Below are 288,358 nucleotides of genomic sequence, written 5' to 3' on the forward strand. Positions count from 1 at the left end.
TTGTATGCCGTAAAGTCACAAGGAAATCAAAAATTATAACAACTTTTCTGAGCACGTGTGTTAAATTTCATGCAAATGGTCGCTTTCTGTCAAAAGTTATGTGGAGTCCGGGCTTTGTATGTAAAGTAAGCAATCATAAAAATAAAATAAAGTCAATTGTCAACTTTGTTAGTTGGTAATTTATCAATTATCATAGTACTATTGTGTTACAGTTGCAATATTCTTGTTAATTTTTATGTTTTTCCTTCCGTCCGTCCCTAACTATCCTCATTTATTTCTAATATGGAAGTAAATACTATTTTTTAAACTATTTAAAACATGGCATGTATACTAAAGCGAGACAAATCTCAATGTCTCAATATTTTTTTTCTCAACATGGCGGATAAGCAAGGTGAAAGTAAAGTTTTGTGCTTCGTTTGTAACACTCCTGCTGTGAAAGGGCGTATACAGGATTCTACGACAACTGGTCGCAAACAATTGATCGCGCGACAATTGATCGCAAGCAACTCGTCGCAGCACAATTGGTCGCACGCGACAATTGATCGCGGCGACAATTGATCGCAGCGACAATTGATTGCACGTAAATTGATCGCAGCGACAATAGATCGTACGTAAATTTATCGCAGCGTCAATTGATCGCAAGGTAAAATTCATCGGGAAGTATTTTCTTTTATTAAAACTAAATATTTTGTATTATGAATTTTAAGTTGCAATAAATTTAGCAACCAGGTAAGGTGTAAATATCGAATTAAAAACAATTTGAATATAGATAAGTGACGAAGTTTGTAGTTGCACTCTAAAATTTAAAAAATACGAGCGTAAACATCTTGTTACATAAGATTTTTTATTAATAAATTGTCATTTTGGTTATTTTTTTTTAAGAGATTGTTTCTATTTATCTCGTTGCTTATTTTACCTATTAAATATATTATAGGAACTAGCTTCATTATAATAAGTACTCAACATAAAAACAAGTGTTTATTGTTCTTAACTAGATTACAGTTATTTAAAAAATCATATTTTTAACAACCTTTAAATTTTAACATATTTTGATACAGAATTGCCTCTATTGTTCATTCTTGTCTTTATACATATCACCAAACAATAAAATTTATGAACTAATAGTACATCTAGAGTATCAATATGCAGCGAATATAAATTCCACTGGACGGATATAATTCTTATTTTAATTCCTTGTAAATTGCAACGGATCTTTTACAGGGTTTGAGAAAGGTTTACGTGTATTGTAGATATATATTGCAAAAACTTTTGTTAGAGCGTCAAGAATAATTTTGTGTTACCGGGAAATCTAAGAAATGTAGGTACTTATGCAACTAAAAACTTATTTTTTAATTATTATTATGTGACTAGTATTGTACTGAAGAAAAATTCAGTTGTACCATATGTGGGTGTAAAAAATACATAGAGTTAAAATTGATGGATGCCTTAGTAATTCACAAAAGGTCCTAAGTGGGGTTCCACAAGGAACAGTTTTAGGCCCCATACTATTCATAGTGTATATCGCCGATCTTACCGTAGAACTTTCCAGTCCTTTCGCTCTATTCGCTGACGACTTGAAATTGTATAATACCTCGAAGAATTATAATGTTTTAAAGGCGGATTTAATAACACTTTATGCATGGACGCAAAAATGGCTTATGCCCTTCAATATGAAAAAATGTTGTGTACTTCATCTAGGTAGGAACAATCCCAAAATGCAATATAATCTTGGTGGCCACGTTTTGCAGTGTGTATCGTCGCAGATTGACTTGGGCATCACCATTACAGAAGATTTGTCCTGGTCTTCTCACATCTTATCTGTTGTCAAAAAAGCTAACTCCATTGGGTATTTGATAAGAAAAGCTTTCCCCTGTGCCCCCATCGAAATTATCGCAAAACTGCACAAGACATATGTACGCCCAATACTAGAATACGCCAATTCAGTTTGGCATCCAATTCTTGTTAGGGACAAACAGCTGCTGGAGTCCGTTCAACGTCGCATCACCCGTATTCCTTTTAGTTTTCATCGTCCTAGCTATGAAGATCGTCTTAAGATAATGAAATTACCGACAATTGAACACCGTAAAGTTAGAGGAGATGTTATCACGACTTTCAAAATATTATCGCAACTCGATTCGCCTATTCGCCATCTTTTTTCAACATCTGCTGATCCAAGAACACGAGGGCATCGACTAAAGCTACGTAAATATGCTTCCAAAACAAGAATGAGACAATTCTTCCTCCCGGAGCGGGTTTTCGGTATTTGAAACTCTCTATCTCCAAATATAATCGAAAGTTCTTCTTTAATCAGTTTCAAGATAGCACTAGATACCTGATTCGTCGGTCATCATAACTGATAATACATAGGATGTAAATAAAATTAATTTGTAACAACTGTCCCTTGGGCATAACAGGCTCCAGCCTCTGCCTTATTTCATTTTTAAATAAATAAATAAATAAATAAATAAATAAATAAATAAATAAATAAATAAATAAATAAATAAATAAATAAATAAATAAATAAATAAATAAATAAATAAATAAATAAATAAATAAATAAATAAATAAATAAATAAATAAATAAATAAATAAATAAATATACAGGGTTAGTCACGAGAAAATTATTTCTGAAAATTATTTTTACGCAACCCAAAATAAGAATACCATGTACCACTTGATACTAACAGAATTTAAAATGAAATGCTTAATTCATGATTGCTTTGAGTTTGGCAATGTCATTTTGACAATTCTGGAAAAGGAGGTTACGCGAGTGTCCATGGTGGTACCGCAGCCAATTGGAGATCTCCGCTGGCGCCGCTAATAAGTTTGTCAGGGCTTGCTTCGAGTGCCTCTTGATCTTTTGCAACCGATTAATGACGAGAAAATTATTTCTAAAAATTCCTTTTACGATAGATATTTCTGTGACGTGTAAAACAGCTCTCAGATCTAAAAAAAAGGAATAAATAATTGGTTCGCAGTTTTCCATGAATGACCCTACTACGGGCTGCTACCTGATTTTATTCTTCTCCGCACTTTGCATCCTACAAAAAGTTACAACATGGGCTGGAGAAGAGATTAGGCAAATAATTCTGAGTGAATAGTCGGCCTTCCGAGTGAAAACTTTTCAAACTTCCCAAGCTAAAAATTAGTCACGCCATTGCGAATAACCACTACTCAGTGGCCTCGTCATCCTGGTTATTTGTACTTTTTAACGGTATTCACTGTTTGTATTACTTGTTATTCGTGATGATTGATTTTAATATTTTAAATAATATTAATAAATATATATTATAAATCTGTTATGTCCGTTATTTTATTCAACAATGTTTATTCCATGAGCCATTTAAAAAAAAAAACTGTACGTCACTGTCATCGGCAGTCTTATCTGGGTAATGAGGGGTACTGTTTATGACACTTTACCGGTTTGGCTCGAAACCATCATTTTAAGTCTGGCACTTCCTCCAGTATGAGTATATTCCTTTGCTCCATGCTCAAAACTAATCTTTTTACGATCTTGTTTACAGAAATGGCGTAAAAGTGGAGATTGGTATGTAGGTACTTAGCAAAGGGAACGAGATAAATTATTCATTCTGTCGTATCTACAAGCGCCTTATTAACAGTGTGAGCGTTCAAAAAAGTTCTGAATGAAAAAACATCTTTGGTTTTATCATGGATTAAAGATAATCCAGAACTAATTTGTAGTGAGCAAAAAATTGTCTGCAAAGAATGCAATAAATTCCAAGATTAATTGTTAATATATAAATTCAAATTTCTTTGCACCAAATTTATTAAAAAATATATATATTTAATTTTTTAAACTATCAAACGTAATGAAAATAATACTTTTTCACTTAAAACTGCAACGAGAGTTTTTTCACGATTTATCTATAACTTTTTAATTTGACAGTTGTAATAATCTTAAAACCATTTTTTATTAAAGAAAAATGACGTCTAACACGTTTTGAAAGCTATTTTTTTCACTCGTTTAATTGACAAATTTTAAACTTGTGAGAAAAAAAACATGAATCACTTACTTGAGCGTCTAATCAATAAGACGAATAATCCAAATGAACATTACAGTAGCATACCGACGAGATGTGTCAGCATTAAAAAAAATATTTTACAATATTTTCACTTTTTTGCACTTTGGTTTAGTCGGAAATGAGCCTAATAGTTACCGTTTTTATGGAACTCGTATGTATTTATTTTGACACTTTTTTTAGAAATAATGAAATTTTTGAGAATATAGCACATTAATTTATTTTCCTCATTCATAACAATTACTTATTTCTCTATAAACGCTATCATTTTTCGCCTGCGATCAATTGTCGCATGCGACCAGTTGTACTTGCGACGAATTGTGTTGCGATCAATTGTGACTGCGACCAGTTGTCGTTGCGACCAGTTGTCGCTGCGACCAATTGACGCTGCGATCAGTTGTTTGCGATCAATTGTCGCGCGACGAATTGTGCACGACGAATTGACGCGGTACCCGTATACAGTGTCCTAATTGTGATCTATATTCACATATAGGATGTGAACGAAAAAAAAAATGTTGTGAACAAGACGCTTTAACCCCAATCGGAGATAACACATTGCATACTCTTGAAAACCTAACCTCTAATCCGAATGAAGTGAAGTCAAGTCTCCCTGAGAGTATTGCATTCCTAGCTACAACCATCAAGGAGCTTAAAGATGATATCCAGAAGCTGCTAAGTGAGAACATCTTATTACGTAAGGAAGTCGAGGATCTGAAGAATAATAAACAGCAGCAACATAGCCCTAATTCTATCTCAGAAGAATTCATCATTGAAGAGGCGGTTGATAGGATAAATAGATCGAGTAATGTAGTTATAAGTGGTCTTCCTGATACAGCCGACGACAATGATAATACACCTACTGTATCCTTGTTGAATTCGATTGTACCGAATCTTGATACTAACCATATCTGTTCAATTTATAAAATAGGAAAGTTCACACCAAACAGATCCAGATTGGTAAAAGTGAAGTTCATAAATTCAGAAGTTGCTCGTACGGTCCTAAGATCTAGAATACGTAAGAATAATATCTATATCAATGCTGATTTAACGAAAACTCAACAAAATATAGCCTATAAAACTCGTAAAGAATATAGAGAAAGATTAGAGCAGGGTGAGAAGGACATCATTCTCAAGTATGTCAACGGTTTACCAAGAATTGCTAGAAAAAACTAAATATGTTCCAACAGACATACGCCAATAATATTAACCCGTTTCACTATTGTGTAATTTATCAAAATGTAAGAGGACTCAACACAAAATCAGGTGAATTCAACATCAATTGTCAAGCATCTGATGCCGATGTTATACTCATTTCAGAATCGTGGCTTAATGTAAATACTTTGTCAAGTGAAGTTGTTCCCGCACACTACAATGTTTATAGATGTGACAGGATGGAGGGCAGAGGTGGTGGAGTACTGGCAGCAATTAATAATAACTTTAATTCTGTTGTAGTAAGTATTCAATCTCCTATTCCTGAAGTAAATCTGATAGCGGCAAAAATAGTCACAAGTGAACTACAACTTACTGTTGTTGTATTGTATATTCCACCGTCCATGAAGCTAGATAAATATGAGCTCCTGTTCGACTTCCTTGATACGCAATTGGATTATTCGTCTCCAGTATTAATTGCTGGTGATTTCAACTTACCAGAAGTGCCTTTGGTTCAGGGGATTAAAGCTTCTTCGGTTGTTAGAGCACTGTTGCAATTTCAATCTTTTAATAATCTGGCTCAACACAATAGTGTGGTCAATCGGAATGGTAGAACGCTAGATTTAATTATGAGCACCAAGGACTTTAACGTTGAGGTTAATAGACACTCCCCCCCTCTAATTTCAGAAGACCACCATCATCCCTGTCTTGAATTAAACATTTCTTTAAAGCAGGATCTGTCTAGGCCATTTGAAAGGGTAGCAGACGAACACAAATATAACTTTCGAAAAGCGAACTACCCTGAACTTTATGATGCTTTAGTATCAGTGGATTGGTCCTCCGTCTTGTCATCAACTACTGTCGAGCTATCCTGCTCCAATTTTTATTCAATCCTATATGACACTTTAGACAAGTATGTGCCCCGACAAAAAGTTCATATGAAATCGTCTACATATCCAATCTGGTATACTAATCATATAATTAGTTTGATAAGAACGAAGAGACAGCTTAATGACAAATACAGGAAATCCAAACTTCTGTACTACTTAGATGCGATAAAGAACATACGTCGTGACATCAATAAAGAAGTCCGTCAAGCTTTCAGTGCCTATATTAGATCGATGGAGGAATCACTAAAAAATGACCCTAACCAATTTTGGTCTTTTATCCACCAAAAGAATAAAACTACAGTCATGCCGGGGGTTATGAAATTTGGCGACCAGACATTGAGCAATCAGCAAGACATTGTTAATGCTTTTTCACACCATTTTTCTAGTGTTTATTTGCCTAATTGTGATTGTACCTGTGCTATTAATAGTACCTGTGTTATACCATCAAGCACCCAGGCCTTGACCAGCTGTGATTACTGTGATAAGATGTGTTGCCCGTCGTTATCAACTTCGATTAATTGAGGCGTTAACACATCCGTTTTTCATAAGATGTCAATATCTAACGCTGACATCCTTTCAGCAGTGAAGAAGACCAAGCCAAACAAAGTCTGCGGCTCTGATAATATTCCAGCCTTTATAATCAGAGACTGCATCACTAGTTTCTTAAGTCCGTTATGCCATATCTATAACCTTATTATATTAACATCAACCTTCTCCAAGGTATGGAAAACGTCGCGTATAATTCCAGTATTTAAATCTGATAATAGATCACACATCCATAATTACAGACCTATTGCGCTCGTTTCAAATTATTCTAAAATATTTGAATGTATTGTATCCAAAGCTATGTACGCCCATATGTTACCTATGATTAACGTTAATCAACACGGATTTGTCCAAGGTCGGTCCACTACAACTAACCTAATGGAATTTACCCAGTTTGTTTCTTCAGCACTAGACAATCGCCAGCAAGTGGACGCTGTATACACAGACCTCACAAAAGCGTTTGACACAGTGCATCATTGTATACTGTTGAAGAAATTGAAACAATATGGCTTTTGTGATGCAATGGGTGACCTAATGAAGTCATTTATGTTTAGTCGATATCAATTTGTTGAATGTAGTGGTTCCAAATCAGATTTATTCCATGCCAAGAGCGGTGTGACACAAGGATCCACTCTTGGACCCCTGCTTTTCTTGATATATTACAACGATGTTGTTGACAATTTGAACTGTAGGGTATTTATTCTAGCTGATGATCTCAAAATGGCGCGTATCATTAACTCATTTGATGATTGTTTAATCTTGCAAGATAGCTTAGATTCATTGGTCTCTTGGTGTGATTTAAATAGGCTAGAGCTAAACAAGATGAAATGTAAAAAAATAACCTTTTCCAGAAAATCTGAGCCTATATCGTACAATTACAATATTAAGGGACGCGCTCTAACTAATTGCAGTGAAATACTGGTTGGGTATTTTAATTGACAGCGCCCTAACTTTAATTCCGCACATCGAACGTGTCACATCTTTAGCATTAAGATCTCTTGGATTTATTGTCAGAAACACTAAACTCTTCACAAATGTAGAATGTATCAAAAGGTTATTTTATACTCTTGTTCGTTGAAAGTTGGAATATGGTTGCGTAATTTGGTCCCCATATCATCAATGCCACATTTATACGTTGGAAAGAGTTCTCAGGAAGTTTATTAAATATTTGTACTTTAAAATGTTTGGGGTTTACCCGGTAACACACTGTGACCAACAAGATCTTTTACTTCAGACTAATGAGCACTCTCTTGAAAGCAGAAGAAATTTAGCTTCTCTAATCTTCATCCAAAGACTGTTACATGGCAGTCTCGGGAGTACCAACTTATTGTCGCAAATTAATATTGTAAAACCGCGTGTGGCAGGTCGGTATCCACACACATTTCAATTTATTATTCCCAATACATACCATCACTTCAACTCACCGTTATACCGATGTTTTAGATTATATAACAATCTCTGTAATCAGAATATTGACATTTTCTTTGACTCGTTTAAGTCTAAGTCTATGAAAAACAAGTTGCTGCTCCTCCAATAATCTAATTACAGATTTTTGCACATCACTGTATTTAATTCTATTACCTTGTGTTTTAACTTATATACTTGTTTATTGTTATGATCCAATTGTCAGTATTTTAGTACATGCATTTCTTTTCTTTTATCTTAATAATGTATACTATATATGAAATTTATGTTTTGAATGTATCCACTATAGACTAACATAGTCTGTTGGAAATAAACTCTATTATTAATATTAAATATTTTTCAAGCAAAAAGTTTTGCTTGAAAATTTGAATATGTGAGAGAATGTATGCATACAGTATTTTGTAAAAGAGGAATCTGGTATTCCTGTTTAGAATTATGAAAATTCAAGACATAATGCGATTTTCTATGAAATTTTGATAATAAAAATCGAATTTTAACACGAATAGATGCGGAATGGTAAGAACATTATGATGGATAGACATCATCTCCGTTAATTTTCCCATACAAAATTGACTGCTTATGTCTATGTGTTTTCTGCGACGCCAACCCAAAGTGGAGCGGACAACACTTGCAAAATTTGGTACTGCAGTTCGGTAGTGGGCACACGGAATACAGAAAAAGAAGGAGTGTTGTCTGGTTTGTTGTGTGAGTATCTGCACAATTGGGGCTCAAGTTTTATAACGGCAGTGGACGGCCAAATGTACTTAAATTAACATTATTATTATAACATTAGTTATATTTTAAGGTTATTGTGAACATATTAAAATGTTAACGCATTATTTTTTGTCTCTACAGTTTAACAGTCCACTCTCCAAGGACAGTGTTTTAAATCGTTTGTGCAAGTGGAATTCATTAAAAAATTTTCACATTTCTTTGTAGTATTCTAATTAATTTCCCCCCATTTCCGCCCTACTACTTATAAATACGTGCACATTTCGCAATCAATATAATCGACTTGCTTTCTTTTATATACTGGATAGCACTTCGTCTATTTTTTGTGTCTGCTTGCCTTTAAGTTGTTAACATTGAGTAGAGCAATATGGGTTTAAACGAAATTCAAGAAAAAGAATCATTTAACGCCAATTTTTAATATGGTCGTTGGTTGTCCTCTCCGTCAGCCGGTGAAGAAGTGGTCATATCTGGAATGTCTGGTCGTTTCCCGGAATCTGATAATGTCTACGAGTTTCGGGACAACTTGTTCAACAAAACGGAGATGGTTATTGAAAATGAGAAAAGGTGGAAAATCAATCATCCAGATCTACCAAAAAGAAGTGCCCATATCAATAATATAAATAAATTGGATGCTGGGTATTTTGGGCTACATTATCGTCAAGCTGATAACTGTGATCCTGTGTTGAAAGTTTTGATGGAAACGGTCATTGAAGCTATTATGGATGCTGGAGTAAATCCGTTAGAGCTGAAAGGAAGCAAAACTGGTGTATTTATCGGCTTTTCTAATTCAGATGTGGAAAATATAGCCTTCACGGAGACGACGGAGCTTCTCGTGGGTTCAGTGAAATCAAATATCGGTCACGCAGAACCTGCTTCAGGTCTGTGTTCAATCGTGAAAGTACTGATTGCAATGGAAACCGGATTTATACCAGCTAATTTCAACTTGAAAACGATTCGAAGGGGATTAAAGGGGATTGAACAAAATAGAATAAAATTTGTGACAGAAGCTACTGAGCTTTTAAAAGATGATGCCATTGTAGGTGTTAACAACTTTGGTTTCGGAGGTAACAACTCTCATGTGATATTACAAAGGTTTAAAAAACATAAAATCGACTTTGGACTGCCAAAGCATGAAGTCCTTAGATTAATCTGTGTTAGTGGTCGCACTAATGAAGCAGTTTTGAAGATTTTAGGAGACGTTAGCAACAAAAATTTTGATGAAGAATATATCGATCTTCTCCATCAGTTATACAAAATTAATCATCCAAATCATTTATATCGTGGACATGCAGTAGTTTCCAAACTTGGTGTTGTATCGATGACATCATAATTATTGCCTTCACACAGTTCACATTTGCACGTATTTTTTGGACGATTTGTCATTAACTACCGCACAGTGGCTTCCTATTTGAAGAAATTTTCGATATTCGAATACATCAAAACAAGGTATGTTAAAGTTTTATTTGCGGTTTCTAATTAAGAGATTTTTCTTCTTGACGAAAGGATAAATTAATTTGGTGCTCAACAAAGCTAAAACGCTTGACAAAATTTTAGAAATCGAGACAAAAATAGATGAAGATGTGTTAGGGTCAATATGTTTGCAATTAATATTGGTAGACGTAATAAAAGAGTTAGAGCTGTTACCAACTGGCATTTTCGGTGACATCTCTGGTAAAATCGTTACTGCGTACTATTACAACGTCATCGGGCTTGAAGAGGCCGTGTCCATAGCGATCAAATTTATTAAACAAAATTTTGGTTCTAATATGAATTTACAAACATTGTTATCATATTCAAACGACAAAGAGTTAATAAGGATAATTGTTTCACTTACGAAAATTCTATTAAAGCATCCAAAGGCACAATAATACTAAATATATCCGACCTGCCGCTTAGCGACGAAGATATTGTACTTGTAGAAAACGGTGTCGTCAATTTACTGGGTCTTTTAGGAAGGTAAAAATTTCACCCAAATGAAATTTGAACATCACAAATTAAATTTGTAGATTATATACAGAAGGTTATCTTCCTCAAGTTCATAAACTGTATCCTCCAATAAAATTCCCTGTAAGCAGAGGCACCCAAATGATTTCACCTTCTATTCAATGGAATCACGCAAAATCCTGGCACACATTTGCATTTAACGAATTTACATTATCGGATGCTGAGCAGAGAAAATACAGAATTTCAATCTTAGACGAGGATTATCAGTTTATGAAGGCCCATTGCATTGATGGTAATACGGTTAAACTAGTACTAACGAGCAGACCATATGATCGAGAAAAAATTCATCTAGCAGCCTTTGAAGTTTAATATTAAAAAAACTATATTGGCAATAACGAGATCCTTGTCGATGTTAATCGGTTTGAAATTTGCCGTTTGAGGTTATGTTTTAACGTTTTCATATGTTTTATTTGAAAAAATATAATTAGAGATTTATACATGTATGTCAAAATGTCGTTCTTCAGTTTCTATACTAAGCAAAGTGACGTAGTTCTTTTTAAGAATTAATTAACACATTCGAAACTGTTCTTGAATGGATAAAATCGACGTTAAGTAGCCGAATCATAAAAGATGACGTTGGGGACGAATCGGCACCAGTGCCTCAAGTAAGAGGATGTCCACAAGGCGGAGTTTTGTCACCTCTGCTGTTGTCATTTTTTGTTGCTAACCTGAGATTTATGCTTAGTGACCCCGGCTTCTACGTCAGATGATTTGGTCGTATTAAATTATTAAAGGCAAACATGAAAGTGTGATCTGTAGCCTAGCACAAATTGCCTTGAATATTATCAAAAAATAGTAGCCAGAGGAAACGTTTAGTGGAGGCACCCTGTTATGCGTTTGTCTAAAGGTGTCAGAGACTGTAAATAACCTCTCAATCTCAATTATATTATGATACTTTCAAGTAATTGATGCAGTTCCTAGAAGCTCAGTCGACTTTGCAAAGGTTGATACTTGAAAAAGAATCACAGAAAGGGTTCTGGATTCTGGATTCTGGATTCTTAATTTATGGGGGCTGACCGTAGCCAGCCGGCACTTAGGTCTCGCCTTTGGGCCCATTGTACCTTCCCCAAGTCCATATCAGGGTGTTTTCCCGCTCCTCTACTCGTCAAGCCACCCAACTGCTTGAATGTACTTGAGTAATGCAGAGGGTGGAAACTCCCTGATATTTGCCATACTAGGCCAGATGTCCCCTAGAATGGATTCCCTGTAGGAGGCTAGGGCTGGACACTCACGAAGAATGTGCTCAGCTGTTTCCTCTTCTTTATTGCATCCACCACAGATTGGGTCTGTTACCACCCCTATCGTATGTAGATGTTTGTTAACTGGTAATGTCCCGTAAGGAATCCTACCAGTTTACGCAGTTTGTCCCTTGAAAGTGAGAGATAAAATTTCGTCAACTTACGGTCTGGTGTCGCCATACAAGCTCTACTATGCCGACAGCTGCTCAACTTCACCCATATCTGCTAATGGCGTTTCTGGGTATATTGCTTTACGAGTTCGTTCGAGAGGGCGACCGAAGGCGTGATTGCCGGTTCGGGTCCCCAGAAGGGCATGCGCGCGGCTCGCTTCGCCATCTCATCTGCCCTCTCGTTTCCTTCGTTGCCACTGTGTCCTTTGATCCAACAAAGTTCCACACTATTCCTCTGCGTTACATACTTTAGCGTTTGTCTGCACTCCCAAACCAGCCCGGATCGAACCATACAGCTGTCCAGGGCTAGTAGTGCAGACTTGCTGTCAGTAAGTATGCGTATTGATTTGTTGCCGATTTCACGTTCAGCAATGATTCTAGCTCCCAGCATTATTCCCATCAGTTCTGTTTGTAAGACAGACGTGTGGGTGCCGAGAGGTACACTGATTTGTGCGTTCAGTTGTTCGGAGTAGATACCGGCTCCTGAACCACTATCTGTTTTGGCACCATCGACATAGATATCTATGTCGGCTCGTCCTTCTGAATTATCATTCATTGATATGCTATATGTTTTCTCATATATTAATTTTGTGCCCATTCGGTCACAACCCATCCTTAACAAGGGTATTCTGTTGAACGCCTCCGTTAAGATCCGAGTGTGCTTCGTTGTGCGGCCTTGCTTGTTCCATACTCCCAGAGAGTGAAGTCTTAGAGACGTCGTCATTGCCGCTTCCTCTATGTAAAGGTTAAGAGGTGCTAAGCAAGGGGACCACGTTAAGTTGTGCGCCGTCCCACAAGGGTGTTAGGGGGCGCACTGTTTGTTGTAGCCATTTCAGGGACAACTCGTCTTCACATGTTATCCTTAGGATTTCCCCTGTGTACTTCATGCCCCTGAAAGTGGCTACTTGTCTACCCGATGCCAAGCACTGGTCAAGTTGCCTGTCCAGCGCTCCCATCAGGCCCTTTTGTACTATGTCCACCTGGTCGGCAGTCAGCTTACCAAGTGAATGCTGCACATCAATCACAGCTACACGGAGATGACTTGCAGCCGCCTCCCTGTAGCTCTGTTCTCTAGAGGTAGTCTCCTGCCTCCTCATCCTCTTTTGCTTTTCAGCTGCCGGAGGTGTGGAGGTTGAAGACCTCACTCTCTTCTTTGACCCTGAGGTCTTTTTCCCCGCGGGTTGTTTAGGGTTGGCTATCGTAGCCTGCCCTTTACCCTTGGGGTTTATCCCGGAGGAGGATGGACCCGGTTTCGGCGGGTCGGTATTCGCCGCCTCCGCCTGCAAACGAGCCTTCCTCCGCCTTTTTACCTCAGCCCCGCAGATTCGCTTCCTCCTAGGAGGCTGCGACCCCACATTGGTTGGGTTTTCTGTTTGAGGTCCACCCGAAGGCACTTCCTCAGTGGTTTTTTATTGTCGGTCTCCATAATCTGGATTTTGATTTCGTCCTCCTACGTCCCCACCCACCACGGAGTCCAACAAGGGAACGTCGAACTTCGACGTCAGGGCTAGCAGAAGGATATAGCCCCCAGGGAAGCTCACCCTGCAGTACGCAGCCTCAACTAGTGAGGCTACTCGTGCTCAGACTATACTTCCCCCAAGGACTCACCCTGTCGGCGGTCTGACCCGACGACACAGCCGATTGGTCTGAGATGGGTTAGTCTCGACCTCCCGTTTTGGTGGAAATCCAGGCCAAAGAGGCGTGTTGCCCAGCCTTGGTGACACAATGCACCAAGGGGGGCTCAACCTCCAGGATTCCTTCATCCCACCTTACGGGTCTCCACGCACGGCACAAACACGCGGGAGCTTGTCCGCGGGGCTGTTTTGACGACCCCACACCAGGGGTTTAATCCCGGGGGGGCACGTTTATTTCCAGCCCTCCTCTACTGAACCGCCTTCGCGGCCGTCTAAGCCGACAACCACCAAGGCATGTCCAGGCAAGACGAGCCTCAGCCCTAACCTATATATCTGGAGAAGGGAAAAATCCAGGTCCGACTTCCACCACCCCCAGGAATGTTTAGTTCCGGGGGGCATATCCGCCCTCCCCAGACCTCCCTTCCCCAGACAATGCCGGTCTCCCCCTATCCGCAACCCTGGGGACGCGCCTGATAGGTAGCTCAACCCACAGAAAGGGTTAAACTTGGTCGAAGCGTAGAAAGGACGTGAGTAACCTACCGTAGCCCTTTGAGAACTTCAGCAATGAATATTTTGTCTTCTGTATCAAACATTTTGAAACCTTTAAAACTTTAGAGCGATAAGTTAAAAGTAATGTTAAAAGCGTAGCAAATAACTTCAAAAGCAATATGTTCATATTAAAAAAAAAATCGATGCATTCTAGAAAAAAAATCGATCATATGGTGATTTAACATTAAAAAAAAACGTTTACAGGACGTAACCTTTTCCCTGCTACCGGATATTTAAATTTAGTCTGGCAAACATTTGTGCATAATTTACGATTACACTAGTTTACAAATTTAAACTTTTTTTCGTATCCAAAAATAAAAAAAATATTTTTTACTTCTAAATTACTTACTGATAACAAATCCAAAAACGGATTATCCTTATCACGTCAGGTTTTTTCATAAATCAAAAATAATGAACTTAGCTCTTACCTTCACGTTAGTGTCAAACTGATTCATGTTAATGCACCATTGTCCCATGAAAAATGTCTTCGAGATCGTGCAAAGTAAGTGCAAATCAGTTTTGATACGTTTATAGTAAAATTATAGTATCTAAAGCAAGACCTGTTCAAATATGCTTAAAAAGAAGGTATCAAAGATTTTGGGACGAACTGTTGGTCTATTATAAGGGAAACTGTCAGTACTGTCAATAAAAGAAACGCTACTGTTTATCATTTTTAATTTTCAGTCATAATGTTTAAAATATATACTGGGTGTTGCTTTTATTTGATACAACCCCTGTAACTTCTTTATTCTTAAAGATAAACCTGTATTTCCTTGAGCAAATTTGTATCATTTTAAAAGATCTTTGTGAGGCCAACTTCACATTTTTATTATCACTTCCCGTAGAAAAATCAAAAGCAACCAATTATTCTAAAATCAATACTTGAAAAATTTTAAATAAAACATTGATGACAATCTAGTAGCTTGAAAAATTGACACTCATGTTATTTATTTACGTAAATGATCTTTTAAAATGATATAAATTTGCTCAAAGAACTATATGTTCATATATATTTAAAAATAAAAACATTACAAGAGTTGTATAAAAGAAAAGAAATAGGGGGTATGTTTATATAAATATCTCAAAAACCTGACGTGATAGATTTTTTCTGCTTTCAGATTTGAATTTCCCGAACCCAAATCCTGTAGATTCAACTATTTTTGTCTTTGGATATAAAACCTTGTAAACTAGTGTTATTAGCCTCTGGTATTCCTGTATTATTTGAAAATTGTAAATTTATCAGAGCTGTTACTTTGCCTAAGAGTGGTTACGTAAGTTTGTTTATAACGGTTCAAAGAACCACAGGCAATTTTGAAATTATTGAAAAAGAATCATTATTTGTAAGTGGCCGGGTCCAGCTTTGTCCTAGTGCAAGCCAACAACAAATTACACCACCAACCTTTAATTCCCTCAGTGACGATAAATTACAAATATTGGAACAAGACGACATTTATCGAGAACTATACCTGAGTGGTTACAATTACAGGTGAGTTTGACAGCATATAAGACACAGTTTGTTACATATTTTCTAGCGGTTTATTCAAATCAGTTGCACGATACTACGTGGACGTGTCCGTCGGTCTGATTAAATGGGAGAACAACTGGTGTGCTTTTATGGATAATATGCTTCAAATGAAAATTGTTCAGTCGGACACAAGATTACTTTACGTCCCTATTAGCATTAAGAAAATAATTATAGATCCTTTAAAACACGCAGACATTCTAAATCAACAAAATGCACAAGAATGTTTACTACCTGTTTCTGTGAACACGAATTGCGACTTCATCAAGCAATTAAACTATTTACTGTTATTACAGTAGATAAAGAGCTTTATCTTGTTTAGATCCGGGGGAATTGAAATACATGGCGTGCAAGTAAAATCCATTTTGAAGAAAAAACCACGACTGGAACCAGTTTTAGAAAAGAACGTATTTATCTCTAATAATTTATTGTTAGGTTTAGAAGAAGCAGTGAGAGTCAATACACAGATAATCTTAGAAAATTCTTTAGAAAACAATTTTAAAGCTGTTGAAATCATCAACGAATTCACGGACATAAATTCTGAACACATCTTAGGTTTTGTCAATAAAACCTTAGAAGACATCCCTGTAGTGGCTCCTGATCTAACCATTTCGTCAAAAACAACCATAAATGAGACATCTGGCATAAAATTCGAAACTGTAACGTTGACACCAGAAAGTAGAATACTTTTGTATATTGGCAGTAAAATTCTACAACAACCAAATGCTTTAAAACAATGTTTAGTGCCTCTTAGCAAAAATGGATTTATCCTAACTCGGGAAGATATCAGTTTCTGCGTAGAAAACGATATTACTGAAGTGGACATTCTAACTCACTATGTGACACCAAAAGAAAGAATACTTTTATTGAGGAAGAAAGTGGAAAATTATAACCCCAAGTTTGTTGAAATATCTTCTAGTAAAGTTAACTGGTTGTCAGTGTTACAAAACGCTTTGAATCTTGGAAAAGATGTTATAGCTTATGCGACAAATCGAGATCCCGAAGGAATATTGGGATTCATAAATTGCATCAGGCGAGAAACCAAAGGAGACTTAGTTAAGTGTTTCTTTATAATGGACGAGTAAGCAGATTAGTAAAAACTTGGTTGTGAATATTTATAATAATAAATCGTGGGGAACATATCGACATTTGCTTTTGGAAGAGACTCCGAAAATTAACTGTGAACATTCTTATGCATATTTTAAAAGTAGAGCAGACATATCCAGTTCCGAATGGTTACAGGGATCTTTATCTAAAGAAGTACCGTTGAAAGAAGGACAACTGTAGGTTTCAGTAAGTTACATAATATATAGTTCCATGAAAATGATAACTGTTTGTAGACATGTTATTCATCTATTAACTTTAAAGATATTATGGCGGCTTCTGGGCGCGTAAATCCAGAAATATTACAACCCCAAAAAGATTCAAGGTGGTATTATTTCTTACAAAAACAAAGTCACACAGTTTATTTACAGTGGTCGTAGAATAGCTGGAATGACCAGCGATCAAGGTATTTCGTCCTATATGACTCTAGATTCTTCCTTAGTTTGGAATATACCACACTCATGGACACTTGAAGATGCAGCAACGATTCCTGTTGTATATTCCACTGTTATTTATGCTCTTTTAATGGTACGTATATGAATAAAATCCATTTCTCTAATCATTTTCTTTTAAGGTTGGACATATGGCACCGGGTTCTTCAGTTCTTATTCACTCAGCTACTGGTGGTATTGGACTAGCTGCTTTGAACATTTGTCTTCATTATAAATGTGATATTTACGTAACTGTTGGCACTCAGGACAAAAGAGCTTATTTAAGAGAAAACTATCTACAAATTCCGGGCAACCATATAGGGAATTCACGAGATACCTCAATTGAACAAATGATGAAAAGAGAAACCCATAATAAAGGAGTTGACATTAGGTGTTTAGCACGAGGAGGAAAATTCATGGAAATTGGCAAATACGATTTGGCGAATGACAGTTCTTTAAATCTTTTACTCATGGAAAAAGAAGCCAGCTATCATGGCATATTGTTGTGGTAAAATGTTTAATAGAGGGAATTGAAGCAGGTTTTGTAAAACCACTTCCCAGAATTGTCTTCAATGCAGATGAAGTTGAAAAATCATATAGATACATGATGACGGGTAAACATATCGGTAGAATACTGATTAAGTTGCGGAATGAAGAAAAGGATAGTGTCAGTAAATTTCAAATTATGTCAAAACCACGGTAAGTTTTAATTTGACATCTTGGTTTAAGTAGTGTGATCAGTAAGAATACATAGTACAAATCTTGAATGATACCAAAGTGTGAACTAATTACTATGTTCCACAATTCTAGAACTTTGGCTTCTTCATCATAAGGAAGTTTTCTCCATGGTTTTTTATAAAAGCCAACCTTATAATTAGGACATATTTTGTTTTTTTCGTGGGTTTATACTTTTCCTAGTGATGTTTTTCATTTGGTTCAAACGACAGATGGATCTTATTTAAGGTTTAATTGGTTTTATCCTCCAAGGACTTTGGAATTACTTTACTGCTAGTTTTTTTTCTTCAATTTTGTTGAAATATAGATGTTATAAATTTGTTTGTTCAAGGACACAGATATCTAAAATCTTGCTGGTTTACGATTGAAATACTTTTTTGAGTTTTTTAGGGGAAAACGCTTGAAAGATGGAACTAATAATTTGAAAATTTCTTCGATGAAGGAACAACAAAAAACATAAAAAATAAAAGACGGAAGACACGGAGACACCAAGGACGAACAGATAATTGAACTAACAAAGAGAGTAATAAAATTCCTGAAAGAAACTAGATTACAGCAGGAAATAGGAAATATGTTGCAAAAATACTTAAATGGGAAAAACAGAGTTAACAAAAAACGTACATATAGAATGTACCAAATATTGAGGAAAAGTACTGTTGGACGTAGTACATAAAGAAAATGACAAGACTGAGAATTTTAACCCGGCAATGCGATACAGTATGCCAACACAATACTGTTCATATATTTAAAATTTGTATTTTTTACGTTATTGGATATTCATTTGGTGCTGATGTTGGTTTAGAAATTGTGAGTTGGTTGGAAGAACAGGGCTACACTTGTCTCATGATTTTAATTGATGGTTCGCCAGCATATTTAAGTTCCACTATAAAAAGACTGTTTGCGCATGAAACAGACGCCGAATTCGAAACTGCAGTTCTGCGCAAAATCTGGAGTAGTATAATGCCTCTGGAAGGATTTTGGCAACATCAGGTGATTTGTAATCGATTTTTTTATATTTATGTAATTACCGTGCACATTTATTTGTCTTAGGAAACGTTGCTGAAGTGCAAAGATTTTAACGAACGGATTAACTTAGGTTACACATTAATCACTTCCGAAATAAGTCACAGAGAGAAGTTCGAAAAGCAGGCAGCGATTGTACTACATAACCGTTTTAAAGCAATGTTAAACTATACATTTAAAAATAAAAAAATTAAGTCATCCATACATTTGTTCAAGGCAAAATATCCAATGGTTGAGGAAATAGATGATGATTACCAGTTATCAAAATTAAGCGAGAACTTAACACAAGTAGTTACAATAGATGGTGACCATGTGTCAATTTTAAACCACCCAGATCTTATTGCAGCCGTTAATGAAATCGTGGCCCTGAAGTCATAATTTCAAGTAAAATAAACATCTTATTTCTTAATTTTTGTTACTAATTTCATCAATAAATGCAAGTGATCGTATCGTCTTACTTGTCATTAATGTCATTTATAACCTGTCACTTAAAGTCATAGTTTTTATTGTTCTATAGTTTTTCAAAAGTAATTTACAGTAATTCTCATCGATCCAATCTCAAAACAACAAAGCAGTCGTTTTCACAACTCTTGATGCTTGCGTAGGAAAATTTTGTTTTTGTACTAGGAAGCGAAGACCGTCAAAATGTTTTGTTATGACTCTTTCATTGTTGTCTTTATTATCGCTAATGGAACATTCGTAAACGGAGAGTAAGTATATTCTGTAACCCCTTGTAAGTACGAATATCTGGCCAAATACTGTGATTTGATAATTCAAAAAACATCACCAGATTTGTTCGAAACTGGCAGTGTCGACAAAGGGAAATTTCCTGGAAAACCTTCAGTATCTGAAGACGTTGTTGATTACTTGAAACGACTTGAGCAGGATACGCAAACATGTTTGACAATATTTCCTCAGCAGTCAGGAGTTCCTGTTGCAACATGAAATTCAACATTTGGTCCAAAGTATTGACGAAAGGATGTTCCAGAACATTTTTGAAATTAAACATTTTCAACATTTTTAAAAATTAGTGGGGGGGGCCGCAATGGCATCCTTCCTTAGGAGGAAAAGAAACGAAGAGCGAAAGTGACTCAGCGTGCCCTTCTGGTGGTCCTGCAGGGCCAAGGCGTTATCGGTCTTCATTCCCAAAAACCCCGTAGGGCTATATTCACAGATACATTACATTTCAAACACCTTAAGATATATGAAAAAAAAAAACTCTCGCGAATTGACAGACATACACATATGAAAAACGAACAAACGCAAAATTCTATACATCTGTTTGGAATCAATGCAAATATTTGAATATCACAAATTTAATAAAACAAAGCAAAATCTGAATTGAGTAACTGGATGCAAATACACAAGTTATTACGGGCGTGTGGCAGCAGATTTTAAGGTTACGGCAGTTAACAGGAGCACAACAAAAGTACCCCTGGAGCGTGCTAGCATAAGCGGAGTTTGAAGCTACCGGTCTGGGGCTGTTCTCCCCCCACCACGGTGATTCTATCTATCACAGAGCCTACCCGCACGCATATTTCCATTACGAAAGTGCTCTACGAAACTAGGCCGCTACGATCGCAGATCCTTAGTTGGGTCTCTACTCTCTACTATTGGTCCAAATCGACAGCGTTACAACATCGGCGATCGCCCCCTTACTCTATACAAACCTGTGACAGACTTGTACAGGTGACACGATAAATCTCGCAAACCCGACTAGGAACCTCACTTCGCTTCTGCCACGTTTTCTGTGTTATTTAACCTCAATTCCATTTTTAAATGTTCAATCTCTTATAACTCTGATATTAACAACAATTGAACAAGTATTAAAGTTTCAACGAGCAATAAACAACATTTAAATTCGCCATACAATCTTGTGAAATTTTGAACAACAAATAATTCTTATGGGACATTAAAATTGGACATCAAATAATTTATATGATAGAAACTGATTGTTAAATTGTGTTTGCACTAGCTGATGATTAAGGAAAACTAACTTGATTGGTGAATTTACAAACAATGAAACAAATTTACAGCACGTGTTTTGCGTTGAACGGAAGTCATTTTTCCAATTAAAAGGCCGCAAGGATTAACAGCGCGGGTTGGGGACACCTGAGTGACTTTGGACTACGATTGATTCTCGTTAAACAAAAGCTTCCTCCCATTTTATTAAGTATCAAAACCAACTAATTTAAACCTAGCTCTTACCACATGGTTACACTCACACAGACACATTCAGACTGACTCTACGCCATGCTGCCCCTTTGTCTAACCACCAACCCTCCAACTAAAAACCCCTAGCGCTAAATCGTCCGACTACCAAGCAAGCATTTCCGTGCACCAGGTTGCCTATGTTTAACGATTTCCTTTTTTGTGATTGAATTTTTTTTTCTCTTTCAAATTCAAATCATTCAAGTGTGATTTCGCGCCGCTGTTAATTACTTTCAGGGCGAAAACTTTGATTTAAATTCGGTCACCACAACAGTGATGTTTTTAATAATATAGGTAGTCTTGAAAACGACGGATTTTTGGTAAACCTAGAAAACTGATAGAATTAATGAAAAAACACGTGAGAAAACCAAAACGACTATGGCTGCGATGTTAGCTGTAGGCAGCCCAAAATACACCCTTCAAATTCACGTTGCGCAAGGCGTTTCACTGCTGACCTAAGAGTCATGAAAGTAATTTACAGGTCTATTTTGTTAACTCATAACGAAGTCGTTACGTACCGATTTTCATTCATTGAACGAATGTCGTTAGAATAGCCAAAAAGGTTATTTTGTAAGAAATGTCAATCGGTATTCGACGATGTTTTCGTTAAAATTGTGTCATTAGTGAACGAGTGGTCTCTGCTCTCACGGTATAATGTCGTTCACAAATTGTTAGAACATTTTTAATGTTTTGGTTGAAATTTTAGCCAAATAGAACGTACCTAGTTATGAATGGAAATTATGAAATACCAACAATGAACTCAAACTTATATACTTTTTTTAGAAACCTATCCAGAGGAATTAATAAATACTTGAGAGATATCGCTGAACCATTTTTTTTTTCAAAAGGAAACTTTTAGAAAACATTGACCAGAGAAGTAGCGAGAAATTTATTTCTGGACATCCTGCCCTATATGAATGCGGCGCGCAGAAACACAAAAATTCCTTCTGTTGTAAAGTTTATCGCAGCTCTCAATTTTCAACATAGAAAATGAAGATATTGATGTGGAAAATGATGATCTGGCTGATATAGATGAAGCATCAGGCAATGGAGAAGAACGATATCTTTTACAGCAAGGACGTTTGATAAGACACAATCTAATGCAACAGCATTTTTTGTATAAATTGTGTTCAATTAAATGTGTAAGAATTTTTTATCATTATTTTTAACTGTAACGCAGGAAAATAATGTACAATAAGAAAATGTATGTCTTTAACTTTTATTTTCTATAGCATACCGTCAGGTTTTTTTTTTATTTAAAGCTCTGCTTCCCTCCTAGAAGTTTCGCAGTCGAGGTCTTTCTAGATTGCACATCGTGACTTCCGCTTCCAGGCTTTTCTCCGGTCCCCGTCACCGGCATTGAGTCATCATTGCCCATATGCGTCGTACCGGGGCGGCGTATGAGTTTCTCTTGTGACACTTCCCCGTCCTTAGTTTAAACGTCAACAGTGTCACAGTTGTATTTCATGCGGCGGCCTAAATAAACAATCTTCATCTTCGTTTTCGGCACTCGTCGAATTCTGTAAACAACATCGTTGATTCTCGTCACGACACTGTAGGAGCCTTCCCAATTTGATGACAAATTCGGGCAACGACTTGTTCTTCTTCGGGGATTATAAAGCCATATCGTATCCCCTGCTTAGAATCCTACTGGGTTATCCTTAAGGTCGTAGCGTGTTTTCATTCAGTCACTCGCCACCCGGATCCTGTGATGCACCGTTTCCTGAACGCTCAGCAACTTCTCCTTCAAGTCATCGACGTAATCTATGACCTCATTTGGTTCTTTACTCGGAGAGCCGAACAAGATGTCACAAGACAGACGAAGTTCTCTTCCGAAAACTATCCGCACCAGTGTCTGACCCGTCGTGTCATGGACAGCTGAACGGTAAGCCAATAGGAACAGTGGAAGGTGTCGATCCCAATCTTTCTGACATTCGCCCACCATCTTCCAAAGATGTTCTTCCATGGTACGATCGAACCGCTCTACGATTCCATCTGAGTGTGGGTGCAACGGGGTAGTCCGTGTCTTCCGTATCCCTAGGACTTTAGTCACCCTTTGGAATAGGTTTCATTCGAAGTTTCAGCCTTGATCCGAATGGAGTTCTATTGGAACCCCAAATCTGCTGATTCAGTTGTGAATCAGCGTTGTTCGAACCGTCGTGGCTATGTACTTATTCCCGTTCTCGGTCACCGGGAAAGGACCTGCTATGTCCACTGCAATTCTTTCGAAAGGCGAACCGACGTTGTATTGTTGCATCGGCCCTCTCGCTCTAGTCCGCGTCCCTTGACCGCCGCACAGGTCGCACATCTCTTGCACTAGTTCTCAGCATCTTCTCGACAATGGACCCAGTAAAATCTCTCCCTAACTTTAGCAAGCGTCTTATTGATTCCAAAATGAGCACCAGAACCGCCGTTGTGCATTTCTTGAAGTATTTTCTTGGTTCTAATGGCCGGAACAACCCGGAAGTTTTAACCAGGTCGATGAAAGCGCATGTTGTTGGTATACAATACAACTACCAACAACCCGAAAATAATATTCAAGAAATTGCACAAAATACGATTTCGGTTTGCTTTAGTTCTACATGTGTTACCGTTGTCTCAAAGACATATCAATTTTTAGCACATTAAAAGTCGTTTAACCAGAACTGTTCCATTTTTCTTCATCGGTTATTCATTTGGAAGTGCAGTTGCATTAGAACTTGTTAGCTTACTGGAAAACCGGGGTCACCTCGGAACAGTTATTCTGCTAGATAGTTCCCCAACATACTCAAGTTCTGGTGTAAAAAAATTGTTTGGGAGCAAGGAAGATGTTAACTTTCAAATGGCAATATTGAATAAAATTTTTAGTTTCGTAATTCCTTTAGATGTACTTTCAGAACATCAGGTAAACATCAAAAGTTTTTGTTATCAGTTGTTAGTGTCGGTTTTTTAGGAAGCACTGTTAAATGCCAAAGATTTAGAAGAACGTGTTGATATAGCTCTAGCTCTGATACCTCCAGAAACCACTAACAAACAGAGATTAGAGAAACAAGCACCTGTTACGCTGTATACATGTTTGAGAGCCCTGATGACTTACACATTCAGGAATAAAGAAATCAAATCTTTAGTACACTTATTCAAGGCAAAGTATTCTGTAGTTGACGACGATGATGACTACCAGTTATCAAAAATTTGTGAGAATTTAGGACAAGTGGTTACGATATATGGCGATCATGTAACAATTTTAAATAATCCAGACCTTATTAAGGACGTCAATAACATTGTAACATTTTAGCTGTGAATTTAACTTAAGAATTAAAGGTTATGGCATATTGATTGTTGTTTATTTTAAGTTGTCATTATCTGACGATTATTATTATTATTATTCACGATTACTTTAAGAGTAAATAACTTGTCACTATGAAAAGAATATATTTGGAGCGGGCGGTGAAAATTCAATTATTTACGGCTTTTTATATTGTAAGTGAGTCCATTGGACGACTGGCTACTTTCATATTTTCTCGATGGGTCATGACCCCTACAGCAGGAAGAATGTTTCTCTCGTTTCCGCCTGTATGTCCGTGTTCGGATGAGAAAGATCTAGCGCAATACTTAATGGTATAGAAACTAGAACTCAACATCTTGTTGACTTTGCTAAAATTTGGAGGTATTTTATCATACTAGGTGTTTTTGAATGATATGTCAAAAAAGGTACGGCGAATTTTAATAAAAGTTCTTTCGTTTTTGAGACAAAATTCGCTAAAAATTGCTCCAAATCTGATGTGCACCAGTCATTTGTGGGCAAATCTAGTGTTACTAAATAATAATGGAGGTAAGTGTTAATTTCCAAATGTTCCAATTGATGATGTCATCTCAAAATTTTACCTAATAAATTCTATTTAAAATCCAGAAAATCGTCGTCAATTTCTAAGAAACCGATCAATCATTATCCTTCATAGTTAGTTACTTTTTTGCTAGCTTGTCCTTGTATGTTGCGACATTTATAAATTATAGTCGGAAATGAGCAATACGAAAGTTGAATAATTTGCATAGATTTAAATACACTTCCACGTTGGTCATTCCAAAGTATATTTGTTCCTTTCAGAAATATATCCAAAATAAATTCACTATTGTATTAAAATGAGAACAAAATTGAAAGTCAAATTTTGCCGAATGCATAATTTCATATTTCTTCAACGCTTCGCAGCCTGTAAAATAGGAAAATGACATTTTTTGTAAACACCAATCTAAATTGATCTTGATAGTGTCACTTTATGTACATATTGACATTATTTTATCTTTAGCAAAAATTACTACACAGATGTAATACACTAAAAAAAGACACATTTATAAATAATTTTTGGACCATTTTTATATTAATTTATATTATTTAAGATCAAACATACGTTAAAATTTTAAGTGTAATTGAACAAATAATTTCATTCCAAACAACCTTTCAGAAAAATGTACGTACCACGTAGTAACGAGTGGACTTTTGTGAAACGCACAACTGACACATAAACTCAATACGTAAGAGTTTGAAACAGAAACAGAAATATTTTCCGCTTAAACGAAGCCATAGAAGCACACATAACGTGTTAGAACTGATACACTCAGATGTATGTGGTCCTATGGAAATAAAGTCGGTTGGCGACATTTCCTGCTTAATTTTGTAGATGATTATTCAAGGAAGGTTTTTATCTATTTTTCAAGAATAAAAGAACCAGTAACAAAAAGATTCAAGCAGTTTAAATGATAGAAAATCAAACTGGCAAAAGAATAAAGGAACTCAGAACAGATTAGAACAGAATAAATAAAATTTTTCAAGAATTATTGCAAAAAGTAGGTAGATAAGAATCGCATGCAAACCGTAAAAGAGGCAAGAAGCATGCTCATTATCTCTTATTAGATAGATCAAAAGATCAAATACAGAGAGAAATTTTCGTCATCATTCAGAAGAGGAAATTAACACAGCAATTAAACAGAAGACACCATTAAACACGGTAAAGTGCAAAGATAATGTGTGGAAACAAATTATGACGTTTTGCACTGACAGAAATTACGAACTGACAGCAACCACCAGCGATGAACAATTGGCCAGAATTCTCAAAGACTGGGGTTATAACATGGGAAAATATAATGGTGAGGAGTATAAAGAATCTGCAGTCAAAACCATGTGGAACGTAGCTGCAAAACAACTTCAGCAAAACTATCACTATGAGTTTCACAAGTAAATTGATCCATTTAAAAGTCTGATTTATCATGAAGCTAGAGAAGCCAAAACCTGTAAAGAAAGGAACTACAAGCTCTTCCGGAGAAACGAAGGCAGAGCTCAGCAGCACTGACAACTGAAGAGTATCAGAAGATAATAAGTTTGTGGGACTAAAATACACCAGAAGGTTTGCAGAAAAAAATTTTCGTTTAACTGCTTGTTACATTTCTTTAGAAGGGAACGCGGAAATGATGGAACCTTAGACAGCTCCTATTGAATACAATCCGGTTTTCACCAAAACCACTCAAGGAGGCTCTCAGAAATGCGCGGATAGTAACTATCCCATTAGATTGTTCGAAAAACTAATTGGTAAAAAACATTATGGAATCAAGACAGACCGGCTCTTCCTCACCGTCAATCCGACATAGTGTTGGATGGTACAAAAATATTCCTGTTGGAAAAAATGAAGTGGCCAAGTGGATGACACAATCAGCAAAAAGGGCAGGCTTGAATGTTGAAAACAGAAAAATCACCAACTATTCTAGCAGAGCTACCGCAGTTTCCAGTTTGGATGAAGCTGAGGTGAATGAGCAACAATTGATAAAAATTACTGGGCACGCTCATGCTAACTCTATTCAACCATATCTGTAGATGGATGAACAACACCACGAAAATATTGTTTGTGGCCTGCGAAACACTGCAATCACGTCAACTGTCACCTCAAAAGTGGAAGTCAATGAAGTTATGAAAGTTACGAAAAGCCAAGCAGCAACGATTTACATTAACTGTGTTTTCAATTGTACTAATCTTTGTTTGCATGAATAAATTAAAAAAATATATTGTGGCAAGTTTATTCAGTAAATAATCTTACCGAATTACAGCTCGTGCTTTGAAATTATCGGTAATTTCGACCCGAAAGCTGAGATCAAGTGATCACGAGTGTCACTTTGACGTTTCAATTTCCTGACGCGAAGCGGAGGGAAATTGTCAAAGATGACAAGAGTAATTTTTAACAATATTTTCTAAAACAACCGTAAAAATCAGGAGAAATGTAAGCACAGTTTCTATCTAAATTTAGCACCTGGTACCTGTAAATTGGCGGTCGGCCAAGCTAGCGGGTATGCGCACACTCAACGTATATATAGTCTTTGCCATTTCTATTAGCCAAATACACTGACGTCATCCGAGGTCATCAAGATGGCAGCGTTTGACAACTAGCCGGTTTTCTCATAAGAGTCAATGCTAATATTTTCGGAATGCATTTAAATTTGAGAGTGTGTCAATTGTGTTTTTATAGCTTGGTAAGTTTGTTACAGTTTCTAGACTGTGTAGATATCTGTAAAACGCACCATAACGTTTGAATATGCTTAAAAAATAATGTTTTCCAATGTGATGTACAGGTTAACTTCGCTGAATCTTATATTATTTGTTTTGCAAATTAAATCTTTATTAATGTACATCAATGTTTTTTAAATACACTAGCACCTTAATATTATAATATTTTGTATTTTAGGAGAAAATGCCTAAATTTTGTGCTGTTGTGGGTTGCGCGAATCGAAGCACCAGAAATGCGGACAAATTTTTTTTTCCTTTCCCAGCAATCAGCAACAATAAAGGTAAATATATACAGGATGGGGAAAAAAGGCGGAAGCTCTGGTTAAAAGCCTTGAAACGGGTGGATTTAACGAAGCCAAAATAAAGTATTCCTATGTTTCTTCGGATCATTTTATTTTAGGTACAGTAACTACCTATTAGATTTACAGTTTCTAATAAATTACTACATTGGTGCTCTTTTAGGTAAACCCGCAGATTTGTCGGATGTGGACCATCCTGATTTTGTTCCATCACAAAATTTAGGATACCAAAATAAATCCACTCATAATACTTGTAATGTTGAAAGACACAGTCGTTTAAAAAAGAGAAAATTGAATAAATGCCTGTAGAGTTTTGAATGCACGAATTTCATTGTGGGTTATTATACTTATTCCAAAAATAAAAAAGTTTAGAATGGTATTCATTGTTATGGTAGGGAAATCGTCTAAACACAAATTAAAATCACTTGCACTCATTGTATAAGGATCTACGCCGTTTAAATTGTTTAACTTTTGTACATATGTGTTTTTCTCTTTGACAGAAAGACATCGTGCATAATCACTTAAATTATTATCCATACTTTAAAAACAAATCACACACCTTCACTTAAACTCGTCACATTAACCTCAAACGAAAATATTAATTTCCGATTTACCGCTTAAAACACACGGATGTGGGTGACAAGGAATTCAGACCAAAACAGCGTTCTGTATTTTTATTTTTATTGTGGTTTTTTTTAAACTCAAATCGCAAAAAAAGCACCCAGATACACAGAAAAGATATGAAAGAAGCTATTCACGTGTTTATTTTCTAGATAAATACCCACACTTTTAAATAAAATGCGAAAATGTTAACAATGTCACTTATGGAGTTTCACGGTGCTTGTCAAACGCTGAGTTCCCGCCACAGCGTGACGTCACGTGTTATTGGCTAATTGAAACACCACTTGTTAATGGTAAATTTGGCAATGTTCATATTCAGACAATTTTCTAACTAAAAGCCGTTGTCAATCAACCGAAAGCTGTAACCAATTGCAAAATTTTAAGCAAAATCAGCAGGTGGTGTTTCAATAGAAATGGCAAGAACAATATATACTAATACTACTTTATCCTATACATTTTATTTGTGAGAAAATAAGTAACGTCTGGGGGCCTTGGGATCTTGCTCTATAACAGCCATTGAAATGCATGCTGTTTTAAATTGCAGCATAATTCATTTAGTTATTATGGGTCTAAATTTCATGCAATTTCCGTTGCGCTTCTTATAAATATGGGCTCCGTTCATTAATTTTCACATGCATGTGTCATACTCAGTGAGAAAATTTATAGGTTCGCGTGTTTTTAGCTTTAAATTTTGAACTTCTGAAAATGGAGTGCAAAGAAACTAAAGAAAATGAATCACTAAATCCTAGTTTTCAATATAGTCGTTGGTTATCATCTCCGCCACGTGGGGATGAAGTGGTTATATCTGGTATGTCAGGTCGTTTTCCAGAATCTGAAAATATTCATGAATTTCGGGATAACCTGTTTAACAAAAAGCAGATGGTTACGGAAAATGAAACAAGATGGAAAGCTGGTTTTAGTAATGTACCGAAAAAAAGTGGTCACATTGTTAATATTAACAAATTTGATGCTGGGTATTTTGGACTGCATTACCGTCAAGGTCATTTTATGGATCCTGGTTTGAGAGTTGTTATGGAAAAGGTTACTGAAGCTGTTATGGATGCTGGTGTAAACCCATCAGAGTTAAAAGGAAGTAGGACTGGCGTATTTTTGGGTCTTTGTTGGTCAGATGTGGAAAATCCTGCGCTCATGAACCAAAAGGTACCGCAGATGTTTGGAATAACAGGGTAAGAACATTTATAAGCAATCTTCAAAACTGAGACAAATAATAACAATCTACTGAGTCATATGTTCTGGATTTCTCTGGATTTCCAGTTTAATGGGGCTGTCAGAAGCCAGCCGGCACTTAAGCCTCGTCTTTGAGCCCATTGTACCTTTCCCACGTCCATATCAGGGTGTTTCTCCGCTCTTCCACTTGTCAAGCCACCCAACTCCCGAATCTCTTTTTCACTTAGTCTTTCTAGCGTTTTCAGCAAGAGTGATATCAAACTAATTGGTCTACTTATACGATTTAGCCAAGATGTAATCTTGTCGTCCTGGCTTAGATATAAAGATAACCTTTACTTTTCTCGATGCGTTCGGTATGTAGCTGAAGGCTACACATGCCCGAAGCATTGACAACAAGATAGGGTGTAGTCTGCTCATTTCCCTCCAGTCTTGCCTCGGTGACTACTTTGCCGCTAGCGCCCAGTCCTTTGGGGAAAGTTGAGTACCGGCTACATCTCTTTTGGAATGGAAGGTAGTCCTTGTGCTGCCTGGAAACATAGTCTGCAGCAAAAGTTCTGCGGAGTCTTCTAAGGTGGTCAAAAAAATGCCATCTTCTTTCTTTAGGAAACCTAGTTGATGTGAGTAGTCCTTCGAGAGAACTCTCTTCAGCATTGCGTTTCCCGTTTCATGTTTCCTAATTCTTTCTTAAACTCTTTCCGGTGCTCTTTATAGGCTTCCCAGTCTTCAGTTTTTTAGTGTTTTTTGCTCTATTGAAAAGTTTTCTTAGCCCCGATTGAAGTAGGATGAGCCTTCGGTTCCACCTTGATGTACATTTGCCCAGGCCTTCCTTCTTTAGGGGGCAACTTTTCTTATAAGATGACATTAGAGAGTCGTTGATAATGGTCAAAGTTTTCTCTATGTCTTCTGTAGATTTATATTCTATTGGTATCGATTGTACGGAGGTCCCCAATCTGTCTTCCAGTTCTTCGTTGTATAAAGCCCAGTTCGTCAGCCTAGGGTCGTAGATCGCAGACACTTATTATTGTTGTCACGCACCATATAATTTTGTTTTACTTGGATAATAAATAATAAAATGGCTTCATAAATTTTGTACGGTTAATAATATAATAGTTGAAAATGTTTTGTTTGTCATTGGCGAGACGTTCGAATTTAGATATAGAAGCAGGATGTTCTGGTAACTTATAAACAATGATGCTGGAACTACGTTTCAGACGTTCACGTACTTTCTGAACAACCGTTTGAAAGTCTGTGGATGAAGATTTCTATTTGTTAATTGAGCATTGTATTGTGTTTATTTGTTCTTTTACTTCAAGCTTCATTATTAATAGCTGTGGTCCATTCGTTGCGGAGATTATTTATCATATATCAGTGAATTTAGAAAAAAACTCTATTCATATATGGTAGTATAGAATAAAAAAATTTTTTTTTGACCAATAATTAGGGGACAACTTCCTCTACCCCTATCCAACTTTCAGTTGATTTCTACAATGGGTTCTCAAGATATTTAACCGTTTCAATACATTTTAGCATTTTGTAACAATAACATTTTTCTTTCAGTTTTATTAGATCTATGTTTGCTCACCGTATTAGTTATCATATGAGACTTAAAGGACCATCATTCACAGTTGACACAGCCTGTAGCAGTTCCGGGAATGCTTTTCATTTAGCATTTCAAGCTATGAGAAGGGGTGAATGTGAAAATGCAATAGTCGCTAGTTGTAATTTGACTATGCATCCTGCAGCTACCATGCAGTTTTATGGGTAAGTCTTGTACGAATAACAAATTTCCTCATCTGACATCTCTTAAAACTGACATTATAACTTAACTACTAAAAAAAAACACAATTTAATAAAGGGTAGATTTTGAATAAATATCTTGATAAGATTACAGTTTCACAGAATGATGAAATTATCTTTTATTATTACATATTAATTTCAGTTGTTTCAGCTGTTTTGGGCATTAAATAATAATAATATTTGCAAAAATATGTTTTACATTATCACTGTTGAGTTACGACGGCTTATGCAAAGTATTTGATGAGAACGCTAACGGCTACGTTAGAAGCGAGGCTTGTGCGTGCCTTTTTCTCCAAAAAGCTAAAAACACGAATCGCATTTACGCAAAAGTTATTAATGTGAAAGGAAACAACGATGGTTTTAAAGACGAAGGAATAACATATCCTTCTTCGGAAATGCAAGAAAAGCTTATAGCTGAAATATATCGTGAAAGTAATATTAGTCCTTCAAGTCTAAGCTACATCGAAGCACATTGCACTGGGACTCGAGTTGGTGATCCTGAAGAAGTGAGGGCTATAGATGAGGCTCTGGCGAAAAATAGAGAACAACAGCTTCTCATAGGTTCAGTAAAATCGAACACCGGTCATACAGAACCTCCGTCAGCTCTATGTTCAATTATAAAAGTAGTGATCGCTCTGGAAACCGGATTTATACCACCTAATATTAATCTTGAAACAATTAGAAGAGGACTAGAAGGGATTGAACAAAACAGAATGAAAGTCGTTACAGACACTACTGAGCTTTTAGAAGATGATGCCATTGTAGGTGTTAACAACTTTGGTTTCGGTGGTAGCAACATTCATGTTATATTGCAACGGTTTAACAAACTTAAAATCGATGGTGGACTGCCGAAGGATGATGTTCCAAGATTAATTTGTGTCAGCGGACGCACTAAAGAAGCAGTTTTGAAAATTTTAAACTACGTTAGCAGCAAAAGTTTAGATGCAGAATATGTGGGTCTCCTCAACCAATTATATAAAAAGAATATTTCAAATCACTCATATCGAGGCTACGCAATAGTTTCCAAACGTGGTGTCCTCTCGATATCTTCGAAACGTTTGCCTATTAAACAACCACGTTTGCATATATTTTTTGGACAATTTGTCAAAAATTTTAAATTACTTGGTTCTTATTTGTTGCAGTTTTTGGCTTTCAGAAACGTGATATCAAGGTGAGTTTAAATCTCTTTATCCATCGTTAACTAAAAGAAAATGTTTTGAATTTTTGGTTGAAGAGTTAATAAAATTTTGGTTGTTAATAAGATAAAAACACTTGAAGAAATTTTCAAATCGAAAATAAATACAAATGAAGATATTTTAGGATCAATATGTTTGCAATTAATCATGGTAGATATTTTTAAAGTGTTGGGACTGTTTCCTAGAAGTGTTTCGGGTGCTACCTTTGGCAAGATCGTCTACGCTTATTCCAATGATATTATGCAAATGGAAGAGGCCGTCATGGGAGCGATAAAACTTAGTAAACCAAAATTTGATTCCGACACGAATAAGTCAGAAAATTTTGTTGATTCTAAAACGGAACAGTTAGTAAATCATGGTGATATCAGTTACGAAACTTCTCACAATATCCCTAAAGGCACAATAATAATAAACATTTCTGATTTTCCGATTACAAATAAAGATAATTTACTGTTTGAAAACGGTACCGTGAATTTTTTGAATGTAGTAGGAAGGTAAAAAATCACAATCGCTGAAATCTGAACACCGTATACTGAATTTGTAGATTATATATGGAAGGTTATCTTCCTCAAGTTCACAAGATTTTCCCTAAAATAGAATTTCCCGTAAGTAGAAGCACCTCCATAATTTCGCCTTCTATTCAGTGGAATCACAGTACATCATGGGACACATTTAAATTTGAAGAATTTGCACCAAAGGGTGCTGAACAAATGGATTATGATATTTCATATTTTTACGAAGAATGTCAGTTTTTAAATGGCCACGTCATCGACGGTAAGTTGAGAGAGTTTTATTTTAAGTTAATAAATGTAAAACTATCAGGACGCAATATTTTCCCTGCCACCGAATATGTAAAATTGGTTTGGGAAACATTTTCCAACTCTAAAACACTAACAACAAATATTACGCCTGTAAAATTCGAAAACTGTAAGTTTCTGAGAGCCCTTACAATGCCGAACACTGGTTACCTATTACTTCATGTAATGCTACAAAAAGGTACAGGCAATTTTGAAATTCTCCATAATGACTCTTTATTAGCAAGTGGGCGTATTACCAGTTGTTCGCATTCAGATAAACAAGAAGTTAATCTTTCGTCTAGCGGTGTTCGGGAAGATGATAAGCTGAAGATATTGACACAAGAAGAAATTTACCGGGAATTTCACTTAAGGGGTTATAATTACAGGTATGTAGTTGTTAGTAAAGTACAAAGTTTTGAAACTTTTTTGTAGTGGATTGTTCAAAGCTATTAAGGCATTTAATGTGGATGCGTCTCTGGGTTTAATCAAGTGGGATGATAATTGGAGTACTTTTATGGATAATATGCTTCAGCTGCAACTCCTTCAAACAGATACAAGATTACTTTACGTTCCCACTGGAATTAAGAAAATAATTATTGATCCTATCAAACATAAACACGTCGTTGAAAGCCAAAATGAACAAGAGTGTTTTCTGCCCGCATATGTTAGCAAGAACTCTAACATGATAATGTAAGTTAGGTCGTAAAAACATACCGTTAATGTAAAGAGTTATTTCATTTAGGTCTGGTGGAATTGAAATACACGGAATTCGTGTTAAATCCGCCTTTAGAAAGAAAGGAAGATTGGAACCAGTTTTAGAAAAACACGTTTTCGTTCCTAATAATACGACTTTAGAGTTAGAAGAAGTTGTCAGGGTCAATACACAGATTATCTTGGAAAATACTTTGGAATATCACTTTAAAGCTGTGGAAATTATTAACGAATTTACTGATATAAATTCTGAACACATATTGTGTTTCGTTAACAAAGCCTTAGCAGATATTCCAGTAGTTGCCCCTGATCTTACCGTTTCGTCTAAAGCAGCTATAAATGACACACCTGGCATAAAATACGAAACAATTACTTTAACGCCAGAAAGTAATATACTTTTGTATATCGGCAGTAAAATTTTACAACAATCAATAACTTTAAAACAATTTTTCGTGCCTCTTAGCGAAAACGGTTTTGTCTTAACGCTCGAGGAAATCAGTTTTAGGCCAGAAAAATGTATTGATGGAGTAGAAATTCTCACAGACTATTCAACACCAAACGAAAGAATTATTTTATTTCGGAAAAAAGTGACAACTGTTAAGCCCAAATGCATTGAAGTGTCTTCGACTAATTTCGAGTGGCTACCGGAATTACAAAATTCTTTAAGTCAGAGGAATAATGTAATCACTTATGCAACGAACCAACAACCTGAAGGAATCTTGGGTTTGATCAACTGCATCAGACGCGAAAAAGACGGAAACTTAGTTAAGTGTTTCTTTATGATGGACGATGCTCCAGGATTCGACTTCCAGCACTGGTTTTATGCCGAACAAATTAGTAAAAATTTGGCTACAAATATATTTAAGAATGGGTCTTGGGGAACATACAGACATCTCCGTTTGGAAGAAATTCCCAAGATCAATAGTGAACACTCCTACGCGTATTTCAAACATAGAGGTAATATGTCGAGTTTTGAGTGGTTAGAAGGACCCTTAAACAGAGAAGTACCACTTCCAGAAGGGCAAATCTTGGGTTTAGTAAGTTGTATTATGACACATGTTTATATATTCAACTGATTATTTTCTGTAGACTTATTATTCGCCAGTTAACTTTAAAGATATAATGGCTGCATCTGGTCGTGTAAACCCAGAAATATTACAACCACATCGACTGGCTCAAGAAGTGCTAACAGGGTTTGAGTTTTCAGGAAAAGATTTAAGGTTTGATTGTTTATATCTTTGGATAGAAAACCGTAGAATTCATTTGCAGAGGTCGTCGGATAGCTGGGATAACAAACTCTCAAGGAATTTCTTCCGACGTTAGTGTTGATTCTTCCACAATTTGGCAAGTACCCAACGCATGGACACTCGAAGATGCAGCCACAGTTTCTGCTGTGTACATTACCGTTCTTTATGCTCTTTTACTGGTAGTGTATGAAAAACTGGTCGAAGGTTATTTCGACTGACTTTCCTCGTATTTGAAGTCAAACATGCAAACAAAGTATTGAATTTTTGAAAGGCATTGGCCTTACATAAGGCGAAATGTGAACTAGGATGAGATTTGAACGCACGGGTGCATTCTGAAGTTGTCCAAAGTCATCGCCTAAACTCTCACGCGAAATGTCGGGTGGAAATCCAGGCAGACGGTAGACGAGAGACAGACAGCCAGAGATGGAAACCGGAAGCTTATTGTTTCGTACTGTCGACGTCAAAAAAAATCCAAAAACATGGACAATTAACAATTTTACTTTAAAATTGCGCAATCACATGTTTTGAAAAGTTTCCAGTTCATTGTTAGACCTTTTTTTCTCTATAACAGGTATTATCGAAATATTTAAAAAAAACACTGAATTTGTTTGACTGTACTTTAGAAACGAGGGAGGTTTGGTCTATTAATAAGAGAGAAATTTTTGTCCAACAGGTTGGGAATATGCGACCGGGTTGTTCAATTCTTATTCACTGTGCGACTGGTGGTATCGGATTGGCCGCCTTGAACGTATGCCTTCACTATAAATGCGACATTTACGCAACCGTTGGTAGTGAAAAGAAAAGGGCCTATTTAAATAAGCATTACCCTCAAATTCCGAACAACCACATTGGAAACTCACGGGATACGTCATTTGAACAAATGATCAAAAGGGAAACTGAGAGTAGAGGAGTTGATTTTGTTCTGAACTCTTTAAGTGAAGATAAGTTACAAGCATCAATTAAATGTTTAGCTCGCAAAGGTCAACTTATGGAACTCGGCAAATATGATTTGGCTAATGATAGTTATTTAAATCTTTTACTCATGGAAAAGGAAGCAATTTATCATGGAATAGTGTTAGATGCATTTTTCAGAAATTCAGTTATAGAAACGAAATCTAAATTGACAGAATGTTTGTTGGAAGGAATTAAAGCTGGTTTTGTAAAACCGCTGCCTAGAGTTTGTTTCAATGCAAATCAGGTAGAGGAATCGTACAAGTATATGATGTCAGGGCAACATATTGGTAGAATTTTGGTTAAACTTAGAAATGAAGAAGATATTGACAATGACGATACCGGGATTGAAAAATTTCAAATCAGTTCTAAGCCACGGTAAGTTATCATCTATCAGTGAAAACTGCTGGATGGTTTCATACGAATACACCACATTTGCTCAGGTATTTAGTATTAATATTCAATAGAAAATGTAACGGAAGTTTTAAGTCCCTGAACTATCATTTTCTAGGAGAAAAAATTGCTTCAAATACGTAAACTTCCAAAAGTAGCCTACTTTACCCCGTGAAATCGTTATATTGGGAAATAAATACTAATTTGAAACTTTCAGGAAATGTGGTCCCTACGTTCGTTTTGTTACAATTTCTAATATATTTCTCAATGGTTCCCAAAGACATATTATTAAGTGTTTCGTAAGCTGAGAGTGTGATAAGTGTGTAGAATTGTTTGGTGCACCATTTGGACAAAAGCACTTTTACGGTGACCGAAGACGCCGATGCTGACCCATAGAGAACTTTTTTTAAATGATAAGGAGGTCGAAATAGATCATGGAAGCGTGCTGCCTATCACTTTGTGCGAACTTTACTAAATGCGCAAGGACTCACAACAAATACCCCCCGCATCTGATTGCCCAAATATTTCAAACGAAATAAATTTACTGTGGTTAAAGATCACAGTAAATCTTTAAAAGATTCACCATTTTCTTTAAGGCACATGTTTATCCCTTTTTCAATTTCAAAAATGTTCTGCTAAGACAATCTTGTCAAAGATGATTGCGAATTCCGCTCGAGCCGTCTCAAATCATCAACAACTTTCTCAGATACTGAAAGTATCAACAGAAGATTTTCTTTTCTTGATATAGCGAAGCGGAATTTTTCAAATCCATTACCAACTACGCCCTCTGAATGGAAAAAAAAAATAAATAAATAAACTTTTAGCGTTTTATTAATGTATGCTCTGGTGCTGTTGCAAACTTTGCTAATGTAGGGATATTAGTGTTGGGGGTGCTAGCAATTAATCCTAAGTAAAATGGCATTTTCTTTAAAGGTTTAATTGTGACGTGCGTTACACATACATTATTGTTGGTGGACTAGGCGGAATAGGTTTAGAACTTGCTGATTGGTTGGTTCTAAGGGGTGCCAGGAAGCTAGTGTTAACGTCCAGATCGGGACTACAAAGTGGTTACCACCAACAAAGAATAAAGTAAAGTACATTGTCTGAATGAATTTTGGCTTTCAAAAATCTATTTTAGTATCTGGAAATCATACGGTGTCCAAGTTAAAGTCTGTACTAATGACGTGACAACTGAACAAAAGTGTGAAGATCTAGTTAAAGAGGCGAATGAACTGGGAGAAATCGATGCCATTTTTAATTTGGCTGTTGTTCTTCAAGACGCACTATTCCAAGATCAGACTAAAGAAAATTTCCTTGCTTCGTTCACACCAAAAGCTCACGCCACGGTATTTTTGGATAAAGTTAGCAGGAAATTATGTCCAAATTTAAGGTTTTCCATCAACGCCAACACAAGAAATGATTTTATACGATGTGTTCTAGATATTTTGTTGTGTTTTCGTCAGTCTCTTGTGGCCTCGGTAATGCGGGTCAGAGCAACTATGGTATGGCTAACTCTGTCATGGAAAGAATATGCGAGAATCGAAAACGAGAAGGATTGCCTGCTGTAGCTATTCAGTGGGGGGCAGTCGGTGATGTAACTAATAATTTTTTAAAGTTTCTTAAAATGACACGTATGTTAAAGGTTGGTTTAGTAGCGAAAATGCAGAAGGAGCATAAAGAGTTAGTGATTGGTGGAACTCTGCAGCAAAAAATTTCAAGCTGTTTTGAAGTGTTAGATGTGCTATTAAAACATAATTATCCAGTTGTTTCTAGTATGGTGGTGGCCGAAAAACACCACAAAGGTGATATTCTCAGTGCGGTTGACGCGATTGCTCACATTATAGGAATAAAAGACATAAAAACTGTAAGTCCGTATGCGACCTTTGCAGAACTTGGTATGGATTCGATGATGGGCACGGAAATTATCCAACTTCTGGAAAACGATTTTGAAATATACGTAACTCCTAAGGATATTCGGAGTTTAACGTTTGCAAAGTAACGTGCTATTAAAAATTAACTCTTAAGCTCAAACGTCGTTACGTCATTTCAGATTGGCTGAAATAGAAGCAGAAAAGTTGACCAAAAATGAAATTTTTAAAAAAATACAACAAGGCATAAATTTGCTCATTCATTTCATTTCTGATATCGAATCTAGTGATTTGCCTGTGGTTCAATTAACAAGCCAAGTACAATCCTCTGAAGAGGCTCCAACAGTGTTTGTGTTACCAGGGGTCGAGGGGGCCTTCAAACCGCTAGAAGTTTCAACCAGTTCGTTGAAGGCGCATGTTGTTGGAATACGATACAACAACAAACATCCTGAAAATAGCGTTGAACAAATTGCAAAAAATATTATTTCGGTTTGTTTTAGTTCTACATGTGTTATAGTGTTTCAAAAGTTTATCAATTTTTAGCATATTGAATGTCGTTTAGCCAAAAATATTTCATTTTTTGTGATTGGTTATTCATTCGGTACTACAGTTGCATTAGAACTTGTTAGCTTATTGGAAAACCGAGGAATCTTCGGCACAGTTATTCTGATAGATGGATCCCCGACATACTTAAGCTCTGGTTTAAGGAAAAATATAGGGGGCGAAGAGACTGAACTTCAAATGGCAATTTTGTATAAAGTTTTTAGTATTGTAATTCCTTATGACGTACTTTCGGAGCATCAGGTAATATCAGTAATTTTTTCTTCTTATCATTTGCTATTGTTGGTATTTTAGGGAGCATTGTTAAAGGCGAAAGATTTAGAACAACGTATTGATGTCGCTCTAGATCTTATACCTCAAGAAACCACTAACAAACAGAAACTAGACAAACAAGACAAACAAATACCTGTTGCTCTATATAAACGTTTGAAAGCAATTATGAATTATACATTTGGAGAAACGAAAATCAAATCTTTAGTACCCTTATTCAAGGCAAAGTATTCGATGGTTGACGACGATGATGACTACCAGTTATCAAAAGTGAGTGAGAATTTAGCACAAGTGGTTACAATAAATGGTGACCATGTAACGATTTTAAATAATCCAGACCTTGTTAAGAGTATCAATAACATTGTAACATTGTAGCTACAGCCTTTTTTATTTGTGGTTTTATTTTTATAAATTACACTAATCAAAATTAAAGGTTATGGCATCGATTGTTTTTTATTTTAAATCGCCATCTTTTAATAAACGAGTATTCGTTGCGCTTACTTTTATACATAACAATCTTAAATACACAAAGTTCGCGACTGTACACCAGAATCCAGAATACAAGTTGTTACGTCCCGTCTGGTAGGAGCAGGGTGGTGCAGGTGTTGCACACAAGATAGTTCAGCTTCGACTGCCCGTTTTCATATTCTAACCTATTTACACTTTTGTACATTGGGTTGCCTAACTTAAACTTAACTATATGACATCTCCTTTCTTTTTAAATAAACTAAACAAAAGCATGATTTCTTTTCTTACTTATGCTACTTAAGATTCTACTACAAACTCTTTGAATTTCGCTGGCAGAGTTACAGTGCGTTTTGGGCGCTGTAGTGGTTCAACATTAACCTCTCTGCTTTGTCTGCACAGAACACTTTCTTTTTTTTCCGCACTCGAACTATCACTGTTATCATCACTGTCACTGTTATTGCTAACACTACTGTTTACAATTTTGCTTTCATCATGGGAGTATACGTACTCGTCTGTCGTATATGGTTTACAATCATTTTCAGGATCAGGGAAATCTACGTTTTCAATTGTTGGTTTTATGTAATAAGCATTTCTGACTATATATTTCCCATCACCCTTTCTTATTTTATACGTACGTGGTCTGATTTTTTGTACAATTTTACCTAGTTGCCACGTACTTTTAGGCTTTTCTTGAAATCTAATCGTGGTATTTGGACAATATTCATGTTGGTTTAGTTTCGCATTTCTGTTGTAATAGTATTGACTTTTAACCTTTTGGTTTTCAAGTTTAGAATGATAAATTGATTTATTAATTACTTTGGGTTCTAATTTGTTTTCCAATACTGGCAAATTTTCTCTTAGGTGTCTACTCATTAGAATCTGGGCTGGAGTAAATGAATTGAGAACAGGGGTGTTTCTAAAAGATAATAATGCTAAGTTATGGTCTGTTCCATCTTCCATGGATTTCTTCATAATTGTTTTTATAGTCTGAATTGTCCGCTCTGCTTGTCCATTCGATTGTTGGTGATACGGACTAGAATTTGTTATTGTGAAATTCCATAACTTTGCAAATTGTTCGTATTCTTTGCTTTTAAGTTGTGTTCCGCTGTCGCTTATCACTATTTTCGGAATACCGTGGCGTGCAAAAATTTCTTTTAATTTGGATATGACATTTCTGGAGGTCATATTTTTGTTCAGGTTTACTACCTCTGGGTATTTTGAATAGTAGTCGATTACTAACTAATAAATAAATTTCATTTTTTATGTTAAATATATCAAGGCCTAGTTTTTGCCATGGTTTTTTGATAATGTTGTGTGGCTTCATTGCATCTCTTTGATTTGATCTTGCGTATTTATTGCAAATGTGACACTTGCGCACATAAATTTCTATATCATTTGTTATTCCGGGCCAATAAATCGCGTTTTGACATCTCTCAATGCACTTTTGTATGCCCAAATGGCCTGTGTGAATATTTTTTAGAATATCATTTCTGAGAGTTTTTGGAATGATTAAACGTTGTCCCATATATAATAATCCGTTTCTGCCCTCACTTATCTCAGCTCTTAATTTATAAAAAGACTTCAGTTCATATTTTAATTTATTTGTACTACTTGGCCAACCATTATTTGTGAAACTTCTTAACAATCTTAGCTCCTGATCTTTTTTTGTTTCTTGAACCATTTGATCAAGTTTTTCATTTGTGATTGAAATATTTTTTACTATTAAACATACTTGATGTTCTAAGTCTAATTTGTCATCATACGTTGATTTTGGATTGGAACGAGGTAAGTTATCTGCGATTACTAGCTCTTTACCTGGTTTGTAAATTAAATTTATATCATATTTTTGCAGTGTCAATAGCATTTTCTGTAGGCGTGCTGGGCACGAATTTAATGGTTTTTTAAATATTGATATTAGGGGCTTATGGTCCGTTTCAACTGTGAACCTGTTTCCATATATAAATTGGTGGAATTTATTGACTCCAAAACAAATTGCAAGTAACTCTTTTTCTATCTGTGCATACCTCTGTTGTGTCTCTGTCATGGCTCTCGATGCATAAGCACATGGTTTATTATCCTGGAGTAAAACTGCTCCAAGTCCATTTTTGATGCATCAACAGAGATTGTTACTGGCTTTTGAGTGTTAAAGTAACTTAATATGGACGAATTTGTTATTATATTTTTAAGATCCTCGAAGGCTTCAGCCTGTGGTGTGTCCCAAATAAATTCATTACCATCTTTAATTAATTGTCTTAATGGATAAGTCTTTTCCGATAAATTATTTACGAATTTACCTACGTAAGTTATAAGACCAAGAAACCTTTGAAGTTCTTTTTTGTCTTGAGGAATTGGAATCTCTTTCACTGCCTTAATTTTGTCCTCATCAATGTGTACACCTTTAGCTGTGAATTTGTAGCCCAGATATGTGATTTCATTTAGTCCAAATTTACATTTTTCTTTCCTAAATTTTACATTGTGTCGTTTTGCAAGAGCTAATACTTTTTCCAAAATTTTGTCATGTTCTTTTTTTGTTTCTGCATGAATCAGAATGTCGTCTATGTAAACTTCAACTCCTTTTATATTAAAAATTTCTTGAAAATATTCCTGGAATACTTCACTAGCCGTTTTAATTCCATAGGGAAGTCTTTTAAATCTATATCTTCCCAGTGGCGTGCCAAACGTGCACAATTTGCTGGATTCTTCGTCTAGAGAGACGTTCCAGAATGCAGTGGTAGCGTCTAATGTCGTAAAATATTTTGATTTATTTAATTTCGCGCTGATTTCATCGATTCTAGGTAATTTGTATGGCTGTGAAATTATGACTTTATTTAGTTCTCGTGGGTCCAAACATAACCTTAAAGTATTATCCGATTTTTTTGTAAGAACAAATGAACTAACCCATTCAGAAGGGCCTGTTACTCTTTCGATAATTTCTAAATCTACCAAATTTTGAATGCATTTTTCGAATTCATGTTCAAGAGGAATCGGTACACTGCGCACAGGTTGAATTACTGGCAGTGCATTTTGTTTGATTTTGATGCTATAGGAATTTTTTAATTTGCCAATACCTTCAAACACATCTTTATATTTTTTTATTATTGGGTGATACTCACATTCATTTCTTTTGATTTTTATTTCATCTATGTTATCTTTTAGACTAATCAAACCAAGATGAATACCAGAGTCCAAACCGATTATGCTTCCACTATTGCTCTTATCTACATAAAATTTAAGCTCATGTTCTTTATCATTTACTACAACTTTCAAAATGCAAACTCCGAGAATGGGAATTCTTTGACCTGTAAATGTTGTTAATTTGACATCATTGCATTTCTGAATGTTGTTGTAACTGAAGCCTAAGTTCTTAAAAGTAGAAAATGGTAAAACATTAACAGTAGCGCCTGTATCTAACTTAAATGATACAACTTGATTCCTAATTTTTAATTTGACTAGACATTTTTTATTTACTGCATTGTGATTTTCAATAGTTTCAATACTCAATGTTTGAATTTTACTGCTATGTGTCTTCTTTTTACATAAATTCTTGAAATGACCTATTTTGTTGCATTTATGACATAATTTGCCATATGCTGGACATTCGTTGATTTTATGTGAGAAACCGCAGCGGGTACAATGTTGAATTACCTTGGGCCTACCTTGATACAGTTGTCTCAAAGATTTTTTGTTGTTGTTGGACACCTGCGACGTCTTATGTTTTGCCTCGAACGCCATTGACCTTGGATTCGCACGACTCGATGCCTGTTTGTTCTTGTTTGAGTTTTCTCTATTTATCGCGTCGATCTCTCCTGCCTGACTACTTGTTCCTGTTTCCATTTCCTGCAGTTGTTTCCTTGAATTTTCAGTCACTATACACATTTCTATTGCCGTTTCTAATTTCAATCCACTTTTGTGGAGTAGCTTCTCTCTTGTCGGGTCATCTTTAATTCCTACTATTAACATTAACGTTGTTAATTCTTCTTGGAGTGTTCCAAGCTCACATTGTTTGGCTTTATTTTTGAGCAATGTAATGAACTCTTCTATTGACTCCTCCTTCTGTCTTATTGTGAAAAACTTATATCTCTCGTATACTAAGCTCTTCTTCGGGATGAAGTGACTATCAAATTTTTTTTTCAGAGTTTCAATTTTGTCCTTTTCTGATTTGGCAAACTCAAATGTGTTGTAAATATCGATAGCTTCGTCCCCTAGCAAGTGTAGAAGTTGTGCACACTGGATTTTTTCTGATTTTTTATCTGACTCCGATGCGATAGTGTATATTTCATATCGCTGCTTCCACGCTTTCCAATTGGCTGCTAAATTCCCGTTCATTTCCATCGCTGGGATGGGTTTTGTCTCCATTATTGCTTTTACTTATTAATCACTTATTTGACTTTCACTTCATTTATTCACTTTTTGTATTCGACTGCGCCATGTTACGTCCCGTCTGGTAGGAGCAGGGTGGTGCAGGTGTTGCACACAAGATGGTTCAGCTTCGACTGCCCGTTTTCATATTCTAACCTATTTACACTTTTGTACATTGGGTTGCCTAACTTAAACTTAACTATATGACACAAGTTTAAGTAGTTTTGAAATGAAGTCATGCAAGTTTGAAAAAACTTGTTCACTTCTACCTTTCAGTGGCGCCGGTCTAAATTTTGCACTAAGTAGGTCCCATCTGCCCCTGCAGACGAACCAAAAGAACTAATTTAGATTTTGATTCATATTATAGTTGAATGACATTCTTTTGTTCAATTCAGCATAATACTGATGCTAACTTGTTGTGCAGGGGTATTATAAATATTTCTTACTTGGTTTTTGCCGCCTATATTTCTGAGTGTACATAAATTATTTAATTAATATATGGTTTTGTTTATTTGATTATAATTAACATGCTCGATTACAAGGGAGCTACTTTTCCAAAATCAAATATCAAGGAAAATTATAGCACAAATACAAACTTTCAAATAGATCTGAGGACTTTAAGACACACCGCGAATTTTCAAATGTGCTACATAAGACCTAAATAAAACCAGAACAAGGTACGAAAACTCTATCATAAATAGAGGACCAAAAATTATATGTACCTACTCGTATATGTAAATATACTAAACGGAAACTGTGCACCAAAATCTCTGTTCCGCTAATGAAAACAATAATGGCCAGTGTTCTTTGAAAGCTCCTACATTAATAATGATCTCCATACCTTTCCCAACACTGTTTCAACAAATTTTTCTATAACTACCTGCTTGGAGAGTGTTGAAATAAATGAATAAATGGTTTGCAAAGAATTCCTCACTCTTAAAGAATACAGCTCACCTGATCCTAACAAGATCTCCGATTTATTCCTGAAAAGATTTAAGGTTGGAATGTTCACTTTTTTGGCAGAAACTTACACATTACACAATTGATTTTTTTGTACGCGCTCCCAAAAATGGTTATTTTAGGGATTCAAAAGTGTCCGTAAAATGAGTCTTTTTCGTACTAGTGCGAAAAAGTTGCCATGGCAACTTTTTGGGACTGAATAGTAAAAACTATAAAAACAATAATTAAATAACCACATTTATTCTAAAGGAGTAGATACAACAATACAATATTTATTTCTCAAAAGGGAAAATGGAATGAACAGTTTTGAGCTCTCTGAAAACTGTTGTGTCCAAACGAAATACCTGAGGAGCTTGAAGGTATCAGGCTGATGTCTCTTGATGTCGTGGAAGTAGCTTCAGTAGTAACTAATAGTGTGTTAGTCGATGGTTCGTTTTGCTTTTCTCCCAATAACTGTCTGCATATCTTCTTCTTCCTTTCAACAGATTCTTCTATATATGATTCTGCGACAGAAGACGACCTAAAGTTTGTTACTATTTAGAAGAACACAATAATTACATTGCAAAAAAATTACTTCCATCCTCCTAGCCGTTTCAGGGAGATTAAATCAACATCACTATCAGCCGCCAGAGATGCAGAACTTCGTCGGAAGCAATGCCCTGTATATTCCTTGGGATTGGGCAAGTTAAGAAATTCAGCAACAACCGAGGGCATTTTCGCAAAAGAATTAGTCGTTTTTATAGTGTTTTGGGAGCTTGAACAAAAAAATATTGTTTGTAACACGTACCTAAAACGTTTTTTGGGATTAATTTGCTATTCCGGACTCGCCTTCGGCTCGTCCGGAAACAGCAAAATTCGTCCCAAAAAACTATGTTTTAGGTACTTGTAACAAAAATAACTTTTTAGAGGTCGTCGCATAGCTGCAATAACTGACAACCAAGGTATTTCCTCCCACGTTATTGCTGTTTCTTCTTTCTTTCGCTTGGCAAGTACCGGACTCATGGACACTCGAAGATGCAGCCACAGTTCCCGTTATATACTGTACTGTTATTTATGCTCTTTTAATACCTAGTTTGTATATACAGTGCTTCAAATGTAACATTTTGTCTTACAGGTTGGGAATATGCAACCAGGTTGTTCAATTCTTATTCAATCCGCGACTGGTGGTTTTGGATTAGCCGCTTTGAACGTTTGCCTTCATTATAAATGCGACATATATGTAACTGTTGTAACTCAAGAAAAAAGATCCTACTTAAATAAACATTACCCTCAAATTCAAGACAGCTACATTGGGAGCTCCCGCTATAGGTAATTTGAACAAATGATTCGAAGGGAAACTAAGAGTAGAGGAGTTGATTTTGTGCTGAATTCTTTAAGTGAGGATAAGCTTCAAGCTTCAGTTAAATGCTTAGCACGTTTGGGACGAATCTTGGAAATCGGTAAATATTATTTGACCAATGACAGTGCTTTAAATCTTTTATTCATGGAACAAGAAGTTAATAGTTACCAAGGGATAATATCAGACGATGTTTTAGAAGGTGTTCCGGAAATTAGGTCTAAGGTGATAAAGTGTCTACAGGAGGGAGTTAAAGTAGGATTTGTGAAGCTTCTGCCTAGGATTGTTTAATTCAATTGAGGTAGAAAATTCGTATAGATATATGATGATAGGTAAATATTTTGGTAGAATTTTGATTAAACTTAGGAATGAAGAGGATAATAATACTGACGTTAATGGGATTGACAAATTTCGAATCAGTTCGAATCCACGGTAAATATCTTTGAAAATGATAGTTAGATAATTTTCTGTTCTAAATTCCAACATTTTGAAGTGAATAATGGAGTTTCCTCCCAAGCTGGAATAAAGTGGAAATACCAAACTTTGTTATTTTTTTTTATTAGTATTGAATTTTACATTAATAGCAACCAAGAATTGATTATTTCTATTGTCAACGACTGAAACCTTGCTGGTTCTGCTAGTTGAAGTTTCGTCTCTGCTGGTTGAAGCTTCGTTTTCATTATTTTCTTTATCGGTCAAAATCTGTTTTGCAATTTTACTTTGAGCTTAAGATTGTGTAGCGTTCTGCAACATTTCCAGATTTCCAACCACCTAGACACTTTACAGTCGTTAAATTAGCACCACTGTCAGCCAACAGAGTGGCTGATGTTCTTCTCATACAGTGCCCAGTGTATAATTTAGCATCAGGAAACTTCAAATACTTTGCAATAATCGATGGTATTTTGCCTAAAGTATTTTTTCCTACTGGTTGAGTTGAACACTTTCTGTTTTATAAAAAATAAAAAAGCGTCGATGGTTGGTGTGTGGTGGCCTAAAGGATGCATACTTTCGAGGCAGCTCAATAAATTTCACCGATGGTTTATTCTTAGGATTTACATAATGAAAAGACGAATCAATCCTGATTTTTGTGTATTTGATGTTAGCCATTATAACTGCTCCTTCATTTCGAATATCACCTACTGATAAATTTGAGAATTCTTGACGCCTCATCGCTCCAGTAGTTACAACAGTGGCTGCACGACCGTATGCTTCTCCTATCAATGCTGCCACATTATAAACAGATATCGGAGTTTCAGGATTAGCACGTATCCATAATTCTTGGGCCTGCACATAATAATTCTGTAAGAGTTTAAAGAAAGCCACATCTAAAGGCTGAAGTCGATGGGTAGTATAACCTGGCACTGAAGCAAATGGATATTATCCTTTAGATTTTTACCGTGCGTACAGTGTCCATCCATAAAAGCAAGACGGGTTTCTCAGGACCGGATTTAACTATTGAATGAAAGTGTTTTAACCACACCACAAAAAGCTCCAAATTAACATATCCACTGTCAGAAATTTCGCAAATACGACCTGGAGGAGCTCCAATTCCTATTTCTGGAGCACGTCGCTTTCTTTTAAAAATGATCACCGGTGGAATGTAAAGGCTTGCTGCATTTATGCAGTACACTACCGTACTAAGCACTTGTCTTTCTCCACTAGTGATTCCCCCAACCTGTCGTTTACAGCGTTCGGAAAAGATTTTTGGAGTTTTACCTCCTTTCGTGTCGTATTATGGAACACATATACGCGCCAGAATAGGATGACGAGTTCCAGCTACGAGCTTGGTGTCGGTGTCGGCGTCGGTGTCGAGGTCACCAGGATCGGTGTGAACCGAGTCTGAACATGACATTTAACGCCGCGCTATAGAAAGACAAGGAAAGAAAGAGAGAGAGAAAGAAAGAAAGAGAAAGAAAGAAAAACAGAAATAAACTATAAAATAATATGTATATGAAACGCCTCATTAAAGTGGTGCTGTTTCTCTTGTTTCCGCCTGTCCACCGTCTGTGACTAATCGGTCGCTATTTCTTATATATTTCTTATAGACTAAAACTGTTCAAGTAACTTAGGAACAATATGTTTCCAACAAAAGAACTTTTTGGTTATTTTGATAATTATTGAAATATTAAGCTTCAAATTCTAAACTAAACTAAAAAATTGCTCCAAATTTGGTGTACACCAATCATTTGCGGGAAAATCCAGGGTTACTAAATAACACAGAAGTTAAGTGTTAAATTCTAAATCTTCCAAGTGATGACGTCATCTGAAAATTTTACCTAATAAATCCTATTTAAAATGCAGAAAATGGTCTTCATTTTCTAAGAAACCACGCGTAGTTAAGGTTATTTTTATATATGTCTAATGGAAATGATAGTTCTCCAGAGATAAGTGATGCCGCAAAAATAACAACAAACGCTTTACTTAATGTATTAATTATTATAACTATTTTGCTGTTTTAGGAGAGGAAAAAATCATTCTCGGATATAATTACACGAGAGGTCAATTTTTGTCAGAAATAAAGTTGCCAATTAGAAATAAAAATTTCAACTTTATTTCGTTGACAAAAAGACCTCGACCGTAATTCGATACGAAAATTTAACAAATAATTTATTAAACACATAATTTATTAAAACATTAACTAAATGAGCAATTATTAAAGGTGCAATTATGACATAGATTTGAGCATCGGAATTGGTTTCTGCTTCTTTGGGTGCCAGTGAACTTGTTCGTGGAGTACTTGATACACAAATTGAATTAATTCTTTCTGTGTGATGCTCCTGAGTTAATTGAAGATACGGTTGTGCATTAGAGTGTCCGGTAATTTTTGGGCCCCCCCTTGAGCAGTTTTCGTAAAAATTGGATTATATTGCCTCTCCGCCTCTTGACGCAATTTCAAATGCAGCGATGTGATAAAATTTTTCTGTATTCCTTCTGGTTCCTCCTCGTTCCACAATCTAGCCATTTGTACAATTTCTTGTTTTTTTAAGAGCCGTCTTTTCCGGGAAAGATTGCAATATTTTGCGTTTGTTGCCTCACGAGCTTCTTTGAATTCTATGTCTACAAATGGGTTGAACTTGTTTTGAAACTCCTTGAAGTATTTCTCTTCCAGCAGTTTTGCAATGGGATTCCAAATGGCCTTTACCACACTTTCCTTGTAACCATCACCGTTAACCTTTTTCATGTTAAAGGCCCAATTCTGGAGAATATTGGTCAATTCTTTGGTGTTTCTGGTTCTGTCCAATTTATATTTTCTTTCACAACAAAATGTTTCCAACTGCCTTCAAACAGACGACTGCATGTTTACAGTCAGTGTTGGGGACCGATACTTATAAAAGTATCTAGATACAGATATAGATATATGGAAGACTAGCTGACCCCGTGAACTCCGTTTCACCTACAATTTAATTTTGAATCTGCAAAATCGAATGCTTTGAAATCTTGCAGATGTTTTAAACATATGATAAGCATAATAAATTTGTATTCAAAATATATTTACTTATCCCCTCCAAAAAATTGATGACGTCAGCCCAAAATTTTGCCAAATGAATCCTATCTAAAATGTCCAAAATAGGATGAGACTATACTTGTGATTTATCATTCCATTCATATTTTTTAGTTTTGCTTATAGCGGGTGTCTCAAAAAAATTAATCACTGAGTCAATTTATTTTATTGATTGAATCAAGAATTGCAAAATTGAATTTTGAAATATTGCAGACGTTTTGAAGTTACTGTTTGACATGGTGGGTTTTCAATCAAAATATATCTGTTTATCAAGCCCAAAAACTTGAAGACGTCATCTCAAGATTTTGCCGAATAAATCCTATCTAAAATGTGGAAAATATCATCAGTATATTTTCGTAATTTATCACTGCATTCATATTTTTTAGATTTGCTTTTACAGTGACTCAAAAAAATATATGGATCAGTCAATTTATTTTAGTGAATAACTCAAGAGTTGCAAAAATGAATACTTTGAGATCTTGCAGACGTTTTAAAGTTATTGTAAGCATGGTAAATTGTTAAGAATATTTATTTATTCCCCCCAAAAAATTGATGGAATGGCTCACTCGATTTTCGTAGAGAATTTTGGGAATACAATACAATTATTTTTAGTATTACACTGCACCAATCCAAGGTGGTATATCTACGTGTTGATAGTAAATGTTGATTAGGTCATCACAAAATTGTGTGAAGAAAAGACTCAACTCGAAAATGCTGAATATGTTTCATTATACTTTTGGTGCGAAGGAAGTTCTGTCGAAACAACGTTCGATCAATTTTTTGACAATGGTTGATATAAATAAAACTCAGTAGATGCTCATACTCGAAATACGAAGTATCTACTCGAATATCAAATCAAAATATTTCTAGTTTTTCTAGATGATACTAATACTTCAGTAAGTAACAGTTGATGCTCAAGTAGCATCTCGATACAACAAAAAAGGACAACAGTGACAGTGTTCAACCATCAAGGCAAAAATCGAGTCACCAAAATATAAGTTAGTATGGGGTAGACACCTTGAGATGGGAATCTCTATGGCCAGTGTTAGAAAAAATGCACTGCACAATTTATGAATAAATAAAAGTTAATTACATGAAAAGTTTTCGATATTCCTGCTCCTAATGTGTTTTTCAAACTGAATGCACCTTTTGACGACGTTTCACATTCATGAAAGTCACCATGTTTAGTTAAGATTCACTCTTACAACGATCCTACTGGTTTTCTAAGCTACTTTACAGACAGCTCAGTTATTTGCCAAGCCGATGCTCACATCTAGATTAAATGCTCGCAAAACGCGTAGATGTTCTGTTTGTGTCCGGGGAGATACAATGTTTCCCAGTAGGTACTCAGTACATAGAGTAGATGCTCAGGTATATAAGAGTAATAAATAATGAAGTAGGTACTTCGTACTTCGAATATGAGTATCTACTCAGTTTTATTCATACCACCCAATGTCTCGCTTCAATGTTTGATTATGTTGATTATGAGCATAACGCTGATCAACTTCCATATCCGAATTACCCATGAAATAAATCAATGCGGTTTGCACCTGAGGTAGTTCGTCGCACATTTGATTCGTGGACCTATGTGAGGTTCTCGTCTTCTCGGCATTTTAATGAACTTCATAAAACGACACAGAATTATTTTCACAGTCAATCAAATCTGTAAATTTTGTCTTGAGAATTTTAAAATATTGAAAACTTCAAATTAAATCCTCGAACCAACAAAATGAATATAGGTAAATAGATTGGCAGATCAAAATGAATAAGAAACTTTCGCAATATGTAATTAAATTTAACCAAGACTTTTCTTAAAATAAACGACGTTTTTTTTTACGAAAAAACAAAGAACGATTTCAAATGCAATATATGTACTTTTCACAATCACACGGAAGAATTAGTTTTGTATGACACGTCAGTTAGACGACAGGTCCGTCAGAGACGACAACTATTGACAGTAATTCGAAGTGGCGATTCCCATACAAAATGTTTAGAATTTTTTAATTTTTTACTGTTCTTTTAAGTTATCCTTATTTTTTTTATTTATAAAGCATCCCCGTAATATAAAAAATGTTTCAAATCGGTCAAGCCGTTTTTGAGTCTTAGCGTGACTAATAGGAACAGCAATTGATTTTTATTTTATAGATGATTAATAAATGGGGGTTGGTGGTAGAAAGGTGAAAATTTAGGGTTGTGTGTATTTTTTGATGTCAAATCTTAAAAAAATAAAAATAAAAAAATTTGTCAAAAAAATAGACAAAAATTTTTTAGGGTGGGCCACCCTTATCACTTAGGGGTTTAAAAAATAGTTTACAACCTATTGTCAGACCTACCTAATAGACATAAAAAATTTCATACAAATCGGTCTACCCATTTCGGAGAAGTTCGGTTACAAACATTGTGACGCGAGAATTTTATACATAATGCATTATTATTTTAGAACAAATTTCATTACCATAAAAAAGGTTATACTGACTCGACCTTAAAAGATAGACATATGCTGTCGCGGACTTTTCTTTAGAACTTTTAGAGGGGAACAATTTCGTTATACATGATTTTTACGTAACTTTAACCGTTTAAGCAGCGTAAGCAACGGAAGCTGTCAAAGGAGGAATAATTTTCCCGTTTTTCCGAATTTTTCATTGCTACTTCGCTCCTAATGATCGTAGCGTGATTTTATATAGCCTATATGTAGATATGATACATGGACTATCCAACACAAAAAGATTTTTTGAATTTGAACCAGTAGTTTCTGAGATTAGCGTGTTCAAATAAACAACAGCTTCAGCTTTATTATATAAGTATAGATTAACGTATCTAGGTACATATTGTTTTCGATTTTTTCGAAATGTATCTAGATTCAGATACAAGAAAACAGATCGTTTTTGAAGGTTTGACGAATAAAATAACTGAAAACATGTTTATGTATTTTTGTATGTATTGTTTAATGAAATTTTTAAAATTAACAACATTTCGAACGTATTGTCACCTAAATTATTTCTTCTTGGTGTCAGAATTTAGTTTCCACTACTAAACACCCGTTCCACAGGTGCAGAAGAACGGATTGTGGTATTAAATTTAAAAAATAAATATTTTACGGTAGCATAGTTATTCAAGAATCAAAAATCTTTTCTTTTTTCCTGCAAATAGGCCATCGCTTCGCTGTTTGATGTGTCGCAAATTGTGCAATATTTATTACGTACGCTTAGAAAGAAAATTTTTTTGTTTTTATTCCCATACTACAGTGTCCAAATTGTGTCTGAGTATATCTAATAATTATCTCCAGCATTAAAATTTATATTTCAAAAGAATACGGGAAATGATTATTCTGTGCTGAAGGTTTGACAACCTGTCATAAATTATTATTCTTCAATATCGGCTTACGATGTTTTTATGACCATGTCCGGTAATCGTCTATCCCGGTGCGGCAGGTATATACATTTTAGGAAGAATTGCTGGTTTCATTTAAGGCAAAATAAGTACAATTTCTTAGAAAGGTATTTAAACCCCTTATAGGATCAAAGGCTGCCTGGCAGGCCAGAATCACCAGAGTGCAACTTTAAATTTTCAGATTTTTGTTGAAACTCATTTTATTTTAATCTCGTTTCACGATTTCTGACGATAAATTATTCTACCGAGGGTTGTAAAAATATTAATTTTATTACCTAAGATTTACACTTACACATAATCGGCACATTCTAGGGCAAAACGGACCTGCCAAGCCCGCCTCGCGTTAGGTCCAACAATGAAAAAGTGAAGAAATGACACATGTGGCAACAGGAACAGATGCTACGTTTGTCTGAAAAATAAAGATATAAAACAGTAACAAATATGCGATTTATGCGAGAGAAATGTATGTATTGAACATTCGATTAGTCGATTACAAAACTAATTTGTGCTAATTGAAAAAATTAATCATTATGTAACACGCAATTATTATTTTCTAAAAATAATAACATACCTTAAACAAATATTTTTACTATTAAAATTACTCTTATTTAATAACACAAATCCAAGCAGTGGGCCTACCGGACCCGGGTTGCTCAGGTACACAGATAAAATGCATTGCCCCGATAAGCGTAAAACGCAGTGAATAGTGAATTGTGGTTTATGGTTTTTTAAAACACCATCTTACCATGGCTTAGATTGATTACCCCTCAGGATTATATTTAAAGATGTATAAGTACTGAAGGCTACAATGTAGGAAATGGTAGTATTTAAAATATGAAAATTTCCGTGACAGAACACTATTAGTGGACCTCTTACCTCTATTTTTGTTTATGTGACCAAAATCACCAACATGAAGTTTCAAAAATTATTACTAGTATAACTCAACTAATAACTACTGAAAAAAAAGTGAAATAAAAAAATGTATCTGTATCTGCCCCATTAATTTTGTATCTAGATACAGATATTTTGTGCTTAAATTCGATGTCAACTTTTAATTAATTTTGCCACATGCAAACTTGATTTTGAAAGACGAAAGTTACCCTTCATTTTTATCGCTGAAAAAGTTAGGGCAAACATTTGTCGCTGTCAAAGTGACAAAATTGTCGTGGCTTATGCTATATTTTCTATATGAGTTAAAGTCACATAAATGAGTGTCCTGAACCTGAACAAATTAGCTTCAAGAACAGGAACACCAGAAAAATTTTCACGAAATTCCTGAAAACGGGATTTGTCATAAAAAATATTTTTTTCATTCACTTTCCGTCATAGTTATTTTTTGTCAGCTTGTCCTTGTATGTCGAGACAGTCATAAATTATAGTCAGAAATGAGCAACACGAAGGTTAGTGCAAATAATTTGAATAGATTTAAATACACTTACACATTTTCCACTCAAAAATTTATTCGTTTCTTTTAGAAATATATGCAAAATGAATTCACTATTGTATTAAAATGAGAAAAAAGTTCCAAGTGAAGTTTTGACTAATGCCTAATTTCGTATTTCTTCGACGCGTCGCAGCCTGTAAAATCGGAAAATGACGTCTTTTGTAAACACCAGTCTAAGTTGATCCTGATAGTATCACCTTATGTACATATTGACATTATTTTATCTTTCAAAAAAATTATATATTTATAAATAATTATAAACCACTGTCACATTAATTTCTACTATTTAAGATCCAACATTCGTTAAAATTTTAAGTGTAAGGAATAGAAATTGAATAAATAATATCATTCCAAACAACTTTTCAGAAAATTAACGCAGTGGTAACGAGTGGATTTTGTGAAACGTACAACTGACACATAAACCAAATACGTTAGACCTGAGAGTTTACCTAAACAAATTCTTACGTCTAAAGAAACAGAATTATTTTCCGTTTAAACGAAAGGATAGACGCACACAACGTGTTAGAACTGATACAGTCAGATGTATATGGTCCGATAGAAATAAAGTGTAGATGCCTATTCAAGGAAGGTTTTTATCTATTTTCTAGACAACAAAGACCCAGTAACAAAAAGATTCAAACAGTTTAAAGCCATGGTAGAAAATGAAGCTGGCAAAAGAACAGAGAAACTCAGAACAGATTAGAACAGTATATGTCAAAAAAATTCTTCAAGACTTATTGAAAAAGTAGGTAGATAACGGTCCCATATAAACCGTAAAAGAGGCAAGAAGCATGCTCATTATTCTCTTATTAGATAGATCAAAAGGCCCATCAAGTACAGAGAGAAGTTAATGGAGGAAAGCAATGCAGCAGGAATTGCAATGTGTTTATCACATCTAACATGAAGCATAAGATTTGCATTCTTGTTGATATACCTCCAGAGAAAATTTTGAGCAGAAAATAAATATAAAAGGAAAAGGCTTTATAAATATGGTTTTTATTAACAAACTCTAACAGTTAATTGAAATGCTTGTTGTTTTAAATTGCGGCAGGTCTAGTTCATTGAGTTAATATGGGTTTAAATTTCATTGCATTTCCGCTCCACCTTTTATAAATATGGGCTCCGTTCATTAATTTTTACATGCATGTGTCATACTCAGTGAGAAAATTTATAGGTTCGCGCGTTTTTAGCTGTAAATTTTGAACTTCTGAAAATGAAGTGCGAAGAAACTAAAGAAAATGAATCACTAAATTCCAGTTTTCAATATAGTCGTTGGTTATCTTCTCCGCCACCTGGGGATGAAGTGGTTATATCTGGTATGTCGGGTCGTTTTCCAGAATCTGAAAATATTCATGAATTCCGGGATAACCTATTTAACAAAAAGCAGATGGTTACGGAAAATGAAACAAGATGGAAAGCTGGTCTTAGTAATGTACCGAAAAGAAGTGGTCACATTGTTGATATTAACAAATTTGATGCTGGGTATTTTGGACTTCATTACCGTCAAGCTCATTTTATGGATCCTGGTGTGAGAGTTATTATGGAAAAGGTTACTGAAGCTGTGATGGATGCTGGAGTAAACCCATCAGAGTTAAAAGGAAGTAGGACTGGCGTATTTTTGGGTCTTTGTTCGTCAGATGTAGAAAATCCTGCGCTCATGAACCAAAAAGTACCGCAGATGTTTGGAATAACAGGGTAAGAACATTTATAAGCAATTTTCAAAACTGAGACAAATAATAATAATCTACTGAGTCATATGTTCTGGATTGCTCTGGATTTTTATTTTTATGGGGGCTGATCGTAGCCAACCGGCACTTAAGTCTCGCTTTTGCGCACATTGTATCTTCAACAAGTCCATATCAGGGTGTTTTTCCGCTCCTCTACTTGTTAAGCCATTGATGCGTCGTATCAGGCTGTCAGCGACAGTACAGGAGAGATTACTCCTCCCTGGGGTCATCCCCTGTCTACAACAGCCTCGATCTCAGTGCCACCTACATTAATCAGTACTTCCCTGTTCCTCAGCATACCAGTCACCCACCTACTTAGGGTGAGGTTCACGTCGTGCTCTTGTAGTGTTAGTCCTAGGGTTTTGAACGTCGTTTTATCGAACGCTCCTTTAATATCCAAGAACATTCCTAAGGTGGAAAGTTTGTTCTCCATCGCTCACTCTATACGGTTTACAAGTGTGTCGTATCCGTGGATCTTCCTTGGATGTACACATATTGGTTCGGATGTAGAAGTTGCTTGCTTGAAACGGTCTCCCGAATTTCTTTTTCGCTTAGTTTTTCTAGCGTTTTCAGCATGAATGATGTCAAGCTAATTGGTCTATAGGAATTAGCCAAGGTGTAATCTTGTCGTCCTGGCTTAGGTATAAAGATAACCTTTACTTTTTGCCATGCGTTCGGTATGTAGCTGAAGACTATACACGCTCAAAGCCTTGTCAGCAAGATAGGGCGTAGTCTGCCCATTCCCATTTGCATGAGGGCGGAATAAATACCGTCCACTCCCGGAGATTTATATGGGGAAAAGCTGTCAACTACCCACCCCAGTCTTGCCTCCGTGACTATCTTGGCCTATCGGAGAAGATTGAGTACCGGTTACATTCTTTTTGGAATGGGTGTAGTCCTTGTGTTGCCTGGAAACATAGTCTGCAGCAAAAGTTCTGCGGACTCTTCTAAAGTGGCTGTAAAAGTGCCAGCTTCTTTCTTTAGGATACCTGGTTGATGTGAGTGCCCAGTTTGTCTTCCAGTTCTTCGTTCTATAAAGCCTAGTTCGTCAGCCTAGGGTCTGCTTATTTTTGTTGTCACGCTCACGCACCATATAATTTTATTTTTCTTGGATCATAAATCATAAAATTGTATTATAAATTTTGTAAGGTTAATAGTAATATGTTTTAATTATTTTGATTAGACCGTAACACCGCAATACCGAACAGAACCAAAAAACTTAGTTCTAGAAATGCGTTTGACTAAAGTTAGTTCAGTTGATTATCTTCTTTTTCAACTATATAGCTCCAAACATAGCGCAAAAAGAACGGAAAAATCTACTATGTAGATTAAAAAATAGTTGTATACAAGGTCGCTAGAATATATGGAAACAGTTAAATATCTTGAGAACCAATTGTACAAATCACATGAAATTAGGTGCAACCAAGTCTAAAACAACAAGAAACAGGATGTTCTGGTAAATTATAAACTATGGTGTTGAAACTACGTTTCTGACGTTCAAGTACTTCCTGAACGACCGTTTCAAAGTCTGTCGATGAAGATTTCTGGTCGTCAATTGAGGATTGTATTGTGTTTATTTGTTCTTGTATCTCAAGCTTCAGATTCTAATTAGTTGTGATCCATTCGTTGCGGAGACCATTTATCATATATCAATCAATTCGGAGAAAAACCCTATTCAAAAATGCATTAGCTATATGGCAGTTCCATTTAAAAAAAAAATCAATTTGGCCTTGCACCTCAAAACAAATACAGCAAAAAAAAGTTTTTGATGAATAATTGGGGCACCACTTCTTGTACCCGTACATCTAATTTCAGTTGATTTGTACAATTTGTTTTCAAGGTACAACCGTTTCCATACATTTTAGCGACATTTGTAACAATAAGATATTTCTTTCAGTTTTATTAGATCTATGTTTGCTCACCGTATTAGTTATCACATGAGACTTAAAGGACCGTCGTTCACGGTTGACACAGCCTGTAGCAGTTCCGGTAGTGCTTTTAATTTAGCATTTCAAGCTATGAGAAGAGGTGAATGCGAAAATGCAATAGTCGCTAGTTGTAATTTGACTATGCATCCTGGAGGTACAATGCAGTTTTATGGGTAAGTCTTGTACGAATAAGGAAATAATTTTTTCATCTGACATCTCTTAAAAAATGCATTATAATAAAAGCAATTTAAACGTACCTGCTAAGAAGAAAAAATGTAATTTAATCTTAGGGTAGATTAGTAAATATCTTGATAATATTACAGTTTCTAAAATTGATGACATTATCCTTTATTATTACATATTAATTTCAGCTGTTTCAGCTGTTTTGGAAGTAGGCTATAAATAAAATGCATGTTACTTATACCTACATAACTCACTTCAGAAAAGAACCCTTAAAATTATTCTCAGGGAATTTGCGACATTGATCACTTTATAATATAAAATTGAATAATAATAATATTCGCAACAATATGTTTTAGATTGTCACTGTTGAGTTACGACGGAGTATGCAAAGTATTTGATGAGAACGCTAACGGCTACGTTAGAAGCGAGGCTTGTGCATGCCTTTTTCTCCAAAAAGCTAAAAACACGAATCGCATTTACGCAAAAGTTATTAATGTGAAAGCAAACAACGATGGTTTCAAAGACGAAGGAATAACATATCCTTCTTCGGAAATGCAAGAGAAGCTTATGGCTGAAATATATCGTGAAAGTAATATTAGTCCTTCAAGTCTAAGCTACATCGAAGCACATTGCACGGGGACTCGAGTTGGTGATCCTGAAGAAGTGAGGGCTATAGATGAGGCACTGGCGAAAAATCGGGAACAACAGCTTCTGATAGGTTCAGTAAAATCGAACACCGGTCATACAGAACCTCCGTCAGCTCTTTGTTCAATTATAAAAGTAGTGATCGCTATGGAAACCGGATTTATACCACCTAATATTAATCTGGATAGAATTAGAAGAGGACTAGAAGGGATTGAACAAAACAGAATGAAAGTCGTCACAGACACTACTGAGCTTTTAGAAGATGATGCCATTGTAGGTGTTAACAACTTTGGCTTCGGTGGTAGCAACATTCATGTTATGTTGCAACGGTTTAACAAACTTAAAATCGATGGTGGACTGCCGAAGGATGATGTTCCTAGATTAATTTGTGTCAGCGGACGCACTGAAGAAGCAGTTTTGAAAATTTTAAACTGCGTTAGTAGCAAAAGTTTAGATGCAGAATATGTGGGTCTCCTCAACCAATTATATAAAAAGAATATTTCAAATCACTCATATCGAGGTTACGCAATAGTTTCCAAACGTGGTGTCCTCTCGATGTCATCACAACGTTTGCCTATTAAACAACCACGTTTGCATATATTTTTTGGACAATTTGTCAAAAATTTTAAATTACTTGGTTCTTATTTGTTGCAGTTTTTGCCTTTCAGGAACGTCATATCAAGGTGAGTTTAAATCTCTTTGTCCATCGTTAACTAAAAGAAAATGTTTTGAATTTTTGGTTGAAGACTTAACAAAATTTTGGTTGTTAATAAGATAAAAACACTTGAAGAAATTTTCAAATCGAAAATAGATACACACGAAGATATTTTAGGATCCATATGTTTGCAATTAATCGTGGTAGATATTTTTAAAGTGTTGGAACTGTTTCCTAGTAGTGTTTCGGGTGATACCTTTGGCAAGATCGTCTGCGATTATCGCAATGATGTTATCCAAATGGAAGAGGCCGTCACAGAAGCGATAAAACTTAGTAACCCAAAATTTGATTCCAACATGAATAAGTTAGAAAATTTAGTTGATTCTAAAGCGCAACAGTCAGTAAATCATGGTGATATCAATTACGAAACTTATAACAATATAGCTAAAGGCACAGTAATAATAAACATTTCTGATTTTCCGATTACAGATAAAGATAATTTACTGATTGAAAACAGTACTGTGAATTTTTTGAATCTAGTAGGAAGGTAAAACATCACAATCGCTGAAATCTGAAGACTATGAACTGAATTTGTAGATTATATTTGGAAGGTTATCTTCCTCAAGTTCACAAGATTTTCCCTAAAATAGAATTCCCCGTAAGTAGAAGCACCTCTATTATTTCGCCTTCTATTCGGTGGAATCACCGTACATCGTGGGATACATTTAAATTTAAAGAATTTGCATCAACGGGTGCTGAACAAATGGATTATAATATTTCATACTCTTACGAAGAATGTCAGTTTTTGAAAGGCCATGTTATCGACGGTAAGATGAGATAAAAGTTTTATTTCAAGTTAATAAATGTAAAATTATCAGGACGCAATATTTTCCCAGCCACGGAATATTTGAAATTGGCTTGGGAAACATTTTCCAACTCTCAAAGACTAACAACCGATATTATGCCTGTAGTATTTGAAAACTGTAAGTTTCTGAGAGCCTTTACAATGCCTAAAACTGGTTACCAATTACTTCGTGTAAAGCTACAAAGAGGCACAGGCAATTTTGAAATTCTCGATAACGATTCTTTATTAATTAGTGGGCGTATTACCCGTTGTTTGCATTCAGATCAACAACAAGTTAATCTTTCGTCTAGCGCTGTTCTGGAAGATGATAAACTGAGGATATTGACACAAGAAGAAATTTACCGGGAATTTCACTTAAGGGGTTATAATTACAGGTGTGTTGTTGTTAGTAAAGTACAAAGTTTTGAAACTTTCTTGTAGTGGTTTGTTCAAAGCTATTAAGGCATTTAATGTTGATGCGTCTCTGGGTTTAATCAAGTGGGATGATAATTGGAGTGCATTTATGGATAATATGCTTCAGCTTCAACTCCTTCAAACAGATACGAGATTACTTTTCGTTCCCACTGGAATTAAGAAAATAATTATTGATCCTATCAAACATAAACACGCCGTTGAAAGCCAAAATAAACAAGAGTGTTTTCTGCCCGCATATGTTAGCAAGAACTCTAACATGATAACGTAAGTTAGGTCGTAAAAACATATCGTTAATGTAAAGAGTTATTTTATTTAGGTCTGGTGGAATTGAAATACACGGAATTCATGTTAAATCCGTCTTTAGAAAGAAAGGAAGATTGGAACCAGTTTTAGAAAAACACGTTTTCGTTCCTAATAATACGACTTTAGAGTTAGAAGAAGTTGTCAGGGTCAATACACAGATTATCTTGGAAAATACTTTGGAATATCACTTTAAAGCTGTGGAAATTATTAACGAATTTACTGATATAAATTCTGAACACATATTATGTTTCGTTAACAAAGCCTTAGCAGATATTCCAGTAGTTGCCCCTGATCTTACCGTTTCGTCTAAAGCAGCTGTAAATGACACACCTGGCATAAAATACGAAACAATTACTTTAACGCCGGAAAGTAATATACTTCTGTATATCGGCAGTAAAATTTTACAACAATCAAATACTTTAAAACAATTTTTCGTGCCTCTTAGCGAAAACGGTTTTGTCTTAACACGAGAGGAAATCAATTTTACGGTGGAAACATATATTGATGGAGTAGAAATTCTCACGGACTATACAACACCAAACGAAAGAATTATTTTATTGCGGAAAAAAGAGACAACTGCTAAGCCCAAATTTATTGAAGTATCTTCGAGAAATTTCGAATGGCTACCGGAATTACAAAATTCATTAAGTCAGAGGAATAATGTAATCACTTATGCAACGAACCAACAACCTGAAGGAATCTTGGGTTTGATCAACTGCATCAGACGCGAAAGAGACGGAAACTTAGTTAAGTGTTTTTTTATGATGGACGATGCTCCAGAATTCGACCCCCAGCACTGGTTTTATGTCGAACAAATTAGTAGAAATTTGGCTACAAATATATATAAGAACGGGTCTTGGGGCACATACAGACATCTCCGTTTGGAAGAAATTCCCAAAATCAATAGCGAACACTCCTACGCGTATTTCAAACATAGAGGCAATATGTCGAGTTTTGAATGGTTAGAAGGACCTTTAAACAGAGAAGCGTTACTTGCAGAAGGGCGAATGTTGGGTTTAGTAAGTTGTATTACGACACATGTTATTATATTAAACTGATTATTATTTTCTGTAGACTTATTATTCGCCAGTTAACTTTAAAGATATAATGGCTGCATCTGGTCGTGTAAACCCAGAAATATTACAACCACATCGACTGGCTCAAGAAGTGCTAACAGGGTTTGAGTTTTCAGGAAAAGATTTAAGGTTGGATTATTCATATCTTTGTACAGAAAACCATACAATTCATTTGTAGAGGTTGTCGGATAGCTGGGATAACAAACTCTCAAGGAATTTCTTCCGATGTTAGTGTTGATTCTTCCACAATTTGGCAAGTACCCGACTCATGGACACTCGAAGATGCAGCCACTATTACTGCTGTGTACATTACCGTTCTTTATGCTCTTTTACTGGTAGAGTATGAAAAAACAGGTCGAAGGTTATTTCGACTGACTTCCCTCACATTTAAAGTCAAACATGCAAACAAATTCAATGTCTTACAGAAATCTAAATGTAGACGAGGAGGAGATTTGAACGCAAGGGTGCATTCTAAAGTTGCTGAAGGCTATCGCCTAAACTTCCGCGCGAAATACAATTCTGCGCAGACGGCAGACGGCAGACAGTGAGACCAAGCCATAGACGGAAACGGGGAGCCTATTGTTTCGTACTGTCAGCGTTCAGAAAAACATGCACACTTAACAATCTTGCTTTAAAAGTGTACAACCAAATGTTTTGCAAAGTTTCGAGTTTATTGTTACACCTTTTTTTCTATTTTTTAAAAAATACTGAATTTGTTTGACTGTACTTCAGAAACGAGGGAGGTTCTGTCTATTAATAAGAGAAAAATTTTTGTCCAACAGGTTGGGCATATGCGATCGGGTTGTTCAATTCTTATTCACTGTGCGACTGGTGGTATCGGATTGGCCGCTTTGAACGTATGCCTTCACTATAAATGCGACATTTACGCAACCGTTGGAAATGAAAAGAAAAGGGCCTATTTAAATAAGCATTATCCTCAAATTCCGAACAGCCACATTGGAAACTCACGGGATACGTCATTTGAACAAATGATCAAAAGGGAAACTAAGAGTAGAGGAGTTGATTTTGTTCTGAACTCTCTAAGTGAAGATAAGTTGCAAGCATCAATTAAATGTTTAGCTCGCAAGGGACAACTTATGGAACTCGGCAAATATGATTTGGCTAATGATAGTTATTTAAATCTTTTACTCATGGAAAAGGAAGCCATTTATCATGGAATAGTGTTAGATGCGTTGTTCAGAAAGTCAGTTAAAGAAACGAATTCTAAATTGACAAAATGTTTGTTGGAAGGAATAAAGGCTGGCTTTGTCAAACCACTGCCTAGAGTTTGTTTCAATGCAACTCAAGTAGAGGAATCGTACAAGTATATGATGTCAGGCCAACATATTGGCAGAATTTTGGTTAAACTTAGAAATGAAGAAGATATTGACCATGACGATAACGGGATTGAAAAATTTCAAATCAGTTCTAAGCCACGGTAAGTTATTATAAGTCTATCAGTGAAAACTGCTGAATGGTTCCATAGAAATACACCAAATTTGCTTATTTTTGTCAGGTATTTAGTACTAATACTAATACAATAGAAAATGTAACGAAAGTTTAAGTTTCTGAACTATCATTTTCTTGGAGAAAAAATTGCTTCAAATACATAAACTTCCAAAAATAGCCTACGTCACCCACTGAAATCGTTATGTTAGGGAAAAAATACTGATTTGAAACTTTCAGGAAATGTGGTCCCTACGTACGTTTTGTTATAATTTATAATATATTTCTCGATGGTTTCCAAAGACATATTATTAAGTGTTTCGTAAGCTGAGAATGTGATAAGTCTGTAGAATTGTTTGTTACACAATTTGGGCAAAACCACTTTTACGCTGATCGAAGACGACGATGCTGACACACACAGGGTTTTTTTAAATGATTAGTTTGATTAGAAGGTCGAAATAGGTCATAGCAGCGTGCCGCTTATCACTTTATGCGAACTTTACTAAATGCCCAAGGACTTACGACAAATACCACACGCATCTGTTTGCCTAAATGCTTCGAACAAAACACATTTATTGTGGTTAAACATTACAGTAAATGTTGAAAATCTTCACCATTTTCTTTAAGGCACATGTTCACCCATTTTTCAATTTCAGAAATGTTCTGTAGCATCTTTTCATTAATGCTTTAGACCCATTTTTCAATTTCATGTTGCAAGAGGAACGAACTCCTGACTGCTGAGACAATCTTGTCAAAGATGATTTCCTCAGATACTGAAGGTATCAACAGAAAATTTCCTTTTCTTACCACAGCGAAGCGAAATTTTTGAAATCCATTACTAACCACGCCCTCAGAAGCGTTTATTAAAACCCTGTATATTATCTAACAAGAGGTAACTAAGTAAAATAGCATTTTGTTTAAAGGTTTAATTGTGACGTGCGTTACACATACGTCATTGTTGGTGGGCTAGGCGGAATAGGTATAGAACTTGGTGATTGGTTGGTTCTAAGGGGTGCCAGGAAGCTAGTGCTAACTTCCAGATCGGGACTTCAAAGTGGTTACCACCAACAAAGGATAAAGTAAAGCACATTGTTTTACTCAATTTTGGCTTTCAAAAACCGATTCTAGTATATGGAAATCCTACGGCGTCCAAGTTAAAGTTTGTACTAATGACGTGACTACTGAACAAAAGTGTGAAGATCTAGTTAAAGAGGCGAACGAACTGGGACAAATCGATGCCATTTTTAATTTGGCTGTTGTCCTACAGGATGCACTATTCCAAGATCAGACTAAAGAAAATTTCCTTGCTTCGTTCACACCAAAAGCTCACGCCACGGTATTTTTGGATAAAGTTAGCAGGAAATTCTGTCCAAATTTAAGGTTTTCCATCAACGCCAACACAAGACATGATTTTATACGATGTGTTCTAGATATTTTGTTGTGTTTTCGTCAGTCTCTTGTGGCCTCGGTAATGCGGGTCAGAGCAACTATGGTATGGCTAACTCTGTCATGGAAAGAATATGCGAGAATCGAAAACGAGAAGGATTGCCTGCTGTAGCTATTCAGTGGGGAGCAGTCGGTGATGTAACTAATAATTTTTTAAAGTTTCTTAAAATGACACGTATGTTAAAGGTTGGTTTAGTAGCGAAAATGCAGAAGGAGCATAAAGAGTTAGTGATTGGTGGAACTCTGCAGCAAAAAATTTCAAGCTGTTTTGAAGTGTTAGATGTGCTATTAAAACATAATTATCCAGTTGTTTCTAGTATGGTGGTTGCTGAAAAACACTACAAAGGTGACATTCTTACTGCAGTTGACGCGATTGCCCACATTATAGGAATAAAAGATATAAAAACTGTAAGTCCGCATGCGACCTTTGCAGAACTTGGTATGGATTCGATGATGGGCACGGAAATTATTCAACTTCTGGAAAACGATTTTGAAATATACGTAACTTCTAAGGATATTCGGAGTTTAACATTTGCAAAGTAACATGCCATTAAAAATTAAACTCTTAAGCTCAAACGTTGTTACGTCATTTCAGATTGGCTGAAATAGAGGCAGAAAAGTTGACAAAAAATTAAATTTGTAAAAAAACACAGCAAGGCATAAATTTGCTCATTCATTTCATTTCTGATATCGAATCGAGTGATTTACCTGTGGTTCAATTAACAAGCCAAGTACAATCCACTGAAGAGGCTCCAACAGTATTTGTGTTACCAGGGTTCGAGGGAGCCTTCAAACCGCTAGAGGTTTTAACCAGTTCGTTGAAGGCCCATGTTGTTGGAATACGTTACAACAACAAACATCCCGAAAATAGCATTGAAGAAATTGCAAAAAATATGATTTCGGTTTGTTTTAGTTCCACATGTGTGTTTTCGTGTTTCAAAAGTGTATCAATTTTTAGCATATTGAATGTCGTTTAACCAAAAATGTTCCATTTTTTGTGATTGGTTATTCATTCGGTACTATAGTTGCATTAGAACTTGTTAGTTTATTGGAAGACCGAGGAATCTTCGGCACAGTTATTCTGATAGATGGGTCCCCGACATATTTAAGTTCTAGTGTAAAAGAAAATATGGGAAGGGAAGACACTGAACTTCAAATGGCAATTGTGTATAAAGTATTTAGTATTGTAATTCCTTTCGATGTACTTTCGGAGCATCAGGTAATATCAGTAATTTGTTTTTGTTATCGTTTGTTATTATTGGTCTTTTAGGGAGCATTGTTAAAGGCGAAAGATTTAGAACAACGTATTGATGTCGCTCTAGCTCTTATACCTTCAGAAGTCCCTAACAAACAGAAATTAGACAAACAAGACAAACAAATACCTGTTGCTCTATATAAACGTTTGAAAGCAATTATGAATTATACATTTGGAGAAAAGAAAATCAAATCTTTAGTACACTTACTCAAGGCAAAGTATTCGTTGGTTGACGACGACGATGACTACCAGTTATCAAAAGTGAGTGAGAATTTACCACAAGTTGTTACAATAAATGGTGACCATGTAACGATTTTAAATAATCCAGACCTTATTAATTGTATCAATAACATTGTAACTTTGTAGCTGCAGACAATGTTATTTATTATTTTATTTTTATAAATTTCACTAATTAAAATTAAAGGTTATGGCATCGATTGTTTTTGATTTAAATCGCCATCTTTTAATAAACGATTATTCGTTGGGCTTACTTTTATATGTAACAATTTTAAATACACAAAGTTTGTTATTAATGTGTAACATTTTGAACAGTAAATCCTACGGTTTAATTAAACACCACCAAAAACCAATTGTCAGAAAAAATATTAAAAATATGCCATTAATTATAGTATTTATTTATAAGGACTCGGAAAATGATATGCTACACTTAGACATGATATGTCACATTCCGATTGTAATTTATTTGTGTAGTAACAAATTGTATAATTATATAGTGGTGATTTCTTTAACAATTTAGTGCGACATTTTGGAAGCTGGAAATCCGTAATAACAATTATCCTGAAAAACTTTTTCGCAAACTGTTGATTAATATCATCTATTTGAATCTTAGAATTTTTAAAGAATGTCATGCCAGCGCAGAATTTTCTAGGACGTTCTTTCTATATTGCTAATTCTAGCTGTCATCATAGCTTTATGTGGTAAATAATAATGTATTAGTAATCTTCATCTGAGTCCCAAAAAATGGTAGCAATGATTTCACCCGCATCATAATAATGAATGATCGTGTTTCATCACTGGTGACAACTATATCAATTGGTTTCTTGTTTTGTAAAGAATTTAATGACGGCTCGATATTCTACTTTCACCATCACGACAAATTCTCAACACCGCACCATGAAGTATAATATAAATGCAGAAAAGCGAATTTTAGCGGGCCGGAAACCGGGACGCGTACCGACAACCGAGTTATAAAGCCGCTATCGGCGCGCCGCCGCGGCGGAAGAAGAGGATTCCTGTCTGAAGCCTTGAAGGGTGTAGAAGTGCTGTGAGGTGAAAGGAGTTGTCGTAGTTAGTTTTCTTTGGAGAAGCCCTGAAACCACCGTAAGTATCATCTTGGGTTTTCTGCCTGTCGGCGTAACGGTTTTTGAGTCGCCACCCCTGAACGAAAAACTATACCACGGTCACCATTTCTTTTTTCGTGTACCGACACCGCGCTCCCCTCCCGGGTCGCCGTATTGCGCAATTTGCAGGTTTCAAGGTCGCCGCCCCCAGGTCCAGAAGGTGTCCGCCTTGAAGGAAGTCACCGTCCAGGAGCCCAGAACGACCGTGCCGGAAGTTTTATTCTTTTCTTTGTAAAAACGTTTTGTATTTATTTTTCTTAAGACTTAGCCTTAAGATTTATTATTTTAGATGTGTAGCTGGTGGCAGGGAATAAACCCGATTTATTTTAAACATTTCTTTCCGTTTTATTTTATTGTCTTGTTTTCGCGGGTGCTCACCACCTGAGATTCGTGTCTCCGGCTTGAGAGCAACCCCGGCGTCCGAACGACCGCCGGTCCTAACCGAAGGCGCCTCCTCCAGCGGCGTGAAGGTCGTCGCATAAGCCTAGGTCGACAAAACGTGTTTCCTTGAGCACTAGTCAACCTAAGCCTTTGCACCCAGGTACGCTGCCACCACATCTTATCGGCGAGATTCCGTAACATTCCATCGGAATTTCGTTGCACCACCCGCTACGTTTCTGACCGTCGGTTTTGAGAGGTCTGATTTTTTTGTCTATTTCCTAAATTACCTCAGTCATTTCTGATTACACTATTAACCAAGGCTGTGAAGATAACTGTTCCTTAGCTCTTATGTGACAGTATTTGACAATTCACACTTTTCTTCATACGTAGGTGCCTCTTTTACCTGCTTGTCCTTGTATATTGCTACATTTAAAAATTATACTCAGAAACATGCGACATGAAGGTTAGTGCAACTTGCATAGTTTTAAATACACTTGCACAATTTACATTTCAAAATATGTTTAAGTACTTCTTTTAGAAACATATGTAAAATAAATTCACCATTGCATTCAAATGATAAGAAACTTCATTCGATTGCATATTTCGTCCCTCGCCCCCGAACTGCAATGCAACAAATTCCGCTTCTCTGAGAATTTAAAAAATTTTACTGTGTGAATTTGTGTTCGTGATAACCTCTATACATTAAAATAGATGTAGATAAGTAATACCAGTAATCGCCTAAGAAAGCAAATGACATGATATAAATTCGCTTCGATACCCTCTATTCTTTTTGTTTCTGTACCACATATCACTGATTTTTAAAAGACACACTATACATTTTTCTAGAGATCTTGTCAGCTTTTACGGTGCTTTACAAATCCCACAAACTTCCTGGGAATCTCAACGCATCCCTACGTTCGACGTTCTTTCCGTTCCACCCTTCTAGAGAGAAATAACTTTTTTCCCTCGGTACGACCGCGTCTGCGCTCTCAACATTCCGACCCGCTTAACGACTGGTGTCCGGGTCAGTAACACTAAGTGCGGTCGCGCAATGTTGCTTGCCTACCCACGTAGTCCTCCACACGAGAAATAACGTCACACCAGAACTTAGAAAATTTATGCAAGAGACAAGGTTCAGAATTGAAAGAATATTTTCTGAGATGCACAGAAAGATACGAACTATTTCGCGCCACACCGCATAAACTAGACAACATAATAACTGGGCCGAAAAAAAACAAATACATGGAAAAGACCTAGACGAAACTCACATTGGCTGGAATTATAGATGACCAAGTACCTAGATATTCCGAGTGGATGTCCCAGCCTAACAGGAAGCTGTGGGAAAGGGTCATGATGGAAGAGTTAAAATCTTTCGAGGAAACTGCAACCTGGGAAATTGGTAGATGCTCCAGAAGACGCACCATGGTTGATAGCAAATGGATTTTGAAACGTAAGATCGATAGCGAGAAGAAAGTATTGTATAGATATATACATAGATGATTTTTAACTAGATTAGAGTACAAAAAGTGTAAATTGGAACCTTGTCTATTTATAAAAAGCATAGAAAACCAAAATTTCATATATGTTTCAGTGTCAGAAGTAGTGTCAAATTGAAGTCATAATGATAAGTGCAACAGAAAGTTGAGACAAAATAAAGTCCTAATGTTTTTCGAAATAAACCTTACGTGATAGTAAAAAATGAATTTCATATTCGTAATAAGGGATACAACAAAAATGCAAAACAGTGGTTAAAACATACAGGTTTTTAATATTGAAATTTTGCAGGCATGTGTTAGTTACGCTTATTTTATTTATACATAGTAAAAACGTATCACTCAATTTATGTATAATTAAAATCTGTAACAACTATTATGCTGACTAGCTTTCTTGAAAAGTATTGATTGACATAGGCTATTTGTACCTACTTAAGAATAGTTTTCTCTACAACAGTAAAAAATCATGACAAACACAATAATCATAGCGTACGATCCTTTTTTCAATAGGCTGTTTAGATCATAATTTATCAAATATGTGATGCCGACATACAGACAAAGTTTGGTTGAAGAGGCAGAGAGGCAGACAGACAGACAGACAGACAGGCGTCATAGATTTAAATATATTTGGAAAAGTTTCATTCAAATATATGTAAATAAATACTTTTGCTATTGTATTTAAATGATATAGAAGTTCGAAGTACCTTTATCGAATTAATTTTTGAAACGTCTAGTTTAAAGTTTTTCGTCGTTTCGTCCGTAAAATACGAAAATGCCGTCTTGCTTTTCCGTTTGTTCGTCCACTCCTCTGCATCAATTGTCTTTTGTCTGTTTATTGCCAAATTTCTGGTGTGTTTTAAATTATTATCATTGCTTATATTATAAAACGTTACCAAAAATTTTTTTATTCGTCGTCATCAAAAATCTAAGGCTATCATATATCGATATTTTAACTATATGCTGAAAATTACGGCTGAAGAAATAATATTAGTGGACTGAATATTTTAAGTCTGATAACAATTGTATTAAGGTTTATTTTTTATTATGGTGATTAGAGAGCGGAAAATATGCAGCAAAATTTTGGGAAATATGATCATATGATATGCACTAAATTTATGCAAATATGCAGTAACTTTCTTAATATATGCAGAGATATGCAGTTGCATATGCTCCGAAAATTAAAAAAAAAGCTTAATAAGCGAACTAAATTTATTTATAAATTATAAAAACAGGTTTCCCGAGCTTACGTTTTTTTGCAAAAAATACGTAAGTCACATTTTTAAAGATAATATTCTTATACTAAAAATGTTGGGAATGAACAGTATTTCCAAAAGTAATTAGGGCGCGAATTTACCTGGAAGCTTGGCTTAACACCCAGTGGTGTCTCCAAACTACCATAATTAACTAACTAATAACTATTCCTAGTTATTTGAAGTTCTGGACAATATATGATTCATGAAATTTCGTCTTTCTAGATAAATGCCGATAGAATGACAATCATTGCAAAATATGCATCCGTTATGTGACATATGCTGCAGAAGGCAAATATATGCAAATATGCATTTTTTTATATAGCTGTATTCATTTTTAATTATCATGATTCGTTCACATATTAAATAGCAAGGCTTATATGCAAAAAATAACGGATATGCAAATTTCATAAAATCCGTTCTCTAATGGTGATACACGAGTAGGATTACAGTCTAAAGACAAAATATCAGTTTGTTTTGAATACACGAAAATGGGATATTCGCAGACGTGAGTTTTTTTTTAAGTACATTTTATTTTTTAGGTTCACGGTATCTTCACAATATTATTAATGCAGTGCTTAATATCAGACTTGTTGTTGTAATACAATCTATTACGAAATTCTTTTAGCAGGTTTAGTTTAGTGACTCATAATGTGATTAAATTCCCTCCACTTCCGTTATGCATTGTATAAATATGGACACATGTCACCCATTTTAACATGCAGTGCATGTATTCAGCGAGAAAAGTTTAGGTTTGGGTCGTTTTATATTTAAATTTTTAGCGTCTGAAGATGGAGTTCAACGAAACTAAAAAAAACAAATCAATCGATGTTAATTTACAATATGGTCGTTGGTTATCGTCTCCACCACCTGGGGAAGAAGTGGTTATATCTGGTATATCAGGCCGTTTTCCAGAATCTGAAAATATTCATGAATTTCGCGAAAATCTATTTAACAAAAAGGATATGGTTACGAAAAATGAGAAAAGATGGAAAGCTGATCTTGCCAATGTACCGAGAAGAAGTGGTCACATTGATAATATCAACAAATTTGATGCTGGATATTTTGGATTACATTATCGTCAATGTAATATTATGGACCCTGCTTTGAGAGTTCTTTTAGAAAAAGTTACTGAAGCTGTAATGGATGCTGGAATAAATCCATTAGAACTCAAGGGAAGTAAAACTGGTGTATTTTTGGATCTTTGTTAGTCAGACGTGGAAAATCCAACGCTGATGAACCTAATGCAATCGCAGAACTTTGGAATAACAGGGTAAGCAAATTTTAATTGTATTGGTTAGATCGTATCAACAATAGTTTGTTAATATTATCTTGTAACTGGAGAATTATTCTGTTGGATATTAAATGAATAATATTATTATTATTGTTATTACCAACATTGTAAACGTTTGACTTATAACAGTATAATAGTGTAGTTAATCACATCGGAGGAGTATTAGATTTGGTTCTAAGCAACAACTACTATAGTCTGTACAAAGCTAGTGGGATTTTTGCTATAGAGAACAATTTTCCTTCTGCTCGCGAAATTAGGACAACTTATGGAAAAGTCTGAACATAATGTATTCCCAGATAATGACATCCTTGAATACAATTTTCGGAAAGCTGATTTCCATTATCTATATCAAGATCTAGACAATATAAGCTCGCCTTTTCTCAATAACAATAATGGTGTTGATTCTATTGTTTCTAGCTTCGATACAAAATTAAAAGAAGTTTTTGATATAAATTGTTTCTCAAAACTGTTGACAACTGGTAAGGTTACTGTGAGAACGCAAACCTCCCGCCTTATTTTGACTTTAAACAAAATTTGAAAAAGCCCGCTAAAATTTGAAATTTGGCCTGGGCTGTGATCGTCTACAGAAGTGGGACCCTACGTTGTGTTTTGAAAAATGGCGGGAGGCGTTCATTTGTACAAATTGGCGCACTGCGGAGCGGGAAGAGTGACGGATTTGAAAAACTTATATATGGAAAAAAAACTATGAGAAATAAATCCAATACGAGCTCAAAGGACCTTGGCCTAGGAAGAGCCTAAAGAGTTTATTCCTCAGAGAAAAAAAAACCTTTATTTTCGTCGGAACCTGAGAACATAACAAAATGTTAGCAACCTCACAAGTACAACAATAAACAAAATTAAAATCGCGGAACTCTCGGCAAAGTAAACAAACCAGATGGGGGCGCACAGCGAGCGCAGGGGGACAGGCGCACTCAGTCAAAGTCGGAAGTCTAGCAAGAGCCGTAACCACCCACACGAAGACGTCGACGCCACCGCGTCCACGCCACACGACCCCCGAGTTATCTGGCACTATCAAATTGAGTATTTGGATTTCAGACAAGCAATAAGCAAAATTTAATTGGCCACACTCCATCAACACTTGTTTTAAATAACAAAGAAATTTAAGTGAGATTAATTTATGCACGTGTGATCAACAATCTTATACAACAAGGAAAATGAAATGAGAAATTATTCATGTTTTATCAATGATTTTAAACAACAAGAAGTTTGAAAGAGATTATATTATTCACATTTTAGCAATGATTTTATTGAATTAAGCTACATTTACGTCCTGATTTTTATCAAAGAATTTATCTGATAATAACAACGAAGCTATGGATTTTATTAAAATATATTAAACAAAGGAGTTATAATTGCATTAAAATGAGCTGGGCAAAGTTGCGTCGTTGACCGAATTAAAACAAACAAACAAACCCCCCCCCCCCACCACATCCCCAAACAAAATACACATAAATAAAAACACGACCCTTCTGCGCATCTCCCTCTTAGTGGTTTTCGTTTGTTTCCATTTCTACCCCTTTTCTTACCAGAAGTTCGGCGCGCGGAAATTTGGTTACTACATTGCTATGTTTATTTTGGGTGTATTTATTGTAACCATGACATATTTCCTTCAGGGGTATTAGATCTATGTTTGCTCATCGTATTAGCTATCATCTGAAACTAAAAGGACCGTCATTCGTAGTTGACACGGCTTGTAGCAGTTCTGGGAATGCTCTTTATTCAGCATTTCAAGCCATGAGGAAAGGAGAATGCGAGAATGCAATAGTCGGTGGCTGCAATTTGACTCTTCATCCTGGACCTACAATGCAGTTCTGTGGGTACGTAATTATAAGGAAATCATTTATTGATCCAACATCGTTTAATAAAGGTGATCTCACTATGAAAATTTAAAACGTAAAAAAAAAGCAGAAGACCAAAGTGACTAATTTAGAATTTGATTTAAATTAGCTTTTTCGTTCGTTTCAGCATAAGAGGAAAACTAATTTTGTTCTATATTTAAGAGTTTGCCAACATGATATATTTTCGTCAACTCCGACTACACTACTGTTTTTTTCCCAATTGTTAGAATTAAGTTGAAACTATCTATTACTGTTATGTTACAACTCTCTTGGCAATCAGCTGTAATGTGCATATTGAATTCCTGCCTTAACACATGTGTGTTACTTATACTAACTAAAGTCACTTTTGAAAAATGCTCTTCAAAAATAATATTACGTGACTTATTTGCTATATAGGGACCTTGTGGCATAAATAATAATAATACTTACAACAATACATTTTAGCATGTCACTGTTAAGCACTGATGGTGTATGTAAAGTATTTGATGAGGACGCTAACGGCTACGTCAGAAGCGAAGCTTGTGTATGCCTTTTGCTTCAAAAATCTAAAAACGTGAAACGAATGTACGCACAAATTATTAATGTGAAAGGGAATTGCGACGGTTTTACAAACGAAGGGATTACATATCCTTCTTCGGAAATGCAAGAAAAGCTAATGACTGAAACGTATCGTGAAAGTAATATTAGTCCTTCAAGTCTAAGCTATATCGAAGCACATTGCACTGGGACTAAAGTTGGTGATCCTGAAGAAGTGAAGGCTATCGACGAGGCCCTGGCGAAAAAGTGCGATCAACAGCTACTAATAGGTTCAATAAAGTCAAACATCGGCCATACGGAACCTACATCGGGTCTTTGTTCAATTATGAAAGTACTGATTGCGATGGAAACCGGATTTGTACCACCTAATATCAACTTGAGAAGAGTTAGAAAAGGACTAGTAGGGATTGAACAAAACAGAATGAAAGTCGTAACGGACACTACTGAGCTTTTAGAAGAGGATGCCATTGTAGGTGTTAATAACTTTGGTTTCGGTGGCAGCAACATTCATGTTATATTACGACGGTTTAATAAACATAAAATCGATGGTGGACTGCCAAAAGATGATGTTCCTAGATTAATTTGTGTCAGTGGTCGCACTGAAGGAGCAGTTTTGAAAATTTTGGACGACGTTAGCAGCAAAGGTTTGGATACAGAACATGTTGGTCTCCTCCATCAGTTATATAAGATGGATATTCCAAATCACTTATATCGAGGCTATGCAATAATTTCCAAACATGGTGTCCTCTCGATGTCATCTAAACATTTGCCTTCCAAGCGACCACGCTTGCATATAGTTTTTGGAAAATTTGTTAAAAATTTTAAGTTACTTGCTTCGTATTTGTTGCAGTTTTTGTTTTTCAGAAACGGCATAGCAAGGTGAGTTCAGATCTCTTCAGCGGTCGTTAAATAAGATGTTTGAATTTTTGGTTGAAGGATTAATAAAATCTTGGTGATCAATAAAGTAAAAACACTTGAAGAAATTTTAGAATCGAATGCAGAAACAGATGAAAATATATTAGGATCAATATGTTTGCAATTAATCATAGTAGATATTTTTAAAAGGTTAGAATTATTACCTACAAGTGTTTCTGGTGATGGCTCTGGAAAAATCATTTGTGCTTATTATAATAATGTTATTCAACTGGAGGAGGCTGTATTAGCAGCGATAAACCTTACCAAACTAAAATATCATTCTAACATGAATTTTCCAAAATTTCGAGACATAGTTGACTTAATGAAAAGTGCTTGCCACACCCATGAAAGTTCTAATAATATCTCTAAAGGCACTATAATACTAAATATTTCCGACAAGCTAGTTACAGATAAAGATAATTTACTAATTGATAACGGTACTGTGAAATTTCTGGATGAATTAGGAAGGTAAAAAATACCATTATTGATACCTGGAAACCATACACTGATTTTGTAGGTTGTATTTAGAAGGTTATCTTCCTCAAGTTCACAATATTTTCCCTCAAGTTCAGTTTCCTGTAAGTAGAAGCACTCCCACAATCTCACCTTCTATTCAATGGAATCACAAAACTTCTTGGTATACATATAAATTTGAAGAATTTGTTTCAACGAACAGAGAACAGAAGGAATACAATCTTTCATACTTGTTTCAAGAATATCAGTATATGAAAGGCCATGTTCTTGATGGTACGTTTAAATAAAATTTCTACCGCCTTAACTTTAAGAAATAATTTTCCAGGACGTAACCGCATCACTGCTACCGAATATTTAAAATTGGTTTGGCAAACATTTGCTGCCTCTCGAAAACTAACAACTGATATTATGCCTGTAGTTTTCGAAAACTGTAAATTTATAAGGGCTGCTACAGTGCCTGAGTCTGGTTACATAAAACTTCTTGTAATGGTGCAACGAGGTACAGGCAAATTTGAAATTCTCGAAAAAAATTCTTTACTAGTTAGTGGACGTATCACCATCTGTTCGAATTTAGATCGACATCAAGTTAGTTTCTCATCTAGCGGTGTTCTGGAAGATGGCAATTTGAAGACATTGCAACAAGATGACATTTATCGAGAATTTCACTTAAGGGGTTATACTTACAGGTATGTTGTTGTTAGTAAATTACAAAGTTTTGAAACTTTTTTGTAGTGGTTTGTTCAAAGCTATAAAAGCGTATAATATAGATTCATCCTTGGGTTTAATCCAGTGGGACGATAACTGGGCTACGTTTATGGATAATATGCTTCAACTTCTAATCCTTCAGTTAGATACCAGACTGCTCTATGTTCCCGTTGGAATTAAGAAAATTATCATTGATCCAATTAAACACAAACAAATGGTCGAAAACCAAAATGGACAAGAGTGTGTGCTGTCCGCATATGTTAACAAGATTTGTAACATGATAGAGTAAATTAGATACTCAATGATAACTAGTCAGTAAAAATAAAGAGTTTGTTTATTTAGATCTGGTGGAATAGAAATACACGGACTTCATCTTAAGCCGATCTTTAAAAGAAAAGCAAGATTGGAGCCAGTTTTAGAAAAGCACGTTTTCGTTCCTAATAATACGACTTTAGAGTTAGAAGAAGTTGTGAGGGTCAATACACAGCTAATCTTAGAAAATACTCTAGAGTATCACTTTAAAGCTGTGGAAATTATTAACGAATTTACTGATATAAATTCTGAACATATATTGGGCTTCGTTAACAAAGCCTTGGAAGATGTTCCAGTAGTTGATCCTGATCTTACCATTTCGTCAAAAGCAGCCATAAATGACACACCTGGCATAAAATACGAAACAATTACTTTAACATCAGAAAGTAATATCCTTTTGTATATTGGCAGTAAAATTTTACAACAATCAAACACTTTAAAACAACTTTTCGTGCCTCTTAGCGAAAACGGCTTTGTCCTAACGCGGGAGGCAATCAATTTTCAGGTGGAAAAATATATTGAAGGAGTAGAAATTCTCACGGACTATACAACATCAAACGAAAGAATTATTTTATTGCGGAAAAAAGTGGCAACCGTTGAGCACAAACTTGTTGAAATATCTTCCAATAATTTCGAGTGGTTACCGGAATTACAAAATTCCTTAAATCAGAGGAAGAATGTAATCACCTATGCAACAAATCAACATCCTGAAGGAATCTTGGGCTTGATAAACTGCATCCGACGTGAAATAGACGGAAACTTAGTCAAATGTTTCTTTATGATGGACGATGCTCCAGAATTTGATCCCCAGCACATGTTTTACAAAGAACAAATTAGTAAAAATTTGGCTATAAATGTTTATAAGAATGGATCGTGGGGAACATACAGACGTCTGCGTTTGGAAGAAATGCCCAAAATCAGCACTGAACATTCTTACGCGTATTTCAAAAATAGAGGAGATATATCGAGTATTGAATGGTTAGAAGGACCTTTAACCAGCGAAGTGTTACTAGAACGAGGGCGAATTTTGGGTTTGGTAAGTTGCATTACGACACTTGTATTGTGTATGAAAGTGACTATTTTTAGAGTTATTATTCGTCAGTTAATTTTAAAGATATTATGGCTGCCTCTGGTCGTGTAGATCCAGAAATATTAGAACCACACCGGCTTGGACAAGAATTTCTAACAGGTTTTGAATTTTCAGGAAGAGATTTAAAGTCGGATTGTTAATACCTTTTGACAAAAATTTATACGGTTGCTTTGCAGAGGTCGTCGGATAGCGGGGGTGAGTGACAATGGAGGAATTTCTTCCCACGTTGTTGCTGATTCTTGTTTGGTTTGGCACATACCCGACTCATGGACACTAGAAGATGCAGCCACAGTTTCTGTTGTTTACTCTAGTGTTATTTATGCTCTTTTAATGGTGTGTTTGTAAACATGAGCCCTCAAATACAAATTTTTATCTTACAGGTTGGCAACATGCAACCGGGTTGTTCAATTCTTATTCACTCTGCGACGGGTGGTATTGGATTGGCTGCTTTGAACGTTTGTTTTCATTATAAATGTGACATTTACGTAACCGTTGGAACTAGAGAAAAAAGGGCCTATTTAAAACAGAATTACCCTCAAATACCAGATAGCCATATTGGCAATTCAAGGGACACGTCATTTGAACAAATGATCAAAAAGGAAAACTAAGAATAACGGGGTTGATATTGTTCTAAATTCATTAAGTGATGATAAGCTCCATGCTTCAGTTAAATGTTTAGCTCGAAAGGGGCAATTTATGGAAATCGGTAAAAACGATTTGGCTAAAGATGTTTCTTTAAATCTTTTATTACTTAAAAAAGAAGTCACTTATCATGGAATAGTATTAGATCGCATTTTTAGAAGTTCAGAGAGAGAAATGAAGTCGAAATTGATAAAGCGTTTGTTGGAAGGAATTGAGGCAGGTTTTGTAAAACCTCTACCTAGAATTGTGTTTAATGCCGCTCAAGTAGAGGAATCGTACAGGTATATGATGACGGGTAAACATATTGGCAAAATTTTGATTAAGCTTCGGAATGAAGAAGAGGACTACCGTAATGTTACCAGACTTCATAAATTGCAAATTAGTTCAAAACCACGGTAAGTACCGCATTCTGTTGACATGCTCCTCCGGTGTTCTAAATTTTACTAGTGTGAAGATATTGGTGGTGGTAGCACTTAGTCATAAGTAAAAAATGTGGATATAGCTACATTTTTTGCAGATTTAATTGTGACGTGCGTTATACTTACCTCATAATTGGTAGACTCGGTGGCGTTGGGTTAGAACTAAGTGACTGGTTGGTTCTAAGAGGTGCCCGAAAATTAGTACTGTCTTCGAGATCGGGACTTCAAACTGGTTACCACCAACAAAAAATGAAGTAAAGTACTTTATTTTAAGGAATTTTGGTTTTCAAAGATCGATTCTAGCATATGGAAATCCTACGGTGTCCAAGTTAAAGTTTGTACTAATGACGTGACCAGTGAACAAAAATGTGATAATTTAATTAGAGAGGCGAACAAATTGGGACAAATCGATGCCATTTTTAACTTGGCTGTTGTTCTTCAAGACGCACTATTCCAAAATCAGACTAAAGAAAATTTCCTGGCTTCGTTCTCACCAAAAGCTCACGCCACGGTATTTTTGGACAAAGTTAGCAGGAAATTATGTCCAAAATTAAGGTTTCGTTACAACGCCAACACAACAAGTAATTTTACACGATACGTTCTAGATATTTTGTTGTGTTTTCTTCAGTTTCTTGTGGCCTCGGTAATGCGGGTCAGAGCAACTATGGTATGGCAAACTCTGTCATGGAAAGAATATGTGAGAATCGAAAACGTGAAGGGTTACCTGCTGTAGCTATCCAATGGGGGGCAATCGGCGATGTAACTACTACATTTTCAAAGATTCTTAAAATACACTTGTTTTAAAGGTTGGTTTGGCAGCTAAAATGGAGAGAGAGGATAAAGAATTAGTGATTGGTGGTAGGGGAACGAGGGGCTTGTTGTAACAGTTTTTAGGAAAACGAATATAATTTGGTATCTATTAGCTGTTTGACCATTATAAAAGTATCTATCGGTAGTCTAACTATTCCCCTATTGGACTGAACAGGCAAAAGGTCAAAATTGTTCATCTTCACTTCACACCAGGCATTTTCTTAAAAAAAGTGCATTGTTACAACTTGCCCCGTGGTTGGGGCTAGTTGTAACAGCCATCAGACAGGTAGTACCAATAAAAATAAAGCTAATGTTGATACATATTTAGACTTTATTTTTGAAAAATCAACACAACACTTCATTATATATAATTTTTTTTCAGTAAAACTGAAATAAACTTTTAGAAAAAGAGTTAACATTAAAAATTTGAGTGTTGTCTTCTTTTTCTTAATATATCTGGAAAGCGATATATGGCATAGGTCAAAATTTTGGCTCGCTTTTCGTATGCTAGGTATAAGATTTGTAGAAGTGAATTTGGGATAAGTTGTAACATGTTACAACTTACCCCAAAGCTATTGTTACAACATGCCCCGTAGCACAATTTTCTACATTTAATTACATTTCGTCAAAATTATGTGGCTTAGCGTCAAAGTGTGTAAGGAATATCAAAGCTGAGTAATTTTTGAGCTACATGCAAAACTAAAAGTTTTAAATTAATTAATAACTGATACGAAACACCAAATTTTACTAAAGCAATATTTTACATTACTTGGCCAAAACGAGACACGTGCACACATCCACTTACTGCGCTGGCTCAAGGAACAGTGGTTGTGATGACATGATGTCTTATGGTGCAAAAATTAAATTCAGTAAAATACCTGACGTTAAAGAGTTTAAATTGTGGGTAAAAATTTAGTGTTACAACTTACCCCTGTTACAACAAGCCCCTAGTTCCCCTACTCGACAACAAAATATTTCAAGCTGTCTTGAAATGTTGGATGTGTTATTAAAAACTGATTATCCGGTAGTTTCTAGTATGGTTATTGCTGAAAAACGCTATAGAAGTGACATTCTTAGTGCAGCAGACGCAGTTGCTCATGCTTTAGGAATAAAAGACATGAAAACTATAAGTCAGTATAGGACTTTTGCAGAACTTGGTATGGATTCGATGGTGGTTACAGAAGTAATTCAACTCCTGGAAAAAGACTTTGAAATCTACGTAACTTCCAAAGATGCCCGAAGTTTAACATTTTCAAAGTAATATGCTATTAAGCACTAACCATTTTATAATTAATATATGAAATATCCAATTGCTTATAAAGTTCAAACGTAATTACGTTGTTTTAGATTGGCTGAAATGGAAGGAGAAAAGTTGAACAGAAATGATGATTATATAAAAACAGCGAAAGGCATGAGTTCGCTCATTCTGAATATTCCTTATAAGGAAACTAGTCACTTGCCTACCGTTAAATTATCAAGCCAAGTAGAATCCAGTGAAAAACTTCCAATAGTTTTCGTGTTACCAGGTGTCGAGGGAATCTTTACACCATTAGAAGTTTTGACCCGTTCCTTGAAAGCTCATGTCATAGGAATACAATATAACTATCAATATCCCGAAAACTGTATTCAAGAAATTGCAGAAAATACGATTCCGGTTTGTTTTAGATTCCTACTTGTTCCCCTTGTTTCAAAGTTATGACAATTTTTAGCACATTGAGTGTCACTTAACCAAAAATGTTCCATTTTTCGTCATCGGTTATTCATTTGGAACAGCAGTTGGATTAGAACTTATTAGTTTATTGGAAAAACGAGGTAATTTTGGCACGGTTATTCTGATAGATGGTTCGCCAACGTATTCAAGATCTGCTGTAAAAAAAATGTTTGGGAGTGAGGACGATGTGAAGTTTGAAATGACAATTTTGAACAAAGTTTTTAGTTTCGTAATTCCTTTTGATGTACTTTCAGAACATCAGGTAAACATAAATATTTTTTGTTGTTATGGGTTGTTACTCTTAGTTTTTTAGGAAGCATTGTTAAAGGTCAAAGATTTAGAGAAACGTATTGATGTAGCTCTGGCTCTGATACCTTTAGGAATAAGTAATAAACAGAAGCTAGATAAACAGGCACCAGTTACTCTCTATAAACGTTTGAAAGCCATGAGGAATTATACATTCACAAATAAAAAAATCAAATCCATCGTCCACTTATTCAAGGCAAAATATCCTGTAATTGACGACCACCATGATTACCAGTTATCAAAAGTGTGTGATAATTTAGCACAGGTGGTTACAATAGATGGCGACCATGAAACCATTTTAAACAATGCAGGCCTTGTCAAGGGAATCAATAACATTGTAACTTTTTAGCTATACTCTTCCTTTGTTACTTTATTTATATAAATTTAATTTAAATAAAAAAAAAAGATGTACAGATCAATGTTTTTCTTCTTTGTATATTATTTTATTTGTTCACGCCTGAATGGGGCTGAATAAGGGCTCAAAGAAGCGCTAACGTGTAGGCTATATGTGTCAACTCTCACGTTCTGGTTGGTGACGATCGTTTCCATGAAGGAGAGCGCTGGCGAAGGCTAACAAAGCCTAGAAAAAGGACATTGATCCGAAACATATTTTTAAGAGACATACTCTATAGAATTGTACAGTACATCGAATATAGCTGTTTCGATTTTTTGGAATGTTAACTCCTTTCATTTCGTATTATAGAACACATATACGACATGCGCCGGTGTAGGATGTCGAGTTCGAGCTACAAGCTAACGTTTTTCCATACCGACACTGACACCAGTCTAAACTGTGTCTGAGCATAGGCATGTAACGCCGCGCTATAGAAAGAGAGAGTGATAAACTGGCGTGAATGTGTAGGTAAGCGAAGAAAAAATGTTTGCTGCTCCGGTGCGGAATCGAACCACACATATCCCGTTTGCCGGGTAGATGCCTTGACCACTAGGCTACAGAGCCTCTGATCTTTACCAGCTTTTATTGTGCCACCGTAAATGTAATCATGGCGCGCTGGATCGCCGGGACTCCGTAGCGAGTGATAATCACTGAATTAATTGTCACTTCTTTCATAAATACAATTAACGAAAACGTAATTAGTAAAACGGCTAAGTAAATGAAAACGGGAATTAACAGCAAAGTGCACCGAAGCGACGCTATTCTATTTTCAAATAAAGAAGTGCAGCCCGTAACTGCAATGAATTCCCATCCCGTATGAGCCGTACCGAGTTTGACCTTACCTAATTTTCATGATACCAATGTTGTGATAATGGATAGTAGTGAAAGAGAACCACCAGAAACTGAGAAAAGTCACGACAAATTTAAGTAACTAATGTTGATGTTTTTTTAGATATCTGCAAATACTTTGATTAGAGAATTTAATAATAAGCTTTCTAATATAGAAATTAGCAAACAATATTTTTTATATGAGTACCTAAAAATAAACTATTTAATAAACTGTTTCATAAAATGTGTTCATTTGACTGCTCCAACGACTAAATTAGGTACAACAATTGATGCCGTTTTCACACGTTTTATGATTTATTTAAGAACTGATATTTATATCAAGTTATAAATACTGCTCTAGCATTTATAAATATTTACTTATTACTTTGGTTGGTAAATTACACATTGTACTTTAATTTTTTTTTATACAATATTATTCTATTAATAATTAATTATGATATTTCTATATGATAAATAAAAAAAAGTGTATTTTATAATAAACAACAATTGGCAATACATGGATATTTACTTTAATTAACCCAATTATCATCATTAATCATCATTTCGTCAATAAAATACAAATGCAACATATTTTTGGTTTTTATTATTTTTTAAGAGAAAATTAATGACTTCGCCGCGTATACGTGTTTAATTTATAAGTATAAATTGACAATGCAAAGTTAAAACTCAATCCGTGCGTCCCTGGGTCGACGCACTCTTTTTATTTCTAATAACTCTTATAAGTTGAATTAAAGATATGTATGTAGTGTTTTAGTAAAGGTAAAGAAGCGTGCTACGCGTTTATTGCAAGTGAGTTTTCCCATTACAAAATTTTGTGATGACGTCATGAACATTTTTGTAATGACAATTATATCAATTTAGATAGATGCAATGATTGCAATGTAATACTAATAACAATACTGTATTTCCAAATTTTCGGAAAAATGCAGTGAGTCGTTCTTGAATCTTGATTTACTCAATAAAGTAGCGGAACAATTTAATCACGTCCGCCATGTGTAGTAGCAGAGTTGCAAGTGAAATTAAAACCACTTGTAAGTACTCAAAATTTAAAACAAACATTTCATTTTATTTTGATTTTCGATGTTTTAATTCACATTTGGTTAATTATAACTGGTCCAGATCTAGGGGAGGCAAAAATTTCTCTAGGCCTCCCCCTTCTTTTAACGCAAGCATTTAGCAAATATATTTACAGTAATTTACACACAAAATATGTTTTTGTCAAGATATGCAAAATCAATTTACTATTGTATTTAAATGATAAAAAAGTTCAAAGGGAAGTTAATTGAGTTACTGCGACGAATGTCTAAAATGCTTTCCTTTAGGACAATTAGTCTAAGTCAATCCTGATATAGTCTCACGTTATTGACATCATTGATCTTTACCAAAAATTACTATACCGGATATGCCAAAAAATTAAAAAATTGAAATTTGGCATGTTCAATAGGTATATTATGAAACACAGTCTATTAAATGGATAGATTACGTCCGTCGTATTGGTTTCACTTTCGCCGGAAATGACATCAATTTTCTTTTTTTAAATACAAAATGGTATAAGTTTTCAATACATTAAATAGTGTCCTTTTTTGTCTTTTCAATCATAAATCAGATTATAAGATGTTATTTATTTGAGTATGACGTCCTTAAAATAAAAAAAAAAGAAATTTAAAACGATTACACAACAAAGTAATTTAATAAAATTAAAGTTTAAAGCAAAATAAAACGATACAAAAACAATTCTTCCCTGCAAATAACTTTGGACTATATAATTTTTATTTCCCGAACGTAAGCGAAGGAAGTATTGTCTCCCGTTTCCGTCTGTCTGTCTGTCCATCTGTCCGTCTGTCTACCGTCCGGGATTTTCATTAGACAAAGAATCTTCGAAAGTACTTCTGTCGAAACAACTTTAGACCATTTTGTTTTTATATTTCTTGTCATTATTTACCATCGAATATTCGTTAAAACTGGCCAGTCCCACGTTTAGTTCTTATGGAACTCTATATTTTTGCGAGTATACTACCTTTTATATAATATCCACGTATTTTTGTCATGTACTTGTTGTTCAAGGAAGTCTAATGCAGCCAATTTAGTATAATTCTGGCGATTGAAAATTTTAAAACGCCTTGAAACTGCAGACGGTATTTACAAATTGTGATATTGATTAAAGTAAGTCAACATATAAATAATTCAAAGCCGTCCTAGTGGGACAATTCAATGTACCAAAATGCTTAAAAATTCCGTTTCATTTCCGTTATGCACTTTATAAATGTGGTTGTTATACACATTTTCACATACATCGTGGCGTATTCTACGAAATCAGTTCCAAGTTTTTATCGTTTTATATTTAAGTGGACAATGGAATTCAATAAAACTATAGAAAATGAATCATCAAATCCCAATTTTCAATATGGTCGTTGGTTATCATCTCCACCCCCTGGGGAAGAAGTGGTTATATCTGGGGTATCAGGTCGTTTCCCAGAATCGGAAAATATTTACGAATTTCGCGATAACCTATTTAACAAAAAGCAGATGGTTTCGGAAAACGAAAAAAGATGGAAAGTTGACGTTGACAATGTACCGAAAAAAAGTGGTCACATTGATAATATTAACAAATTTGACGCTGGGTATTTTGGACTGCATTACCGTCAAGCTAATTTTATGGACCCTGGTTTGGGAGTTATTATGAAAACTGTTATTGAAGCTATTATGGATGCTGGAATAAACCCATCAGAGTTAGAAGGATCTAAGACCGGCGTATTTTTGGGTCTTTCTTGGTCAGATGCTGAAAATCCTATCCTCATAAACCTAAAGGGACCGCAAAACTTTGCAATAACAGGGTAAGCAAATTTTAGCAATGCTTTTCAATTTATAGTTACGTAAATAATAAATGAATTAAATAAATCAGCAGAAAATCAAATGTCTTTGTTAAGCGTTATTTGCAAATAGTTTACCTGACCTCTCTACGTCCCTGTTTTTTATTCTAGTAAAATATTTCTGGAGCAAAATCGAAAGGTGGGGTAACAAAATTATTATGTGTCCGTTAAGGCCCTTGTCGATTACTACAAATCACATTTTAGCAACAATTAATATAAAAAATATAGCTTAATAAGACAAATCTTCATTGCAATAATGATTACTTTCAGATGCCTTAAATCGATAATTGCTCATCGTCTTAGTTATCATCTGAAACTAAAAGGACCGTCATTTTCAGTTGACACCGCTTGTAGTAGTTCTGGGAATGCTCTTCATTCGGCATTTTTAGCTATGAGAAACGGCAAATGCGAAAATGCAATAGTCGCTTGCTGTAACTTAACTCTTCATCCTGGAACGACAATGCAGTTTTATGGGTACGTACGTGTAAGATAATTTCCTAATCCAAATCCTATTAATGAAGTTGTTATAATTATGGTGACTTTAAACGTATTAAGTGAGTGAGACACAGGGTGATTTTGAAATGTGTCCAATAAAAAATGGTTGCCGTCGTGTGTTCGGTTAACGTCTTTGATAATGGTGAATTTTTCCAATTCAGAGCGTGTCGATATAGTTGTACTGTCCTGAGTGTTTGTTACACTTGATGCTGGATTTCAGGGATGATAAATGCACGCCCCCATTTCACTAATTTAATATATCAACTCTCTATTCCTATGCAACCCATAATACATACATACATAGTATATCGCAATGGCAGCGCTTGATGGTGTGGCTGATCGAAACGCGTGGGCGCGATACGACCGAAAGAATACTGCAAGCTGAAGAACAAATTTTGGAACGTGTCAAGAAGAGCCCGATATCTTCTGTTTTACCTAATAGACCAAAAGCGAGTTTTTAAACAATGTGTTGGAAGAGCAGCTAGATGTGGAAGTACCTCTAGGTGCACAATTTCGCATGTGGTACTTGCATGATGGAGCACCACCACATTTTGCTAGGCCGGTAACTGCATGGTTAAATAACCATTTTCCTAAAGAGTGGGTTGGTAAAAACGGCCCAGTAGCTTGGCCCCCGCGTTGACCCGATCTCAATCCGTGTGATTTTTCTCTGTGGGGTTGGATGAAACAGTTAAAAAACAAAGAAATAACATCTTAGACAAGAACGGACGAATTATAGCAGATGAAAGGAAAGTAATGGAACAATGGAAAGAACAGTTCCAAGATCTGTTAAAAAAAGGAAGACGAATCAAGATCAACTTGTAGAAAAAATAACATAGAAAAAACTCAAAAACGCAATTAAGGAATTAAGAGTGGAAAGGTGCCAGAATCAGGCCAGATAATATGGGAAATGATTAAATACTTGAGGGAAGTAGAGACACAGATGCTGCTAGCAGCAGTCAATAAAGCATGGATAGATGAGAAAATACCGACGGACTGGGAAATGAGACTAGATACATACATACAAAAAAGACAAAAAATAAATTCCAACAACTACAGAAGTATAAAATTGATGTCTTGATGTGATAGATTTCAAGTGATAGGAAGATTAATAGGGCTCAGTTATATTTAGATGAGTCATATAAGAAAAGCATTCCGAATAATATTTTCGTCTGAATTATTTAAGATATAACATTCTTGTATATAAATAAGTCTTATTACATCAATATATTTTAGCTCGTTCCTGCTGAGCAACGACGGTCTTTGTAAAGTGTTCGATGTGGATGCTGATGGCTTCGTCCGAAGCGAAGCTTCTGTATGCCTTTTCCTCCAAAAGTCTAAAAACGTGAAACGAATTTACGCACAAATTATTAACGTGAAAGGAAATTGCGACGGTTTTAAAAATGAAGGGATAGCACATCCTTCATCGCTAACGCAAGAACAGCTTTTGACTGAGATATATCGAGAAAGTAATATTAGTCTTTCAAAACTGAGATACTTCGAAGCACATTGTACTGGCACTAAAGCTGGTGATCCTGAAGAAGTGAAGGCTATAGATAAGGCTTTGGCGAAAAAATGTGAACAACAACTTCTCATAGGCTCAGTAAAATCAAACATGGGCCACACAGAACCTTCATCCGGTCTGTGTTCAGTTATAAAAGTATTGATTGCAATGGAAACCGGATTTATCCCACCTAATATTAACTTGAAAAGACTTCGAAAAGGGCTGGAAGGGATTGAACAAAATCGAATGAAAGTTGTGACAGAAGCTACTGAGCTTTTAGGACAGGATACAATTGTAGGTGTTAACAACTTTGGTTTCGGGGGCAGCAACACTCACGTTATATTGCAAAGGTTTAAAAAACCCAAAATCAATGGTGGACTGCCAAAAGATGATGTTCCTAGATTAATTTGCGTCAGTGGACACACTGATGAAGCCGTTTTGACAATTTTAAACGACTTTAGCAACAAAAGCTTGGATGCAGAATATGTTGGTCTTCTCCATGAATTATATAGGAAGAATATTCCAAATCACTTATATCGAGGATATGCAATAGTTTCCAAAACTGGTGTTCTATCTACGTCATCAAAACGTTTGCCTTTTAAGCAACCACGCTTGCTGATATTTTTTGGAAAATTTGTCGAAAATGTTAAATTACTAGGTTCTTATTTATTGCAATTTGTAGCTTTCAGAGACATCGTAACGAGGTGAGTGTATATCTCTTTATCGGTTGTTGACTAAAAAATGTTTGGTTGAAGATTTAATAAAATCTTGATGGCTAATAACGTAAAAACACTTGAAGAGATTCTAGAATTGGAAACAAAAGGAGATGAAAATATCTTAGGTTCAATATGTTTACAATTACTCTTAGTAGATATCTTCAAAAAATTAGAATTGTTTCCTAGCAGTGTTTCTGGTGATGTCTTTGGCACAATTGTGTCTTCATATTGCAATGAAGTTATTCAACTGGAAGATGCCGTATTAGACGCGATAAAATTAAGCAACATGAATTTTCCAACAATACAAAACTCAGCTTATTTGAAAAATCAAGAATTTATGAAAGATGATTACTACAACTTTGAAAATTTCAATAATATATCTAAAAGCACGATAATACTAAACATTTCAGACCTGCCGATCACCGATAAAGATAACTTACTGATACAAAATGGTAAAGTGAGTTTCCTGGATGTAGTAGGAAGGTAAAAACTACAACTTCTGAAATCTGAAAACTATATACTGAATTTGTAGATTATATCAAGAAGGTTACCTTCTTCAAGTTCAAAAAATCTTCCCTCAAGTGGAATTCCCTGTAAGTAGAAACACCTCCATGATTGCACCTTTCATTCGGTGGGATCACAAAATGTCGTGGCAAATATACGAGTTTAAAAGATTTACTTCAACTGGTAATGAACAAATGGAGTATAGTATTTCATATGCAAACGAAGAATATGAGTTCATGAAAGGCCACGTTATCAACGGTAAGCTAAAATAAAACTTTTATCTTACTAACTGGAAAAAAAAACTTCTAGGACGGAATATTTTCCCTGCTACCGAATATCTAAGATTGGCTTGGCAAACATTTGCCCACTCTCGAAAACAAACAATTGATGCTCTGCCTGTAAAATTCGAAAACTGCAAATTTATAAGGGCTACTACAATGCCTAACACTGGTTACCTAAATCTTCTCGTAATGCTGCAAAGAGGTACAGGGAATTTTGAAATCCTCGAAAAAAATTCTTTGGTAGTTAGAGGGCGTATCACCACTTGTTCGAGTTCAGATCGGCAACAAATAAACCTTTCGTCTAATGATACTTTGAAAGATGATAAATTGAAGACGTTGCAACAAGACGATATTTACCGAGAATTTCATTTAAGGGGCTATAATCACAGGTCAGTGGTTTTTAGGAAAATGCAGATTTTTAAAATTCTTTTGTAGCGGTTTGTTCAAAGCTATAAAAACATATAATGTAGATGCGTCGTTGGGTTTAATTAAGTGGGACGACAACTGGGGTACCTTTATGGATAATATGCTTCAACTTAAAATTCTTGAAACAGATTCGAGACTGCTTTACGTTCCCACTGGCATTAAGAAGATTATCATTGACCCCATCAAACACAAACAAGTAGTCGAAAGCCAAAATGGACAACAGTGTTTTCTGTCTGCATATATTAACAAAAACTCTAATCTGATTAAGTAAATAAGGTATCCAGTAATATACAGTCACGGTAAAATTTTAATTCATTTAGATCTGGTGGAGTTGAAATACACGGCGTTTACGTTAAGTCTACCTTTAGAAAAAAAGCAAGATTGGAACCAGTTTTGGAAAAACACGTTTTCGTTCCAAATAGTACGACTTTAGATTTGGAACAAGCTGTGAGAATCAATACACAAATTATTTTAGAAAATAGTTTAGAGTATCGTTTTAAAGCTGTGGAAATTATTGACGAATTTACTGATACCAATTCTGAACATATATTGTGTTTAGTCCATAAAGCCTTAGAGGATGTTGCGCTAGTTACTCCTGATCTTACCGTTTCGACAAAAGCATCAAACTCTGATATACCTGGCATAAAATTCGAAATGGTTACTTTAACACCAGAAAGTGACATACTTTTGTACGTTGGCAGCAAAATTTTACAACAGTCACAAACTTTGAAACAATTTTTCATACCTCTTAGCAAAAACGGATTTATCTTAACACGGGAGGAGATAAACTTTAGACTAGAAAAAGATAACGATGACGTAGAAATTCTCACAGACTATAAGACACCGTACGAAAGAATTATTTTGTTGAGAAGAAAACAGGAAACTGTTAAGCCCAAACACGTTGAAGTATCTTCGAGTAATTTTGACTGGATAACGGAACTCCAAAACGCGTTAAATTTCGAAAAAAGTATTATAGCTTATGGAACAAATCGAGAACCTGAAAGAATATTGGGTTTGATAAATTGCATCAGGCGAGAACCCAAAGGAAACCTACTGAAGTGTTTCTTAATAATGGACGGTGCTCCGAAGTTTGATCCCCAACATTTGTTTTATGTTAAACAAGTCAGTAAAAATATGGCTGTTAATATTTATAAGAATGGATCGTGGGGAACTTACCGACATCTCCGTTTGGAAGAAAGAGCCAAGGTCTACAGCGAACACTCATATGCGTATTTCAAAAATAGAGGAGATATATCGAGTTTTGAATGGTTGGAAGGACCTTTAAAGAAAGACGTGCCCCTCGAAGGAGGGCGAACTTTGGCTTTGGTAAGTTACAGTACGACACACGCGTGATGTATAAAATTGACAATTTTCTCTAGTCTCATTATTCGTCAGTGAACTTTAAAGATATAATGGCTGCCTCTGCTCGTGTGAACCCTGAAGTGTTATTAAGCCATCGAATTGAGCAAGAATTGTTGGTAGGATTTGAATTCTCAGGAAAGGATTTAAGGTTGGATTGACTTTTACTTTAAGTAAGAAATCATACAACTGAATTGTAGAGGACGCCGAATTGCTGGAACTACTTCTAATCAAGGGATCTCATCCCACGTTATTGTTGATCCTGGCTTAATTTGGCAAGTACCTGAATCTTGGACCCTCGAAGAAGCAGCCACAGTTCCTGTTGTATACTCTACTGTTATAAATGCTCTTTTAATGGTACGTTTGTAGACATATCGCTTCAAATGTACTACAGTAATACCTATTTTCTTTTACAGGTTGGAAATATACAACCAGGTTGTTCAATTCTTATTCACTCTGCGACTGGTGGTATTGGATTGGCCGCTTTGAACGTTTGTGTTCACTATAAATGCGACATTTACGTAACTGTTGGAAATCAAGAAAAACGAGCCTACTTAAAAAAGCATTTCTCTCAAATTCCAGTTAGCCACATAGGAAACTCAAGAGACACTTTATTTCAACAAATGATCAAAAGAGAAACTAAAGGTAGAGGAGTTGATTTTATTCTCAACTCTTTAAGTGAGGATAAGCTGCAAGCTTCAGTTAAATGTTTAGCACGAAAGGGGCAGTTTTTGGAAATAGGCAAATACGATATGGCCAATGACAGTTCTTTAAATCTCTTGTTCATGGAAAAAGAAGCTAGTTTTCATGGGATACTAGTAGATAAACTCTTTGACAATGCTCCGGAAACGATGTCAAAAGTGATAAAGTACATACTGGAGGGAATCAAAGTCGGTTTTGTAAAACCTCTACCTAGGATTTTGTTTAATGCATCTGAAGTGGAGGATTCGTATAGATATATGATGACAGGTAAACATATTGGGAGGATCTTGATTAAACTTCGGAGTGAAGAAGATAATAGGAACTCTGACGTTGTCGATAAACTACAAATCAGTTCGAATCCACGGTAAGTTGCTTAATTTGTTTTCGAGATGCTAAGTCATACACTACCATATATTACTGCATTTTTGAATAGAATAATGTTTAATGACAACTAAAACGACTAGATGTTGGTCTAGTTTTGTTTGGGACACATTAAAAGTAATTTCTGTTTCGTTTACAAATAAGATTGTTACGATGATCGATAATTAAGACCGGCGTGGGAAACTTAACATCCGTCGTTACTGGACTCGGTGACTGAGACTACCTCGTTCCCGACGACGGCCTCTATTTAAACCCATACATTTCTCTGGATGGTTCGCAAACGCCGTTTCGAGGTTTTTCTGGACCCCGCAATCGAGACTTCAGGCTTTTCTTCAGCAAACGAGACTCGACCACCGTCACCGTCATACTAGAAACAATATTAAATAAAAATATTCTTGCAATTTTTGAGCAACCAAAAATTGGTTTAATTACTATACAATTTGCCTTACAATGTTGTTCTAAATTTTCCTAGCGTGAGGATCTCGGTGGAAGTGGCAATTATAGTTAAGTACAGAATCATGACTACCACTTTTGTTTGAAGGTTTAATTGTGACGTGCGTTACACATACGTCATTGTTGGTGGTCTAGGTGGAATTGGTTTCGAACTAAGTGACTGGTTAGTTCTAAGGGGTGCCAGAAAGTTAGTACTGTCTTCAAGATTGGGACTTCAGAGTGGCTACCATCAGCAAAGAATAAAGTAAAAATATGGTTCTAATAAATTTTGGTTTCAATTAGCTATTTTAGCATATGGAAATCCTACGGTGTCCAAGTTAAAGTTTGCACTAATGACGTGACAACTGAACAAAAATGTGAGAATTTAATTAAAGAGGCGAACGAATTGGGACAAATCGATGCAATTTTTAACTTGGCTGTTGTTCTTCAAGATGCACTATTCGAGGATCAGACGAAAGAAAATTTTCTAACTTCGTTAATACCAAAAGCTAGAGCTACGGTACACTTGGACAAAGTTAGTAGAAAATTATGTCCAAAATTAAGGTTGTCCCTCAACGCCAACACTTCGCATGTTTTTATACGACATATTTTAGATATTTTGTTGTGTTTTCTTCACTTTCTTGTGGCCGCGGTAATATGGGTCAGAGTAACTATGGAATGGCAAACTCTGTTATGGAAAGAATATGTGAAAACCGAAAACGAGACGGATTGCCTGCTGTAGCAATCCAATGGGGAGCAATCGGTGATGTAACTAATAACAATAACTTATCAAATTTCTTTAAATTGCACTTATTTCAAAGGTTGGTTTAGTAGCGAAGATGCAGAAAGAGAATAAAGAGTTAGTGATTGGTGGTACTCTACAACAAAAAATTTCAAGTTGTCTCGAAGTGTTAGATGTGTTGTTAAAACATGATTATCCGGTTGTTTCTAGTATGGTTGTTGCTGAAAAACACCACAGAAGTGACATTCTTAGTGCTACAGACGCAATTGCTCATGTTTTAGGAATAAAAGACATGAAAACTATAAGTCAATATACGACTTTTGCAGAACTTGGTATGGATTCGATGATGGGCACAGAAGTTATTCAACTCTTGGAAAAAGATTTTGAAATCTACGTAACTTCCAAAGATGTTCGAAGTTTAACATTTTCAAAGTAATATGCTATAAGCACAAACCATTTTATTATTAATATATGAAATATCCAGTTGCTTACAAAGTTCGAATGTTGTTTTAGATTGACTGAAATGGAGAGAGAAAAGCTGAACATAAATGATAATTATACAAAAGCAGAGAAAGGCACGAGTTCGCTTATTCAGCATATTCCTGATAAGGAAACTAGTCACTTACCTACCGTTAAATTATCAAGCCAAGTAGAATCCAGTGAAAAACTTCCAATAGTTTTCGTGTTACCAGGTGGCGAGGGAATCTTTACACCCTTAGAAGTTTTGACCCGTTCCTTGAAAGCTCATGTCATAGGAATACAATATAACTATCAATATCCCGAAAACTGTATTCAAGAAATTGCAGAAAATACGATTCCGGTTTGCTTTAGATTCCTACTTGTTTCCTTTGTTTCAAAATTATGACAATTTTTAGCACATTGAGTGTCACTTAACCAAAAATGTTCCATTTTTCATCATCGGTTATTCATTTGGAACAGTAGTTGGATTAGAACTTATTAGTTTATTGGAAAAACGAGGTAATTTTGGCACGGTTATTCTGATAGATGGTTCGCCAACGTATTCACGATCTGCTGTAAAAAAAATGTTTGGGAGTGAGGACGATGTGAAGTTTGAAATGGCAATTTTGAACAAAGTTTTTAGTTTCGTAATTCCTTTCGATGTACTTTCAGAACATCAGGCAAACATAAATATTTTTTAGTTGTTATCAATAGTTATTATTGGTTTTTTAGGAAGCATTGTTAAAGGCCAAAGATTTAGAAAAACGTATTGATGTAGCTCTGGCTCTGATACCTTCAGAAACAACTAACAAACACAAGCTAGATAGACAGGCACCAGTTACTCTGTATAAACGTTTGAAAGCCATGATGAATTATACATTCAGGAACAAGAAAATCAAATCATTCGTCCACTTATTCAAGGCAAAATATCCCATGGTTGACGACCAACATGATTACCAGTTATCAAAAATGTGTGACAATTTAGCACAAGTGGTTACAATAGATGGCGACCATGTAACGATTTTAAATAATGCAGACCTTGTTAAGATCATCAATAATATTGTAACGTTTTAGCTGTACTCTTCCTTTGTTACTGTGTTTATATAAATTTAACTTAGAACTTGAAGGCTATGACATTGATTGTGGTTTATTTTAAGTCGTTGTCTGGTTTTTGAATAAATGACATTTTATTTCATCTTATTTTTTAGCCGAAATGCCAAAATCCTCTAAGTGTTCTCTTTGTCACTTCTATTAAAACACTAGCTGTTGATGTTGCTTAAAACTAACAGCAGTATGTGACAGTTTTCCACTGGTTAAAAAAATCGAGGTACAGAGCAATATTTTTCTTCTTTCTAGATTATGAGTATAAGCTGATTATTTTATTTGTCCAGGCCCTACAGTAACAACAATACAGATTAATCGGAGTTCGGTTTTTAACATCTTGAGGGCAAACCGATTTCGCTCATGCTATTTCAGCCCTTCCAATTCAAAGTGAAGATCAATTGAGCGGAAAGGATCAGATATTCATATAACACCCTAAATTGTAATTAGACTAGAGCTTATTTGAAATCAGAAGTACATCGAGTGGGAGGGATAAATGCGCGAAGCGCGAAAATGGGTGAAGAGTATGGACGAGTCAGTGGCGGACCATTAGTGTTGTTATTGGGGTTTGCACGTTGCTCGCGTTAGTATAAGAACCTACAAAACAGGTCCGAAGAGTCAAGGAAGTTCGTTCTCGACGCCTCTGATTCTGTTGAATATTGTTTCAAATACTGGTATCTGCGCTCTTTTATTGCTGTGTACTTCTGCTTTCAAATAAGCTCTACGTAGAAATTTTGACCGCACTTAGCGCTGTGTGAAGAAGGATAAGGCGGACAGTTTGAGTACCTACTTATTATAGGATACTTATTTATTTTATTTATATTCGTGTAAGGATCGAATAAACTTTTTTCTATTTTCTTTGAATTTTACCGTTATTAATTGCTTAACATTTTTGTTGTCAGTGCGATTTTTGTGTTGCCGATGACCTGTATAATGTGTTGCCTACACGAAAGTATTCACACCTGTATTTGGAACAAAATACGACAATGGGCAAAAACCCGTTCCTACCACATCCTACTTTTTAATTTTTTTTTTTAATAATAATAATAATAATAATAGTTTATTTTCCAATAGGATTAACCCAAATACAGGAAAAAGTTAATAAACATGCTAAATATAGAGAAATATTTTAGACTAAAATTAGATGTTACTAAATGGCACAATTTAAATTAAGTAATTAAAAGTACACATAAATAACACAACAAACAACAGACATAAAGATATAAATATTCGATAGAACAAACGGTAAACTTATCTTAAATTAGGTTTGGTATTACTTAGTTTATGCTATACAATTAAAATTTAGATAAAATATAACTATACATAATTATGGAATAATAATAGAACTTTAATAAGTCAGCTACCGAAGTTATTGCACAGAAGCCGTTTAATACTACTAAAACTATCGAAAAACACATCGAAATTGCTGCAGTACAAATTTGTGTTATTACATAATATGTTAATTGGGGATTTTTTGAGCATGTTGGTTCTTGGCTTGTTTAAATAAAAGGTTTGTAGATGCCTTGCACTAAGCCTAGTAACATTAATGTTCACTTTCATTAGCAGTATTGGACAGTCAATAAAATTATGTAATAGATCATATAAAAATGTAATTGTGTGTATTGCATGTCGATTTTCCAGGGATAAACATTCAAATTCACGCAAAAGTAATGTTTGACTATAGCCACGTGGCGGATAAAATTCGTTATGTTTAAAAAATAAATACTTCAGGAAGTGTCTTTGTACTGATTCAATGCGGTTAATATGGACGTCATAGATCGGATACCAAATTAGTGAACCATATTCGAGTTTTGATCTAACGAATGCAGTATATAAAATTTTTACACATTCTGTACTGCCAAAATGTTTACAGTTCCTATATATAAAGCCTAACATTTGAAAAGCTGACTTTACTACGGTATGAATGTGGTCAGAGAAACTCAGTTCTTTATCGAAGAGGACGCCTAGGTCTTTCTCCAATTCCTTCCGAGTGAGTGCGGCATTATTAATCTTATAGGTGTATAGAAGAGTATATTTAGTTTTCCTAGTAAAGGTCATAATCAAGCACTTGTTGATATTTAGATACAGCAGGTTAGCCCTACACCAATTATAAAGAGAGATTAAATCATCTTGTAAGATAATAGAATCTTCTATGTTATTTATTTGCCGAAAAATTTTTAAGTCGTCCACGAAAAGAAGTTTTTGAGATTTGATAACTGCAGGTAAATCATTAATAAATATGAGGAACAACAGAGGACCCAAGTTAGAACCTTGCGGGACTCCTGACTTAGGTATTATATATTTAGAATGAACATTTTTATATTCTACTGATTCAGCACGATTGATTAAATATGATTTGAGTAATTCAATTAAGGAATCACTAAATCCAAATAAACGAAGTTTGTGTAATAAAACATAATGATCAATGCGGTCAAACGCCTTAGCAAAGTCGGTGTAAATCGCATCGACTTGAGTATTAGAATCCAGACTCTCATGGAGAAACTGGCTAAAACATGCTAAATTAGTATTCGTTGATCTATTTTGCATAAAGCCATGTTGTGTGTCAGTTATTTTATATTTGATGGAGGTGTAAATATATTTGTAAAGAATTGATTCGAATATTTTTGAAAAGTTAGATAAGATAGAAATAGGCCTATAATTTTCTAGAATTGAAGAATCTCCTTTTTTCAAAACAGGCATATTCGAGCTTGTTTCCATATATCTGGAAATAAGCATTTTTTTAATATTAAATTGTAGAGAATGAAGAGTGGCTTGACAAAAACTGATCGACAGTCTTTAATAACAAATGCAGGTATTTGGTAGGTACCAGCTGTAACTTTTGCTTTCAGTTTTTTTATTGAATCGCAGATATCTTTTTCTGAGAGAGAGGTAATATTTACAAAATTGGAATCAAAATCAGTTGATGAAGCCTTATAATCAGAATTGGAGTCAGCATAAACGTTGGAGAAATAATCACAAAAAGCATTAACAACAGTTGCAGAACCATCAAATACTTCGTTTAGTGAATTTTTTATTCTATTCGGAATACGTGATTTATTCCTTTTTGTTTGTACATACGACCACAACTTTTTTGGATCGGATTTGATGTTTTCCTCTGTTTCGCTAATATACTTCTTGAAAGATTCAGAAATTTGCCTTTTTATTAATGATCGTAGTTTGCTATATTGTTCATAAAAATATTGATTATTATATTTTTTGAATTTTTTTCTAAGTGAACTTTTTTCCGAATGTTTTGAATAGTTTCTTTGGTAAACCAAGGGGGATATTTATTTGACTGAGCTTTGTTAACCGATTTAATTAAAGGGACAGTGCTATCAAGGATGTTATATAATTTGTTATAAAATTCTTCCGTTGCTTGATTTACATCGTTAAATTTTTCTAAATATGACCAATTAACATTTTGTAGCAGCTCATAGAGTTTTAGATAATCGGCTTTTTTAAAGTTATATTTTTTAGATGAAATATCACTAACAAAATTTTCATGAACTTCGGGGTTGATGATATTTGGGTCAATTAAAAGTGTGGGGTGATAAACGTCCTCTTCGATAAGGGGAATTTTTTCTCTCTGTACAGTTTGAACAATATTATTTGAAAATACTAAATCTAAGGTTCGGTTATTACTATTAACACAGTTATTATGTTGTGTAAAAGAAAATAATTCTTGATAGTCTTTAACCAAGAGAACATATTTGGACCTTGAGTTGATGTCATTAAATTCATGAATGTTAAAATCTCCTACCACTATTACATTATCATTGTAAAAGTAATCTAATAGGGATAATGTTTCGAAGAAAGTTGTTAGAGTTTGATAATTTACAGACGGAGGAATATATAATACAATCACGTAAAAATCGGCGGCATCATTAAGAGAAACCTTAATTCCAACTATATCAATATTGGGAGCTACCTTAGTAACTGAGTCCATATTTAAAATTTCACAACAAATTTTTAAGAGCAATTAAAACGCCTCCCCCTCTGTTGACTCCTGGAACATTGCGATCGCCTCGATAAACGTTGAAATCTGATGGAAACAGCTTACAATCGTTAATATCTTTTGTAAGCCATGTTTCGGATAGGCATATGATATCATATTCAGTAGTGACAATGGAGTTGTAAAAATTTGCGACCTTGGACCTTAGACCACGTACATTTTGATAATAACATGTTAGAAGACCAGAATTGTTGCTGTATTTGGGTGGAATTAGTTTAAATTAACTTGATTACTTGTCGATTGGGTTTGGATAATTTTTGGTAGGACTTGGACATATTTAATTATCAGATTATTCTCACCGCTGGCAATTCTTCGTTGTAGTTCGGTGCGAACGTCCTTGTAATGAGCTTGCTGCTTGGGTGTACGATCAAAAGCGATTGATATTCCGGAAAGTCTGGCATTTTTCTTGAGATTGTGAGCATTTTTGATAATGCTGTGTACTTGAAATTCGTCGCTTAAAGTAATTTTGATGGGACGCGGGCGGGTGTTTGCTGTATTATATCGTCCAAGTCTTCGATGGTGGATGGTAGTAATATCATAGAGAACAGTAGGCGCAATTGTGGAGATAATTTCGGAGATTAGGTCGTCATCATTGTTCTTACGCACATTTGTGGGCAGAGATCCATTTTGCTCTTGAGCTCCATAAATTATGATATTGCGTTTACGAGCTTGTCGACCATTGATTTCTTGACAAATCAGTTCAAACTGTTCGCTAATATGCCGATGAATATCTTCTTTTAATTTATCGATTTTTGCATCTACATCATGTGTGACTTTCTTTAACGTGTCGAAAAGTTCATTTTTAAGAGATGATAATAGATTTTGAAAGTCTTTAAATTTGCTAATGCTGTCACTGCACTGAGTAATTTGACATTTCTTGATTTTGATCTCGTTAGTTTCATATCATTGTCAGAAAGTCGAGCGCAGGATTGATGTATTGGCCCACGGCAAGCATCACAGTGTATAACTGGAGCACCAGCTGAAGCTTTCAAACAGTTATTGCATGGAATCATGTTTTCGTAAAAGAAGGATGATACACTTCGAAGAAAGTCACTGAAGAAAACAGATCCGTTTAAATCAGACAATGACAACTTTCACAGATGGTCCGGAACTGTCATAAATTACACAACGGAACAACAGATGGTAAGGCCTTTGATGCACCGACGCACGTCTGCACTATGTGACGGCTAGAACTGAACTTCTGAATCTGAATTTTTGTTAAATATTGAATTTATCATAAACAATGACTTTATTATTATCAGATATTACACAGTCCACTGTTGTTAAATAGTACACAGTTGTGTTTTTCCTTAAAACTCTTAACAAAAGTAACGCCGGTCCTCTGTTCGCAGATGATAAACAAGTCTAAAATTTTTTTAGTCGACGAGGCATCCTTGAAAGAAGATGGTTTATGTTGTCCTGTGGGATCTCGTCCCAAGCTTTCTAAAGCCGCATACGAAGGTCATTTAAATTATTCGGGGGATGCTGCAAGTTACCTAGACGCGTGCCCATGATATCCCACACATGTTCGATTGGTGACAAATCAGGGGAGAATTTCAACATTATGTTTGTGAAGGTACTCCGTTGTGACTCTTGCCGTATGTGGGCGTGCATTGTCTTGCTGAAATAGGTGTCGATCTAACCCTCTGAAGTAAGAAACTTCAATTGTCTCCTCTTTCATTCAAATTTTCCTGAATGAAAACTAGAGGGGACCTGCCACCTTGCGTTATTACTCCCCAAACCATCACGCCTTGTGTGAGAGCTCTATGGCGTTCAACAGCGAAATTCAAATTTTGGCTTTCTCCACGTAATCGCCTCACCCCCCTTCGCCCATCATGAGCCCAAAGACAAAACCGGGATTCGTCTGAGAACACTCCCCGATTCCATTCGTAGTTCCAATTTGCTTGCTCGTTGCACCTACGAGAACGATGTCTTGGTGTCAATTGGAGGCAAAGAAATGGTCTATATGAACCCAAACGACCTCATTCGGCGATAAATTGATGACATTGCGAACGTATGCTGCAACACAGCCATCCAGTCAGTTGTAATTGCACGAGTGGTAGAACGCCTGTCTCGTAGGGCAGCAATTCGTAGATGACGATCTTCGCGTGCTGACGTTCCTTGAGGACGACCAGATCCATGAATTCGCTCATGTACTCCTTCGTCAGATCACCTCCTCCAACACTGCAACTCCGTTAAAACACTACGGCCTATACGTTTCAAAATTTGCCTTATTGAAAAACCGACTTTTCTCATACCGACAATGCGGTCTTTCTCATACTCACTCAGTTGATGAAAATGAACCGGCTGACGACGTCTTGGCATTTTTCACTTTGTTTTCTACGCGATAGCCCTACAATTTTTTACACAACTAACGCAAATCAACTAGCAAAGCAAAATTCTTCTAGACGAAACATTGTTTTCAAAAGGTAAAAAGGGTATGATAACTGTTGTGTATTTAACAGTTTATAAATATTTTTTATATTATTCTTTATTTCATTGAAATGTCAGAATTGAAAATTATTCTAAACATCGTCGTCTTCGTTGATTCACTATAGTGAATCAACGAAGACGACGCTAAACATAATAATAATATTGTCTTTTGTTTTTTAACATTGTAACTTGATTAATATAGATAACAGTCTTGGCTCCCTAATTTCATAGTTCAAATCAGTAAAATATTTGGATTACAAAATTAACCTCTGAACCAGTTTCCTAGTTCTAGTAGATCGACGTATCGCGAGCTGTACGCTTGTTTCTGGACCCATAAATTGTTGTTCAAGTTGATCATCTTTTTGAACAATAACTGATAGTGACTCGACTCCTGCCGGTACGATATGTTCTTCTGTTGACCTAATTTCTTTCTCTTGAATGAGCTCTCGATTTAGTGTGTTTTCTGTTGATTGAATCAGAATGTTGGTGTTTGGAGAATTCTTACAATCAACTTCTAGATCCAAGGTAGTGCCAAAACCTGTTCCAGTGTTGATATTCATTTTCTTCTCCACATTACAGGAACGAAGTTGATTGTAATGACTAGAGAGCGGATTTTATGAAATTTGCATATCCGTTATTTTTTGCATATAAGTCTTGATATTTAATATGTGAACGAATCATGCTAATTAAAAATGAATACAGCTATAAAAAAATTGCATATTTGCATATATTTGCCTTCTGCTGCATATTTCACCAAACGGGTGCATATTTTGCATTTTTATCAATTTTTGTACTAATTTGAAAAAAAATTATCGTCATTCTATCGCAATTTATCTAGAAAGACGAAATTTTATGAATCATGTTGCAAATATTGTCCTGAGCTTCAAATAACTAGAAAAGGTTTGAGTTTTATGGTAGTTTGGAAACACCACTGGGTGTTAAGCCATCCTTCCAGGTAAATTCGCGCTCTAATTACTTTTGGAAATACCGTTCATTCCCAAAATTTTTGTTCATTGGTTAAGTGGTGGTCGAAGGAACGTTATACTATTATTTTTCATCGTGAGTTTGTATTGAAAGCATTTAAAGGGATACAGGTGAATCAATATGTCGAAGATAACTCAAATTAATTTATGGATTAAACCTTTTCCCGAACTTATTTTTCAAGAACGAAATGTGTTTTGTCGCGCCTGCCCTAAACCGGTAAGTATTTTTACATCTGTGGACGTAGTACGCAGTTTTTCTATTTGCAAATACTTATACTTACTTTAGAATCACCGGAAAAACTTGTTGTTAGAATATTTCGAAAAAAATAAATTGTGGATTACTGCTATTTTTTAATTTGTTCTATTTAGATTTATTTTTTAGTATAAGAATATTATCTTTAAAAACGTGATTTATGTGTTAGTGAGAGTAATTAAACACTTTGCGCTGTGATTTATGTATTTTTTGTAATAAACCGTAAGCTCGGGAACCCTGTTTTTGTATTTTATAAATTTAGTTCGCTTTTTTTTAATTTTTGGAGCATATGCATCTGCATATCTCTGCATATATTAAGAAAGTTACTGCATATTTGCATAAATTTGGTGCATATCATATGATCATATTTCTCAAAATTTTGGTGCATATTTTCCGCTCTCTAGTAATGACGCTTAATTACATAACCATCATCTAGTTCTACTAAATAGTGTAGATTACCAATACATGTTGTAATTATTCCATACTTCTATAACTTTGAACTTTTGAACTCTATCGCCCACTTGAAAATGTTTCTCGAAACTCGATTTGTTTTTCTTTTTTGCTGATTCCGTTGGTCTCATAAAATCTAACTTGGTTCGTTATTTCTTCCTAAGAAGAATTCAGAATGTGACTGTCCAGAAGATAACGGAGTAACTCGATACCGCAGGAGGAACTTACAAAGTTTCGCGTGTAAATCACCGGGTTCATTCATCATGCATTTAATTTTTTTTTTTTTAATGTTTGACAGTATCGTTCTGCTTGACCATTTGTGGCTGGATGTCTTGATGTAATCATCCGTTGTTTAATACCATTTCGTTCACAAAATGCTCTAAATTCATTTGATTTGACGATGGTTGCATTGTCACTAACTAATATTTCTGGTAATCCATACCGGCTAAAGATTTCTCGTAAATGATACATTGTTGTAAAGTAAAGTAGGTTATTGTTGCATTATTGTTGCATTATAATTTCATTTCGCCATAGTTTTGTTAGCTATATTAAATTAGGTTGCTTGTCCAAATGTTTTGTAATCGCTGACTCCTCTGTATTTTGTAAGAATATGGTCAGTTGCCCTCGTTACGAGGAAGTGATAAATAGAGGAGAGGAGTCAACGAAGAGACAAGGGAGAGAGTGTGTGTAAGGTAGAGAAGAAGTTGCCATGTGATTATGGCCATGTATAAAATTGTCTTGTAAGTTTTGTTATGTGGGCAGTGAAATAAACGGGAAATCGAAATATATGTGTCTAAGTCACAACCCCTTCACAACATAAAACGAACAGCAGGAACTGGCTGCTCCAGATTGTCATGTCTAGTCATGTTGCTTGTGGTCCTCCTACAAAAATTAATCTTCCGCAAAAAAAAATATTACTGCTACAACAATTCTTAACAAATATAACACATACATTGAAAATATGTGCATTTTATGCGAATTTTGATTATTCTCTAAATAATTAAGTTTTTGGATGCGTTTTAAATCGTCGATTTTTACGCTTATTGATTTCAATTTTTGAATATTATTTCTATCGATCACTAAAGGATTATATGACAGCTCTGACAACTGGGAATTTCCAAATTCAGACATATTTATATGAATTGAATCTGTAATATCTAATGGAGGAATCAAATTCGTGAAGATTTCGCTCGAGAAGTAATTTTGTGTATTTAGTATTAGTGATTTTGTGTAACCGCTACAATTCGAATTTAATCTCAAAATGCCAGTATGATTTAATGAAAGAACATATCGTTGATCGGATGGTTTGCAGTTAATATTTATATACTCTTCTTTATTCGTAATTACCAACCACGAATTTGGAGAAGCCAATTGTATAAAAATGGTATTTGATAGCTTCATTACTCGTGTTTCACAAGATTTAGATATGTTATCAACAGGAGTTAGTAAATTCGACTCACAACCCCCATGCATGTGCACTAAGTAGATAGGGTCTGATTGCTTACAAATGTAGTTGTTTGAAATTTTTAAGCATTCTTGAATTTCAGAATTATTCGAAAAGAAAATAGTGTTGTCGTACAGGATCTATTAATATTATTATTATTATTATTATTATTATTATTATGATTACGCCTCTTAACAGGCTGAGTGCCCAATAACGAAGAGGCGAGAAAAAAAAAGAAGAAAAAAAAAAGAAAAAATTGAAAAAAGAAAAAATTGAAGAATTGAAATTATTTGAAGGTGAATATATCTAAAAAAAAGAGATTAAATAAAAAGATGAATCATACCAAAAATATTCTAGAACAAAATACAACAATTAGTGCGGATCAGTTATTTCGCAAATTTCTTTTATTTCTTAATTCCTGTTTTTAGCTCTCTCAGTTTGCAATTAAATATATCAATGTTACATTGAGATTTTTTATAGCTTTCTAGCATTTGATAAAACGGGGACGCTTTCATCACGTTAGATCTAGGAAATTTTTGCTCAAATAAGAAGTAATTTCTTACATTCATAGTAGGTGTTCTTAGTCCAATCATAGCAATCAAATCTTCACATTTAATTGTGTAACTAATTATATTATGCAACATTATAATGTAGGCATTGCTTCTTCTAGACAATAAGCTCTTGACATTGAGACGTTCATACAGAGTTTGATTCGGCACTCCTCTAAGAGGATATAAGCCGTCAATTATATACAGCATATATTTTAAAGCACGGCGCTGAATTCTCTCTAGTGTGCTGATATGAGCCTGATAAATAGGACTCCAAACCACAGAACAGTACTCAAGTCGGGAGCGGACATAAGCAAAATACAACAATTTCACAATGTGAACTTCTTGAAATTCTTTGGTATTGCGGATGACAAATCCCAGACATTTGTTAGCTGAGTCCTCTATTATCCTGATGTGTTCAACAAAACTAAGTTTTGAGTCAAATGTAACTCCAAGATCTCGAATGAATTCAGGTCGTTTTAAATCAACTCCTTGCAAACTATAATTGAAACTAATTAGGGATAACTTTCTGGAGTACGTTTTAATACAACATTTATCCTTGCTCAACGGCATTTGGTTGGTGATGGACCACTCATTTATTAAATCTAAATTCCGCTGAAGAACATGGCAATCGTCAGGAGATTTAATTTCAAGAAATATCTTCAGGTCATCCGCATATAATAGGCATTCTATATTGACCTGTTTTACTATGTCGTTAACATATATGTTAAAAAACAAAGGACCCAAAACCGAACCCTGTGGAACACCCGATATTTGAATAAACCTGTCAGATGAATGACCGTTGTAAAATACATATTGGTACCTATCTGAGAGATATGAATCGAAAAGAAGAATTAGTGATTTGGAAAAACCAAAACTCATCATCTTATGCAGCAACAACTCATGACTAATACGGTCGAACGCCTTTGAAAAATCGACATAAACGCAGTCGACCTGTCCTCCCCTATCAAGACGATCTGCTAGAAACTGTGTTTTTAAGAACAAATTTGTAACTGTCGATCTGCCCTTAACAAAACCGTGCTGCCGCGGAGATAGGTAGTTAGCAACATGTGAGTACATACGGGAATGCAGGACAATCTCAAAAACCTTGGCAAAATTATTTATCAATGTAATGGGTCGATAGTTAGTGATTTCCTGTCTCCTGCCTGATTTGCGAATTGGGACAATTCGTGATTCTTTCCAGATAGTCGGAAATATTGACTGCTTTATTATTAAATTGTAGATCACAGACAATGGCTTGGACAAAATAGCAGCACAATCCTTAACCAGAAAAGAAGGAACAGCATCCGGACCTGCTGTCACTGTAGGCTTCAGTTGTCTTAACGCGTTATATACCTCACTTTCAGTTATTTGTTTAATGTCAAAGGTGTTAATATTGTCCAGAATAAATTCAAATGAATTTGACTGATTTGACTTTACAGACAGCGATTGTCTGAAATGTTTCGAATATTATTAAATACGGCTTTTGTGGTTGAATAAAAATGAAATTCGACCCTGACAAGTGTATTGGAAGGCTTGACATTTTTAACAAATCGTAATTACGAGGATGAATCAGTGGAATAACTATTACAAAACAAAGTTTATCCTGATAAAAAATACGTTAATGTGTATCTTGTATAGTTATATGAATCTAGACCACCTGCGTGAATGAAAGTGCTGACGTATCAGTATAATATAACATGACTTATTTTAAGGTAGGTCATGGTTTTGAATCGAAACCTTGACCCTGCAACAATAATATTTACGTTTACAAAAATCTTAAATTTTAAATTTCACAGAAATAGAAAAGAGATAGAAAAGTACAGATATGTATCATTTACTCAATACATTTTTTTAACCTATTTTTGTGAACTACTCCCAATTTCTTGCCTATCCTAATAGTGCAATTCACATCGGAATCTATGGACACTACTTCATATGGCCCCTTATAAAGAGGTTGCAGTTTTTTCGTTTTACCGATTTTTCTTCGTTTACTAAATATACCTTGTCAGTAATTTTTAAATCAAGCTCCTTTATATATTTATCATAATATTGTTTAGACTTGACTTTACTATTTAATAAATTTTTGCGAACAATTTCATTACTATGTTGCATTCTTGATTTTAGTTCATTGTAGTAATCATCATAGCTATAAAACGTTTCGGGACTTCTAGTTATAGACGAAGGTAGTTTCGCTTTTCTACCATATAATAATTCAAAAGGAGAATAACTTGTCGAAGTATGCGGAGTGGTATTAAAACTAAATGTTGCATATGGCAAAAACTCATCCCAATTTGTCAAATCTTGATTTATAAAATTTCGCAAATATTCGACTAGAGTTCTATGCGATCTTTCTAAACTTCCGTTCGATTGCGGATGATAACTAGTACAACAAATATGTTTTATTTTTAAAATACTGCAAGTTGTTTTAAAGACTTCACTCATGAAATTACTTCCTTGATCCGTGACTACGTAATTTGGCAATCCGTACTGACAAATAATATGTGTGGTGAAGGCATGAGCTATTGTGTTTGCTTCTTGATTTGGTAACGGAATAGTTATAGAAAATTTGGTTAAGTCGTCGTGAAAAGTAAGTATGTATTTGTTTCCATTTTCGGACTGATTTAGAGGACCTACCACATCTAAAAATATTTTCTCAAAAGGAACTGATGAAGTTGTTGTTATGACCATTGGTAGTTTCGTACGTTTTGAACATTTATTTTTCTGACATTGTGAACATGACCTTATAAATTTCTGAATGTCTTTAAACATATTTTTCCATTTATAGTATTGTCTGATTCGGTTATAAGTTTTGTTCACACCTTCGTGACTTCCAGTGGGAGTCACGTGAAATTCTTTTAGTACTTCTTGCACTTCTTCAGAGGTCAGATTATTATGAACATTTTTATGATAGAGGCTAATGCTTACGTTTGTGTTTTTAAAAATATATTTTATCATTGTTCTAACTGTATTGATCTGCAACTGTTCTGCTTTAAAATTTTTAGTAGTAGTAGCCAGTTGTGAAATACCTTTAGTCAAGCAAAAATCTTTCAAATTGAGTAAGGAATAAAACAAATCTTCGTAAGATGATTTATGAGCTTTAGTTTCTTTAGTAACAAGGTAAATAAAATATCGATCATCTGACTGTAAATAAGCTATGTTGTGTAATTGAGCTTGTTGAGATTTCAACTCATATTCGCTATTGTAATATTCCGTCTTATCAGAAAATTCACGATCTGTTACATAAAACAAATTAGTTTCTTTAGGCACATCATCTAAACTTTGATCTGTATCAACAACGTTATCGTTAATAACAGTACAATCCTCAATTTCTTTTAAAAAGTTCTTGTATAAATCGCGTCTGACTGAAATTTGGTGAATTCGTGACAAGCTATCTGCTTTATTATTCTTACCGGGTTTATAAATAATTTTGTAATCATAATCTTCTAGTTTTAGTCTAAATCGTAAAAGACGAGATGAAGGATCTGAAACTGAAAACAAATAAACAAGTGGTTTGTGATCCGTCACAATGGTAAATTTCCTTCCCAATAAATAAGGTCTAAAATGTTGTACGGACCAGACAATGGCTAGTAATTCTCGTTCAATTGTGGAATAATTTCTTTCAGATTTATTTAGTGTACGACTAGCATAAGCAATTGGAAGATCGCTTCCCCAAAAACCTTGTGATAATATAGAACCTATAGCGAATTGACTTGCATCCGTTGTGAGAATAAATTCTTTATTAAAATCAGGAAATTGTAGCATAGGCGGACTTACTAATTTTGTAATTTTCCTTTCAACTGTGAAAATGCATCTTCGCATAACGCATTCCATTCAAATTTCACACCTTTTTTCAAGAGATTATTAAGTGGTTGAACAATTTGAGAAAAGTTTTTGATGAAACGTCGATAATACAATGCAAGACCTAAAAATGATTTTAACTCTTTTTCAGTTGTTGGAGTAGGAAATTTTAATACTGCGTCAATCTTTTTTGTATCGGGCTTTACCCCATCTTCAGAGATAATATGCCCAAGGTAGTTGATTTCTTTTCTCAAGAACAAACATTTACTAGGTTGAAGTTTTAAATTGTGCTGTCTAAGACGAGAAAAAATGTCTATCAATTTTGAATTATGATCTCGTAGAGAACTACTATAAATTATGACGTCGTCTAAGTAGACAAAACATTTTATTCCCTGGAGACCTACTAAAACATTATTCATTAATCTCTGAAAAGTAGCTGGAGCTCCTTTCAACCCCATTGGCATTCGACAATACTCATAGTGACCGTAAAAAGAAAAAGCTGTTAAACGTCTGCTTTTTTCTGAAATAGGAATTTGGTGGAATCCATGAGCAAGATCCACAACAGAAAAATACTTAGAATTCCCCAATTGGTCCAGTATTTCTGTAATATTAGGCAATGGGTAAGCATCCGATTCAGTGATGTCATTCAGTTTCCTATAATCAACAACCAGTCGCCATTTTTTGCTTCCATCGGGACCTGGTTTTTTTGCAACAACTAGAATTGGAAAATTAGAAGGAGAATGACTGTTTTGGATTATGCCATCGTCAAGCATTTTTTGAACTTGATTTTGCACTTCCTGTTTTTGACTCTCGGGCAACCGATATGGCTTTACAAATACAGGTTTGTCAGATATTATAGGTATTTCATGCTCCACTATATTTATGTGTGTTAATTTGTCACCTTCTAAATAGAATAAATCATTAAACTCACGACAAATATTTAATATTGAATCGTGCTCTTCCGAATTCATGTGACTTGTATCAATCTGTTCCTCTAAAGATTGTATACGTTTTGACTCGAGGGTGGAAACAAGGTTAATAATTTGATAGTTATTTAAGTTTTCAAATTCGAGTTTTTCGGTATTTAATTCTAAAGGAGTTTCAGATGAATTTATTAGACTGATTTTACAAAATCCATTCTTTGGTTCTACAATGCAATTTCCGACATATAACCCTGGCAATATTTCTTTTTGTAAACAAATTTTTTAATCATTAAAATTAACAGGTACTGACACCACGTACTCACAACGAGCTGGAATAATGAAAGTTTTATTTAGAACATTCGAATAATTTGTGATCGGTAAACAGATCTCTTTACCGTTGACTGATAATGATAACTTAGCACATCTCAAATTTATTATTGCATGATAAGCGGAAAGAAAATCATGACCTAGAATTCCATGAGCTGGCACAGGAAAATCATCTGCGACGATATGAAACGGATATGTAAATGTAATTCCATTTACTTGAATTTTGCCTATTGCTACCCCAAGTGTCGTGACAAGATTTTCGTTAGGTAACACCTTTTAACAAATTTTTTTGATTAGTGTTTACAAGAGCATCATCATTAACCTCGCATAATCTTAAAATTGAAATTTCCGAACCAGAGTCAAGTAACAAATTTGCTGATTCACCGTTATATGACAATTGCAATGGTAATTGCACGCTAAGCAGATTGGGATTTTTCAATGATGTAGTGAAAACTTTAGAATCATTATTTTTTGAACTATGAGATATTTGAAATTGTTTATCTAGGCACACTTTAAGATGCGCTCTTCTTCGCAGGCTGCTTCAATTGCGGCAGTAAGATCATCAAACCTACTCGCTTTAATTACAAATTTTAAAGAAGGGACTAACCCTTCGACAAAAGCTTTTAGAGCCGATTTTTTGTTTAAATTTTTAATAATAGGTGCTGCTGCCTCACCTTCACTTCGTACACATGCATCGGTTAAATCCTGACATAAACGTTCAATTTTGTTAGCAAAAGACCTAACATCTTCATTTTGTTTTTGACGTGTACTTAATAATTCCAGCTGAATTTGAGCTATTGTTCTTGTTTCTAAAAACTGATTTTGAATTGCTGGTTTCAAAATTTCCCAGTTATCAAACTCGCCATATTTAACAATTTCATAAGCTAATCCTGATAATTTTGTTTTTACAACACTTAGGAAACTATCTTTTTCTGCACGCGTCGTTGCTGTATTATTATATACAACTTAGAAATTTATGCAACTCTCGACGTTCGCCACTAAATTCGGGAATCATTTTTAACGCTATCTCGATTTGAAAAGGCATGATTTCGTCAAATAAATACTTCAAGTCTACAAGAAATTGATCATTCATAAAAAATTCGAACTTACAATGTATAGCGATAGAAGAATCCTGTGATTTGATGTGTTAACGCAATATACACGCACTTTGCTCTGCTTTTTTTCACACACTCACTCACTACAATCCAACGACGTAGAATTTCTTGATTTCCTTCCGGGACTAGATTCGAAAATGTGTATCACAACCACCAACGCTCTCTTCTGAGGACCAGAGACCACAAACTCTCCTTGGAAGACCAAAGACCACTCGCTTTCTTTGAAGGACCAGAGACTTACTTACGCAATCTCTTCAGGACCAGAGACTTCAAGCACTCTCTTCAAGAAACGGAGACTTAAGGCAATCTTTTCAAGAAACGGAGACTTAAGGCAATCTCTTCAAGAACCTCTTTCTTCAACGAAAACCCCACACACCAGACACCACTTTTATGTTGTGAAGGGGTTGTGACTTAGACACATATATTTCGATTTCCCGTTTATTTCACTGCCCACATAACAAAACTTACAAGACAACTTTATACATGGCCATAATCACATGGCAACTTCTTCTCTACCTTACACACACTCTCTCCCTTGTCTCTTCGTTGACTCCTCTATTTATCACTTCCTCGTAACGAGGGCAACTGACCATATTCTTACAAAATACAGAGGAGTCAGCGATTACAAAACATTTGGACAAGCAACCTAATTTAATATAGCTAACAAAACTATGGCGAAATGAAATTATAATGCAACAATAATGCAACAATAACCTACTTTACTTTACAACAACATGGTGCTCGCTGATGTAGGAGAATTTTTAACCATAATTACTTCTGGTCATTTGGATTTGGCATCAATAAGAATTAGAAAATAATGGTTGTAAAATGGGCCTGCATAATCCATGTGTACAATTTGCCAATTCTTTTCTGGACGTTACAAAATAGTAACTATCGTGTTTCTGAGTGAATTAATAGTGATATAGCCCATATATACAATTTACTGTAAATACGGTATTACGTGCATTTCAGACACAAAGCAAGTTCAAAATGATAATAGCAACTTTACACATTTACTATAGGTGCTAATATAAAATGACTGTATAAGTTTCTAGAAAGTTTTCTCTATTAGATGTGGTAAGTATTGCCAGTGGCGACCAACAGCTTATGATAAAATTTTTAGTAAGCATTTTGTTGGAAACCACGTAAGCAATCAGTCTCACAGTCCACAATTTTTCAAAAAGTAAGTTTCAAGTTTATTTTGATTTCCATAACAATTATGGCAGCAACTTTAAAACAAAAACGTAGTATGTTTTCCCTTTTTAAGAAGAGATATATCGTTTTTCAAACAAATGGTTTAGGAGAGAAAAACCTTCAGAAGAAAGTCAAAAATTGATTTTGATATTAACCTATCCTCCCCAACACCTCAGACTTATGATTTTGCTTGCCAAAAATAAACATTGAAGGCTTTTCAGACTCTAGTGGTTTTGTATTACATTTTCTGCCGTTTCGTTAAATAATGTCGCTGTGGTACTTTTAGGTTGGTTGAAAATGGGAGATCACTTTTTCGGACTCTAGTGGTCATGACTTGTGAGAAATCATCAAAACAGAAGTCGCCCGAAGGGCTGGATTACAACAAAAATGCACAAGAAAGTTAAAGGAGTTGTTGTAACCAATATCTAACTTAATTTTTTTTAACTCACAGCCTGTAAATAGGAAAATGCCTTCTTTTAGGATTATAAGTGGAAGTTAATATGATGCACGTGGAATTTCAAGTACAAGGTCAATATAAGTCAACACAAAGTCCGCGGTTGTACTCGGTTGCGGCAAGGTGGAAGGGGCGAAACGAATTTATAAACTGTTATTTAAAAATACACTTTTTGCGCTTGACGTTATTTGCAAATAACTAACTTCTGTATTTTTCCGTTCTTTATTCTAGTAACATAATTTTAAAGCAAAATAAGTTTCTATTGTATTTAAATGATAAAAACGTTGCAAGGGAAGTTAATGGAGTTGTGACGAATATTTAATTTCATGTATATTTAACGTTTCGCAGCTTGAAACGTAGGAACATGTCTTCGTTTAGGATTATTAGTCTAACGCAATTCTAATAGTACATTCTAGCGACCCTCTATATATTTCTATACTGCCGCGCAAGGTTAAACAGCTTCATTTTTAAACATTTTGTGATAAAACTAACCTCAAGTTTCACATTTTGTCTACTATTGTGACAAAATCAACTACGGCAAAGTCGTTTAATAGTGGTCGCAGTACTAACACCAAACGTCAGAATTAGCGGTACAGATCGTACAGATTAAAGGCATCAGCGGATCGGTCACACCAACTCAAAATTACAAGTTACTAAAAATTCCCAAGTAATACCAACCTCATTTTGACGTCACATGGGGCCATATATCTAACAGTACTATATTGCTAACTGGCCTCAAAAGAGTTCGAAAACATAACGGCAGAGCAATATATCGGACCTCTCTGTCTCTCTGTGGTACTAAACAGTACTGCGCACACTCGTACTTGCTTGATTTGTAGTCGATAGCGTGATTGGATGCGTTTTGACATTTCGTACTTTCGTTTCTATTTTGTGTACATGCGCACAGACCCTCGGTACTCTTATAGACAGAAAACAACATCTTCTTTCTTTCTCTGTCCATGAACACCGTTTCTATGTTACTTCTGAAGAGTTAGCAATATAGTAGTATTAGATATATGCATGGGGCTGACACCTCTCCTCCCCCGTAAGCGATTTTACCCACATACTCGTTTATGTGGTAACCTGTTCTCTATTAACTAACCTTGAACTACGGCTTTTGGTGACTTAACTGATCGGATGACACTGATGCCGTTAATCGTTTAGTGAAAAACAAGAAATATAAAAACCCTGTGTACTTCAAGTGAAATTATCAAATATCTTACACCTTGTGTATTAGCGCGCAACAAGATAATTTTTCTCGAATGTTCACAATGAATATTCGGAATAATGTTGATTATTCAGTACCTATATGAATGAATTTATATGAAATCACCTTGAAATATTAAGGAAGTTCAAGCAGCGAACCAATGCGTCTGCACATTCTTACAACACCGCACGAAGTAATATTCAGTTACTTTGTTACTGTAGAATTTTTTGTAATTTGTTAACTGTACTTAAAATGTTCGTCTTGAGTTAGATTATAATTTCATACAAAAGCCTTAAGTTTTCACAAACTGGTGTAATTCGGAAACACTTGTTTGTTTTTTCTTTTACTTTGTATTGCAGATTTCAGTTAATATGTGTCGATACACGGTTTCTATAAATAATTATAGAGTCGAAGTATGACATCAACACGTGCCGCCTCTCAGTTTGGAACTTATCAAATGCCCAAAGGCGCACGACAAATGCCACACAACATTTTGTTTAAGGCGCGTGTTCACTCGCCTTTTAATTTCAAAAATGTTCTGTAATTTATAAGTTAATGCGTAATCTGTATTTATGTACAGTTAGTTGCATATTAAGTAAATCATAAATACCTGTTTTTAGTGGTTTTAGGTTGGAAATTTTTATTTAGAAATTGCAAATGAAAAAATTCATAAATTAATTATATAAACCACGGGAGAGAAGACTTTTCGAGCCCTCGCTTTCTAATAATTCAGCTCGGGTCGGAAAATTGTCTTTTTTGCCTTGATATATAATTACTATTACGCTATCGGTGGTAGAGGAATTATATTTAATTTATTTTAATTTTAATTGGGTTCAAGTATCGAATAAACTGAGACAATAGAATTGACCCACTTAAAAAAATTGAATTCATTGGGGCGCTACGCACCCTTATGGTTGAAACATTTTTTGCTTGGCTAACTTCAATTAATTAATTAATGCAAATCAGCAAGTAAATAATTCAAGTACTTGTTGTTTCATATTGTTCTACGCAGGTATAAATTCCATTGTGTCATAAACCATAATGTGTTTAAATTCCATATCACTTCCGTTATGCACTTTATAAATATAGACATTTCACATATTTTTACATACATCAAGTCGTATTCCGCGAGATAAGTTACATGTTTGTGTCGCTTTATTTTTAAGTGGAAAATGAAATCTAATGAACCTAGAGACAATGAATCAAGGGATCTTAATTTTCAATATGGTCGTTGGTTATCATCTCCACCACCGGGTGAAGAAGTGGTAATATCCGGGATATCTGGTCGTTTTCCAGAATCGCAAAATATTTATGAATTTCGTGATAATCTATTTAACAAAAAGCAGATGGTTACGGAAAACGAAAAAAGATGGAAAGCTGGTCTTGCTAATATACCGAAAAGGAGTGGTCACATTGACAATATTAACAAATTTGATGCTGGGTATTTTGGACTACATTACCGTCAAGGCAATGTTATGGACCCTGCTGTGAGAGTTGTTTTGGAAACGGCTACTGAAGCTATTATGGATGCTGGAATAAACCCATCAGAGCTAAAAGGAAGTAAGACTGGGGTATTTTTGGGCCTTTCTTGGTCGGACGCTGAAAATCCGATTCTAACAAATCTAAAGGAACCACAGAGGTTTGGCGTGACCGGGTAAGCAAATGTTATAAGTAAACTTCAAAACTGAAAAAGTAAAGTTAAGTCAAAGTAAAATCAACATTTGCAACAATGAATTAAAAAATATAAATTAATAAAAACATTTTTATTAATTGTAATAATGTATATTACTTTAAGGTGTCTTAGATCGATATGTGCTCGTCGTCTTAGTTATCACCTGAAACTAAAAGGACCGTCATTCACAATTGACACTGCTTGTAGCAGTTCTGGAAATGCTCTTCATTCAGCATTTTTAGCAATGAGAAACGGTGATTGCGAAAATGCTATAGTTGGTGGCTGTAACTTAACTCTTCATCCTGGATCTACAATGCAGTTTTATGGGTACGTACGAATAAGATCATTTTTTTACCACACTTTTCTTAAGAAATTATTTATTAAGAGAATGAGATATGTATAAAACACAGTTTCAGCTCAGACAGCCAAAGGTGAACGCTAGAATAATTAAAAAATTAGACTATAACCAATACATGTCAGCATATCCTATCAGAACGTTCGTGATTTCAGTTCTAAAACTCACACGTGGTTTTTTTAACTGTTCTGACATATCTTTTAATACATGTACAGGGTTTCTATAAATGATTATAGGGTCGTAGTAAATGCCCAAGGACGCATGAAACAGACCACACGCATTTGTATAACTGGTTGCCTAAGTCCTTGTTTTCTTTTTAAAAAATAAAACAAATTTATTGCAGTTAAACATCACAGTAAAAGTGTTCACAATTTTGTTCAAGGCACATATTCACTCTCTTTTTAATTTCAAAAATGTTTTGTAATCCTTTCGTCAATGCCCATTGTTCAGTGTCATGTTGCAACAGAAACTCCTGACTGCTGAGGAAATTTTGCAAAAATGTTTGCGGATTATGCTCAAGTCGTCTTAAATCAGCAACAACTTCCTCAGATATTGAAGGTCTTCCACGTGATTTCTCTTTCTTGGCACTTCCAGTTCGAACAAATCATGGTATTTGGCCAGATATTCTTGCTTACAAGCGGTTACAGAATACAGGAACTCTTCGTTTACGAAGTTCCATTGCGATAACATGAAATGTCTTGTCCAACAGAATAAACCATTTTCAGTCTTCGGTTCCTAGCACAAAAACAAAATTTTCTGTTTTGTTGTTTTGGTCTTGGGTCAACGAGAATTACTTTTGAACTGCTTGAAACACGTTAAAATAATAAAAACGACGACTTTAAATGATAGGTTACAAATGATATTAATGACAAGTGAGAACTGTCATAGAGGCATAATTTCCGCGAAGCAGGATTTTTGAAACTACTACCTTAGAATTATTTATCAAAGCCCTCTATATATACACCCTGATTTCGAAATGTGTGCAATAAAAAAATGGGGAAGTAAGATTTATTTAAGTGACACTCTTTAAATTTCGTAGAAAAGCTGATTAAATTATTGCTGACATATCTACCCAGATGAATACAAATCACATTTTCTAAACTCAAAATTTTTGCGGCATGGTGCGAGAGAATTTCTGTCAAAACAACTTCCGTCCAAATTTTTTAATTTAGTTTACTACTGTTAATTGCTGTTCTGTAACTGGGAAACTGACAATAAAGCGTACTGTTACTATTCATTCTTCGGATTGATAAAGTGTTAAACTTGTGTTATCTCTTACCCTTTTTGGAAGTAAGTTAGATATTACTGCATTAAAAAAAATGTATGCCTTTTATACATTCTGAATGATAGTTTGGAAGAGTGTTACATACAAATGAATCACACGAGAAAATTATTCGTAACAATATTTTTACCTGATCTATTACTATAGTACTATTACCTCAATATATTTTAGCTCGTCGCTGTTGAGTTATGACGGCGTATGTAAAATCTTCGATGAGGAAGCTAACGGCTACGTTCGAAGCGAGGCCTGCATTTGCCTCTTCCTTCAAAAGTCTAAAACCGCGAAACGAATTTACGCACAAATTATTAACGTGAAAGGAAATTGCGACGGTTTTACAGACGAAGGGATAACGTATCCTTCGTCGCAAATGCAAGAAGAGCTTTTGGCTGAAATATATCACGAAAGTAACATTAGTTTTTCAAAACTGAGATACTTCGAAGCACATTGCACTGGCACTAAAGCTGGTGATCCTGAAGAAGTGAACGCTATAGACGGTGCTCTGGCGAAAAAATGCGAACAACAGCTTCTCATAGGCTCAGTAAAATCAAACATGGGTCATACAGAACCCGCATCGGGTCTCTGTTCAGTCATAAAAGTACTTATCGCAATGGAAACCGGCTTTATACCACCTAATATTAACTTGAAAAGACTTCGAAAAGGGCTGGAAGGGATTGAACAAAAGCGAATGAAAGTTGTGACAGAAGCTACTGAGCTTTTAGGAGAGGACACAATTGTAGGTGTTAATAACTTTGGTTTCGGGGGTAGCAACACTCATGTTATCTTGCAAAGGTTTAAAAAACGCAAAATCAATGGTGGAATGCCAAAAGATGATGTTCCTAGATTAATTTGTGTCAGTGGTCGCACTGAAGAAGCAGTTTTGACTATTTTAAACGACGTTAGCAGCAATGTTTTGGATACAGAATATGTTGGTCTCCTCCATGAATTATATAAGAAGAATATTCCAAATCACTTATGTCGAGGATATGCAATAGTTTCCAAAACTGGTGTTCTATCTACGTCTTCAAAACGTTTGCCTTTTAAGCCACCACGCTTGCATATATTTTTTGGAAAATTTGTCAAAAATTTTAAATTACTAGGATCTTATATACTGCAATTTTTAGCTTTCAGAGACGTCGTAACAAGGTAAGTGTAGATATCTTTAGAGGTTGTTAACTAAGACACTGTTTACATTTTTGTTTCAAGACTTAATAAAATCCTGGTGGCCAATAACGCAAAAACACTTGAAGAAATGTTAGATTCGAAAACAAAAACAGATGAAAATGTTTTAGGTTCAATGTGTTTGCAATTAATTGTAGTGGATATTTTCAAAGAATTAGAATTGTTTCCTACTAGTGTTTCCGGTGATGCATTTGGCACAATTGTTTGTTCTTATTGCAATAAAATTATTCAACTGGAAGAGGCAGTATTAGACGCGATAAAACTTAGTAATCTAAAATTTGACTCGAACATGAATTTCCCAACACTGCAAAACTTAATTTATTCTAAAAATTATAATAATGTACCTAGAAGCACGATAACATTAAATATTTCCGACCTACCTACCACAGATGAAGATAACTTACTAGTCAGAAACGGTAATGTGAATTTCCTGGATGTAATAGGAAGGTAAAATTTCGAAACACTGATACGTGGATACCATATAGAGGATTTGTAGATTATATGTTGAAGGTTATCTTCCTCAACTTCAAAAAATATTCCCTCAAGTGGAATTCCCTGTAAGTAGAAGCACCTCCATGATTGCACCCTTTATTCAATGGGATCACAAAAAATCCTGGCAGACATACGAATTTAAAGGATTTACATCAACTGAAAACGAACAGATGGAGTACAATATTTCATACTTATACGAAGAATATCAGTTTATGAAAGGTCACGTTATCGACGGTAAGTTTAGATAAAACTTATTTTCTTAATTTAAAAAAAAAATAAATTCCAGGACGCAATCTTTTCCCCGCTACTGAATATTTAAAACTGGCTTGGCAAACCTTTGCCGACTCTCGAAATCAAACAACTGATTCTTTGCCTGTACAATTCGAAAACTGTAGGTTTATAAGGGCTGCTACAATGCCTAACACTGGTTACATAAAACTTCTCGTAATGCTGCAAAGAGGTACGGGGAATTTTGAAATTCTCGAAAAAGATTCTTTGCTGGTTAGTGGGCGTATCACCACTTGTTCGAGTTCAGATCGGCAACAAATAAGTCTTTCGTCTGGTGCTACTTTGGGAGACGATAAATTGAAGACGTTGCAACAAGATGAAATTTATCGAGAATTTCACTTACGGGGTTATAATTACAGGTCAGTGGTTTTTAGTAAAACACAGATTTTTGAAATTCTTTTGTAGCGGTTTGTTCAAAGCTATAAAAACATATAATGTGGATGCTTCTTTGGGTTTAATCAAGTGGGACGATAACTGGGGTACCTTTATGGATAATATGCTTCAACTTCAAATCCTTCAAACAGATACGAGACTGCTTTACGTTCCCGTTGGTATTAAGAAGCTTATCATTGATCCCATTAAACATAAACAAATAGTCGAAAGACAAAATGGACAAGAGTGTTTTCTGTCTGCATATATTAACAAAGACTCTAATATTATTGAGTAAATAAGGTAATCAGTAATATACAGTTAAGGTAAAGTGTTAATTTATTTAGATCTGGTGGAGTTGAAATACATGGACTTCACGTTAAGTCCATCTTTAGGAAAAGAGCAAGATTGGAGCCAGTTTTGGAAAAACACGTTTTCGTTCCAAATAGTACGAGTTTAGACTTGGAACAAGCTGTGAGAATCAATACACAAATTATCTTAGAAAATAGTTTAGAGTATCGTTTTAAAGCTGTGGAAATTGTTGACGAATTTACTGATATCAATTCTGAACATATCTTGTGTTTAGTCAATAAAGCCTTAGAAGATGTTGCGCTAGTCACTCCCGATCTTACCGTTTCGACAAAAGCATCAAACTCTGATATACCTGGCATAAAATTCGAAATGGTTACTTTAACACCAGAAAGTGACATACTTTTGTACGTTGGCAGCAAAATTTTACAACAGTCACATACTTTAAAACAGTTTTTCATACCTCTTAGCAAAAACGGATTTATCTTAACACGGGAGGAGATAAACTTTAGACTAGAAAAAGATAAAGATGACGTAGAAATTCTCACAGACTATAAGACACCGAACGAAAGAATTATTTTGTTGAGAAGAAAACAGGAAGCTGTTAAGCCCAAACACGTTGAAATATCTTCGAGTAATTTTGATTGGATAACGGAACTCCAAAACGCGTTAAATTTCGAAAACAGTGTTATAGCTTATGGAACAAATCGAGAACCTGAAGGACTATTGGGTTTGATAAATTGCATCAGGCGAGAACCGAAAGGAAACCTACTTAAGTGTTTCTTAATAATGGACGATGCTCCGGAGTTTGATCCCCAACATTCATTTTATGCTAAACAAGTCAGTAAAAACATGGCTGTTAATATTTATAGGAATGGATCGTGGGGAACTTACAGACATCTCCGCCTGGAAGAAAGAGCCAAGGTTTACAGCGAACACTCGTACGCGTATTTCAAAAATAGAGGAGATATATCGAGTTTTGAATGGTTGGAAGGACCTTTAAAGAAAGACGTGCCGCTCGAAAAAGGACGAATTCTGGCTTTGGTAAGTTACACCGCGACATATAATCGATGTACAAAATTGACTCTATTCTCTAGTCTTATTATTCGTCAGTTAACTTTAAAGATATAATGGCTGCATCTGGTCGTGTAAATCTTGAAGTGTTTTCAACCCATCGAATTGTGCAAGAACTGTTGGTAGGATTTGAATTTTCAGGAAAGGATTTAAGGTTGGATTGTTTTCGCCTTTACATAACATGTTATCCAGTAGATTTTTAGAGGCCGTCGGATAGCTGGAATGACTGACAATCAAGGGATTTCCTCTCACGTTATTGTTGATCCTTACTTGGTGTGGCAAGTACCCGAATCTTGGACTCTCGAAGATGCAGCCACAGTTCCTGTTGTATACTCTACTGTTATATATGCCCTTTTAATGGTACGTTGGTAGATATAATACCTCAAAGATAATATTTTGTCTTACAGGTTGGAAATATGCAACCAGGTTGTTCAATTCTTATTCACTCTGCAACTGGTGGTATTGGATTGGCCACTTTGAACATTTGCTTACACTATAAATGCGAAATTTACGTAACAGTTGGAACTCAAGAAAAACGAGCCTACTTAAAAAAGCATTACCCTCAAATTCCAGACAGCCACATAGGAAACTCAAGAGACACTTCATTTGAGCAAATGATCAAAAGAGAAACTAAAGGTAGAGGAGTTGATTTTGTTCTGAATTCTTTGAGTGAGGATAAGCTGCAAGCTTCAGTTAAATGTTTAGCACGAAAGGGGCAGTTCTTGGAAATAGGCAAATACGATTTGGCCAATGATAGTTCTTTAAACCTCTTGTTTATTGAGAAAGACGCCTGTTATCATGGGATAGTAGTAGATAAACTTTTTGATCAAGTGCCCGAAATGAAGTGTAAAGTGGTAAACTGTCTACTGGAGGGAATTAAGGCCGGTTTTGTAAAACCTCTACCTAGGATTTTGTTTAATGCATCTGAAGTGGAAGATTCGTATAGATATATGATGACAGGTAAACATATTGGGAGGATTTTGATTAAACTTCGGAGTGAAGAAGGTAATAGAAACACTGACGTTGTCGATGAACTACAAATCAGTTCGAATCCACGGTAAGTTATCAGTTATCAGTAAAAATGGCAGAATTATGGAGTTTATGTGATCGTTATTAACGAATAATGCCAACGGTGCTCACACTTTTCTGCTACTAGTTGCGTTTCAAATCGATTGTGTACAACAAGGACAATTGCTCCTTTTGTATCGTACAGTTAGCCACTTGGAAGCTAATCGCCCCGACTGGAGGTTCAAGCGAACCTCTGTAGTGCCGGTTTTTTCCTCATTCTGTCCGTTCCGAGCTCTGGCAATGCCACTGCTTCATACCAAGTGTTATTAATCAACGTTTGTACCTTCTCACTAATCCGTCAAATCAAGCGTCAGAAACTGTGTTGTATCAATTGCTTTGCACAATACCTGGGGTTACTCACATTTGCTTATTCTTGTTGTTTTAAACCTTCCTAGTGTGAGAATCTTTGTGGTAGTGACAGTTAGTTTTAAGTATTGAATCATGAATACCACTTTTGATTGAAGGTTCAATTGTGACGTGCGTTACACATACGTCGTTATTGGTGGCCTAGGCGGAATTGGTTTAGAACTAAGTGACTGGTTAGTTCTAAGGGGTGCCAGAAAGTTAGTACTGTCTTCAAGGTCGGGACTTCAAAGTGGATACCATCAACAAAGGATAAAGTAAAAAATATGGTTCTAATAGATTGTGGTTTTAATTAGTTATTTCAGCATATGGCAATCTTACGGTGTCCAAGTTAAAGTTTGTACTAATGACGTGACAACTGAACAAAAATGTGAAGATTTAATTAAAGAGGCGAACGGATTGGGACAAATCGATGCCATTTTTAACTTGGGTGTTGTTCTTCAAGATGCACTATTCGAAGACCAGACGAAAGAAAAATTTCTAATTTCATTGATACCAAAAGCTAGAGCTACGGTAAATTTGGACAAAGTTAGTAGAAAATTATGTCCAAAATTAAGGTGGCCTCTCAACGTCATCACTTCAAATGATTTTATACGACAAATTTTAGATATTTTGTTGTGTTTTCTTCAGTTTCTTGTGGTCGCGGTAATGCGGGTCAGAGCAACTATGGAATGGCAAACTCTATTATGGAGAGAATATGTGAGAATCGAAAACGAGACGGGTTGCCTGCTGTAGCAATCCAGTGGGGAGCAATCGGTGATGTAACTACAAACTTTTTAAAATTTCTTTAAATTACACTTATTTTAAAGGTCGGTTTGGTAGCGAAAATGCAGAAAGAGAATAAAGAGTTAGTGATTGGGGGTACTCTACAACAAAAAATTTCAAGTTGTCTTGAAGTGTTAGATGTGTTGTTAAAACATGATTATCCGGTTGTTTCTAGTATGGTTGTTGCCGAAAAACACAACAAGGGCGACATTCTTAGTGCAGTAGATGCGGTTGCTCATGTTTTAGGAATACAAGACATGAAAACTATAAGCCAATATACGACTTTCGCAGAACTTGGTATGGATTCCATGGTTGGTACAGAAGTTATTCAACTCCTGGAAAAAGATTTTGAAATCTACGTAACGTCTAAAGATGTCCGAAGTTTAACATTTGCAAAGTAATATTGTTAATACGTGAAATATCCAGTCGCACATCTATGTTAAAACGTAATTATGTTGTTTCAGATTGACTGAAATGGAGGGAGAAAAGCTGAACAAAAATGATGATTCTACAAAAACACAGAAAGGGACCAACTCTCTCATTCTGTATATGCCTGATAAGGAAACTAGTCCTTTACCTACCGTTAAATTAGCAAGCCAAGTAGAATCATATGAAAAAGTTCCAGTAGTGTTTGTGTTACCAGGCGTCGAGGGAATCTTCACACCGTTAGAAGATTTGGCGCGTTCCTTGAAAGCTCGTGTCATAGGAATACAATATAGTTACAAATATCCCGAAAACAGTATTCAAGAAATTGTAGAAAATGCAATTTCGGTTTGTTTTAAATTCGTAATTGTTACGGTTGTTACAAAATTAAATCAATTTTTAGCACATTGAAAGTCACTTAACCAAAAATCTTCCATTTTTCGTCATCGGTTATTCATTTGGAGCAGCAGTTGGATTTGAACTTATTAGTTTATTGGAAAAGCGAGGTCATTTCGGCACAGTTATTCTGCTAGATGGGTCGCCAACATACTCAAGATCTGTTGTAAAAAAAATTGTCGGGAGTGACGACAATGTGGAATTTCAATTGGCAATTTTGAACAGAGTTTTTAGTACCGTAATTCCCTTCGACGTACTTTCAAAACATCAGGTAAATATTAGTACTCTTTTGTTGTTATCAGTTGTTACTATTTGTCTTTTAGGAGGAATTGTTAAAGGCCAAAGATTTTGATCAAAAAATGGATGTAGTTCTAGCTCTGATACCTTTAGAAACACCTAACAAAGAGAAGATAGAGAAACAAGCACTTGTTACACTATATAAACGTTTAAGAGCCATGATTAATTACACATTTAGAAATAATAAAGTCAAATCATTAGTCCACTTATTCAAGGCCAAATATCCCGTGGTTGAGGACGACCATGACTATCAATTATCAAAAATGTGTGAAAATGTAGGACAAGTGGTTACGATAGATGGCGATCATGTAACGATTTTAAATAATCTGGAGCTTGTTAAATGTGTGAATAACATTGTAACTTCGTAGATACACTATTCATTTGTTACTTTGTTATACAAATTTAATTTAGAAATTAAAGGCTATGGCATCGGTTGTTGTTTATTTTAAGTCGTCTGCTGTTAAACGTTTATCCATTATCTAGTGAGTAATCTACGTGTAATAAAAGTCTCCACTATGTATTGGAACGCATTGTCATACAGCCAAATAGGAGCAAAAAGTAGACTAATAAAATAAATAATTTTTGAGTATATCATTTTTGGATATTATGTGTCCATCAGATTCAATGTTTTCACCTTAATGAATCCTCGGTGCATCACGCCCTCTATAAGCAATCCTAAAAATATGAAGACAATGATCAATCGTAAGTATATATAAATTCATCACATTTTGCACATTTTAGATTTATTTGGCAAAGTTTTGAGCTGACGTCGTCCATGTTTTGGGGAGGGATAAGAACATATATTTTTATTAAAAGTTTACCATGCTTACGATAACTTTAAAACACCTGCAACATCTGTTGCTACTGTTTGTGAGTTTGATTGCATCGATTTGATAGACTCTAAATATTGATATGAATTTTAAAGTCCCTAATTTTCCAGTAAATGTGAAGTATACGGTATACAATTTTAAGAAGGCAAAGTTTACGGCGTTGTATAACGCCCTTTTAGAAATAGCTTGGTCAAGCTTACAGAATTTCACATATGTCAATGATGCTTGTTCTCATTTTTATTCAGTCTTGTACTCGTTGTTTGATGAATATGTTCCTATTTTTAAGACCCAAAAGTCTTCTCGAAAATATCCAAGCGGGTACAGCATTGAAATAGTTAAGAATATTAAGTTAAAGCATAAATACCTACAGCAATTCAAAAAAGCAGGTAACGTAGAGCAGCTGAATAAATGTAAACGCTTGCGTAATTAAATAAAGTCTCAAGTATTTCTTGCATACAAGTTATATCTTGACACAGCCCAGGTTAAGTTAAAAACTGATCCTAAATATTTTTGGAAATATGTCAGTGACAAAAAAAATGTAACAAGAATTCCAGCTGTTATGTACTATGACAATAATATTTACTCTACCCCAGAATCAATAGTTAACTGATTTGCTACATATTTTAGTAGTGTTTTTGGTACTAGCAATAATTCGACGGATCATATTGACACAGCTTCCTTTCTTAAGGCTAATTAATATAACGAATATTTCTGAATATGATATTAAAAATCCCATAAAAAAGATTGAAAAATAAATTAACCGCTGGTGACGATCAGATACCTAGTTTTTTTGTTAAAGATTGTTCTTCTTTGCTTGTTCAATCACTGAAGATATTATTTAATTTTTCTCTTTCGACTTCTACCTTTTCAGAGGTATGGAAAATAGCACGTGTGTGTCCTGTCCTAAAAGGTGGCGATGCATCTTTATTTGCTATTTATAGACTCATTTCTGTGCTCTCTAATCTTTCTAAAGTATTCGAAATGACTCTTTACTCACATATATATACTTCTTGTCGTCTTCATATCTCTAGTTTTCAACACGGATTCATGGAGCAACGTTCTACTCACTATAATCTTACTTGTTTTACAGAATATATTGCTGATGTCCTTGATGATCAGGGACAAGTGGACGTTATTTATACGGATTTTTCGAAGGCCTTCGACAAAATTGATCACACTACTATTTTAAATAAACTTGTTTTATTTGGATTTAACTGTCCCTTAGTGATTTGTTTTAAATCTTACTTAAACAGTAGATCTCAATATGTGACCTATAATGGATTCAAATCGCGATCCTACATATCGACATCGGGTGTTCCTCAGGGCTCCCACCTAGGTCCGTTATTATTCTTACTTTTTATCATTGATATTGTTAATATAACTGATTGTAGGAAGCTCTTATTTGCTGACGATTTAAAAATATTCACTACGATCTATACACAGGAGGATTGTCGTCATATGCAGAACAATGTCAATGAAATACATGCTTGGTGTGAGGTAAATAAACTCCCTTTTAACTATTCTAAATGCAAAATAATGTCATATTCAAAGAAAATAGATCCCATATTATTTGCGTACAGCTATAACTTTCTTCCACTTAATAGAACTTCAACAATAAAAGATCTTGGTATAACTTTTGATAACCAACTTAATTTTAACGATCATGTAAGTAGTATGATAAATGTGCCAATTAAGTGTTTGGAATTTATAATCAGGAACACCAGTACTTTTAAAAATCCATTAGTATTAAAAACTCTGTATTACTCTTACGTTATATATATATATAATTATTTTTTTGTGTAGCTGATAGAAACGACAGGTTGGCCCCTGAATTGTAGATCGAGGGCTTTCCAAATCGAGCTCATGGTACCCTCAAGCCTCAAACTCACGATCGTGGCCGTGATAGGACTGCAAGCTGAAGAACAAATTTTGGAACGCGTCGAAGAATAGCCCGACATCAACACTCGCCGACTTGCAGCTGAAGTTGAAGTTTCACTGTTTGTAGTGCATCGTACGTTAAAAAAATCACTTCAAACCTCTAGATAGGTCATTAAACTGCATGTTATTGTATTGAATTGAATGACTCGTTGCAGACTACAGTGTATTCAAATTAATTTTGGCTTCCGCTGCACAACTAATAAATATGTGGACATTTCATTAAAAAAATAATCGATTCTTTTTCTTCAGTCTGTGTTATAATTTAATTTGTCTACATTTTTACAGTTAGATTTTTAACATTCTTGATTTTGTAAACAAATTTGAAAAAAATGGTTTTATCTGATAATATAGAAAAGGAGTTGCTTAACCCGAATTATGAATATGGCCGTTGGCTCTCTTCTCCACTACCTGGCGAAGAAGTGGTCATATCAGGCATATCCGGGCGTTTTCCAGAATCGGAAAATGTTTACGAGTTTCGCGACAACCTATTTAACAAAAAGGACATGGTTACTGAGAACGAGAAACGATGGAAACTTAATCGTCCCGATATTCCGAACAGAAGCGGCAAGATTAATATTATTAATAAATTTGATGCTGGATACTTTGGACTACATTATCGTCAAGCTGATATTATGGATCCCGCTTTGAGGATTTTAATGGAAACGGTTACTGAAGCTGTCATGGATGGTGGAATAAACCCTGTGGAACTAAAAGGAAGCAAAACCGGTGTGTTCGTTAGTGTTGGCTGGTCATACATGGAAAACCCTGCATTTGTCAATGTGACGGAGCCGCAGAAGTTTGCAATTACTGGGTATGAAAATTTCATTAGCAACCAAGTTTAGATAGATTTGGAAATATCATTACGTCTAAAAAAGAGGTGTTATCATTTGAAAGACAACTTCAGTTTCCTTAAAATTCCTGGAACGTAATTAAGTAAATTTAATTTTTTTAAAACTCCAAGTAGAACGGACAGGACTTTAGGAGCAAGAAGCAATAAGTACTTAGGTTTTATTACTATATAATACATGTATCTATTTATTTCAGTTGTCTTCATTCGATATATGCTCATCGTCTCAGCTACATCCTGAAATTAAAGGGACCATCATTTACAATCGACAGTGCTTCTAGCAGTTCTGGGAATGCTCTTCATTCAGCATTTAAATCCATAAGAAGTGGTGAATGCGAAAATGCGATCGTGGCTTCTTGTAATTTAACATTACATCTTGGAACGACAATTCAGTGTTTTCGGTATAGTTATCAACATAAGATAATATTCCTCTATATATATATACCAATCATATTTAGCTTGGGAGTCTTAAGCCATGATGGAGTTCCTAAAATATTCGATCAGGATGCCAACGGCTACGTCAGTGGCGAAGCATGTGGATGCCTTTTTCTTCAAAAATGTAAAAATGCCAAAAGGATTTACTCAAAAATTATTAATGTGAAAGTGAACACCGATGGTTTTAAAAAGAAGGGAATGACATTTCCGTCTTCACGAATGCAAGAAAAGCTCATGGCTGAATTGTACAATGAAAGTAACATTAATCCTTCAAGATTGTCCTATGTCGAAACACATGGCACTGGTACTCAAGCTGGTGATCCTCAAGAAATGAAAGCTATAGACAGAGCTTTGGCGAAAAAATGTGAAAAACAGCTCCTCGTGGGGTCAGTAAAATCAAACATTGGTCATACAGAGTTGGCATCCGGTATTTGTTCAATTATCAAAGTACTAATTGCTATGGAAACCGGATTCATACCACCTAGTATCAATTTGAAAAGAATTCGAACAGGACTGGAAGGATTTGAACAAAAGAGAATGAAAGTTGTGACAGAAACTACTGAGCTTCTAGATCATGAAGCAATTGTAGGAGTTAATAACTTTGGGTTCGGAGGAAACAACTGTCACATGATACTACAAAGGTTCAAAAAACACAAACTTGATGGTGGACTGCCAAAAGATGATATCCCTAGATTAATATGTGTCAGTGGTCGCACTCAGGAAGCAGTTTTGAAAATTTTAAACCACGTTAGTAACAAGAGCTTGGATGAAGAATATGTCGGTCTTCTCCACCAGTTATATAAAATGAATATTCCAAACCATTTGTATCGTGGGTATGCGGTAGTTTCAAAACACGGTGTTGATTCGATGTCATCAAAACTACTACCTCTTCAAAAACCAAAGTTGTATGTATTTTTTGGACAATTTGTCAAGAATTTTCGTATACTGGCTATTCATTTGAGGAAATTTTCAATTTTCAACAAAATCGACACAAAGTAAGTTGATTTTATCTGTGGGTTTCTATTTGAAAGATGTTTTTCTTGAGGAAAGGATTAATCAAATTTTGGTGGTGAACAAAGTAAAAACGCTTGGGGAAATTTTAGAAAGTAAATTAAAAGGAAATGAAGACACACTGGGCTCAATGTGCTTGCAGTTAATATTAATTGATATTATTAAAAAGTTGGAGGTGTTTCCTGTTGGTGTTTTCGGTGACACTTTTGGTAAAATAGTTGCTGCTTACTATTACAACGTTATCCAACTGGAAGAAGCCGTGTTAGCAGCGATCAAACTTAGTAAAATAAATTGTGACCCTAATTTGGACATCCATTTAAAAAATTTAGTTGATTCAAAACACAGTAAAGATTTTACTAGACTACCAAAAGGAACAATAATACTAAATATATCCGATTTTCCGATTAATGGAGAAGATAACTTACTAGTAGAAGAGGGAAGAATCAACTTACTAAGTCTATTAGGAAGGTAAAAATTTAACATTAACATAGATTAAAAACCACACAATGAATTTATAGATTATATACAGAAGGCTACCTTCCACAAGTTCACAAACTGTACCCTCCAATAGAATTTCCTGTAAGTAGAAGCACCTCCATGATTTCGCCCTTTCTTCAATGGAACCATGAAAAATCGTGGAATACATTCATGTTTACTGAATTTGCATCATCACATGCCCACCAAAAAGAGTACAACATTTCATACTTACACGAAGAACACCAGTTTATAAAAGGCCACGTTATTAACGGTAAGAAATTTGAACCAACAATAAAATATACATTAAAGATAAAATAAATAACTTAGGATGCAATATCTTCCCTTTTACTGAGTGTTTAAAACTAGTCTGGGAAACACTTGCACAGAGTCGAAAATTAGTGGCCTCTGATATTCTTGTGTTGTTTGAAAATTGTAAATTTATCAGAACTACGACAGTACCGGAAAGTGGTGACGTAAAATTGCTCATATCGATTCAACGAGGCACAGGCAATTTTGAAGTTCTTGAAAAAAATTCTCTGTTAGTCAGTGGACGTATACAGGTTTGTCCAAATGCAAGTCAACGTCAAATTGACCTACCACATCTTACTTCGTTCAGTGACGATAAATTAGAAATTCTGGAACAAGAGCAAATATATCGAGAACTTTGCCAAAGAGGTTATAATTACAGGTAAATTGGATATAAATTAACACTCAGAAATGTTCAGTACTTAAAATAGTACTTCAAGTACACATGAGAAGTTTATTGAATTAATGAATTAATAATATTTGAATTACATTTGGTAAACTTTAGGGAATACTTGAAGCAGTACTCGACACATCAAATATTTTGAGCAGCTCATAATAACCGCTTTTTCAGCGGTTTTTTCAAAGCCATTAAACGATGCAATTTTGACATTTCTGTCGGTCTGGTCAAGTGGGAAAACAACTGGGGTACTTTTATGGATAATATGTTTCAACTGAAAATTCTCAGTTCCGACACAAGATTACTTTACGTTCCTGCTGGCATTAAGAAAATTATAATGGATCCTTTGAAACATATACATATTGCGAAAAACCAGGATGGAGAAGAATGTATTTTACATGTTTATCTGAACCAGGAGTCTAACATGATCAAGTAAATAAGTTATTGTCCAAAATTACAATTAAATAAACTTCTGTCTTGTTCAGGTCTGGCGGAATTGAAATACACGGACTACAATTCAGATCCATTCTCAAGAAAAAACTAGAGTTGGAACAAGTTCTAGAAAAACACGTATACGTCCCCAATAATTCGTTTCTAGAATTAGAAGAAGCTGTGAGAGTCAACACTCAGATTATTCTAGAAAATAATTTAGACGACAACTTTAAAGCCGTGGAAATCATAAATGAACAAACGAATAGAGATACTGAACCTGTCCTAGTCTTCGTGAAAAAAGCCCTGAAATATTTTCCACTAGTGGACTCTGATCTTACCATTTCGTCAACAGTATCCCCAAACAAAACACCAGGCATAAAATTTGAGACGGTTAACTTAACACCACAGAGTAATATACTTTTGTACATTGGTAGTAAACTTTTACAACAACCAAACACTTTAAAACAACTTTTCACACCGCTTACCCAAAACGGATTTATCTTAACACGGGAAAATGTTGATGTAAAAGTACAAAACGCTACTAATGACATAGAAATTCTCACTGACTACACAACCCCAAATGAAAGAATCATACTATTGCGGAAAAAGGACGACATTTTTGTGCCCAGATTTATTGAAGTATCCTCGAACAATTTTGAGTGGCTATCCGAATTACAAAAATCTTTAAATCTTCAACAAAATATTATAACATTTGCATCAAATCGAGATCCTGAAGGAATATTGGGTTTAATAAATTGCATCAGAAAAGAAACAAATGGGAGTTCAGTGAGGTGCTTCTTTATGATAGATGATGCTCAAGAATTTGATCCCCAACACCCATTCTATAGTAAACAAATCAGTAAAAACTTGGCTGTTAATATTTATAAGGATAAATCGTGGGGAACATATCGAAATCTTCTATTGGAAGAAAGACCGAAGATTAAATGCGAACATTCTTACGCACATTTTAAAACTGGTGGCGGCATTTCAAGTTTTGAATGGATAGAGGGACCTTTACTTGAAGAAGTACCAATGAAACAAGAGCAACTTTTGATTTCAGTAAGTTACATAATATACACATGTTCAGTGGAAATGGCAATAACTGTTTGCAGACATTTTATTCGTCAGTAAACTTTAAAGATGTTTTGGCAGCTTCTGGGCGTGCAAATCTAGAAATATTGCAAACTCATTCACTTGACCAAAATCTATTAGTAGGATTTGAATTTTCAGGAAAAGATTCAAGGTGGTATTATTTATTGCAAAAGATTAAAGTTACAAATTTACTTTATTTACAGTGGCCGCAGGATAGCTGGAATGACTAACAATCAAGGAATTTCAGCTTCTGTCACTTTGGATTCTTCTTTAGCTTGGAAAGTTCCTGACGCTTGGACGCTTGAAGATGCGGCGACAGTTCCCGTTGTGTATTCGGCTGTAATTTATGCTGTTTTGGTGGTACGTATATAAACAAATTTCAACTCTCTAATAATTTTTTGTCTAGGTTGGCGATATGAAACCGGGTTCTTCAGTTCTTATTCACTCCGCCACTGGTGGTTTTGGACTAGCTGCCTTGAACATTTGTCTTTATTATAAATGCGACGTTTATGTAACCGTTGGCACTCACGAAAAAAGAGCCTATTTAAGAGAAAATTATCCACAAATTCCAGACAATCATATTGGAAATTCACGAAACACCTCATTCGAACAAATGATCAATAGACAAACCAGGAGTAGAGGCGTTGAATACATTTTGAACACTTTAAGCGAGGATAAACGGCCAGCTTCGATTAGGTGTTTAGCACAAGGAGGACAGCTAATGGAATTTGGGACGTACGATTTGGCGAATGACAGTGCTTTTAACATTTTATTAATGAAAAAAAATGCCACCTATCATGGGATCTCGTTAGACGTTGTGTTTAGAAATTTTAATGAAATGAGGACTAAAGTGGTTAAACGTTTAATAGATGGAATTGAAGCAGGTTTCGTGAAACCACTGCCTAGGGTTGTATTCAATGCTGCTGAAATTGAAAAATCCTTCAGATACATGATGGCAGGTAAACACATTGGCAAAATTTTGATCAAGCTGAGGAATGAGGAAGAGGACAAGGTTCACATTAACCAAATAAATAAACTGGAAATTATGTCAAATCCAGGGTAAGTTAGCATCTGAAAGAATGCTCAGTACGGAAGATTATGAGAAAAGTCCATTTTGTATTTTTTCTTATAAAGCACCTTCCCTGTTGGGTAAAGTAAGCTTAAGTATGGTTCATATCATAATTTTGCACTATTCGTGTAAATATAATTCCGTACCTCTTGTTTTTAAATAGGATAAAACAAAATATTACTACTTTATACAACTATCGGGCCAATTTCAAGTTGGTTTGCAATTAATTGCAAGCTGCATTGCTATGGTAACCTCGCAAAAATATAATGGTTTGTATTAAGAGTTCTACGAGATCACCATAGCAACGGCGCTTGCAATTAATTGCAAACCAACTTGAAATTGGCCCGTAAATCTATTTTTTTAAGAATCCATTTTAACCACCGTTACACTTACGTCATTATTGGAGGGCTAGGCAGCGTCGGTTTAGAATTAAGTGATTGGTTGGTTCTGAGAGGTGCCAGAAAACTAGTACTAAATTCTAGATCTGGAATTCAAAATGGTTACCATCAGCGCAGAATAAAGTAAAATAATTTGCCTTTTAAAAGAAAAACTTTAGATCACAATTTCAGTATTTGGTTAACATACGGTGTTGAAGTTAAAATTTCCACGAAATACACAACCACTGAGCAAGGATGTGAAGATCTAATTAAAGAAGCAAGTAAGCTTGGACCTATAGATGCTATTTTTAATCTAGATGGACTGTTTGAAAATCAAACGAAAGAAAATTTATATGCTTCGTTAGCTCGCAACACACTATATTTGGATCGCGTAACTAAAAAATTGTGTCCCAAATTGAGGTTAACTTTTAACTTAGAGGTTCCGATTGATTATGGTGATATATTTTAGGTATTTTGTCATATTTTCGTCAGAATCCTGTCGACGTGATAATCCAGGTGAGATCAACAACAATATGGCAAACTTTATTATGGAAAGGATCTGTGAGAGTCGAAAACGGGAAGGACTACCAGCCGTAGCTATCCAATGGACGACAAACGGTGAAGTAGTTAAAAATTTATTAAAAGATTTCTTGAAATTGCGAATGTATTAAAGGTTGCTTTGGAAGCGATGTCAATTTCAAGCCGTCTTGAGATGTTAGACGTGCTGCTGAAATGTAACTATCCAGTTGTTTCTAGTACCGTGATTGCCGAAAAAGACTACAAGGTTGAGACCATTAGTGCAGTTAAAGCGGTTGCTCATATTTTAGGAATTAAGGACATGAAAACCATAAGTCAATTTACAACATTTCCAGAACTCGGTATGGATTCGATGGTGGGAACCGAGATTATTAAACTTTTAGAGAAAGATTTTCAAATCTTCGTAACTTCTAATGATGTGAGGAATCTAACCTTTGCGAAGTAATTAATACAGTATTAATACAATACCATGATTTATGTCTTAATTTTAGACTGGTTGAAATGGAAGAAAAAAATGTAAATAAAGTTAAAGAATCAGCTGAACAGAAGCCAGAAGATATTGGGTCTAAATAAAGAAGTCCCAAGCGAGTTAGTTAGTTAATTTTTCAGGCAGATATCTTACTTATGAGTGTCATATTTAGTTGCATTTTTGTAGTTAACAATATGAGATTCTTTCATATTGGTTTGTTTTTATTGCTTCCTTAAGATCTAACCAAACACAGGAATGTTTAGACTCAAACCATCATGGTGGAGCTTAAAATCTTCAAAAAAAATCGTAGATCGTAAATTGCATAACATTTTTTGGAAACTGTAAGAAAAGCAATAAATTTGTGAATAGTATACGAGACGGAAACGAGAGACCTATGTTTTCTTACTCTATGTGTCATGACATGTCAAAACACGAGACTAGTCATTCGTATGACAATACTACTTTCTTACCTTACGCAGTAAATACATACAGGGTGCCGCATCCAAGTCTGGATATAGGGAATTAACATGGGAATTGGTTTTTATTTTATGATATCTCCCCAGATGACTTTAAAGCTATTAATGAGTAATGTCTTTGTGGAGGTTGAAGAGGGCTATCGGCCAGTATTTTTTTCAAATCGTTGCATCGCGCTCATTCACTGTAAAAAGGTTTTAAAAATCGTATTTTGAAATTCGCGCTCGATCCGATTTGTCGCGAAATGTTCTGTCGCACTGTCGAAGTTCGGCGATCGCGTCTTTGGAATAACCATGCAAAATCCAAATGTCGAAATGAAATTAGAAATGTTTCTCAGAAATCAACGAACAACTCAAACTGGATTATTTTATCCAGTGTGATGATTATTGTAGGACAAATTAAACGGAATAAATGCACAAATTGATCCATTCATTCGTCATAGTGCGCGACCCTTAAACGAGCCATCTCGGAACTACACGCAGACCGTATCCAAAAAGCCCGAGATGAAGACTTCGAGCAGCTGGTCTTCCTCAAAACCCCATCGGCAGCATTTTGACATGTACTGGGAGCCGTCGAGCTAGGAATGTACGGTCGTGGACAGTGAATTTCGTCCACCCAATTTCTTTGACAGAAAAAAACTCTAAACTAGCCCTTAGATCTTTCTAACCTTTTTTTGTCATTTTGACATAAAGGTGCAATGACATGATGTCCTAGAAGCCCCAGTCATACACTGACAGTTGTACGCCATTGATAACGATAGTCATGGACCACCTGAGGGTTGTGTAATGCTTAAATTTGATCGTTCTGACGATTAGGTATAACTTCCCTTAAGACCAAATGAACATTCGTCAGTAAAACAAATGTGCCTCAAAAACTCTTCATCAGCCTAGATTCTCTCAAGCGTTTCTTCGTAAAACTCCATAAGTGAGAAGTAGTCCTCAGGCTTCAATTTTTTGTCATTATGCTTTTTGAAACTCTTCTATCCCATCTCTTTAAGATCTCTAGAAAACGTTGTGTCCACCTGATTTTATTTACTTTTTATCACCTTTGAAAATAGATGTAACTTTGTTTTGTGAAATGTTATTTTTATTTTTGTTGTTGTTAACAAAATAAACAAATAAAACAGTAATACAAAAGTTTCTGAATCCCAAAACACATTCGTAATAGAGAAAAATACTTTAAAATGTTGATGAATCAATATTCTACATTTCTCTCTCAAAAATTTCTTGTAACGAACATGCTTCCAGGTGGCAAAATTCCATCCCTGCTTAACGAATGTAAAATCAATTGACTTCCAATCTTTAGTGATTCGAAAAAAAAAGTGTGAAATTTACCCCAATTAACTACTAAATAAATTAATCGTTGAAGAACAAGCAGGCCCTCGCTTTTTCATCTAATCGCAGTAGAACATAGCATAACCTAATAAAATATTTTGTGCAGGTTGTGCATTTATTCCGTTTAAATTGACTTACAATAATCATCACACTGGATAAAATAATTCAGCTTGAGTTGTTCGTTGATTTCTGAGAATAATTTCTAACTTCACTTTGACATTTGGATTTTGCACGGTTATTTCAAAGACGCGATCGCCGAACTTCGACAGTGCGACGGAACATTTCGCGACAAATCGGATCCGGCGCGAATTTCAAAATACGATTTTTAAAACCTTTTTACAGTGAATGAGCGCGATGCAACGATTTGAAAAAAATACTGGTCGATAGCCCTCTTCGACCTCCAGAAAGGCATCACTCAACAATAGCTTTAAAGTGATCTGGGGAGACATTATAAAATAAAAACCAATTCCCATGTTAATTCCCTAGACTTGGATGCGGCACCCTGTATAAGTGAACACGTAATTATGTTGCTGCAGACCATGTATGAAATATAAAAATACAGAAATGTGCAGCATGGAGGTTAATGGAAATAACTTGCATAAATTGAAATATCTTTCCACAATTTAAATTTAAAAATTTGTTTGTGTTTTTGCACAGCTCTACCAAATTAATTGGCTATTGTATTTAAATGATACAAAAGTTCAAAATAAAGTCTTTGACGAAAATATAATTTCATGCGTTTTCGACGTTACTTGCATTAAAACGTCGTCCCCCTTTTTTCTCTGTGTTTGTCTGATCCTCTGTCTATCAACTGTTGTATATGTCAATGAACGATTTTATTAGTCAAAGGTTACTGACAATTTTTCGATGTATTTTCAGACTATAGTATAGACTAGAGACCCTAGATATACTTTCGAAAAGAGTTGTGACACGAAACGTCAAAATTAATGGTAAATTTTATTTTACTATGCTGGCTACAGATGCTTTTTTTGAGTCATGTTTTGACAATTTGTAATTGTCATTTAGTACATAGACGTGGAAGAGAATAGTCGTCGTCTGTTGTGTACGAAACTGTAGAAATACAGAAGCAAATGGTTTCTCATTGTTTAAATGCCCCGAAAACAAGATATTACTGAACAAATGGAGAGAACAGATGCTATATCCATCTTGAAAAATTGGCAAAAGGGTTTACATCTGCGAGGTTGTTGTCCAAAAGTGTATTTTCCATCTAATCCTTGGTCAACAGGTTCACTTCAAAAAAGAGAATTTTATATTTCAAGTGAATGCAAAATATGTGAGAACGCAATTCCAACAATTTATAATGTGGCTGAATTTACGTCAAAAAAAATGTTATTGATGAAGTTCAGCAGACTATTTTCGAAAAAGACAACTTCATCAAAAAAACTGCAAATGAAAAAAAGGTTACAACTTCCGGGGTGCGGAAAAAGAAATTAATGTTTTGAAAGCAAAAATTTCTAGTTTAGAAGGGCAAGTGGTAAATTACAAAAATAAAGACGATGCTTAAAACAAAACTATAAAAGGGTTTTTCAACAAAAACCAAATTCAAAATTTAAGTGTGAAATGTAAACTACCAAAACGCTGGAACAATAAAACAATACGCTGGAACAATAAAACAATAGAAGAAGCCATTAAAACAAAATTTGTCTGTGGAACGTCATTACATAACTATATCTTTTGAATATAAATTTTCCGTTACCTTCAAGTAGAAACCTATGCCGTAAAATTCAGCACATACCGTTTTTACCAGGAATTTTACATGGAATTTTTACCTATTTAACAATCAAAATTCAAAATTTTAATGATTAAGAAAGAGATTATTGTTTATTTTTAGGCGAAACAGCAACCAATCCAGGTAAAGAATACTGTCGACGTTCCTCATTACTTTTGGGAAACAACATTAACAAATTTAAATGAAGTCGCTACCCATGTTTTGTTTTTTATGTTAGGAGGCGTAAGCTTACGATGAAAGTAAATCGTATGTTATCATTTTACTGGGAATTCCACACACGGAGACACATTATCTAGAATTGCAAAAGAAATTAGAATCAAAAGTACAAAAATGCAGTTCCAAAATTCAATAGTTTACCCAAATGACGAAAGTAGGAATGTTTATTTTTTATTTTCCAAAGTATATCTAGGGACACTAGTATAGACTATAACCGTCCACCAAATTGTGTTCATCTATACCAGAAGCATGATCAGTTTGTTTTGGAGAAACATTTGTTTAGTCTATGGCTCTGGGTGATCTCGTCTAAACTTCTTTATTTAACCTAAGAAAAGTTGCTAAAGCCCACATGTTTTTAAGTTAATGTGTTATTTCGTTTTTCTCCATTGTACTTTGTTTAATCCTAGATTGTACATTTTTATATATATTTGTCGTCTACATGTAGTACATGATATAATCTGCTCCCACTTTTGCTTTTTTGCATTGATTTCGTAATACTCGTGGAAAGGTTATTAAAAGACAATGTTGTTTAACTTTGTATATCTTTGGTGTCATAATAAATGAATTTCATAGGTTGACCTTATACACCTACTGATTAGTATGCAATAGAATGAATTTGATTTGTCCATAATTTTTGCATATGTTAATTTTGATCCACGTTTAAATAGTGAGAGCCTAATTGGTTTTTCGTTGCGACGAACCTTAACCAATTTCAGAATTTTTTAGGGTTAATTTTTCAAAGACTCTAATGAATGACAAAACGGAGAAATATATGGACAGTTGTAGACGCTGTGGAAATTCCAAGTTAAGTAGTAGAGAAATCTACATAAGGTATTTCTTAGTTTCTAACAGAGTTTCGATGATTTGAGGAGGAGTATGATAGATCAAGGCACAAACATAGTGCGACATCGAATAAACACTGGAGATGGGCAACCGATCCGTCCAGCTCCGCGAAGACTACCTTTGGCAAAACAAGAAGAGGCCGAGAAACTTGTACGGAAACTGCTGGATGAAGGCGTTATAGAGGAATCCAACAGCCACCAAAAAACATGGGTCGACGAGATTCTGCGTAGACCACAGGAAATTAAACGCTACAACCTAGAAGGACAGTTACCCACTTCCACGAATTGATTACACGTTCACAACATTATCAGGATCCGCCTTGTTTTCCACGTTAGACCTAAAAAGCGGCTACTGGTAAGTTGGTATTCAACCAGAAGATAAGGAAAAGACAGCTTCTTCTGCCGGAAGCGACGCTGTAATGGGAAAGACATTTGAGGAGCACTTGACCAACCTAGAAGAAGTCTTTAGTTGAATCAAGACTACGGGAACAAAGATCAATGCGATTCGCAATTGGCCAGAACCAAGAGATAAACACGAAGGCCCGAGTTTCTTGGGATTGTGCACGTACTGCAAAAGGTTTGTAACGGGTCTGCTGATATTGCTGCTCCTCTGCACAGGCTAACGGATTTGAAGTCTCAGTTTAATTGGACTGCTGAATGTGAAGCAGCCTTTAAAAGAGTGAAGAACGCAATATGCTCTAGTCCCATTCTGTCCTATCCTCAATCATCGGGAATGTTCATCTTGGACACGGATGCAAGTAACATCGGAATCGGTGCTGTATTGTCACAGGCGCAGAACAAGGAAGAAAAAGTCATCGACTACTTTAGTACTTTCGAAACTCGAGAAGAACTACTGTGCTAGGAGGAAGGAGTTGTTGGCGATTGTCAGGGCTTTTGAACACTTTCTTAAGTATTTCTATGGACCCGAATTCCTTATTAGAACCGATCACGCACCCTTACATGGCTCCTTTAAATGAAAAATCCCAAAGGACAAGTGGCTAGATAGCTTAAACGACTCCAACAGTATCATTTAAGAATGAGAAGACACAGGGATAGTAAGGTCCACAATAATGCGGATTCCTTGTCGTGAAGACCGTGTAAGAATTGCAAACGCTGCGACAAAATCGAGCAGTGTGAAATGTCGTTCACCTGTAGGAGGACAGCAGTTGTGGAAGATGAAGAATGAACTACGGCTGAGCTTAGAAAAGACCAACAGGAGGACGTGGATATCGAACCGTTGCTCAAATGGAAAGAAGAGACGAGTCACCCACTTTGAAAACGTTATGGGTTCAGTGGGACTCCCTGTGTGTCGAGAACGGATTGCTTAAACGACCTTGGGAGAGTCCAGATGGAAAATATACCACTATCCAGTTGGTGGTTCCGGCCACCAAAATCAAGGAAGTATCTCGAGAGATACATAATGGGGGTTCTGGTCCTCATTTCGGAATCAACAAGACACTTTCTAAAGTTAAGGAGAGATTTTACTAGGTCCGTTGCGGAGAATACGTCGAGAACTGGTGCAAGAGATGTACGATCTGTGCGCGACAATACAACGTCGGTTCGCATTTCGAAAGAATTGCAGTAGACATAGCCGGTCCTTTCCCGGTGACCAAGGACGGAAATAAGTACATAATAGTCGTCCGCGATTACTTCAGCAAATGGTCCGAAGCTTATGCCAGATCGAACCAAGAAGCCACGACGGTTGCAACAACGCTGATTGACAATTGGATCAGCAGGTTTGGGGTTCCAATGGAATTACATTCGGACCAAGGCAGAAATTTCCAGTCAAATCTACTCTAAAGTTTTTCTGAGGAACTAGGGATACGGAAGACACGGACTACATCGTTGAAATTGTTGAGTTTAACCCACGCCGACTTTAATCACCCGTTCAACGTAACAATATGAAAAAAGTTAATGACGAAGAATACAAGAAAGGAGTGATTAAGACCATGTTTAAAACTGTATCAAAATTGATTCAAGAAATGTATTGCAAAAAATATAAACGAGTGTTGGATCCTTTTAAAGAAATTGTTTTTAAATCTTCAAGAAAAGTAAGGAATGCCAAACGGAGACAGTTGTAATCTATACCAAAAAAGCGAAATAGTATATTATTAACTAAGGTTGTGAAGACAGACATTCTAGACCGAGCGCAAATTAGAACCTGAGACGCGCAGCGTCGAGGGCTCTAAAGCGCGAGGTCTAGAATTGGCTTCACAAACGTGGTTAATATACTATTTTTTCCACTAGTAGCCCATTTGAGGTTTGCGAATTTTCAAAATGTTTTTTCTGAAGTGCATCAATAAAAACGTGTACTCACGTCATTTTAGTAAGCTTTGGAATTTTATTATTTTTTGACAATCCAGAAATGGTCCAGAACTTTTGATTTCATTTCCTCCATATTTCCCGTTTTTAATAAATTTTTGTGTGAAAAATGTGGTAAAGTGAACCATCATGTACCCCTCCTCATTCCGTCGTACTTACGCGACCGCGACAAATTTGGCTGAAAAATGTATGGACCTTTTATCGTTAAAGCGACACGGGGAATGGAAATCCTCCAGCGTAGCAGAAGGATACAACGACGGCTCGATCTTCAATAAAAAAAAATCGCCGAAATCGTCCAAAGCTTATCTACGGCAAATCAAGTCAAACCAAATCGGAACCATGATTCAGTTTCAGTCCCGTAAACTTCATTTTCACTCCCATCAACTTCATCAACTTTGTTTCACCAATTTATCCTCAATTTATAAGCAATTCAGGGTTTGGAAATCATTCCAGGGCATAATTTAAAAGCAAATTTTCCAAAATGATCGTTTTCAGGTTATGTCTCAGTTTTTCTGACAGTTGTGGACAGTTGTCACATTAGGTGGCCAACTTCACGTTTACATTATTGACCAAGGTTCACAATTTTCCAAATTACAGACCTCTAGACAAGTCGACAATTAGCCATTGTAATGCTACTAGTGGAAAAATAAGTTTTCTTGCCCCAACTATGAAGGAAAATACGCCTGACGGACTTCAATGTAGGTTTTACCAAGTAGCCGCATTTGAATTGGCTTGGAGACGAGATGAAGCTGCAGGATGTCTTGTAGAACATTTTAAAAGAAGAGATCCAAGATGACTGAAGTTTAAGCAGTGCGTAATAATTTTATTGTCATAAATTTCGAATTAACCAAATTTTGCGTTGTAGATAGGCTGCAATATAATCCAATCTTCGGCAAGGCAGGTTGATGCCCAAAAGAACTGACAGAATCACAACGTCAAGACCCTTTTTGACAGTTAATCCAATTGGAACAAGACAACTGCGAGTGGATGATATAAAAACATGCCGCTTGGGAAAAACGAAATAGCAACGAATAGCAATCGAAACGAGCAGCAACTTATCAAATTAACAGCAATTAATAGCCGGAAGGAGGTGAATCTCTGAAAAAGCATTTTATTTTAGAAGTTTATTGTTAGTGATAGTGAGTGTCTTTGCGTGTTAGTGAGTGTGCTGGGGCCGGTTTTGATTTTTGTGCATACAGTAAAGAATCCTCAAAATGCCTAAGGTAAAATCATCCATGAAAGATAAAATCAAATTATGGTCATGGAACAATTTGGACACTAATTTTCAATTTCCTTCTTCAACCAAAGACAATTGAGTTATTCTGCAAAGTGTCTGGAAAAGTTGTAAGTAAACATTTAAAATACTGTAGCTTGAATTATGTTCACAATTTTGTTTCCTAGTTTAAGTGCGAAAAAAAATCACACTTTGAACAACACTGCAGTGGCGATGCACATAAAAAGAACGAGAATAAATCCAGTAAACAGACTTTATTAAACTTTAGTTCTGACAATGATTTTACGCAATTTTGCACCGATTTATGTAGGGCATTTACCGCAGCAAATATTCCATGGAATAAATTTAGTTGTCCTGAGTTTAAAAATTTTATGCATAAATATATAAATATACCTGCGGTGCTTGTTAAAAATCTAAGTATTACACTTGACAACCGAGAATAAATAGGTGTAATTTATACAGACTTTTCCCCGAATTTAATGATCTTCCTCACAACATTGTGTTAAGCAATAATAACTTTGAATTCACCTATCCCCTTCTCAAACTGATAACTATGCATTTTACAATGGCCTTACCTATTTCCGCTTTTTGTTAACGTTTGGAGTCTCAGAAGGCTTCAAATTTGGGCCTCTTCTCTATAAAAGTACATTAAGTATGTACACCTGGTGACTCCTTTTGGTGTGGAAGTTCAGACCTCTTAGGCTCACTATACAGTTTAAATTTTTTTCTGCATGTATTTCAAAAATACTAGTTTTTCAGAAAATTTTGACTTTAATTTTTCGTCTTATTTTTTAGTGAGACCATGTAATATTACTATATTTATCTCTCTGTGGCTGCAGTTGAATTAATTTTGCAAAGTCTGTCTGAGAGCTTAGAATTGCCAATATTTGCTTACTAAGACCATAATTTAACTAAAAACATCAAATCTATAGGTAGCTCATTAAACTGCATTGTAGAATTTAATTATTAAATGTTTCATTACATACGGTTGTGTACCTATTCAAATTAACTTTCACTTCCGCTGCAAAACGGATATATATGGACACTTCACCTAAAAAATAATCAATTTGTTTTTCTTCCCCGTAATATGGTGCACTCTGTGAACTAACTCAGTTTTCTATAATTCAATATATTTTTTTTTACAGTTAAATTCTTAACGTTATTGCTGCAATAAATATCGTTGATAAAAATGAATTTGTCTGCCGACAGAAAAGAACAATTATTATTTGACCCTAATTATCAATATAGTCGTTGCCTATCGTCTCCACTACCTGGAGAAGAAGTAGTCATATCAGGCATGTCCGGTCGTTTTCCAGAATCGGACAATGTTTACGAGTTTCGCGACAACCTATTTAACAAAAAGGATATGGTTACTGAAAACGATAAAAGATGGAAACTTGACCGTCCCGACATTCCGAAAAGAAGCGCCAAGATTAAGGTTATTAACAAATTTGATGCTGGATATTTTGGACTACATTATCGTCAAGCTGATGTTATGGATCCCACTTTGAGAATTTTAATGGAAACGGTTATTGAAGCTGTGATGGACGCTGGAATAAATCCCTTAGAGTTAAAAAGAAGTAAAACCGGTGAATTCGTTAGTGTGGGCTGGTCAAACGTTGAAAACCCCACATTTGTCAATGGAATGGAGCCACAAAAGTTTGCAGTTACTGGGTATGAAAATTTCATTAGTAAATCAAGTGTCGTTTGCAAACAATGTATGTATTTTTTCTGTTTATAATGCATGAATTAAGGATTATTGTTCATGGATGTAATGCACTGACGCACGGTCGCTATTAATAATCAGTACAACCCAGACTGGATGTCAAAGTGGGTGAAGGTTAAGACAAAGTTTGCCTTCATTGACCTCAATAGAATATTTTGATTTAAATTAAAGCGGTTTATTCGGTTTTTATATATTTCGTTAAATTTTATTTTCATATTTTTACTTCGTTTTTATCACTGATATATTTATTTCAGTTGTCTGAAATCGTTGTATGCTCATCGCCTCAGCTATAACTTAAAATTAAAGGGACCCACATTTACAATTGATAGCGCTTCCAGTAGTTCTGCGAATGCCCTTCATTCAGCATTTCAATCCATGAGATGTGGTGAATGCGAAAATGCGATTGTAGCCACTTGTAATTTAACACTACATCTTGGAACTACAATTCAGTTTGCTCGGTAAAATTGTAAAAAATGGTAATATTTGTGTATACATATACCAAATATATTTAGCCTAGGTGTCCTAAGTCCTGACGGGGTTCCTAAATCATTCGATCAGGACGGTAACGGCTACGTCAGAGGTGAAGCCTGTGGATGCCTTTTTCTTCAAAAATATAAAAATACAAAAAGAATTTACGCGAAAATTATTAATGCAAAAGTGAACATCGATGGTTTTAAAGCGGAGGGTCTGACATTTCCGTCGTCACAAATGCAAGAAAAGCTTATGGTTGAAATGTACCGAGAAAGTAATATCAATCTTTCAAAACTGTGCTACGTCGAAGCACATGGTACTGGTACTCCAGCTGGTGATCCTGAAGAAGTGAAAGCTATCGACAGAGCTTTAGCGAAAAAACGTGCACAACCACTTCTCGTGGGTTCAGTAAAATCAAATATCGGCCACACAGAGTTTTCGTCGGGTTTTTGTTCCATTATCAAGGTACTGATTGCTATGGAAACCGGATTCATACCACCTAATATCAATTTAAAAAGAATTCGAAAAGGGCTGGAAGGGATTGAACAAAACAGAATGAAAGTTGTGACAGAAACTACTGAGCTTCTAGACCATGAAGCAATTGTAGGGGTTAATAATATTGGTTTCGGAGGCAACAACTGCCACATTATATTGCAAAGGTTTAAAAAGCACAAAATCGATGACGGATTGCCAAAAGATGATGTCCCTAGATTAATTTGTGTCAGTGGTCGCACTAATGAAGCAGTTTTGCACCTTTTAAATGAAGTTAGCAACAAAAACTTGGATGAAGAATATGTCGGTCTCCTTCATCAGTTATATAAAATAAATATTCCGAATCACTTATACCGAGGGTATGCCGTAGTTTCAAAACGTGGTATCAAATCAATGACATCGAAATTATTACCCGCACGAAAACCACATTTGCACGTATTTTTTGGACAGTTTGTCAATAATTTTCGCACACTGGCTTCTCACTTGAAGAATTTTTCGATATTTAAAGACATCGAAACAAGGTAAATTAAAATTTTATTTGTGGGTCACTAAGTAAGAGATTTTTTTTTTCTTGGGGCAAGGATTAATCAAAGTTTGGTGCACTACAAAATAAAAACACTTAAAGAAATTTTAGAAAGTAGGACTAAACAAGACGACGACGTATTAGGTTCAATATGTGTGCAGTTAATTATGGTAGATGTTATGAAACACTTGAAATTGTCTCCTAGTGGCGTTTTCGGTGATACTTATGGCAAAATCGTTGTTGCTTACTATCATGATGTAATCCAACTAAAAGAGGCCTTGTCAAATGTGATGGAACTACGTAAATTGAATTTTGATTCTAACATAAATTTTCATTTTGAAAATTTAGTTAACTTAAAATATAAAGAATTAACTAATGAAAATTTTACTAAACCAGTTAAAGGAACAATATTGCTAAATATATCCGATTTTCCGCACAATGATGACAATATCTTACTCGTTGAAAATGGAAGAGTCAAGTTACTGAGCCTATTAGGAAGGTAAAAATTTAACATCAATACAGCTCAAAAAACATATCTGTATTTGTAGATTATATACAGAAGGTTATCTTCCACAAGTTCAAAAACTATACCCTCAAATAGACTTCCCTGTAAGTAGAAACACCTGCATGATTTCGCCTTTTCTTCAATGGAACCATGAAAACTTGTGGAATACATTCATATTCCGTGAATTTGAATCACCCCCTGGAGACCAAAAAGAGTACAACATTTCATACTTACACGAAGAACATCAGTTTATAAAAGGCCACGTTGTTGATGGTAAGAAATTTGAACAACATTAAAATATTAACATTAACGTTGAAATAAATAACTTAGGACGCAATATTTTTCCTGTTACCGAGTATTTAAAACTAGTCTGGGAAACATTTGCACAGAGTCGAAAATTAGTGGCCTCTCATATTCCTGTGTTGTTTGAAAATTGTAAATTTATCAGAACAACTACAGTGCCGGAAAGTGGTTACGTAAAATTGCTCATATCGATTCAACGAGGCACAGGCAATTTTGAAGTTCTTGAAAAAAATTCTCTGTTAGTCAGTGGACGTATCCAGGTTTGTCCAAATGCAAGTTCACGTCAAATTGACCTACCACATCTTACTTCGTTCAGTGGCGATAAATTAGAAATTCTGGAACAAGAGCAAATATATGGAGAACTTTGCCAAAGAGGTTACAAGTACAGGTAAGTTGGATATAATTTCTTTTGGTAAACTTTAGGGAATACTTGAAGCAGTACTTGACACATCAAGTACTCTTGTTGAGTACTTTGAGATGCTCTGCTTACACTTAATCATAATCTTTTTCAGCGGTTTTTTCAAAGCAATTAAACAATGTAATGTAGACATTTCTATCGGTCTGGTTAAGTGGGAAAACAACTGGAGTGCTTTTATGGATAATATGATTCAAATGAAAATTCTTAGTTCTGACACAAGATTACTTTATATTCCGGTTGGCATTAACAAAATTATAATAGATCCTTTAAAACATGTAGAAATTGCGAAAAGCCAGGATGAACAAGAATGTATTTTACCTGTTTATCTGAACGAAGACTCGAACATGATCAAGTAAATAAATTATTGACTCAAATTACAACTAAATAAAGACTTCTGTCTTGTTCAGGTCTGGCGGAATTGAAATACTCGGACTACAACTCAAATCCATTCCGAAGAAAAAAACTGAGTTGGAACAAGTTCTAGAAAAACACGTATTCATCCCCAATAATTCGTTTCTAGAATTAGAACAAGCTGTGAGAATCAACACTCAGATTATTCTAGAAAATAATTTAAAGGACAACTTGAAAGCCGTGGAAATCATAAATGAACAAACGAATAGAGATACTGAACCGGTCCTAGTCTTCGTGAAAAAAGCCCTAAAACATTTTCCACTAGTGGACTCTGATCTTACCATTTCGTCAAAAGTATCCCCAAATAAAACACCTGGTATAAAATTCGAACCGGTTATCTTAACACCACACAGTAATATACTTTTGTACATTGGTAGTAAACTTTTACAACAACCGAACACTTTAAAACAACTTTTCACACCGCTTACCCAAAACGGATTTATCTTAACACGGGAAGATGTTGACGTAAAAGTACAAGACGCTACTAATGACATAGAAATTCTCACTGACTACACAACCCCAAATGAAAGAATCATACTATTGCGGAAAAAGGAGGACATTTTTGTGCCCAAGTTTATTGAAATATCCTCGAATAATTTTGAGTGGCTACCCGAATTACAAAAATCTTTAAATCTTCAACAAAATATTATAACTTTTGCATCAAATCGAGATCCTGAAGGAATATTGGGTTTAATAAATTGCATCAGAAAAGAAACAAATGGCAGTTCAGTGAAGTGCTTCTTTATGATAGATGATGCTCCGGAATTTTATCCCCAACACCCATTCTATAGTAAACAAATCAGTAAAAACTTGGCTGTTAATATTTATAAGGATAAATCGTGGGGAACATATCGAAATCTTCTATTAGAAGAAAGACCGAAGATTAAATGCGAACATTCTTATGCACATTTTAAAACTGGTGGCGGCATTTCAAGTTTTGAATGGATAGAGGGTCCTTTACCTGAAGAAGTACCAATGAAACAAGGGCAACTTTTGATTTCAGTAAGTTACACAATATACACATGTTCTATAAAAATGATAATAATTGTTTGCAGACATTTTATTCGTCAGTTAACTTTAAAGATGTTTTGGCAGCTTCTGGGCGTGCAAATCTAGAAATATTGCAATCTCATTCACTTGGCCAAAATCTATTCGTTGGATTTGAATTTTCAGGAAAAGATTCAAGGTGGTATTATTTATTGCAAAATATTAAAGTTACAAATTTACTTTATTTACAGTGGCCGCAGGATAGCTGGAATGACCAACACTCAAGGAATTTCATCTTCTGTCACTTTGGATTCTTCTTTAGCTTGGAAAGTTCCAGACGCTTGGACGCTTGAAGATGCGGCGACAGTTCCCGTTGTATATTCCGCTGTTATTTATGCTCTTTTGGTGGTACGTATATGAACAAATTTCAACTCTCTAATAATTTTTGTCTAGGTTGGCGATATGAAACCGGGTTCTTCAGTTCTTATTCACTCCGCCACTGGTGGTATTGGACTAGCTGCCTTGAACGTTTGTCTACACTATAAATGCGACGTTTATGTAACCGTTGGCAATCAGGAAAAAAGAGCGTATTTAAAAGAAAATTATCCACAAATTCCAGACAATCATATTGGAAATTCACGAAACACCTCATTCGAACAAATGATCAATAGACAAACCAGGAGTAGAGGCGTTGACTTTATTTTGAATTCTTTAAGCGAGGATAAACGGCCAGCTTCGATTAGGTGTTTAGCACAAAGAGGACAGCTAATGGAATTTGGGACGTACGATTTGGCGAATGACAGTGCTTTAAACCTTTTATTAATGGAAAAAAATGCCACATATCACGGGATCTTGTTAGACATTGTGGTCAGAAATTTTAAAGAAATGGGGACCAAAGTGGTTAAACGTTTAATAGAAGGAATTGAAGCAGGTTTCGTGAAACCGCTGCCTAGGGTTGTATTTAGTGCAGCTGAAATTGAAAAATCGTACAGATACATGATGGTAGGTAAACACATTGGCAAAATTTTGATCAAGCTGAGGAATGAGGAAGAAGACAATGTTCACATTAACCAAATAAATAAACTAGAAATTATGTCAAATCCACGGTAAGTTACCATGAGAAAGAATGCTCAGTACGGAAGATTGTGAAAAGAGTCCATTTTGTATTCTTTCTCGTAAAAGACCTCCCCGATGAGAAAGTAAGCTTAAGAACGGTTCATATTATATTTTTGCATTCTTCGTGTATATATAATTCCGTACTTCTTGTTTGCAAATATTATGAAACAAAATATTCCCATTTGATATACATATATGTATTTTTTAAGCATCCATTGTAACCACCGTTGCACTTACGTCATTATTGGAGGGCTAGGTAAGGTCGGTTTAGAATTAAGTGATTGGTTGATTCAGAGAGGTGCCAGAAAACTAGTACTAAATTCTAGATCAGGGATACAAAATGGTTACCAGCAGCGGAGAATAAAGTAAAATAATTTCTCTTATAAAAGTAAACTTTACATAACAATTTTAGTATCTGGTTAACATACGGCGTTGAAGTTAAAATTTCCACAAAAAACTCAACCACTGAGCAAGGATGTGAAGATCTAATTAACCAAGCAAATGAGCTTGGACCTCTCGATGCTATTTTTATTCTAGATGGACTATTTGAAAATCTAACCGAAGAAAATTTCGACGCGTCGCTAGCTCGCATCACGCTATATTTGGATCGAGTGACCAGAAAATTGTGTCCCAAATTGAGGTTTACTTATAAGTCAGATGTACCAATTGATTCTGATGGAACGTTTTAGGTATTTTGTAATATTTTCGTCATTATGCTGTGGTCACGTTAATCCGGGTAAGATCAACAATAATATGGCAAACTCTGTTATGGAAAGGATTTGTGAGAGTCGAAAACGGGAAGGACTACCAGCCGTAGCTATCCAATGGAGGACAATCGGTGAAGTACTTAAAAATTTAATAAAAGATTTCTTGAAATTGCACCTATTTTAAAGGTTAATTTGTTGGGACCAATGCAAATTCAAAATAAAACGTTTGTGATAGATGATACTCTTCAACAACACATTTTAAACCGGCTTGACATGTTAGATGTGCTATTAAATCATGACTATCCAGTTGTTTCTAGTACCGTGATCGCCGAAAAGCATTATAACAGTGAGATTATTAATGCAGTAAAAGGGGTTGCCCGCGTTTTAGGAATAAAAGACATGAAAACCGTAAGTCAGTATTCGACATTTCCAGAACTCGGTATGGATTCGATGGTAGGAACAGAGATAATTAACCTTTTAAATAAGAATTTTGAGATCTACGTAACACCTGCAGATCTGAGGTATCTAACATTTGCAAGGTTGTTATTATATCATGCACAAAGTGTCGTATTTATTGCTGAATTTTAGACTTTCTGAAATGGAAGAAGAAAAAATAAGTAAAATTAGAGAAAGTGTTGATAATGAAAAAGAATGTACAAATTTGATGGTTCCTAAATTCGACAGTAAAGTGGATCTAAATAAAGAAGCTCCCACCGTGTTAGTTAATTGATTCTTAGTTGTTAGTATACCTACACTTTTGAAGTTATGATTACATTATTTACATTATTTCATATCAAAATGTTGTTTTTTTATTACTGCGTTGAAATCAAATGAACATGGGCACATGGACGGCGAAACCATGGTATGACTTGAAACACTCAATAAAAATTTCAAGAATTGCATGTCTGCGGATAAAGATATATGTAGAACATTTTAGGATATGTATTGGTAACTCAAGAGCTTCAACAACGAATGGAAGTGGTAGCCGCTACATTTCATGGCACTCTCGGAGTTTTTTTACGTATCTGTGCAAACATGTTGCGACGTGCTGAGGCTTGTATTGGTAGTCAAGGACAACATTTTCAATATTTATTGTAAAATGGCAGTGGCATTCTAAGTTGCTCTTATTTTTGTTCTAATAAACAATGTGGAATCGTTATGACAAAGACCAATCATCCGTTAGAAAAAAAGTCGATCACCATGAAGCATTAACAAAAATCGGTCCTTCTCAGGACCATCATGAATACATGAATAAACGAATGATAACCAGCAAAAATTCGGTTTTACTTTTAACTGAAACTGGAAGTGTTTACATCGTTTTTATTCGAACGTTTTTCCACCTACTTTTTAAAAGTTGTATCAGTGGCATCGCATCTAGGGTAATGTATGGAAGTTTTACCACATTCAATTTTTAATTTGTTTTTCCTATATTTCCATATTACTACGGTACGTGATGCATATAAAGAAATTGATTCCAACACTTCAAATTCTATGAATTACCCATGCAATGTAAAAATAAATAAGGAACATTTAACCTAATGAGCCTAACCTACACAGATATAAATTTATTTTTACATTTAAAATTAAGCTAAATTTCTTTGACGCATAAGGATGTCTGCATATGAATATACCATTGTATTTAAAGTGATCTGGTAGCTAAATATACTTTTTTCACTAGCAGCCATGACGCATGCAAATGTCGAGTCATTTAGAGGTAGCAAATTCAACTTTTGCGACCACCGGTTGAAAAAGAAAAATTGAGGTTATGTTCAGCTGAACGGTAAGTAATCACGCATTCAAGATTTTTTTTATTGTTAATTCCATGCTTGTTCGACTTCGATATTTTTGCTTTTAGAATCACTCATGATTGATATTTTAAGCAAATAAATCACTCACTAATAGTCGCGGAAAGAAAATTAACTCGAAATCAAGCCAGATCAAATCTAAATCGACAGCGATCAACATGGAAACTGATTTTTAAAATTGTTGTTTATGTTAATCGAAACCATAGTAACAAATTTTAAATTAAAAAAAAGACCTCGTTAATGTTTGATATAAATTCTTTCAATTTATGAATTTGATAAAAAGACGCAAATCTTTTGATGGTCGTACAAAAAATAGTATAAGAATCACGAACGTTAAGGGGGTTTACTGGTCTCAGAAAAAACTTTTGTCTTCAACCAGTAAACACCTCTTACCGTTATTAATACTTAATATACTATAGTGAAAAGTAGCGATGCTTATTCTTTCACAATTAAATATTCTAAAGTACAACATCTGCAAAATGCATAATTAATTACAAACTAAGTTTTACCACCTAGCAAGGAAAGGTTCCTGCATCTGTTGCTTTAGAAATTTTTATGTAGATACATAAGTATAACACATTAAAACTAATGGAAAAATACTAATTAGTCTAACGTTAAAATTAAAGTGTAAGGCTTGAAAAATGTAAACGTATTACACAGTTAATTGCTTGTTGCATATTGCAATGTATTCAAATTAACTTTGATTTCCGCTAGACAGCAGATAAATATGTGCAGCTATGCTAAATTGTCCATCATTTTTTTCTTCTCTGAAACATTCCACGCTTCGTGGTATAAATTATCCACTATTTTTGGTAAATTTAAAATTTTAACTTTGTTCTTTAATTTTAAGTAGTTCATGACAATGGGTTTAACTGAAGATATAAAAAAAGAATTATTCAGTCCTAATTATCAATATGGTCGTTGGTTATCGTCTCCATTACCTGGCGAAGAAGTAGTTATATCAGGCATGTCCGGTCGTTTTCCGGAGTCAGACAACATTTACGAGTTTCAAGATAATCTCTTCAGCAAAAAGGACATGGTTACTGAAAATGATAAAAGGTGGAAAATTGATCGTCACGACTTTCTAAAAAGAAGTGGCAATATTAATAATATTAACAAATTCGATGCTGGATATTTTGGAGTACATTCTCGTCAAGCTGATAATATGGACCCAGGTTTGAGAATTTTGATGGAAACGGTTATTGAAGCTGTGATGGATGCTGGAGTAAATCCGTTAGAACTGAAAGGAAGTAGAACTGGCGTATTTATTAGTGTTGGGTGGACGGAAATGAAAAACACTACACTTATCAGTATTAAGGAACCACAGAAGTTTGCGATTACTGGGTGAGAAAATTAAACAATTTAAGTAATTTCGCTTAGAAGTAGTGGATTTAAGCCTGCCCCAAGAGTACTGTCGCTCTTTGGTGCTGTTCCCAACACCTACCTTAGTCCAATCAATTTCTATTACAATGTTAACTAATTATCCAATCAAATCATTTATATTTCTGCATGACCATCAATACAAATAGAATTTCAGCGATAATTTTGTCGATTCCAAAATTATCAAATCTGATATTTAGTTGAAAATTTTTGTAAGATACAATTGTTACATTTACAAACAACTTTTGCCTTCTAACTCTCTGATTTGTACACAGGAAGATGACGACACCTAATACACTGCAGATCATAATAACTTTATTTGTCTGAGATTTTATTACAAAGTTTCGATATGTCGCAATAAATTAACACACACTGCATTAAACATATTACACATATGACAATGCAAATAAATCACACATTGATTTTAAAATCGATACTATAAAATGCGTCGAATTGTACAGGGTCATCATAAAATATTGTAGTCTAGGAAGACCATGACTTTGTTGACATTGTGTGCCGCCTTCCACAGTTTGGTGGAAACGATTGCACTAATATTGGCAGTTTATTTTTAACGCCACATTAGGGGCTGCACTGTTTCGGAGCCAACGCTCCATCAAATTCTGTCAGAGGTCAATAATTTTTTCGTTTTTACTGATTACTGGTGCGTTTTCCCACACTTTGTGCGCTAATTGACATGTTTTGTTGTTTTCATTTGCTGTCTTCCCCTTTGTTCGAACTTTAAGTGTCTCAAAAAACAGTGGAATAATCTCAGTCAGCGCTGATATTAAATATGTCTTCCGTTCTTTTATTTTTTAAAAAGTTGACTATTATGCGTACCATCGTCTTCCAAAACTGGATGGAAGAATGGGATGAGACTGATCTTATTGTTTGAATAAAATTTTTATAAGGGCTTTTTTTTGCACTACTTTAGCTGCATATTCCAGAAAGAAATTATTGAAATTATCTGGGTTACAATTTTCTGGAAACCGTTTGTCATAATTTCTGCCCTTTGTCTCATCTGAAATGGTATTCCATATAGATTTTGTTTTATTATTGGACGAGGTATCTGACTTTCAATGAATTTTCGTACTGTAGATGTGTTGGTTGAGAATAAATAGTTCTATGCAAGCAGAATACTAATTTTTATCACAAATGTATCTGTTTCAGTTACCTTAAATCGATGTACGCTCACCGTCTTAGCTATAACTTGAAATTAAAGGGACCGTCATTTACAGTTGAGAGCGCTTGTAGCAGTTCCGGGAACGCTCTTCACTCGGCATTTAAATCAATGAGAAATGGTGAATGCGAAAACGCAATAGTTGCTGCCTGTAATTTAACTTTACATCCTAAAACTACTATTCAATATTTTGAGTAAAGTTATTTCATTAAGTAAATAGTTGTTGGTTTATAGTAGCGTATTTTTAGTCTAGGAGCTTTAAGTAACGACGGTGCTTGTAAAGTATTCGATCAAAACGCTAACGGCTACGTTAGAAGCGAAGCTTGTGCATGCATTTTTCTTCAAAAATCTAAGAATGCGAAAAGAGTTTACGCGAAAATTATTCATGCAAAAGTGAGCTGTGACGGGTTTAAAAAGGAAGGAATTACATTTCCTTCCTCAAAAATGCAGGCAAAGCTTTTTACTGAAATTTACCAAGAAAGCAATATTAGCTTTTCAAATGTGAGTTACTTCGAAACACATGGCACGGGTACTAAAGCTGGTGATCCTGAAGAAGTGAAAGCTATTCATCGAGCTTTGGCAAACAAACGTGAAAGACAACTTCTCGTGGGTTCGTTAAAATCAAATATGGGTCATGCAGAAGCTGCATCAGGAATTTGTTCAATAATCAAAGTACTAATAGCTATGGAAAATGGATTTATACCACCTAATATACATTTGAAAAAAATTAGAAAGGGACTCGAGGGGATTGAACAAAACAGAATGAGAGTTGTGACAGAAACTACTGAACTTCTAGGGCATGAAGCTGTTGTAAGTGTTAACAACTTTGGTTTTGGAGGAAACATCTGCCACATCTTGTTACAAAGATTTAAAAAAGATAAAATTGAAGGTGGACAGCCGAAAGACGATGTCCCTAGATTAGTTTGTGTCAGCGGTCGAACCAATGAGGCAGTTTTGAAAATGTTAAACGATGTTTCTCCCAAAAACCTAGACGAAGAATATATTAGTCTCCTTCATCAATTGTATAAAGTGAATTTTCCAAACCATCTATATCGCGGATATGCAATCGTCTCAAAAGGTGGAGTTGTATCAATGTCGTCGAAATTATTGACAACTCAACATCCAAGCTTTCACGTATTGTTTGGACTATTTGTCAATAAATTTCGCACTATGGCCTATCATTTGATGAAGTTTTCAATCTTCAAAGATGTCGAGGCAAGGTGAGTTCAAATTTTAATTCAGGACCAATAACTAAGATTTAGTTTTCTTTCTTGGTAAAAGAATTAATGAAATTTTAATGTTCAACAACGTGAAATCGTTTCAAGAGATTTTAAATAGTACCGCAGAACCAGCTGAAGACGTTTTAGGGTCAATATGTTTGCAACTAATCGTTGCAGATATTTTCAAAACGTTACAGTTGTCCCCTACTGGTTTGTTTGGTGAATCTTTTGGGAAAATCGCTGTTGCTTACTATTACAATGTTATCCAACTGGAAGACGCAGTGTCAGCAGCGATCAAATTTAGTAAAAAAAATATACCAAATAGAGTTGATTCTAAACTCAAAGAGTTGATGGGCGATGGTTATGAAAATAATGTTGATCGATCTAAACCCACTTTAACATTAAATATTTCTGACTTGCCTCACAATGGTGAAAACAATTTAGTTGGAGAAAACGCTGATATCAATTTGCTCGTTCTGTTGGGAACGTAAATATTTATCGCCACTGAAAATTCAAGACTGTAGTATCAGTTTCCAGATTATACACCGAAGGTTACCTTCCTCAAGTTCACAAGCTTTACTCTACAGTAAAGTTCCCTGTAAGTAGGGGCACCTCCATGATTTCACCTTCTCTGCAATGGGATCACAAGAGATCTTGGTATACGTACAAATTTAGTGAATTCAAATCAGTAGATACTGAACAGTCTGAATACAGATATTCAGTTGTAAACGAGGCACAACAGTTTCTAGAAGGTCACGTTGTTGATGGTAAGAAACTTTAACAAATCAAAAATATAGGTTGTTAGTAAGGTAAATAATTTAGGACGCAACATTTTTCCTGCCACTGAATATTTAAATTTAGTTTGGCAAACATATGCACGGAGTCGAAAATTATTAGTCACCAAAATTCCTGTTTTATTTGAAAACTGTAAATTTCTCAAAGCTCTTACAGTGCCCAAGAGCGGTTACGTAAAACTGCTTATAACGATTCAAAAAGGAACAGGTAATTTCGAAATTCTTGAAAACAAATCTCTATTGGTTAGTGGTCGTATCCAAGCTTGTCCAAATGCAAACCAGCAACAAATTGACTGGCCATATTTGACTTCGTTCAGTGACGATCAATTAGAAATTTTGGAACAGGACGAAATTTATCGAGAACTTTGCCTAAGGGGTTACAGTTATAGGTAGGTTTGAACAAAGTAAGTTGTAGTTTATTTCAATTTCTTTCAGTGGTTTGTTCAAAGCCATAAAACGATGCAACATAAAAGCTTCTATAGGTGTGATTAAGTGGGAGCACAATTGGTGTACGTTTATGGATAATATGCTTCAAATGAAAATCCTTGGTATTGACACAAGATTGCTTTACGTTCCTGTTGGTATCAAGAAAATTATCATCGATCCTTTAAAACACATGGGTATTGTGAAAAGTCAGGATGGAGAAGAACGTCTTTTACCTGTTTATGTAAACGTGGACTGTAACATAATCAAGTAATTAAATTATTGTTTAGTATTACATATAAATAGATACTATAAATTTTAGATCTGGTGGAATTGAAATACATGGACTGCAAGTCAAATCCGTTTTCAAGAAAAAACTGTGGATCGAACCAGTTTTAGAAAAACATGTTTTTGTACCAAATAATTTATCTCTAGATTTGGATGAAGCAGTGAGAATCAACATCCAGATTATTTTAGAAAATACTCTAGAAAGCACGTTTAAAGCTGTGGAAATCATCAACAAATTTACAGATACAAACGCTGAATGTATATTAGGCTTTGTAAATAAAGCCCTTGTAGATCTTCCATTGGTGACTCCTGATCTAACCATTTCGTCAAAAACCACTGTAGATGAAGCACTTGGCATAAAATTCGAAAGTGTTACCTTAACGTCAGAAAGTAACATACTTTTGTACATTGGTAGCAAGATTCTCCAAAAATCTGACAATATACAACAATTCTTAACACCTCTTAGCAAAAACGGATTTATTTTAACACGAGAAGATATCAACTTCAAGCTAGAAAAACATATCAATGAAATCGAAATTCTCACTGATTATGTAACTCCAAATGAACGGATTATTTTATTTAGGAAAAAAGTGAAGATTGAGAAATCCAAGTTTGTCAAAATATCTTCATATAATTTCGATTGGTTGCCCGAATTACAAAACTTTATAAATCTAGGGAATAACATCATAGTTTATGCAACAAACCAAGTTCCTGAAGGGATATTGGGTTTGATAAATTGCATCAGACGGGAAACAAGTAAAAACTTCGTTCAGTGTTTTTTCATGATGGACGATGCTCCCGAATTTGATCCCCAACATTCATTTTATAGTAAACAAATCAGTAAAAATTTGGCTATAAACGTTTATAAGGATACATCTTGGGGAACATATAGACATCTGCGTTTGGACGAAAGCCCGAAAATTGTTTGTGACGATACCTATGCCTATTTCAAAAGTCGAGGAGATATATCTAGTTTCGAATGGTCAGAGGGACTTTTAACTAAACAACTACCATTGAAAAAAGAGCAACTCTTGACTTCGGTACGTTACTAGCATATAGGTTATGTTAGAAATAACTATTGTTTGTAGACATATTATTCGTCAATCAACTTCAAAGATATTATGGCATCTACCGGGCGCATAACTCCAGAAATTTTAGACCCTCATCGACTTGGCCAAGAATGTCTAATAGGATTTGAATTTTCCGGAATAGATTTAAGTGGCCGTAGATTAGCTGGAATGATCAATGCTCAAGGCATTTCGTCTTACGTTACTTGTGATTCTTCCTTGGCCTGGAGAATTCCAGATTCGTGGTCACTTGAAGATGCAGCAACGGTTCCTGTTGTGTATTCCACTGTTATTTACGCTCTTTTAATGGTACGTTTTTATAAAAAATTCGTCTTTCCAACGATTTTCTTTAAGGTTGGAAATATGAAACCAGGTTCAACAATTCTCATTCATTCCGCTACTGGCGGTATTGGACTAGCTGCTTTGAATCTTTGTCTTCACTATGAATGCGACATTTACGTAACCGTCGGCACTCAGGAAAAAAGAGAGTATTTAAGGAAAAATTATCCACAAATTCCGGACAGCCATATGGGACATTCACGAGACACCTCATTTGAACACATGATCAAAAGAGAAACCAAGAGTCGAGGAGTTGACTTCATTTTAAACTCGTTAAGCGAGGATAAGTTGCATGCTTCCATTAGGTGTCTAGCACGAGGTGGACAACTTATGGAAATTGGCAAATATGACTTAGCTAATGACAATTCTTTCAATTCTTTGTTTATGGAAAGAGAAGCCATCTATCATGGTATATTTTTAGATGATGTTTTTAGGAATGTTAAGGAAATGAAGTCTAAAGTGGTAAAATACTTGAGAGAGGGAATAAAATCAGGTTTCGTAAAACCACTGCCTAGAATTGTGTTCAACGCGGACGAGATAGAGAAATCGTACAAACATATGTTGGCAGGCAAACACATTGGCAAAATCCTAATCAAGTTGCGAAATGAAAACAAAGATAAAAATATTCGTACTTGCAATATAAATAAATTAGAAATTATGTCAAATCCAAGGTAAATTATTAGTGAGAACATCATTCACTTCCGAATATTGTAATAAACAAAAATTTTAAATAAGTACATTAAAATTTCCTACCGTTATACGAGTATATACCGTGTACCAATTATTTTAAAACATAAACACAGTCTATTAAATAGACTGATTACTGGTATTATTTTTTTTAAGATTCCAATGTGGCAGCCATTACACTTATATCGTTATTGGAGGTCTTGGAGGATTTGGTTTAGAATTAAGCGATTGGTTGGTTCTGAGAGGTGCCAGAAAACTGGTACTGACTTCCAGATCGGGAATTCGAAATGGTTACCACCTACAAAGAATTAAGTAAAATACTTTCTCTTTTCGCAGTAAAGGTTTTATCTAACAATTTTAGTACTTGGATATCGTATGGTATTGAAGTCAAGGTCTCTACAGACGATGTGACAACCGAGGCAGGATGTGAAAATTTAATTAAAGAAGCAAGTGCACTGGGATTTGTTGATGGCATATTTAACTTAGCGGTTGTACTTAAAATCGCACTATTTGAAAATCAAAGCGAAGAAAATTTTCACGCCGCGCTAGAGCCGAAAGCTTACGCTACACTACACTTGGATCGAGTAAGCAGGAAATTATGTCCACAGCTAAGGTACTTCGTTGTATTTTCTTCTTTATCTTGTGGTCGTGGTCATGTAGGTCAAAGCAACTATGGTATGGCAAACTCTGTTATGGAAAGAATATGCGAAAATCGAAAGCGTGATGGATTACCAGCCGTAGCTATCCAATGGGGTGCAATCGGTGAAGTAGTTAACATAATTGTTTTTATTTTTTAAAACTGCAAGTACTTTAAAGGTTGGTTTGTTAGCGAGAATGTATGAAGAAAATGAAGAGTTAGTGATTGGTGGTACTCTCCAACAAAAAATTTCAAGTTGTCTTGAGGTATTAGATGTGCTGATAAAGCATGAATATCCAGTCGTTTCTAGTATGGTGGTAGCTGAAAAATATCACAAAAGCGACAATCTTACTGCAGTCGCAGCTGTTGCTCATGTTATTGGCATAAAAAATATGAAAACTATAAGTCAGTATACGACATTTCCAGAACTCGGTATGGACTCGATGATGAATACAGAAATTGTTCAACTTCTAGAGAAAGATTTTGAAATTTACGTAACATCTAAAGATGTGAAAAGTTTAACATTTGCAAGGCAGTTATTTTCTTATTAGGAAAATTTTCTTATTTATTTTTGAATTATTTTAGACTGACTGAAATGGAGGCAGAGAATAAATCTGGGGAAATTACTTGCAACAAAACGCAAGGAAATACAAATTTTCTCATTGAGCATATTCGCAACATCGTAAATAGTCAGCTTGCTGCTGTTAGATTGAAAAGTCAAGTGGGATTATCTGAAGAAGCTCCAACCGTTTTCGTGCTACCAGGAGTTGAAGGCCTCTTAAAACCACTAGAATATTTGACAAATTCGCTAAACGCACATGTAATTGGAGTACAATACAATTATAAAAATCCAGAAAAAAGCATTGAAGAAAGTGCGAAGAATGCGTTGCCGGTTTGTTAAAATTGCTATATTTTAATGCTACTCTATTCTATACGTCTTTAGCACATCGAGATTTATTTATCCAGAAGAATGCCCTTTTTCTTCATTGGATATTCATTTGGAACTTTGGTCGGCTTAGAAATTATTAGTTTGTTAGAAGAAAAGGGATATTTTGGTACCCTAATTTTAATCGACGGCTCACCAACATATATAAATTCTTTTGTAAAAAAATTGTTTACTCATGAAAAAGAAAAATCAGATTTCCATCCTGCATTTTTGAGTAAAATCTCTTTTATGATTCCTTTGGATCTACTTTCACAAAATGAGGTAGCTATTAATCGATTTATTTACATTTGTACGTCTATAGTTTGGATTAATTTATTTAGGAAACGTTGCTAAATTCCAAAGATTTAGAAAAAGGAATCGATTTACTTCTAGCTTTGATACCTTTGCAAATAAGTGACAAGTTTAAACTAGAAAAACAGGCAGCTATCACCATGTATCATCGTTTGAATGCTATATTTAATTATACATTTAAAAACAAGAAAATTAAATCTTCAGTACATTTGTTCAAAGCAAAATTTGCCATGGTTGATGACAGACCTGACTATCAATTATCAGAAATCAGCGAGAATTTAGCGCAAGTAACTACAATAGATGGTGACCACGTAACAATTTTAAACAACCGAGATCTTGTAGAAACTGTTAATGAGATTGTAAGGCTACAGTGATCATACAGCTTCCAATATACCTACTAAATATTTTCAGTCTCAGTTTTTTTGTTTCGACCTACCTTTAAATCAATTCTTAGATAAGCCGCTTTCTGTACAGTTAATTCTAAGCTATCTTTCTTTGCAAGCAAATGACCCGCTTTAGAACTGGGATAATTTTAATCGTTAATAGTTATTTAATAAACTAGTTTGTTAATGAAGGCGATTAATAATCGACACTGTTTAAAGCACGAACGAGCGTAGCGAGTGAGTGCCTTTACAAGTGGAGATTATTAATCGCCCATTAACAAACGAGTTCATTACAACATTTTTTCGTTGATCACAAACTTGCCCATTCTTGTGTGTTTTAATTTTGAACAGTTAACAAAGTTCCACAAACTTGCCCATTCTTGTGTGTTTTAATTTTGAACAGTTAACATAGTTATCATTGGAAAAAAAAATGACAAGCGAATCACAAACGTTGACATTCATTGTGTAAAAAGCGTTTGCCATTGCGGTTGTAAATTGTAAATTGAGAAATGGAACTAGAAAATAGTGATCTTCCGGCTGCAGTAATAGCAAGTGCGAACGATGCGTGTGGAAGTTTATTACCGGCTAAAAGTAAAGATCTCTACGAAAGAACATACTCTGAATTCTGCGATTGGTGTACCAAGCAACACGTAAACGATTACATTGAGCCCGTCTTGCTGGCGCATTTTGCCGAGATCGTACAAAAAGGATTAATTGCGAGCCTCTGGCCAAAATTTTCAATGTTGAAGTATACTCTACGTCTAAAAAAAAATATTGACGTTGGCAATTATCATAAATTGATAATGTACATTAAAAGACAAAGTGAAGGACATCTTCCAAAAAAATCAAAAATATTGGAGAAAGGGCAATTTATTATTGAAGCTCCAAATGATGTATTTTTAATGGCCAAGGTAAATTAAGACCAAGAACTTGAATTTGTACAAGCTAACAACTTTTATCGGTAGCACTCATTTTCGGGATCGCTGGAGCTTTAAGAAAGCATGAACTTCTAGAATTGCAAACCAACAATGTTGAAGATTTGAAATCAAAATTTTTAGTTACTATCCCTGGCTCCAGAACAAAAACAAAGGAAAAAAGAGTTTTTACCATTGTAGATGATGACCAAAGTATATTTTTAAAATTAATCAGACGGTATATAACACTGAGACCCAACCATACAAAACATACACATTCTTTGTACGCAACAGACACAATAAATGCACTACAAACCCTGTTGGTATCAACACATTTTCCAAAATTCCATGTACAGTTGCACAATTTTTAAAATTAGACCAGCCAAAACTCTATACGGGACATTCTTTCCGTAGATTATCAGCCACAATCTTATCTGACTCAGCGGCTGATTTTGCGGCAATAAAGAGGCACGGTGGGTGGAAATCAACAAGGGTTGCAGAGTCATACATAGAAGACAGTTCAAAATAAAGTTAATATTGCCAAGCAATTGTTTTGTAACGAGACAGCAACTTCTTCCACCACCCCCGAGACCTCTACACAATTGTTTTGCTCAGCCACTGCTAATTTTCCTTCTAATTCGCCAGCAGAAACAGAAATAAATAACTCGATAAATAACATAACTTCAAACACCTCCGAAAACGTTCAAATCAACATAAATCGTGACGTCAGCAACACAAAGAATTTATCTGTTCCTTTCGTAACCTTTAACAATTGTAGTTTTAATAGTTTTGTGATGAATATCCAAAAATAATTCTAATTATGTTATAACAATATTTCATTAATTGTAAAAGTTTCTTGTAAAATGAATAAAATTAAAAGAAAAATAAATCAGTATATCTGGTTGTCTAACATCATGACAGTTCACAACGTTTTAAAACCGTGAAAAAAACTAACTAAAAAAGAGTGCATTAATGAAAAAGAGATCGTTAATGACGTCCATTAACGCATCCTTTTTTCGGAAAAAAAATTCATTAATATTCACATTAATAAGTGGTCGACGAAAATAGATATTTACATAAAAGTCAGGAAAATGTCTCATTACTGAAGAGGAGCTATGTTGAAATACGAGGCACTTTGTGCCGAGTATTTTAAAGCTCCGAGTCAAATAAGACATTTTACTGACGAGTTTTGTATTAAATTTTTCCGGAAATCGCAATAAATCGCTAAAAATCGAGATTTTCCAACAAGTTTTTTAATTAATTGCGCAAAAATCTAGTTTGTCAATTTCTTGAAAACGATGGTTACAAACAAAACAATTATAAAATTTTGTGCGTACGTCAGAGCTGTGTGTTTATTTCATTAATTAATTATGAATACAAGCGAAAACACTGGTGAGGATGTTCCTTTTGACCTAAGCAAAGCAGCCGCTGCTGCTACAGAAGAATTGTTACCGTCGAAATCTAAGGAGCGGTATGAAAAGCAGTTCCAAATCTTTGAAGATTGGCGCAGGCTTAAAAATGTTACTTCGCTAACGGAAGACGTATTTCTGGCTTATTTTGCGGAAAAATCAAGTTCTTTTAAGGCTTCAAGCCTCTGGAGCACTTACTCTATGTTGAAAGCCGTGCTTTTGTTGAAGGAAAAGGTAATTGGATATCAGCAAGTTTTGTAAGGTAACTGCTTACCTAAAACGAAAATCGACTGGTTACCAACCAAAAAAATCGAAATGTTTGTCTCGGGACCAGATAGATAAATTTCTGCTTCAAGCTCCCGACAAGGAATTTTTATTAATGAAAGTAAGTTATTACAATGATTACATATTTAAGTTTTATTAAATTTGGTAATTTCAGGTGGCGCTTATTTTTGGGGTGTCTGGAGCCTGTCGATGCGACGAATTATCAAGGATGTTAGTTGACGACATTGAAGATCAAAATAACGTGCTAATAGTACACATTCCTGATTCTAAAACAAAAAAACCTCGACGCTTTGTAGTTGTTGATGAAAGAAATCTTGCTACATACAGACGTTATTTGGAATTACGTCCGCCTAGTACTCCACACAAGCGCTTATTTTTAAATTACAAGAAAGGGAAATGTACGGTCCAACCAGTGAGCTTGCATTCATTTGGTAAATTTCCTTCTCAAATTGCTACCTACCTTGGTCTACCAACACCTCTGGAATACACAGGACATGTATGTGGCGCAGTTCCGCGACTTTACTAGTAGACGCAGGAGGAGATATTACCAACTTAAAAAGGCATGGAGGATGGCAAAGCAGTTCAGTAGCAGAAGGATACATAGAAGAGTCCATCGAAAATAAATTAGATATAGCTAATAAAATACAAGCTGGTCCGAAAAAAAGACCCTTCACTAATATCGAGACGTGTCCCTCTACAAGTAGTGATTCATCTGAAATCTGTTGCACCGAAATCTCGACTGAAATTTTTGATAAAAAGGTTAAACTTGATCATAAATCTCTGTCTGAAATTAACATTGCAAATATATCGAATTCTACAATTAATGTTAATATCTGTAAATAGTGTAATTTACGAAATTTTGAATCAATTTTTCTTGTTTAAATAACTAATTATTTTGCGTCATTTTTGTAGTTTTTACAGTACTAGTCAGGGAAATCCAATTTTCCTGCGCCTAATGTCGCAAGGAAATGCTGTTTCAATGACGATTTCCGGAAAAAGTAATTAAATACATTGTTGTTATTGAAATTTGGTGCTGTAACCAAGCAAATTTTAGCGAGCCGAAAACCGGAGCTAACTGAATGTCAACTTCCTGTTTTACTTTTTCAGCCACTAAGACCATATTCCGTCGGAAAATATTCTTTAAATCTTGCAGGTCCGTGTTCATTTGGTTATTAAATGCTGCAATTATTTTTCATTTAGGCTGATGATTATGTCAACTTTTTGCTTATCTGTTTTTACATTAATTTTTTTCCTCTTGGCTCCATTTTTTTGTCTATTTACTTCTCCAGCGTAAGCGAAGGAACTATTGTATTGAGTCCAATAGGCCACTTGCCACTTCCATTTTTTTTTTGCGTTTCATGACTCCTATGTTTTGAGATTTGTGGGGCGTTGAATTATTGTCTTCTCGAAAGACTCGTGTTCGGATTTAAATAACTAATAGGCTTCGGATCTTAGGTTTTTTGCCTTTTTATATATACTTCAGGCATTGCAGTGAAATTTATATATTTATCCGAATTTAAAAAATTCTGTTTATTTAACGCCCATTTATTACTACCTAAAATGCCTAATTTGCCGTTAAAGACCTAAAGCGTTAATTAAACGACCTAATTGTAAATTTTAAAAGGCTTAAAATAGAATTCCACGACCAACGAAGCGGATGTGCTTGCACAATAGAGATTTTCCGTGAATTCATTGCTTTGGCTGGCAGATTGTTTAAAAATGGGTTGTAAACAACGCCCTTGAGTTTAATGGTACGGGTTGGTGTCACCAACTGACAACGCTGACCTGCATTTCATTTAGATTATAACCGGAAGGAGGTGAATCTCTAAAAAAGCATTTTATTTTAGAAGTTTATTGTTAGTGATATTGAGTGTCTTTGCGTGTTAGTGAGTGTGCTGGGGCCGGTTTTGATTTTTGTGCATACAGTAAAGAATGCTCAAAATGCCTAAGGTAAAATCATCCATGAAAGATAAAATCAAATTATGGTTAGGGAATAATTTGGACACTAATTTCCAATTTCCTTCTTCAACCAAAGACAATGAGTATTCTGCAAAGTATGTGGAAAATTTGTAAGTAAGTAAACACTTAAAATACTGAAGCTTGAATTATGTTCACATTTTTGTTTCCTAGTTTAAGTGCGAAAAAAAAATCACACTTTGAACAACACTGCAGTGGCGATGCACATAAAAAGAACGAGAATAAATCCAGTAAACAGACTTTATTAAGCATTCGTTCCGACAATGATTTTACGCAATTTTGCACCGATTTATGTAGGGTATTTACCAGGTGGTGCTTCGTACATGATCAAAACTGGATTTGAAAGTGTTTTATGAAAATATAACACCCTTAACATGTATGGCACATGGGTTACATTTAGTGTCTGAAACATTTCTTATATTGAATACTTTTAGGTTGTAATGTCATTTGAAGCCAGAGATGCACAAAGCATTAAAAAAGCTCAAGAATTCCTCAATAAAGCAAACGTTAAAAACGAACTCTTGTACATTAAAACTCACTTTAAAATTATTGCTGATACATTAGAACAATTAGAAACTGTAGGTTTAAAGTTAAACCAAAGTATGGAAATTATGGAAAAAGTATATACATCTTTAAAAAACACACCAGGAAAGGTGGGGGAAATGGCGTTCCAAAAATTATGTTCTCTATTAAAAAAGAATCCAAGATACGATTTTATATATATGTTCAATAAATAACGTAATTTGCGGTAATGGAAATGCTACTAACAAGACATACATAAATGAAAACGTAAATTGTTCAATATTTAATTTTGCACCCATCACTTCTTGTGATGTGGAACGCACGTTTTCAAAACTTAAAAGTGTTTTAAGCGATCAAAGGTGTAAATTTACAATCGAAAATTTAGAGAAATATATAGTTTGCTTTTGTAACTCATTTTAAATACCTGAATTAACATTTTAGTTTTTGTTAAATGCGACTTGCTTTAATTTGATCATCATTTTTTTGCAATAACTTGTAATTAGTGGAAGTAACTATATATCGTTTATACATTTATTTATTTTTTTTGTTACACAAAATATTTGTTTCTATAATGCTTTGTTTAATGTTTTTTTTTAATATATACCTATTTTTTTGATGTATGCTTTTTCGTTGAGCAAATATTTTTTCCTCCATGTTTTTAACCTAAACTAAGATTTTTATAACCTAATTCGTCAATTTTGGGACATAAAAATGTCTCCTTTTATTCATTTTTTAACGACCTAAAATCCGAACCCTAATAATTAACTCCCTTTCGATTTAACTCGGTGTCTTTTTCCAATTTTGTTCATCTTGGGTATGAAATACATGCCGCCTATATAGAGGTAGTCGATATACATACAGTCTAGGTGGTCTAAACAAGGGTTTATGGTCATTTCCTCACCGACTTAGATAATAAATATTTTATACATTGCAAGTATATAGAATTTTCAACACCCTAGAATTCACAAAAAGTGATCTACCGTTTCCGTCTGTCTGTCTGTCGTTTGTGTCGATATTTATTAGACAGACAATCTCCAAAACTACTGGGTCGATTGTTCTCAAATGTTGTACGTTTATTGAGAATACCATGTAGAAAGTAAAACGCTAACCGAAATGTTGCTAGTCACCTCCATCAACAATTTGATGACGTCATTTCAGAACGTTCTGTACTAAGCTAATTTAAATGTTAATTATTATTAGGTCATTGTGAATGTAGTTTTTTTCGAACGCTTGGAAAATAAAAATTAGTCACCTCGTGGCGCTTAAACCCATGCAGCTATAAAGTCACTAAATCTATTATTACTTTGAGAAAGTACGGCAAATTGCCTGTGCCCGGAGTTCGCCAGAGAGGTGCTAGACAAAGATAGCGGAAGACTAGTAATTTTATTTATGTAGGACGTGTCAAAGAAAGTTTGCTGTTTACAATTTGAGGTTGTACCAGAATTATCGAGTCAACGGACAGAAAAGAACACTATTTCATAAAACCAACTCCAGCCCTATACAATGTTAAAGCGGGCGGCAACCAATCGTGGAGGGCATGTTACCGGCATGAATTTTGACAGCCAAATGACAGTAACATTATCGCCATACTGGAAGCAAAAAATACCTGCGGTCAAAAACATGGAGCGTAAGAGGGACAAAGATATATTTCTATATCATAAAAGTTACTATTTGCCAAGCATTTTAAGATCAAGTCACATTAAGCAGCTACAAAGCAGTTGTTCGCACGCGCCCTAGGTATCGGTAATAAAATAGGTCAATGGTTATAAACAACACGCAGCGAATATTGCAGAAACATTTTTGTAAAGCAGTTGTAAATAAAACTAAATGCGGAGTGTAGGAGTATATGATTTTATAAAATATAAAAAATATTTATTGTTAAAAAATTTGAGGGAATGATCATGTTGTTGATGGGGATAATTAGAGAAATTTTGGTTAAGGTCATCTACGTGATATTAATAAAATAAATAAAAATGGATACAGACGACAGACAGACAGACAAGACAGGCAAGACAGACGGAAATGGGACACCACGTTTTTCGTATTCTCTCGATGGACTCGATTTCCTACTACTACTACTACTACTAATACTATTTTCTTAGTTTACGCTCGGAAAGCAAAAAGTGAATGTACATAATGTGCATAAAATTTAAACTTTTTTTTGTTTACACTAAAGTTTTCAATTTCTTTGAGACGTAGGAACGTCAACAGACAACTTTACCATTGTATTTAAATGATGCAGTGGCTAAAACAATATACTTGTATGTTTTTGTATTTATCCTTAAAGTAACGGGCGCGTATTTGGAAAAAATGTACATTGCATGAATATGGCAATGCAAATATTCAAATTAATTTTATTTCCGCTGCACAACCGATAAATATGTATGTGCACCCACCAAAAGAGTCCATCATTATTTCCTTCGCTGTTCTTCTATAGTTACTAGTGCAACAGTTGGCGATTATTATTCTTTCTTGTTCTTCAATAGTTTTCTTATAATTTTTGTTATTGTTAAATAGTTAACGTTGTTGCTTTAGTGATAGCTACTTTGTTCATGACAATGGGTTTAACTGAAGATGTAAAAAAAGAATTGATCAACCCTAATTATCAATATGGTCATTGGTTATCGTCTCCATTACCTGGTGAAGAAGTAGTTATAACAGGCATGTCCGGTCGTTTTCCGGAATCAGATAATATTTACGAGTTTCAAGATAATCTCTTCAGCAAAAAGGACATGGTTACTGAAAATGATAAAAGGTGGAAACTTGATCGTCACGACGTCCCAAAAAGAAGCGGCAATATTAATAATATTAACAAATTTGATGCTGGATATTTTGGAATACATCCTCGTCAAGCTGATAATATGGACCCAGGTTTGAGAATTTTAATGGAAACGGTTATTGAAGCTGTGATGGATGCTGGAGTAAATCCGTCAGAACTGAAAGGAAGCAGAACTGGTGTATTCATTAGTGTTGGCTGGACGGAGATGAAAAATACTACACTTGCCAGCATTAAGGAACCCCAGAAGTTTGCAATTACTGGGTGAGAAAATTTTAAAATTTAAATAATTTCGCTTAGAGGTAGTGGATTTATGCCTGCCATAATATTCTTTTCACTCTTTGGTGCTATTCCCAACACCTACCTTAGTTCTATCAATTTCTGTTGCAATGTAAACTAATTATTCAATCAAATCACTTATATTTCTGTATGACGACCAACACAAATAGAATTTCAGTTGAAATCGCTACTTTCTGATGTTGTAAAAAAATATACACTACTATGGCAAATTTTCACAGGAAATGCAAAAAAATTGGTCTAAAGAGTTTAGACAGTACTTCCCTCGCTATCGGAAACGTGACGACTGCATGCCTATGATGTTTTTTTTTCGCAGTGGATTTCAAAGAATTCGGTTTTGTAGTTCCTGAGTAAATCAATGAAATAAATTTACGCATTCATTAATTTTTTTGAGTCACCCTGTATATGCAAATCCAAAAAAATCATTGGAGTGATAAATCACAAGTACAGACTCATCATATTTTGTACAGTTTAGATAGGATTTATTCTGCAAAATATTGTGGTGACGTCATAAATTTTTTAGGGGTGACGACCAAATACATTTTGATCAAAAATTTACCATGCTTATGATAATTTTAAAACATCTTCAAGATTTCAAAGCAATCGGTTTTGTAGTTAAAAAAATCACCCTGTATATGCAAATCCAAAAAATATGAATGGAGTGATAGATCACAAGTACAGATTGATCATATTTTGTACATTTTAGATATGATTTATTCGGCAAACTTTCGAGCTGACGTCATCAAGTTTTTGGAGGGGATAAGCAAATATATTTTGACTAAACATTTATTATGCTCTTTATAACCTTAAAACATCTGCAAGATGTCAGAGCATTCCGTTTTGTAGTTCGTGATTAAATCAATAAAATATATTTATGCATTCATTAATTTTTTTGAGTCACTCTGTATATGCAAACCCAAAAAATATGAATGGATTGATAAATGACAAGTAAAGACTCATCATATTTTGTACATTTTAGATATGATTTATTCCACAAACTTTTGAGCTGACGTCATCACGTTTTTGGAGGGGATAAGCAAATATTTTTTGACTAAAGATTTATGATGCTCTTTATAGCCTTAAAACATCTGCAACATTTCAAAGCATTCGGTTTTGTAGTTTCTGAGTAAATCAGTAAAATAAATTTACGCATTCATTAATTTTTTTGAGTCACCCTGTATATGCAAATCCAAAAAATATGAATGGAGTGATAGATCACAAGTACAGACTCATCATATTTTGTACATTTTAGATATGATTTATTCCACAAACTTTTGAGCTGACGTAATCAAGTTTTTGGAGGGGATAAGCAAATATTTTTTGACCAAAGATTTATGATGCTCTTTATAGCCTTAAAATATCTGCAGCATTTCAAAGCATTCTGGTTAGCAGATTAAAAATTAAATTTCAAAATGTTGTTTTATAATTTTGATTTTTTTTCCAAAAATCTGGACGTTTCGGGTGAAAAGTCGATTCGGAGTTGTAAACTACATGTGTAGGACTATGTTATTTTATACAATTGAAAACCCATTTACTATGTACAATTTTGAAGTGACGTCATCGCATTAGTGGTGGGGATGATTAGACAAATTTTGGTTAGCGTTTTACCATCTACATGATATTCTTAATATAAGTACAAAATTTCACAACAATCGGTCGAGTACTTTCGGAGATTATCTGTCTGATAAAAATCCGGGACGGCAGACGGACAGACAGACGGACGGACAGACGGACAGACGGACAGACAGACGGAAATGGGAGACCTATTTCTTCGTCTTCTAGGGGTCATGAAAGATCGAGAAAACGTAAAAGTAGAGAGTCGGCCGACGGACTCGATTACAATACTTCCTTTGCTTACGCTCGGGAAGTAAAAATTGCAAATCCATATTACCTACAACTTTGCCATTTAACTTTTTATGATAGAACTTGTAGTTTTGCCGGAAATAGTGATAAACCGTTTTCTACCCTTAAAAGTTCACCCCCTTCCACTTCCCGACCTAAGATTGCCCATAAATCAATTTTCCTTTAATTTTTGTTATATTTTCATCCTTTTCGAATGGATATCATCCTGTTCTAATTTTTTTTCAATTTTATGATTTTCGAAGGCTTCGGCTCTGGCCTAATAATAACTTTATTTATCGGTGACTTCATCACAAAATTTCGACTTGCCACAATAAATTAACACACAATACATTAAACACATTAAACAAGACTATGTAAATAAATCATACATACGTTTTCAAATAGATACTAAATGAGTCGAGATTGTACAAACTTTTTTTTTAAGAATATTTTTAACAATATTTTTATACATCCAAATATCAACACCTCTTATCCTCAGGGGGTGTTGCGTCACCGTTTATTATAGTTTCTGCGCTTTGTCTCATCTGAAATAGTATTCCATCTTGATTTTGTGTTATTACTGGACGAGCCATCTGATTTTCATAGAATTTTCGTACTGTAGACGTGTTGGTTGAGAATGAACAGTCCTATGCAGCAGAATAGTAATTTTTATCACAAATGTATCTGTTTCAGTTACCTTAAATCGATGTACGCTCACCGTCTCAGCTATAACTTGAAATTAAAGGGACCGTCATTTACAGTTGAGAGCGCTTGCAGCAGTTCTGGGAATGCTTTTCACTCGGCATTTAAATCAATGAGAAATGGTGAATGCGAAAACGCAATAGTTGCTGCCTGTAATTTAACATTACATCCTACAACTACAATTCAATATTTTGAGTACAGTTATTTCACTAAGTAAATAGTTGTTGTTTTATAGTAGCTTATTTTTAGCCTAGGAGCCTTAGGTGATGACGGTGCTTGTAAAGTATTCGACCAGAATGCTAACGGCTACGTTAGAAGCGAAGCATGTGCATGTCTTTTTCTTCAAAAATCTAAGTGTGCGAAAAGAGTTTATGCAAAAATTATTCATGCAAAAGTGAGCTGTGACGGGTTTAAAAAGGAGGGAATTACATTTCCTTCCTCAGAAATGCAAGCAAAGCTTTTGACAGAGATATACCAAGAAAGTAATATTACTTTTTCAAATGTGAGTTACTTTGAAGCCCATGGCACTGGTACTAAAGCTGGTGATCCTAAAGAAGTGAAAGCTATTGACCGAGCTTTGGCAAATAAATGCGAAAGACAACTTCTCCTGGGTTCATTAAAATCAAATATGGGTCATGCAGAAGCTGCATCAGGAATTTGTTCAATTATCAAAGTACTGATTTCAATGGAAACCGGATTTATACCACCTAATATACATTTGAAAAGAATTAAAAAGGGACTGGAGGAAATTGAACAAAGCAGAATAAAAATTGTGACAGAAACTACTAAACTTCTAGACCATGAAGCTGTTGTAAGTCTTAACAACTTTGGTTTTGGAGGCAACATCTGTCACATTTTGTTACAAAGATTTAAAAAAGATAAAATCGAAGGTGGACTGCCGAAAGACGATGTCCCTAGATTAGTTTGTGTCAGCGGTCGAACCAATGAGGCAGTTTTAAAAATGTTAAACGATGTTTCTACCAAAAACCTAGACGAAGAATATATTAGTCTCCTTCATCAGTTGTATAAAGTGAATTTTCCAAATCATCGATATCGAGGATATGCAATCGTCTCAAAAGGTGGAGTTGTATCGATGTCGTCGAAATTATTACCTACTCAACGTCCAAGCTTTCACGTATTGTTTGGGCCATTTGCCAATAAATTTCGCACGATCGCCTATTATTTGAGGAAGTTTTCAATCTTCAAAGATGTCGAAGCAAGGTGAGTTCAGATTTTAATTCAGGACCAATAACTAAGATCTAGTTTTCTTTCTTGGTAAAAGAATTAATGAAATTTTGATGTTCAACAACGTGAAATCGTTTCAAGAGATTTTAAATAGTACCACAGAACCAATTGAAGACGTTTTAGGGTCAATATGTTTGCAACTAATCGTTGTAGATATTTTAAAAATGTTACAGTTGTCACCTACTGGTTTGTTCGGTGACTCTTTTGGGAAAATCGTTGTTGCTTACAATTACAATGTTATGGAACTGGAAGATGCAGTGTCAGCAGCGATCAAATTTAGCAAAAAGAGTATTCCAAATATAGTTGATTCCAAGCTCAAAGAGTTGATGGGTGATGGTTATGAAAATATTATTAATCGGTCTAAACCCACTTTAACGTTAAATATTTCTGACTTGCCTCACAATTGTGACAATAATTTGGTGGGAGAAAATGGTGATTTCAATTTGCTGGTTCTATTGGGAACGTAAATATTTATCGCTACTGCAAATTCAAGGCTGTAATATCGATTTCCAGATTATACACCGAAGGTAACCTTCCCCAAGTTGACAAACTTTACCCTACAGTAAAGTTCCCTGTTAGTAGAGGCACCTCCATGATTTCACCTTCTCTTCAATGGGACCACAAAAAATCTTGGTATACGTACAAATTTAGTGAATTCAAATCAATTAATACTGAGCAGTCTGAATATAGATATTCAGTTGTAAACGAGGAACAACAATTTCTAAAAGGTCACGTTGTTGATGGTAAGAAACTTGGACAAATCAAAAACATAGGTTAACAGTAAGGTAAATAATTTAGGACGCAACATTTTCCCTGCCACTGAATATCTAAATTTAGTTTGGCAAACATATGCACGGAGTCGAAAATTATTAGTCACCGAAATTCCTGTTTTATTAGAAAACTGTAAATTTGCCAGAGCTCTTACAGTGCCTAGGAGCGGTTACGTAAAACTGCTTATAACGATTCAAAAAGGAACAGGTAATTTCGAAATTCTTGAAAACAAATCTCTGTTGGTCAGTGGTCGTATCCAAACTCGTCCAAATGCAAACCAGCAACAAATTGACTTGCCACATTTGACTTCGTTCAGTGACGATCAATTAGAAAATTTGGAACAGGACGAAATTTATCGAGAACTTTGCCTAAGAGGTTACAGTTATAGGTAGGTTTGAACAAAGTAAGTTGTAGTTTATTTCAATTTCTTTCAGTGGTTTGTTCAAAGCCATAAAACGATGCAATGTAAAAGCTTCTATGGGTGTGATTAGGTGGGACGACAATTGGTGTACGTTCATGGATAATATGCTTCAAATGAAAATCCTTGGTACTGACACAAGATTGCTTTACGTTCCTGTTGGTATCAAGAAAATTATCATCGATCCTTTAAAACACATGGGTATTGCGAAAAGTCCGGATGAGGAAGAATGTCTTTTACCTGTTTATGTAAACGAGGACTGTAACATAATCAAGTAGTGAAATTATTGTTTAGTATTACATATAAATAGATAGTATAAATTTTAGATCTGGTGGAATTGAAATACATGGACTGCAAGTAAAATCCGTTTTCAAGAAAAAACTGTGGATCGAACCAGTTTTAGAAAAACATGTATTTGTCCCAAATAATTTATCACTAGATTTAGACGAAGTACTGACAATCAACACCCAGCTTATTTTAGAAAATACTTTAGAAGCTACGTTTAAAGCTGTGGAAATCATTAACAAATTTACGGATAAAAACGCTGAATATATAGTAGGCTTTGTAAATAAAGCCCTTGTAGATCTTCCATTAGTGACTCCTGATCTAACTATTTCGTCAAAAACCAGTGTAGATGAATCACTTGGCATCAAATTCGAAAGTGTTAGCTTAACGTCAGAAAGTAACATACTTTTGTACATTGGCAGCAAGATTCTCCAAAAATCTGACAATCTACAACAATTCTTAACACCTCCTAGCAAAAACGGATTTATTTTAACACGAGAAGATATCAACTTCAAGCTAGAAAAACATATCAATGAAATCGAAATTCTCACTGATTATGTAACTCCAAATGAAAGAATTATTTTATTTAGGAAAAAGGTGAAGATTGGGAAATCCAGGTTTATCGAAATATCTTCATATAATTTTGACTGGTTGCCCGAATTACAAAACTTTTTAAATCTAGGGAATAACATTATAGTTTATGCAACAAACCAAGTTTCTGAAGGAATTTTGGGTTTGATAAATTGCATCAGGCGGGAAACAAATAAAAACTTCGTTCAGTGTTTTTTCATGATGGATGAGGCTCCCGAATTTAATCCCCATCATTCATTTTATAGTAAACAAATCAGTAAAAAATTGGCTATAAACGTTTATAAGAATAAATCTTGGGGAACATATCGACATCTGCGTTTGGAACAACGCCCGAAAATTGTTTGTGACGATACCAATGCCTATTTCAAAACTAGAGGAGATATATCTAGTTTCGAATGGTCAGAGGGATCTTTAACTAAACAACTAGCACTGAAAAAAGAGCAACTCTTGATTTCGGTACGTTACTAGCGTGTATGTTATGTTAGAAAAAACTATTGTTTGTAGACATATTATTCGTCAATCAACTTCAAAGATATTATGGCATCTACCGGGCGCATAACTCCAGAAATTTTAGACCCTCATCGACTTGGCCAAGAATGTCTAATAGGATTTGAATTTTCCGGAATAGATTTAAGTGGCCGTAGATTAGCTGGAATGATCAATGCTCAAGGCATTTCGTCTTACGTTACTTGTGATTCTTCCTTGGCCTGGAGAATTCCAGATTCGTGGTCACTTGAAGATGCAGCAACGGTTCCTGTTGTGTATTCCACTGTTATTTACGCTCTTTTAATGGTATGATTTTATAAAAAATTCGTCTTTCCAACGATTTTCTTTAAGGTTGGAAATATGAAACCAGGTTCAACAATTCTCATTCATTCCGCTACTGGCGGTATTGGACTAGCTGCTTTGAATCTTTGTCTTCACTATGAATGCGACATTTACGTAACCGTCGGCACTCAGGAAAAAAGAGAGTATTTAAGGAAAAATTATCCACAAATTCCGGACAGCCATATGGGACATTCACGAGACACCTCATTTGAACACATGATCAAAAGAGAAACCAAGAGTCGAGGAGTTGACTTCATTTTAAACTCGTTAAGCGAGGATAAGTTGCATGCTTCCATTAGGTGTCTAGTACGAGGTGGACAACTTATGGAAATTGGCAAATATGACTTAGCTAATGACAATTCTTTCAATTCTTTGTTTATGGAAAGAGAAGCCATCTATCATGGTATATTTTTAGATGATGTTTTTAGGAATGTTAAGGAAATGAAGTCTAAAGTGGTAAAATACTTGAGAGAGGGAATAAAATCAGGTTTCGTAAAACCACTGCCTAGAATTGTGTTCAACGCGGACGAGATAGAGAAATCGTACAAACATATGTTGGCAGGCAAACACATTGGCAAAATCCTAATCAAGTTGCGAAATGAAAACAAAGATAAAAATATTCGTACTTGCAATATAAATAAATTAGAAATTATGTCAAATCCAAGGTAAATTATTAGTGAGAACATCATTCACTTCCGAATATTGTAATAAACAAAAATTTTAAATAAGTACATTAAAATTTCCTACCGTTATACGAGTATATACCGTGTACCAATTATTTTAAAACATAAACACAGTCTATTAAATAGACTGATTACTGGTATTATTTTTTTTAAGATTCCAATGTGGCAGCCATTACACTTATATCGTTATTGGAGGTCTTGGAGGATTTGGTTTAGAATTAAGCGATTGGTTGGTTCTGAGAGGTGCCAGAAAACTGGTACTGACTTCCAGATCGGGAATTCGAAATGGTTACCACCTACAAAGAATTAAGTAAAATACTTTCTCTTTTCGCAGTAAAGGTTTTATCTAACAATTTTAGTACTTGGATATCGTATGGTATTGAAGTCAAGGTCTCTACAGACGATGTGACAACCGAGGCAGGATGTGAAAATTTAATTAAAGAAGCAAGTGCACTGGGATTTGTTGATGGCATATTTAACTTAGCGGTTGTACTTAAAATCGCACTATTTGAAAATCAAAGCGAAGAAAATTTTCACGCCGCGCTAGAGCCGAAAGCTTACGCTACACTACACTTGGATCGAGTAAGCAGGAAATTATGTCCACAGCTAAGGTACTTCGTTGTATTTTCTTCTTTATCTTGTGGTCGTGCAGTGGCGGCTGGTGACCTTTTGAAATGGGGGGACACAATTTGATTGATGAGTTAAATATGAAGAAATAAAACAGGTTGTCATTACCAATTAATAGACGAAATTGTGTGACGCAAATAAATACAAAAATACATTCAATAAAAATAAAAAAGGATTTCTCCACATACCTTTTTGCCTTCGGTGTTCATGGCATCTAAAAGTTCATTTTGGACAGTTTTAGGCGTTCCTTTAAAAACCGTTGCTTCTTTCAAATGATCTGATAAAGTCGAATTCAGCCATAAAATCAATCAGACCTCGAAATATATCTGGATTTTGTGATTCCCTACTTTCGTGATGTCCACGTAAAGCAAATTCAAACACTCCACAAAATTTTATGCACATTATCAATCGGCGTAATATATGGCGATTTTTGTCGACCCTTGCGTTATGTGCCCGAATATTATTAATATAAGCGGTGTGCAGTTGTTTCCGAATGTCTGTATTACCGAGAAGATTATCCAAGAATATTTATCATACGTGTTCGCGCAGAAGGAAAATTAAAACCCGCAGTAGTAACTCAATCCTCCAGAGCACGATGGCAATGGGCTCACAAGCCAGTTGTATCAGGCGCATATCAAGCGGCCACGACGTGTACTTTCCATTGCACCGGTGTAAACAAAACATCTAAATCGGTCACGATTCGGTCCATTCGGTCTCTGTGCTCGGCTTTTATCAGCATTTCATCAGAAATAACATATCATATATCCAAGGCACATCTTTAGATGCAAGTGGAAGTAAGTTTTGATACATTTTATACAAGTGGAGCGAGATAAAAAAATTAGTTTTGATAATTATGACACAAATTTCCGGATAATTTTTTAAATATTGAAAATTACTATTTTGCTATGTCCAGTGTGTTTGTAGACGTTGTAATTTTGGGGGGGCACGTGCTCTTGTGCCCCCCGGCACCAGCCGCCCCTGTGGTCGTGGTCATGTAGGTCAAAGCAACTATGGTATGGCAAACTCTGTTATGGAAAGAATATGCGAAAATCGAAAGCGTGATGGATTACCAGCCGTAGCTATCCAATGGGGTGCAATCGGTGAAGTAGTTAACATAATTGTTTTTATTTTTTAAAATTGCAAGGACTTTAAAGGTTGGTTTGTTAGCGAGAATGTATGAAGTAAATGAAGAGTTAGTGATTGGTGGTACTCTCCAACAAAAAATTGCAAGTTGTCTTGAGGTATTAGATGTGCTGATAAAGCATGAATATCCCGTCGTTTCTTGTATGGTGGTAGCTGAAAAATATCACAAAAGTGACAATCTTACTGCAGTCGCAGCTGTTGCTCATGTTATTGGCATAAAAAACATGAAAACTATAAGTCAGTATACGACATTTCCAGAACTCGGTATGGACTCGATGATGAATACAGAAATTGTTCAACTTCTAGAGAAAGATTTTGAAATTTACGTAACATCTAAAGATGTGAAAAGTTTAACATTTGCAAGGCAGTTATTTTCTTATTAGGAAAATGTTCTTATTTATTTTTGAATTATTTTAGACTGACTGAAATGGAGGCAGAGAATAAATCTGGGGAAATTACTTGCAACAAAACGCAAGGAAATACAAATTTTCTCATTGAGCATATTCGCAACATCGTAAATAGTCAACTTGCTGCTGTTAGATTGAACAGTCAAGTCGGATTATCTGAAGAAGCTCCAACCGTTTTCGTGCTACCAGGAGTTGAAGGCCTCTTAAAACCACTAGAATATTTGATAAATTCGCTAAACGCACATGTAATTGGAGTACAATACAATTATAAAAATCCAGAAAAAAGCATTGAAGAAATTGCGAAGAATGCGTTGCCGGTTTGTTAAAATTGATATATTTTAATGCTACTCTATTCTATACGTCTTTAGCACATCGAGATTTATTTATCCAGAAGAATTCCCTTTTTCTTCATTGGATATTCATTTGGAACTCTGGTCGCTTTAGAAATTATTAGTTTGTTAGAAGAAAAGGGATATATTGGTACCCTAATTTAATCGACGGCTCACCAACATATATAAATTCTTTTGTAAAAAAATTGTTTACTCATGAAAAATCAGATTTCCATCCTGCATTTTTGAGAAAAATCTCTTTTATGATTCCTTTGGATCTACTTTCGCAACATGAGGTAGCTATTAATCGATTTATTTACATTTGTACGTCTATAATTTGGATTAATTTATTTAGGAAACGTTGCTAAATTCCAAAGATTTAGAACAAGGAATCGATTTACTTCTAGCTTTGATACCTTCGCAAATAAGTGACAAGCTTAAACTAGAAAAACAGGCAGCTATCACCATGTATCAGCGTTTGAATGCTATATTTAATTATACATTTAAAAACAAGAAAATTAAATCTTCAGTACATTTGTTCAAAGCAAAATTTGCCATGGTTGATGACAGACCTGACTATCAATTATCAGAAATCAGCGAGAATTTAGCGCAAGTAACTACAATAGTTGGTGACCACGTAACAATTTTAAACAACCGAGATCTTGTAGAAACTGTTAATGAGGTTGTAAGGCCACAGTGATCATACAGCTTCCAATATACTAAATATTTTCAGTCTCAGTTTTTTGTTTCGACCTACCTTTAAATTAATTCTTAGATAAGCCGCAGTCTGTACAGTTAATTTTAACCTATCTTTTTTTGCAAGCAAATGACCCGCTTTAGAACCGGGATAATTTTAATCGTTAATAGCTCTTTAACGAATAAGTTTTTTAATAAAGGCGATTAATATTCGAGATATTTTAACGCGCGTGGAACGAGCGCGTTAATGTTCGAGATTACTAATCGCCAATTAACAGGCGAGTTAGTTACAATACTTTTCCGGTGATCGTAATTTTAAAAAAATTACTTAAAATAAAAAATATGAGTTATGCAACCAAACATACAAATAAAACTTTTATGACTAAAACATTAGTTGGATATGTCCAAATCATGACGGATGCATAAAGTGGATCGAAGCATAAAATACTTTGGCCATAAGCGTGCTATTGAGCCTTTTTGGGAAATTTCGGAGAAGGATGTCGAAATTATTAATCGCCTATTAACATTCGAGTTGATTACAATATTTTTTCATCGAGCACGAAGTTTAAAAATAGAAACAAAAATCTTTCTGAAATTTCAATTTACAAAATTCTAACTACTTTGCTATAGTCACCGCGGCAAATAATTGAGAGTGTAATAAACAACAATTCGCCATTGTGTCAAAACTGCAGTAAAATCGTGAATTTTGGTAATTCTGTAATTATGCAGTCGGAAAACGCGGAAAAACTACCAACGGCAGTTCTGGAAAGTGCGAAAAGTGCCTGTGCAAGTTTGTTGCCAGCAAAAAGCCGATGGCTGTACGAAAAAACCTATAATGAGTTTTATATTTGGTGTGCAGAACAAAATATCACAAATTATACAGAACCTGTGGTGGCTTAACAGCAAGTCTATGGCCAAATTTCTCAATGTTAAAAGCAATTCTCAGTGTTCAACAGGATATTGACATTGGAAAATTTAACAAGTTAATTACTAATTAGGTATGTTCATCAAGAGGCAAACTGAAGGATATGTGCCTAAAAAATCAAAGGTCTTAGAAAAAGAACAGATCCAACGATTTATTTCTGATGCGCCCAACAATTTGTTTTTAATGACCAAGGTAAGCCAATGACGAAATTTAAACTTGTAACAACGTTTCACGTTAGAAGTTGCACTAATATTTGGTATAGCCGGAGCTTTAAGAAAACATGAACTTTTACAATTAGAAATCAGTGATGTTGAGGACCTACAATCAAAATTTTTAGTGACGATTGCAGCATCAAAAACAAATACGAAAGAAAAACGAACATTTGTGATTGTGGATAATAAGGAAAATACTTATTTAAAACTAATTAGACAATACATATCTCTGAGACCAAATACACGATTTTTTACTTATTACAGAAACAATAAATGCACTATACAGCCAGTTGGCATTAACACATTTTCCAAATTACCCTCCCGAGTTGCAAAATTTCTAAAATTGGAACAGCCCCATTTATACACTGGTCATTGTTTGCGTAGATCATCTGCTTGAATCTTGTCTGATTCAGGTGCAGATTTTGCTGCAATTAAACGACTCGGTGGATGGAAATCGACAAAAGTTGCGGAGACATATATTGAAAATTCAATTGGAAATAAAGTAAATATTGCTAAAAACTTGTTAACTGACACAAATATTCCATCAACCGTTAGTACTGAAAACAAGGCTGAAATAGACAGAACCTCACATAATTCAGAAAATGTACAGAATGACATAAACCTTCATATAAATCCTGAAGTTCATAATAATCACAATTTAGGGGAAAGTCCCCCTTATTGGACCAGTGCCTGAATTGAACCACCCTATTTTTTTAAAATCTAGAATAATTGCCGACATCTAGTGCATATTATTCGAAAGTATTTGGCGCCAAAGCAGTGTTGTGCAAAATTCCATTCTGTAGCGGTAAGTGTCTGCTTGTTAAATTGCAAAGAAGTTTTGCTACCATTGTGATACAACTTTTCGCATGTTTTTGTAAGGATATGCGTAATAAAATTAAGAACCTAACCTAGAAATAAATATGTTTTACTTCGTTATAGCGTTTTAACACAAGAAAATAGTAAATTTTGTACCAGCGCGTAAATTGGACCACCTTAGATTCTCCTTATTTGGACCGGTCTAATTGAAGGAACTCCCGATTTGACCAATCACGTCACAGTATCTAGGCGCGTAATTTTAGAACTTCGTATTACAATGCCCAATAATAAATTTTCTTGTTATAATCTATTAACTATGATTTTATACTAGATGGATGCGGAAAAACAAGCAAAAAAGAAGTATTATAAATGGAGCGAAGAGAACATGGATAACGCACTAACTGCTTTTCGTAAAAATCAACTAGGGTTGAACGAATGTTGTCGGCAATTTAATGTGCCAAAAGCCACATTTAAAAGACGTTTGTCAGATAGTAACAAACACATTAAGGGCAGTACGAAACGCGCCGGGGTGATTACAACGTTGCCTGCCGAATTAGAAGCTGATTTATTGGAACACGTCCTTAGGTTAGAAGCTTGCTTTTTTGGAATCACCAGACGAGATGTGATGAACCTTGCATATCAATTGGTGGAGAAAAACAAAATATACCACAGATTTAACAATACTCTACAACGTGCTGGAAAAAATGGTATTACAATTTCATTAGAAGACATCCCGAACTATCACTTCGATTACCAGAAAAAACATCCATGGCTCGGGCGAAGGGTTTCAACAGGGAAAATGTTACAGACTTTTTTAGCATATATGAACGTATTTTTTTTCACATTTTAAATAAAATTATGTTCATTTTATGCATTTTTACCAAGAAGGTCCAATTTAAGAACTGGTGGTCCAATTCAAGAATATAGTGGTCCAATTTAGGAACCCAGTCTCCTATTTTGGACCACTTGCAGACCTTCAAAAATTATTTTTTTAACCAATTTGGATGTTTCAAAAAATTCTAAAAAAATTACCAAACATTGAAAACATGTCAAAGTTAATGGCTCAACACTAGATAAGTTAATATCGTATTACATTTTGGTTTTAATTGAAAAAATGTCCGACTAGGTCCGAATGAGGGGACTTTCCCCTACATAAATGAAAACGTAGATTGTTCAGTATTTAATTTAGAGAAATATATAGTTTGCTTTTGTAACTCATTTTAAATACCTGAATTAACATTTTAGTTTTTGTTAAATGCGACTTGCTTTAATTTGATCATCATTTTTTTGCAATAACTTGTAATTAGTGGAAGTAACTATATATCGTTTATTTATTTATTTATTTATTTTTTTTGTTACACAAAATATTTGTTTCTATAATGCTTTGTTTAATGTTTTTTTTTTAATATATATACCTATTTTTTTGATGTATGCTTTTTCGTTGAGCAAATATTTTGTCCTCCAGGTTTTTAACCTAAACTCAGATTTTTATAACCTAATTCGTCAATTTTGGGACCTAAAAATGTCTCCTTTTATTCATTTTTTAACGACCTAAAATCCGAACCCTAATAATTAACTCCCTTTCGATTTAACTCGGTGTCTTTTTCCAATTTTGTTCATCTTGGCTATGAAATACATGCCGCCTATATAGAGGTAGTCGATATACATACAGTCTAGGTGGTCTAAACAAGGGTTTATGGTCATTTCCTCACCGACTTAGATAATAAATATTTTATACAATGCAAGTATATAGAATTTTCAACACCCTAGAATTCACAAAAAGTGATCTACCGTTTCCGTCTGTCTGTCTGTCGTTTGTGTCGATATTTATTAGACAGACAATCTCCAAAACTACTGGATCGATTGTTGTCGAATTTTGTACGCGTATTAAGAATACCATGTAGAAGGTAAAACGCTAACCAAAATGTTGCTAGTCACCTCCACAAACAATTTGATGACGTCATTTCAAAACGTTCTGTATTAAGCTAATTTAAATGTTAATTATTATTAGGTCATTGTGAATGTAGTTTTTTTCGAACGCTTGGAAAATAAAAATTAGTCACCTCGTGGCGCTTCAACCCAAGCAGCTATAAAGTCACTAGATCTATTATTACTTTGAGAAAGTACGGCAAATTGCCTGTGCCCGGAGTTCGCCAGAGAAGTGCTAGACAAAGATAGCGGAAGACTAGTAATTTTATTTATGTAGGACCTGTTAAAGAAAGTTTGCTGTTTACGATTTGAGGTTGTACCAGAATTATCGAGTCAACGGACCGAAAAGAACACTATTTCATAAAACCAACTCCAGCCCTATACAATGCGAAAGCGGCAACCAATCGTGGAGGACATGTTACCGGTATGAATTTTGACAGCCAAATGACAGTAACATTATCGCCATACTGGAAGCAAAAAATACCAGCTGTCAAAAACAAGAAACGTAATGGGACAAATATATATTTCTATTTCATAAAAGTTACTATTTGCCACGCATTTTAAGATCGAGTCACATTAAGCAGCTACAACGCAGTTGTTCGCACGCGCGCGAGGTATCGGTAATAAAATAGGTCAATGGTTATAAACAACACGCAGCGAATATTGCAGAAACATTTTTGTAAAGCAGTTGTAAATAAAACTAAATGGGGAGTGTAGGAGTATATGATTTTATAAAATAAAAAAAATATTTATTGTTAAAAAATTTGAGGGAATGATCATGTTGTTGATGGGGATGATTAGAGAAATTTTGGTTAAGGTCATCTACGTGATATTCCTAACGCACATACAAAACGTGACAACAATCGGTCGGATAGTTTCGGAGATTACGTCTCTAACAAAAATGGATACAGACGACAGACAGACAGACAAGACAGGCAAGACTGACGGAAATGGGACACCACGTTTTTCGTATTCTAGACTTCTAGAGCTCATGCCACGTCTAGAAAATATGAACGTAGTAATTCTCTCGATGGACTCGATTTCCTACTACTACTATTACTAATATTTTCTTAGTTTACGCTCGGGAAGCAAAAAGTGAATGAACATAATGTGCATAAATTTAAACTTTTTTTTGTTTACACTAAAGATTTCAACTTCTTTGAGACGTAGGAAGGTCAACAGACAACTTTACCATTGTATTTAAATGATGCAGTGGCTAAAACAATATACTTCTATGTTTTTGCATTTATTATTAAAGTAACGGGCGCATATTTGGAAAAAATGTACCTACATTGCATGAATATGGCAATGCAAATATTCAAATTAATTTTATTTCCGCTGCACAACCGATAAATATGTATGTGCACCCACCAAAAGAGTCCATCATTATTTCCTTCGCTGTTCTTCTATAGTTACTAGTGCAACAGTTGACGATTATTATTCTTTCTTGTTCTTCAATAGTTTTCTTATAATTTTTGTTATTGTTAAATAGTTAACATTGTTGCTTTAGTGATAGCTACTTTGTTCATGACAATGGGTTTAACTGAAGATGTAAAAAAAGAATTGATCAACCCTAATTATCAATATGGTCACTGGTTATCGTCTCCATTACCTGGCGAAGAAGTAGTTATAACAGGCATGTCCGGTCGTTTTCCGGAATCAGATAATATTTACGAGTTTCAAGATAATCTCTTCAGCAAAAAGGACATGGTTACTGAAAATGATAAAAGGTGGAAACTTGATCGTCACGACGTCCCAAAAAGAAGCGGCAATATTAATAATATTAACAAATTTGATGCTGGATATTTTGGAATACATCCTCGTCAAGCTGATAATATGGACCCAGGTTTGAGAATTTTAATGGAAACGGTTATTGAAGCTGTGATGGATGCTGGAGTAAATCCGTTAGAACTGAAAGGAAGCAGAACTGGTGTATTCATTAGTGTTGGCTGGACAGAGATGAAAAATACTACACTTGCCAGCATTAAGGAACCCCAGAAGTTTGCAATTACTGGGTGAGAAAATTTTAAAATTTAAATAATTTCGCTTAGAGGTAGTGGATTTATGCCTGCCATAATATTCTTTTCACTCTTTGGTGCTATTCCCAACACCTACCTTAGTTCTATCAATTTCTGTTGCAATGTAAACCAATTATTCAATCAAATCATTTATATTTCTGCATGACGACCAACACAAATAGAATTTCAGTTGAAATCGTTACTTTCTGATGTTGTAAAAAAATATACACTACTATGGCAAATTTTCACAGGAAATGCAAAAAAATTGGTCTAAAGAGTTTAGACAGTACTTCCCTCGCTATCGGAAACGTGACGACTGCATGCCTATTATGTTTTTTTTTCGCAGTGGATTTCAAAGAATTCGGTTTTGTAGTTCCTGAGTAAATCAATAAAATAAATTTACGCATTCATTAATTTTTTTGAGTCACCCTGTATATGCAAATCCAAAAAAAATCATTGGAGTGATAAATCACAAGTACAGACTCATCATTTTTTGCACAGTTTAGATAGGATTTTATTCAGCAAAATATTGTGGTGACGTCATAAATTTTTTAGGGGTGACGATCAAAAATTTACCATGCTTATGATAATTTTAAAACATCTTCAAGATTTCAAAGCATTCGGTTTTGTAGTTAAAAAAATCACCCTGTATATGCAAATCCAAAAAATATGAATGGAGCGATAGATCACAAGTACAGACTGATCATATTTTGTACATTTTAGATATGATTTATTCGGCAAACTTTCGAGCTGACGTCATCAAGTTTTTGGAGGGGAGAAGCAAATATATTTTGACTAAACATTTATTATGCTCTTTATAACCTTAAAACATCTGCAAAATTTCGGAGCATTCGGTTTTGTAGTTCCTGATTAAATCAATAAAATATATTTACGCATTCATTAATTTTTTTGAGTCATTCTGTATATGCAAATCCAAAAAATGTGAATGGAGTGATAAATTACAAGTACAGACTCATCAAATTTTTACAGTTTAGATAGGATTTATTCGGCAAGCTTTCGAGCTGACGTCATCAATTTTTTGGAGGGGATAAGCAAATATATTTTGACTAAACATTTATTATGCTTTTTATAAACTTAAAACATCTGGAAGATTTCAAAGCATTCGGTTTTGTAGTTCCTGAGTAAATCAGTAAAATAAATTTACGCATTCATTAATTTTTTTGAGTCACCCTGTATATGCAAATCCAAAAAATATTAATGGAGTGATAGATCACAAGTACAGACTCATCATATTTTGTACATTTTATATATGATTTATTCCGCAAACTTTTGAGCTGACGTCATCAAGTTTTTGGAGGGGATAAGCAAATATTTTTTGACTATAGATTTATGATGCTCTTTATAGCCTTAAAACACCTGCAACATTTAGCAGATTCAAAATTAGATTTCAAAATGTTGTTTTATAATTTTGATTTTTTTTCCAAAAATCTGGACGTTTCGGGTGAAAAGTCAATTCGGAGTTGTAAACTACATGTGTAGGACTATGTTATTTTATACAATTTAAAACCCATTTACTATGTACAATTTGAAGTGACGTCATCGCATTAGTGGTGGGGATGATTAGACAAATTTTGGTTAGCGTTTTACCATCTACATGATATTCGCAATATAAGTACAAAATTTCACAACAATCGGTCCAGTACTTTCGGAAATTATCTGTCTAATATAAATCCGGGACGGCAGACAGACGGGCGGACGGACAGACGGACAGACGGACACACGGACAGACGGACAGACGGACAGACAGACGGAAACGGGAGATCTATTTCTTCGTCTTCTAGGGGTCATGAAAGATCGAGAAAACGTAAAAGTAGAGAGTCGGCCGACGGACTCGATTACAATACTTCCTTTGCTTACGCTCGGGAAGTAAAAACGAAAATTTTTGTTAATCATCATGTAAAATTTTGAGCTATTTATTAAAATTTACTCTTTAATTACTCGAAAAAAGTAAGATTGCGTATTTCATTGATAAATTAAAAAATTGCAAATTCATATTACCTACAACTTTGCCATTTAACTTTTTATGATAGAACTTGTAGTTTTGCCGGAAATAGTGATAAACCGTTTTCTACCCTTAAAAGTTCACCCCCTTCCACTTCCCGACCTAAGATTGCCCATAAATCAATTTTCCTTTAATTTTTGTTATATTTTCATCCTTCTCCAATGGATATCAACCTCTTCTAATTTTTTTTCAATTTTACGATTTTCGAAGGCTTCGGCCCTGGCCTAATAATAACTTTATTTATCGGTGATTTCATCACAAAATTTCGACATGCCACAATAAATTAACACACAATACATTAAACATATTAAACAAGACTATGTAAATAAATCATACATACGTTTTCAAATAGATACTAAATGAGTCGAGATTGTACAAACTTTTTTTTTAAGAATATTTTTAACAATACTTTTATACACCCAAATATCAACACCTCTTATCCTCAGGGGGTGTTGCGTCACCGTTTATTATAGTTTCTGCCCTTTGTCTCATCTGAAATAGTATTCCATCTTGATTTTGTGTTATTACTGGACGAGCTATCTGATTTTCATAGAATTTTCGTACTGTAGACGTGTTGGTTGAGAATGAACAGTCCTATGCAGCAGAATAGTAATTTTTATCACAAATGTATCTGTTTCAGTTACCTTAAATCGATGTACGCTCACCGTCTCAGCTATAACTTGAAATTAAAGGGACCGTCATTTACAGTTGAGAGCGCTTGCAGCAGTTCTGGGAATGCTTTTCACACGGCATTTAAATCAATGAGAAATGGTGAATGCGAAAACGCAATAGTTGCTGCCTGTAATTTAACATTACATCCTACAACTACAATTCAATATTTCGAGTACAGTTATTTCACTAAGTAAATAGTTGTTGTTTTATAGTAGCTTATTTTTAGCCTAGGAGCCTTAGGTAATGACGGTGCTTGTAAAGTATTCGACCAGAATGCTAACGGCTACGTTAGAAGCGAAGCTTGTGCATGTCTTTTTCTTCAAAAATCTAAGTGTGCGAAAAGAGTTTATGCAAAAATTATTCATGCAAAAGTGAGCTGTGACGGGTTTAAAAAGGAGGGAATTACATTTCCTTCCTCAGAAATGCAAGCAAAGCTTTTGACAGAGATATATCAAGAAAGTAATATTACTTTTTCAAATGTGAGTTACTTTGAAGCCCATGGCACTGGTACTAAAGCTGATGATCCTGAAGAAGTGAAAGCTATTGACCGAGCTTTGGCAAATAAATGCGAAAGACAACTTCTCCTGGGTTCATTAAAATCAAATATGGGTCATGCAGAAGCTGCATCAGGAATTTGTTCAATTATCAAAGTACTGATTTCAATGGAAACCGGATTTATACCACCTAATATACATTTGAAAAGAATTAAAAAGGGAGTGGAGGGAATTGAACAAAACAGAATAAAAATTGTGACAGAAACTACTAAACTTCTAGACCATGAAGCTGTTATAAGTCTTAACAACTTTGGTTTTGGAGGCAACATCTGTCACATTTTATTACAAAGATTTAAAAAAGGTAAAATCGAAGGTGGACTGCCGAAAGACGATGTCCCTAGATTAGTTTGTGTCAGCGGTCGAACCAATGAGGCAGTTTTAAAAATGTTAAACGATGTTTCATCCAAAAACCTAGACGAAGAATATATTAGTCTCCTTCATCAGTTGTATAAAGTGAATTTTCCAAATCATCGATAACGAGGATATGCAATCGTCTCAAAAGGTGGAGTTGTATCGATGTCGTCGAAATTATTACCTACTCAACGTCCAAGCTTTCACGTATTCTTTGGGCCATTTGCCAATAAATTTCGCACGATCGCCTATTATTTGAGGAAGTTTTCAATCTTCAAAGATGTCGAAGCAAGGTGAGTTCAGATTTTAATTCAGGACCAATAACTAAGATCTAGTTTTCTTTCTTGGTAAAAGAATTAATGAAATTTTGATGTTCAACAACGTGAAATCGTTTCATGAGATTTTAAATAGTACCACAGAACCAATTGAAGACGTTTTAGGGTCAATATATTTGCAACTAATCGTTGTAGATATTTTAAAAATGTTACAGTTGTCACCTACTGGTTTGTTCGGTGACTCTTTTGGGAAAATCGTTGTTGCTTACAATTACAATGTTATGAAACTGGAAGATGCAGTGTCAGCAGCGATCAAATTTAGCAAAAAAAATATACCAAATAGAGTTGATTCTAAACTCAAAGAGTTGATGGGCGATGGTTATGAAAATAATGTTGATCCATCTAAACCCACTTTAACATTAAATATTTCTGACTTGCCTCACAATGGTGAAAACAATTTAGTTGGAGAAAACGCTGATATCAATTTGCTGGTTCTGTTGGGAACGTAAATATTTATCGCCACTGAAAATTCAAGACTGTAGTATCAGTTTCCAGATTATACACCGAAGGTTACCTTCCCCAAGTTGACAAACTTTACCCTACAGTAAAGTTCCCTGTTAGTAGAGGCACCTCCATGATTTCACCTTCTCTTCAATGGGACCACAAAAAATCTTGGTATACGTACAAATTTAGTGAATTCAAATCAATTAATACTGAGCAGTCTGAATATAGATATTCAGTTGTAAACGAGGCACAACAATTTCTAAAAGGTCACGTTGTTGATGGTAAGAAACTTGGACAAATCAAAAACATAGGTTAACAGTAAGGTAAATAATTTAGGACGCAACATTTTCCCTGCCACTGAATATCTAAATTTAGTTTGGCAAATATATGCACGGAATCGAAAATTATTAGTCACCGAAATTCCTGTTTTATTTGAAAACTGTAAATTTGCCAGAGCTCTTACAGTGCCTAGGAGCGGTTACGTAAAACTGCTTATAACGATTCAAAAAGGAACAGGTAATTTCGAAATTCTTGAAAACAAATCTCTGTTGGTCAGTGGTCGTATCCAAACTTGTCCAAATGCAAACCAGCAACAAATTGACTTGCCACATTTGACTTCATTCAGTAACGATCAATTAGAAAATTTGGAACAAGACGAAATTTATCGAGAACTTTGCCTAAGAGGTTACAATTATAGGTAGGTTTGATCAAAATAAGTTGTAGTTTATTTCAATTTCTTTCAGTGGTTTGTTCAAAGCCATAAAACGATGCAACATAAAAGCTTCTATGGGTGTGATTGGGTGGAAAGACAATTGGTGTACGTTTATGGATAATATGCTTCAAATGAAAATCCTTGGTATTGACACAAGATTGCTTTACGTTCCTGTTGGTATCAAGAAAATTATCATCGATCCTTTAAAACATATGGGTATTGTGAAAAGTCAGGATGGGGAAGAACGACTTTTACCTGTTTATATAAACGAGGACTGTAACATAATCAAGTAATGAAATAATTGTTTAGTATTACATATAAATAGATGGTATAAATTTTAGATCTGGTGGAATTGAAATACATGGACTGCAAGTCAAATCCGTTTTCAAGAAAAAACTGTGGATCGAAACAGTTTTAGAAAAACATGTTTTTGTCCCAAATAATTTATCACTGGATTTAGATGATGTAGTGAGAATCAACACCCAAATTATTTTAGAAAATACTTTAGAAAGTACGTTTAAAGCTGTGGAAATCATCAACAAATTTACGGATTAAAACGCTGAATGTATATTAGGCTTTGTAAATAAAGCCCTTGTAGATCTTCCATTGGTGACTCCTGATCTAACCATTTCGTCAAAAACCACTGTAGATGAAGCACTTGGCATAAAATTCGAAAGTGTTACCTTAACGTCAGAAAGTAACATACTTTTGTACATTGGTAGCAAGATTCTCCAAAAATCTGACAATCTACAACAATTTTTAACACCTCTTAGCAAAAACGGATTTATTTTAACACGAGAAGATATCAACTTCAAGCTAGAAAAACATATCAATCAAATCGAAATTCTCACTGATTATGTAACTCCAAATGAAAGAATTATTTTATTTAGGAAAAAGTTGAAAATTGGGAAATCCAAGTTTATCGAAATATCTTCATATAATTTCGACTGGTTGCCTGAATTACAAAACTTTTTAAATCACGGGAATAACATCATAGTTTATGCAACAAACCAAGTTCCTGAAGGAATATTGGGTTTGATAAACTGCATCAGGCGAGAAAGAAGTCAAACCATGGTTCAGTGTTTTTTCATGATGGACGAGGCTCCCGAATTTGATCCTCAACATTCATTTTATTGTAAACAAATTAGTAAAAATTTGGCTATAAACATTTATAAGAATAAATCTTGGGGAACATATCGACATCTGCTTTTGGAAGAAAGCCCGAAAATTATTTGTGACGATACCTATGCCTATTTCAAAACTAGAGGAGATATGTCTAGTTTCGAATGGTCAGAGGGAGCTTTAACTAAACAAGTACCATTGAAAAAAGAGCAACTCTTGATTTCAGTACGTTACTAGCATGTCCGTTATGTTATAAATAACTATAGTTTGTAGACATATTATTCGTCAATCAACTTCAAAGATATTATGGCATCTACTGGGCGCATAACTCCAGAAATTTTAGACCCTCATCGACTTGGTCAAGAATGTCTAATAGGATTTGAATTTTCAGGAGTTGATTTAAGTGGCCGTAGATTATCTGGAATGATCAATGCTCAAGGCATTTCGTCTTACGTTACTTGTGATTCTTCCTTGGCCTGGGGAGTTCCAGACTCGTGGTCACTTGAAGATGCAGCAACGGTTCCTGTTGTGTATTCCACTGTTATTTACGCTCTTTTAATGGTATGTTTATAAAAAAACTTCGTCTTTCCAATGATTTTTTTTAAGGTTGGAAATATGAAACCAGGTTCAACAATTCTCATTCATTCCGCTACTGGCGGTATTGGACTAGCTGCTTTGAATCTTTCTCTTCACTATGGATGCGACATTTATGTAACCGTCGGCACTCAGGAAAAAAGAGAGTATTTAAGGAAAAATTATCCACAAATTTCGGACAGGCATATGGGACATTCTCGAGACACCTCATTTGAACTCATGATCAAAAGAGAAACTAAGAGTCGAGGAGTTGACTTCATTTTAAACTCGTTAAGCGAGGATAAGTTGCATGCTTCCATTAGGTGTTTAGCACGAGGTGGACAACTTATGGAAATTGGGAAATACGACTTAGCTAATGATAATTCTTTCAATTCTTTGTTTATGGAAAGAGAAGCCACCTATCATGGTATATTCTTAGATGATGTTTTTAGGAATGTTAAGGAAATGAAGTCCAAAGTGGTAAAACACTTGAGAGAGGGAATAAAATCAGGTTTCGTAAAACCGCTGCCTAGAATTGTGTTCAACGCAGACGAGATAGAGAAATCGTACAAATACATGTTGGCAGGCAAACACATTGGCAAAATCCTAATCAAGTTGCGAAATGAAAACAAAGATAATCAGATTCGTACTTGCAATATAAATAAATTAGAAATTGTGTCAAATCCAAGGTAAGTTATTAGTGAGAACATTATTCACTGCCGAATATTCTAATAACTAAACAAAAATTTTATATACACTAAAATTTCCTACCGTTATATATGCCGAGTACCAATTATTTTAAAACATAAACACAATCTGTTAAATAGATTGATTACTGGTATTATTTCTTTAAGATTCCAATGTGGCAGGCATTTCACTTATATCATTATTGGAGGTCTTGGAGGATTTGGTTTAGAATTAAGCGATTGGTTGGTTCTGCGAGGTGCCAGAAAACTAGTACTCACTTCAAGATCGGGTATTCAAAATGGTTACCACCAACAAAGAATTAAGTAAAATGCCTTGCGTTTTCGCAGTAAAGGTTTTATCTAACAATTTTAGTATTTGGATTTCGTACGGTGTTGAAGTCAAAGTCTCTACAGACGATGTGACAACCGAGGCAGGATGTGAAAATTTAATCAAAGAAGCAAGTACACTGGGATCTGTTGATGGCATATTTAACTTGGCTGTTGTACTTAAAATCGCACTATTTAAAAATCAAACCGAAGAAAATTTTCATGCTGTGTTAGAGCCGAAAGCTTACGCTACACTACACTTGGATCGAGTAACCAGGAAATTATGTCCACAGCTAAAGTACTTCGTTGTATTTTCTTCTTTATCTTGTGGTCGTGGTCATGTAGGTCAAAGCAACTATGGTATGGCAAACTCTGTTATGGAAAGAATATGTGAAAATCGAAAGCGTGATGGATTACCAGCTTTAGCTATCCAGTGTGGTGCAATCGGTGAAGTAGTTAACACATTTTTTTAAGTTTTTAAGACTGCAAGTACTTTAAAGGTTGGTTTGTTAGCGAGGATGTATGAAGAAAATGAAGAGTTGGTGATTGGTGGTACACTCCAACAAAAAATTTCAAGTTGTCTTGAGGTGTTAGATGTGCTGATAAAGCATGAATATCCAGTGGTTTCTAGTACGGTGGTAGCTGAAAAATATCACAAAAGTGACAATCCTAGTGCAGTCGCAGCTGTTGCTCATGTTATTGGCATAAAAAACATGAAAACTATAAGTCAGTATACGACATTTCCAGAGCTCGGTATGGACTCGATGATGAATACAGAAATTGTTCAACTTCTAGAAAAAGATTTTGAAATTTACGTAACATCTAAAGATGTGAGAAGTTTAACATTTGCGAGGCAATTTTTATCTTATTGGGAAAACGTCCTTAATTATTTTTAAATTATTTTAGACTGACCGAAATGGAGGCAGAGAAAATTAATAGGTCTGGGAATACTACATGCGACAAGACACATGAAAACACAAATTTTCTCATTGAGTATATTCGTAACATCGAAAATAGTCAGCTTGCTGCTGTTAGATTAAACAGTCGAGTGGGATTATCTGGAGGAGCTCCAATCGTGTTCGTGCTACCAGGAGTTGAAGGCCTTTTGAAACCACTAGAATATTTAACAAATTCTCTAAACGCGCATGTAATTGGAGTACAATACAATTATAAAAATCCAGAAGAGAGCATTGAAGAAATTGCGAAGAATGCCTTACCGGTTTGCTAAAATTTTAATGTTTTAATGGTACTGTATTTTATACATCTTTTAGCACATCGAAATTTATTTGTCCAGAAATAATCCGTTTTTCCTCATTGGATATTCATTTGGAACTCTGGTCGGTTTAGAAATTATTAGTTTGTTAGAAGAAAAGGGATATATTGGTACCATAATTTTAATCGACGGTTCACCAAAATATATAAATTCTTTTGTAAAAAAACTCTTTACTCAAGAAAAAGAAAAAACTGACTTCCATACTGCATTTTTGAGTAAAATCTCTTTTATGATTCCATTGGATGTATTTTCGCAGCATGAGGTAATTATTAATCGATTTATTTACATTTGTACGTCTACAGTTCGGATCTATTTATTTAGGAAACGTTGCTAAATTCCAAACGTTTAGAACAAGGAATCAATTTACTTACATCTTTGATACCTTCGAAAATGAGTAACAAGCTAGAAAAACAAGCAGCTATCACCGTGTATAAGCGTTGTAACGCTATGTTTAACTATACATTTAAAAATAAGAAAATCATATCGTCAGTACATCTGGTCAAGGCAAGATTAGCTGTGGTTGGAGACAGAGATGATTATCAATTATCAGACATAAGCGAGAATCTAGCACAAGTAATTACAATAGATGGTGACCATGTAACAATTTTAAACAACCAAGATCTTGTTCAAGCTGTTAATGGAATTATAAAACCACCGTTGCAGCTTTCAATTTAATAAATAAGTATTTTCAACCTTAATATTTTTTGTTTTATTCTACTTTTAAATGAACTGTAAGATCACGTGCGTTCCATACAGTTATTTGAAATCTATTGTCCTGTGGAAGAAAATAACCCATTTTACTATCATTTATGCATCTGTCAATTTCGATGATCTTAGTCGTCGCGAATGGATTGTAAATTGCGAGTTCGTAACATCCCCCTTGTTTAAAGCTGTTTTCAGTTGGGCCTAGTTGGGTCCAATTTAGTCTTTGTGGTCATCATCTATCCAGTCGCTGCACATATCGCTGAAGCTTTCGTTAAATCATGCGTTACAAAAATTTTGGCCGTCGAAGAGGTCCCTTACAATTACAAACCAGTTGTTGTACCATCCGATGAATAGGAATTCTTGCTAAGAATTTTTGACTTCTTTGCTCTACAGCCTTCCGCATTTCTTTCAGAAATTTATCAATTTTGAAAATTTACTGATGTCCACAGAATGATGAATAAGTCAATTCGATTCAATTTTCGAATAGTACGACCAGAGCGATGAGGCTTTATAGGATTCAGAATATCAGAAAAATGAGCCAGCAACACATTTTCAGAAGAAACATTCTTAATACCATTCTCCTCACACCACTTCAAGAATTATTGCCAAGCCTTTCTATACACATTTTTCGATTTCTCCGGAAGCAAATTGGACGTTACATCTTTAGCTCTTGCAGTAATGGCTAAAAGTATATCAAACTCTTCTCCAATTTTCATTTTTTCCTTTTTTGAATGATTTTGTTCATAAAATTAAATAGATACAATTGAATATTTCTAGTGTTTTTTGATACATAACAAATACGTGCCCATTCTATATCCGTAACGCCCAATCATCATTTTCGTTTGTAATTTATTGTTAATTTAACCGGTTGGGAGGAAAATTTTTTATACATCTCTGAAATAAACTTTTTAATCCCTCGATTGAAGATTACAGAACTCGGGATTAATGTGACAGTTTATTCTCTTGACGCATAAATAACTATTAAACATACGTACATTTCATAACATACACTGCATTAGACTACACATTATGCATCTAAAAAGTAGGCCATTAATTATGACCAGAACATCAATGCAAATAATAGGTGGTATACATAAGTAGTTAGGAATGTAGACATTCAAATTTAGTTAAATCTAGAAATATCATTCTTTATCAATAATTGCTATCTAATATTATCGGACACCAATTCTGTCCTCACCATGGAAATTAAGATTATTCACCTGTTTTCACCGAATACCCGGTGACGATATGTTTGCGATAGATAAGATAAACGTAATATTAGAGTTTAGTCAACAGCTGAATACCGTGCTATACAGATTACTATTTTTAACAAATAGTACTTTGTAATGTTCAAGTAGTGGAATATTATCAAAATAAAAATTCAGGTGAGTTCTAGTGAATTTCATACTTTCTTGTTTTGTTTCTGAGATGTAATAACGAGATGTTAACACATTAACGAATTTCATACCTTTCATATGTTGCGTAAACAGCAGGAATATTTTTATTTGATGATAAAAGAGCTGTACAAAACAAAGTAATTGGCAAGGTGTGGCAAATATCAAAACTATATATCATAGATTAAATTATTATCTTTAGATAAGGACACGACGCGACGCCGAACCTAATTCTGGGAAAGTTGATTTCGAAATATTTAATAAGTACAAGTATACAATTTTGGAAAGAGTAACGAGTTTTCTTTCAAGTAGATGATATTTTAGTTATTGTTAAAGGATCATAAAGGGATTTTTTTTTCGAGAATGTAAAGTCGACAATAATTTGTTTCTTTTTATTTTTGTGTTTAAGGAACTCATCTGTTATATTTTTGTTTTAAAAATACAAAAATAATTATGTTCATTCTACTTTTAAGGTTGGCGACTTTAAACATGGTAAATATTCATTAGGGGTCCCGCTTCGACACTGTTTTTATGGCTTGTTTTGATAACGACAACATGAATCATAGATTGAGGTGTAACTGATGTTGACTCTTTGATTGTAATCGGTGTTTCAACATATTGTCCGACGAAAAATAATCTATAGATTCCTTCTATTGTAATAGAAAAAATTTCACCTGCGACTCATTTGTAAAGCATATTTTCTGAACTCAAAAAAGTTAATCAAATGTAGCAACTCAGTTTAGTTCATTAATCGATTCCATGTCCAAGTAAATTTGCGAAAAGTAAGTTATGGGTCAAAACATACTGCAGTTAGTCAATTCTTATACCGAGTGATTTTTTAAATTTATGCTTTAATTACACAGGACTCCCAGCACGCTTACGTCAGCAAAGAAACGTGTTGGGTAAATTGAACTTGAAGGGTGTATTTTGGGTTGCCTGAATATCCAACGTCATTTCGAAAAAGTTCGTTAAGTCAACGCTAGCGACATCAAGATTTGAAATGTTCAAAAAATCATACAAAATCTTTTATTCACAACAATTTAAATCATGAACATCACACTTATTTTACAAAAATTGTTGAAAATAGTGAGCCTTATGCTTATGAGTAACTAGAGCAGAATTTCAAAATAATCATCCGGTATTTAGGACAAATCAAAGTTAATTTTCTGAAAAGCAACTTGAAGTTTAATTAAAGTACCAACAATAAACATGTATAGCTTATAAAAAGTCGATATGCATGTTGTAGGTATGTCTGCGATAAAAACTGAAAAAAGGAAGGGTAGATACACCAACAATAAATCCTTTCAAAACCCCACCATTTACTGAACATATGCCGGATATGTTTTGATAAATTGATAAGCTGACCCAACAGCTTTTGCTATGGGTTAATAAAAATTTGACCGAGTTTTACATATTGCAAAAATTATCCAACGGATATCAGATGAATCAGACGTTTTAGTTAAATAAGGGCGAATTTGCACCGAAAATTAGTATAAGATTAATTATATTTTGTCTCTGCTAGCCTGAGAACGTGCTTCCGAACTGTGAAGCTACATTTCTCTCCTATCTCTAGACGTAAAGAATAAATATCGTATTTTGGGTTGCCTACATTTCATATAAACATTCTTCTATTTTTCGCGCAAGAGATTATGTACAATAGTTGCTGCCTCTTCCCTTATTTCAGAATGAGTGCGAAGTCCACTTTTTCCATTTTATATTTGTTACGGATAAACGGAAGTCACATTTCAACAGACTCTTACAAATGTCAACAAATTATTCGTTCATTTGTTTTGAAATGACAAGCTCAAACCGACTTGATCTCTGTGTAGATACTGAAACTCAAGTACAATAATTTGCTTTAAACTTTTTATTATTATAAAATAAAGGTATATGTGTATTATGAGTCAATACTTGTGATTTATCACTGCATTAATATTTTTTTTAGATTTGCTTGTATGGGTTGTCTCAAAAAAATTAATAACTGAGTCAATTTATTTTATTGATTAAATCAAGAATTTTAAAACTGAATTTCTAAGTTTATCACCTGTGTCATTATCATTTCCGACGAAGGATATTACAAATATACATGTGAATGACTTCCTGAGCCTAAAGTAAGGAAGTATAGTAATCGAGTCCATCGGGCGATTTGTACCTTCCATGTTTTCTCGACATTTGAAAACCTCTAGAATACGAAAAAAGTGATCTCCGTTTTCCGTCTCTCTGTCGTCCGTGTCAGTTTTTATTAGACAGAATGACCGCCCCAATTGTTATCAAATTATATACGTGTATTAAGATTAGCGCGTAGATGGTAATGTTGTTTGATCATCCCATTACCAATGGGTTGACGTCATTCCAAAATTTGCAACTGTATTTCTTTAATCAAATGATTTTTGGAAAAGTGGACTTGTACTCAAGGGCGAGGGAAGTTCTGTCGGAATAACTTTCGACTAATTTTTTTGTATTCTACTTAAGCGTTGATCAAAGGTTCCATTATTAACAAGTGTTAACTTTTTTTCAGGATGTATGTCTATCTCGTATTTTCCATATTAATAGGACACTGTCTTGCCCAAAGCAAACCTCCATTCTGTCCTCCATGTAGCTGCAAAACTGTCGAACAAACCAAATTCGAAGTCACGTGCGATCAAGATGTCAGAGATAAACTATTCCAGGAGTCATCTTGGATAGACAGCACAAATAAAACCTTTCCCTATAAAGCGTTGCTAGTTCACAACATGCCAATTTTAACACTGGACAAAAAATTTCCCATCTCTAATGTTAGCTACCTGAGCCTGGCCAACAACTCCATAGTCAACATAACTGATTCCATTTTTAGCAACTTGCAAGATATGATAACCTTGGATTTGAGCTACAATAACATTGAACAGATACATCCCGACGCTTTTGATGTAAATTTACTACTTACATTGTTTTCAACACAATCACAAAAAAATTTGTAGGGCCAGTATTTGATAAATGAATTCAGACCCCTCAAATCTTTGAAAAATCTTCACTTGGACCACAACAGGATTAGCAGCTTAAACCAAGACGTTTTTGAACACACGCCTAATGTTGAGATTCTAACTATTTCACACAACCCTTTGGATAAAATCGACCAACAAACGCTGGTGGCCATCACCGGTTTAGTCTTTTTGAAAGTTGTCAATTTCATTGTAGTAAAGACAAGTTCGTAATTTTTTATTTTTAGCATTTGGATTTAAGCTATACCGGGTTATCGTCGCTTCCTGACGCGTTTTTACACACTCCAAGGTATTTGGAAAAACTTGATCTCAGTGGCAATCAGTTCAACAGAATCCCTAAAACACTAGGAGATTCACATAGTTTGTCAGTTCTTTACTTCAACAACAATCCCATTGTGAGTTTGGCGGAAGAAAAGTGAGTACAAACACGATTTTAGATTCATGTTTATAAGAAAATTGTAGTGGCTTTCCCAAAATTCCAACTCTGAAAATTCTTCACCTCAGCGGTATGAGAAAACTATTAAATATCACTAGTAGGGCACTAAGCAACTTAGAAAATTTAGAAGAACTATTTTGTTATGATAATCCGGAATTGACACACATTGATAAGGATGCCTTATCAGCCAAACGGGATGGTGCGGAGTATGAAACCTGGCCATCAATCAAAAAAGTAGATAAACTAAACCTTCCCCAAAAATTAAAAATAAAATTTTGTGTTTTAGCTTTATTTGCAAGATAACAAATTATCTTACATTGACATGCAACTCATTCTACAGTGGAAAGATCTTACAGAGCTAGATCTAACAAACAATCCATGGACTTGTGAGTGCGAAAACCAGTGGATAGTCGATGAGCTGATGCCAATTTATCTGAGACTTGACGACCAGAAAGCCAAACGATTGAGGTATATGTTGGTAGCTTATTACTTTGTGTTAAATTATTTTCTTTCAGATGTGGAGCTCCCATCGAAATGGTTGCTTTAACCTTTTATGATGTCTACAAGAAAGAAACTACGATGAGATGTTTAGATTTGTATGGGCACAGACCGGAGCGAGATGGTGCTTTATTAGTCGGAATTTTGGCTGGAGTTTTGATAACCATCCCTGTAGTGCTGTTTCTCATCTATGCTTATCAAAGGCATTGGTTTGGACTGTTTGATAATTCTCCAGCTGGATTTTCGAGGCAGTTTTACAAAAAAACTACATCAGAAGATGGGCCTTTTTAAGGAGAGTTATGTGTCTTAGTGTAGGGTTCTTCTAAGTAGTATTGTGAAATTGCACAAAAAATGTTGATTTTTGTTCTTGTTTAGTGAAAATTTTGTCGGAAAAAAATTATGCAACGGATTTGATGAAAAGTCATACAGTTTGAGGTAACACTATAGCACATCACAAAATTGTACATGCAAATTTACCGAATTACTCCGTGCTTTTTAACTCATTGCATAATAGATTCATAATAACAATCAGTATATATTTATTTAGGTACCTGTAATTAATTTATGTTAAAAAACCGTTGGAGCAAGTTGCAGTGTTAAATTTTAATAGTTTTAGGATGTACAGTTTTTAAGTACTAAAGAGATTAATTATTACACCGATTTTAAAACTTATCCATTACATGATGATAAAAATGTGCCTAAATATATAGAGTTCGTATTTACTATAAACTGAGTAAACTAAGCTTTTTTGTAGTAAATTTCTCGTTTATTGTTTGTTATATTTTTTATTGTGATGCTTTGTGATGGTATATTATTGTTTAATATATGTTTTATGTTATACTTAATTTTATTTTGCTTTAATACTTTTCTACAGATGTTGTAAACGTATGTATCTAAGAAACCGAGAGTTGCATCACTAGTCCAAAAAAGCTTCCATTAAATTTTAAATGGGGATCACAGATTTTCGTAAAGCTTGTGAACCTATTAGCCAATAACACGTGACGTCACGCTGTGGCGGGAACTCAGCGTTTGACAAGCGCCGTGAAACTCCATAAGCGACAATGTTAACATTTTCGCATTTTATTTAAAAGTGTGGGTATTTATCTAGAAAATAAACACGTGAATAGCTTCTTTCATATCTTTTCTGTGTATCAGGGTGCTTTTTTTTGGCGATTTGAGTTTAAAAATACATAATAAAAATAAAAATACAGAACGCTGTTTTGGTCTAAATTCCTCGTCGCCCAAAATACATCCGTGTGTTTTAAGCGGTAAATCGGAAATTAATATTTTCGTTTGAGGTTAATGTGACGGGTTTAAGTGAAGGTGTGTGATTTGTTTTTAAAGTATGGATAATTTAAGTGATTATGCACGATGTCTTTCCGTCAAAGAGAAAAGCAGATATGTACAAAAGTTAAACAATTTAAACGGCGTAGATCCTTATATAATGAGTGCAAGTGATTTTAATTTGTGTTTAGACGATGTCCCTACCATAACAATGAATACCATTGTAAACTTTTTTATTTTTGGAATAAGTAAAATAACCCACATTGAAATTCGTGCATTCAAAAGTCTAGAGCCATTTATTCAGTTTTCTCTTTTTTAAACGACTGTGTCTTTCAGCATTACAAATATTGAGTGGATTTATTTTGATATCCTAAATTTTGTGATGGAATATAATCAGGGTGGTCCACAACCGACAAATCTGCAGGTTTACCTAAAAGAGCACCAATGTAGTAATTTATTAGAAACTGTAAATCTAATAAGTAGTTATTGTACCTAAAATAAAATGATCCGAACAAATATAGGAATACTTTACTTTGGCTTCGTTAAATCCACTCGTTTCAAGGCTTCCGCCTTTTTTCCCCATCCTGTATATATTTACCTTTATTGTTGCTAATTGCTGGGAAAGGAAAATAAAATTTGGCCGCATTTCTGGTGCTTCTATTCGCGCAACCCACAACAGCACAAAATGTAGGCATTTTCTCCTAAAATACAAAATAGTATAATATTAAGATGCTAGTGTATTTAAAAAACATTGATGTACATTAACACAGAATTAATTTGCAAAACAAATAATATAAAATGCAGCGAAGTTAACCTGTACATCACATTGGAAAACATTATTTTTTAAGGATATTCAAACGTTATGGTGCGTTTTACAGATATCTACACAGTCTAGAAACTGTAACAAACTTACCAAACTATAAAAACACAGTTGACACACTCCCAAATTTAAATGAATTCCGAAAATATTAGCATTGACTCTTATGAGAAAACCGGCTAGTTGTCAAACGCTGCCATCTTGGTGACCTCGGATGACGTCAGTGTATTTGGCTAATTTTCTATCCATTCACGATCTTTATATAATAAAGTAGGCTTTGATATTTTTTCTTTAAGTTGGATAAACTGATTTGATGATTTAGTTTTTCGTCGGTCAGTAGTCTGATTGACATTTGCTTTGAGCTGGAATGCCACTTTTCTACTTCATTTATTAGATAAAAATTATCAGACGCAATTTTTTAATCAAGCAAACAAATGTTTTAACTTTGTCAACATACGGGCCAATTTCAAGTTGGTTTGCAATTAATTGCAAGCTGCGTTGCTAGGTAACCTCGCAAAAATATAATGGTTTGTATTAAGAGTTCTACGAGATCACGATAGCAACGGCGCTTGCAATTAATTATTGCAAACCAACTTGAAATTGGCCCGATAGATAATTTATCATTGTGACAGATTCACAGATCACTGCGACATTATTTAAAAAGAAAATGCCTAAAAAACAAAACAAACAATTGCAATAAAAAGATGTTTTTTGCGATTCTACGACAACTGGTCGCAAACAACTCGTCGTAGGACAATTGGTGGCACGCGACAATTGATCGCGGCGACAATTGATCGCACGTAAATTGATCGCAGCGACAATTGATCGCACGTAAATTTATCGCAGTGTCAATTGGTCGCAAGGTAAAATTCATCGGGAAGTCTTTTCTTTTGTTAAAACTAAATATTTTGTATACTGAATTTTAAGTTGCAATAAATTTAGCAATCAGGTAAGGTGTAAATATCGAATTAAAAACAATTTAAATATAGATAAGTGACGAAGTTTGTACTTGCACTTTAAAAATTAAAAAATACGAGCGTAAACACCCTGTTACATAAGATTTATTATTAATAAATTGTCATTTTGGTTTTTTTTTTAAGAGATTGTTACTATTTATGTCGTTGCTTATTTTACCTATTATATTATAGGAACTAGCTTCATTATAATAAGTACTCAACATAAAAAAAATGTTTATTGTTCTTAACTAGATTAATTATACAATTATTTAAAAAATCATATTTTTACCAACCTTTAAATTTTAACACATTTTAAAACAGAATTGCCTCTATTGTCTATTCTTGCCTTTATACTCGTACATATCACCAAACAAAAAATTTATTAACTAATAGTACATCTATAGTATTCATATGCAGCGAATGTAAACTCCACTGGACGGATATAATACTTATTTTAATCCCTTGTAAAATGCAGCGGATCTTTTACAGGGTTTAAGAAAGGTTTACGTGTATTGTAAATATACATTGCAAAAACTTTTGTTAGAGCGTCAAGAATAATTTTGTGTTACCGGGAAATCTAAGAAATGTAGGTACCTACTTATGCAACTAAAAACTTACTTTTTAATTATTATTATGTGGCTAGTTTTGTACTGAAGAAAAATTTAGTTGTACCATATGTGGGTGTAAAAAATACATGTACAGGGTTAGTCACGAGAAAATTACTTCTGAAAATTATTTTTACGCAACCCAAAATACGAAGACCGTGTACCACTTGATACTAATTGAATTTAAAATGAAATGCTTAAATCCATGATTGCTTTGAGTTTGGCAATGTCATTTTGACAATTCTGGAAAAGGAGGTTACGCGAGTGTCCATGGTGGTACCGCAGCCAGTGGGAGATCTCCGCTGGCGCCGCTAATAAGTTTGTCAGCGTTTGCCTCGACTGCTCTTGATCTTTTGCAACCGATTAATCACGAGAAAATTATTTCTAAAAATTCCTTTTACGATAGATATTTCTGTGACGTGTAAAACAGCTCTTAGATCAATAAAAAAGGAAGAAATAATTGGTTGAAAGTTTTTCATGAATGACCCTGCTAGGGGCTGCTACCTGATTTTATTATTCTCCGCACTTTGCATCCTACAAAAATTTACAACATGGGTTGGAGAAGATTAAAGCTGCAGTTGACATCTGCCCACCTACATCCGGCAGATTAGGCAAATAATTCTGAGTGAATAGTCGGCCTTCCGAGTGAAATGCCCCTCAATAAACTTTTCAAACTTCCCAAACTAAAAATTAGTCACGCCATTGCGAATAACCACTACTCAGTGGCGTCGTCATCCTGGTTGTTTCTACTTTTTAACGGTATTCACTGTTTGTATTACTTGTTATTCGTGATGATTGATTTTAATATTTTAAATAATATTAATAAATATATATTATAAATCTGTTATGTCCGTTATTTTATTCAACAATGTTTATTCCATGAGCCATTTAAAAAAAAAAACTGTACGTCACTGTCATCGGCAGTCTTATCTGGGTAATGAGGGGTACTGTTTATGACACTTTACCGGTTTGGCTCAAAACCATCATTTTAAGTCTGGCACTTCCTCCGGTATGAGTATATTCTTTGCGGTCAAAACTAATCTTTTTACGATCTTGTTTACACAAATGGTGTAAAAGTGGAGATTGCTATGTAGATACTTAGCAAAGGGAATGAGATAAATTATTCATTCTTTCGTATCAACAAGCGCCTCATTCACAGTGTGAGCGTTCAAAAAAGTTCTGAATGAAAAAACATTTTTGGTTTTATCATGGATTAAAGATAATCCAGAACTAATTTGCAGTGACCAAAAAATTTTCTGCAAAGAATGCAGTAAACTCCAAGATTAATTGTTAATATATAAATTGAATTTTTTTTTGCACCAAATTTATAAAAAGAAATATATATTTAATTTTTTAAACTATCAAACGTAATGAAAATAATACTTTTTCATTTAAAACCGTAACGAGAGTTTTTTCACGATTTCATTGATTATGATAAATCTATAAATTTTTAATTTGACAGTTGTAATAATTTTAAGCCATTTTTTATTAAAAAAAAATGACGTGTGTAACACGTTTTGAAAGCTATTTTTTTCACTCGTTTAGTTGACTAACTTTAAACTTGTGAGAAAAAAAGCATGAATCACCTACATGAGTGTCTAATTAATAAAACGAATAATCCAAATGAACATTACAGTACCATACAGTATGTAGAACCCCCATTCATATAAAAAGAATGTTTACGTGAAATTTTAGTGTTTCTTCCTTACATATGAAATAAGCACTTACAAAAAGCCGAGCTGTTTTAAATAGCGTAAAGTTGTATGCTTTCTGAGAAATGGATACTGTTAACCTGGTTATTGCTACTGAAAACTGAAAGTGTCGGCAACAATGTTTATATTTCTGGCATATTTTTTAACCTTTAATTTAATAAAACATAACCTAACGAAAACAGTTCAGGGAAATTTATTCTTCTGCATCGAATACCAACAAACTCACTTGATTATCATGGCCAACCCTACTATATAAAGATCGTTAACGGATAATAGTCCTATGCAAGCAGAATAGTAATTTTTATCACAAATGTTTCAGTTACCTTAAATCGATGTACGGTCACCGTCTTAGCTATAACTTGAAATTAAAGGGGCCGTCATTTACAATTGAGAGCGCTTGTAGCAGTTCCGGGAATGCTTTTCATTCGGCATTTAAATCAATGAGAAATGGTCAATGCGAAAACGCAATAGTTGCTGCCTGTAACTTAACATTACATCCTACAACTACAATTCAATATTTTGAGTACAGTTATATCATTAAGTAGGTAAAATAGTTGTTATTTTTAGTTTAGGAGCCTTAAAAGTAACGACGGTACGTGTAAAGTATTCGACCAGAACGCTAACGGCTACGTTAGAAGCGAAGCATGTGCATGCCTTTTTCTTCAAAAATCTAAAAGTGCAAAAAGAGTTTACGCAAAAATTATTCATGCAAAAGTGAGCATCAGCCCCGTAGCTAGAAAACTTATTCAGGGTGGGCAAGTTTGGCCACAGAGGGGGCTTCATGTAAATATACATATATACATATTTTAATAATACTACTTTATTTTTTCTCAGTTTTTACATTTTGAAAGAACATTAAAATAATTGTAAACGTCGATTTTTTACGCTATTAAATTTTCGTAAAAACCTGTCGAAGTCCAAAGAATTGGTACGCTACTTTTCAAAAGCCAAAAAAACCAAGTTTGCCAATCTTTGATGCGTCATTGAACGCGCCGAACGATTTATTTCGGTCACAGCAGAGAATGTAGATTCACAAACAGCTGTACTGCATCCAAAAATTCGTGCAGTGGCCAAAAACACTATGTAACAACCAATTTGTTTGAGTTTATTGTTAGATATTAGAAAAGGGCGACCCTGTAGATTTGTCATGACAACAAACACAAACACATGAATAATTGTAAAAAAAGTAATAAGCTGTTGTTTTTTTGTATTCTGTATTTTTGCGTTGTATTTCCTAAAGTTCATTAAAGCTTCTACGAGCACGTACCTCTTGACTCCTTTTGAGTTGTGGACGGGCAAGAAACCCAACGTTAGCTATTTTAAGACTTTTGGTTGTCGTGTTTTATGTCATCAGAAGAAACCAAATCAAGATAAGTTCCGACCAAGATGTAAGGAAGGCGTTTTCGTCGGATATTCAGAAGAAGTCAAGGGATTTAGAGTATGGTTCCCAGAAGAGAGAAGAGTATACATACCTCGAGACGTAAAATTTATAGAGAAAATAGATTTAAAGTTGAATGATGACTGTGAAGATCTCGTTCTTCAAGATCTGGAAGAAGAAGACGTCATACCTCCAACTTCCACGATCGACGTTCCCATAGATCCTATGATCGAAGACAATGGACAAGAAATCCAAGATAGCGACCAAAGAGCAGCAAGTGAAGAAGAGGATTCCGAGAATGAACATTTCGATCAAGAAGAACCGGCATCAACTAGACGTGGTCCAGGCCGTCCGCGAATCGAAAGAATTGGCTTGAAGGGAAGACCTCGAAAACGATACAACCTCAGAATCGAAGAAACCACGTTGGCAAGCGAAGCACCAGTATTTGGTTTTCTTTCGATGCGAACTAATGGTTTGAAGCTATCTGCCAAGAAGTAGAAACATTGTTAAAAATGATACTTGGAAGATGGTACAGTACCCCAATGGAGAAGAGATCATCGGGAGTCGCATAATTTTGAGAAATAAATACAAATCTAATGGTATGCTAGATAAAAGAAAAGCCAGATTAGTGGCACAAGGTTTTAATCAGAAGCCAGGTGTACATTTTAATGAGACGTTTGCTCCTGCAGCTAGAATGAGCTCTATACATCTGCTCCTATCCTTGGCAGCAATTCACGACATGAAGATTGAACAGCTCGATATAGCGAATGCTTACCTGAATGGTACCCTCGAAGAGAAGGTCTTCATGAGACCTCCAACCAATCTAGTTAATATTCTTGAGTCTATCATACAGAAACGAGGCCGATCAAGTGTAGTCAGCGAGAAAGCCGCAAGAATGTTGGAAGACTTTAGGGATGGCAAGCAAATTTGTCACCTACAAAAGTCCCTGTATGGCCTACTCCAGTCCGGTAGAAGCTGGCATATGATGTTGGACAAGGTATTGCGCAAACTTGGTGCGATTCCAACCAACGCCGATCCGTGCGTATATTGTGTTGGACGAGGGGAAGATGCAACGATGGTTGTTATTTATGTCGATGACATACTGATAATGTCAAGAGATTCTAACAGAATCAAGCAATTTCGAGAAAATTTGTACAAGGAGTTCGAAGTGGAGAAACTCGGTAATGTTGGCTATTGTTTGGGAGTCGAGTTTGAAGTTGAGAAGTCAAAGATAACTATGCACCAAAGAGGCTACATCTTAGACCTCCTCAAACGTTTCGGCATGGAGAATTGCAACCCGATATCAACTCCCATGGATCCGCAGACAAAGCTCGTCAAACCAACGACCGCTCAAGAAGTGAAGAATTTCCCGTATCGCGAATTGATAGGTGGCTTGACATATTTGGCCATCACGACTAGACCTGACATCAGTCACGCAGTGAGTTCCTTGGGATAGTTCAATAACTGTTATGGCAAGGTCTGTTGGACAGCAGCGAAGCGAGTGCTTCGACATCTGAGGGGTACTCTGAACTATGGTCTTGTGTATACAAACTGCCCCGATCCTGTAAGAGGCTACGCAGATGCCGACTGGACAAATTGTGCTATTGACAGATGATCGTATACTGGATACGTCTTCATGTTAGCAGAGGGACCCATTCCGTGGGACTCCAGGAAACAAAAAACTGTGGCATTATCATCTACAGAGGCTGAATACATGGCATTAACAGAAGCAGCCAAGGAAGCCACTTTCATCCAGAAGTTCCTGCAGGAGTTAGGGTTCGCACAGTTGTCACAAATGGTGCTATTCAGTGACAACCAAGGTGCATTGAGACTGGCTCAATATCCGGTCTATCATGTGAGGAGTAAGCACATCGACCTTAGACATCACTACATCAGAGAAGTGGTGAAGAATGACTCATTAACTATACAACATGTCCCTTCGGAAGATATGATTGGTGACATATTCACCAAGGGTCTAGCAAGTATAAAGCATGGTTCCTTCACGGAGCGGCTAGATCTAGCACAACCCCGGGTCGAGGGGAAGTGTTAGATATTAGAAAAGGGCGACCCTGTAGGTTTGCCATGACAACAAACAAGAACACATAAATAATTGTAAAAAAAAGTAATGAGCTGTCGTTTTTTTGTATTCTGTATTTTTGCGTTGTATATCCTAAAGTTCATTAAAGCTTCTACGAGCACGTACCTCTTTATTCGTAATATTTATTTTTTTGCATGTTTAGTAGTAGGCTATGGAATAAAATGTGACATGACAGTTGTTTTTTTTTATACGGCCAACATTAACGTTAGGTTGATATTGCCAAATAATATACCCTGTAAGAAAATAAAGGGCGGGTGGGTGGGGCTAGTAAATATGCTTCAGCAATCGGCATTATATTGAAATTTTATTACTAAATTGAATTTTTTAATATGTGTAAGTCTTCCAGGAGGGGGAACCACAACTGCTAGGCGGGGCTCAGCCCCATCTTGCCCCCCCGTAGCTACGAAGCTGAGTGAGCTGTGACGGGTTAAAAAAGAAGGGAATTACACTTCCTTCCCCAGAAATGCAAGCAAAGCTTTTTACAGAAATATACCGAGAAAGTAATATTACTTTTTCATGGCACTGGTACTAAAGCTGGTGATCCTGAAGAAGTGAAAGCTGTTGACCTCGCTTGGCAAACAAATGCGAAAGACAACTTCTTGTGGGTTCATTAAACTCAAATATGGGTCATGCAGAAGCTGCATCAGGAATTTGTTCGATTATTAAAGTACTGATTGCTATGGAAATCGGACTTATTCCACCTAATATACATTTGAAAAAATTAAAAAGGGACTCGAGAGGATGGAACAAAACAGAATGAGGGTTGTGACGGAAACTACCGAACTTCTATACCCTGAAGCTGTTGTAAGTGTTAACAACTTTGGTTTTGGAGGCAACATGTGTCACATCTTGTTGCAAAGATTTAAAAAAGATAAAATCGAAGGGGGACTGCCCAAAAACGATGTCCCTAGATTGGTTTGCGTCAGCGGTCGAACTATAATGAAGCAGTTTTGAAAATGTTAAATGATGTTTCTACCAAAAGCCTAGACGAGGAATATATTAGTCTCCTTCATCAGTTGTATAAAGTGAACTTTCCAAATCATTCATATCGAGGATATGCAATCGTCTCAAAAGGTGGAGTTGTATCGATGCCGTCGAAATAGTTTGGAAGATTTGTCAATAAATTTCGCACGATTGCCTATCATTTGATGAAGTTTTCAATCTTTAAAAATGTACAGGCAAGGTGAGTTCAGATTTTAATTCAAGACCTATAACTAAGACCTAGTTTACTTTCTTGGTAAAAGAATTAATGAAATTTTAATTTTCAACAACGTGAAATCATTTCAAGAGATTTTAAAATGTACCACAGAACCAGTTGAAGACGTTTTATTATTATTATTATTATTATGCAATAAGAATGGAGCAGAGGCAAAGCCTGTGATGCTCTCCTAATACAATTCGTGTGAAAAATAATAATCATATACAAGTATCTAGATAAATTACAAAGTGAGATATACAAAGCAAAATTAATTACTAATGAACTTAAAAAAAAAAAAATAATAATAATTAATAAATAAAAAATAATAACAATTACCATCAAACGTACAGTTAGAACAAAATTAATTACATTTAAGTTACACTGTGTCTAAACCAACTTCATGTAATGAGTCTAATCTGTTCTTAAAACTGTTAATAGAGGGAGCAGATATCACTTCTAAAGGCAATGAGTTCCAGGAATCGAAGATTCTATTTGTAAAGAAGAATTGACGTTGTTTGGTCCTTTGAGTATATATATTAAATGGAGGGGGATTAAAGTACTGGAAAGGGAAAGATAGAATGCCGCCACATTGGAAGGTAAACTCATCCGATCTGCGCAGGAACCTACCGTTGCCAGTAAACAGCTGTTCGTGATTTTGTAAACATTTTAGCTGTTTATGCGCTGTTTTTTTGGTGTTTGGTATTTTGAATCGTGTTTAGCGACAGCTTAATTTTCAGTCAAAGTGAGTAAATACATTTATTTAGGAATTAACCTAGTAATTGACTTTAGTTGTAGAATTCCGTTCGATATTCGTCTGGTTTTCGTGCTGTGGAAGTTTTATAAAGTCTACCATGGGGAAGAAGTATTGTGCCATTAATTTTTGCACCAATTCATCTGCGACGGAAAGGAAGAGCTTTCACCGGTTCGATATCCAACATAAGTGTACGTCACAACGACATAAATTTAATAAACTCTTTATTTAAAAATCAATAAATTAAGACTAATATTTTTATAAGTTTATTTCACAAATATTGTATGTTAATTGCATTAAATAATGACTTTAGTCTAAAACGTGTGTGTCTTCGTGTAATAAAATAAATATTAGCTATCAAACTCGGCGTTTTTTTTTTTTAATTTAATTGCCCAACCATTTTTTTTTGTTGTCAATCATTTTATATCAATTATGAAATTACTTAAGATTGTTAGCATCCCTGCTTTTATTCAAAAAGCGCGCTTGTAATACCTTTGCATATGGCGGCCACTTGTCCTGCAATTTTCGGTGGTGGGGACTACAACACTCCTCCTCCATTTAATATATATACTCAAAGGTTTGGTCCTGAACCTTTCTTTCGCCAGTTTTAAGGGGTGTCCACGTAGTCGGCTATCTTGATTTAAGACAAAAAGATGTTGCGTCTTCTGGTCAAAGAAACCATTTAGAGCTTTATAAGCGAAAATCAGATCTCCACGGAGGCGACGTTGATTCAATGTTGGGAGTGTAGTCGGTTTTTTAGTAAAACTAATTTTTAATCTTCGAACGAGCGGTTTTATTAAAATTCTGTTTAGATCCCCTCGTGTCCCGTACTGCTTCCTCCTCACTGCTGCCATCTAGTTGTAGCGCCAAATTTGAAATTTTAAATGTAGGTGACCACAATTCGGCCAACCTGACATTATGATCGTCCCGATCATATACACAAAGTAAAACATAAGGTACATAACATAATAAGTGACAGAAAACATAAGGTGCTTAAACTTCAGTCACACAAACATCATAAGTTACACAAAGTAAAACATAAGGTACATAACGTAATAAGTGACAGAAAACATAAGGTGCTTAAACTTCAGTCACACAAACATCATAAGTTAGTGAAACATAAAATGTTAAAAACATAGGTCACATAAATCCAATACATAATATAACGCCTAAATAACATAATAAGACGCACATAAGTATCTAAAGTACATAAATCACATAAGTAATTAGGACACATAAAAATCATAAGGGTATTAGAGATGAATTAGAAAACCCAATCGCTTAAAAGACGGCTTAAAAGACGAACATGTTAGCGTCAAAACTAAAACGAGGTGGAAACAAAACTAAGAAACACAACATTATGAAATAATGAACAAACGAAACTAATCTCTTTGTAACTTATTGAAGCCAAAGCTTCATATTCTCAGGACAACATACTCCCTCAAATGGGATTTGCGTTACTTGGAAACCTTCAACGTCTGTAATCCAATAACGATCATTGCCTAATGACTTCTTGATTTCGTAGGGACCACGATACCTAGGTAAAAGTTTTTTATTAATACCTGGTGTAACATCTATGTTTTTTATCATCACATAATCACCGACATTGTACGGTTTAGGAGAACTATGTTTTTGGTCATACATGCGCTTATTGTATGCTTGTAACTTTTCATTCTGAGACTGAGCCTTTTCTCGAACCTCGGCTAAGTCATCTTCTTTTTCAGCTTCAGCGCCCAATAAATTTCTTAAAGGATCGCTAGGATCGTTTTGACTAATACCGAACAATAAAACGGATGGAGAATTACCAGTGGATCTACAAAACGAATTGTTAATAGCAAATTCAACTGTTCCCAAAGCTTTCTCCCACTTGTTTGTTAAAATAGCCAATTTTGACAACATTGGTGTTAAGTCTCGATTGATTCTTTCGATCTGACCGTTTGATTTTGGTGACCCCGTCGCTACTTTAATATGCTGAATCATATGTTCTTGAACAAACTTTTCGAACTCATTAGAGGTAAAACAGGATCCCCGATCGGATACAATACGTAATGGTACACTATAGTGCCTAAAATAATTTTCTAACTGATTGATTACTTCACAAGTTTTGGTGCTCTTGACTGCATACAGTTTTACGAATTTAATGAAACAATCAATGATTTCAAAAATGTATCTTTTACCTGTCGAAGTTTTTTCTAATGGACCATAATGGTCAATATGTATGGTGACAAAGGGTTTATTTCCCTTAGGGATATTGTGTAACTCACTCGGCACAGCGCCACCAATTGGTGAAAAGGTGATACATTTCAAACAATTTCGAACATGATTTTTCACTTTTTCTTTAATACTAGGAAACCAATAGCTGCGTTTTAGATACTCCATAGTTTTGTCCACGCCAACGTGACCGAAATTATCATGACACATAGTTAAGATCTGACTTTCCATCAACGAAGGAACGTAAAATAAAAGTTTTCCTTTGCTCTTTCTATACACTAGTCCATTCCTAAGTTCAAATTTTGTACTTTCGCGGATTTCGAGTTCAGACTTAACCTTTTGAATACTCGAATCTAAATTTTGAGAAATAGCTAAATTTTGTTCCAGTGTATTTTCCTCTAGTACCTACTAAAATATTGTTGGCTCGACTTAAAGCATCAACATAGATCATCCGTGTTCCTGGACGATGTTGCAATTCGTAGTCATAATTTTGTAAGAATAGTGCCCACCTAGAAATTCGAACATTAATATCTTTTTTATTCAGAGTAAGCCTAAAACTATCACAGTCTGTGACAATCGTAAAATGTATACCGAAGAGATATATATGAAATCGTTTAATAGCATAAATAGCGGCTAAACATTCCATTTCAAAGCTGTGATATTTAGATTCGGTTTCGGTCGTCCTACGACTGAAATAAAAAACAGGATGAAACTTTCCCGACGACTGTTTTTGCAGTAAAATAGCTCCAAACCCAGATGTGCATGCATCGCAGTGCAACTCTGTTTGGGTATGCGGATCATACACAGCTAAAAGAGGATAAGAAGCTAATTGATTTTTTACTTGTTCAAATGATTCAAGTTCTTTTTCACCAAACCGAAACTCAACATTCTTTTTTAACAAGTCATATAAAGGTTTTGTAAGGACGGAAAACCCATTTATAAATTTTCGAAAATAACTAGCAATACCAACAAACCTATGAACTTCCTTAGCATTTGTAGGAATTGGATACTGCAAAATTGCTTCAACATTTTTCGGATCAGGTCTGATGCCATCATTGTTTACTAGATATCCTAAATAAGAAATTTCAAACATAAGAAAAGCACATTTATCAATTTGAAAAAGCAAATTGTGTTGGGAGTCTGCACCAAATACTTCTTTCAAAATATCTAAATGTTCTTCGTAACTGTTGGTCGCTATTAGAATGTCGTCTAAGTACAAAATAATTTTGTTTGCTCGAATTAATTTATTGAAAACTAAATTAATAAATCTGTTAAAAACTCTTGGGGCATTAGTTAACCCAAAAGGCATTCTAAGATATTCAAATTGCCCTAAAGGTGTGATAAAACTAGTAAATTTAATCGACGATTCTGCTACACGAACATGATGGAAACCATCCTTAAGATCAAGGGTCGTAAAATATCTTTTGTTTCGAAGTCGATCCAGATTGTCTTCTATCAAAGGAGTAGGAAAGTTGTCTTTAATAGTAATTTTGTTTAATTCGCGATAATCAACGCAAAGCCTTAAATCACCTGTCTTTTTTCTTACCAGTACAATTGGACTACAGTAATCAGAGCTACTAGGTCTAATAATGCCTCGTTCTAATAGATCATCTAACATGTTTTGTAATTTTTCTTTTTCAGAAAAGGATAAACGCCGTGGTCTAAAAGAGATTGGTTGATTATTCTTAACACAAATGTTCATTTATAAAAATTATCATACACTTCCAAAACTTCCACTTTTTTATCATAATCTAAACAAGGATTGATCTGTACTTCTTTGTTACTTTTTATTTCTTCACCTACCTTAAAATCGACATGTAAAATTTCGTCAAAGTTATTTACTTTCTCTAATTCGTTTGAAATAATTTTTAAATGATCTCCCAACGTAAACGTGAAACCCTTGGTATTGAGAAAATCTCTACCTAATATAGCGTTTTAAAGAACGTGGTGCTATTAGGAACTACATAGAATTTTATGGGTAAAACAGTTTCATTAACAAATACTTCCGTGTTAAAAATACCCAAAATATCAAGCTTCGATCCATTCACACCCACGAAATTTAAATTTGGATTTAGACCTTCATTGAAATTATTTTCGGTGACATACCGAACTTTTACAACTGAAATTGGGCTAACTGCATCGATTAATGAATTCAAATTATAGCTACATTCGGTTTGACAATCATCTTTAACATTAATCTTAACGTTTACCATATAGGGATCTTGTGTCTCGGTTGATATCACATTGGTGGTGTTGTCTTCCTTTTTCTTCCCTGGACAATTCCTCTTCTGATGTTCCTTTGAACCGCAATTGTAACAGGAACCCTTTTCCCTCACCGGAATTGGACAATTTGAGGCGAAATGGCCCACACCATTACAATTATAGCATCTTCTAATTATGTTCTGATTTGGAGGGGGTTTACTACTGCCCTTCGCTCCTACAGACCCCGGAGAATAAGTTCCTTTGTTTTCGTTATGCTTTCGGAAACGTTGACCAACAGATTGAGTCGAAGGTGTACGGGTCTTTCTAATCTTCTCATAAACTTCAATTTTTTTCTTTAAGTCGACATAAGTTTTAGCTTCATACAACAAAAATTTGTGTTCAGGATCATCGTTGATACCTTGAATGACATATTCGATTACTGACTCCTCTTCAATTTGACCCTTTGAAGCGAGTTCACGCATCTTCAACAAGTATTCCTGGAGAGATTCTTCTTTTTTCATTTTTCTATTATTCAGCATGTGATGCAGTTCAGCAGTGCTCACCTTCTTGGAAAATTCACTCAATAACCTGCGTTTCAAGTCCTTCCATGTACCCAAATTCCTCTGACTTTGGATAAATAACTTAGCAAGCCCAGTTAATGATTTCTTCGCAAAAACTAGTCGTTGCAGTTCCGACCACTTCATAAGTTTAGCGATGTCTTCAAAGTCTGCGACCCAAGTCTCGATTGCATAATTGTCATCACCACTAAAAGTGCGTACGGAATCTTCGATGTCTCTGAAAGACATGGTGAACGTAGGGACTGCTGCCGCGCCTGCTTGACCATCATCACTGTCTACCGGATCATCTTCGTCGTCCTCGTCTTCACTTTCTTGTTCTTGAACAACTCTTTCTTGTGTAAACAGATCAAAATCAGTCAACACTGAACAAATTCTCTCGGCCACTTCTTGGTGAGTACCTGCACAATTCAACCCCAGTAGAAGGCCGACTCCACAAAGTTCTGCGATCGTAAAATTCTGCACTACCTCATCCACTTTCTCACTGAAGTCATCTGATGCGATCTCAAAAGGGAAACCCGTCCATTGACACAGCTTCTTTCTGTTCAACCGACTACCGTCGTCAAAGGCAAGGCCGTATAGCGTACGTACCGATGCATAAGGACCATTCTTAATAGCGTCGTCACACAACTCCACTTCTTGGAGGGTTCTTGCCATCTTCTCCTTTTATGAAAACGCGATGATTTGACATAACCTCACATTTCCCACGTGCTTGACTCTTCTACCATTTATCCGTGTAACTATTCCATGAATCAGCACTTCACAAATACAAATCGGACATTGGTCATTCCGATGTAAAGGTCGTTCATCCCACTCCTGAAATTGTAGTCGGTTTTTTAGTAAAACTAATTTTTAATCTTCGAACGAGCGGTTTTATTAAAATTCTGTTTAGATCCCCTCGTGTCCCGTACTGCTTCCTCCTCACTGCTGCCATCTAGTTGTAGCGCCAAATTTGAAATTTTAAATGTAGGTGACCACAGGAGATGTAATAATTTAAGTCGTTCTTGATAGGAATAATTACGAATGGATGGTAACATTATTCTTGTCGCTCTACGCTGAACTGTTTCAATTAGTTTGTTGTCTCTTATAAGCATCGGTGACCAGATCACGGCAGCGTGTTCGAGAAGTGGACGAATATATGATTTAAACAGATAACAGAAAGACTGGAAATCGAGATTGCGAAAAGCCTTGGAGAACAGAAAAATTGATCTGTTAGCTCGTTTCACTATCTCACCGATATGTTGAGACCAGGATAGGGAAGGTGTGATGGTAATACCAAGATCAGAGTGATATTTAACAACTTTTAACTGTTGGTTGGCAATGTTAAGCGTGAGTAAAGGATTGTTGGTTCCTAAGTGCATTAAGACACATTTATCCAGATTTAATGGGATTAGCCAATTTTGACACCATTTTTTCACAGAATGCAGATCCAATTGTAAGGAGTTGTGATCAGTTAGCGGATTGGCATAAATTTTGCAATCATCAGCATAGAATATGTGATCCGATGTAATCTGGAAGCTAAGATCAGCAATATAGGACAAAAATAACGCGGGGCCTAAAACTGATCCTTGCGGAACTCCTGAGCACACGCAACGCTCAGTAGAAACACAAGAGCCAATGCGTACGGAAAAAGTTCTAGCGGTTAAAAACGCAACGATCCATTCTAATAAACGACCTCGGATTCCAATATATTCTAATTTGTAAAATAATCTATTGTGCGGGACGCGATCGAAAGCTTTAGCAAAGTCCAAATAAACAATGTCAACAGGACTGCCTTCATCAAGAGATAAGGACCACTGATTAACACACTGAAGAAGACAGGTCACTGTGGACTTGTGAGGTAAAAATCCATGTTGGGTAGAGGGTATAACGTTATTTTCGAGTAAAAAATTTAGCAAATATTTCACAATTATTCTTTCCATAATTTTGACGCACACAGAGGTCAAGCTGATGGGACGATAATTGGCTGCTTCTGTTTTTTCTCCTTTCTTAAAGATTGCTGTGACATGAGCCTTTTTCCAAAGAGAGGGAAGGCGGGAAGTAGTAAAAGAAAGATGAAAAATGTGCGACAGAGGCTTACTTAATGTTCTAGCACAACTACGTAATACGTGAGGAGACAAGTTATCGGGTCCGGGAGAAGAAACAGAATCAAGACGGCATAACTCTTCGTAAACAATATCTTCGGGAAATTCAATAGTATCTAGCGACTCTGAAACTCGGGGTGATAATATTTCCGGAAAATTATCTCAAAGTTCATTTACATATACTGATTCAAAGTGATCCGCAAACGCTTCCGCTGTTGCGAAATCGTTTGCACATAGTTCACCGTCTTTATTTTTAACTACGGGTTTAGAAACTTTGCTTGTTAGTTTGCTTTTGGTATATTTATATAGGGCTTTCGGACCTTTACGAAGTAGCCTGTTTTCATAATTTGCTCTAGATTTGCGGATGTCGTGTGATAAAGCATTGGAGAAATGTCTATGGGTTAGGTAGTCTTCTTGACGGTGCGACTGTTGAAATTTTCTCCAAAGGTGCCGTTTAATTTTACTACGTCGGATAAGGTCTTGTGTAATCCATGGTTTAGAAGGGTTAGTTAAGGCAGTATATGTTGAAGTGCAGGACTGTGTAGATTGAATAATACTAGAAAGAAAGCACTCCCACATATCGTCAACGCTAGGCGATTGGTACAATGGTTCCCAATTAAAGTGTTCTAGACGCAGCTGTAATGCGTCATAATTAACTTTATTAAAAACTTTCAAGATATTACGTGGTTGAGTGTAGGACATGAACTGCAGAAAACAAAGAATTGAAATGTGATCAGATACACCAATTGGGGGATGATATTCAATCTTAGCAACTAAGTTAGGATCATTAGTAAGAATAAGATCCAATAGCGATGGGGTCTGATCTATTCTTATTCGGGTTGGTTGTGTCACCAGTTGTTCGATGGCGTTGTTTAAAATCAGATCTTCGAAATTATTCGTTTCAACATTCAACGAGTCGTTGGAGACTTGCAGAGGCCATTTAATATTGGGGTAGTTGAAGTCGCCAAAAATTATTACACAAGGATTATGGTTGAAAATATTTTCCAGTTCATTGACTAACCTGAGGTCATTTTCAGCAGAAGATTTTGGTGGACGATAAACACATCCTAGAGTAAACAGTTTAGAATCAACAGTAATATGCAAAAATATACCCTCAGTATTGAATGCGTTAAAATTTTTTACGTGGTACTGACTTGAAGTTTTGATGTATATACAAACACCACCACCTTTGCAATTTTCACGATCTTGCCGAAGTAATTCATAACCAGGAATGTTTAGTAAAGAGGAAGAGACAGCCGGGGGCAACCAAGTTTCTGTCAGAAGAATGCAATATGGATTAAATTGTTGAACACATACTAAAAACTCATCGAATTTACTGAGAAGTGAAAGGATATTGGTATAAAAGATTGGTAAAGTTATAACAGAAGTGCCTAGTTTTTTGCGGGGGAGGTAACTATTGTCGGGATTCCATTTTTGTATTTTATTGTGATGCCGTTTTCTCCTGATTCAATTCGTGTCTTAAGCTCTTGGCGCAGGTTATTAAGGTATTCCATTTGTCTAGGCGTCAAATCGTTCTGGATCGATACTTGAGTAAAGTTGGTATTGGCGAGGTTTTTCTTGTTTTTGAGGACGCTAAGTGCTGCCAATTCATTTGTAAATGTAACTTTAAGCGTTCTGGGTTTGTTACCAATTTTTTTGCCAACACGACGAATAAATATTGGGTTAAACTTTATTCCAATCCACTCAAAGACCCTGGTCAATTACAGTCAATTACAGTCAGATCTTACCACTATCAAACACTGGTCCGATGCTTGGCTGCTGCCGTTAAACCAAGACAAATGCACCATACTTCGTCTGGGCAAAAACAACCCCTGTGTCAACTACCAAATAAATGACACCACCATAAAAGTTGTGGCACAACAAGTCGATCTTGGAATCACAGTAACCAGCGATTTATCGTGGTCATCGCACATCAACAAAATATGTCACAAAGCCAACAAGATGTTATATCTAATCGGCAAGACATTCCAACACATTTCTTCGAGATCTGCGAAGAAACTTTATACCACCTACGTAAGACCCGTGTTGGAATTTGGAGGTCCAGTATGGTACTGCAGTCGTGTGAGCGATAAGAACTGACTCGAACTTACGCAACGTCGAGCCACCAGGTTGTCCTTTGGAACGAATAGACCCTCATACGAAGAGAGACTTAGGCTATGGAACCTACCCACATTTGAACAAAGAAAAAAAAGAGGCGATATGATAATTACTTTTAGAATTCTTCATGGTCACTTCCCAGTTGATCTCCGAACATTGTTTACAATTAATGACGATGCACGTCTTCGAGGCCACCCCCTGAAGCTTAAAAAAGAAAAATTCAAAACTTCCATCCGCCAGAATTTTCTCCCAAATAGAATATTTGATACTTGGAACAACCTCCCCAAGGAAATTGTAGAAGCTCGAACTACAAACAGCTTTAAAAACGCATATGACGATCTCAACGTGGCAAATAACTAACACAATCAACTTTTTTTTTTTTTTTCTTTTATTATTTTAATTTTGTATAATAGAATTTAATTTCAATTTTTGTATAGAAGACCATTTATATTTGTTAACTCTACAGATCTATAGACTGCAACAGTCTCAATCTGTATTTATATTGTAATAATAATAATAATAATAATAATAATAATAAAATCGATGGGTGCGTCTGGGCAGATGGTTTTGACGACATCTTGGAGTAATTGTGTATCATGTTCAGTAGAATTAACGTTAGTTGGGGTCTCAGGAGCGTTGCGAATAATTATGTTATTAGCACGTCGAATTCTTTCCGTAGCTTCATTAACAACGTCCTCGAATGAGGATGGCGATAGCTCCGATGAACGAGACATTTCAGATAATCTGGTTTCAAGTGCTGCAAACTGATTAGAAATGTCCTTTTGGATAGCAAGTAAGGTCTTATTAAAATGCACGAATTTATCTTCAATAGCGTTGCAAGGGTTACAGTAGACTTTGATATTGTTAGATGCTGATCGCGTGAAACGTGCTGCATCATCTGCTGATAATCCCACACAACGTATATGTATTTTAGAGGAGCATCCACTACAGTTTATAGTAGGTTCTCGGTTAATGGCAGTATTACAAGATCCGCAGTTCGCCATCGTGATAAAGAAGCACTGCAAGTACGGATAAACGTACTTTTTCGGCCTTGGTTGAAGAAAAAGCAGTCTGATAAAATACCGGGCGCGTGATTAGTTGCCAGAAAACTGGTACTAACTTCAAGATTAGGAATTCGAAATGGTTACCACCAACAAAGAATTAAGTAAAATGCCTTGCGTTTTCGCAGTAAAGGTTTTATCTAACAATTTTAGTATTTAGATTTCGTACGGTGTTGAACTCAAAGTCTCTACAGACGATGTCACAACCGAGGCAGGATGTGAAAATTTAATCAAAGAGGCAAGTGCACTGGGATATGTTGATGGCATATTTAACTTGGCTGTTATACTTAAAATCGCACTATTTGAAAATCAAAGCGAAGAAAATTTTCACACTGCGTTATTAGAGCCGAAAGCTACACTACACTTGGATCGAGCATTGATTAAATACATATAGATAGACCCATGCTATTGTTTGGAGCGAACAGGCCAACGGCCGGCGAACAAGAGATGGCGCACCAACAGTCGGCCGTCAAACGCCGGCGAAAAGCTTGGACACCAATCGCGCGCGTAGATAACCCAAATCACAGCAACAATACATTTAATAAACCTACCACTCGACAGAGGGCGACGAAAAAAATGTGTAAAAATCTCATAGTAAGCATTTATATAATTTACAACGTTGCCAGATGAGCCTAACACAACTTTGCCGTTATTTCTAGTTAAGTAGATTTTATTTCGTTTAAAAGTTTCTGATAAATAAATGGGCTTATTATAATGAATAAAAATAAATAATACAAACAAATTATTACTTGTTATTTTAAATATTTGTTATAGTGCTAACATTATTATAAATACTCAAACTTTACAGTACGAGTGAGATTTTTCAGGACGAGGCGACCGTAGGGAGCCCAGTTTTTAATTTCGAAACGAGTACTGCGAAAAGAGTTACCGGACGTTTGTCGTTATGGATTTTATTTCATACTATCAACATATTTTTTTATTCGATAAAATAATTACTATTTTGAGAAAAAGTTCAAATCGAGTCACTTTTTCTGACATCGTTAGCAACCGCTGTTTGGCAAATGTTTTAATTTGTTGATTCGTGCAAATCAGCATCAAAAATGTTTAAACACATAGTAACATTTTGCAGGACTTGTCCTTTTTAGCTCAATTTTACCGGACTTGTCCGTTTTTTTTATTTACCGGACTCCTTCGAATCCAGTAAAACGTCAAATTTGACACAGTATAAAGTAAAATAAATGTAAATAACACATTGGAAATTTTTTCTACGCTTTCGTGTGCTCGCTTTTGTTACTAATAATACAAAGGAAAATGCTTTTAAATGCGTTTTTTTAAAACTTACTATATTATTTTAGAAAATTTATTAAACTAGAGACGGGCAGATATATACTAAAGACAAAACATATGCATTCATATATATCTTAAAAAACGGGTAACATATGCCGCATAAAGTCAAAAATAAGACATTTTCTTTCACATTTTATGAGGTAAATACAATTAAGTATATCGATAACTCGCTATTGAAAATTTATTGAATTGTAATTTGTGTTAAAAAAAGATTTTTGTGGTTTTATGGTTTATTAACATAATTTACTTATTTGAAATTAAATATTTTTAATACATAGCACAAGTTCTTGATATTCTTTATTTTTATTCCAAGTAATAATTGTGTTTCCTTTAGTTTTAATCAAGAAATTTTTTCGGTTATTATCTAACATACTTTTGTACTTTAAGAAACTCCATTCCACGTCGCAGGACGTTACAGGACAATATTATAATAAATAAAGAAGTCGTTTTATGTGTTTTAAAATTCACTCTGATTTCCGGACTTTGGACTTTTTGGTGTTTCACTTCGGCACAAGAACTAGTCGTATCTCAAAGAAAAGAAACAGTGGAATATAGCGTATTGTACCTATATTTCATAGTAAAAATGTCTAATTTTTTTTATGAAGACACAGACTGTTCTAGGAAACTTTACTAAATCGTTTCATTTACGAGCTATTGAAAGACCGCCGGTCTCACTGATACTTCTTACTTGGCTCCTACGAATGAAGCGAAAAATGCACAGATTGAAAATATAGTAAATGGGGTAGTATGTATGTGTGATATGTCGTTAGACATTAAGTATTTTGCAAATAAAATTTATTTCATTGAAAACAGAAACATTAAAAAACATATCTGTACAAGTTTGGAGTCGATATGGCCAGTTGTTTAGAATATGCAAATATGCTTTTGTTAGTATTTACAATTATTACGAAACAGGTTATCAAATAATGTATTTTCACATGGCGAGACTTTCAAGCGGCCGAAGAGTTAAAAACCATAAATTTTCATTGAAGAAACAAACTCTTCCAAGAAAATTTACCAAATCTTTTAGTTTACGCACTATTGGACGAGCACTCCTTAAAACGGTTAGTATACCTAATCGCATTATTCCATTGATACCTACCTACCGAAAACGTTGCCAGATGAGCCTAACACAAATTTGCGGATATTTCTCGTCAACCAGATATTATTTCATTTAGAAGTTTCTGGTAAATAAATGGGATTATTATAATGAACACATAAAACAAATAAATTGTGATTATTATTTGTTGTTTTAATCCATTAGACGCTTATAGGCTTATAAGCATACTTTTCTTGAAAAATCGGTAATAAATTCAGTGAAACATCTTTGTGCCTTAATTCCTATTGGTAAACTGGAATTTTGAATAGAGGTCGCAGGAAAATTTTGTATGGTTTTATGGTTTATTTACATAATTTTCTTATTTACAATGAATGTTTTTAATATATAATACAAGTTCTTGATATTATTTATTTTAATTACATTTAATAAACCATAAAACCACAAAAATCTTTTTTTAACACAAATTATATTTCAATAAATTTTCAGTAGCGAATTATCGATATACCTACTTAATTGTATTTACATCATAAAATTTATTTATTTTACTTCATACTATGTCAAGTTTGACGTTTTACTGGATCGAACGATTCCGGTAAAATCAAAAAAACGGACAAGTCCGATAAAATTGAGCCAAAAAGGACAAGTGTTCCATTTCCGGAAGCGGCCACTGACCCTTTTGGGTCTCTTTTGCTTTACCTGTTATTGTAAATACAAATGTAAATTTAGTACTTCTGTAACCGTCCTGTATTAAACATCGAAACCGAACGCTGTCTATTATCTCGCACGAAAGAAAACAAAGGTCCTTGGAGCAATATCAAAGTACAATTCGGTATCACATTGTCGTATCAACCAGATTACAAAAAACACTGGTAGGACGAGCCGAGTTGCACAAACATTGGTCCTTCGAGACGGATTGCACAAAACATTCGTCCATCGAGTCGGATTATACAAAACAAGTCCTGTAAAGTGTTATAAGTACTTTGTGTTTAAACATATGATGCTGATTTGCACGAATAAACAAATTAAAACATTTACCAAAGAGCGGTTGCTAACGATGTCAGAAAAAGTGACTCGATTTGGATTTTTTCTCAAAATAATAATAATTTTATCGAATAAAAAAGTATGTTGACAGTATGAAATAAAATACATAACAACATACGTCCGGTAACTCTTTTCGCAGTACTCGTTTCGAAATTAAAGAGTCGGCTACCTACTCGTCCTGAAACATCCCATTCGTACTGTAAAATTTGAGCTACCGGACCGGACCGTATTTAGAATAACTTTAATTACCATTTATGTTTTCATCAACACTAACAAGTATTTAAAATAACAAGTAATAATTTGTTTGTATTATTTATTTTTATTCATTATAATAATCTCATTTATTTATCAGAAACTTTTAAACGAAATAAAATCTACTTGACTAGAAATAACGGCAAAGTTGTGTTAGGCTCATCTGGCAACGTTGTAAATTATATAAATGCTTACTATGAGATTTTTACACATTTTTTTCGTCGCCCTCTGTCGAGTGGTAGGTTTATTAAATGTATTGTTGCTGTGATTTGGGTTATCTACGCGCGCGATTGGTGTCACAGTAGAGATAACAATCAGTAGAGACAGCTCGTGTCGGCGCCTTTGTTCTTTCTGACCCGAATTTTAAGCCGTCATGGGTGGTCGTTGCCTAAACTATTCCTAGATGTCGCCACCCAATTTAAAAAGTATCACTTCATGTACAATTTCAAAAATTGATTCGTGTACGCAATTTATTGCAAACTGTGTAGTTTGCTCAAATCGTATAATCGTGAATCGCAATAAGAAAAAAGAAAAGTCGATATTTAATTTATAAACACGATGATTTGTTACAGTTTTTATTTTATTACTTACACAATTTGACAATTCGCACATTCTTTCCCCGAATACTTGAGGTTTAATTATCATTGTAAAAATAATGTAATAAATTCATCTAAAAAGAAAGAGGTTTATTTAAGAAAAAATAAATAAAATAAAAATTAAATTACAAAAAGGAAAAAAGTTAATGCTACCAAATTATTTTCTTTCTATTAATTTTTTCACCTTTGGCATTTGTAAATTTAAAGCTAGCATTTACAAATTTTAGTGCATAAAATAATCTCATCCTAGCATACAAAGCAAGCAAATAATCGTATGGAAAGTTTTGGCATGGATGAACAAATGTAGCTTGCTTGTATAAATTAAAAAATTTCAACAAAGTAGTTGTTTGTAAAATTATATTTTCAAAATTTTCACTAAAAATTTGCTCTATTCACAAATGTAAAAAAAAAGAAATTATCGTTTGGCATATATAATTTACCAAATAACTCGCAATTCTTCGTTTGGTAGGCTCTGAAATGTGAATATATGCTTCTCTTGTCTAAACTTTTATGTTCATTTGCATATTTTTCACATTCACTACAACTGTGTACTAATAAACATTCCGAATTGGGTAGCCACAGATATATCTAATTGCGTTTTGTTCAGCTGTGTGAAAGTGATAATCACAATCTTTTAAGGTGGTCTTCCGCATCGTGGTGACTGATTCTTCTTCATCAAAACGACGACCTACATTTAACTTTAAAATTTCTTCCATATCAGGCTCGCAGTTTTGATTACCTGTGTTCGTTTCATCAAAATAATCTTGTATGATTAATTTTCTAAAAGCCATTTGAAATTGATTAGATGTGGGGTTAATAGAATTTTCATTTTGTTTCCTAATCCATCCAAAACAGTTTTCTAGTGCGTCTGTCTTGGCAAAGGCGTCTTATTAATATATAGTCAAACCCATTTTACATAACAACTTAACCCGTAAGCGTAATATCATATAAAGTAAAATTTTTATTTAAAAAAAATTATTACAAAAAAAATGCATATTTGTCGGCTCACATAAAGTGCAGGTAATTGGTATGGGTCGACACAGGTAAGAATAATTAAGGAATTCATGAAACCGGAAGTCCATAGGGATTAAGCGAAAAAGGATATTTGACAAAATGTACGGCTTGGGTCATTTTTATCCACGCGCGACTGCTTATGGGTTAAGCAACGTTTCAAAATAAACTCAAGATTGTGTAGGTCAAAATATATATATATATATACATGATGAATAAAAAAATTGTTTATTGAGAGAAGGTCTGCTTATATAATTTTTTGTTACGTGTAGTTTGTTTCTTATTATTTTTATATTTAATTTTACCACAACAACGGAATCATATATAATAGATTTTTATTATTTATTTCATAACCACCGTTGTTGTCCGTTTGCGACGACTTTTTAAACAAAAAGTGTGTTATGTTTACTATCTTTTCCAAGAATTCCAAAGACGATGGAGAGAATAAGGCGCACAACAGGGATCCTGTATGAAAATTCATCGGACAAAGATTTTACCTTTTATTGTGAAAATTACATGTTTACACTATTTGTACAATTCTACCGGAAAGGCAGTCTTAAACAAGCAAAACCGGCAAAAATATTGTAACAAAACTGCCAAATTTCAAATATTTTAGATGTCAGTTGGGCGCCCTGATTCGGTCATAATGCGAACGACCACCCACGAAAACGGGTCACGAAAAACGGCGAGCTGTCTCTACTGATTGTTATCTCTACTGTGTTGGTGTCCAAGCTTTTCGCCGGCGTTTGACGGCCGACTGTTGGTGCGCCATCTCTTGTTCGCCGGCCGTTGGCCTGTTCGCTCCAAACAATAGCATGGGTCTATCTATATGTATTTAATCAATGGATCGAGTAAGCAGGAAATTATGTCCACAGCTAAGGTACTTCGTTGTATTTTCTTCTTTATCTTGTGGTCGTGGTCATGTAGGTCAAAGCAACTATGGTATGGCAAACTCTGTTATGGGAAGAATATGCGAAAATCGAAAGCGTGATGGATTACCAGCCGTAGCTATCCAATGGGGTGCAATCGGTGAAGTAGTTAACATAATTGTTTTTATTTTTTAAAACTGCAAGTACTTTAAAGGTTGGTTTGTTAGCGAGAATGTATGAAGAAAATGAAGAGTTAGTGATTGGTGGTACTCTCCAACAAAAAATTTCAAGTTGTCTTGAAGTATTAGATGTGCTGATAAAGCATGAATATCCAGTCGTTTCTAGTATGGTTGTAGCTGAAAAATATCACAAAAGTGACAATCTTACTGCAGTCGCAGCTGTTGCTCATGTTATTGGCATAAAAAACATGAAAACTATAAGTCAGTATACGACATTTCCAGAACTCGGTATGGACTCGATGATGAATACAGAAATTGTTCAACTTCTAGAGAAAGATTTAAAAATTTACGTAACATCTAAAGATGTGAAAAGTTTAACATTTGCAAGGCAGTTATTTTCTTATTAGGAAAATGTTCTTATTTATTTTTGAATTATTTTAGACTGACTGAAATGGAGGCAGAAAATAAATCTGGGGAAATTACTTGTAACAAAACACAAGGAAATACAAATTTTCTCATTGAGCATATTCGCAACATCGTAAATAGTCAGCTTGCTGCTGTTAGATTGAACAGTCAAGTGGGATTATCTGAAGAAGCTCCAACCGTTTTCGTGCTACCAGGAGTTGAAGGCCTCTTAAAACCACTAGAATATTTGACAAATTCGCTAAACGCACATGTAATTGGAGTAAAATACAATTATAAAATTCTAGAAGAGTGCATTGAAGAAATTGCGAAGAATGCGTTCCCGGTTAGTTAAAATTGATATATTTTAATGCTACTCATTATTGTGCATCTTTTAGCACATCGAAATTTATTTATCCAGAGAGAATCCCTTTTTATGTTGGCACCCTTATTTTAATCGATGGTTCACCAACATATATAAATTCTTTTGTAAAAAAAACTGTTTACTCTTGAAAAAGAAAAAACTGATTTTCATACTGCATTTTTGAGTAAAATCTCTTTTATGATTCCATTGGAAGTACACTCACAACATGAGGTAACTAGTATTCGATTTATTTACATTTGTAAGTCTATGTATAGTTCGGATCAATTAATTTAGGAAACCTTGCTAAATTCCAAACATTTAGAAGAAGGAATCGATTTACTTATATCTTTGATCCCTTCTAAAATAGGTAACATGCTAGAAAAACAGGCAGCTATTACCGTCTATAAGCGTTGTATCGTTATATTTAACTATACATTTAAAAACAAGAAAATTATATCGTCAGTACATCTGGTCAAGGCAAGATTTACAATGGTTGCAGACAGAGATGATTATCAATTATCAGACATAAGCGAGAATCTAGCACAAGTAATTACAATAGATGGTGACCATGTAACAATTTTCATTTTTGAAGCTGTTAATGAAATTATAGAACTACCGTTGCAGCTTTCAATTTAATAAATATTTTCAACGTTAATATATTTTTTATTTTAATTTTACTTTAAATGAACTGACGTGCGTTCCAACCAGTTTTTTGGAATCTTTTGTCCTCTGGAAGAAAATAACCCATTTTACAATTATTTATGCACCTGTCAACTTAGATAATAATCTTAATCGTCGCGAATGGATTATATATTGCGAGTTCGTAACATTCCCCTTGGTTAAAACTCTTTTCAGTTGGGCCTTGTTGGGTCCAATTTAGTCTTTGTGGTCATCATCTATCCAGTCGCCGCACATATCGCTGAACCTTTCGTTAAATCATGAGTTACAAAAATTTTGGCCGTCGAAGAAGTTCCTTATACATCCGATGAATAAGATTTTCCCGCAAAGTATTTTTCATTCCCATTTAAAGCTGAGATTGTATCTCATTTTGAATAAAATTAGCAAATTGGACGTTACATCTTTAGCTCTTGCAGTAATGGCTAAAGGTATATCAAACTCTTCTCCGGTGTTCATTTTTTCCATTTTTGAATGATTTTATTCATAAAATTAAATAGATACAATTGAATATTTCGAGTGTGTTTTGACACACAACAAACTCGTTCTCTTGATAACTGTCAGCCCATTCTATATCCGTAACGCCCAATCATCTTTTTCGTTTGTAATTTATTGTTAATTTAACCGGTTGGGAGGAAAATTTTGTATACATCTCTGAAGTAAACTCTTTTAATCCCTCGATTGAAGATTACAGGACTCAGGATTAATGTGGCAGTTTATTCCCTAGACGCATAAATAACTATTAAACATATACGTACATTTCATAATTTTACTGCATTATACCACACATTATGCATCCAAAAAGTAGGCCATTAATTATCACCAGAACATCAGTGCAAATAAGGTATAGTTAAGTAGTTAGGAATGTAGACATTCAAATTTAGTTAAATCTAGAAATATCAATAATAGTTGCTATATCTTCATCTGTTTTCAATGAATAAATACCTGGTGACGATATGTTTGCGATAGGTAAGATAAACGTAATATTAAAGTTTAGTCAACAGTTGAATACCGTGCTATACAGATTACTATTTTTAACAAATAGTACTTGCGTTTGTAATGTTAAAATAGTGGAATATTATCAAAATAAAAATTCAGGTGAGTTTTAGTGAATTTCATACTTTCTTGTTTTGTTTCTAAGATATAATAACGAGATGTAACACATTAACGAATTTCATACCTTTCATATGTTGCGTAAACAGCAGGAATATTTTTATTCGATGATAAAAGAGCTGTACCAAACAAAGTAATTGGCAAGGTGTGGCAAATATCAAAACTATATATCATAGATTAAATTATTATCTTTCGATAAGGACACGACGTCGAACATAATTCCGGGAAAATTGACTTCGAAATATTTAATACAAGTATACAATTTTGGAAACAGTAACGACTTTTCTTTCAAGTAGATGATATTTTCGTTATTGTTAAAGGATCATAAAGGGATTTTTTTCGAGAAAGTAAAGTCGACAATAATTTGTTTCTTTTTACTTTTGTGTTTAAGCAACTCATCTGTTAGGTATATTTTTCTTTGAAAAATACAAAAATTATAATTATGTTTATTCTACTTTTAAGGTTGGCTACTTTCTTTAAACGTTATCCTAAACATGGTAAATATTCATTAGGGGCCCACTTCGGCACTGTTTTTATGGCTTGTTTTGATAATGACAACATGAATCATAGATTGAGGTGTAACTGATGTTGACTGTTTGATTGTAATCGGTGTTTCAACATATTGTCCGACGAAAAATCATCTATAGATTCCTTATATTGTAATAGAAAAAATTTCACATGCGACTCATTTGTAAAGCATATTTTCTGAACTCAAAAAAGTCAAACAAATATAGCAACTGCAGTCAGTCAATTCATATACCGAGTGATTTTTTAAATTTGTGCTTTAATTACACAGGAGTCCCAGGACGCTTACGTCAGCAAAGAAACGTGTTGCGTAAATTAAACTTGAAGGGTATATTTTGGGTTGCCTGAATATCCAGTGTCATTTCGCAAAAGTTCCATTAGTCAAAGCTAAGGCAATCAAGATTTCAAACGTTCAAAAAATCACACAAAATCTTTTTTCCAATAATTTAAATCATGAACATCACACTTATTTCACAAAAATTGTTGAAAATAGTGAGCCTTATGCTTATGAGTAACTAGAGCAGAATTTTAAAATAATCATCCGGTATTTAGGACAAATCAAAGTTAATTTTCTGAAAAGCAACTTGAAGTTTAATGAAAGTACCAACAATAAACATGTGTAGCTTATAAAAAGTCGGTATGCATGTTGTAGGTATGTCTGCGATAAAAATTGAAAAAAGGAAGGGTAGATACACCAACAAGAAATCCTTTTGTAAGATAGGTTTGTATTTAACATGTGTTTCTCTTCATATTTTTTATATTTGGGGTGTAAAAGCATGCAGTTAAGAGTTTCATGCTAATTTGGGGCTCGTAAATAGTATATTATTAGCCAAGGTTGCAGAGCCAAGCATTCTAGACCGAGCGCAAATTAGAACCCGAGACGCGCAGCGTCGAGGGCTCTGAAGCGCGAGGTCTAGGAGGGGCTTTGCAACCGTGGTTAATATACTATTTTTTTCACTAGTAGAAACCATAAGACAATAAACTGAAAAAATAAACGTTCAATTTTTTGACGCAACATGATTTTGTTTTGATTTTTAATCAAACTTCATCTAAATCTTCAACACAAAGAAAACCGTTTATACTTGTCGCTGAGTTAATCATTTTATCTTCTACCGTCTACCAACTACCATGCGTATACTCAAGTAATGTTTCTAGCACACATTTGTTCATTTTTTAAGAAATAATCACATCAAACATTGCGTACATAACCTCAATTTTTCTTTTTGAAACGGTGGTCGCAAAAGTTGAATTTGCTACCTCTAAATGAGTCGACATTTGCATGCGTCGTGGCTGCTAGTGAAAAAAATATATATTTCCCAGAAACTGGGGAATGGCCTATGTCCTTTCACACGCCTACTAATGGCCTGCGATGCAGGGGTGCGGGTGGTCCGGCGACTTAACACTTGAGCGAAACAAATCTGAGACTATCGCAGTCACAGGCAAAAACAGAAACCACATGTGTGACCCAAAAAAAATAGACCTGATTGGGGTTGATTGGTTGGCTGTGTTTCTTTCGAGGGGGTGTAACTAAAAAGGCCTGGATAAAGATTTCAGTTTTAAAACGGACGCGTACCGGTTAAGACGATTTTAACATAACGTGTTACGGTTGATCAAAAAGTGTTGAGGTGAGTGTATCACTGAGTTATCGGTCTTAGGGGTGATGTGAGTGAGATTTCACTAAGGTGTAATCTGCTTTGTTAATTGTTGTAAAAGCTAATTGGATTATCTACTGTGATTTGGTGAGTCCGTTTCTTGTTATTGTTGCATTTGACATGATTATTGATAAGTGGTACCGAGTCAGTTGTCAAATAATGTTAACATAATTCTGAGAGATATTGCGATAGTAAAAGTGATGAAATGAGCTTTGACATGTCGAGCTAATTTAATTAGACTGTCCGCCCTCCTATGATACCTTTGTCCGTTGTCGCGGACGCCCGTTGTAGCGGGACCTGTTATCCGTTGTTGCGCATGCCCGTTGGTGCGGGACGTGCCTGTTGTCGCAGGCGGAAGAACAAAATCCGTTGTGGCGGATGTGTCTGTGTAGCAGATACGGTGCGGGCATTAATCCTGATGCCTTGTGGTCAAAGGACTAGTTATCGAAGTGGGCACCTCGCGCGTCTTCAGTTTTTCCCTTGGTGTCCTTGCACTCTTTGGCACTAGTCCTGGGACAGTAACTGGAGCGGGGCGTCGTGCGCCTTCATTTCCCTTCGCCCACTGCACGACTCAGTGCTGTACCCTGTTGTCGGTAGCGAGAGCGAGTACTTCGTGCGTCTTCAGTTTTTCCCTTAGTACCCATTGCACACTCCGTACCGGACAATTTCGACCGTTGTGACTCCAACCTCTTGGACAGAGCTCATTGATGAAATAATTGTTAATTAAAGCAGTCATATTTACGATAAAGTAGTACCAAACTTGTTGATTGTTGATAAGTCAAAATGACACGGACTCGCTATTAAAGAGTATCACCCAATTAGCAAAGTCGCCACATCGACTTTAGGGATTGATGGCTCACATCCCCAATTGCAATTTACAGGGTGCATAATTGTTGTAATGATCGACTCACCTCGACACCAGCCCTCCTGACCAGGCTATAAATGTAATTAATCAGCTATCGACACCGACGACTTAAAAGTGAGTTTATAATTTATGTTATATCAAAATCTGACGCTTGATAATGTGGATAACTGGTAAAGAAATAATGTAACGCCCTCACACACATAAAAAAAAAGGTTGTTATTTTTCAAAATTTTTCTCTCCTACACTTTCAAAACCCCACCATTTACTGAACATTAGCCGGATATGTTTTGATAAATTGATAAGCTGACCCAACAGCTTTTGCTATGGGTTAATAAAAATTTGACCCAGTTTTACATATTGCAAAAATTATGCAACGGATGTCAGTTGAATCAGACATTTTAGTTAAATAAGGGCGAATTTGCACCGAAAATTAGTATATAGTATAAGATTAATTACATTTTGTCTCTGCTAGCCTGAGAACCTGCTTCCGAACTGTCTAGTTACATTTCTCTCCTATATGTACAATTAAAGAATAAATATCGTATTTTGGGTTGCGTATATTTCATATCAACATCCGTCGATTTTTCGCGCAAGAGATTATATACAATAGTTGCCGCCTCTTCCCTTATTTCAGAATGAGTGCGAAGTCCACTTTTTTCCATTTTATATTTGTTACGGATAAACGGAGGTCACATTTCAACAGACTCTTACAAATCTCAACAAATTATTCGTTCATTTGTTTTGAAATGACGAACTCAAACCGACTTGATCCCTGTGTAGATACTGAAACTCAAGTACAATAATTTGCTTTAAACTTTTCATTATTATAAAATAAAGGTATATGTGTATTATGAGTCAATACTTGTGATTTATCACTGCATTAATATTTTTTTAGATTTGCTTGTATGGGGTGTCTCAAAAAAAAATATTTTATTGATTAAATCGTTTAATACGTGTATTAGGATTAGCACCAATGGGTTGACGTCATTCCAAAATTTGCAACTGTATTTCTTTAATCAAATGATTTTCGAAAAAGTGGACTTGTACTCAAGGGCGAGGGAAGTTCTGTCGAAATAACTTTCGACCAATTTAGAATACAATTTTTTTTGTATTCTACTTAAGCGTTGATCAAAGGTTCCATTATTAACAAGTGTTAACTTTTTTTCAGGATGTATGTCTATCTCATATTTTCCATGTTAATGGGACACTGTCTTGCCCAAAGCGATCCTCCATTCTGTTCTGCATGTAGCTGCAAAACTGTCGAACAAACCAAATTCGAAGTCACGTGCATTCGAGATGTCAGAGCTTACCTATTCCAGGATTCGTTTTGGATAGACAGCACAAATAAAACCTATCCCTATAAAACGTTGCTAGTTCACAACACGCCAATTTTAACACTGGACAAAAAATTCCCCATCTCTAATATTACCTACCTGAGCTTAGCCAACAACTCCATAGTCAACATAAGTGATTCCATTTTTCGCAACTTGCAAGATATGATAACCTTGGATTTGAGCTACAATAACATTGAACAGATACATCCTGACGCTTTTGATGTAAATTTACTACTTACATTGTTTTCAACAAAATCACAAAAAAATTTGTAGGGCCAGTATTTGCCAGATGAATTCATACCCCTCAAATCTTTGAAAAATCTTCACTTGGACCACAACAGGATTAGCAGCTTAAACCAAGACGTTTTTGAACACACGCCTAATGTTGAGATTCTAACTATTTCGCACAACCCTTTGGATGAAATCGACCAACAAACGCTGGTTGCCATCACCAGTTTAGTCTTTTTGAAAGTTGTCAATTTCATTGTAGTAAAGACAAGTTCGTAATTTTTTATTTTTAGCAATTGGATTTAAGCTATACCGGGTTATCGTCGCTTCCTGGCGCGCTTTTACACGTTCCGAGGTATTTGGAAAAGCTTGATCTCAGTGGCAATCAGTTAGACAGAATCCCCAAAACACTAGGAGATTCACACAGTTTGTCAGTTCTTTACTTCAACAACAATCCCATTGTGAATTTGGCGGAAGAAAAGTGAGTGCAAAACACGACTTTAGTTTCTTGTCTATAAGAAAATTGTAGTGGCTTTCCCAAAATTCCAACTCTGAAAATTCTTCATCTCAGCGGTATGAGAAAACTATTAAATATCACTAGTAGGGCGCTAAGCAACTTAGAAAATTTAGAGGAACTATTTTGTTATGATAATCCGGAATTGTCACACATTGATAAGGATGCCTTATCAGCCAGACGGGATGGTGCGGAGTATGAAACTTGGCCACCAATCAAAAAGGTAGATAAACTAAACCTTCCCCAAAAATTAAAAATACAATTTTGTGTTTTAGCTTTATTTGCAAGAAAACAAATTATCGCACATTGATATGCAACTCATTCTACAGTGGAAAGACCTTACAGAGCTAGATCTAACAGACAATCCATGGACTTGTGAGGGCGAAAACCAGTGGATAGTTGATGAGTTGATGCCAATTTATCTGAAACTTGACGAACAGAAAGCCAAACGATTGAGGTATATGTTGGTAGCTTATTATTTTGTGTTAAAATATTTTCTTTCAGATGTGGGGCTCCCATCGAAATGGTTGCTTTAACGTTTCGTGATGTCTACAAGAGACAAACTACGATGAGATGTTTAGATTTGTATGGACACAGATCGGAGAGAGATGGTGCTTTATTAATCGGAATTTTGATTGGAGTTTTGATAACCATCCCTGTGGTGCTGTTTCTCATCTATGTTTATCAAAGGCACAGGTTTGGACTGTTTGATAATTCTCCAGCTGGATTTTCGAGGCAGTTTTACAAAAAAACTTCATCAGAAGATGGGCCTTTTTAAGAAGAGTTATGTCTTTTAGTGTAGGGTTTTTCTAAGTAGTGTCGCGAAATTGTAAGATGTTGATTTTTATTCTTGTTTAGTGAAAATTTTATCGAAAACAAATTATGCAACGGATTTGATGAAAAGTCATACAGGTTGAGATAACACTATAGCACATGACAAAATTGTACATGCAAATTTATTGTTATTTAAGTTTTTGACTCATTGCATAATACATTAATAATAATAATCAGTATATATTTATTTAGGTACCTGGAATTAATTTAAGTTGAAAAACTGTTATAGCAAGTTGCATTGTTAAATTTTAATAGCTAAAGACCTGGTTTATAGAAACCGAAGTTAAAGTTAATTCGCGATTAACTTTTAATTGAGGTTCGTTGCTAGGCGACGTGCAGGTTTTAACCAATCACGAGCTACCATTCCACATTTTAATCCAGTGTTAAATTAATCGAGGATTAAATATTTAACTCGCGTTTCTATAAACCGGCCCTTAGAGTAGTTATATAGTGGGGCTGCTGGCTCAGGTCAAATGAGGTCAACCCGAGCTAGGAGCCCCACAACTTTTGATCGAGCGGTCATTGATCTTTTTGGTCGACAATTGACCTGGGCGTTCATTGACTCTTTTTGGATGCAGGTGGCTGACATAAGCGTTGACCTTGCTTTTGCTCGGTTAAGCTGACGCAGCGATCTCCTTCCTATCTCGAGCAGGCTCGAGTAATACCCCACCATCTCTTTTGCGGTTATATAAACGTCGATTTGCTTGTCAGTGATTTATTTAGTATTGTTCCTTCAATTGTTGAACAGATTGTAAATTTAAAATGTCGTCTTTTATTTCTATTTTGAATAAAGAATCACAATTACAAGCTTTTGTGAGTGCAAAAACTTTAGAAGTAAACAAAAGGTTTTTAATTAAAAGTTTTAGTAAAAATCCTACAAAATACGGGGACAAAATATTTGTGCAACTGGAAGATTGCAGGACAATACTACCCGAGCGCTTTACTGAAAAATTCGACGATTCAGTAATCGACGATCTGAACAGAAAAATTGCCAACGGCTGGAAGTTGCATTTCGTCAACAAAGGACCGATCGGTCAAACAGTCAATATAGAATTCATTGAAGGATGAAGATAATGAAAAATAAGAAATATAATCTAAATACCGTTAAAACTTTGCATCGGAGATTAGATTTACATTTGGAACGTATTCGTTCCATAAAAGAAGCAATTAAGTTGTATGAAATAAGAAAAGGACTTAACAATCTTAAGCTGTACTAGAATTAATGATATTAATAAATTATAATTAATCACTTATTGTGTGTTTTATTTCACCATCCTCGTACAAAATATTATTTTATGGTGAATCGTCATGAATAAAAGACGTGTGTGCTTCGATAATATACCTGTTATTTTCTTAATAAATGATAAAGAAAACCGAATTAATACTTGGTTATATGATGTTAGAAGATTTCAAATGAATGTGGAACGTTTCGAAATACAAATAAAACCGTTAATCGAAAAAATGATGGAGAAGAAGCGAAAATTTAGAGAAACAATCGAAAAGTTAGATTCACAATTGAAAATTATTCAACAAAGAAAATCAGTTAAATAACTTCTTCGAAAATTGGAATAATTCAAATTATATTATTATATTATTATATTGTAATAAATATTGTTTATTTCGTTTGGTGTGTTATTTTCACCAGTCCCATATAAAATTATTTAATTGCGATTAACCGTCACGAATAAAAGCCGTGTTTCTTCCGACAAAATTCCGTTTATTTTCGTAATAAATAAATGGTCACTTAGGATATTCATAACAGACAAAATAATTATTTGTTTTGGGTCGAAAATAGGCCCAGACTACATAAACTTTTACCCAAACGACAAATAATAAACCGAACCACACCCGTAATAATTTAAAATAAAATTTCAGCTGTCCGAAGCAAGTTTCTGTCGATTTAAGCTTATTTGCACTCGGAATCTTGTACATTACAAATAATTACGGATCAATCTAACGTAAAAATAACGATGCGAAACACGTCCGTAATTATTAGAATAAAATATCAAATGTCGGAAGGCGAGAGTGTGTTGTTTAAAATTAAAAAATGTCACTTACATCGTCGAAAACAGACAGTAAAATTATCCGTTCTTTCTCGAAAACATGCATATACACACATATCACAAAAACCACCATTTAGTGTCCAAAACAAAGCAACAAAACCACTTATTTTCCGATATAATTACGAATATTTTCACCTTAAAATTTGTAAACCGAAACGCGTCGTCGTCCGTCATTATAACAATATTCTTTCGCATCAGCAGATTCCTTCGGAACCACACGTTGTTTTCTCATTAGACAGGGACGTATTCGGAAATATTTAAAAATAAGGAATTATCGCTTCAGGGTGCCATAAAGCAGAAAGTTTGTTTACAAAAAAAGAAAAACTCATCTCTATAAACTAATGACACAATTTGTGTAAAAATAAATGAGGGTAAGGGGTGTAATAATTGTTTAAATATAAAAAAATGTTTAACTCGAAAACGGTAAGAGATGGGAGGTTCGTGCAAAGAACAAAAAAGTTTCTAAAATACGAAACACATGCACCTATCTTGACGGTTTTTAGTTTGAGTTTAGCATTTCGGAGAAAAGGGCAAAAGTTTGTGGTGACCAAACCGAATTAGTTAAAAATTTGTTTTTTGTGTCAAATTATTTTCGGATGAATAATCGATAGGTCCATATAATTAAATATGTGAAAATTTGAGTTTGGGGCGCAACAATTTTTGTCAAAAAAGGTTGTCAAAATTCGAAAAAAAGTTTTCCTTGAGCAGTAGGAAAGTAAATTAGAAGTTTTGGTGAAAAAAAAATTTAAAAAATTCAAAGAATCCATAGAAAAATTAAAACAAAAAAAATCTCAAAAAAAAATCCAAATTTTGAAAAGTTTGTTTTTCCACAAAAACAAATGCATATTCATGAAGTACTATCTAATCGTGTGTAAAAATGATTATGACTCATAGGTGTATCTACCGTTTAAATAGAAAAAATTTTTGTTACTCGAAAATGGTAAGAGATAGGAGGTTCGTGTATAGGGCAAAAAAGATTGACAAAAACAAATAATATCGACAGCCGTCAACGGTTTTTCGCTAACTTTTGACATGACTGTGAAAAGGGCAAAAGTTTGTGGCGCCCAAACGGTAAAACTTAAAAAATATATTTTTGTATCAAAATATTTCCGAATAAACGGTCTATAGGTCTACGTAGCAAAAAAAGTATTTTCATCTACCGTTTAGTAGTAATAACGAAAAAACCTTATAGCTCCTAAGGGTAAGAGGTAGCATGTCGGTACAAGGGAACGGAAAAAAGCTAAAAGAATTAAGACACACGTTGAGCAAAAAAAATTTCGAAAAAAGTTGAAATTGAGTTAGAAAAGGGCAAAAGTTTCTAGTGCCCAAACGGTAAGAGATAGGGTATCGGTTGTATACATCAAAACCTTCTTCTGGAACGAACGGATAAGTTTGCTCAAAAAAATCGATTCTGTCCACGTCAACCTTGATACAGGAGCCATTTTTAGTTTTTTCGAGGTCGCTACGTAAAACTTTTTTCAGGTCGAAAAAAAGACCATCGAAAAAGGATTCGAATAAGCCCAACATGCAACACTTAAAAAAAAAAAAAACGAAATAGGTTGTTCTTTATATTTATTGTTATATGACTACTACCATCACAACTAAATATACTAAAACATTAAAAAAAAAATTTCAAGTTAACCAAAAATCGCTTTTTGTTGAATTTTATATGAAAACAACAAAAAATCATTAAAAAACGAAAATCAAAAACCTATAAACAATAATTTATTTTGTTCATTAATTCTTTCACTTTGTTTGTTCACTTCCGCGAGTTGCGAAGATCGCATCACCAAGTATAAGAAAAGAATTGCGAAAAAGGAAGTACGATTTGAACCAAACAATTTAGCTATGTCAGCATATACTGTAGTGGTAGATCCCGATGATTCCTGTCGTGCTGCTAATAATTTGAAAAATATCAAATAATTTATTGTTGAGTTAAATCGTAGTGCTAATGCTGTTAGAAAAAATGATAGGATATATGTGAAATAAAACTAATAAATGTAAATAATTGTTTTATTGAATCCGTACATTCATAAATTTTCAAACATTTGTTGGATTATTGGGTTTCCTACAATGAGTGAAATATGTTAACACTAAATAAAGTAACACACCAAATATAATTACAAAAATAATTGCTCCTGCAGAAGTAAATATCCAGATCCAGGGTTTTGCCAAACAATATTGTGTAGCATGTTCACCGCTAGAACTTTTGTATCCACTATAATCGTTAATAGTGGTGATATTTGGTGACTTGCATCGGCTTCTGTTTTTGAAGACAAATTCTAGTTGATACTGCAGTTGGTTGGAAACGGATACATTTTTTGATTAAACATTACTAACTGATCATGTCCATTTTTAATTTCTATCATTTCTCTACAAGTACATTCTTTATTTCTAACCAGAGTTTGTAAATATACATCTGTAACATTCCTATCAGTGAATAAATAAAAATCTTTCTGTATTAAAATGGTCGATAAAATAAGTGTGCATTTTAAGCCTAACATTGTTCGGATAGAATGAGTACTTTGTTGTTGCGAAGTAACCTATATATGTATTCAACAGCACCACCACCACCACCACCACAACTAGCACTAATGGCTCGCCAAATCCCCGCATGCTACTATTACGGTCATTATCGAGAATATGAGAAAAAGTGAAGCAGACCACACATGATCGTTCCTTAAACAAAAATCAATGACTTCCTTTGAATTCTTACTACTGTTAATATTTTCTATTATTAACCATTGAGAAAATTGTCGATTTCCTTGTTCTGTTTTTATCTTGTAAGCCAAATGATTTTGCCTTGTTATATTTTTCGCATAGAAGAAATGATAACTGGTTTCGATTATATTGATCGGAGTCATTTTTTCCCAACATTCCTTTTCATACGTCTGAATATACAGGAGAGTTATGTCTGGCGTGGTATAGATATATAAGTTGTTTTCAACAAGCGCACTTAATAGTACCATCACGTTAATAGGCAGAAACATTTTAGACTAGTTATGTTCTTGTATACACACACTCGAATAGCAAGCTTGTAGAGGTGGTAAGTCATGGTGGGGTGGTAGCTCTTGCGGGTGATCTTCAATTTATACACATTATCAATCCCCACTCTTGCTATTTTCCTCCACTTTTACTACAGAATACATTTTCTTAATTACGCTGAAGTTGATAATTTAGTTGTTTTTCTGAGCTTGCAAAAATACGCGTCTCATTTTTCGCTGATTTTTATTAAATTTGTTGAGTTGTGAGTTACAATCGGAAATTTCGTTCACATATAAATAAGAAGGTATTCCACAGAAAAATAAAGAAAAATAATAGTGCTCTTCTTTCTACTGTGATAAACAAGTTCGACAGCAAAAAAAAAAAAAGAAATGCATCCGCAGGAAACAGTGACGGCTATATGTAAAGGCTCGCTTAAGCTAATTCATGAATATATTAGTAAAATCAAAACAATCGAAGAAATTAAAAATTTTTTAGTTTATATAAATACCAGCATTAGAATAATTAGAAAAGCACTTAGATGTAAAATACATCGAGAAAATATTTTAGAAAATGCTAATTCCTTAGAAACAAGTCTATAGCTTATTTAAAATTTTACCGCTTCAAGCTTTTAAATAAGAAAAAACATTTGTCTCTAACAATTGGAGAAGGTTATTTTAAAAGAGACAAATTTAAACCTACGGCAAACGTAACCTGGCAAGACATAGAATCTTGTTTTGAACAAAGGATTCGTACAGGATTTATAATTAATCATCACATTAAAGATCCTCTTCAGTTTTTTCGACAATCTTTTAAATGCTTTATGTTTAGAATTAGAAAAGAGCTAAAAAACACGATGCTAAAAGTAAATGTAATTTTTTCGGCAAATTTTATTAAACCGCACTCTGGTGAAACAGACGTTAAAACATTCTCCACAAAAAATCAGCACATTGATGCATATACAGATTTAAAGCAATGGTACGAAGAGAACGTTGTTGATAAGATAATGAAGAAATTAGAAGAATTTGCGGAAAAGGACTCCGGTTGGGCGTTGTATGAGATTTTAGGATTGAAAATTAACATAAATAAATATGATCCAATCAAATTTGGTTACTCAACTTTCGTGTCCACACCAGCTTGCATTAAAAAAAAACATGCAATAATTAATGTCCAAAATGATGATGAATATTGTTTTCTATGGGCAGTAGTTTCAGCTTTATTCCCTACCGATAAAAATTCACATCGAAAATCGTCGTATCCACACTTCAAAAATGTGTTGAAATATGATAATTTAGACTTTCCAATCACAATTAAAGACATTCAAAAATTTGAAGAACTCAACAATCTTGCAATTAATTTGTACTGCATCGAGGAGAAAAAAGTTTTACCTTGTCGTTTAAGCACAAGGTTTTTAAATTCTAATAAAGTAATTAATTTGCTTATGCTACCTGCTGAAACACAAATACAAAATACAAAAAACGACAATGATCACTTTGAAGATCGTCAATTGCTCTATCATTTCGTATGGATCAAAAATTTGTCAGCTCTTTTAGCTAAGCAACTTTCCCTCCATAAATGTAAATTTTATATATGCGAAAGATGTTTAAATCATTTCACAACAGAGGAATTACTCCAAAAACATAAAACTACATGTCAGAATATTAATAAATATTCCATAAGATTGCCATCAGAAAACGAAAATTATTTGTATTTTCAAAATTATAGATATCAAGAAAAAGTACCTTTTACTATATATGCAGATCTCGAGAGTATTCTTCTTGATTATTCAAAAGACCACATGTCCACTACTTGTAAAACCGATCCTTATCAAAAACACGTTGCATACAGTGTTGCATACTATTTTCACTGTTCATATGATAATTCTCTTTCCAGATTTCGTTCGTATCGAGGTAAAGATTGCATCCAATGGTTTGTTCAAGAGTTAAATCAATTGGCTCATTTTTGTAACAACAAATTTCAAAACATTATTTCTATGGAAAAATTAACTACACAAGAACGTGAGCAGTTTGAATCCTCACAAATATGTCATATATGTAAAAAAACTTTTTCAGAAAATAACGTTAAAGTGCGCGATCATAATCACTTAACTGGAATGTATAGGGGTGCTGCACATCAGAGTTGTAATTTAAATTATAAAGATATTTGTGTTATACCTGTGGTGTTTCATAATATGAGTGGATATGATGCACATTTTTTTATTAAAGAACTTTCAAATTCAATAAAAGGTGACATCGAATTGCTTCCCATCAATAAAGAAAGATATATTTCATTTACTAAATTTGTCGATGATACAAAAGTTAGTTTACGATTTATTGATTCTTTCAGATTTATGCCCTACAGTTTAGACAAACTTTCTTCCAATTTAGATAATTCACAAAAAATTATTACTCAGACAAATTGTAATAATATGGAAGAATTTTATTTGTTAAACAGAAAAGGAGTGTTTCCTTATGATTATATAAATTCCTGGGAGAAACTCCTTGAAACAAAACTACCCGAAAAAAAGGATTTTTATAGCCGCTTATACGAACAAGATATTAAAGATGAAGATTATTCTTAACGCTATCAAAGTTTGGAATACTTTCAATATTCGTACATTAGGAGAATATTCCGATTTATATTTAAAAACAGATGTGCTTCTTTTAGCCGACGTATTCGAAGCATTTCGAACTACGTGTTTAAATACTTATCAACTTGATCCCTTACATTATTATACTGCACCAGGCTTAACATTTGATGCCATGTTAAAAACGACAAAAATTAAACTAGAACTCTTAACGGATATAGATAAAGTCCTTTTTGTGGAGAGAGGTATTAGAGGTGGAGTTTCCCAATGTTCTAATAGATACGGTAAAGCCAATAATAAGTACATGAATAAAGACGAATATGATCCTTCACAAGATAGTGCCTATTTAATGTATTTTGATGTTAATAACCTTTACGGAGCGGCAATGTCTCAATGTTTACCCTATGGGAAATTTGAATTTGTAGAAAATTTCAATATTTCAGATATCTTAGATACTTCCGATAATTCCACAACTGGTTATATTATTGAATGCGATTTGGATTATCCAGTAGATTTGCATGAAATACATAGCGATTTACCTTTAGCTCCAGAGCACATGATACCCCCCATTTCAAGGTCTAAACTTAAAAAGTTGTTATTGACTTTATATCCTAAGAAAAATTATGTTATACATTATAGGAATTTAAAAATGTATATAAAATTTGGTATGAAAATAAAATGTGTACATCGTGTTCTTAAATTCGAACAGTCTGCGTGGTTAAAGGAATATATAGATTTAAATACAAGGCTTAGACAGCAAGCGAAGAACGATTTTGAAAAAGATTTTTTTAAATTAATGATTAACGCTATTTATGGTAAATGCATGGAAAATGTTCGAAAACATAGGGATATTCGATTGGTCAGTAAATGGGAGGGACGATGGGGAGTTCGTTCTCTTATTTCTAAACCAAATTTTCACAGTTCCGTTGTATTTGGTGATGATTCAGCGATCATCGAAATGAGTAAATTAGAGGTGTTTTTAAATAAACCAATTTATGTCGGTTTTTGTATTTTAGATATTTCTAAAACTTTTCTCTATGAATTCCACTATGGTTATATTAAGGAAACATTTAACAGTAATGCAAAGTTGCTTTACACCGACACTGACAGTCTAATTTACGAATTTCATGTAGATGATATATACGAATCAGAGCTGTTCAAAGTACTCAAAAAAAGTACTTGAAGTACCAAGTACAAAGTACTACTTGAAATAGTGTTCAAGTAAAGTACCAAGTACTTACTCTCAGCAAGAGTATTTCAAGTATCAAGTACTTTTCAGATGTACTTGAAGTACAAGCCAAGTACATTACTTCAAGTACTTACGAGTACTTGAAGTACTGGAGGTATACTTCAAGTACTTACAAATACTTGAAGTACTGAAAATGCTTCAAGTACTTTCTAATTATTTGAAATACTGTAGAATTAGATAACTTTTCCTGTTTTTTTAAAAAAGCTTAATATATTTTAGAACTGAATTTTTTAATACTCAGAATTTACGTATACAATAATACATATTTCGCCACATAAAAAATTGCATAAGCATCAACTTAAATGCAGAATGGTAGCTCACTTATTAATAATACTATGTTATTTATAAATAATATTCTTTTGAAATACTTTTACATCTTTCTGTTGACACAATGCCTTCGACAAAATTAACGTCTATTTCTAATTTAAAATTTAAAATAAAATACATGACGACGTTGTCTATGTATGCTTACTATTAATTTATAACAAAAACATCGGCGCTGTATGGTATTTTCTCAGGCTTCTGTTGGCTTTTTTTAATATTTTGAATTTTGTTTCACCACCAAAACGTTCTGATTTTTTAATAAAGTTGTGTTAAAAATATATGAATTTTATGAACCGGTTCCGTGTTTAAGTTTGTGGGCAGTTTACAGCACCCTTAATCATTACCCACTGTGAAAGTGCACAGGGCCGGATTTCTGAAAGTGAAATTTTTCAGAAAAAAATTTTAAGAGCAGTGCGATACATATACATGCTCGTGACATAAAAATGTTTAAGTCACTATGTTGCATTTTCAAAAAAAAATGTATGAATTTTTTAAATAAAAAATAAAATGCCTAAAACGAGAGTCCATTTTCAGCGAAAACTATAACTCTTGAAAAATATCAAGGTGATCAAAGTAATTAGTCGTTTTTTACTTTTGCGGTTACCAAAAATGCTGAGAATTTTCTTGGAATGAATGCCCCATATTCCTGAATATATCTATCTACCACTTACGTATTTACTATTCTAAAAATGATTAAATTAACCTAAATACTACAGTGACTAAATAGTAAACACTAATCACTGCAATGTTTGTCTAACTAAGTATGCAACTTTACACTGACAAATCACAAATAATAGGTTCGTAATGCTGTTCCGTCCATTTATACAAAATTTTGTTCGTCTAATGCCACAATACTTTCAAAATTTTCCTTTACATTTTCGATTGGCTTATTTTTTATTTTTACCTGAAAACCCAAAGAAGATGACATTAGTAACTGATAACTACAATGACTTCAGGGAATGCCTAACAACGGTTTTTGCGAAAATTCAGGTAAATATGTACTAAATTTATTATTGTTAAAATATTTCGTAGGGGTGTATTTATCTAGGCAATTATACTAACTAATCGCGAATTTCATTAACTTTGTATTTTTTTTATAATGTGAATATGTGTTTTGTTCCATTTACGGAAGGGGCCACTGACCCTTTTGGGTATCTTTACCTGATATTGTAAATACAAATGTAAATTCAGTACTTCTGTAACCGTCCTGTATTTAAACATCGAAACCGAACGCTGTCTATTATTTCGCACACAACAAAACAAAGGTCCTTCGAGCAATATCAAAGTACAATTCGGTACTCATCAAAACCATACAATCATGGTCGTATCAACTGGATTACAAAAAACATTGGTACTACGAGCCGAGTTTCACAAAACATATTTCATTTTGAACAATATTGGGTTTATGTAATAAGCGATGCAATGCAAAACGTAAAGTTGTTGTACGGTAATAAATAAAATCCGCACAGGAAAGATAAATGACACTAATTAGTGTGACTTTTAAAATCATTGTTTTTCTGCATTACGTCTTTTTAAATTGTTGGTGTTCAAATAATTCACACAATTTAACAGATCATTTGAAACTGTAATGTGAGAAAATATAAGTAGTAATAACAAACTAAGTTTATATGGCTGAACCATGTATAAACAAAAAAAGAAAATTTGGTAAAAAACGAGTGTCTAACATGATAAAGAAAATTAAACTGCAAAATATTTAACATAAAATTGTGTTTAAATTCTAGGAGGGAGAGGCAAATATGAAAGTCTGTACCTGCCATCAGCTATTGCTATTATAATAAAAGGGATAATCCCCTGCCGAGTTCTCCGCCCTGACCAGGCGGGGTTAAGAAACTAATGAAAGAATAAATATCTTTTTGAACGAGTACTGAATCATTTCTCAAATATTTTCAAATCCGACCTTGCACTTTAGCAGGTACGTCAACAAACCCGATTCCCTTTGGGGTAAAAGACAAAATTCATATATTCACAACTTTACATCGCTGAAAATTTTACATCCACTCTCAAATGACATATTTATGACATTAATTTTCTTACCTACCTATCTATCGACATTATGCAAGTACCTATGAAATGTACGTCATATTGTGGATAAGATATCCACAATCACAGATCAAAATATAACCTCACAGGAAACAAACACGATTTTACTATAAAAATACATCTAATCAAATAATTGAATTAATAACTTCAAGTATTTAACAGACCCTATTTTGAGATGTGAAAACTTGGTAAAATAGAGACTAAAGTATTTGAAATTTCCACTTTCATACTTCAAGTAATACAAGGGTATTTAAAATACTGAGTGAAGTACTTGGAGTAAAGTACTTGGCAAAATCAAGTACTAAACTCAAGTACATTTTAGAAATACTTCAAGTACCAAGTACCAAGTACCTAAATATAAAAGTACTTCAAGTAAAGTACTTGAAGTACTTAAAGTACTTGAAGTATTACTTCAAGTACTTTTACTTGAAGTACTGAACAGCTCTGATACGAATATATTAAGAAAGATTCTCATCGGTTTGATACTTCAGACTATGATTTGTTTAATATTTATGGTATAGAACAAAAAAATAAAAAAGTGCCAGGTTTGATGAAAGATGAAAATAACGGTAAGATTATGTTAGAATTTGTGGGTCTCAGATCGAAAATGTATGCATATAGAGTTGTAAACGATGATTTTAATAAAAAAGTAGTTAAGAAATCCAAAGGTAGTACGAAAGCTTCACTTAAAACAATAACATTCGAAAATTATAAAGAATGCTTATTTAATAACCGAAATTACGAAAAGTCCCAAAATCTCATCAAATCAAAACATCATATTGCTTATACAATAAAACAGGAGAAAATAGTTCTCAGCCATAATGATGATAAGAGAATTGTTACAAGATTTGCAACGGATACGCGACCTTGGGGATATCATATTTCGCCACCAGAAATGTGAAGAGTGGGGAATTATAATATAAGAGCAGTTTAAGTTAGCTGATGATTTATTCGATGTTGGTGATTTCACATTACTACAATGTCTGACTTGAGACAATTTGTTGATTTGCAAGCATTTTGTGCATCCGAAAATGTGTATAAAATTTATCTTCGCGCCGCTGCGAATGATAGGACAAAATTAAATTTGTTCCTTTACATTATTGAAAAAGCCGAATTTATTGCACCGGATGAAGTATTTAAATGGATTGCTGAAAATGAAGTTGGTTTTTTTACTCTTGACATATGTGTACTCCTACAAAAGAAACAATCTCTTGACAGTTATATTGATGCATTTCTAAATATATGTGAAAGAGACAACATTGAAAATTTAAATTATGCTTCTTTGGAGTTTTTAATGACCACCAACTACCTTGATAATTCACTAGTTTATAAATCTTTTATTTATAAATTATTAAGTGATCATCACTGGCAGAATCTGGGGGATATCTTCTATCCTGTTGAAAATATCCAGAAAAATTACCGACGGATCGAGCAATGTGTTGACGAATTTATGTGTCGAGCTGCATATTTGGCAAATCACAAAGCACTCACTACATTCTTTGAGGCTCTAACGATAATCAATTACGATTCCTTCACATTTAAGCCCTCTGAAAATCAGGAGCACAAAAGAATTTTCACCTGGCTCAAAAAGAACATTGTCTGGATTCTGGATTCTGGATTCTTAATTTATGGGGGCTGACCGTAGCCAGCCGGCACTTAGGCCTCGCCTTTGGGCCCATTGTACCTTCCCCAAGTCCATATCAGGGTGTTTTCCCGCTCCTCTACTCGTCAAGCCATCCAACTGCTTGAATGTACTTGAGTAATGCAGAGGGTGGAAACTCCCTGATATTTGCCATACTAGGCCAGATGTCCCCTAGTATGGATTCCCTGTAGGAGGCTAGGGCTGGACACTCACGAAGAATGTGCTCAGCTGTTTCCTCTTCTTCATTGCATCCACGACAGATTGGGTCTGTTGCTACCCCTATCGTATGTAGATGTTTGTTAAACTGGTAATGTCCCGTAAGGAATCCTACCAGTTTACGCAGTTTGTCCCTTGAAAGTGAGAGATAAAATTTTGTCAACTTACGGTCTGGTGTCGCCATACAAGCTCTACTATGCCGACAGCTGCTCAACGTCGCCCATATCTGCTCATGGCGTCTATGGGTATATTGCTTTACGAGTTCGTTCGAGAGGGCGACCGAAGGCGTGATTGCCGGTTCGGGTCCCCAGAAGGGCATACGCGCGGCTCGCTTCGCCATCTCATCTGCCCTCTCGTTTCCTTCGTTGCCACTGTGTCCTTTGATCCAACAAAGTACCACACTATTCCTCTGCGTTACATACTTTAGCGTTTGTCTGCACTCCCAAACCAGCCCGGATCGAACCATACAGCTGTCCAGGGCTAGTAGTGCAGACTTGCTGTCAGTAAGTATGCGTATTGATTTGTTGCCGATTTCACGTTCAGCAATGATTCTAGCTCCCAGCATTATTCCCATCAATTCTGTTTGTAAGACAGACGTGTGGGTGCCGAGAGGTACACTGATTTGTGCGTTCAGTTGTTCGGAGTAGATGCCGGCTCCTGAACCACTATCTGTTTTGGCACCATCGACATAGATATCTATGTCGGCTCGTCCTTCTGAATTATCACTCATTGATATTCTATATGTCTTCTCATATATTAATTTTGTGCCCATTCGGTCACAACCCATCCTCAACAAGGGTATTCTGTTGAACGCCTCCATTAAGATCCGAGTGTGCTTCGTTGTGCGGCCTTGCTTGTTCCATACTCCCAGAGAGTGAAGTCTTAGAGACGTCGTCATTGCCGCTTCCTCTATGTAAAGGTTGAGAGGTGCTAAGCAAAGAAGAGTCTCCAGAGCCGCTGTGGGAGTGGTCCTCATTGCTCCTGTAACACTGAGACACGCCATTCTCTGAACGTGTTCAAGTTGCAGGGCTGTTGTTTTTTGTCTGGCTCTGGGCCACCAAACTAAAGCTCCATAGCACAGCATCGGTCTGACTATTGCCGTGTAGATCCAAAGGGCGATCTTGGGATTTAAACCCCACGACCTTCCCACCACCCTACGACATTGCCAGAGAGCCGAGCGTGCCTTTTCTACTTTATCATCTACATGCTTCTTCCAATTCAGTCGCCAGTCCAATACAACTCCCAGGTATTTGACTTCGTCCGAAAGTTGAAGCGTTGTGTTAAATATTTTTGGCATCTGTAGTGTGCCAATTTTCCTTTTCCTGGTGAACAGGATTAGTTTCGTCTTTTCTCCATTAACGGAGAGGGTATGTCTGTTGCACCATTCCTCGACTATTTTTACTGCAGCTTGCATTATCTCACATAATGTATCTGCGTTTTTTCCTGTTAGCAGAATGACTAGATCGTCCGCGTATCCAATTGTGTGGTAGCCAAGATCATTGAGGCGTCGTATCAGGCTGTCAACGACAGTATCCCACAGTACAGGAGAGAGAACTCCTCCCTGAGGACATCCCCTGTCTACAACAGCCTCGATCTCAGTGCCACCTACATTAATCATTACTTCCCTGTTCCTCAGCATACTGGCCACCCACCTACTTAGGGTGGGGTCCACGTCGTGCTTTCGTAGGGCTAGTTCTATGCTTTTGAAGGTCGTTTTATCAAACGCTCCTTCAATATCCAAAAACATTCCTAAGGTGAAGAGTTTGTTCTCCATCGCCCACTCTATACGGTTTACAACTGTGTGTAGGGCCGTATCGGTGGATCTTCCTTGGATGTAGGCATGTTGGTTCGGATGTAGAGGTTGCTTGCTCAAAGCAGTCTCCCGAATCTCTTTTTCGCTTAGTCTTTCTAGCGTTTTCAGCAAGAATGATGTTAAGCTAATTGGTCTGTAGGATTTAGCCAAGGTGTAATCTTGTCGTCCTGGCTTAGGTATAAAGATAACCTTTACTTTTCGCCATGCATTCGGTATGTAGCTGAAAGCCAGACACGCCCGAAGCATTGGCAACAAAATAGGGCGTAGTCTGCTCATTCCCCTCTGCAGGAGGGCGGGATAAATACCGTCAACTCCTGGAGATTTGTATGGGGAAAAGCTGTCCACTGCCCACTCCAGTCTTGCCTCCGTGACTACCTTTGCAGCCAGCGCCCAGTCCTTCGGGGAAGGTTGAGTACCGACTACATCCCTTTTGGAATGGGAGGTAGTCCGTGTGCTGCCTGGAAACATGGTCTGCAGCAAAAGTTCTGCGGACTCTTCTAAGGTGGCTGTAAAGGTGCCATCTTCTTTCTTTAGGAAACCTGGTTGATGTGTGTGGTCCTTCGAGAGAACTCTCTTCAGCCTTGCGGCCGAAGCAGTCGACGTTATGTCGCTGCAGAAGGATCTCCACGTTTCCCGTTTCCTCTTTCTTAATTCTTTTTTAAACTCTTTCCGGTGCTCTTTATAGGCTTCCCAGTCTTCAGTTTTCTTAGTGTTTTTTGGTCTATTGAAAAGTTTTCTTAGCCCCGATTGAAGTAGGCTGAGCCTTCGGTTCCACCATGGTGTACCTTTGCCCAGACCTTCCTTCTTTAGGGGGCAACTTTTCTCATACGCTGACATTAGAGAGTCGTTGATAATGGTCAAGGTTTTCTCTATGTCTTCTGTCGAAATGTATTCCGTTGGTATAGACTGCACGGAGGTCCCCAGTCTGTCGTCCAGTTCTTCGTTGTATAAAGCCCAGTTCGTCAGCCTAGGGTTCCTGTACGTCTTTATCTCCATGTCTATACATTTTGATGTATACATGATCCATCTATGGTCTGACACTGACGCCTCTTTAGAGACGTGCCATCCCATTATATATTGTGAGATATCCCATGTAGCCAGTGTAATATCTATTACTGACTGACTACGTGATGTTACGAAAGTTGGTTCGCAGCCTCGGTTGAGAATCTCTAGATTTGTTGATAAAAGATATTCAGCTAGTGTTCTTCCTCTATCATTAGTGTCTTTGCTCCCCCACAACAGACAGTGGGCATTCGCATCGGCACCGATGATGAGGTTTATATTTCCGGTATCACAGTGTTCCACCAAGTTCGCCATTTCCCATGTTGGACATGGTTCCTGTGCTCCCTGTGGTAAGTACACAGATGCTATTACCAGTTGCTCTTCGCCTCTTCCTATGTTACACTTAACATTTACCGCAGTCACATCCCTGGAGCTGACCTGAGGTAGGAGGACGGCTTTGATTTTCCTCGGAATGTAGACGCATGTCCTTGGAGATTCTATTGTGGTACCTGAAACAACAGTGCCATTTAAATTGCTCAACCCTGCGATCCTGGATTTTACAATCCATGGTTCTTGGATTATTGCTATAGTGTTCTGCATCTTGTCTAGACGACGACACAAAACAGTCGTCGCCATGCGACAATGCTGCAGGTTAATCTGAATGAAATTTATCTGCTGCAGCGCCATCTCTGCAACCAAAAATCCCATAATTGTCCTAGGAGACACGAGGCACATTCTCAGGCGGGCCCGCCCCCACTGGTAGAGGCTTCATCCCCTGGGGTTTCTACCTCTTCCATAGGGGTCCGCCCTTCCTGAGCCGACGCCTCGTTCTCCTTGAGTTTCAGGTTGAAAGAGGACAGCATATAATTAATTCTGCCCTCTCTCTCCCTGATTATCTTGGCCTCTTCCATCCCAAGACCAAACACAAAGAGGTTGCCTGGAGAGGCAGCCTCGGGTTTGGCCTCGCGATGGAAAAGAAGCCATTTTTTGACGTGGGCCCATTGGTTCTGACCCTCCAGGCGGCGAAGTACGACTCCTGCATCCACCGGTGGTCCCGGTATCCACAGGGTCGCCCTCACCAGCCTTGGTAGCTCAGCCAAGGGGACCACGTTAAGTTGTGCGCCCTCCCACAAGGGTGTTAGGGAGCGCACTGTTTGTTGTAGCCATTTCAGGGACAACTCGTCTTCACAGGTTATCCTTAGGACTTCCCCTGTGTACTTCATGCCCCTGAAAGTGGCTGCTTGTCTACCCGATGCCAAGCACTGGTCCAGTTGCCTGTCCAGCGCTCCCATCAGGCCCTTTTGTACTATATCCACCTGGCCAGCAGTCAGCTTACCAAGTGGATGCTGCACATCAATCACCGCTACACGGAGATGACTTGCAGCCGCCTCCCTGTAGCTCTGTTCTCTAGAGGTAGTCTCCTGCCTCCTCATCCTCTTTTGCTTCTCAGCTGCCGGAGGTGTGGAGGTTGAAGACCTCACTCTCTTCTTTGACCCTGAGGTCTTTTTCCCCGCGGGTTGTTTAGGGTTGGCTATCGTAGCCTGCCCTTTACCCTTGAGGTTTATCCCGGAGGAGGATGGACCCGGTTTCGGCGGGTCGGTATTCGCCGCCTCCGCCTGCAAACGAGCCTTCCTCCGCCTTTTTACCTCAGCCCCGCAGATTCGCTTCCTCCTAGGAGGCTGCGACCCCACATTGGCTGGGTTTCCTGTTTGAGGTGCACCCGAAGGCACTTCCTCAGTGGTTTTTTTATTGTTTTCGATTTCCATAATCTGGATTTTGATTTCGTCCTCCTGCGTCCCCACCCACCACGGAGTCCAACAAGGGGACGCCGAACTTCGACGTCAGGGCTAGCAGAAGGATATAGCCCCCAGGGAAGCTCATCCTGCAGTACGCAGCCTCAACTAGTGAGGTTACTCGTGCTCAGACTACACTTCCCCCAAGGACTCACCCTGTCGGCGGTCTGACCCGACGACACAGCCGATTGATCTGAGATGGGTTAGTCTCGACCTCCCGTTTTGGTGGAAATCCAGGCCAAAGAGGCGTGTTGCCCAGCCTTGGTGACACACTGCACCAAGGGGGGCTCAACCTCCAGGATTCCTTCATCCCACCTTACGGGTCTCCACGCACGGCACAAACACGCGGGAGCTTGTCCGCGGGGCTGTTTTGACGACCCCACACCAGGGGTTTAATCCCGGGGGGGCACGTTTATTTCCAGCCCTCCTCTACTGAACCGCCTTCGCGGCCGTCTAAGCCGACAACCACCAAGGCATGTCCAGGCAAGACGAGCCTCAGCCCTAACCTACATATCTGGAGAAGGGAAAAATCCAGGTCGGAACATTGTCAAAGGCGAAGCTAATCCTGAATTACCATTAGGATGGACCGAAGGACCAGATGCAGCAAGATGGCCCTCAATTAAATTAGACGATTAAAAGAAAACTTTAGATGTAATTTTTGGTTGTCATAAATAAAATACATAAAAATGGTTGTATATGTAGTTTTATTTACCCCTCAAACATAATACATTAATTTTAAATACAGTAACATTTCAAATTATTCACAACACTCTGACGACATCTTGTGCAGGAATGTATTTTACCATTCGGTCGTGAAGAATAAGACAGTAGGCTGTGGTGTCTGCTGGAATACATGAAGTCGTTTCAAACCACAAAGTAATTGTAACGGGGCCTCTCTTCAAAGCTTCCGTTTGTTTAGAACAGTCGATTACTACTATGGGTGTCTTTTCTTTAAATTCATCCTTATCGAATAATGGCTCGCTAGTTTTGGATAAGAACGATGTCTGGAACTCTTTAAACATATCATAGAGAATTGCATAACGATTATTTGTGAAATCAACATTCAGGTTGTCGTAGGGATACATGGTATCGTTAAGATACAATTTTACATCTCTCAGATTACAATGATCAAATTGACTGTAGTTTTTCTTCAATTGATTTTTTCTTCCCTGTTGCAATGCAAAAAGTATGTACTGAGGTTTTTCTAAGGAAGTTTTAATAGTCCAAGTATTAGTTATCGATTGAACTGGTGGCGCAAATTCATGTAATTCTTTACTTCTAAACATAATATCCAATTCCCTGTTGCTCCTTACAATATCGATCAAGGTGATCCTTTCGGCATCGGACACGGACAAGTGATGCATTTTCCAGCATATTTTACTAAGTTCTACTTTAATTTTGTATTTATCATTTGAGGAAATTAAAGCATTCACATCGGTATTAGAACGAACTAAAACAAGCTCCTGTCTTACATTCAAAATGGCCTTTTTAAAATCTTCGCAAAAGCCAAAGATTATTTTTAATGGAATCGAAACTTCAAAAGTTCCATTTTCTTTAATTATATTCGAATCTTTTTTAGGAAACCATCCAGCATTCTCTAGAGCTACGCTTTCATTACTGTTATACGTTACATATCCTTTCATGGTGGACGCTAACCCTGGGTTTCTAATACTATCCACAACGACTCCAGCAATTTCATATCTTATTTGATTAAACAACAAAAGAACGCCATTATTTACAAATTTGATTTCTGGTTTCTGTACAATTTCGTCGATTTCATTCTTCACAATAACCTTACCCTCTATATGCAATGTACTCAAATGTGGAAAAGTGTATAAATCTTGATGTTCAATAGGAATTCTTATTTCATCATCGTAGTTAAATGAACTGTTAGAATAAGGTAGGTGTGTATGTCTTTCTCCATAATAAATTGAATGATCATAGGCAGCTTTTTCGCTTACGTTTAATATTTCAAAATTCATTGCTGACTTATATATTCAATAAAAATATTAGTTCAAGACCGTTAATCCTAGAGATTTCGGTTTCTTAGATTTTCATTAAATATAATACCCATCACGTGACCTTCTTAAGATGCAACCGTACACCTACCTCTTCACCTCTGAAACTAACAATATTACCTTCTTGATCTGTTATTTTAACGATTATTTCATCTATTTGTTTCGTATTAATTGGTAGATATATCACATTTAATGGTCGTTCCACTATTTTGTAACCGGGTGGTACTGTTGGAAAAAATTGATGGATGACGTGAACGGGACTTCCGTTCTTGTATGAACCAGTTACTATATTGCAATAAACGCAAAGAGCATTTACCTTTAAAATTTTTGTTGGAAAATCTGATATATGAGTTTTATGCGCTTTCAGAATGGTATCCTTAAATCCCAATAAACTACCTAACGAATCCTTTCTTGAAAAATTTATATCAAGAGTACATTTAACTTCCGATTTTAAAGTATTATTATTTCCTCTGATTATTAAGCTTGGTGTTGACATTTTAAATTTCTTTATTCTATTTCCGTGTTTGTCAGTTTCATATTGAAAATAATGTTCCATATAGTTTTTGATTTCTTTATTTAAATACGACTCAATGTCTTCTATCTCGTAAGAACCCTTGGGAATTTCTATGTAATGCTCTTTTTTGTCTGGTGTAAAAAAATAAAATTTGTTGTTATTGTTATCGATATTTGGAAAAGAATTCCAAGTAACCAAACTTTCTAATCCTAAAGCATAGTTATAATCTTCCAAGATAATTGGTGGATAGTATCTGCTCGAAAGTACAGAACTGTTTCCATCCAATGAGAATACGTTCGACATCGTGCAACTTACTTCGACGACACTAACAGTTCAACTAAAACGCTCGAATTTCAAACAATTTTATTTGTAGCAGTTATATAGGAATCTTAAACACAAATGTCCACAATTAATACTATTAAAAGTCTGTAAAGATTCATAATTATATACTATATTACAGAAACCGTTGCTTTGTAAATATTTGATCAGTTCAAGAGGTGGTCTCAAATCTCCATAACTATCAAAGTATATAACTTCGTTTCGAGTTTTTTTATAAGCTGTCCAATGTGTTCCAGGACCTTCCTTATTGTCTAGATTTAATATACCACACTCATTAAGGTGCACTTTATTTGGAAGCGAATCTTTCATAAAAACTCCTCTGAAGCGAGGAATTTTCAAACGCTTTACATATTTGCAAATGTCGATGTTGGTGAGAGCATGTTTTGGAAGATTTATCGGGAGTTCTTTTGAAATTTTGATGGGGCTAAAAAAAGACCATATCCTCTTTTATATGGTTTCAAATATAATCCACTCCCTGACTTTCCTACAGCTATCGACTCCATTTTCTGATTGTGTCTTTGGTTTTTTTTCAACTGTTCTTTAGCTGATTTAGCATCGTTAACAGCTTTTGCAACGGCTGCTGCACCACCACCTAAAGATCCCAGAGCGCCTAAAGCAGCAAATATTGGTAGTAGAGGTAAAAATCCACCACTTTTCGGTATGGGTATTATACGTCTGTGACGAAGAGGTCTCACTCTCTTTTTTCCTTTTGATGATTTTACTGCTCTCATGGCCACTTTTACAGCATCATTCATATTCTTAAATTTCTTATTTTTTAAAGCAAGTCTGGCGGATTTTCTTAAAACGTTAAAATTCAAGGTCTCTCCGCGTCTAATAGTTTTTCTTTTGATTCGACAACCCATACCAAGTTTTATTTTAGCTTTCATAGCAGCCGCAACACCTAAAGCAGCAGCTTTTTCCCCGAAAGATGCGTCCGAAGAACGTAGTCTAAGTTTTGCTTTATCTAATAGAACTTTATCGGCTTTATGTCGATTTTCCAAATCTCTATGTTCACTGTAAGCTATATCGTGAAATTTGCAAGCTTCGTCTAATTGATTTCGACCTTTATCTCCTCTTGCTAATCGTTTTTCTAATTTAGTTCCTGGTCCACAAAAGTTATAACCCGGAATATGAAGTTCAAAAGGTAATTTATTAATAACTGAATTTACGATCCCACGTCCACAATATGTTTTTCTGTAGGTCTCACTACGACGACTGTTCCTTGTTCGCTTCGTAATCTTCATTTATACTCAAACTTTCGTATCAGCTAAAATACTAACGAAATCGTAGAAAAATTTAGTATTTATACCCCTCCACATGTCGGTTTCTTAATTAGATGTCGAAATGCGTCATCCTATTTGGGGAGCCGACACCCAAATCCTCCTTCGTATCTACAGAACATTACTACGACCCAAACTTGATTATGGAGCAGTGGCCTACTCAGCATGCCGTCCCAGGCTCCTTACACCTCTAATCACTCTTCAGAATTCTGCATTACGAATAGCCCTTGGGGCCTTCCGCACAAGCCCAGTTATCAGCCTCTATAGCATAGCAAAAGAACCGCCTCTTCTTTTCCGTTTCAAGTACCTTCAGTTATCCTTCGCAGCTAATACCTCTAGAAATCCCAGCAATCCTGTCCTCCAGCATGTATTTACCGATCGCCTGACTATACTATTTGATCGCAAACGACACCTAATCCCACCCATCTCAATTCGCCTTCAACAAGATCTGGTAACTCTCGGAATACCGTCCTTCCCCGCTATTCTTCCATACGAGTTCGCTACACCCCCGCCCTGGCTAATTCCAGCTCTTCGACCAGACACCACTCTCCTCCAGTTCCCCAAAACTAATACACCCGCTTCAGTGATCCAGACAGAATTTCATACCTTACAAGCAACCTGCTCAGATTCGACTTTTCTATACACAGACGCTTCGAAATCAGTCACAGGCGTCGTCGGTTCAGCCGTCGTTGGGCCTTCCGTACGCCGACTATTACGGCTACCATCACCAGCTAGTGTGTTCACGGGCGAACTCTACGCTCTCCTCCAAGCCTGCAAGATTATCACCACGATGAGCGCCTCTAAATACTGCATTTGCACCGACTCTTTAGCCAGTCTAAGCGCACTGCGAAATATTTATTCAACCAATCCGTTGATCATGCAAATTTTTGAAGTGTGGACCATGCTCTCCAATAGCGGCAAAACCGTCCGTTTCATCTTTGTTCCATCTCACACTGGCATATCGGGAAACGAAGAAGCTGACAGGGCTGCTAAAGAAGCAGTCGAATCGGAATCTGCCGCAGAAATTTTGTTAGTCCCAGCACCTGACGCCAAAAGTTTATTTAAACAGGCTATCATTCAAAAGTGGCAAACAGACTGGACCTCTACGCCTACAGCATTGCAGCAGATTATGCCAGAAGTTAACTGTATACTTCCACTTCCGCCAGATCGTCGTGATCAAGTCGTTTTAACGCGGTTGCGATTAGGACACACTCGGCTCACCCATGGATACCTGCTCAACCGCACCTCCCCAGCTACATGCCAGCAATGCGGATGCCGTCAAACTGTCCAGCATCTCATCTGCGATTGTCCCCACTGGCAAACCCAACGCAACCATTTCCAAATATCACCCAACCTCGCCGAAGCGCTAGGAAGTACCATCCCGAACATGGTCAACATCCTTCTGTTCCTTAAACATATTCAGCTGTTTGAATGCATATAGAAGGGTTTTTTCTTTTTACTAAGTGTGTTTTCCTACCATGTAAGGTTGCTAATGACCTAGCTGTCGATGCGACCAAATGTACAAATAAAAAAAAAAAAAAAAGACACGGAGATCTTTTACCATCGACAGTAAGATGTATTATTGTCGGACCGTCTAATTGCGGAAAAACTAATGTTATGATAGGTTTAATCGAACATCCAAATGGTTTAAGATTTGAAAATGTCTACGTGTATTCTAAATCTCTTTTCCAACCAAAATATCAATATTTGGAAAATCTTCTAAAACCTATTAAAGGTATACATTTTTATAGTTTTAGCAATTTCGACAATAACAACATACCACCAGCGCACAAAGCTAAAACTAATTCTGTCTTCATTTTTGACGACGTGGCATGTGACAAGCAAAATTTAATGAAAGAATATTTTAGCATGGGACGACACAGAAATATTGATTGTTTTTATTTATGTCAAACATACACATGTATTCCTAAACATCTAATAAGAGACAACGCAAATTTTATTATTTTATTTAAGCAAGATAATTTAAACTTGCGTCATATTTATGATGATCATATCGGTACTGATATCACATTTGATAAATTTAAAGAAATGTGTTCATTTTGCTGGCAAAATAGTTATGAATTTTTAGTAGTCGATAAAGAGAACGAAATTCGTAGTGGTAGGTTTAGAAAAGGATTTGATAATTTCATTGACCCATTTTCATAATTTCAGTCTATAAAAGTATCTTAAATAGTCATCATGCCAGTTCCTGTAAAATATAAATGTCCAAAATGTGGAGGTGAAACAGATACCCCTAACTTACTCTGTATATATTGCTATTATAAAGATCATATAAGAGATCATTACAAAACAAAACATGTGCATCTATACTATTGAAATATGAAAAAAAAAAAAAAAACTAGAATAAAGTCTTTTTTATAGAGTGTTTGTGAAATGTTGAATACGTATATAAGCCTTTAATTCAAATAGATTAATTCAGTTTATTTGTATTTTCGAAAGTCTTAGGAGACATGGATTCGAAAATATCAGATGTGCTTGATTTAAAAAAGAAACTGATTAAGAAAAGAAAAGATTTACAAAGAAAATTAGAACTTGTGGATGTTTTTGGTATGGATTTATTTATGTACACATATTTACAACGAATGACATTTAAGCAACGTGGTTGTGTTGGAACTCTGCGGCGGCGAGGAGCGCGGTGTTCTTGTGATCTTGCTGCTTTTGTGGACGATGGCGGAGAGAGCGAGTTGTGCTTCCATCAGGCCTTTTCTAGTCTCGCTTCTCGTTTTCGCTTCTGCGTGGTACGCCAGCCAATTAGCGGTGTTCTTTGCAGGCGTACGGTTGGTTGCCTATAGCGCAGGCAACTTGCTCGCCACAGTACCCCCTCTCCAGTGACGTCGTCACGGGTCATTGGTCTCTAAAACGGACTGGTGTTTTAGTTTGTCGTCCTACTCTTGTTGTTCTGCGACTGATTGTGGGTTCTGGCTGCGTTGTTGTTTGTAAAATTGGCGGTTCGGCTTCTTGTGGAAGGAATGCTGGTTTGACTCTCTCGATGTTGACAGTTGTTGGCTTGCCTCGTACAACAATGGTTAGCGTTTTTCCCCTTCGAGATGTTACTGGGTGTGGTCCGCTGTATGGTTGTTGCAGCGGTCTTCGTACTGCGTCGTCGCGTAGAAATACGTGAGTGCATGTATCCAGCTCTGGGTGGACAAATGTGCCTCGCCTGTCATGGTGTGAAGCTGGGACTGGTCGTAGTTGTTCCATTTGTAGCTTCAACTTCTCCACGAATGTGAATGGTTCAGCTGAGACATCGTTTGTTGTAAAAAAGAACTCTCCCGGAATACTAAGCTGGGTACCGTACGTCATCTCTGCTGGCGAACATTTCAGGTCGTCCTTAATGGCGGTACGTAGGCCCAGGAGTACAGTTGGAAGTGAGTCAACCCAGTTCTCATTCTCTTGGCACATTATCGCAGCTTTCATTGTCCTGTGCCACCTCTCGATGAGGCCATTACTCTGTGGCCGGTATGGTGTTGTTCGGCAACGTTTAATTCCCAATAGGTTCATCAAACTTGTCGTGATGGCTGCCTCGAACTGCCTTCCTTGGTCTGTCGTTATTCGTCGCGGACATCCAAAACGTGCGATCCAGGATGAGTATAGTGTCTTGACCACGGTGTCAGCAGTCATGTCTTCCATGGGGGCGACTTCGGGCCATCGAGTAAATCGGTCGGACATGGTCAGACAGTATCGATATCCCTGGCATGTGGGCAGTGGACCGACGATGTCTACGTGGATGTGTTCGAATCGTTGGTCTGTCGGGTCAAAGGAATTAAAAGGAGTTTTTACATGACGGCTTACCTTGGATTTTTGGCAAGCTAGGCATGTTCGAGCCCACTGTTTAATGTCTCGCTCCATCCGGGGCCATACGAACTTGGTTTTGATGGCTTTGTACGTGGCTTTTCCGCTTGGGTGGGAAAAACTGTGGTACTTGTCGAAAACCCTTCGGCGAAAACGGGGTGGTATGTATGGCCGAATGTTCGTGGTTGATATGTCGCACCATATGGGTACCTCAGAATCTGTGGGAGTGAGCTTCCTAAGCTGGAGGCCTGTCGTTGTAGTTTTTCGTAACTCGAGGAATTCTGGGTCAGTCTCTTGTTCGTTCTCTAGGTCTCGAGGTTCTATCATCGTTGGAGTGGTGATTTCGTCGATTCGGGACAGGGAATCCGCGACAAGGTTCTGGTCACCTGTCACGTGAGTGATCTCAGTCGAAAATTGTCCAATAAAATCCAAATGTCGCAGTTGTCGGGGTGACGCCTTGCTGGATTTTTGGTGAAATGCGTACACCAGCGGTTTGTGGTCAGTTCTTATTGAGAAATGTCTGCCTTCAACCATATGCCGGAAAAATTTGATCGCTTCATAAACTGCCAGTAGTTCGCGGTCGTAGGTGCTGTAGTTTCGTTGAGCTGGGTTCAGTTTTTTTGAGAAAAACCCTAACGGCTGCCATGTTTGCTCTACTTCCTGTTCAAGTACAGCTCCAATAGCTACGTCTGACGCGTCGGTGGTTAGTCTCAAAGGAGCGTAATCGGCGGGGTGTACCAACAGTGTAGCTCTAGCCAACTCTCCTTTGCATCGCTCAAAAACCGCTTCTGTTTCTGGAGTCCATTGTATCGGCGTCTTGTTGTTCTTCTTGTCGCCCTTCAGGTACGCGTGCAGGGGTGCCTGTGCTTCAGCCGCCTTCTTTAGAAATCTTCGATAGAAATTTAGCATACCCAGGAAACGTCGAAGATCTTTGACAGTTTTAGGTTTCGGAAACTGTTGCATGGCTGAGATTTTGCTTGCTAGGGGCTGAGTTCCTCTTGCCGTGATGGTGTGCCCTAAATATTCAACCTCGGGGGCGCCCAGCACACACTTTGCCGGATTGACTACAATGTGATGCTGTTGTAAACGCCGGAAAAGGATTTCTAAATGTTGTAAGTGTTCAGTTTCGTCACTTGAATATACCAGAATGTCGTCAATGTAACTGAAACAGAAATCCAAATCACTTAGAACGGAATTTAAGTGTCGTTGGAAAGTCTGAGCCGCATTTCGCAGACCGAATGTCATTACGGTAAACTCAAACAATCCAAACGGGGTGCACACTGCGGTCTTTGGTATATCCTCCTCAGCTACTGGGATTTGGTGGTAGGCCCGTACTAAATCGATGGTCGAAAAGACTCGTTTTCCCTCCAGTCGGAACGAGAAATCCTGAATGTGAGGGATCGGGTAGCTGTCTGGCACAGTGACACTGTTCAGGCGCCTGTAATCCCCACAGGGGCGCCATTCGCCAGGCTGCTTTTTCTTCACCAAGTGTAGTGGACTGGCCCAAGGACTTTTTGACGGTCGGCACCAACCTTGCTCCATCATGAACTGGAACTCCATTTTTGCCACTTTTAATTTGTCTGGCGACAGTCGTCGGGGAGTTTCAGCGATTGGAGGTCCTGAAGTGAAAATGTGATGGGCCGTATTCGTTCCAGGAATTGTGCCTGGTGGTCGAGGGCGTGTGATTTCGGGGAATTTCGCTAGCAACTCGTGGTACGGCGAAGTTTTGGCCACGGTTGAAATATTGGGTGGTGTGCACGGTGCAAGAATTCCTGATGTGGACAGCAGTGTCGATGCATCAATAAGTTTTCGATTGCGTAGATCGGGGAGCAAATGGTAATGGTTTAGAAAGTCCGCGCCGATAATGGGTTTGCTGACGTCTGCGATTATGAATACCCATTTCAGCGGTCTTCGGAGTTTGAAGTCGAGCAACATTAGCTTGCGGCCGTACGTCCGAATTTGGCTGTTGTTTGCTGCAAAAAGCACCGTTTCAGTGGGGCATGGACGTTGCTTACCTGAAAAGGCTTTTGGAATGACTGAAATCTCGGCTCCGGTGTCGATTAGGAATTGGATTCCGCTGCTCGGGTCCGTTACAAAAAGGCGATATTGCTGCTGTGTTGTACCGTCGTGCACCGCCTCGAGTGCCGACGGGGAAATCAGTTTCCCGAATAGTTGCAGGGCTGGTGGCACTTCCGGGCTTTTTCGCCGAATGTCTCATGGTAATAACATAACCCCTTATTCTCGTTGACACGTGTCCGGCTTCTCGAGTTCGAGCGGTGACGTCCGTAGCGGCCATATTTGTTTGTATTATAGCCGCGTCCTCTGTCGGTAACTAGGCGCTCTACTGTTGCCGTCAATGTCGCGATCTGCTTTTGCATGGCTTCCATAGGCGTGGTGTCTTCGTCTCCAGTGGCGTTCGTCGTCCTTGTATTCGCTGCAGTCTTTGTTACGGTGGCGATTGCTGCGTGCGGCGCGTTGCTGATGTGGATTTCCACCATCTTGTCTGCCAGCTCCGCAGTCTTTTCGAATGTTAACCCCGTAGTTCCCGAGAGTACTAACTGTACGTTAGCTGGTAGCCGCTGCAGCCATAACGTCTTGAGGAAGTCATCCTGCATTTGGGTACCTGCGAGGGTTTTCATCTCCCGTAATAATTGCGAGGGCTTCCTGTCTCCAAGCTCCAGTTCATTGAGTAGCTTCCGTATCTGGCGTTCTTGTGAGTCCGTATACGCCCGAATAAGCTTTTGCTTTATCGTCTCGTATTTGTTGCTCTCTGGGGGATTAGCGATGACGTCGGCGACGTGTTGCAGTACGCTGGAGTCCAACGCCGCTACGACCGTGAAATACTTCGTAATATCCGTCCTTATTCGGAGGCTGTGGAATTGCGCCTCCACCTGCGCGAACCACAGCTGAGGGTCCCGTTGCCAGAAAACGGGAAGTTTCGGGTTTCCGCTGTTACTCACGGTGTTCACTTCTACCTCGTTTGTTGTAGCTTTCGATTCCAGGGCGGCCTTAGCGTCTGCGAGTTCCTTTTCGAGTTGGGCGATTCGTTCAGCGTTCGTCATGATGTTGCTTGTCAATCGGTGTCTGTTCTGTGTTGTTGCGTTTTCTTCTTTCGTCGGGGGTCACCAGTTGTGGATGTTTTTGGTATGGATTTATTTATGTACACATATTTACAACGAATGACATTTAAGCAACGTGGTTGTGTTGGAACTCTGCGGCGGCGAGGAGCGCGGTGTTCTTGTGATCTTGCTGCTTTTGTGGACGATGGCGGAGAGAGCGAGTTGTGCTTCCATCAGGCCTTTTCTAGTCTCGCTTCTCGTTTTCGCTTCTGCGTGGTACGCCAGCCAATTAGCGGTGTTCTTTGCAGGCGTACGGTTGGTTGCCTATAGCGCAGGCAACTTGCTCGCCACAAACTAATTAAAGCAACTCAAAGAAATGATGAAAAAAAGTATGAACCGCTTACCAAACATTTGGAAACATTAATTGAGAGAAGAAATGAATGTGCAATAAAAAGTAATCAAGATGTGAAAACAAAAAATGCATCGAACATTGAGCACAGTACACCAACAAAGCGAAAGTTGGAAAATACAATTCTATCTCCTGTTCGTGCGAAAAAAACTATCAATGATACACCAGGGCAAGAAGAAATTTTCACACCAAGACAAAAAAGAATAGCTACAAAAGTTACTAACCTTGTGAAAAGAATCGATGCAATCAAAAACGAAAAAGAAGAAGGAATGAGTCCGTTTAGTTCAAAATATGATATCCTGTCACAGGGAGATTTCGAGGAATCAATAAATAAAACAAATGCACAGAACAATGTGTTCGAATACATTCCCGAAAAAGACAATGATAATTACAACTTTGATGAAGTTCTTGAAAAATCTGTTCAATTAAGTAAAAATTATATTAAAAACATCGTTGATACAGATGTTTACAACGAATATTTAAATGATTTTGATGAATTACCGAGAAAATATATTGACGAAATGCATCACGATACAGAAAGTAAATTTGATCACAGAACAGGCGTAAGACATGACACGTTCTCAGAGAAATTTTACATTGGTTCGAAGGAGGTTCAATTTGTAGGTCCAGATATAAAAATAGATAATGAGATATTTAAAGGGACGCCTGGAATTTATGAACTCATTTTTAAAAAGAAGCCTATTCATTTTACTGTGGAAGACAAAGAAATATACAAAAAAATTTTAGAAAAAACTAATGCATATCGAAGAAATTTCGATGAAAATGATCGAATATTGGGTACAAGTTCTATGAAATACAAAAATATTATAGGACCATTGTTCTCAACTCTCACGAAGTATAAAAAACCGAAGAAAGGTGGTCAAGTATTGTTTAAAGAAGTAAACGCAAATAAAGTTGATTATGTGTATTGGGAAGATCCAAATGAATTAGTTGAAAGACTGAAGTTGTTAGTCGCTTCCCAGACAGCAGGCCACTCAGGTCACCAAAACGAAATCGTTTCTATAATAGAAGAACTACGCGAAGCTAAAATTATTGCTTAAAATGACTCTGGATAAATTCGGACGTCATTTGCTGAAACATACTAAACTTTCAGATTCAGCTGACGATGATATGATTACTATTTCGAACTATATGTTCTATAATCTAATATTTCACTTCGAATCAGCTAAAACCATCGAAAAAACGTACATATTAAAGTCTAAAGAAACTCACTACACGTTTCCTTTAGAAATTGGTTCAATTGCAAAATTAAATATCACTAGCAATGAAATAAATATTTGTGTAAATAACAAAATATTTAATAGAGAAGAAATGGAAGGACTTTCATTACGTAACGGTGACCGTATCTCGTTCAAATATGCCTTCAATAAAACAGAAAATGTACCAGATTTGTTCGCTGAAATGATAATAAAATGCCCTGTGAATTTTGAAGAATCATTAGTTACGTCCGAGAAAGCATATTATAAACACAGGAGCAATAAAAATGAAGCGCAAGAAGGTGTATGAACCAACTCCCATTAAAAGAGATATTGTTGCAGAACTGCACAAACCTGTAAGAATTAATTTTACACGACGTAAGGTGATAATTAAGGGTATTAACGAAACATTACAAGCAGATTTAGTGGAAATGATACCGTATGCTAAGACAAATAGAGGATACAAATATATACTTATTGTTATTGACTGTTTCTCAAAATATGTGTGGGCTGTTCCAGTAAAATCGAAAGATTCTCAACAAATAACCACTGCAATGGAAACAATTTTATCCAAGATCGTATGGTTACCCAAAAATTTACAAACAGATCAAGGAAAAGAATTCTATAATATAAAGTTTCAAAATCTTATGAAAAAATACAAAATTAATCATTACAGTGTTTACAGATTAAAAAAGGCCTCAATCGTTGAAAGAGTAAATCGCACGTTGAAAAATTTAATGTGGAAAGAATTTAGTTTGCAGGGAAATTATAAATGGTTAGATTTATTGCCAAATGTGGTACATCAATATAATAATTCTTATCATCGTACTATAAAAATGAAACCCTCACAAGTTAACAAAAGTAATGAGAAAGCTATTCTAAAAGCTGCTTATACTCGCATTAAAATAGTTAGCAATAAACAAAAATTTAAAGTTGGTGACAACGTAAGAATAAGTAAATATCGTGGAATCTTTGATAAGGGATACACACCCAATTGGTCAAATGAAATTTTCGTAATAAGGAAAATTAATCTCACTAATCCCATCACATATTTTTTGAAAGATGAAAAGGGTGAAAACATTTTAGGTGGCTTCTACGAAATGGAACTACTAAAAGTTAAGCATCCAGGTGTGTATCTCGTTGAAAAAGTTTTAAAAAAGAAAGGCAACCAACTGTATGTCAAGTGGTTAGGATTTAATAGCACCCACAATAGTTGGATTGATACAAAAACAATTGCATAGTCGCTTCCTTCTCAGTCGAAATAATTGACAAGATGAAGTTGGTTGTGGTTGACGTACAAGGTTTTACTCTACAAAAATTCATTGCAAAAGAACTTACGATATACGATGGGACTAACACAATACATGAAACATTCAAATCCACCAAACAATTCAACGAACTCGATGAAAAAACCAAGAAACAAGCCAGATATCTAGAACGTTACCATCACATGTTGAGATTTAATGACGGCTCCAAGGATCAGATATTTGCAAAAGAAATTTTGCTCAAATACATCAAGGAACATGGAGTGGAGGTCTTAAATGTAAAAGGAAAATGCAAAGAAAATTATCTCATGGAAACACTAGGAAAAGACTGCCCCAAAGTTGTGAACCTCGAAACAATTGCAGACTGTGTGAAATTGCCTAAAGAAATCCCATCATGTGATAATCATATATCTAACAATAAAAAATGTTACTGTTCTTTAAATAATGCTAAGTGTCTATACAATTGGTTGTATGAAATATTTCCTCAATAAATGACGTAATATTAAATTGTGTTTTATTTAAACGCAAAACAAAACTGTAGAACTGCATATAAAAAAACTGTCAGGTGTGGGATTCGAACCCACGCTCTCTTTCGAGAATCAGAGCTTAAATCTGACGCCTTAGACCGCTCGGCCAACCTGACTACGGACACAGAGTCAGATCGATCGAGCACAAGGCGATGACAAAGCAAGGTCAACGCCGAGGTCAGTCACGTTCACACACCAAGAGTCAATTGTCGACCAAAAAGATCAATGACCGCTAGATCAAAAGTTGTGGGGCTCCTAGCTCGGGTTGACCTCATTTCACTATATAACTACTCTTTAGGACGAACAGTTTTTAAGTACTAAGGAGATTAATTATTACACCGATTTTAAAACTTATCCACTACATGATGATAAAAATGTGCCTAAATATATAGAGTTCGTATTTACTATAAACTGAGTAAACTAAGCTTTTTTGTAGTAAATTTCTTGTTTATTGTTTGTTATATTTTTTATTGTGATGCTTTGTGATGGTATATTATTGTTTAATATATGTTTTATGTTATACTTAATTTTATTTTGCTTTAATACTTTTCTACAGATGTTGTAAACTTATGACCTAAGAAACCGAAAGTTGCATCTGCCTGAAAGTATCACTAGTCCAAAAAAGCTTCCATTAAGTTTTAAATGGGGATCGCAGATTTTCGTAAAGCTTGTGAACCTATTATCTATCCATTCACGATCTTTATAGGTATAATAAAGTAGGCTTTGATATTTTTTCTTTAAGTTGGATAAACTGATTTGATGATTTAATTTTTCGTCTGTCAGTAGTCTGATTGACATTTGCTTTGAGCTGGAATGCCACTTTTCTACTTCATTTATTAGATAAAAATTATCAGACGCAATTTTTTAATCAAGCAAACAAATGTTTTAATTTTGTCAGCATAGATAATCTGTCATTGTGACAGATTCACAGATCACTGCGACATTATTTAAAAAGAAAATGCCTAAAAAATCAAAACAAAAAATTACAATAAAAAGATGTTTTTTGCAGTTTCAAAAAGACAGGCCCGATCTTTGTTTAGAACTATGAGGGTCTCGAACATATTTTCTTTAATGGAAAAATACGCTGTAAAATATTTTTTTATTTTTTTTCTCATAGGTGGGAACATCAACTGTGGCGAAAATTTTATCAACAATTTGGCAACTTACTGAAAAAAACGAATATTTCACTGTAGATACTCTTTTGGCATATTCTAGGGAACAGTTGGAATTTAAATGGGGGCGAACCATATTATACAAAATTCTTAAGTCAATGGGTTATAAACGCAGGGAAGTAAATGGTCGCAAAATTCTATGTGAACAAAAACATATCGTTGCAGCCAAAATTACTTTTTTGAGAACATATTTACAGTTTCTAAATTTTTGTGAAAATTAGGCTTTTTTGTATTTGGATCAAACATGGGTCTATCAAAATGGTTCGTCCATTCGTCGCTGGGTGCACGATACTGATCTATAAAGCAATCCCACCAAAATTAAAAGTGAAAGATCAAGTTTTACTATTCTCCACGCGGGTTGTTCAACGGGGTTCTTGGATGGTTGTAACAAATTTTTAAATTCAAAAAATAACGATAGACTATTATAAAACGATGGACAGGACAATTTTTCAAAATTGGGTGGTTAATTAGCTTATTCCTGCTTTGGCAAGGTTGAACAAAATGTGTGGTGGTTTTAGATAATGCACCGTATCATTCGGTTCAGTTGGATAAACCACCCACTTTTTCTAGTAAAACATGTGAAATGCAGGAATGGCTCTTTAAACGTAGTGTTGAATTTGACAAAAAATGTTCGAAGAAGTTGTGGGATTTAATTAAACCCTTCAGAAACAATAGAAAAAAAAGATAATTGGTAGACGAGACATTAAGAGAAAGTGGTCATGAAGTTCTTAGATTACCTCCGTACCAATACAATCCAATTGAAATAGCGTGGGGATTTTGTAAGAACTATTACAACAAGCATATGAATTCTCAACATTCATTAAAAAATAAGGTGGAGAATTTATGGCTTGAGGCGCTTATATTGCAATGCTTTGAGAAACATGAATTTGGAGTCATCAGCCTTCTTGATCTGACCAAAGCTTTTGACTGTGTCTCCCACGACATCTTGGTGAAAAAATTATATATCTATAATATCAGTCCCCATAGCTGTAGCTTCTTTCCTCTCCGGACGCCACCAGTTAGTTAAAGAAGGTGATTCAATTTCTGGACTCCTTCCTATAAAAATTGGAGTGTCCCAAGGATCTGTTCTTGGGCCACTCCTGTTTTTAATCTTTATAAATGACTTTCCTTTATATATATTTACAGGAGAATAGTATATTATTTGCCGATGATACGACTATAGTGAGCACTGGTTCTAACGTCAATAACGTAATTCACAGACATAAAGAGACACAGTCAAGAGCAGAAGCTTGGTTTTCAGCTAATAGATTGCTTCTAAATAAAGCCAAAACTGTTGAAATGTTATTCTCATTGAAAGAGCATGATTTCCACGATGATTTTGACACAACTGCTAAATTTCTAGGGCTCTATATTGATAACCATCTTCAATGGAACTGGCATGAGGAAATGACCGCCAAAACTATTTGTAAAAATATATTTCTACTGAGAAACCTCAGCACCAAAGTTCCTACCGATTTCTTAAAAAATGCCTACTTTGCTCTCTGTCAGAGTCATTTTATTTACGGGCTAATAGTTTGGGGTCATTCTCCAATACGGCACAGATTTTTTAATCTCCAACGTAAGGCAGTTAGGATTATTGCGGGACTTGGGTACAGAGAAGATTGCAAAGACAAATTTATAGAACTTAAAATTCTTACTCTACCCTCACTATATATATTTCATTGTCTTATTTTTATAAAAAAAAATTTAAGTGACTACTTGTGTCATCGTGATGTCCACAATCATGATACTCGGTACAAGTCTAAACTACGCTTGAGAAAACTGAGACTTCACAAGTCTCAAAATGGTACCGAATATTATGGCATAAAGTTTTTTAACAAGTTGTCCCATGACGTGCAAACTCTGTCCATGCGTAAATTCAAAATTACTTTGAAACTGTATTTGCTCTCAAAGGCTTTCTACACCTTTGAAGAGTTTCTAAATGATGTGTTGTACTTTTCAGTTTAAATGTATTTAATTTTAATTTTGTATCTTGACCTATGCAAAAACCGCTGTAGTTTTTATGCACTAATAAACTTATTATTATTAAACTTATTATTAATATTATTATTATTATTTAAAGGTACTCCAAGCATGTGGCAAAATTTTTGTAAACATTGTGAAAAACTTATTTTGGCAGATTGGGAAAAAAATATGGGAAATCTTTCGTACGAATCTATACCTCCTTTCATTATTTCGCTAGGTGAATCTAATTTAGAATTTGAATAACGGTGATGATACAGATTTTCACAACGAAATAATGGAAATTGAGTGAATTGTAGTTTGTCGGGGGGTGATATTTTTATGCATCTTTCGTTCTAAATTTACCAAGGTAGTATGTGAAAAACTACCTGAGGTACAACAAAATAAGTATAATTTTAGTTACATCATCCACGTTGTTATTTTGCACCAAATTTTAAGCATTTTCATTTTTGTTTGTAACTATTCATAGACCTGGAGAAGGCGTATAGTAACGTTCTTATTAATAAGTGTTTGGAAGTACTTAGTAAAAGCAAATAAAGAGCACTTACTTAAGCATTAGTAATAGCTATATAGATAAATCATTCAATTTAAGACCGGAAAAATGTTTCAGAAGAGCTAAACCCATCAAAGCACTAGAAGAAGGTTGTTGTCTTTTACCAACCCTTTTAGTAATCTTAGAAAAGGGAAAAAAGAAGTTGAAAGATACGGAAATAGGCTGTTCACAAAGGTCGAAATTTCCATTTCTAAGAAGAGTGGGCGAGCAGAACGAACTGATGATTGAGAATTAAAGATGAGATGTTAAATGTGGCATGCGACAGTAGTCGTATGTAGAACCCCATTCATATAAAAACAATGTTTAAGTGAAATTTTAGTGTTTGTTCCTTACATATGAAATAAACACTTACAAAAAGCCGAATAACTATTTTAAATAGCGTAAAGTTTTATGCTTTCTAAGAAATGGATACCGTTAACTTGGTCATTGCTACTGAAAACTGAAAGTATCGCCAACAATGTTTATATTTCTGGCATATTTTTTAACCTTTAATTTAGTAAAATATAACCTAACGAAAAAAGTTCAGGGAATTTTTATTCTTCTGCATCAAATACCAACAAACTCACTAGATTTTCATGGCCAACCCTACTATATAAAGATCCGTTCATCCGTTGGCCAATCAGAAATCAAGTTTCATTGAGTAGAGGGCGGTAGGGTAACATTCTATCCCATACCGGAAAAGTTGAGGGAAGATCAACTTTCCCGTCATTTTGACCCCTAATTTCTCCGTCGACAGGTTTGAAAAGTGAGGTTGTCTGTAAAATAAAATTTTGAGGTTAAGTTTAAATAAACATAAACATAGTGGGTACGTATTTTATATTTTACATTTATTTTTATTTTGCGGTAACTGTGTAGCCAAATAAAGTGGCCTGGATGTACAGTAGATGGTATTATTATACTTGCAAGCCCAAAATAATGTGTTTTTGTTGGTACTTTACCTTTTGAGCTTTCTACTGTAAATTCAGCGAAAATAGGTATATGAAATTATTAAACGGAATTACTTACTACATGGCAGGATGCCCAATGGATTTGTGATGCATGCGACGAGGAACTGGCAGTTGGGTCTGAAAGTCTGAAGCCACCCATCCTTGTTTTGGTGGACAACATCAATTGTTTCAAATTGGCGAAACAAATCGGTTAACAAATGATGCCAGTCGGTATAATACTACCGAGAACAGTGAGTTGATGATGATAGCCATTGCAAGTCGACCAGCACTGTATGACCACAGGTTGCCCATAAGTGATCGAAGCAGAAATATAATACACCGGCTATGGGAAGGAGTGGTCATGGAGGTTGATGGGCATTTTAGGGACCTCCAGGAAATTCAATTGCGCTGACGTAGTTTGCGGGATCGCTTTGTAAAGGAATTCCAATTTTCTATGGCCAAGCGTTCTGGGGATGAGGGTGGAATTACACATGATTATTATTTTTGAGGGATGTCATAAAACCCAAAAAACCAACAAGTTACCATGCTTCTACCAGTTCTACCAGCACAAGTTCCAGTGCTACAATCAGTACGAGAACCAGTATTAGTTCTAGTGGTCCAACAAATACAAAAAGGAAGCGTCTTGAAAGTCAGACTGTCATATACCGAATGAAAGTGATGCCTTCTGCACACGTTTGGCAGCAGGGTTGCGATGGTTGCCAGATCACAATTGGAGATCTAGATTCTCCAATTGTTATATGAAAAAGAGGAGGAATGTGGATTGCGTGATTAAAATTTTTGTTTTCAATTTTTTATTATGAATATTTATATGTAATACACAACAAGCATAACTATCATTAATTTCACTTCCACTGCCATGGTACAGCTCTTTTCAGAAACAAAATACTCCTTAAAAGTATTTCTAATTGGAGCCTCAGATTGAGAGTGGGAATTAGAACCAGCCTTTCCAATACTTGGTAGGGTAGTGATCTCTTGTCTCCACGTTCCATATAGTATATTGCCCTCTTCATCCTCTCTGTCAAAAAAATTTGGAGGACAATATAGTCTACCCACAGAACGCAAATTATTGTCGTCTTTTTTGAGAAAATTTTGTAGACAGACTGTTGCCAATATAATTTATTCGATCGTTTCCAAGCTTGTAGTTATAGGTCGTCCATAGATCCTCCAGCAGTGGCGGCTCGTGAAGTTTTCTTCAGAGGAGGCTCAAATTTGAAAAGCACTACTTTTTATATCTTTCATTATCTGAATATTTTTTTTGTCATGCCCACGAAAAGAACACTCGTGCGTTGATAGATAAATAAACTTTTGCATCGATTAGTCTTTTCAAAATTGCCCAATTTTCACCAACTTTCTCGTAATAGTTCTCCCTTTTATGAGCCGAATCTAAATGATTGGCATTGTTTTGTTTACAAGCATTTCTAATTTAATCGAAGAAAATATGTGGTCCTATGATTTTTCATGCCTTTCTATAGCTCGTGACAAATTTTGTAAATTATTTTAGCCTGTTTTACCCCAAACGGAAGATTTATCACTTATAAATAATACACAATTCCAACAGTATAATTTGTTTCTTAAAACCGAAGCCGTAAACTATTTAGTTTTATTATAATTATTTTCATGAAATGCTCTGTTTTATTTCTAATTGTAACTGTCAATACAATTAATGGGAGTGATGGTGTTGGTCTCCCCTTTTGTACCCTTACTTACGTAAAGCCTAAACATCACCATCACTGAACAGGGAGCTCGCGAAACCACCTCAAAGTTTTTCCTACTTACACCCGATTGCGCCAACTAATAAGAAAGAGATAAAGTTATCTGTACGACTTGATCTGAAAAGAGATGAACTGGCCGGAGGCTAGCGGCTTGGAGCGGCAGTCCCATGAACGTTTTAGCCAATGCAATACAGACTGACGATGCGTCAAGGTCTACGGTCTCAATAGCAAGATGCATTCTCGGCGGAGGCTAGCGGCTAACAAGCCTCTGCCGCTGAAACCAAACGCGGAGTGGTGTGAATGTGAATTATGATTGTGAGGGCGTAAATATAAATTTTTGCGACATTTTAACCTGATATATGATGAAAGTAAATGAAATCCAGCAAAATATTCTGAAAAATAACAAATGTCTACAAAAATATAAATTCTTTCATCGAAAAAAATTAGAGGAAGCTCAGCTCAAAAAAACAGAGGAGGCTCAGCCTCCCCTGCCTCCTCTGAGGAGCCGCCACTGTCCTCCAGTTCGCAGCAAGAATGCCGAAACTGTTCTCTATCACTCTTCTTGCTCTACTGACAAACGTTGTTCAATGTTTCGTCCTGGAAATGGTCTCATTAGATAAGTCGTCAACTGCAAGGCTTCATTTGCTACTAGAACATATGGCAATGGTGGCCTACAAACGAAATGCGTCGTTTCCTTGGCAAATTAATTTTTACTTGATAAAACATTGCTCCCATGGCAGACAATTTAAAAATCCCACCATCACTTTGGCGATCGTGTGCTCCAATATCAATTAATGTAAAACAATAATTTGCATCATATGCTGCCATCAGTACCACGCTATGAGAGCCTTTGTAGTTGTAGAATGTGATGGTGCTGTTATTACTACATATTTCCCGTCCAAAGCACCAATACAGTTGGGAAAATGCCACTGCTGCTCAAAATCTTCAGCGATAGCTAACCATTCATTTTGTGAAGGCAACTACAAGCTTATGTCTTTCAAACACAACCATAGCTCTTAGCAAGTTTCCTTTTTTAATACCAGAAACAGTACTTTTCCCAACACGGTGTAAATAAGACATAGATATCATATGATGCCCAATTGCTAAATACTTGCAATAGTTGGAATCTTAAAAATCTGTGATTATTAGGTTTCGGATCTTAGGTTTTTTGCCTTTTTATATCTACTTCAGGCATTGCAGCGAAATTTATATATATATTTATCCGAATTTAAAAAATTCTGTTTATTTAACGCCAATTTATTACTACCTAAAATGCCTAATTTACCGTTAGAGACCTAAAGTGTTAATCAAACGACCTAACTGTAAATTTTAAAAGGCTTAAAATAGGATTCCACGACGAACGAAGCGGACGTGCTTGCACACTAGAGATTTTCCGTGAATTCATTGCTTTGGCTGGCAGATGGTTTAAAAATGGGTTGTAAACAACGCCCTTGAGTTTAATGGTACGGGTTGGTGTCGCCAACTGACAACGCTGGCCTGCACTTCATTTAGATTATAGCCGGAAGGAGGTGAATCTCTGAAAAAGCATTTTATTTTAGAAGTTTATTGCTAGTGATACTGAGTGTCTTTACGTATTAGTGAGTGTGCTGGGGCTAGTTTTGATTTTTGTGCATACAGTAAAGAATCCTCAAAATGCCTAAGGTAAAATCATCCATGAAAGATAAAATCAAATTATGGTTGGGGAATAATTTGGACACTAATTTTCAATTTCCTTCTTCAACCAAAGATAATGAGTTATTCTGCAGTGTGTGGAAAAGTTGTAAGTAAACATTTAAAATACTGAAGCTTGAATTATGTTCACATTTTTGTTTCCTAGTTTAAGTGCGAAAAAAAATCACACTTTGAACAAAACTGCAGTGGCGATGCACATCAAAAGACCAAGAATAAATCCAGTAAACAGACTTCATTAAACATTACTTCCGAGAATGATTTTACGCTATTTTGAACCGATTTATGTAGGGCATTTATCGCAGCAAATATTCCATGGAATAAAGTTAGTTGTCCTGAGTTTAAAAATGTTATGCATAAATATACAGGAAGGCATTTACCCTCAGAAAGCACTCTGAGAAAAAATTATTTATCAGAAGATTACGATATGGTAAGCACTAGAATTTTTATTTAAAAACTTTTTAACATAAATTTTATAAATTACAGGTAATTAAACAAATTAGCTTGATAAAACTAATAGCAACGCAATCTCGAGATTTATAAACGAATCCTTGGGTGTGGTATTGATAATTTTAAGCATTGAAATTATTATAATTTATTTAATTGTTAATTTGTAGCTTTATTGTGACCAAAAGGAGCTGAACACAAAAAAGATAAATGGTTTGTATCAGATGGTGCTTCATACATGATCAAAACTGGTACTAATTTGAAGGTGTTTTATGAAAATATAACACATTTAACATGTATGGCACATAGGTTACATTTAGTGTCTGAAACAATTAGACTGAATTATCCAGATGTCAATGGGATAATTAGCAATGTCAAGAAAAGCTTTTCAAAAGCACCAATAAGAGTAGAGTTTACCAAATACACCTCTCCCACCTGAACCTGCATTAACCAGGTGGGGCACTTGGTTTCAAGCAGCATTGTTTTATGCAGAACACTTTGATGTTTTAAAGCAAGTCAGTAAATATGTAAGGGTTTTTTTACTATCATTCTTATATTGAATATTTTTAGGTTGTAATGTCATTTGAAGTCATTAAAACTCACTTTAAAATTACTGATGATGCAATAGAACAATTAGAAACTATAGGTTTAAAATTAAACCAAAGTATGGAAATTGTGGAAAAAGTGTATACATCTAAAAAACACACCAGGAAAGGTGGGGGAAATGGCGTTCCAAAAATTATGTTCTCCATTAAAAAAGAATCCAGGATACGATTTTATATGTACACTAAATAACGTAATTTGCGGTAATGGAAATGCTGCAGACAATACATACATAAATGACAACGTAGATTTTTCTATATTTAATTTTGCAGCCATCACTTCTTGTGATGTGGAACGCACGTTTTCAAAACTTAAAAGTGTTTTAAGCGATCAAAGGTGTAAATTTACAATCGAAAATTTAGAGAAATATATAATTTGCTTTTGAAACTCATTTTAAATACCTGAATTAATATTTTATTTTTTGTTAAATGCGACTTGCTTTAATTTGATTACCATTTCTTTTGCGATAACTTAGAATTAGTAGACGTAACTATAGACCGTTTATTTATTTAATCATTTTTTTATTTGTTATACAAAATATTTGTTTCTATAATATTTTGTTTAATGTTGTTTTTTATATATTTTTGATGTATGCTTTTTCGTTGAGCAAATATTTTTTCCTCCAGGTTAACCTAAACTAAGATTTTTATAACCTAATTCGTCAAAAATGTCTCCTTTTATTCATTTTTTAACGACCTAAAATCCGAAGCCTAGTGATTATGTTCAAATAACTGTTTCACCTTAACGTCATGCTGAGCCTTTCGGCAGTGGAAAGGACATCTGTCCTAAATTGATCATTTTTTTGTAATTGTGGTCCAACGAGATGTAATAAATCATCAAAACTGTACGCTAGACATTCTAAAATAGTTGTAGTATTTATCTTCATCCCATAAGCGCATTTCGTCTATCCAATTTGCAAATGCTCCATGCTGCGCCCGTTTTGAAAATATTTTTCGTACTCTGCAACGTCGCTTTGCCCGTTTTTTAGTTGATGTTCATTTGTTGCTAAAATATACGCCACTACTAACATTGTCAAAGTTGATGACTCCTTTTCCAACATCTTTCCTGTCAAATCGTGCGTATCACAGGGTTCCGTTCTGGGTCCTGTCTTATTTTCCCTATATATATATATCTGAGCTAAGCGACTTTTTAAAATCTGAGCATTCTTTTTTCGCGGACGACCTCGGGGTCATTATATACAGGAGCTTCAAGTTCCACTGAACAGGTTACATCTACTGTTAAAAAGACTAATACCGTAACATACCTTCTTTCCAAAGCGTTTCAAAATCTGTCAAAGGAATCATTCTTTGTTTTATGTCATCCTTTATTATTATTTTTCAATAACAACCTTTATTTAATACGCGTTACAATGTAAATAACGGTCTAGGGTGTTATTTTTGAAATTAATAGGCCCTAGGGCGTTATTTTTCAATATTCAGAAATTATAGTAAGAGTAATGATAAAAATGGAACAATAACGTACTTTATATAAATTTATTCTTTTTGCTTTATTTCAAAAGTACAATTAGTAAAGTGACCTGAAAAATTAACACCTTTGGAATCTGTAACACTTGAAAATTGACTTGACGTTTTGATGTCAACTGACTTGTTTACGCCAGAAACTAAACGAGCGTTCTTTCGTTTGGAACATTCGCTATCATCCACGTATCCTTCTGCCACTGTGGAACTTTTCCAACCTCCTAGTTGCTTTAAATTTAATACGCTTCCTCCAGCATCGACATGTAATGTCGCAGCAGTTCGTCGCAGGCAATGACTAGTATAGCTTTTAGCATCAGGCAAACCCAAAAATGTGGCGATCTTGGATGGTATAGCCCCTATAGTATTCTTACCCACAGGTTGTGCAGTACATCGACCCCCACGTAGGCATAAAAAAATCTGTCATTTGTCTCATGTAATGGTCGACAAGATATGTAGCTGCGAATCAACCGCAAAGCATCCATTTCGTTGTCCTCAATGACCATGAAGCTTCTTGGTTTATCATTTTTCGAAGCTGGTATATTGACGAGTATATGTTCACCCATATCACGAACATCGCTGCGCTTCATTTTTACAAGCTCATGCCTTCTACACGCTCCAAACACACCCATCACCAAAGCGACTTTAATCATCAGAAAAGATTCATCTGAAGCGTTTTTAAGGAACGTTAAGACCTGTTCCCGTGTTAGTACCTTTGATTTTTTTGGTTGGTAGCCTTTTGAGCGTTGCTTTAAATAGGCCTCCAATTGGGAAAACTTTTTAGCACTATTCACAACTTTTTTAACCATTAATTCTTTCCTTAACATAGACAATTTAGTCCACAACGAATTCGGAGAAAAATCCGCAGTTAGCTCTTGAAAATAAGCAAGCAGAACGGTTTCATTTACGGTCTTTACTGAATTGTCGTTTGTCCATTGAATGAAGCGGGAATATTTTTTTCGTAAACAGATTTCGATTTCACTGGAATTATTCCTTCCACAGCTTTTGCAGCACTTGCCAAAACACGTTCCGGCACACATTTTATAATATTGCACCTGTCACACAATTTTTCATTTAGTAAACAACGCCTTTGCTAGTGACCAAGGTAGGTCGATGTTTCCGTTAAATTACGGGAATAAGCTTTTTTTTGGAATTTTGTGTTTATTTATAAACTTTTGCTGGAAAGGATGACATAAAATGTTGAAGGCACCACGGGGGTTATGAACATAACACCCTCGGCCGACGTACTTTCCCTCGGGCGGGACGCTCTCGGGAGTACACTGTCGACCTCGCACGTTATTTATTTCATAACGCCCTAAATACCTTAATAACTATTATATAAAACTTACATCAGGCCACTATTAGAATTTGCCGTTGTTTGGTGCCCATTCCTAATGAAAGATATCGAACTTTTTGCGCGTACTCAACGACGCGCTATGAAAGCGTTTAAAAGTATTTATCATTTACCCTATTCCCACACACTGTCGGAATTAAATCTTTGTTCTTTTTCGGAAAGACGCTTAGCAAACGCTCTTATCTGGACTTTCAATATTTTAAAAGGGCACTTAGAAATTCATTTATCTAATTTATTTAATATTAATCATGACGAACTGCATTTCATAAAGTTTTAGAAGAGACATTCTGCACATACCATAGTATTTCTGTTAACTAACATTATCTTGAAAATTAGTTAAATTTTTGACGATGCCACCCTTGATAAGGTCTCCTCGATCTCTCATCGCCCCTCAGCTATTAAGTTTCGTTTAAAATAATTGCTCCCACTATCTGTCCTTAATAATGAAGAGGGTAAAAATCTGAAAGCTCCGGATTTGGAGTCGTGACAGCACCGAAAGCACTCTCGACCCTTGCACGGCTCTCTCATTACGTATGTATAGAGAAAAACACTGAAAAGATGTCACTTAGCAGCATCCGAGACAAGGTTTGAGTGGATGTCACTCGACTTTGTACACAATGGAACAGGAAACCGGCAATTATGAAAGCATCGACTTTTCGTAATAATATCATCTAAAGATTGCGTTTATTTTTAAAAGGATTTGGATTTTGAACTCTCTGTTACGAACATTGCACGTTTTTTTTTTTATTTTGAGAGATTTCGTTTACTTACGATTTACGTGTAAATTTGTAGCTCACCTACTTGACTGAAGTTCAATTGAATCACCCGATGTAACATTTTCATCCTAACATCTATTCACGTGTTTGTAAACATCATCATGTATCCTTTCCGCTTGCATCCAAACATATAGCACTTTGGACGACCCTTAACATTTCTATAAAGCCTCGACATATCGATTCACTAAGCTGATTCCATTTTGTATTTTTAAAGCGAGGAGTAGGGAATCTCCGCTGAAACTCATATCGAACATAAATTGAACATTATTGGAAAAATTATGGGAGAATAGCATTCGTTACGATCAATTTGCGGCGTACAGTCTGCAGAAAAAGTACTTAGGGGAACACGACTCGAAGCGGATGCTATTATTACATTATTCTCTGTCTTCATGAGAAAAAAATACAACTAAAGAGCAATCTTCTACCCGCAGATTCACTAATAAGGCTTTGATTTGCAGATAGAGCACGCCGAGACGTGATAAGTATTCCTTGAAAATCCTTTTGTGTAGATCTCGGAATAAATTATCTATAGTGGAACGTACACAAGAAACGGGGTTTCATAGGTTACCCTTATTGTCTAATTACTGAAACTGTATCAGTCTAAATGAACTGATCGATAAGTTGGCTTATCGAATTTATGGTCATTTCTTAGATGCTGTTATTTGAGAAAGTGAGACAATTTTTTAAGTGCACAATTATCAAATAATAATGATAATAATAATAAAAATCTAATTTTCTTTTCTTAAAATTTATTATTATTGGTTAGATAACGTGTGTTCATTTAAAAAGCGGATCAAGTTGACTTTGACATTTTGGTAGAAAGAAACGTCGCGAAAAACGCATGTGCCTGATTAATTCCATAATTGACATTTGACAGCGATTTGACCTTTTTGACAAACAGAGTTGTTTACGCTAGAGTGCCTTGACCAAATATGTCGTTTTTAAGAGTGTTGTCACGAAACTTTTCAATTTTAAAATATTTTAGGTTATATGACTGGTTGTCAGAAACATGTGTATGCCAAAAATTGTTGTCAAATCGTAATTTATATATTTATCCGAATTTAAAAAATTCTGTATACTTAACGCCCATTTGCTACTACCTAAAATGCCTAATTTACCGTTAGAGACCTAAAGTGTTAATTAAACGATCTAATTGTAAATTTTAAAAGGCTTAAAATAGGATTCCACGACCAACGAAGCGGACGTGCTTGCACAATAGAGATTTTCCGTGAATTCGTTGCTTTAGCTGGCAGATTGTTTAAAAATGGGTTGAAAACAACGCCCTTGAGTTTAATGGTACGGGTTGGTGTCGCCAACTGACAACGCTGGCCTGCATTTCATTTAGATTATAACCGGAAGGAGGTGAATCCCTGAAAAAGCATTTTATTTTAGAAGTTTATTGTTAGTGATACTGAGTGTCTTTGCGTGTTACTGAAGTGTGCTGGGGCCGGTTTTGATTTTTGTGCATACAGTAAAGAATCCTCAAAATGCCTAAGGTAAAATCATCCATGAAAGATAAAATCAAATTGTGGTTATGGAATAATTTGAACACTAATTTTCAATTTCCTTGCAAAGTGTGTGGAAAAGTTGTAAGTAAACATTTAAAATACTGAAGCTTGAATTCTGTTCACATTTTTGTTTCCTAGTTTAAGTGCGAAAAAAAATCAGTTTCAATAACATTGCAGTGACGATGCACATAAAAAGAACAAGAATAAATCCAGTAAACAGACTTTATTAAACTTTAGTTCCGACAATGATTTTACGCAATTTTGCACCGATTTATGTAGGGCATTTACCGCAGCAAATATTCCATGGAATTAAGTTAGTTGTCCTGAGTTTAAAAATTTTATGCATAAATATACAGGAAGGCATTTGCCCTCAGAAAGCACTCTGAGAAAAAAGTATTTACCAAAAGATTACGATATGGTGAGCACTAGAATTTTTATTTAAAAACTTTTTAACATAAATTTTCTAATTTACAGGTAATTAAACAAATCAGAAATTCTATTGGTAATAATGATATATGGATTAGCGTCGATGAGACAACGGACAGATTAGGAATATACATAGCCCATTAAGTAATTGGAAAGTTATCTTCTGAAGAAGGTGGCCGTCCATTTCTACTAGCTTTGAAGCAGCTTGATAAAACTAATAGCAACACAATCTCGAGATTTATAAACGAATCATTGGGTGTGCTATTGATAATTTTAAGCATTGAAATTATTATAATTTATTTATTTGTTAATTTGTAGCTTTATTGTGGCCAAAAGGAACTGAACACAAAAATGTTAAATGGTTTGTATCAGATGGTGCTTCATACATGATCAAAACTGGTACTAATTTGAAGGTGTTTTACGAAAATATAACATACTTAAAATGTATGGCACATGGGTTACATTTAGTGTCTGAAAGAATTAGACTGAATTATCCAGATGTCAATGGGATAATTAGCAATATTAAGAAAATCTTTTTAAAAGCACCAATAAGAGTAGAGTTTTATAAAAACAGTTTACCAAATAGACCTCTCCCACCTGAACCTGTATTAACCAGGTGGGGTACTAGGATTCAAGCAGCATTGTTTTGTGCAGAACACTTTGATGTTTTAAAATAAGTCAGTAAATATATAATGGTTTTTTTACTATCATTCTTATATTGGATATTTTTAGGTTGTAATGTCATTTGAAGCCACAGATGCACAAAACATTAAAAAAGGTCAAGATTTCCTGAATAAAGCAAACGTTAAAAATGAACTCTTGTACATTAAAACTCACTTTAAAATTATTGCTGATGCAATAGAACAATTAGAAACTATAGGCTTAAAATTAAACCAAAGTATGTAAATTGTGGAAAAAGTGTATTATACATCTTTAAGTAACACACCAGGAAAGGTGGGGGAAATAGCGTTCCAAAAATTATGTTCTCTATTAAAAAAGAATCCAGGATACGATTTTATATGTTCAGTAAATAACGTAATTTGCGGTAATGGAAATGCTACCAACAATAGATAATACCTCAGTAATCAATGAGGTTGAGGAAAGAAATCGTCGATCATACAATTTAATTCTTTTTAATTTACCAGAATCAAAGGAAAACACTCAAATTAAACGAGATGAAGATGACATGAGTCGTGTTAAGAAAACGATCTTTTCCAATGGTAATGAGTAGAGAGCGGATTTTATGAAATTTGCATATCCGTTATTTTTTGCATATAAGCCTTGATATTTAATATGTCAACGAATCATGCTAATTAAAAATGAATACAGCTATAAAAAAATTGCATATTTGCATATATTTGCCTTCTGCTGCATATTTCACGGAACGGGTGCATATTTTGCATTTTTATCAATTTTTGTGCTAATTTGAAAAAAAAAATATTGTCATTCTATCGGCATTTATCTAGAAAAACGAAATTTTATGAATCATATTGCAAATATTGTCCTGAGCTTCAAATAACTAGAAAAGGTTTGGGTTTTATGGTAGTTTGGAGACACCACTGGGTGTTAAGCCATCCTTCCAGGTAAATTCGCGCCATAATTACTTTTGGAAATACCGTTCATTCCCAATATTTTGTTCGTTAGTTAAGTGTATTAATGTTACGTTTAGTGGTGGTCAAAGGGACCTTATACTATTATTTTTCATCGTGAGTTTGTATTGAAAGCATTTAAAGGGATACAGGTGTATCAATATGTCGAAGATAACTGAAATTAATCTAAGGATTAAACCTTTTCCTGAACTTCTTCAAGAACGAACTGTGTTTTATCGCGCCTGCCCTAAACCGGTAAGTATTTTTACATCTGTGGACGTAGTACGCAGTTTTTCTATTTACAAATACATTTACTTTAGAATCACCGGAAAAACTTTTTGTTAGAATATTTCGAAAAATATCTAAAAATAAATTGTTACCAAAATAGTAATTAAATAGTGGATTACTACTATTTTTTAATTTGATCTGTTTATATTAATTTTTTAGTATATATTATCTTTAAAAACGTGATTTATGTGTTAGTGAGATGTAATTAAACACTTTGCAATGCGATTTATGTATTTTTTGTAATAAAACGTAGGCTCGGGAAACCTGTTTTTGAATTTTATAAATAAATTTACTTCGCTTATTAAGCTTTTTTTTTATTTTTGGAGCATATGCAACTGCATATCTCTGCATATATTAAGAAAGTTACTGCATATTTGCATAAATTTGGTGCATATCATATGATCATATTTCTCAAAATTTTGCTGCATATTTTCCGCTCTCTAGTAATGAGAATGAAAATAATATAAAAATTATGTCTTGTGGTCGATTAGGTATGTTTAGGAATGATAAAATACGCCCAATGAGAATCTCGTTTGCAACTCCTCAGCATGCATATATGAAGTCCTAAGAACTTATAATCGTAAAAATCAGTTGTACCTTAATAAAGATTTAACGAAGCGTCAGCAGAATCAATGTTTTTTAATAAGATCTGAATTTAGAAATCGCAAAAAAGATGGTGAAACTGGCATAGTTTTAAAATATTCAAACCGAGTGCCGAAAATTCAAAAGATTGAGATAAAAAACGCTTAGGATCCTAACAGACTTCTGCGACACCTCTGCAAAAATCAAGTTATATATTCAATATTTTTTATCAAAATAATAAGGGTCTAAATACTAAAATAAGTAACTTCTATACTAATGTATGTACCATTGGTGAAGAAATTGTAGTCTTAACAGAGACATGGTTAAGCAGTAGCGTGTTGTCTAGTGAACTATTTCCAAGTTATTTTAATGTAGTTCAAGATGACAGATTATGTGGAAGAGGTGGCGGGGTTTTGATTGCAGTAAACGAGAAATTTGCTATTAAGAAATTAGATGTTACATCACCTATTCCACAAATTGAAATAGTGGCAGCAAAAATTTCAATCAAAAAATCAAA

General features: G+C 35.2%; 15 protein-coding genes, 1 long non-coding RNA gene, 1 other non-coding gene and 2 pseudogenes across 20 annotated transcripts; 18 read left to right on the forward strand and 1 right to left on the reverse strand.

Annotated features, from left to right (window-relative positions):
• The first annotated feature begins 31,784 nt into the window (after nt 1-31,784).
• On the forward strand, nt 31,785-40,203 carry LOC135138587 (fatty acid synthase-like). The gene is made up of 17 exons (XM_064068566.1): nt 31,785-31,798; nt 32,049-33,005; nt 33,069-33,524; nt 33,575-33,804; nt 33,853-34,213; nt 34,260-34,517; nt 34,570-35,575; nt 35,628-35,758; nt 35,808-35,964; nt 36,459-37,114; nt 38,063-38,218; nt 38,268-38,519; nt 38,570-38,723; nt 38,772-39,124; nt 39,180-39,486; nt 39,541-39,801; nt 39,853-40,203. Exons 1-17 carry the CDS (start codon nt 31,785-31,787, stop codon nt 40,201-40,203), a joined length of 6,060 nt encoding a protein of 2,019 aa, XP_063924636.1.
• A 16,243-nt stretch (nt 40,204-56,446) lies between these two features.
• LOC135138699 (fatty acid synthase-like) lies at nt 56,447-66,661 on the forward strand. The gene is made up of 16 exons (XM_064068679.1): nt 56,447-56,982; nt 58,912-59,115; nt 59,482-60,453; nt 60,517-60,972; nt 61,023-61,252; nt 61,304-61,664; nt 61,711-61,968; nt 62,021-63,026; nt 63,082-63,212; nt 63,262-63,418; nt 63,866-64,521; nt 65,453-65,608; nt 65,658-65,909; nt 65,960-66,113; nt 66,162-66,514; nt 66,571-66,661. The coding sequence occupies exons 1-16, from the start codon at nt 56,501-56,503 to the stop codon at nt 66,608-66,610; spliced, it is 5,868 nt and encodes a 1,955-aa protein (XP_063924749.1). The 5' UTR covers nt 56,447-56,500; the 3' UTR covers nt 66,611-66,661.
• Nucleotides 66,662-66,793: 132 nt separating this feature from the next.
• LOC135138700 (fatty acid synthase-like) lies at nt 66,794-67,598 on the forward strand. The gene is made up of 3 exons (XM_064068680.1): nt 66,794-66,877; nt 66,934-67,194; nt 67,246-67,598. Exons 1-3 carry the CDS (start codon nt 66,869-66,871, stop codon nt 67,594-67,596), a joined length of 621 nt encoding a protein of 206 aa, XP_063924750.1. The 5' UTR covers nt 66,794-66,868; the 3' UTR covers nt 67,597-67,598.
• A 4,850-nt stretch (nt 67,599-72,448) lies between these two features.
• LOC135138588 (fatty acid synthase-like) lies at nt 72,449-83,753 on the forward strand (annotated as a pseudogene).
• A 2,582-nt stretch (nt 83,754-86,335) lies between these two features.
• On the forward strand, nt 86,336-96,095 carry LOC135138697 (fatty acid synthase-like). The gene is made up of 18 exons (XM_064068677.1): nt 86,336-86,866; nt 87,173-87,376; nt 88,631-89,602; nt 89,654-90,097; nt 90,147-90,376; nt 90,428-90,788; nt 90,835-91,092; nt 91,146-92,151; nt 92,205-92,335; nt 92,385-92,541; nt 92,601-93,250; nt 93,809-93,964; nt 94,012-94,263; nt 94,314-94,467; nt 94,521-94,873; nt 94,955-95,261; nt 95,317-95,580; nt 95,633-96,095. The coding sequence occupies exons 1-18, from the start codon at nt 86,385-86,387 to the stop codon at nt 95,972-95,974; spliced, it is 6,723 nt and encodes a 2,240-aa protein (XP_063924747.1). The 5' UTR covers nt 86,336-86,384; the 3' UTR covers nt 95,975-96,095.
• Nucleotides 96,096-116,268: 20,173 nt separating this feature from the next.
• LOC135138698 (fatty acid synthase-like) lies at nt 116,269-126,066 on the forward strand. The gene is made up of 18 exons (XM_064068678.1): nt 116,269-116,799; nt 116,941-117,144; nt 118,626-119,597; nt 119,658-120,080; nt 120,130-120,359; nt 120,412-120,772; nt 120,819-121,076; nt 121,130-122,135; nt 122,189-122,319; nt 122,369-122,525; nt 122,573-123,222; nt 123,698-123,853; nt 123,902-124,153; nt 124,204-124,357; nt 124,406-124,758; nt 124,826-125,132; nt 125,188-125,451; nt 125,504-126,066. Exons 1-18 carry the CDS (start codon nt 116,318-116,320, stop codon nt 125,843-125,845), a joined length of 6,702 nt encoding a protein of 2,233 aa, XP_063924748.1. The 5' UTR covers nt 116,269-116,317; the 3' UTR covers nt 125,846-126,066.
• Nucleotides 126,067-131,460: 5,394 nt separating this feature from the next.
• LOC135138347 (fatty acid synthase-like) lies at nt 131,461-135,364 on the forward strand. Of its 2 annotated transcripts, none has more exons than XM_064068302.1 (9): nt 131,461-131,703; nt 131,893-132,150; nt 132,204-133,209; nt 133,263-133,393; nt 133,446-133,602; nt 133,649-134,301; nt 134,677-134,832; nt 134,881-135,108; nt 135,158-135,364. In XM_064068302.1, the coding sequence occupies exons 2-9, from the start codon at nt 131,975-131,977 to the stop codon at nt 135,357-135,359; spliced, it is 2,709 nt and encodes a 902-aa protein (XP_063924372.1). In that variant the 5' UTR covers nt 131,461-131,703; nt 131,893-131,974; the 3' UTR covers nt 135,360-135,364. The 2 variants fall into 2 exon arrangements, with proteins under 2 accessions (XP_063924372.1, XP_063924373.1); XM_064068303.1 differs by having other exon boundaries at nt 133,446-133,599.
• Nucleotides 135,364-135,829, forward strand: LOC135138348 (fatty acid synthase-like). Its single transcript, XM_064068304.1, has 2 exons — nt 135,364-135,666; nt 135,717-135,829. The coding sequence occupies exons 1-2, from the start codon at nt 135,377-135,379 to the stop codon at nt 135,796-135,798; spliced, it is 372 nt and encodes a 123-aa protein (XP_063924374.1). The 5' UTR covers nt 135,364-135,376; the 3' UTR covers nt 135,799-135,829.
• A 9,125-nt stretch (nt 135,830-144,954) lies between these two features.
• Nucleotides 144,955-152,902, forward strand: LOC135138312 (fatty acid synthase-like). Of its 3 annotated transcripts, XR_010282026.1 has the most exons (17): nt 144,955-145,540; nt 145,847-146,050; nt 146,105-147,076; nt 147,137-147,577; nt 147,627-147,856; nt 147,914-148,274; nt 148,399-148,656; nt 148,712-149,717; nt 149,771-149,901; nt 149,954-150,110; nt 150,156-150,808; nt 151,028-151,183; nt 151,231-151,458; nt 151,508-151,661; nt 151,712-152,064; nt 152,114-152,387; nt 152,463-152,902. XR_010282026.1 is itself a non-coding variant. In XM_064068263.1 (16 exons), exons 1-16 carry the CDS (start codon nt 145,056-145,058, stop codon nt 152,253-152,255), a joined length of 5,931 nt encoding a protein of 1,976 aa, XP_063924333.1. In that variant the 5' UTR covers nt 144,955-145,055; the 3' UTR covers nt 152,256-152,902. The 3 variants fall into 3 exon arrangements, 2 of the variants coding, with proteins under 2 accessions (XP_063924333.1, XP_063924334.1); XM_064068263.1 differs by having other exon boundaries at nt 152,114-152,902; XM_064068264.1 differs by lacking the exons at nt 152,114-152,387; nt 152,463-152,902 and having other exon boundaries at nt 151,508-151,656; nt 151,712-151,798.
• Nucleotides 152,903-154,188: 1,286 nt separating this feature from the next.
• Nucleotides 154,189-162,953, forward strand: LOC135138589 (fatty acid synthase-like). Its single transcript, XM_064068567.1, has 16 exons — nt 154,189-154,674; nt 155,878-156,081; nt 156,136-157,107; nt 157,169-157,594; nt 157,645-157,874; nt 157,930-158,290; nt 158,337-158,594; nt 158,647-159,652; nt 159,701-159,988; nt 160,034-160,689; nt 160,862-161,017; nt 161,067-161,472; nt 161,522-161,874; nt 161,928-162,234; nt 162,286-162,549; nt 162,609-162,953. The coding sequence occupies exons 1-16, from the start codon at nt 154,193-154,195 to the stop codon at nt 162,951-162,953; spliced, it is 6,714 nt and encodes a 2,237-aa protein (XP_063924637.1). The 5' UTR covers nt 154,189-154,192.
• Nucleotides 162,954-170,560: 7,607 nt separating this feature from the next.
• On the forward strand, nt 170,561-186,215 carry LOC135138590 (fatty acid synthase-like; annotated as a pseudogene).
• Nucleotides 186,216-187,043: 828 nt separating this feature from the next.
• Nucleotides 187,044-191,335, forward strand: LOC135138674 (fatty acid synthase-like). The gene is made up of 3 exons (XM_064068650.1): nt 187,044-187,606; nt 190,273-190,476; nt 190,531-191,335. Exons 1-3 carry the CDS (start codon nt 187,119-187,121, stop codon nt 191,333-191,335), a joined length of 1,497 nt encoding a protein of 498 aa, XP_063924720.1. The 5' UTR covers nt 187,044-187,118.
• Nucleotides 191,336-191,374: 39 nt separating this feature from the next.
• LOC135138673 (fatty acid synthase-like) lies at nt 191,375-193,261 on the forward strand. Its single transcript, XM_064068648.1, has 6 exons — nt 191,375-191,502; nt 191,564-191,989; nt 192,040-192,269; nt 192,325-192,685; nt 192,732-192,989; nt 193,042-193,261. The coding sequence occupies exons 1-6, from the start codon at nt 191,375-191,377 to the stop codon at nt 193,253-193,255; spliced, it is 1,617 nt and encodes a 538-aa protein (XP_063924718.1). The 3' UTR covers nt 193,256-193,261.
• LOC135138672 (fatty acid synthase-like) lies at nt 193,261-197,379 on the forward strand. The gene is made up of 9 exons (XM_064068647.1): nt 193,261-194,047; nt 194,096-194,383; nt 194,429-195,084; nt 195,250-195,405; nt 195,455-195,860; nt 195,909-196,261; nt 196,315-196,627; nt 196,680-196,943; nt 197,003-197,379. The coding sequence occupies exons 1-9, from the start codon at nt 193,772-193,774 to the stop codon at nt 197,354-197,356; spliced, it is 3,066 nt and encodes a 1,021-aa protein (XP_063924717.1). The 5' UTR covers nt 193,261-193,771; the 3' UTR covers nt 197,357-197,379.
• A 1,284-nt stretch (nt 197,380-198,663) lies between these two features.
• Nucleotides 198,664-203,530, forward strand: LOC135137815 (leucine-rich repeat neuronal protein 1-like). The gene is made up of 7 exons (XM_064067560.1): nt 198,664-198,771; nt 201,299-201,686; nt 201,738-201,935; nt 201,986-202,173; nt 202,221-202,428; nt 202,481-202,662; nt 202,710-203,530. Exons 2-7 carry the CDS (start codon nt 201,300-201,302, stop codon nt 202,981-202,983), a joined length of 1,437 nt encoding a protein of 478 aa, XP_063923630.1. The 5' UTR covers nt 198,664-198,771; nt 201,299; the 3' UTR covers nt 202,984-203,530.
• A 28,955-nt stretch (nt 203,531-232,485) lies between these two features.
• Nucleotides 232,486-239,371, forward strand: LOC135137816 (leucine-rich repeat neuronal protein 1-like). Its single transcript, XM_064067563.1, has 7 exons — nt 232,486-232,597; nt 236,823-237,210; nt 237,262-237,459; nt 237,510-237,697; nt 237,746-237,953; nt 238,006-238,187; nt 238,235-239,371. Exons 2-7 carry the CDS (start codon nt 236,824-236,826, stop codon nt 238,506-238,508), a joined length of 1,437 nt encoding a protein of 478 aa, XP_063923633.1. The 5' UTR covers nt 232,486-232,597; nt 236,823; the 3' UTR covers nt 238,509-239,371.
• A 6,802-nt stretch (nt 239,372-246,173) lies between these two features.
• Nucleotides 246,174-247,379, forward strand: LOC135138591 (uncharacterized). Its single transcript, XM_064068569.1, has one exon. The coding sequence runs from the start codon at nt 246,174-246,176 to the stop codon at nt 247,377-247,379; it is 1,206 nt and encodes a 401-aa protein (XP_063924639.1).
• Nucleotides 247,380-270,769: 23,390 nt separating this feature from the next.
• Nucleotides 270,770-270,853, reverse strand: Trnal-uaa (transfer RNA leucine (anticodon UAA)). The gene has a single exon. It is a non-coding gene; the product is annotated as a tRNA-Leu (tRNA).
• Nucleotides 270,854-274,419: 3,566 nt separating this feature from the next.
• On the forward strand, nt 274,420-276,228 carry LOC135138841 (uncharacterized). The gene is made up of 2 exons (XR_010282068.1): nt 274,420-274,715; nt 275,461-276,228. It is a non-coding gene; the product is annotated as an uncharacterized LOC135138841 (long non-coding RNA).
• The last annotated feature ends 12,130 nt before the right edge of the window (nt 276,229-288,358 follow it).

The sequence above is a fragment of the Zophobas morio genome, unplaced genomic scaffold (assembly GCF_036711695.1).
Source record: "Zophobas morio isolate AGI-343-1 ecotype UQ-CSIRO unplaced genomic scaffold, CSIRO_AGI_Zmor_V1 ptg000030l, whole genome shotgun sequence".
Classification (NCBI taxonomy): Eukaryota; Metazoa; Arthropoda; class Insecta; order Coleoptera; family Tenebrionidae; genus Zophobas; species Zophobas morio.

Bases quoted from the DNA above. Each gene is read 5' to 3' on its own strand.
- LOC135138587 (XM_064068566.1), top strand. The intron at 35,965-36,458 runs GTAGTGTATGAA...TTTGTCCAACAG, and splicing joins TTCTTTATGCTCTTTTACTG to GTTGGGAATATGCGACCGGG. The intron at 39,802-39,852 runs GTAATATCAGTA...TTGGTATTTTAG, and splicing joins ACGTACTTTCGGAGCATCAG to GGAGCATTGTTAAAGGCGAA.
- LOC135138699 (XM_064068679.1), top strand. From the start codon at position 56,501: ATGAAGTGCGAAGAAACTAAAGAAAATGAATCACTAAATTCCAGTTTT. The intron at 59,116-59,481 runs GTAAGTCTTGTA...AATATGTTTTAG, and splicing joins GGTACAATGCAGTTTTATGG to ATTGTCACTGTTGAGTTACG. The intron at 61,253-61,303 runs GTAAGATGAGAT...TAAAATTATCAG, and splicing joins GAAAGGCCATGTTATCGACG to GACGCAATATTTTCCCAGCC.
- LOC135138700 (XM_064068680.1), top strand. The intron at 67,195-67,245 runs GTAATATCAGTA...TTGGTCTTTTAG, and splicing joins ATGTACTTTCGGAGCATCAG to GGAGCATTGTTAAAGGCGAA.
- LOC135138697 (XM_064068677.1), top strand. From the start codon at position 86,385: ATGGAATTCAATAAAACTATAGAAAATGAATCATCAAATCCCAATTTT. The intron at 92,542-92,600 runs GTACGTTTGTAG...TTTCTTTTACAG, and splicing joins TTATAAATGCTCTTTTAATG to GTTGGAAATATACAACCAGG. The intron at 93,965-94,011 runs GTAAAAATATGG...TAGCTATTTTAG, and splicing joins TACCATCAGCAAAGAATAAA to CATATGGAAATCCTACGGTG.
- LOC135138698 (XM_064068678.1), top strand. From the start codon at position 116,318: ATGAAATCTAATGAACCTAGAGACAATGAATCAAGGGATCTTAATTTT. The intron at 124,759-124,825 runs GTAATATTGTTA...ATGTTGTTTCAG, and splicing joins CGAAGTTTAACATTTGCAAA to ATTGACTGAAATGGAGGGAG. The intron at 125,133-125,187 runs GTTTGTTTTAAA...ATCAATTTTTAG, and splicing joins TTGTAGAAAATGCAATTTCG to CACATTGAAAGTCACTTAAC.
- LOC135138347 (XM_064068302.1), top strand. From the start codon at position 131,975: ATGGATAATATGTTTCAACTGAAAATTCTCAGTTCCGACACAAGATTA. The intron at 133,603-133,648 runs GTACGTATATAA...TTTTTTGTCTAG, and splicing joins TAATTTATGCTGTTTTGGTG to GTTGGCGATATGAAACCGGG. The intron at 135,109-135,157 runs GTTAACTTTTAA...GATATATTTTAG, and splicing joins AAATTGTGTCCCAAATTGAG to GTATTTTGTCATATTTTCGT.
- LOC135138348 (XM_064068304.1), top strand. From the start codon at position 135,377: ATGTCAATTTCAAGCCGTCTTGAGATGTTAGACGTGCTGCTGAAATGT. The intron at 135,667-135,716 runs GTAATTAATACA...TCTTAATTTTAG, and splicing joins AGGAATCTAACCTTTGCGAA to ACTGGTTGAAATGGAAGAAA.
- LOC135138312 (XM_064068263.1), top strand. From the start codon at position 145,056: ATGAATTTGTCTGCCGACAGAAAAGAACAATTATTATTTGACCCTAAT. The intron at 151,184-151,230 runs GTAAAATAATTT...TAACAATTTTAG, and splicing joins TACCAGCAGCGGAGAATAAA to TATCTGGTTAACATACGGCG. The intron at 151,459-151,507 runs GTTTACTTATAA...GGAACGTTTTAG, and splicing joins AAATTGTGTCCCAAATTGAG to GTATTTTGTAATATTTTCGT.
- LOC135138589 (XM_064068567.1), top strand. From the start codon at position 154,193: ATGGGTTTAACTGAAGATATAAAAAAAGAATTATTCAGTCCTAATTAT. The intron at 158,595-158,646 runs GTAATTAAATTA...TATAAATTTTAG, and splicing joins GTGGACTGTAACATAATCAA to ATCTGGTGGAATTGAAATAC. The intron at 162,235-162,285 runs GTTTGTTAAAAT...ATACGTCTTTAG, and splicing joins GTGCGAAGAATGCGTTGCCG to CACATCGAGATTTATTTATC.
- LOC135138674 (XM_064068650.1), top strand. From the start codon at position 187,119: ATGACAATGGGTTTAACTGAAGATGTAAAAAAAGAATTGATCAACCCT. The intron at 187,607-190,272 runs GTGAGAAAATTT...TATCTGTTTCAG, and splicing joins CAGAAGTTTGCAATTACTGG to TTACCTTAAATCGATGTACG. The intron at 190,477-190,530 runs GTACAGTTATTT...GCTTATTTTTAG, and splicing joins ACTACAATTCAATATTTCGA to CCTAGGAGCCTTAGGTAATG.
- LOC135138673 (XM_064068648.1), top strand. From the start codon at position 191,375: ATGTCGTCGAAATTATTACCTACTCAACGTCCAAGCTTTCACGTATTC. The intron at 191,990-192,039 runs GTAAATATTTAT...ATCAGTTTCCAG, and splicing joins TTGCTGGTTCTGTTGGGAAC to ATTATACACCGAAGGTTACC. The intron at 192,990-193,041 runs GTAATGAAATAA...TATAAATTTTAG, and splicing joins GAGGACTGTAACATAATCAA to ATCTGGTGGAATTGAAATAC.
- LOC135138672 (XM_064068647.1), top strand. From the start codon at position 193,772: ATGGTTCAGTGTTTTTTCATGATGGACGAGGCTCCCGAATTTGATCCT. The intron at 194,384-194,428 runs GTATGTTTATAA...ATTTTTTTTAAG, and splicing joins TTATTTACGCTCTTTTAATG to GTTGGAAATATGAAACCAGG. The intron at 195,085-195,249 runs GTAAGTTATTAG...TATTTCTTTAAG, and splicing joins GAAATTGTGTCAAATCCAAG to ATTCCAATGTGGCAGGCATT.
- LOC135137815 (XM_064067560.1), top strand. From the start codon at position 201,300: ATGTATGTCTATCTCGTATTTTCCATATTAATAGGACACTGTCTTGCC. The intron at 201,687-201,737 runs GTAAATTTACTA...AAAAATTTGTAG, and splicing joins TACATCCCGACGCTTTTGAT to GGCCAGTATTTGATAAATGA. The intron at 202,174-202,220 runs GTGAGTACAAAC...AGAAAATTGTAG, and splicing joins GTGAGTTTGGCGGAAGAAAA to TGGCTTTCCCAAAATTCCAA.
- LOC135137816 (XM_064067563.1), top strand. From the start codon at position 236,824: ATGTATGTCTATCTCATATTTTCCATGTTAATGGGACACTGTCTTGCC. The intron at 237,211-237,261 runs GTAAATTTACTA...AAAAATTTGTAG, and splicing joins TACATCCTGACGCTTTTGAT to GGCCAGTATTTGCCAGATGA. The intron at 237,954-238,005 runs GTAGATAAACTA...TTTGTGTTTTAG, and splicing joins CTTGGCCACCAATCAAAAAG to CTTTATTTGCAAGAAAACAA.
- LOC135138591 (XM_064068569.1), top strand. From the start codon at position 246,174: ATGAAGATTATTCTTAACGCTATCAAAGTTTGGAATACTTTCAATATT.